This window comes from Carettochelys insculpta, chromosome 1, assembly GCF_033958435.1.
Source record: "Carettochelys insculpta isolate YL-2023 chromosome 1, ASM3395843v1, whole genome shotgun sequence".
Classification (NCBI taxonomy): Eukaryota; Metazoa; Chordata; order Testudines; family Carettochelyidae; genus Carettochelys; species Carettochelys insculpta.
In genome coordinates, this window is record NC_134137.1 from 279,411,623 (window position 1) to 279,674,816 (window position 263,194).

A 263,194-nucleotide genomic window follows, 5' to 3' on the forward strand; every position below is an offset into this window, starting at 1 on the left:
GCCTATTGCTCTCTCCCACAGATATTATTCTCAGTGCAATTGCATCCTATTGCCACTTGAGGTCAGCAGTTGCTGAGAAAAAGCCATCAAATTAACAAATACCATCTTGCTTTATTACTCCTTAGAATACACAATGATGACTGTGCTGCAGACCCAGTCTTCCATTAGCGTTGTCATCTGCAGAATCAGAAGGCTCCTTTTTCAGGACCACAAACTTCATCGGATATTCTTCTTTTGAGTCAACACTGAGCAATGTCCTGGTTACAGAGAGTGACTCTGGTGCCCTTCATGGCACTAGAGAAGGGGTAGGCAATAATTTTTGATGGGGGGGGGCTCTCCAAGAATTTGGGAAGTGGTTGAGGGTCATATTCTTCTGTGATATTAATGGAAGGGGTGCAGGGGGTGGGGTGGAGGTTGGGGGCAGAGGGGAGCTCAAAGTAGGAGACTGGGGTACGGGGGGGTGGGGTCTGGGAGGGAGATTAGGTGAAAGAAGAGGTTGTGACGTGGGACAGGAATGCAGAAGAGGGTGCAGGGTCCAGCAGAGGGTATGGGGGCAGGAGAGGATTCTAGCTTGGAAGTGGGATTTAGGAAGAGGTGCAGGGTTGGAGAGGGAGTTGTGACCAGGGGCTGGAGAGGGGGACAGGAGGGAATGCAGAGGGTTTGGGTTGTGACTTGGGGCAGGAGGGGGTTGTGACCTGGGGCAGGGAATTGGGGCACATGAGGAAGTGGAGTGCCAGGTGCAAACTCTGGCAGGAAAATTCTTGTCCTAGGCAGCTCCTAGCCAGCAGCCCAGCAGGACCCTCAGACAGGCTTCCAGCCTGCCACACCTTTCCCACCACTCAAAACAGCTAGCTGCTAGGGCCAGTGTGTGCATTTCTGCATGGTAAGCACAATGAGGGGAGGGAGGCTTTGAGAGCTACCTGTGCTCACAAGCACAGCCTAGGCAGCTCCCATTGGCTGGTGTGGGGTGTGTGTGAGGGTACAGTAGGCAGAGAGCCTGATCAAATGTCCCACTGGGGCCTCAGGACATTGGTGACCCAGAGGATCATGGCAGGCCGGACTCAGGCCAGGGGCCATATTTTGCCTGCCCCTGTACTAAAGAGTGGTGGTCTGTATGATGGGATGGTGGTGACTCACCATCTAGTGGTATTAACATTTCCAGGGAACTTTTCACAACAAATAGGTGTTTTAATGCTGGCATCACGACGGAATCCCAGCACACGTATTTATTTTTTTCTCCTTTTTAAAAATTCCCCTGTGGTTTCATTTGGTGAATCATTCTTCAGTTCCTGCCCTAAGCAGTTGTGTAGTGTTCTTAGTTAACACACACTGCATTCTGTCCTAGAAACAATTGCTTTTCAGTGGTGTGAAATTAGCCCCCTGTAAGACTGATGCCAACTGATATTTCTATACAGCCTTTCCTCCAAAGATCTCCAAGCACTGGACACATTTAACAAACAAAAGATATGTTAAATATTAGGAATCCATTTCTGTCAGAATAACTAAGCCAGAGGAACAAACCGCCAAATGAGGTTGTGTAATTGCCATGGCTAGATATTTGCAAGGCATTGCATATGCATCCATCTATCAGAGATGGTTTAAGTACGGTGAAATCAGTCTTACCTCAATGCAGGGCTGTTGATTGAATGAATCAGTCTAGGTATATTTCACACCAAATAATGATTTAAATGCTTCCCGCCTTATCCTGACCAGTGATACAAAGCAGTCATAGTTTCTGCAAAAACCCCATACAATATCCCCTTCCTCTCAAACATATCCCACACCTAAGTGAAAGAAAGAATGTGTGATAGTCAGTAAATAGAGCCCAAATCGATGTGACCTTTATTATTTTAACAGCATCTTTCAGCACAATTACTGAGTTACAGGGCTGCACAGAACAGAGTGGGAGTATAAAATAACATAAATAAATAGAACAGGAGCCAAGGAGGTCAGCAGGAGGTGGTTGGGATCAGGTGATGAAGGGCAGATGGAGGGTTCAGATTGGTCAAAGTCTTTATGATTCAGCCACCAAAGTTATGAATTCTAGAGAAGAGAAAATGTGTTTCAAATTATCAAGAAAAAAGTAACGAAGCAGTATGTTAGTGAGATTCATAAACTTACTGAGTCAGCAGGATCACCTTCATTAATGACCTTTCAAAATAACTGAATGGTTCATAAATTTAAATTCGCCAGAATGGCAGATTGTTAGTCAGAAAACCTCACAGTGAAGCAAAAACATTTTTGAGACGAGAGAGGGGGGAATTCAGGGAATGCCAGTCCCAGACTGCCCATAGGGGTCTGACTGGTCAGCTTCTTTAAGGCATGCATTGGGTGTAAGTTTTGTAGTGAGGTGAATTCCACTATGGCAGGTATAATGTCTTTGACAGGCAGTATGTCTAAAAGGCTTTTCATTTGTGCCCAGTGTTGTAAATATCCTGAATATAATTCATAATGATTATTGACAGCCTGAAAGAAGCCAGTAAATATTAAAAAATCTACGGCTGTGATTTCCATTCATCAAGATTCTATCATTGCTAAGTGAAAACTTGGCCCCATTTATGTCAATGGCAAAACTCCCTTGATATTGCAGGGCCAGAATTTCACCCTGTGGCTTTTATTACTGTTTATTTGCAAATAGTGGTTTTAAAAATCAATGTACTTGTATTTAGCTTCTTTGTGTTTTTGGTTAAACAATAAATCTTGAAGCAATGATTATAAAGCCAAGGAAGGTCTGATGGCATCTCAATAGCCCCACCACACTGAGCTTTGAATAATATATTACCCAAGGAAGTCGTAAGTTCTCTCTCCATATAGACTTGGAATGATGACATATGAGAATACACTTTAAAGTTTTAAGTACCTCAGTGTATTAAAAACATACTGATAAAGTTAAGGGAATCTAAAGAAAGGCAACAAAGCTGCTGATACATTTAGAGGGCATATCCTATGAAAGAGGGGCTTATGGGATTTTCACATGTTCAGTCTAGAGTAAAGATGACAAATGGTGGATGTAACCAGCTGTAGATACATGAGAAGAATTTACTGATGGGTGAAATAATGAAGAGCAATGCCTTGCAATGTAAAAGTTTGGAAAATGGATCTTAGATGTTAGAAAGTAATTACTAACAATGAGGTCACTCGTGTAATCACAGTTACAAAGCGAATGCCTACAGCAGAGGTGTTCCAGCATGGTTTTGGGTAGACCCTTGTAGGCCATACTGTGTAGAGATGCTAATAGGAATTAAAGTGAATGAACACCTATCAGTTCATCATTCTATTGGCTGAAAATCCCAACTAGAATGAGTGGTGCAAAATATGGAACATAAAAGATGGGAAAAGGCCAGGCAGTGACTATGCGATCTGGAACAGTTTGATAAGTGACAAGTTGCATAACCCAGCTTAAGAGAAAATGAAAAACACTGATGAAAACTCAGAATATTCAAGGCAGAAAGAGAAAAGCCAGTGATTACTCAAGTCACTGCAATGAGAAAGCCCTCAGAGGGAAAAGCTGCCTTTGTACAGGCAAAACCTTTCATGCCTCCAGAAAGGAAAACAAGCTGCCCAGGTCTACACTACAGAGTTTTGTTGACAGAAGTCACTATCAGGAGACCTCTGTCAACAGAATGCGTCCACACCTAATAGACGTTCCCACTGTCAACCCCCTCTGTCAACATGAACATGAACAGCCAGACTGCCCAGCCCTCTGTTGACAGAACAGACAACAGAAAGCTCTGCAAACAGGGCTACCCGGTGAACCAGAAGCCCTCTCTGTCAACAGAGGACCCCTCAGAGCACCTACACTAGCTTTTTGTTGACAGACTCTGTTGACAGAGGCATTATGCCTTCTACTGGAGAAGCTTAACTCTGAGAAAATTGCTGTGTTCTGTTGACAGGTTCTCAACAGAGTGCATTTCTAGTGTGGACTCTCCATGAGTTTTGTCGACAAAACTTCAGTTTTATCAACAAAACTCTGTAGTGTAGACACAGTGCCTGTGTTTAGCATATTTCAATGTATTGGCATAAATAGTTTAATCCTTTTTATAACATATAGTATATATGGAATAAGATGTAAATAAGTTAATCATGGCTATAACCAGATGTTTTCTAAAGTATCCAGTTGTATCCAGTCTATTATTGTACATTGTCAGTATAGTTTAAAGTTATTTATTTAATAAAATACACTATGTATATGCATAACCTCTCTACACTTTATAAAAATGTGTATGGGTAATTCCTATGATTTCAGTATTTTAGATTTAAGTACTATAAACAAATTCCAAAGTTATGATTATATAAAACATATTTTCACTTCTGTAATTCTGAAATGCTGTTTGGCACATTAGCAGAACTTTCCTCAGCGTTGCAGGAGGCCCAGCACAAACCATGTGGCATTTTATTGACCTGCCAAAGGTAATGACTGTGAACTTATTAGATACTAATCATTTCTCTATCCAAACTTGTAACACTTTGTTTTGAGACACATAGGAATACAAAAGAGAGAAAAACTCAACAGAGTGTTTTCTAACCCCTCCAGATTTTTTTTCCTGATTTTTTAATTTGGGCCAATATATAGTGGATTTGAATTCTGAACATCTTTCATGACAGGGTTCTCCGAAAATGGCTGGTAGAATTAGATGTATTCCCAGAACCTCAGCTGTTGTAAAGGCTGAATGAGTGTATTAGATACATGCTGTGATCTGCTGGGAAAAGTTTGGATCTTTGTTCAGATCTTTTCCCTGTAATACATGGCTTCTGACATCATAGGCTTACTAGTGTTGGGTGGGGGGTTATAGGAGGATATGATTTATAAGTCCAACAGCTAACACGCATAAGAGGTCTGAAATGATCTCAAGTACAAAGCTTCTCCTCTTCTTTTCCCTTGTACCCTTGGACTGTGCACATTTGATGATGCTGTCTTCCATTTGAGGAACTGTGAAAAGCTAGACTCGCATCCCCCGAAGCTTGTTGCTGCAGCAGATTTGCCTCTTCAGACTGGGAGCAGAGATATGGAGGCTGGACTCCTTCCTACATAACATGGACCTGGGCTTGGAGGTTGTTCTGGTCCCTCATTTTTGACTGAATTCAATGAAAGATGAAGGGACTCAGTACCTCTCAGGAGACTGTCAGCACCTTGCAAGAGTAGGCTGGGTTTTCAGCACTTCTAGATTAGCAGGCCAGCCTCAGAATGCAAATCTTGACCCATTCAGCCAGAAGAATAGAATGATTATTGGAATAATCCTGAGTTTTGTGTGGAGGTAGAGATGGGCTCTGAACATAAGAACAGACATACTGGGTCAGACCAAAGATCCATCTAGGCCAGTATCTAGTCTGCCAACTGGCCAATGCCAGGTGCCCCAGAAGGAAAGAACAGAATGGGTAATCAAGTTATCTATCCCCAGTTGCCCATTCCTACCTTCTTGCAAACAGCAATCTAGCAGATCTGAGAGAACTGCTAATATGAGAGGTGTTTCTGAAGAAGGTTCCATATGATAACTGAGATGGAAGTCTACAATACAAGAACTGAGAATGTCAGTCCTTCATCTCAGGACTGTTATGAGCAGCTGGGAAATAGACTGAAGGGACTCAGGAGCTATCCAATTCATTACTAACATCTGCAGAAGTCTGGATTGCTGTAGTCAGTTAGGGACTGATGAAGCTGGTGGTTGAAAACTTGATCTGAATGATGGACCAAGCATAAAGGAGGGCAATTAATTTATTAGCAAAAACTCCGGTGTTTCTGTAGCAGAAAATATAGCATCAAAATTCAAAAACACAAAAGCTAAGAAATAGTTGTACTGTTCCAACCTGCTAATGTTGTTATGGTTCTGGAATCAGCCGTATGGTGACACAGAACAAACTGTCTTAAATATGTTACTGATAACTCTTTGCCTTCACCCTTTTTTCTCTGCCCCTCCCCCACGAGGTAACTTGCCACATACTTCAAACCTCACTGGTGCAGAAGTTTGCTGGCAAGGTGACGCTTGGGAAGGAGGAGAGCTCTGGTTTTTTTTTTTCTAATGTTGGCCACCTCATTACACCTATCTCACAGACCTGGAAGGGACCTTGAGAGGTCATTGAGTCCAGTCCTCTGCCCTCACAAGGCCCTATTTCACCATAACTGGTAGCTTTTTTTTAAAAAATCTATTTGTCTCAGATCCCTAAATGGCCCCCTCAAGGGCTGAGCTCACAACCTTAGGTTTAACAGGCTAGTGCTCAAACCACTGAGCTATAAGGGATGCTAACATTGTTATCTTTCATATAAGCCAAGATGAGTCTGAAATATTTCATAGGTAGAGTTTCTTTCAACTTAACTGCAATTGCTCCTTTTTCACAGCCCTGGAGGTATCAAGTTGGGCAACCAACTCTGCGCATCCTTGCAAGGATTTTCAAATTACTTGAGTACTACAAATTGCGCTTCTGTTCAGCATTCTGGGAACTGGGCCACTCATCTGAATGGGACTAGCATGGGTCTGTAAACAATCAAGCATATGAAAGTATAAGAGATTTGTGACATAGAACCCTGACTTTGGGGCTGCTGGTAGTAATCAGCCACAGGTCCCTTTGCTCGTGTGCCACTGTGACATCATCCGCGCTGAGAACTTAAGAGGCTTTAACCTAGAAATAGGCTCATAGATATTCTTCTGCTGGTATGCTTTCGATCCTCTCTCTTTGGGTAACTTTGTATGCCATCCCCTCAATTTCTGTCTTAGAAGCCATGAGATCATGTTAGCTAACCCCACGTTCCCTTGTATTTTGCCCAAAAACCAAGAGAATGGATAATACTAAGAGGCAGGCCTATCTGAAGGAAGAACCAAGATGTTTTCAGGCTTCACCCTGTCAAGGAGCTGTTAGGATGATGGGAGGTTTACAGAATGATTTTCTGCTGATGAGCTGATATTACCCTCCAGATAGAATCCCCTCCTCTCCACTCCTCTCTCATAAAGGGGGAGAGGTTTCATTTGGATCTTCACATCTTCATAGCTATTCCAGTGAACCTCCGTAGTGTGGAGAAGAGAGAAGGAGGAAGAAAGGGAGAAATGCTGGCAGTAGACTAGTTTGACAAGAAGTTGCTGGGAAGAGCAAAAGATCAGTCTTTGAATGTCTTAGACATGGTGGACAAGAATATGCCCCTTTATTGTAAGCCTGATGCTATCGTCTTGGTGGTTAATGAAGCTGGATGACAGGTTTCCCCATCTTTCCTCCGAAAGTTATTGGTGCCATATCTATTGTGGGGACTGTATACACAGTGATGGCATGAAGGCTACGCAATGGACTTGCACAGCACATTGACTGTTCAGAATGTGCTTTGCTAAGCCATCAGAAGTCTTGCATCATGTTCTCCTCTAAGTAAAACAGCATGTTTTTAATCAAGAAGGAGAAATGCTGCTTCTCAGCTCCTGCTCTCCTCTTTCTCTGGTTGAGCCCTGCATCTAAATTCAGCTTCTATAGCCTCTGAGGGCCTGATCCTGAGCCCATTGCAACCAATGAAAGACTCCCACTGGCTGGAGTAGGAGTTGGATGGGGCCCTTCAGCTCTCCCTTGTGTCTGCCTTTGTGGTCTCCCATCCTCAGCTTCTGGGAATATCTGCTCCCTCTACTGCTGGGACTCAGTTTCTGCACTGAGGAAGGTAGCACAAATTTAACAAGTCCTAAGCCAGGGGTCAGCAACCCCCAGCACAGGTGCCAAGTGTGACATGTGACCCAATTTTCATCAGTATGCGTGGTGGGAGCTCAGCCTCACCCCTCTTCCCCCATGCATTCAGGAGCTTGCTCAAAGCCTGTGGATCAACAAAAGACCAGCTAATGCTACCAACCACCACCTGAACGGTAAGGGTCAGCATCTTCATTTATTTATGAATGCAGCTGTTGTAAGCAGGACTGTTAATGACTATAAAGTATCACCGGCATTTGGACTATACATAGAGGTCAAAAGATCAAATTTTGGCACTCTGCTTTGGAAAGATTGCTGACCCCCGCGCCCCAAACCCTAATCTACCTTCCAATGGGGCACAGCCTGCGATGAAGCCAATGGTGAAATCTGACCTTCCATACTAGGGGTAGAATTTGACCCTTCCTGAAGGCACATACCATCAATGCCGATTTTGCCATCTCCATCCTTGTCTCCGGCAGATAGGAGTGTCTTGGTTTCTTTATCAGACAGGTCTCTGCCATCAGGGGAGAAGCCCTTCAGTACAAATCTGAGGAAAAGGCACGGAATAAAGAGGAGGTGGGGGTTAATGTTTCTGTTGTTTCGGGATTCCGAGCAGTGGATTTGAGACATGCAAGGCACTCTGCAGGCATGCCCCTGCTGGTGACTTCTTTACCATGAGGAAGAAAGAGGGCTCTCCCCTCACGTTGTTTTAGATGGAGTTAGACCATGGGCGTGCAAAGTGGGGGACAGGCCCCCCCAGCCAGCATGAAATTTCATAAGGGTGCAACATGATGGGCTGCTGGGTCTCAGATACATCCACCTCATTAAAAGCGTTGAAATCTGTTACTGTTTTTATGCGTGTCTGTTCACATTTATATAAGAATTTACAAAATATTTACATTGCACTTACTTATTTTCTTACACGCATGGGAAGAGTTTTTCTTTTCCTATGAACATAACCCAAATTTCCCTCCATTTGTATTACATTAGACAGGTTGGCGGGGGGGGTGGGTGGGGCGGGCTGCTGACTGCAGAGAGGAGAAGTGGGGACTGATTTCGAACCCATGTTAGACTACAGATCTCCCCAAAAAATTAGAGAACTCGTGCTCTGAACACATTTGATCCTACTTTTAACTGTTTACTGCCCGCGCTGAAACACGCAAAGGGCCACAGGAGCTGGAGGGGACCCTGCTGCACTAGGGGAGGTTTTACTCCAAGGAAAATATGAACACTTGCACTGGATGTAAGCCCCCAGGGAGGACTCGCCCCGCTTACTTCAGCTCGTCCTCCTCTATGAAGCCACTTCGATCTTTGTCAAGAATGTGGAAAACCTTCTTTACATCCTCCTGGCTCTTCTTCTTCAGTCCCACCATTTCAAAGAACTTCTTATGGCAGAAGGAGTCGGCAACTGCGGGAAAGGAGCAGAGAGGCTGGATTAGTTAGAGGATGGTGACTGTGGCCCATTGGCTTAGAGCCACCTCCTTTTCTCCCTCCCTACCACCTAGCAGGCACCCAGTCAGGGCCCCAATGTGCTCAGCCCTGTACAAACAGGGACCAGTAGGCAGTCACTACCCAGAGCTTGAACCCTGACTAGAGGAAGGGCGAGAGACAGATGTAACCCACACATCAGTGTCCTATGCAGTAGCACCTAAGACCCCTTATGTAAAGGCTGAGTCTCCCCTACTGCCTTAGCTGAGAACCAGGTGAATTTTAGCTGAAACTGTAGAGGCTCCTGACCAGAGGTCGCAGGTTCAAGTCCCTCTGAGGGTGGTTACACGGGCAAAGCCCCCGTTTTAGCCCAAGGTCAGGCAGGGCGGGAGCTGGGAAGTAAGTCGGCCTCCCCCGCTTTCCTCCAGTGCCTACACAGCCAGGACTCTGAAAGCGGAGAACCGGCACCGCCCGCCCTCCGGAGCTGGAGTCTGCTCAGTCCGATCGCACCTGCCTCTGGCCCGGCTGGCATCTTCCTCCCTGCTCCCGGGATGGTCCAGGGCTGGGGCCCAAAGGCAGCCGCAGGAGCCGTGTCTGCTCTGGGGCGCGGTCGCTGTGCTGGGGGGACCCCGCGGGAAGGTGCACTGCACCGGGACCACTGCCGGGGGGGAGGGGTTCTGGCCCGCTGCTCCCCCGAGGGGGGCCCAGAGCAAGGTTGGGGCAAGCGACGGGCAGGGGGCTTCCGCGCCCAGCCCCAGAAGGGGGTCGGTCCCTGGGGGGGTGCTGGAGCCCTTCCCCGCAGCCGACGTCCTTGGGCGGCGGCGGGGCGGGTGCCAGCGGGAGGAGAGGGGCTCGCCTGCGGGCAGACCAGGGAGGCGGGGCCGGTGCCGGGGTCCCGGGGAACACCGATCCCCAGGCGCAGCCGGCGGGACAAGGGCGCGCGGGAAGGAACGAGCGGAGGTGGCCCCTGCAGGCGGCAGCAGTGCAGCCCCCTGCCGGCGGGAGGCTTGTGCAGCCCAGCCGCGGGCTGAGCCCCTGCCCGGCCCGCCCCGAGGGGCCGAAAGGACAGTGCAGCGCTGGCGGCTGCCTGCAGCCCAAGCGCGGCGCGAGCGCCCCGCAGCGCCCGGGGGGTGCCCAGCTCTGTCCCCCGGAGTGGCAGCCACCTTATCCCGCCTGTAAACCCCCCCACCCCGCCCCGGCCCGGCCCGGCCGGGGACCCGCGCGCCCCTGCGCTGCCCGCGGAAGTTTGCAGAGGACAACCCCCGGGGCTGCTACCCGCAGCCCGGCCCGGCCCGGCCCCGTGGGGTGCTTCACCCCGCCGGCTCCTCTGCCCTCCCCCGGGCTGCGGGCGCGAGAGACGAGCCACCCACCTGCGAAGGCTCCCACCGCCTTCTTGATCTCCTCGGCGCTGAGCAGGTCCGTCATAGCCATTCTGCCGCTGCGGGAGCGAAGAGGCGAGTGAGAGCAGAGGCAGAAGGGCCGGTCTCATCCCTCCTGCTCATATGACCAGAGCTGCAGTGCCGGGCGGGGACGGCCCGCCGGGAAGGGCTGGACCTGCGCCAGCTGGCGTTCTCCGGGGACCAGGGGGCTACTGGCTGGCGCTGGCCCGGTGGCAAGGACGAGCGATCGGCCCGCGCTGGAGCCACGGGGAGCACATGGGGGGCGGAGACTGCGCCCCTCTGGGGCAGCGCTGGGGGCCAATCTCGGCTGGCAAAGGGGGTGTCAAGGGCAGCGGGCGACGGGGGCAGCGAGTTGGCGCAGCGCGGCTCCTCTCTGCGCTGGGGGAGCCGCTGGAAGCCGTCCCAGCCCAGGGGTGGGGGCGGGAGCGCACTGCAGCACCTGCCGCGATGGGGCGGCTCGCCGGCAGGGCATGAAGCTCCCGGTAGCTGGCAGGCACCTGCCTGAGCTGGAGACGCGTCTTCCCCGCCGCCAGCCCCCTTCCAGTCCTGCTTCCCCCCTGCTCAGCCTCGTCTGGCTCTCCAGTAAGCGCTCTGCCCTCGCATGCAGGAGCCAGCCCGGGACAGGGCCCACAGGGCAGATCCGTGCGGAGGACCCCGGCGCCTTGGCGCCCCTCGGCGTGACTAGGGCAGGGGCGAGTGGCGGCTGCTGCTCCCGCCGCAGCTCCTGGCCGAAGCCCTGGGCCCACGTTTGGAGGCTTGGGGCGGGAGACAGAAAGCGCCTGGCGGAGAAACTTTGTCCATCCGCTCCGCGGTTACTGCCCCGGTGCCTCTCGAGGGCGCAGCCCCCTCTCCCCCCCCAAGGCCGGGTATAACGTGTCCCCCCCACCGCCGCTGAGCGCATGGGGCGGGGGGTAACTGGCCCTTCTCTTTGGCACCAGCAGCCCCTCCCTGCGGGAAGGCGGCTGGCTCCCCAGCGCTTGGCACTGGCTGGTCCCCTTTGGCGCATTGCTCCCGGCAGCAGCGCCGCAGGCGATCCGCGACCCGGGCACGGGCAGCGCCTGGGCGCGTGGGGCCAGCCGGAGCTCTCCGCTCAGCAGCGGCTCAAGCGGGTCCAAGCCGCGTGGTGCTGGAGCTACGCGGCCGCAGCGCGAGGCGGGCTCCCGCCCTGCGCTCTGAGCCAGTTCGCCGGCGCCCGCGTCTCTCCTCCGAGCAGCCCGGGCTCCAGGAAGGCACTCAGGGCCGGGTGGGTCACAGCTGCCTTTGGCCCTGGGGGAAGAGCCTTCCCCGACACTGGCTTGCGGGGCCCCGTGACCCCTCAGCAGCAGCGCCCGCCTCACCCCAACCACGGCACGATCAGCCCCGGTACGATCTGGGGGCTTCAGCAGTGCGTACCACCCCCCTCCCGCGTCAGCCCAGCCGCTTCGGAGGCAAGATCGGCGAGACGCCGCGGTTGGTGCCCCGGGGCTGCCCTCCACGGGAGCCGAGCAGCTGCTTCTCCCCGCCTGGTTCGCTGGGCCGGACTGCACAGCCGCTGCTTTGGGGCCCCTGCGCCCAGCGCGTCCGCCTGAGAGGCGCAGCGGCGACTGGCTGGGCTGAGACGAGCTCCCGCCCCGCAAGCCAGCTTCCTGGAGCAGCCCCCGACCCCCCCTCCCCCTAGCCCTGGGCTGAGCCTCGCCAGGGAACCACCGACAAGGAAACAGCTGCTCCGGAGATGTACAAGCGGATGGGACCAGCCTCCCCTCCTCGCTCGCCCGCTGCCGGGGGCGGCGGAGTAACCAGAACAGCGAGCGACCGGCGGCTGATGTCGGGGGGCAGAGGGCAGCGGGGCGCAGCGCTGGAGGTCCAGCCGAGATGGGCAGCCGACGCGGGGGCAGCTTTGCCCAGGGGCCCCCGGTCTAAAACGGGCTCCCAGCCAAGTGCACGGCTGAGTCTCGGCCTGGCCTTCCACCTCCCTCCCGGCCGGCCGCCGCGTCCTTTGCCTGCCCCCGGGGCCAGCAGCCAGCCCCTGCCTGGGCCAGCGGCGGGGAAACGACCCTCCCCAGCGGCAAAGCTAAAGTGCCACCCCCGCCGCCCAACTGTGCGGACAGCACCCGGGCCACGGCCGCCACCGCGCCCCCGCCGTGCCAGGGCCAGCAGGTGCGGCGGGGCAGGAGCCCGGGAGCCCGTGGCAGGCGGGCCCCAGGGCACCCCCACGCCGAGCGCGTTCCCTGCCTGCAGCGGGGCTGCTTGCGCCACCCTCTCCTGCTCACTTCCCCTCGCCCCGGGCTGCGCGCACTCGTCTCCCCCGGATCGCCCCTCTCCTCCTCGGGAGCCTGCCAGCCGCAGGCCGGGAGCTCGCCTGCGGGCTCCACTGGTGGGTAGTTAGGGGGCGCTCCCCCGGGTTTTCCTTCCGCCGAAGTCCGCCCTCCGCCAGGGCCAGCCCCTCTTGGCGGCAGAACCGGGTGAGCGGAAGGCTACTTACCTCCCGGGTGCTCCCGAGCGCTGGGCGCTGGGCTGTGGGCTCTGGGGTGACCAAGGGGGAGGTGACAGGTGGGCCGGGACCCGCACTGATATAGGCGCCCGGCCTTGGCTATTTTCGGCGGGCCGGACCCCCCCTTCCCTCCGGTATCAGATACCCAGGGACATACTCAGTATCGCGTTCCCCTCCCCCAGCCAATCAGGGGGGCTATTAATAATCCTTGGCGCCCACCTCCCACCAGCTCCCCACGTGTTCCCTGCAGCGGCGGGGCCGGGCGCACTTTGGGGCGCTGGCTTGACCCGGGGGCTGAGGGCTGCCTGGGGGAGCGCGCAGCCGGAGAGGCCCAGCTGGAAGGCCGGGAAGGAAGGGGTGGGGAGACGCCCGGCTGGAGGCTAAGCAGGGTTAGGGGCCGGGGAGCCCGTCACTCCCTGCCTGTTGCCTTGGCAGACGCCCCGCTTTGGGAGAGAGCAGGGCTTCCCCCGCCCCGGGCCGGCCCGCGCTCCAGGGCCGTCGCCGGAGCCTGAGCGCCTTGGCAAGGGGGAGCCCTGCCCCCATCCAGGCCTGAGCCCGCCGCCAACGAGCTCCTTGAAAGAGCCCAGGCGGGTGAGGTCAGAAATACCCAAAACCGGCCCCGCGTCTGCCGCGAGACAAGCGCTTCCCCGGGCCCTGGAGCTGTCTCCGCGGAGACCCCGCCCGCTGCCCGGGCCCGCGGGGTCACCCTTTGCGTTGCCCGGGCCAGTAAGAATCACAGCGAAGTGCCGCCCGGCCCCGTGCACGCACCCGGCTGCATTCCTTCTCCGCCTCCCTCCGCCCGCCCCAGCTGCGGCCAGCTTGTGGGTGCAGCCATCGGGCACCTCTTGCCTTCTGCCCAGGCAAGGGCACCTCCCCCCAGACACGTCTCCAACCCTCTGCGGCCTGGCGTGACCGCCTGCCGGATCCCAGGGGGAGCAGCGGTACAGGCCAGGAGACCTTGAATCCTGCAGCGGAGCCCCCTAGTGGACGCCCGCCCCCGGGGCGGAATGTTGTGTCACGCGGGGAATTCTCCGGCAGCAGCTGGGGGCGACTTCCAGAGCGGAATCCGCCTGGAGTGTCCCTGACACTAGGCAGGGTGTTTCAGGGGCAGGGCCTTGCACGTGGTGGGGGATTTCCAGCAGCCACAGCGGTGAGTCCGGACAATAGGGTGGAGATGTGGTTACACGCTGGGGATCCTCCTGACCTCCTTGTTCCTCGCCCCAGCTGCCCCACTGCCCTGGCCTGGGTGGTGGAGCCTGCGTAGCTACTCCTGGTATGAGCCAGCAGATGTTCACTCAGGCAGGATGGCCATGGGAGCTTCATGGACCAGGTTGTCCCCTCTGCTGAAAAGGATGTGGCAACAAGAGAACAGGCTGAATAGGGGAGGGCAGCTTCCCCTATTTGTTTGAGCTGGGCTCTGTCCCCACTCCTGGGGCAGTTAGCAGGACAGGCCCTCCTTCTTGTTTTCTTCTTGGGGTGGATTTGAGATGTGTGCCTTTCCTCCTGCCTGCTGGCCTAGGGCTTGCCTGCTGAGCCCATGGTGTAACGGTCAGTATTGGACTCTGACTCCTGGAATCTGAGCTGAAGTCTTAGTGGGACCTTCTGGTGCTGCATGGGCTTGTGGCCCAACCCTGGTGCCACATACCAGCTCTCTGGCCTCCCTGGATAGGAAGGCCTGGTAGTGAGTCATTTGTGGGACCCAGCAGCTAATGCAGAGCAAACTGGGCTCTTGTCAGGGCTACAGCTTGTGTGGTGCAGGCATGAATGCTGCTGGCTTAGGGAAAGGCTGAAATCCTTTCTCAGCTAGTGCAGTAGCACTGCCCTGACAACTCACCCACCTCAACAGACTGGGAGCCAGAATTCCATCCAGTGCTAATTTACCATCAGCTAATGACTTGCCCACTTGGTGAGACTGAGATCCAGACCCTTTGAAAGACTAGGATTTTTCAGCATAGAAAAGAGGAGACTAAGTGGTAGCAGGGTGGGGGGGACATGACAGATGTCTATAAAATCATGGCAGGTGTGGAAAGAGTGAATAATGAAAAGTTATTTACTTGTTCCCATAAGAACTAGGGGTCACCTAATGAAATGAATGGGTAGCAGGTTTAAAACTTAACAAAAGGAAGTTTTTCTTCACACAGTGTGCATAGGCCTGCAGAACTCCCTGCCAGAGGAGGTTGTGAAGACCAGGACTTTAACAGGGTTAAAAAAAGCACTAGATAAATTCATGGAGGTTAGGTCCATCAATGGCTATTAGCCAGGATGGGTAGGAATCATCTCCCTAGCCTCAGTTTGTCACAGGCTGGGAATGGATGACAGAAGAGGGATCCCTTGATAATGACCTGTTCTTTTAATTCTCTCTAGGGCACCTGGCTTTGGCCATTGTCAGAAGACAGGATACTGGGCTAGATGGACCTTTGGTCTGACCCTGTGTGGCTGTTCTTATGACTCTTTTGGATCTCTGTTATGAATCCAGCCCAGGCCCAGAAGATTGCTAGAGTATGATCCTGATCAGTGAGGTTTGCCTGTATGAAATTAGTCAGGTAGGGAGAGTGTTTCATCAGACTAATCAACAGCCATGCAGTCACCACCTCAGTTGACTGTTCCAGGAGTGATCAAGAACTGAATGGCCTCAGAAACAGAATTCACTTTTCTCCTCCCCTGCACTTAACTGGGGCTACCGCCCAGGGCTATCAGCCATCCACACACCCCAGCCTCTGAGCTGGATTTGGAGGTGCTTTAAACCACAGCCAACCAACCCAGCTGGGCTAAACCCTCTAGGGCAGGATGGCAGCACATTGGTAGCTCCTTAGAAAGGAAGCAGGTCTTACTCCTTGTGGATTAAAAGAGGCATCCATGTCCATGGCTGCCAATCTGACACCAAATTCCCTGCCTTATTGTTGTGTTAAAGGACTCGTGCTCACTTTCTTCAGGAAACTCCCCATCTCCCAGTTTTACAGCTCTTGCTGAGGGGAAATGTTTCCTGATACTCAATTTAACTTTTCCTTTCTTACCTTAATCCCATTATTCCCACTTCTATCTCCTTGGACTACCCTTGACAACCCCCCTCTCTCCTGGGCATGCATACCCTTCAGATATTTTTACAGGGAGTTATATTATCTCCCCCTCCCCATCACTTTTTGTAAGAACAAGGGTCAAAGCCCTGGTCAAATTCCAAGTGGAGCAATTATGTGCTACCTACTTGTTCCTGCTGTGCTGGAATTAGTTAAAATTAATCTTCATTTTTCCTCCCCAAAAAGAGCATTAGCAGCAGGCCAAGCTGTACATAATTAGTCTTTTTAATCATTCCTCATAAATCAGTCCCTCTAGCCCCTGAATCCCTTTTGTTTCTCATCTCTGAATTCCCTCCCGTTTGGCTGGCTGCTTTCCAGTCCTGAAGTGGTCAGGGTAGTGTAGGATTGCTTTGCCCTCTGAGCTCATGGACTGCACTAAACTACGGGTGGCATTTTCCAACCTGCTCCCAGGAAATAATCCAAGAATAATAAATCAGGTTGAATTTGCTGTGGTGGGGCGGGGTGGGGTGAGGGGAAGCAGGGAAATGCCTAGGATATAGTGACTGAGCACAGTGCAAATTAGATCTGAAAACCATCTCCACCGGGATTACCATGCTTAAAAGAACACCTCGCATGTCAGCAGCACGTTTCAATTAAAAGGGTCTCAAAGTGCTTTGTAGGGCACTTGCTGTCTACAGGGATCTCTTCCCCCATGACTGAAATGCAATGCAGTGCTGCTCCGCCCTATGGTTAGAAAAAGGGTAAGAACCTCCAAGGTGGCACCATTTTCTTCTGTGACCTCCTTATGTGTCTTGAGAGGCATCTGGCCACGCCCCACTGCTCCTCCTGAAGGTGCAGTCAAATTCACCCCATCTTCTCCTGCAGCTCCTCCATCTGAGTCCCTTCCGTCTTCTTCCTATTTAGAAAAGATAAACACATTGCCCCTCTTCCCAGCTGTCTGCAAGAAAGGTGCTGCATGCAGCTACATTGCTGGCACGTCCATGGGACCAGCTCTGAGGCAGCTGCATCTAGAAGCCCTCTGCTAACGCCCTTTCTGGGGAGGAGAGGTGAAGAATGACCTGAATTCAAGCGCAGCAGCACTAAGTAGGTGGCATGTAATTGCCCCAGTTGGAATTTGATCAGGGCTTTGACCCTTGTTCTTACCAAAAAGTACCACAGAATCTTTAAGGAGAACAAATGGTTTTTATTACATCATTCGAAATATACACCAGAGCACTAAGAGAGGCAGTATCTCTCAGAGGTTAAGCTTTAACCTCAAGAGGAGCAAGCAGAATGCCCCGTGGGTAGCAGTGGATGGATTTTCTGGTGCATGTGCATGAAACAGAATGTGTGCATGTGTTTGACAGAGTGTGCCTGAAATGTATTCCAATTAAAAGAAATCACCCATTTCTTTCTCACAGCCTGCTATCTGAAAGCACTTGCAGTGAATCTCTCTTTTCCTCCTCAGGAACAAAGCATAAAACTGTTGTTCCTGGGTATCAGGGCTTGTTGATGAGGTTCATAAGTGCTCCTGGGGGTGGCATATTTTTGCACCTTTAGTTTCTGACTGAAATATGTCAGTCTTCTTATGTACATCAATTACCTGTCCAGTTGTTTGCATGCCTTGTTACCCTCTGCTGGATGCTGGCTAGCAGGCCTGCTTGAGTATTTTTATTGGCTGCTGTTACTTCCTTGTCAGGCAGTTGAGCAGGTCCTTTTGTTTGCCTGCTAAATCCGATGTTCCTTGAATTCAAGTTTGTGAGTTCTAGTCTCTGAACCCTCTTCTGTGGAAATTGACTCCCACTCTAGAAACTGTAGATCGATGCCTCTGATGCTGGAAGTAGGTCAGCAGCTGGACACTCCAGCAGTGGGTTTGGGGAACTTTGCTGCTCTTAACATGCTGTAAATGATGTGGGAAAGAAAGTGAAAAGTCTTGAGAGTTATCAGTAGAAGTAGAGAATACAAATCAAAACCAGCGAGAGCCATTTCTGTAGAAGCCCCTGGTGGGACTTGGACTCAGCTCACTAAACAAGAAAAACAAAAATAAACCCAAAGAAATAGATGTGTGTGTCATAAAGCCTCCTAACCACTCTCAATTGGAGAGCTGCAAAAGGAAAAATAGCTGTTAGCCCCAGTGGGAAACCCTGACCCCCAGGTTAACGGAAGGGAAAGAATCAGTTTTCTCTGCAATAGATAGTTGTATCTCTGAGGCATTTGTCATAATTGCGACTGTGGTGTTATTCACACTGGGGTGGATAAAGCCATATAATTATTTCTGCAGGGGGGTTATATGCCAGTGTAAACTAGCTCAGCAGACAGGTGGCTGCGTTACTTACCCACACTTACACTAGCGCTGGGGAAATCGGAGAATGGAAAGGATTTAGATCAGGGTAAATGGCCTTCTATGAGCCTTGCCTTCAGTTTTAGGAGTTGGGGGCTTGTAGTAATCTGGATCCCAAGATGTCATCCCTCCAATTTGAATGGTGAGCATGCTTCCGAGTGGAAGGATTCTGGTTTTAGAAAAGATTTATTGGTTATTCAGATGCGTTGTGTCTGCAAACACCAAGTACAAAATGAGATGACTTTTAATAGTCAGAAGTTTGTACAGGACTCACAAGGCTCCAGCTGTCTTGGGGCCGGGCGGGAGGGAATGAGGAGAGGTAACATGGCGATGATCCCAGAACTTCATTCTGGGTATTTGCTTGCCAACATACCAGGGAAAAAGTGCTGGCTATGAAAGTCTATAACTAGCACTAGACAGGGAGTGAGATTCTGTCAGCTGCTAATTTACCTGGCAATATTTCATTGTCTAATGGTTTTTCCCTCCCTGTGGGAGTGGGGTTGAGAGTGGGATACTGGCCTTGCCATCTTTAGGTCACTGGTTTGGATCTAGCTTAGACAGTAATAATAACTTAAAAAATTACACTGTGATAACTGTTCAGTTCAACAGCTTAAGTGAAATGAGTTGGAGGGCCTCAGCCCAGTAACTTCTGATTGGATGCTAACTGGGAGTTCAAGGGCTGAATGGGCCATGTCCCATGAAACGCCCTCATGCCTGGCTTTTGTCTCTAATGTTCAGCAGATAACGAGGGAGGGCAGTTTGCACTGCTGCTGCCCATGCGGGACTGTCTGTAATGTCACAGGCCATTGGTCTCCGTGGCCATCCTGCACCAATCATTCTTTCCTGCCTCATCTGGGTCTCTTCCAGGTAACTCTCAGCCTGGAGGTGCTGTGTCTCCAGCAGCATTGCTCTGAAGCCTTTTCTTCTGCAGAGATAATTTGTTTGACAGCAACTCTCCATCTGTCTGAATGTATGCTCACCCGGTCACCCAAGACCCCACAGGTTCCCCTGGAAGATCTTTGTTAAACCCCTCCCTGCATCACTCACACCTTCACTGTGGGAACATCAGTTCTTACAAGGCACTGGAGTCTAAAGCTGAGCAACTACATTTTTACCACCTCCCACAAGACACCCAATATTATTTGCAAAACAGGACACAGCTTTCTCAGGGTAAGCTGTCCTACAGAGCTTCCTTACGCTGCCTTCCCTGGAGCCTGCCCTTTGATACTGCCCCACCTTAGACCCACATTTTGCTTCTGCCCTGTGGTGTCCTCTCACCACAGGGCAGGGAGTTCAGTGTAAAGTATCTCCCAACAGAAGCCAACGCATTGCTGCTCCCACCGGCGACATCCCCTCCTTTACTTTTCCTGCCAGAGCCATTGACTGGGGACTCCCTGGTCTAGCTAAGCTACTCAGACAGTCACCCCTGTAGTAGGGGCTCAGCACCTTACAAGCTTTCCTGTACTTACCTTTCCAAACCCCATTGTCACCCCCATTACAGAGCAAGACTGACGTGTGAAAAGTCATGCAGGGTGCCTCTAGCAGAGCAAGGAATTGACCTGGGCCTCCTGAGTCCCAGGCCCCCAGTCCTGTGCAACATTCTTCCTCTCTGTTCTGGGGAGCTGGCTCCTGGCTGTGATGATGGACCTGGAAAGAGAGCACCTTTGATGGGGCTGCCCACACTGCTTTCGTTCGGGGTGCGATGGAGTCCCTCTTATTGGGAAACCCTTTCAGTCCTTGGTACATCACATGGGAAATGTTCACTCTCTCTCTCGGAGAGGGAAGGGGGGGTACTTTGCCTTTCTCAGGTGGAGAGGGATTTGATTCTCTCTATTCATATTATTCCCAAAGGGGTATTTCATGGCAGTACCCCAAAGCCACAGTCAGGGTGGAATGGTGTCTTGTTTCTCCAGAAAAGCAGAGGGTTTGCTTCTGCTTGGGAATGGGGATGGGGAGATGCTGGGGGTTCTGTTTCAGGTTACACAGCACTAATGCTCAGCACCTCAAGAGGCACAGGGAGATAGCTCGCTGCCTGCCTGCATTCTGCACGCTGGGCAACCTTGATTAGTCCTAAGCGTACAAGCTGGTGACTTGTTCTCTAGTTTGTCCTATTTCCTGAATGACATACGTTCCTGAGAGGGATGCACGGCCTGCTCATATGGCTTTGGAGAGACCCCTGCTGTTGATTTTTCTGCTCAGCATGGTGTATGAGGTGGGGTGATTGGGGCTTGTTGGGGAGTGGGGGAAGAGTGTGCAGGGAGGACCACGCAGAGGGGCTGGTGGCATATGGGGCACCTCGCTTAGCAATTAGAATTTTGGCAGGGGCCTAAGGGGGCAGTGCATGTCCGGAGTGCCACCGCCAGTCACCTGTGCGGGGAGGGCTAAAGCGGGTGGAGGGCAGTGAACTAGCCTTTGTTTCTCTGAGCTGTTGTAACTAGGTCTGATCACCTGCCTGTTTCTATGCTGTGTTTTGTCCCAGTTCCCTTCCTAACTCCGTTATCTGGTAGCTGTGGGGATACGGGGTGGCAGAATTTCAGATTTCTCATGCCTTCTCTTTTCCTTTCCTCGGAAAAAGCTAACACCAGCTGGGGAAAAGACTGATAGCCTCAGAGAGAAACTTCTTCCTTTATCTGCTGGGTAGAGGCTGCGTGCACCCTGGCAGCACAATCTTCCCCATAGTACTCCACCAACAAAAACAACAATGAGTCCTGTGGCACCTTATAGACTACCAGATTATTTGGAGCATAAGCTTTTGTGGGCAAAGACCCACTTTGTGAGATACATGATGAAGCGGGTCTTTGCCCATGAAAATTTATGCTCCAAAAATCGGTTAGTCTATAAGGTGCCACAGGACTTCTTGTTGGTTTTGAGGATACAGACTAACTTGTTACTCCTCTGATACTTACTCCACCAGTGTACCTCATCCTTGTCTTGCCAGGACCCTCTCTAGGTCATGGGAGGGGAGTTCTGTCTCCGTTGCCCATTCTGAGGCTAATCCAGGGGTTGGCAAAATATGGCCCATGGGCTGGATGGGGCCTGCCAAAGCCCTTGAATTTGGCCTGTAACCTGCCCCACCAGAATGCAGTCCCACACCCTACCTCAGCTAACTCTCTGCCCTAGTCACCACTCCGACCCTCTGTGCACACCCACTCCCAGAACACAGCCCCCTCACACACTCCTCCCCCAGGGCAGAATCCTCTCCTGCACCACACACCTGGATGCTGCACCTCAGCATTCTGCCACAGGTCACAATCCCCTTCTTCATTTAAACTCCTTGTCAGACCCCACACCACCTCCTGCACCCCAGTCCTCTACGCCAGGCTCCTTTCTGCACCCAGCCTCCACCCCAGGCTCTGCACCCCTTCCATGGAAAAGTGTGGCCCTTGACCACTTACCAAAATCTTGGAGTGGCCCCCTCCCCTGTCAAAAATTATTGCCCACCTGTGGGCTAATCCAGCTCTCACTAATGTCAATGGGAGTCTAGCCGTTGTCTTTAATGGGGGTTGGATGAGGCCCTCAGTTACTGAGATGACCAACAAAGGGACTACTGAGCAGCTGTTAGATGGCAATGATTTTTGAAAACTATTGACTGGGCTTGAACAAGTGATGTATAGGTGAAAGGTCTGAGCCCTATTCCACTTCCTCCTAAACTTTCATATTTATTTTATGTATTTTTCTATGGAGAAGTTCTCTGCTGTACCCAGCCTGCTTTTATGGCCAATGCAGATCAATAGCTGTTCTCCTTCGGTCATTAGACTAGCACAGAAGTGCACAGTTCTGGAGGGTGGGGGAACACAACAGGGTGTTACAAAAACAAATCAGTTTTTTATGTGGACTGTGTATGTAATATTTGTGTGAGACTCTTTATGTCTCACTGCCTGGGCTGGGAGCAGAGGTGAGGCTTGCCGAGGTGACAACTGTGACAGAGGCTGAGAAAGAGAATACGTGAAGGTAAGTAATGGAGAGCAGACACAGAGATGCATACCACATGTGTACGTATTGGCACAGATGCCTCAAACATGCACACAGCCATAGCACACGTCTTCACCGCACATGAACACAACTGCAGAGGCATGTGTGAATGGACACACCCACCTGCACGCATACTCACTCTGGCAGTGTAAGGTTCAAGTGGAAGATTGCTTCCTTGGCGTGGCTGTCAGTGGTGAACACTGTATCTGTTTGGAATAGCTGAACACTCTCTGAAAAACCTCTCGTTAGAAGGATGGGTCTTCTGGCATTTGATAACTGGGACATTCAGTGGCCAACATCTCCACCGAACTTAAGTGCATCTGATACACTGTACACAGGATTCCAAAGTTTAATTTAGCTTAACTCTTGGCTGCATTCAACAGCTGATAAATTTAGTTGGGGGATTAGGGAACCTTTAAGACTAATAGCTCCTTAAAAGGAGCCTGAAGATGGGAGAGCAAAACACTGACATCTTCTCAAAAACCTGCCTTGAAAAGTGATGCACAAAGCAGTCTTGTCTTCATGAAGTAAAGGGATCGGTTTGGGGGACTTTGCGGGAGGCCAGCATGCTAGCAGAGGGCCAAGGAAAGGGAGATTTAGCAATATGGACCTTTAAGCCATAGGTTACCAAACGGGGGTCATGCCATCCTGTGGGGGCGTGAAGAAATTCTGGGGGGATGCAAGGTGACCCAGACCGCTCCATCAATCCACCCTACCCCAAGAAACAGCCCACCCTGGTGTTACCTCCTGCAAAAATGGAGGTAGCGCCAGCTTTCTGTGGCATGCAGGGAGGAGGGGAAGTCCCACAGCTGCATGCTAGAGCCAGTGTCTCAGGAAGCACAGTTGCTGCTTCCCCTCCCCAAACAGCTGGCCCATTTCCTGAAAAGCCAAGTCTGTTGCCCACCAGGAACTTCCTTCCATCTGCTGCCTTCTGCCTGGGGAGCAGCAGGGGAGTAGGAACCATGGGTCCGTGCCAGTTCTGACTGCTCAGGCGTGCACTGCCTAAGCAGTTGGAGCTGGTGCGGACCCAGGACTCCCACTCTCCCCGCACCCAACCTGCGCAGGAAGGTAGCAGGCGGAAGGAAGTCACTGGTAGGCAACAGCTGTCCCTTCCCCTTGCCCAGGCCCCCACGAGTACCGCGCCCCCTGCCCAGAGTCCCACCAGCAACCTGCCCAGGGTTCCACCAGCACCCTGCTCCTGCCCCCTACCTCCTGGCCAGACCCCTACCCCAGGTTGCTCCTATACCCTATTTTCCACCCAGATTCTGCACCTCATCCCTATCCCACTAACTGGCAGCCCTGTCCCACATGCTGGATCCCTGATTTTTGGCTCCACCTCAGAGAGTAGAGGGACCAAAAAATTCCACTTACCATGGAACCCCAGAAGAATTAATGGGGCATGAGGTGTTGAATCTCCGGCCTACCAACCCTCCTCCTATGGGGCTGGGGTGTCAGGGGAGGGAAGTGTCTCAGCTGGGGCCACATTAGGCTTGAGGGGGCTTGGAGGGTTTTTTTTTTTTGGCGTCTTATTTGTGTGGTCTCTGACTTATTTTTCTGTGCATTGGTGACCCCGATCCAAAACAGGCTCCCCGCCCCTCCCATAAATATAGACAATGCTGAAACGTTTGTGTTGGACATGTTTGATTTAAAAACGAAGCCTGGCTAACAAACCCCCAGTTGGGCCCAAGCCCCCATCTGGCCACAGCATCATAATACCCCTGCATCCACACACACACCTCACTCCTGAGCCCAACAGACACCAGAATCCCCTGTCCTGAGCCTCTCACGTCCCCAGTCTTCTGTCACAACACCACTGCACAATCCACACACTGCAAATCTGTGTCCTGAGCCTATCGTACTCCCAACACCCCTGCCCTGAGCCCCTCATGCACCCCAGCCTGATCTGTACCCTCACATTCACAAGCCTGTGGTTTGCTCAGCACCCCAACACTCCACCTGACCCCAGCACTCTCCAGCCTGGAGCCCCTCCCCTGAGCCAGCAGCCCCTTCTCCACCTCTTCCTGCACCCAGATTCCCTCCCAGAGCTTGTACCTTTCACCCCTTCCCACACCCAAATCCCTCATTCCCACCCCAGAGCCCATACCTGTTGTCTCAACCCAGTGAGAGCAGTAAGGGCTGGGGACAACACATGATGGAGTGGAGGGTAACGGAGAGGCTGTGGTGTCAAGAAAGGGGTGGGGTCTTGGGTCTTGCGCTGACATTTAAAAAGTGACCTTGGGTGTAAAAAGATTGGAGGCCACTGCCATAACATTTTTCTAAATTTCAAATTTCATACCATAAAATGTGATTTTTTTTTCCTGTTGCCTTCTGAAGTGCAGGGGTATGAATTTATTTTTTTGTGAAAAGTGGGGTTGGATGATGGTAAAGAAGAGGAGGGGGCGTGAGGGATTTGCAAACAACAAAAAGGGGGCGGGATGCTGAAAAGTTTGGGAACCTCTGCTTTAAGCCAATTGTTTTCTTTGCAAAGCCAAGCCCAGGGCTGGATATAACAAACATCCTCCTGTCCAAGTTGCTCCAGTCAGTAGTTTGTTAGCCAGTATCAGCCTAACCATAGTCGTGTTCTTCCAGGGCTGATCTTACCCTGCTTGCCCATTCGTTGCAACGCCTAAGCAGCCTGGCTTGTCTGGGGAATGTCTTTCTCACGCTCCTTGTGGGGCAGCATTAAGACAGCTGTACATATGTGAGTTCTCAGAAGAGAGGCTGCGTCCTCTAAACGCTGCTGGTGCATAGCAGTGACTAGCACTGTGAGACACTCACTGCATGAGCACTGGGGAGGTCCAGCCAGACATTTCATAGGCAAAGGGATTTCGACTGGTCAGAAGGTCATCTCTTGGAGGCCTCTGTGTTAGATGTTGTTTGCTGTTGGTATTATTTTACAGCTATGCCTGGAGGTCACAAGCAAAAACGGGGCTCTGTCCTGATAACCACTGTACAAATACATCATGGGAGACAGTCTTCACCCTAAAGAGATCCAGAACCTGCACAAAATTACACCCATGCTTAGCTGTATGCACTGTGAATGGTCACATTGAAGTAGAAGCAGAGGCCGAAATTATTTTAAGGTTTGATTTTGGTTCTTGCTCATGTTAACTCTCAGTTAAACTGTAGTTTTCTATATCACTCGAAGGAGGAAGGAAAGGAGCTGGGTGAGCGCAGAGACACGAGAAATGTATGAAAGAGTTAACAGGAGTGGGAAGACTGACCAAACTCTTCCTATTTGTCCTTAGCCAAAATAAAGCAGGGGCACCCAACAACATTTCAATTGATGTACAGGAAATGCCTTTTCATCCAATGCTGAATTAGCTTGTGCATCTTTCTGCTGTGTGATACTATCAATATGATACTATAGATTTGAAAAAGACAATACCGTTGCACGTGTGAGAACAGAATCTGCCATTGACACTTTCTGGAAGTATCTTGTCTCTAGGACCGTGTTTCTTGATCCTTTTTTATGAAGTACCCCTTTTTTTTTTTATAAAGTACCTCCCAGGGCAGAAGGAATCAAGGCAGGCCTACCAACAGGTATAAAGACTGTGTGAAGGCCAACATTGCTCATGCTGGTTTAAAACCAGATCAGCTAGAGCAGCATGCAAGAGACCGAACAGGCTGGCGTACTCTCTTACAACACGCGTATGACAACTTTGAAGAGCAGCAACGCGCAGGCCTCATTGATGCTCGTGAGAGGAAGAAAGCAACAGCAGCAGCCGCACCAACAGAGCCAGGACAATTCCCTTGCCCCCACTGTGAACGCCCATCCTGTTCAAAGCTTGGACTCCTCAGCCACATGTGAGCCCACAACCGATGAGCCTGTGCAAGCTCAAGACGTCATCGTTGGACATGACGGACTACCTGCTACTACCCCTTTTAAAAAGTTATAAGTAACCCCAGTACCTACAATTTTCAGACACACAATTTTTTCTACCATTTCAACACATTTGTTGCATAGTTCTCAACCTTTCCAGACTGCTGTCAGGATTTGTCTTTCATACACCAAGTTTAAACTTCTTGCTTACCAAATTAAACACACTATTACTAGCAAATTACTTTCTCATTTTGCCGTATAATCCTAAAATAAACAATTGGATTGTAAATATGGTAATTATGTTTTAGTGAGACACTTGAGTCTGTTTTTCACTTGTGAATAGCCTGAGCCCCAGGCTAAGGGGCTGAAGCATGTAACTTAGCTGCATGGCCCCTGCCCGTGGCACGAAATCCCAGGCCTTTCATAGAATCATAGAACACTATGACTGGAAGGGACCTCGAGAGGCCATCGAGTCCAGCCCCCTGCCCCAATGGCAGGACCAGGTACTGTCTAAACCATCCCTGATAGACATCTATCTAACCTGTTCTTAAATATCTCCAGCAATGGAGATTCCACTGCTGGAAATATTTAAGAACAGGTTAGATAGATGCCCTGCCTAAAACCCTCTAATGCCAGCCCTGCTCTTGAGACTCCCCATAATCCATCCTGTGACCACCCTCAGGTTAAGAAACACTGACCTAGATGAGTTGACTACCTCCTGGAAGACTTCTGAGTATGCCCATCGGTACACGTATCCCCGGCTGAGAACCACAGCTCTCGGGCACAAGCTGGTCACCAGCAAGGGTAAGAAATTTACCTTCATGTGTCGATTTCCCCCCTGCTGGTTTGGAGAAGTGTAGAGATGCATTTTGCTCTTCGTCTTGCTCTGAAACATTTGGCATAAACCATAGGCCATGGGGCCCAGAGAAAGACAAGACGTTTGCTTTGATGTATTCAGAGAAGAGATAATGGACTGCTTGCACCAGAACCATGTTTTGAAGTAAGAATGCCTATGAAATTAAACTAGCTGTCTGATTACATAGGTAACAGAACTGCGCTGGTCAGCCCTGGCTATGCTTTTCAGCTGTGTGCAACAGTGACTTTTCAACAGTGGCAACAAAAACTTAAGAGTAAGTTTCTCAGCCATTACCTCTGAAGTATAGGTTTTACTCAGCTGGACAGCTGTCTGGTGCATATATTGATGTCCTTACGTGTATTGTTGCCCAGTTAACCTATGTTTATGACCCTCTGCCCTGTCCTGTGCCTCACTGGTCACAGGGCATGAGAGTTCAAATCTCATATTACACGGAATGTTCTCCACCTCTTTTCTGCTTGATGGTCAGAGCAGGCACATAATTTGACATGGCCAGTCTCCACAGGAACAAGCGGGAAGCAGTGTCTCCAAATGTGGCAGTTTCTTTCAGCGAGACGCATTGAGGGTGGGGTGCAGTGGGGGTAAGGTAGGTCTGTGAGTAGCTCAGGAGACAAAAGCCACCTTCACTGGAGTAAAAATGGAACCCCTCTATTGACTTCTCTGCTTGCGCTAGTGGTCAGTTTGGTCCAAGTCTTCATTCTGGTGGTGTCTGTTTCCACAGCTCTCTCTCCCATTTACCAGCACTGACTGTGCGCAATGTTGAGCAGTGTTTCAGAGGATGGGGGACAACATGCTTCAGATGCTCAAGTCTGCTGCTTGTTATACCAGAATCATTAATGCAGACCCAGCTTTCCCTAAGATTATGAGGTCAGCCTGTGGATTTCCTGGCGCTCATTCCAAAAGCTTCCTCCCATGCTTGGCATGCCAGATGTACAAGAGAGAGTCATCGGGGTAGGACCTGGCCAACAGCCAAGTCATTAGCTGCTATTAGGGAAAGCACCTTGAGGATTGCCATTCTCTCTCTTTCAGGGTCAGAGAGCTGGTGCAGGATGGAGAACTAAGTGGGCTGGGGAGGGGAGGAGAGGAATCGGAGAGAGAAAGCAAGGAGTGTGGGGAGGGAAGTAGGTTGGGAAGAGGACAACATGTGGGGAGTAGGAGCAGGGGAAAGGGGAGATTGTGAGGAAGGAGAAGATTAGGCTGGAGGAGAGAGGAGAAAATTTCTGGTGGAAGAGAGGGGAGTGAGAGAAGGAGGACAGATAGGCTGTTTCTTCTTTCTGACTGGCATCCTAATCCCACAATCTCCATCAGTATCAGCTGTGGGGCTAGTAACTTTCCTGGAAGCTTCATTTTCCAGGAGAAATCCCACTATTCCTTTTCCCTTTCCCTGGAACTCCTCCACAGATAAAGGGGGCTACTTCCCCTGGCCATGTCCTGTACCTTTCCCAAAAGAAGCAGGATGTTTTGATTTTAGGACACTGAACTATCCTAGGCATTTCAGGATGGGTTGTGTCTTCTAGCCATGTGCTCTATGGGCTTCAGTCAGTTAGCAGAGTCCTCCAGACAGTCTCTGAACATGCTGTCCAAGGCTTCGTCTGGACTAGAAGAAAGGTGGTGAGGGAGATAACGGTGAGGAAGATAACAAGCCATTGAAGTGGCCCTGCTAATTTGTCAGGGTAAAGCCTCAATCAAATGCATCTGAATTGTCTTGGTGACGCAAGCAGCTCAGTCATCTCTGACGGCTCCCTCAGTTGGTGACTCCTTTGTCGCTGGCTGAGAGGTTTCTGTCTACCCACCCTTCTGGCCAGCACTTAGTTTGTAATGGAAGAGGTGATGGGGCTCAAGCAATTGGTTTTACATTTGTAACTAATGGAGCAAAGCCAGAGGTGCTGGGGCTATGAACTGCCAAGCCCAGAAGTGCTGGGGCTCAGCACTGGCAAGGTCTGGCAGAAATTAAGCACTGCTTGTGGCCATGTTCCCATCAATATCCCTCTTTACCCCAGAAATGCTCCCCCTCCTTCTTCCAAAAGCTCTCTCCCCAGCCAGGAAGGCAAAGAAAGACAGAAAGCAAAGAGGAATGAAGCAAAGACGGAAGGATGGTGGCAAAGATGAAGAAAGGGAATCAGGAGAGGGGGCAGGTCATTTAGGATTGTTGTTTAGGCTGTGAATTCTTTGGGGCAGGGCTTGTCTTGCACCATTTGTCCAGTGCGCGGGAGGGTCGGGCCGAGATCTCTGGGTGCTCTGGGTCCTACTGTTAGAGATATGAACTACAGTAACAAGAGAGCTAGAAGGAGAGAAATGAAACGAAGGAAGAAAAAGGAGAGGAGGAAGAAGGAAGGTAGACAAAGGAGTGGAGTTGCCAAGGCTGTTCCCTACTCTGATACTCTGAGTGCAGAAGGTGAGGGACCCACAAAAGATCTTAATATACTTTGCCTCTGCAGGCTCTGATTAAAAGCTTCCCAAAGTCACAGATGCCCTGACCCTGGGAAGCAGCTGCCATCACCCACATGAGAAAACCCCTCTTGAGGACCCAGGGAGACATGCTTGGGATGTCTCCCTGCAGGGTAACCCCAAGCTCTTAATCCTCCCTTAGAAGAGAGCTTGAAAACAGAGGATGAAATTAAACTGCAGTCTGCTAGCTGACCTTTCTGTCTTCAGCGTGCATAGACACAGACCCTTCTCTAGGGCACGGGAATCAAATCATTGACTTAAAAAAAGGTGATTTATTAGAGGAGGTATCCCAAGCAATGACTAAAGGAGGGGAAGGCCTGGGTTCTGACTCATTCAGCCCTCCCCATCCCTCTCTGCACATGTAGTTCAGCAGGGCTGAGCCAACAGAAGTGATTTACAGCCCAGTTGCTACTTGGTCTATCTTCATGCCTCTCATAAATTAGAAAGCAAGATGTATGTAGTCAGGTTTGGAAATGCACCCCATGCCTTTGGAAAAGTGGATGGATTCTCCTCTTCCTTCTCTGTCCTTTACCTTCCCCCACTCTCTGTCTTTCTTCTTCATTCATGGTCTTCTTTCCTGCTCCCCAGTTTCTTACTTGTCTTTTCTCCCTGTCTCTCCTCCCCTGAGACCTCCTTTTCTCTCTGGGACGGGGTAGTAGGCCTCTCAGAGAAGCGTGAACATTTATCTTTCTAAGCTAACCTAGGCTACGTCTACACGTGCACGCTACATCAAAATAGCTTATTTCGATGTAGCGACATCGAAATAGTCTATTTCGATGAATAACATCTACACGTCCTCCAGGGCCGGCAACGTCGACGTTCAACTTCGACGTTGGGCATCACCACATCGAAATAGGCGCTGCGAGGGAACGTCTACACGCCAAAGTAGCACACATCGAAATAAGGGTGCCAGGAACAGCTGCAGACAGGGTCACAGGGCGGACTCAACAGCAAGCCACTCCCTTAAAGGGCCCCCTCCCAGACACAGTTGCACTAAACAACACAAGATCCACAGAGCCGACAACTGGTTGCAGACCCTGTGCATGCAGCATGGATCCCCAGCTGCCACAGCAGCAGCCAGAAGCCCTGGGCTAAGGGCTGCTGCACACGGTGACCATAGAGCCCCGCAGGGGCTGGAAAGAGAGCATCTCTCAACCCCTCAGCTGATGGCTGCCATGGCGGACCCCACTATTTCGATGGTGCGGGACGCAGATCGTCTACATGTGCCCTACTTCGACGTTCAACTTCGAAGTAGGGCGCTATTCCCATCCCCTCATGGGGTTAGCGACTTCGACATCTCGCCACCTAACGTCGATTTCAACTTCGAAATAGCGCCCAACACATGTAGCTGTGACGGGTGCTATTTCGAAGTTGGCGCCGCTACTTTGAAATAGCGTGCACGTGTAGACACGGCCCTACTCTACTCCATTCTAATTCAATTTGCCTCAGACATATATTTATACTATGCTCCAGAGGAGGAACGAGTGACCAAGTTCTTCTCTCTAATCCTCTCTTCCCATGCTTCCCCCACTTCCTGATTCAAAGTTCACAATGAAGGCAATTACAGTGGCTGTGCTTTGAACATCAAAACTCATTACATGCTGTTACTGGTGATCCCCAAAGATGCTCTAGGTCTCAGTGCAGGTTTACACCCAAGGGGCAAAGTCAAACTAAGTTACGCAACTCCAGCTGTCCGAATAGTGCAACGCAACTCAGTTTGACTTACTGCACTGTCCCCACTGGGGGTGGGTGGGAGAGGTTGATAGGAGAAACTCTCCCATTGACTTCTCTTACTCCTTATGACCCGGTGGATTACGGGGGTCAATGGGAGCACAAGCGGGAGTTGATTTAGTGTGTCCCTATTAGACCAGCTAAATCAACTCCTAGGAGATTAATCTCCAGAGTGTCAATCTGCTGGTAAGTGTAGTCCAGCCCTTACTTAGAGGGTGTGTTTCATCTCAGTGAAGTCCATGTACTCTAATTCCTCCTGTAGTGTATCAATGCCTGGGACCCAGTATTCTAAGTCCTGATGCCGCAGGGTGGCATCAAACCTGTGAGAGGAAAGAAGTCAGCACACCTGTGACTTGTCAACTGCCTCCCAATTGGGTTTTAAGAGAGTGTGTCTGGACCATATACGCAGGAAAGTGACTGATGACAAAGAGTGAGAGTAAGTGAGGAAAAGACGCATGTGGGAGCTGCCGGACAACAGCATAGAGGAGACAGGAGATTGTTAGGTGCAAGCTTCTAGAAACCAGGAGACAGTGGGAGGTCGCTGAAAGAAACTGTAAGGGGGCTCCAAAAAGGAAGCTGAAGGCAGAGGAAAAGCAAGAGAGGTTGCTGGCTGATCGTCCTAAGCCAGAGAGGCAGAGTTAGAGAGGGCTGAAGGCCAGAGAGCAGCACAGGGAGCTCCTGATGACTTCTTCACTGGAGAGCCAAAGTTGAGAGCTGGGAAAAGATAAGGATGGGGAGTAGCAGTGGGACTTCCCTACTGACATCTCCAGGCTGGAGAGCTGCAGCCAGACAGCTTAGGGATGCTCTTCTGGTGAGGATGAACGCCCAGCAGTGGGGCTGTGGTGCAGGATGATGGAGCATTGTATCTGCTATATTGATGGGCAAGGATGAGGGATTTTGAAAAACTACATGTGGTGGGACAGATTGAGGGACTGTGCTTTGGAGCTTTTGTTATTTAACAGGTAGGCTATGGTTTGGTAATTAACTAGTCTCGAAGAGGTGGATTATGGAGATGGAGACAAAGCCAGGTGTGAAGTTACTGACCTTGAAAGCGAAGACAAGCAGCTCATGTTTGTTGCAGTAGAGAAGGGTCATCCAGCAGAAGGATGTCCAAGAGAGGGGAAACATCATCAGCGGAAGGAACTAAGAAAATTATCTTCACAGCAGGATTCTGAATGAATGTGAGCATACACGACGGCATTTGTAAAAGCCAGAGAGACGGATATTGCAGTAATCAAGCTGATGAGAACCAACAGGACAGTTTTAGCTGTGTAGCTAGATAGGGAAACCCATACTTTAGAGCAGCTAAGGAGAAAGAATGGGATAAATTTAGCCATCGGTTAGGTGTGAGAATCCAGAGAGAGATTCCAGTTAAAGATGATGACGAGGTTAGTGGCCTGAATGGCAGATTGGACGGAGGGGCTGTCCACACTGATAGAGAAAAAAGGTTGGAGAGAGGGCTTGTGGGGAAGGAATTGTTGCCATGCAGACAATGCCTTACCATTGCAAAGGATTCACTGGACTGAAAAAGGCAGGCCCGGGTTGGTGTGTCATCTCAGATATATATTAATTTGATTTGACTTTTCTCCTGAGAGATGCGGAAGGTAGAGACAGAGTGGGTATGCCTGGGCATTGCAGCATGGTAAAGAGGCTGTCCGAGAAAGACTAAGAAGATTTCCTTCAACTGTTTCTGGTGGGTTAGTTGTAGCACTGTTGGGTCTGTGCTGCTCAGATCTGTTTTTGGGCTGGTAGGGCCAAAAAGGCCATTGGGGCTACGTCTACACGATGGGAGCTATTTCAGGATCCCCACATGTCCCAATGTCCCCATACATCTCATTGCAGGGAGGAGTAAGGGATGTTTCAAAATAGGGCTTTATTTCAACATGTGGCGCCATTTAGACAGCACCATGTGTCCACATAGCCGATTTCAAAATCAACTTGAAATTTGCGTAGGACAAATTACATAGCTTATTTTGAGGTTAGACTGTCATGTAGACACAGCCTGGTTTTCCTGGAGGTGGCAGGTGAAGCTTCACAACGTCCTGTAGTCCATTTAATAGTTGATCGATCATCCTCTGAAAAGTGTCTGTTGTGTTTATTAACCAAAATGATATCACTTTCAATGAACACAGTCCCACATCAATAAGAAAAGCAGGACTTTTTTCTGTGCATCATCATGTAAAAGAATTTGCCAGTATTCCTTACCTAAATCAAAAGAAAAAAAGCTGAACTGATTCGTTTTGTTTAAGATATCTCGCACAAAATTAATTCTAGGCATAGGAGAAGCATCTGGCACTGTGACAGCATTGCTTTTCCTCTAACCAGCACAAACCCTTGCTATTGTCTTTGTTAGGGATTAAGCTGGTAGGTGATGTGCAAGAGCTGGGAGACTCTTTAATTACTCTCTAGTCTAATATGCTTTGTATTGCTGTGCGAATTTCCTCTTGCACTTTGCTCTGCTGGGAGATGGCTGTGATCCTCCAGCAATGATTTTATGAGTCAACAAGTAGGTCTTCCTTGACTTGCTAGGAAACACTCCTCCAGGTTCTTGCAGCACAAGCAACATCTCTGCCTTTTCAGCTGGGGTGCGTCTACACTAGCTTGCTACTTCAAAGTAGCCAGCACAACGTCGAAATAGCACCCGTTGCGTCTACATGTGCCATGTGCTATTTCAACATTGAAATCAACGTTAGGCGGTGAGACGTGGAAGTCGCTATTCCCATCTTTGGATGGGAATAGCGCCCTACTTCGACATTGAATGTCTAAGTAGGATGTGTGTAGACAATCTGCATCCCACTACTTCGAAATAGCGGGGTCCTCCATGGCGGCCATCAGCTGAGGGGTTGAGACGCTCTGTCCAGCCCCTGTGGGGCTCGATGGTCCCCGCGCGCAGCAGCCTTTAAAGCACCACAGACCCGGATTTCCTGTGGCAGGAAGCTGAGAGCGTGCAGGCAGCAGCACACACACGTGCTAGCTCTGCATGCCCTCTCCGGACCCCGACCCAAGCACCCAGCACCATGGCATCCAGCCAACCCCCAGAGTGCCCCCAGGGCTCCCCTCGTGAGGGGACCTGGGCACCCCCAGCAGCCAAGCGGGGGGCCAAAAAGAGGCGGGGCCCCTCCTGGTCAGAGGCCGAGCTCTGAGACCTGCTGGGGCTCTGGGGTGAGGAGGAGGTGCTCCACGTGATGGGGAGCAAGTGGTGGAATGCAGAAGCTTTTGCCCGACTGGCCAAGGGCCTGGCCGCCCGGGGTCACCTTGACCGCACTCTGGATCACGTCCGGAGTAAGGTGAAGGAGTTGAGGCAGGGGTACGCCCGGGCCTGGGACTCGGCCAGCCGGTCTGGGGCTGCCTCCACCGCTTGCCCCTATTACAGGGAGCTCAGGGTGATCCTGGGCCCCCGGGACACCTCCTCTCCCCCAGCCACCCTTGACACCACGGCCGACGAGCCCCAGCAGGCCTCGGAGCCAGAGTCCGGCCCGGAGGCCAGCCCCGCACCCCGGGGCCCACCGGTGAGGAGGGGGTGCTCCTCATCGACCTCCCCTCCTGGAGCACCCCCCGGGCGTCCGCCCACCGGGCTTCCGCCGACCATGGCAATGGACGGTCAGGTACGTATCCCACAGAGCACACACCCATGGGCCACAGGGTGAGGGCACCAGACACGACCGGGAGCCTCACACACCCCCAGCGGACCCCAACCCGCAAACGCCCAGCCACACTATGGTCCCAGGACAGCGGCACGGCCACCAGCGCCCGTCAGCACCCGCACCCATGGACAGCACTCAGCCTTAACCCCAGGGGCAGGGGGACAATGCCATGGCGACAGCCAACAGGGACGTCAAACCCACCAACGGGGATGGAGACCCAGCACCCAAGAGGGGGCGGGGGAAACAGGCCACGGGCCAGGGCACTGTACTAACAGCCTTCCCCTCACTCTCTCCAGCTGCAGCATCTGACGCCCCAGGCAGCCAGGCACCCTCCGTCGTCCCCGACAGCCCACCAGAGGTCAGCCACCTCCAGCGGCTGGAGACACCCCCAAGGGCAGCGGGACGGTCCCGCCACCGCCGGACTCTGGGGATGGCCCCTGTGGACCCACAGCTCCTGGCAGCTCTCCGGCGGCAGATGGAGGTGGCGGAGGAGAGACTCTGGTTTGAGCGGGAGGAGTCCACCCGGCGGTGGGCGGCATGGGAGGACTTTATTGGGGTCTTTCGGGACATAGCAGGGTCCATCCGGGAGGCCGTTGCTCGGCTCCCGGCCCCCGCTGCCCCCCGGGCCGCCCTCCCCGCTGCTCCACCTGAGGCCCCCCCGCCGCACTGCCTGCTGCCCAACCCACCACACTGTCTGCTGCCCCACCTGCTGCCCCACCCACCTCACCACCTGCAAGCTCCACAGAGCCCACTGGGGCTGAAGACCGGCCAGTGAAGGCATCCCGGCCATACTTGCTGGTCCTCCCAGCCCCCAGCCGGCCATGCCGGGGACCACGGACACGGGGCGGGGGGGTTGTGAGCCGTACCCGGCGGGGGTTGCGCCCCTCTACCCCCACCCCGGACTGATGGGCCAACGGCCGAGCCGTCCGCTGGGCCCCCATGAATATAGTTGTCCCCCGTGTATATAGTTGTCCCCCTTTTTGTATATTCATTGCAGTTTCTGTTTTGAACAAAACAAGTTTTCAGGTTTCAGAAAAAGAAAGGTTTTATTTTCCAAAAAGCTGGAGGCGTGTGCTTGTTGTGGGTGGCATGCGGGTGCTGGGGGTGGTGCGCGGACAGTGCGGGCTGTGTGTGTGGGGGTCTTCTGGGGAAGGTCAGGAAGGTGCTCAGGGGTCTCCCTGATCGAAGTGGGCCCTCAGGGCCTCATGGACCCATACCACCTCATGGTGGGCCTGGCGGCTGGGTGCGGCGGCCGGCTGGGGGAAGCCTGTGCCAGCATCGACCGCCCACCCCTGGACGAAAGCCTCCCCCTTGCTCTCAACGATGTTGTGGAGCGTGCAGCATGCTCCCACAACCTGGGGGATGTTTTGGAGGCTGACGTCCAGTTGGGCAAGGAGGCACCGCCAGCGGCCCTTCAGACGGCTGAATGTTCTCTCCACCACCTGGCGGGCGTGGTTCAGGTGGGCATTGAACCGCTCCTGGCTGGCGTTGAGGTGGCCGGTGTATGGGTGCATGAGCCAGGGCTGGAAGGGGTAGGCTGTGTCCGCCATGAGGCAGAGGGGCACGGTGGTGTCCCCCAGAGGGATCTCCCTCTGGGGGGGCCTCCAGCCGGCGGCACAGGCCCAAGTTCCTAAAAACACGGGCATCATGTGTGCAGCCGGGCCAGCCCACGTACATGTCCTGGAAGCGGCCCTGACTGTCCACCATGGCCTGCAGGACCACGGAGTGGTAGCCCCTGCGGTTTATGTATCTTCCTCCACTGTGGTCCGGGACACGGATGGGGATGTGGGTCCCATCCAGGGCCCTGAAGCAGTTTGGGAACCCCATGGAGGTGAATCCGGCGACAGTTGTGTCCAGGTCCCCGAGTCGGACGACCCTCTGGAGCAACATGGCATTAAGTGCACGGACCACCTGTGGGGAGGGAACACAGGCACCCATGAGGCTGTACAGGGTGCCCCAGGGCCCTTCCCCAGGCCCCCCTCCTGGGCACCTCCCTGGGTACCCCACCTGTCCAGCCCCTCCCTCCCTGGTACCCCTCCCTCCCTCCCCAGCCCGTACCCGGCCCCTCCCTCCCTCCCCTCCAACCCCACACCCGGCCCCCCCAGCCCCCAGTGGGTGCGTGCCCAGGCCTCCTTACCTCCATGACAACAGCCCCGACCGTGGCCTTTCCCACCCCAGACTGGTGTCCCACGGAGCGATAGCTGTCTGGAGTGGCCAGCTTCCAGATGGCTATTGCGACCCTCCTCTCGACAGGGAGGGCGCGCCACATCCGGGTGTTGTGGTGCCTCAGTGCTGGGGTGAGCCACTGGCAGAGCTTGAGAAAGGTCTGCCGGCGCATGCGGAAGTTCCGGAGCCACATATCATCGTCCCACTCCCGCACGACGAGCTGCTCCCACCACTCAGAGCTGGTGGGGTAGCTCCAGAGGCGGGGGAGCAGCCGGTGAGGGAGGAACAGGGGAGCCCAGTGGTCAGGGGCGTCCCCGTCTGCCTCTGGGGTGGGCTCCTCCGGCAGGAACCACTGGGTGGCCTCCCAGGCAGCACCTAGCAGGGAGCTTTCCCCCTGAATGACTACCTGGAGGGCTTCCTCTTCCTGCTGCTGCTGCTGCTGCTGCTGCTGCTGGGTGTCCATATCTGCTGTGACTTGGTCTGCGAGAGAGTGGCTGCTGCTCTGCAGACCTCGTGCTGTGCAGGCTGGGTGTGTCTGGGAGGGGCCCTTTAAAGGAGCGGCTTGCTATTGCCCCAGAAGGGCTAGTCCAGCCCATGACCCGGTCTGCGGGCTTTGCTGGCCCCTTATTTCGAAAGAGGACGCTTGTGTGTGTGGATGCTCTGCATTTCCTTCCGGGGTGGCTCCTTTTGACATTCCCCGTCGCTACTTCGACATTGAACGTCAATGGCACCAGCCCTGGAGGACGTGTAGACGATACGCGTCGAAGTAGCCTATTTCGATGTTCTTACTTCGAAATAGGCTACGTTGACTTAGTGTGCTAGTGTAGACGTAGCCCTGGTGTTAGCTCACTGTAGCTATGATTGCCTTCCAGAGATAAGTCAGTCTGACAATTAGCTATCAAATCAAGGAGGTGATCTTTCTCAGTTTCCCTGCATACACGATGGATGAGGTTTACCATGGCTTCCCTGCTGTGATGAGCTTTAGGTTTGTTTATCTATACCAGCTATGGGTCAGCAGTACCAAAAGGCCTTTTACCATGATATGTATTTTCTTCCACCTCTTCTAAGACCTTTCCCAAGAATTTTGCATTTTGTATTTTTTTCACAGGGCTTAATGCTAACACCAAGTTCTCTACTGCAAAATAGTGGTTACAAATGTATTGGTTATAGCACTACCTTTAACTGTTCCTGAGCTTAGTCTCAACTATACAGATATTGGCTCTTAACTCTCTTCTGAATCTTTGTACCTGTGCGGCAACTGGTTCTCCCTTAGCATCAGTGTCCTCTTTCCAGGAGTCTCTGAGGAGACCTAGGGGTTCCTCACTTTCCCTTCGGTGGAGATCAAATAAGGAGACACTGGTTGATTCTTGGGTCACCTCCTACAAGTGAATAGCAAACACGGTGGCATTTCAGTCCTGTCTTGGGCTATCTTATTTGCATACATCCCCAGTATAGTTTTCGGAGTTTCGTAGAAATAGTTCAGGAGTCAGCAACCAAAAGGGCAAGAAGAGCCATTTTTTTTTGAATTCAGTAAAAGCTCAATAATTCCAGAGCCACAATGCATGTGAATACGAGATGACCCTTAATAAATAACATCAAACCATATTTTTTGTCACCTCTTGTTTTAAGAACGGCACACACATGCACAATGGCTGTGTCTACACGTGCCCCTCCCTTTCGGAAGGGGCATGTAAATGGCGCAGATCGGAACTGTTTAATGACGCCCTGATATAAATAATAATTTCAAAGTCTGGTGTTTATCTCGCAATGCCCGTGTCTACATGGCCAGTTTGCTTTTCAAAAGCAGCACTTTCGAAGCGCGACTCGCAGCCAGTATATTAACGAGGTGCTGAATATTCATATCAGCGTCTCTTTAAACAGTTCCGATCCATGTCATTTACATTCCCCGTCCGAAAAGGAGGGGCATGTGTAGACAGGGCCCATGAGTTGTAATGCAATAAATGTTTACTTCAGGACATTCTCAAACGTTTTACATATTCTATTTCCTCACACTTGTGTGTTTGTACCACTGTTTCCTTGACTTTAACTCCCGAACCCACTTGAATTCTGCCAGTTTTACTTCACATTTAATTTCAGTTTTCTTTCTTATAATGCATGTGGCCCTTCCCAGCAGCAATGCTGCAAGCTTCCTGTTCCTTTTCAAAATCGAGATTTTATTAGCAACACAATCATGGTATCATATCTCACAATGCACTGCACATATTAAAGGGGGGGGTTAGCCAATATTACACAATCACATATCTTTTGCTCTTTAGGTATGAGTTGTTCATTGTTGGGCTTTTAGATGTTTGCTGTTTATCAAAAATAATCAGGAGGGTTTTTTTACTTTGCAGTTATAGCATCGGGAACCACAAAGAAGTCCTTAAAGAGCCACATATGGCTCTGGAGCTGCAAGTTACAGATCCCTGAACTAGTCCATTTGTCTCTGGGTGATGTGGGGCAGCATTTAGTTCTTTCACCCCACACAAATTCCATAACTCACCGAACAGCTGAGACATGAAATTTGACCCCTAGTCAGATAAAGTCTTCTTTGGGAAACCCACCGTACTAAAAATAGCTAAAAGGGCTTTTGCCACAGAATCAGCCCTTGTATTCATTAGAGCAACTGCTTCAGGATATCTAGTGGCAAAGTGCACTACCACAAGGATCTGTTTCTTCTCCCTTGGGTAGGATGTAGCTCTCCCTGGCCTGTGATATATCATACAGCCTTTTTTCAGTAGTCTGTGGAACTCCTTGCTAGAGGAGGTGATGGAGGCTGGGACTATAACAGGGTTTAAAAAAGAGCTAGATAAATTCATGGAGGTTAGGTCCATTAATGGCAATTAGCCAGGATGGGTAAGGAACAGTGTCCCGAGCCTCTGTTTGTTAGAGGCTGGAGCTGGATGGCAGGAGAGAGATTGTTACCTGTTTGTTTCACTCCCTCAGGAGCACCTGGCATTGGCCACTGTCAGCAGACAGGAGACTGGGCTGTGTGGACCTTCGGTCTGACCCATTATGGCCGTTCTTATGTTCTTTGTATGCAGGGCACGATTTGTCCCAGCTGGGGGTTTCTTGGGTGGGACTGATCATTGCTTGAGGCTTGTCCACTCTTAATTCTCACATCTTGATTCCATACTGATCTTTCTTTTTGTTCTTTTCCAGATTCACTTCCCATTCATGTTAGAGTCTAGTGGTTTCCAGCAGCAGTTTCTCTCACTGCGGATCTGAACAGCATTCTTCTGTTTGTTGGTGCATTTGGCATAAGTTTCTTGGCTCATTTTGCTCCTAACTTCTGTTCTCGGTCTCTCTGTTGCTGAACTAGCCTTTATTTGACTGTTCACAGCCATCACACTTGAGGCTCATTTCAATTGCTATACCAGTCCTTGAAGTGTAAATCTCAGTCAAATGGTAAAAGGTGTATAAATCCCATTTAGCCTACACCACGATCACATTCCAGGGTGTAATCCAGAGCAGTGAGAGGTTTTCAGCGCTAGTCCTGCAACCCGGACTACCTCACAATTCCTTGGCACAATTCCTCCACCTGGGTTCCTCACAAACAGCCAACCAACATTCTGGGCACACCCTGAGTGTCTGTGGATAGCTCCAGCTTTCTAGCAATTCTGCACTCAACAGCCTTGGCTACTATCTGTAGGGTGACCCCAGTAAATTACCAGTTCTGATTTCCCCCAAAGACACGTGTTTTCCACTGTCCAGCTGTCTCCTGGATGGCTTAGATGCCATAAATCTGTCACCCTAGTAAGAAATCAACATACAACAGTTTGCTACTTTAATTGGAGTTACCCAACTCTGTTAAAAATGACACTGGATTAGTTTGATTTGGACTAAAACAAGGGTCTTTATCTACAAAGAGAGAGATTTTAAGTGAGTACAAGTTCAGGACATGAAAACCAGACATGGTTGTAAGAGAAATAAAGATAGAATGCTTTCTAGTGCTAAACTTAACAAGCTAGACGAGGATCAACATAAAATCCTTACCACATGCTCCCAGCAACAGGGATAACCAAATTTTAGGTCAGGGTCTCTCCCAAAGTGAGTGAGGTAAGGAGTGATACTAAGTAGCGTTTTCACACCTTGTGCTTATAGTCCAGTCACTTTTTGAAGTGTGTTTTCCCGAGGATTACCCCTGAATAAAGTTAATTCCCATTATGAGGATGCAGAAAAAAGTCTTGTGGCATGAGGCTCCATGTTGTTGTTTGCTAAGATGCAGACTGGTCTTTTCCTACCCCACGGCTGTCTGAAGAACTTTGTTTAATGTGTGCAGTATATCAAAAGTGAGGAAAACACACATTCTATGGCTTAAGATAGTCCATTTGTCTCTGAGTGATTTCCCTTCCTAGTCAGAGCTCCATGAGTTTGATCATGTGTTGCCAACATCCTTCAGAGGAAATTAACGACTTTACAGATAATGTTGTTACATGTGCCATCATGAAATTATTCAAGTGATACCTTACAAGCCACATTTTGGACAAAGATTATTGCAATGGTACACAGGGTGTGAATACAGGCATGAATTTGATCAAAGGGCTTAGAACGGAGCAGGTGGAGGGACAATTTCCTTCCTGAACAATGCCAACCCACCGTCTTTTTAGAAAGAAAAGGAGATGGATACAAAACATCCAACTGGGAGGGAGCTGGGTGTCCCTCCCTTTTCTTCTGCTGTCGTGGTCTGTTTTCCTTCTAACACGCCATTCCCCTCCTCCGTCTGCACACTGGCGCATTATAGAGGTGGGGAACATGGCGTGGGAAAGGGGAGCAGGGTTCAGTGGATTCCGTTTTACAGTGTCAGCTGTGGGGGAGGCATAAGTGGGGTGGGAAGAGAGTTTAATACGGTGCTTCCTCCATTTTCCTAAAATGTGTGCACCCCCACAAGAGAATCAGAAAAGAATGGCAGGGCTGCTTCTCACAGAAGAAGAGGGACAAGGGCTAACCTCAGTCTTTCTCCATGTGCCCAGGATGGAATCTGGTGCCTGGGTGGCTTCAGCCCACCTACAAAGATATCTCAAATTCATCTCATTAAGGGCTACAAAACAAAGCTGATGAAGGTGGATAAGCTGTGTGAAAGACTGAATGTGAGGGTGTTAACTGCACGCAAATTGATAGTCTGAGAGCATCGTGTTCACTCCTTGAAGGAGACCTGCACCATCCAGCGTGGTTAGTCTTCTAGGCACAGCATGGTGGCTCTTCAAGGCTGTCTTTGGGGTGCAGAGAGTCCTCCCTGGGGCAATGAAAGAGGCCTACCCCCTTGTACAAAGTCATAGCTGCGATTTTATAGACCTTTGTGTCTATATTTCTTCCTCGCACTGTGAAAAGGGCCATGTGGCCACCATCCCAAGCCAGCATTATAGCAGCTGGGCAGAATCTACCCTGCAAACAAAAGATGCGGTGTGTGGGGCTGGATTAGCTAGGCTGCTGCCGGGGGACCTGGGCCAGCTCCATTTAGGTGGCCGGGCATGGAGGAGGTGGAGGCAGAAGAAGGCCAGCAGGGGGACTCCACTGGCAGACTGTTTCATTGTAGTGGTCTATACAAACCTACTCACACAAGGTTAGAGGCATATCTCTTGTCTGGCTCCTTCCCCTAACCCCCTTCAGCAGCAGGAGCCACCTTGGAAGTGGCGTGCACCCTGGCTGGCAGGCTGCTGGAGAAGTCTGTGGCCTCAAATTACACAGCAACAGAAGCTCGGGCATAAAATTAGCTGCTGAGTTTTGTGTGTGAGGCACCAGGCAAAAATGTCACATTCAGCAAAACTCTGGGCAGAGAGAGAGAGAGAGAGAGAGCTGAAGCGGTGGGGGTGGGGGGCAAAGGATGAGCATTACCCTGCCCCCCATTCTGACTGCCCTGCTCTAGATGTGTCCACCTCCCAGGACTTTGGAGCCCACTGGTGTGAAATAAAGCACTTTTGCAGAGACAATTTACCTCACCGTGTACCTTACAAATAGGATTATTTTCCCTGTTCCTTCCATTTCATTTTCCCTCCCTCCCCACCTTTCTTCCTCTCATTTCATGCTGAATATTCCCCTCTGTGTTCACACCCTCTTTCAGGGGAATTCCCCTTCGCCTTACATAGGATGCCAAGTACCAGCATGGCAGAGTGTGTTTTTTCCCTTCTCTTCCCAGGCTCCCCGCTACCCCTGCCTCCCATCCTGGCCTGATTCCCAGGGAACAGCTTATTGCAATGGCCACACAGACTTCACAAGCTGTTTGCCACGAAATCTGGAAAACTAAATAAAGCATTGGCAAGAGGGGTGAAGGCACCAAGGCAGAAACCGACAGTCACTCAGGGGCTGGGTTCTTCTGATACTATGCCAACTGCAGACGACTCATTCAGAAACTGTCATGGTTGAAGGAATTATTTTGGTTTCATCTGCCCGTCTCAAAAAAGAGTAAAACCCTTGGGATGCCAGGGCTGAAATGCCCAGAAGCTTATATGTGTGCAAGAGAATTCTTCAGGGTCACCTGTGTGGAGATGCAGAGTGCACAGAGTCACAGATAGATGTTTTTCAATTGCCCAGGGACCCACATATGTACACACACACCCCCCTCATAGAGCGGGAAGGGACTTCAGGAGGTCCTGCCCTCTTGGCAGGACCAAGTGCCACCCCTAACAGTTGTTTTTATTATTCTAATTCTTATTCTGATTATTAAAAGCAAGGCTATCTATTTGTCCCAGACCCCTGAACAGCCCCCTTGAGTACTGAGCTCACCATGCTCAAACCACTAAACTATCGCTTCCCCTCTCAGCAGATGGATAGATTCACACAATTGTCAGAGTCTTGCCACACTTCTGTTGGGTTCTAAGCATTGGCAATGCCCAGCTCCAGGAGATGAGTTGCTAGAGTAGATATCTTTCAGGCACAGAGACCCACTGTTCTTTCCTCACTGCATGCTCATTCTGCATTCCAGCAGACCTGCTTGCTGCCTTCACTTAGCGTGGCCTATACCTCGAGAGCAACATTCTCCTTTGGGGCAAGAGGAAGAAACAGACAAACTTTCTAAAATACACAGTAGATAGTGGGAATGTTGCACTCCACGTACTCCCCAGAGTTACCCGGGTACGAAAACACCAGCACTGATATGCTACGAAAACCTCATACCTGTATAACTAATTCCCATTTGGAAATGAGGCTAAGCCATACCTATGTAAGGCACCTATAGATTAATATAACTGGCTTTTACAAGCTAACCAAAGGCAATCTAAATAAGTGATTAGGGACAGGGTGTTTTGATCTGAGTAAAGTACCATCCAAACTTTGACCCCAAGCCCTCTTGAGGTGTGGAAAAATTCAGGCTGCTCTGATTCTGATGTTGGCTTTCTTTCATTTCTGAGCCAGGAGTGTAGGTGTTTCTGCACTGAGCAGCAGCAATTGGTACGGTGAGAGTTTCCTCTGTCCTCAGGTGACTGGCTGCAGATAAACAAATAAATCCAGCAAAAGAAAAGTCCCCCACCGATGGGGTCATAGCTGTTTATGTACATCAGTTTGTGCGGGTCCTTTAGTGATGAGCAGTTGCTGGTTTTGTCAGAAGATCCCTGCAAAGAAATAAAAGGGTGTTTACCTGCTACTCTGTCTACAGTGGGCAGAAACTGACGTGGCTGGAATCCCCGCAGGCTTGGAACTCCAGCTCATAATCCAGCCCTCTCTAGATTCTAGTACATTAGGCAGATCCCCTAGTAAATTCTGACAGGCTTAACTGAACTAAGGGGAACCCCTTGTGTTATTTGCTCCTTGCTCTGCTGTCACCAAGGATAACTCTGCAGCACACTTATGTGTTTCCACTGGCACTGCTGTGCCCACTCAGCAACCTCCCTGTCTCCTTGCCTCCCTCTTTGTGTCCTTTGCTCTGGAACTGGTAAGCTACCGTAACACAGAAGTTAAACGTTCAGCAGCTGCTGCATAAGCCCGGGTCTCTCTTGCTCAGCTTTACTTCCAGAGTGTGTCTCCCCTCTAAGTGCCATATAAGAAACAAACTCATTCATCAAGCAAAACATCCTGCTCTCCTGGTAAGAAGCCTTAAAGGCCTTTGTCACTGAGGAGATCTCAACAAGGTCACTGAGGAAGCCATATCTCCCCCGAGGTTTCACAGGAATGAAAAAAAAGCTCTTTTCCTCAGACAGGAGACCATATGATCTAGATGTCAGCACAGGCCAAGAAGTCAGACACCTTTATACCAGGCAGCTATAAATGAAAACCATTCACTCAGTGCTCTTAGGCTTCTGACAACAGAGTCTACAGAATTCAGACCAAGTCAGTTCAGACAGTTCTGTGGTGGTGGCTGACCTCAATAATTCAGGAGGGAAAGAGTGGCCTTGCTAAAGGAAAGATGACTGTTCTTGAAACAGAGGGAAATGATCCTTTTATTTCTCAAATAAATAATCTGATAAAATTTTATCTGAAATAATTGGCAATAATTTTATTTCTCAAATAAATAAATCTGCTGAAGCGGGTCTTTGCCCACAAAAGCGTATGCTCCAAAATATCTGTTAGTCTATAAGGTGCCACAGGACTTCTTGTTTATTTCTCAAAGCCACCCAGATAGTTGGGGAACTCAGCATCACAGCAGTATCCACCGTTTTAGCACAGGCCCTGGCAAGAGCTGCCTCCGTCTATACATATTTCACTCGGGGCCTCATTCTCTGACACTTATTCATTCTCAGTAGTCTGGCAGCCCAATGGGCTATGTTGCCTTTGTTATATTTACTGCTTTGCATTACGTTCAGTAGTGCTGCAAGAAACCTACAACACTGTATCCCGTAAGACATTAGCTTCAGCAAGTTAGCATAAGGCTAGCGGCTTGGGGAGTTTGAAGTGATACATTTTGCACAGATAAATGGCCCAGTGAAAACTCCCAAGTATTTGGTGAGCTGAAAATAGAATGTAAGTGTAAATTCTGCTCACAGGTACAAAATGCACCAAATTGATGTACTTAAGAGGTATGAGTGATAGATCAAAGGCTAGCCTGTGTATCTTTTTTTTTATAAGTATCTTATTTTTCTATGGGTTCAATTATGTTTTATTATAAGAGGTTTACATCAGAATATATTTTATCTATCACAAGGGGTCTGCAGGACACATCCTTTATACTGAGCTAAGGCAAAGTTAGCATACATATACTTGCTACCTTTCACCTAGATAGATGAACGAAAGCATAAGATCCATGTATGGCTGTGACCTCTAACCTGGAGGCTGCATTAAAGCAGGTAGGAAAGCCTCTGTGTCAGAGTTCATGCCCTTTTAAACTTAACAAGTTCACCAAAATTTGCAATTTAGAAATAACAAAAAACCAGAACAAAACAAAACCAGTTAAGACAGAAACAACAAATGTAATAATATGCACAAGAGGCCATGGCAAAGAATTGATGTATCCACTATATATTTTAGATTGTTTGTTTGTTTGATCAAGAATTCTCCCTAAATGGTAAGAGCTAGGACCACCACATCTGTTACGCAGCTTCCTCTTATTGTCACTTAAAGCGGGGTCAGGGTTGGGCTGTGCCAGGAAAATGGGACGTGCCTGGAATGGGATTGCTTCCCGGAGAACGAAACAGAAAAGGGACAGAATCACCAAATCAGGCACAGTCTTGTAAACTGACATAACTGAGTGAATGCTGGAAGAGGGCTCGGGGAGGGCAGGGACTCAGGCTGGGTGTGCAGGCTGCCACCTCGGCCCACAGGCCTCATCACAGAGCTGCTGCAACAGCCACTGTGGGCTGTGGGGCAAGGTTGGAGGGGCCCGGCTCCATGCCCAGAAGGGTCAGAGCCCAGGGTGGAAGAGGTACGGCTTAGAGCCGCCTGCTCTGCCCCGCCCCCCACATGCTCCCTCAGAACCACGTGAGGATCACGGACACAGGGCTCCACAGTGTTTCAAAGTAATCCAGAGCTCCAGCTGCCCCTGCCAAGCATCAGATCTGGGGATAACTCCTCCCTTTTGCCCCCACCCCCTCAGTGGGCCTGGTTTTGGGCTGGTGGGGATCTGGGCCTCAATCGTAGGTGTGGCAGCTCTGTGCTGGGGCCAGAGGAGGAGGCATCTCCCAGCCACCCTGAGCCACATCTGCTCCATGCTGGGCCTAGAGGCGGGGCCCCCTCCCCCCCAGCCATGGCACCCAACCTGGAGCTGCCCCAGAGCTGCCACTGCCAGGGGTCAGGTGCTCCTTCCTTGTCCTCCATCCCAGGCTTAACTGGGCCTGCCCCAGCCGGGGGACATGCACCTCACTTCTGGCTATGCCCATTGGAGCTGCAAAGGCCATGGAAAGGCACTTCACAGCTGGACTCAAGCAGCTGCAGTGAGAGAGGGCTGGGGTAGTCCTCGCCTCACTGGGGCAGTCTGAATACTGAACACCTCTCCCCCAGCCCCACCCCAGAGCCACGATTTAAATGAAGCATGTACATTTTCATTTTATTTTCCAAACAACAAAAATTTAATCAAGTTAAGGACCCGAGCAACACGGGTACAACTGCTAGCATGGTACTAAGTGGAGATCATTGATATACTAACCCTACGGGGAAAAAGAGACTCCAACATTACGAAGGAATGAGGAAAAGGGGGAAAAACTGTGCTGAGTATGAATCAAACAGAGTGGTGTGAGTGTACCATAAACAAGTGGCATCCAAGCCTAGATGAGGTAGGGGAGAGAGAGAGAGAGAGAGAGAGAGAGAGAGAGAGACGTTGTCTGGGGAGGTGCCCAAGTGATGGTACCTGGGGATGATGTGGGAGGTGATGGTGATGAAGAACAGGGTGGCTAACATTTCAGGATGTTTTAGAGGAGATGGTGTGACTATATGCATGTGCAGTTGGTTAGTACATTGGCTTTGGGAGCTGGGCTATCAGTAGCTAGAAAGTGCAATGCATGGCAGATGACTGGCTAATGGGAATGCATCTCCAAATCTCAGGAAGGAGTGGGGAAACTATGGGATTGAGGTAAATCAGAGGTGTCTGATAGGAAACGATTTATCTATGAATGTGTCCTTGTAGCACAATGTACTCCGTCTTATAGTGTGGCAGGTGCAATGTTATTTTGGCCAGGCATGCTTGGTGAGTGCTGGAATGGTGGCTTCTTTCTGCACTGTTGCTGGAAAAGCAGTGTGTGGTTATAGTCAGTCATCACGTAAAGAGTCAGTAGGTTCAGCAACAGAATAAGTGGAGAGGGATCATATTCATACAAAAAGCTGACCCACTCAGAGACCAATTTGTAAAGAAAACAGCACTCCCACTCTCCGTTCAACGTATGTGAACATCAGGTGGCATATACCTGAATGAGGGGTGGTTCTTGTCAGCGGCATGGTCAGTAGGATATCAGCCTGACAAGGGAAACTTTGGCCCTTGTCTATACTATGTGATGGATTGACACTTCAGCCATCAATCCACCAGCAGTTGATTTACAACACGTGCTTAGACGCAATAAATCAGTCTTCACTCATGCTCCTACTGACAACAGTACCCCACGACAGTGAGAAGAGTAGCTGTCTTCAACGAGAAGTCCTGTGGCACCTTATAGACTAACAGATATTTTGGAGCATGAGCTTTCGTGGGCAAAGACCCACTTCAGCAGATGCCTGAGTCTGTTAGTCGATAAGGTGCCACAGGACTTCTTGTTGTTTTCGAAGATACAGACTAACTCGGCTGCCTCTCTGATGCTTGTCCTCAGTAGGAGGATGTCAAGATGCTGTGGTGACTATGTCGATTTTGCTATGCTGTTTGAGTAGCTTAAGTAGATCAATGGCACCGTGTAGCATAGGCAAGGCTGTAGGTTATATTAACCTTCAATGCCTTTTGCAAGTGCTCAGTCTACCAAGGTCCCCAAGCTAGCATTGATATTGTCTGCAGCGCCACATATGGAGTAGGAAAGGTGCTGATTACAGCAGCCTTGAATAGCATTGTCTTGGTTTTCTATTTTTACACAAACATCACAGAATGTGGAGGTCGCCAGGCCCTGCACCCCCTCTGCAGCCAGATGTGACTCTCGCTCGGCAGGTAGAAGAGAAGGTTTATTAGTCGACAGGGACACAGCGTAGAACAGATGTGTCAGCACAGAAACAGGAGCAGTCAGTACAATCCATCTTGGGGAGAGGGGGCCCAGAGGGGGTCCCGGAGCCGGGGCCCTGGCCCTCCTTCCTCCCTCCCCAGCCAGACGAGACTCAACAGCTCAGTTCCAGTTCAAACCAGCCAGGCCCATTCTCTGTCCTCTGTCCTGTTTCCTGGGGAAGAAAGGTGTCACCTGGCTGCCTAGGTTCCAAGGCCATGGAGGGCCATTGTTTACTTGTCAGAAGCCATCAGACCAAAACTCCCCTCACCACTATGCACTGATGCTGTGCCGAGGGAAACTGAGGCACCCACCTCGAGTTACTGCAGCACAGTAGGAAACACGTGCAACCCAACCAGGGGAATAAAAGCCTCCCATGCCCCACTTCATCACATCTGTGGCCAGAGGTGATTATATTTAGTAATGGAGCTCGCCCTGATCTCACTTTCTTCTTGGAAGGCAACACCCTATCGCACAAGTGAAAACCAAGCAAGACATATGTACCACATCATGTCTTCTTTATGCTCCTTTGTTCACTTATCTTACATGTTTCTCTGTCTTGCCACTGAGAGGATGAGATGTAACTTGTATGTTTGTGTCAAACATGGCCCATTCACCAGATAAGGCCCAATGATCTCAAAAATTCTCCACCAAACCATTCATCCCTCTCCAGTGGAGAATGCCCTCTACCGGTGTCACTCCCATCCTTGGCACTAAGTTCTGGGGTCTCCTTTCCTGGTGTAGGCTTCAGCCAACTTAGAAGCCTCTTTAATTTTTCCTGCACCAGCACAGGTTGGGTCTCGTGACTATGGCTTCTCTTCAAGGTGACTTGGCCTGATTTTCCCCTGGGTATCTGGAGGAAGCAAGATGATGACTACTAGAAAGCTGTATTAACAGGCCTTCTCAGGGGAAGGGAAGGGAAGGGAAAGCTGTGTCTGCCTCCTCAGGTTATGTGAGCACTGCCCCTACAGGAAGGCTTGCATAGAGAATGGAGCAGTACTCCTGTACAACATCTCTCCCCTGTAGTTACTGTACTCTCCGTTCATGTGAGCTACACAGGGGAGGGGATTTCAGGGGCAACTGAGCAAAGACTCCTGGGGGGGATCTCCTTCTGCAATCCCCAGGGATCAGCAGCTATCAGCCTCTTCTAGCTAAAATCCCCCACAGTTCAGCTCCAACTCCTTGTAATGCTGCTCCCCATTCATCTTTGGGAAACGTGCCCATGGAGGGGCAGAGTTCTCTCTGCGAGGCAGATTCAAGCTTGACGGTAACTGGTTTAAGCGGGTTTCCCCTCTGAAGCATGCTGGCTGGGTCCAGACACACCACGAACTTTGTCAGTTGGCCCTACTGGGATGAAAAGGAGCCAACTTCGTACTGTGTTTGGAGGGAGAGGAGAGACAAGGACTGAAACAAAAGAGGATGAGGAGGCAGAGTGAGATACACACACACACACGCGCACACCCCCCCCCCAATAGAACTGGAAGGGACCTCAGGAGGTCATCAAGTCCAGTCCCCTGCCCTCTTAGCAGGACCAAGGATCACACTTTTTTTAAAAAAAAAATTCCCCTCAGATCCCTAAGTGCCGCCCCCGCCTTGCAAACTGGGCTTACAACGCTGGGCTTTACAGGCCAATGTGCAAACCACCCAGCCATCCCAGAAATTGAGTAGCTGCTGAGAAGCCAGACTATACTGTAATGCTGCCAGAGCACTGGCTAATGACAATGGCTTCCTTCTCTTGTCTCACTAAGGCAACTCACCCACTGCAGGGGGTGAGTCATTACCCCGTGTGGGGCAGACAGGGTCCTCTATGGCTGACAGGAATCCTCTTGGCAAGGAGTCTCACCAGGAATTGCTGCTTCAGGGCTATGCCATGCACAGGTCCCTGCCCTTCCAGCCATCTGTCGTCATCTCAGGCCCCAACCCTGCTCCCCTGTCCGTGGTCCTGTTTGAGTGGTGCCCAAGTGCTATGGCAGGGGGTGAGTTTTCTGATGGTTGTTCCTGCCCCAGCTTGGAAAGCTGTGTTTTGGCTCCCTCTCCTGGGCCAGACAAGTGAGAGCCCTCAGAAGCCTTCCTCAGAGGTGAGACGGATCTCCCACAGCCTGACTGGGTCCCAGGCGGCGAGGGGGTGTCTTTCCAGGATGCTGTGATTACAGGATGGGTGGGAGTTTGGGCAGCTGTCGGGAGGGAGCTGGAAAGGCCCCTCCATGGTTATTTCTCATAAAGCCACACACAAGTCAGGCCCAGCTCTGTTCTCCAGGGAGGCGAGCCAGGGAGGGGAGTTAGACTGCCAGTCTTTGAGCTGCAGATTTCTGCACACTGCCAGTCAGACTTGCCCTTCTGTTTTTATCAGGCCTGATTCTCCAGTGCTCTGCACTCTGCCGGCGGGCGCACTGGTGCAAAGAGAGAGTAAAAGGCTAACAACCTGGCCTGGTAGCGTGTGACAGTCCTTTTGCACCAGGGCTGAGCTGCAGTTCCTGTGTGCTGTCTGGCAGTAATGAATTGGGCTCATTGTTCCTCTTTGCATGTGTGCCTTTCACTTCTCTAACATGGGTGTGTGTGTGCGTGTGTGTGTCGGGGGGGGGGTGCAGTTTCACCACCCATGTTGCAATCACAAAGTTGCTCAGCTTACGGGCTTTCTTTCAGTAGCACTTCCTCAATCTGATGGGGGTGGGAAATGACAGAGTAACACTGACATATTCAGAGTGAGATCCCGGAGGCCCTGAAGAGAGGTCCCAGTATATCCAGACTCAACAGAGCCAGAGGGGTGGGGTCCTGTTTGCACGCAGTCCACTTGAACTGCCCGAGGAAGGGCTGGGCCTTTCTGGGGTGCCCCTGGACTCCAAGGATGTCTCTTCCCCGTCAGCTGCGAGACAAGAGGTGAGTCCCCCAGACACCTCTGCATTATCTCTCTGCTCTTTCCGTTTTACTTGGGCACAGGCCTCTTAGAAGGGCCCCAAGAGACACTGCCCAGGCGTGGCTCCAGCCACCAAAATATTGGGCTTCCTTTGTGAGCACCCCAGTTTGTAAATAGGAACGGGCCCCATTGTGCTATCAGGAGCCCCATGGACAGGTCTCCATCCAGGGAGGGTAGCGAGTATTTACCTCTTCATCCTCCCTGCGGTTCCACCAGGGAGGGTGATTTGACACTGCAGCGGGGCCTCCACAGGAAAGGCAGGCTGTGGCAGCACTGGCACATCCCATGGCTCCTCTAACCACTTCCCTTGCACAGCAAGAGCCAGCACCTCCCAAGCGTAGAGTGGTGCTGACTAACTCCAGTGAAGCAAGAGGTTGTGGGCTTCCTGCCCTACAATGCCCTTTTGGGTGGACTCCCCATTGCCAAGAAGCCCCTTGTTCTGGGGCCTGATAGCAGAAGGATGAATTGTTCCCCCTTCTATCATCTTTGTGGAGAGGGAAAAGGTTCAGTTGCCTCAAACTGGAAATCACCTTCTCCTGCTTCCCGCTGCTCCTCCACCTCTTCTTCTGGGACCTGTACTTCAGGAATAACATGCTGAGAGCTTTCATGTGGTAGCCTGGACAGGCAAAGTGAATTGGTCCTTCTCTGTATTTATCAAGTGGGATGGGCAAAGGAGGGCCTGAGAAGAGAGTGATTGGATCCGTGAGCCCATTACTATTTATTACCCATACAGGCAAAGGAGAGATAGACACCCACGGAGAATGGTCTATAAGTATTATCCTAACGGAAGTGGCAAAATGGTCCTGCTATTGTTAGGAACTTTCCTGGCTTATACACTATCACAGTGGCCTTTGTTAGGAGAAGGCTCTGAGTCCCAGCTCTCACCCTTTTACTCAGAGGCCTGCCTGACCTCAGCATTTCCTTTTCCATTCTCCTTTGTGGCAGAGTCCTAGTAATCTCAACAAGGCTGGGCCCAGGATTCATGGGGGGACCGACCTTGACCTTGTTGTGGTCTCTTAGGACAGAGCCAAGGGTGTCTCTATTCCATGGCACTTTCTTCACACTGGATGCTTCCCAGACCTCCTGATCTTTATGTATAGTTAAAAGCCAACACAGTTTATTAAAGAGCAACAAATAAAAACATGCAAAAATGAAGAAGGTTAAAGGAAAACACGAAACCCCTTTCTGTGGCACGGGATCACCACAAACAATGTCTCTGGGATGTCATGGCAGGACACAGTCTAATCCGCACACATTCCAGGTCTTCTTCCCAGGCCCAGGCTGTGCTGCAGGGATGCTGCCGGTCAGACACTTGCTTGGGTAGCGGCCACATGCCTTCACGCTGCGTGTGTCAGGACCTTTCTCCCCAGTGTTAACCCTCTTTTTGGGGTTACAACCCCCCTCCAAATCTGGCCTGCAAGGCCTCTTGGCAGGGGGTGTCTCCCCACACAGCGCCCACTGCCCCCTCGCACTCCCCAGCTACCCACCACACCCAGCTCCTTTCTGCCATAGCATGGATGTGGATCTGTCTCCAGTGCAGTTCCTCAGGCTGCTCCTTTGGCCCCCTGGCTTTCGCTGCTACCACTCTGCTCCCAGCATAACTTCCTGGGCAGCTGCTCAGGCTGGGGTGCTGCTGTCTCTTTACTCAGCCCCTTTGGCCAGGCAACTCCAGCTCACACCAAGGACAGGACCCCATGCTCCTGACTCACTCATTGGCCCGCCTGTCGATCAGGCTAACCTGAAGTGTTGGCCTCTCCCCATTGGCCCGGGGGGCTGTCAGTATCTTCATTAGCCTTTTCCCTTCCTTTTGGTCCTGGGAGAGGTCCAGCCAACCCTGCCTCCAAGGTTCAGAAAGGGGCCAACAGCCCCCTTACACTAATTTTTCTAGATATTGTAGGGTGGTCAAGAACATGCCAAGGGACAATGTCATCTGCCAGCGAAAGGGCACTAACTCAGACCTTTCTGTACGTAGCTAGCCCTGCTGGTGTGGGGCTGATTTTCAGAGGCACTGTGTGCTCACAGCTCTCAGAGATTTCATTCAGGTTTGTATGTGTTCAGTGCCCCTAAAAATCAGACTTTAGAGGTATATAATATGGGTCAACAACCCCCAGCACAGGTGCCAAGAGTGGCGCGCAAGTGATTGTCATCAGCACAGGAGGCGGGAGCTCAGCCCTGCCCCTCCTCCCCCATGCAGCCGGGAGCTTGCTCAGAGCCAGGCCGCCTGTGGATTAACAAAAGACCAGTTGATGCTACCAACCACCAGCTGAATGATAAAGCTCTACGTCTTCATTTATTTCTTAATGAAGCTGTCGTAAGTAGGACTATTAGTGTTTTTGAAAAGTATCACCGGTGCTTGGACCATACAAAGAGGTCAGATTTCAGCACCCTGCCTCGGAAAGGTTGCTGACCCCTGGTCTATACAATTGGCCTTGCAGCTTGTGGGCTTCCAGAAAGATAGAAACCAGGCCATGAGTGGCCTTCTTGCCTCTCTTGCTGTCTAGTGCCAGGCAGCAAGATGCTGCCTCTCCACCTTGGCTTTACTGCCTATAAGAGCGACAGGGCCAGCCCAGGAGTTGCAGAGCTGACCAGGAGCACAGGGCATCATGGAGCTGCTAGTTTGCTTGTGCCAAAGGCCAATCGCATCTGAAGTAACCCAAGTCTGTTTCCCTCTTGCCTTTCAGCGACTTTGACCAGCTTCCAAATGACGTGCCTGTCTGCGCTAACATTGCCGACATCCAAGAGAAGCGCGGCTTCTCCAGTTACTATGTAAGAGAGAGACTCCCGCCACGTGCTCACTGGTGTGATGGGCTCAGCACTGGGCAGGGAAATAGGATGCAACCTGCTTGGCCTGATGCTGTAGGCGTGGCCTGCTACCTCTACAACCCCTTCCGGTTTCTGTGTTGCTGGGCAGGACCTGCTTTCCTCTGGAATGGGAAAGTGGCTGTCCCAAGTGCACTGTGATAATCCTAGGGCCTTGTGGGTGTGTGCTGACAGTGAGGGGCTCGTTGGCACTGTCTGTTTCCTAAATCTTTCCAGAGTTGTGTTTAGGAGGTTCAATGGGGATAGAGAATCTGCAGGGGAGCAGCTCTTCTTGGCATGTGCCAATAGGAACCTCCTTTCAAGGATGCCATTTATGGGAGGCTGAGGGGTCACTAGCCCACCTAAAGCGTGAGCCCCTAGATTTCATACTTGAGAGCTGCTTAAAGCAGGGGCCAGCAACCTTTCCAAGGCAGAGTGCCGAAATGTGACCTTTTGACCTCTCGGTAAGATTCAAGTGTTGGTGATACTTTTTAAAGGCACTAACAATCATACTTACAACTGCTTCATTCATAAATAAATTAAGACAGAGCTTTACCATGGAGGTGGTGGCTGGTAGCATTAATTGGTCTTTTGTTACTCCATAGGCAAGCCCTCAGCTGCATGCGGAGGAGGGGCAGCGCTGAGCTCACGTGTGGATGAAAATCAGCTTATGTGCCGCTCTTGGCACACGCTGGGGGTTGCTCACCCCGGGCTTAAAGCATATGCCAAAGCTCCAGAGGCAGCTCTTAACAGAGCTTGTATTACTCCCAAATTTGCCTTTGGGCCTGGGAAGTGTGAATGCAAACAGGGGGAGGCAGGGCAATTAAGATAACAAAAGGCTTGGCATCCAAGTAATTGAAGAAGCAGTCAAGTAGCACTTTAAAGACTAACAAAATAATTTATTTGGTGAGCTTACGTGGGACAGACCCGTGGGTCTGTCCCACGTAAGCTCACCAAATAAATTATTTTGTTAGTCTTTAAAGTGCTACTTGACCGCTTTTTTGTTTTGATAGCATATAGACTAGCATGACGTTCTCTCTGTTACTAAGTAATTGAAGGATCATTAGAAGATCATGAAAACATTCAGAGAGGTAGCCCTGTTAGTCTGTATCTTCGAGAACAACAAGAGGTCCTGTGGCACTTTATAGACTAACAGATATTTAAATATATTTGATATTTAAATGTCTGTTAGTCCATAAATTGCCACAGGACGTCTTGTTGTTCGTGAAAACATTGTACTCTATTTAAAATGTAGGGAAAAAAGAGTAGACACAGATAGTGGTGCGTTCCAGGGGTCTGCACTGGGACAACTGCTGTTCAATTTGCTTGTAAATGATCTTCGGACAGGGGTAAACAGTGAGGTGGCAGCATTTGCAGATGATACAGAATTACTCAAAATATTTCGGTCCAAATCTAAGAGCAAAGAGTTACGGAAGGATCTCACAACATGGGGTGACTGGGCCACACAAGGGCAGATGGAATTCAGTGCTGATAAATGCAAAGTGATGAACATGGAAAAATGTAATTCCAGCCATGTACACAAAAATGATGGGGTCCAAAACAGCTGTTACCACTCAAAAGAGAGATCTTGGAATCATTGTGGATTGTTCCCTGAAAATTTCTGCTCAGTGTGCAGTGGCAATCTAAAAAAGCTAACAGAATATTGGGAATCCTAGGAAAAATGGAGCTAAGACAGAAAATATCATACTGCCTCTATATAAAGTCATGGTACATCCACATCTCGATTAAGGCATGCAGATCTGGTCACCCCATCTAAAAAGAAAAGCTGGTTTTGGAAAAGGCACAGAAAGAGCAATGAAGATTATTAGGGGGTAAGGAGCAGCTTTCATACGAGGAGAGATTAAAAAGACTGGGGCTTTTCAGCTTAGAGGAGAATTGACTACAGAGTAAGAGAATATGCTAGAAACCTAGAAAATACTGACTGATGTGGAAAAATAGAGTAAGGACATTTTATTTACTCCTTCACAAATATAACACAAGAAGCTCACCCAAAGAAATTTAGAGGGAGCAGATTTAAAACAAACCAAAGAAAATATTTCTTCACAGTCGACCTGTGGAAGGAACTCTTTGCCAGGAGAAGGTGGAAAGGTCCAAACTGTAACAGGCCTCCAGTAAGAACAAAATTAGCTCAGGGAGGATAGGTCCATCAGTGACTACAAGCCAGGATGGGCAGGGGTGGTGTCTGAAGGTAGGAGTAGGCTACGGGGGGGATGGACTATTTGATGATTGGCTCTTCTGTTTATGTCTTCTGAAGCACCTGGCATCGGCCACTGTTGGAAGACAGGACTCTGGTCTAGCTAGAACATTGGTCTGACCCTGTGTGGACATTCTGATGTTCTTATGAAAGCCCAGATGTAACTGTTCCCTGTTGTAACTCACTAGACCCGCCCCCCCACACACACATCTTCCAGAGACAGAGCCCAGGAGTCCTCTCTCTCTCTCTCTCTTTCTCCACAACATTAGGGACAAAGTTAAATGATATATTAAGGCAAACCAGTGTCCCGTAAGTGACTTGCCACAAGATTCAGAATATGTTAGCATTAGAGCATTAAATTATTTATTTATTTTTCTTTTTTTTATACTGGAACTAGTAGATTTACCCACCATTGCTTGGGTCCTTGTGGGAGTTCAGACCAGAGAGTGGAGGTACGGGAGTTAGGGCTGGGGCTGGGAAGTAGTGGGGGGGCTCTCTGGGGCCCCCACAGCAGTGAGAGTGGTTCCCTGGAGTGCCCAGGGCCGCACCGCCCAGCCAAAACAACAAGAAGTCCTGTGGCACCTTATAGACAAACATATTTTGGAGCATAAGCTCTCGTGGTTTCTCCTGCACGGCCAGAAATGTGGTGCCTGGCTCCGGCCAGTGACTCTTCCTGATGGTGGGGCGGGGAGCAGGGTCTTTGTTGCTTGGCCACAGCCCACAGCTTTTGGGTCGAGCAGGGCTCTGCTGTCTGGCCCCAGCCTGCGTCTCCTCTGGGAAGAGGAGGGGCTCTGCTGCCCAGTCCTGGCTCATATCTATCTCCTCAGAGAGGGGCGAGGCTCTGCTGTCCAGCTCCAGCCAGTGGTTCCTTGGGGTAGGGACTTCTGGGGCTGCATTGCCCGACCCTGGCTCATGTCTCCTTGCAGGGAGGCAGGGTTTGCTTGCTTGACCTATGGCTCTTTGGGAGAGGGCTGGGGCTCCTTTGCTGAGCCTGGGCTCATCTATCCCTGGGGCAGGGAGCTTTGCTGCCAATCCCACGGCTCCTTGGGGAGTGGGGAGGGACCCAGTGCTTGTCCCTGGCCTGTGGCTTCTCCAGAGAGGCTGTGGTGGTGGGGACGCTGGTTGGTGGAACTCCCCCTCCGTTCTGGTGCTGCGGCCAAGGGACACGGGGAGGAGTTTACCCATGACCGGAGGCCGGCAATAGGGAGAGCCCAGCCCCCATCTTGCCACTTTCTTCCCAGTGTGGTCGCCCCTTGTGTCACTCTACAGTATAACTATCCATCACACTCGCTGTCTCCAGTGCTCATTGTGGTGCATAACGGTCCCTGCTCTTGGCTCCCGCCCTTTCCTTGTTGTGGAAAACATCCCATTCCAGGCACTTCCTGTTCTCCTGACACAACCAAACCCTCGCTTTGCTTTGACTTAGGCTGAGAGGAACCTGTACAGCAAATGTGGTGGTCCTAGCTCTTACTGTGTGGGGGGAGTTCTTGAACAAACAGAGTCACAGATGGACAGACAGACTCATGGGTGGACAGACAGATGCACAAGCACTCTCATATATATATATGTATATGTATATGTATACGTATATATATAGATGAGACACAGTGTTGCTGTTGGTTAATTGCTAAGTTATCTGCCAACAAGATAGAGTTTTCCAGTGCCTTAGTCACCCCTGGAAAGAGGAGTGTGTGTGTGTGTGTGGAGAGGAGTGGGGGGAGGCATATGGGGTCTCTACCCCCTTTCCTGAACTCGCTGCTTGGCGGGAGGGCTAGCTCAGTGGTTTGAGTGCTAAACCCAGGGGTTGTGAGCTCAATTCTTGAGGGAGGCCATTTAGGGATCTGTGGGCAAATGCTTTTAAAAAACCTGCCAGGGATGGTGATAGGGCCTGCTGTGAGGGCAAGGGGCATGGACTCAATGACCTCAGAAGGTCCCTTCCATCTCTGTGAGATAGGTATGTACTCTATAGACTTGTGCTGAGCATGGCATCCCAGAATGCACCAGGTTCTTAACAGAAGGTTGACTTTCTACTCCAGCCTCCTGAGAACGCAGCCCAGACACTAGTCGACTGGCTATCTGCATCCCTGCTGTGCTTCCATCACACTCTGCTGCTCTAATTTAGGTGTGCCAGTGACCCCCACTCCCTCTCCCCCTTCAGGTGTTTGTCATTGAGGTGAAGACAAAAGGAGGGGGCAGGTACCTGATCTTCCGCCGCTACCGCCAGTTCTTCGCCCTGCATGGCAAGCTAGAGGAGAGATATGGGGCAGAGAACAAAAGCAACACCTTTGCCTTCACCCTCCCCGTGTTGCCAGGTAGGCTGTCAGATGCAGCCCTGTGCTGGCTTCCTGATCTCCTTGGCAGTCATTCCAGTCCTAGCCCCTTCTGGTGCGGCTTGCTGTCAGGCAGGGTGCAGGGGTCCTGGCTGGGAGATCCAGATCCCATTCCCAGCAACTGCGTGTGGTACCGATCAATGCAGGTCCCTGGGCTGGGGGATCTGCTCCAGCAGGGGACACTGACATGTGGGAAGCTTGAAGGGCCTTTCATCTGTGTTCCTTCTCCTGGAGGCTACGGGTAGGCTGCTTCTGTCCCATTTCCCTCGCGGCATCGCTCAGGCGTTGTTGGCTTTGTGCTTTCCAGGAAAGGTTTATGTCGGTGCGAAGAAGGAGATTGCAGAGAATCGGATCCCTGTCCTCAATGCGTATATGAAGGTAAAGCTTCGGCTTAGAGCAGAGGGAGCTGTGGGCACAGAGAGTCCATGGTTTGGAGCGGTACTGTTTGAAGTCATCGTGGATAGCTATACCCGCCCCTCCAAGCGCACTTGGCTCCCTTTTTGGCGCTCACCAAGGCACCATAACATGAAGGGGAGAACTCCTTTGTGGGCAGGTTAATGATGGCCCCTGTATTAAACGACTGGGGCCCCGCAGCAGCTGACAGACTGATAGGGAGTAGTGGGGAGATGCCCACCTCCCAATCCTGTCCTCCCCGCACTGGGATCTCTGTGATGCTGGGGCAGCTGTGGGAGGGATGCCAGGGTGAGGATGAACATCTCTGAAGTCAGGCAGGAGACACACTGGCCAAGGCCAGCAATGAAGAGTGGCAAAACCAGCAGCTGCCTCACCCCTGTCCAGCTTAGCTGGAGGATTTCTGAGGGGGATGCACCTCCTCAGTGGGTCAGCAGATTTGAGAGGTGTTTCCATTGCCCAGGTACCACGCACGGTGTCTCTCTCACATTGCTGTTACTCTGCTCCCTTGTCTCCCCTGCCGCAGAAGCTGCTCTGCCTGCCCAGCTGGGTGCTGATGGATGAAGACCTACGACTGTTTTTCTACCACACGGAGTTTGACTGCGAGCAGGTGCCGCAGGGGCTGAGGCGGCTTCGCCCACGTACTCGCCGAGTGTAAGCCTCTGATGTGTTCCCTGCTGTTTAAACCTGGCTCCCTGGGAGGGTGCCAGACCCCTGGGACACAGCCCTTTGAGGAGAGGGAGCTGGGGATTGTCCATGTGTGTCCCAAGTGAGTCAGCCAAGTCTGACTCTGTTGGCTGGTTGTGCTACGAAAACTGGGCTTTTCCCACCCACAGGGGCTAAAACTCCTGTGCCATCCAGGGCGTATTCCGTCTGGGCATGGGAAGTGCTGAGAGGTCTTGGCCCTGTTTGAAAACTGTGTCCTGCTCATTGCACTGGTGACTCTATGCAGGTGACCTCTCTAGGGAGCTGGTATGGAGGGGGCAGGTCAGGGCTGAGTGCCTGATCCTGCACTACTGAATTTAATGCCGTTGACCTCAACTGCAGCTGGATCAGATCTTAAAGGAACGTGGATGCTCAGTTGGCCCCATGCCTCTCCTGAGCAGGGGACTATCCTGCAGAGTAGCGCTAGGATCCCATAGGATCGCATGACATCCTCTCAGTCCCGGAGAGAGAGCACAGAGACAAAGAGAGTTAGACGGGATTGAATTAACACAATCCTTAAGGCTGACATTTTTCAAGGGAGCTAACAGTGGGAGGGAGGGATCCCTCCAGATGGGGGGTGGCTGAGGGAGGTGCCAGATTCTGAGTTCACGGCTTAAATTCCCCTCTGCGCTCGACAGAGGGCTGTGCCAGGGAGAGTTTGCTGCTGCGACACATGAGAGCTGAGCACACTGGGGTTGATGTAGTCGCCTCTGTGGCTGTTTGCTCGACTTGGTGTGTGCTGCACAGATTCTCTGGCATTTTGTAAAGCAGCTTTGTGAGTTGGATCACTTGGGCAGCTGCCTCCTAGCTGGCGAGGAAGCACAGACTGTGCAGCTCCACTTTGGCCCTAGAAAGCAGGGCTTACCTTCTCCTGTTGTCTCCTTCCTTTGCAGCAAAAGCATTTTGCCCAAAGAACCTGGGTTTGACCGCATGGCTGCCCCAAGGGCTGAGGTGGGTACTATATGCAGCAGGGAGCAGGTTATAAGCAAGGCTGGGTATCTCTCTGGTGACACCTGTGGCTTTGTTAGGAGAGGTTCATGCATTGGGGGAGGAGGGAAAATGGAATAAGCATAGGTAAGAAATTCCCCTTGCTCCAGAGCAGGAGAGGGGAAAGGCCTGACAGGCCAGCATGGGGCAAAGCAGAGGACTGAAGATATATATAGTGGTGAAATCTGCCTCTCACCCAAATAACAGGATCTTACTGGAGGACCAGTACAAGCTGAATTTCAGAACTGTCAGATTATGGAGAATTCACTGACAGCTTGTCTGCAATTAGAGGGGGGCACCCACAGACTCACTTCCAGGCCCTGATTCAGCAAAGCACTTGCTTAGCTTAAAGTGTGTCCTGGAGTCCCATTGAGCACTCTAAGTTAAGCATGAGCTTAAATGCTTCGACTCAGGGCCTGTAGCGCTTCCATCCCTGAGACTGGATGAGTGAGCAAAACCAGTGTTCCTGTTCTGACCGGGAAGATCTAAGCTGGGAGAGGGAAGTTCTTACAAGTGGAAAGGGGAAGTGGGGAGAGAATGGGGAGGAGTGGTAGGAAATCAGAGAGAGAGATAGAATCAGAATACTAGGACTGGAAGCGACCTTGAGAGGTCATCGAGTCCAGCCCCCTGTACTCAGAGCAGGACCAAGTATTGTCTAGACCATCCAACCTGTTCTTAAATATCTCCAGAGATGGAGATTTCACAACCTCCCTGGGCAATTTATTCCAGTGTTTGACCACCCTGACAGTTAGGAACTTTTTCCTAATGTCCAGCCTAAACCTCCCTTGCTGCAGTTTAAGCCCATTGCTTAAACATGGAAGGCAAAAAGAGATGAAACAAGACAGAATCGTCAAAGAAATATCAATGGGAGCATGTGGTAGGGGGAGAAAGAGAACTTTGCAATGAACTTGAACATTTGAAAAGGAGGAACGCTTACAGGGTGAACAGAACCCAGCTGCGCATTGGGAAAGATAAGCTCAGAATCAAGGCAGATACATGGAAAACAGGAGGGGCAAAGGGAAAAGGAGAGGAGCGCAGGAGAGGACAGGGTTCTGCTCCCAGTCCTGTCCCTTATTTGGGTAGAAAGCTCGTGTGATACAAGATTTTGAATCTGCCATTGGATGGCGGTTTGGATGTCTCTGGCATATTTAGAAATAATCTTTTCTGAAGGTGGGAATGAAGAATTGATACCCCTTCCTCAGCCCCAGCCCCCTTTGGGCATCTACCAGGAGAAGGGCATTTCTTTCTGGCGCTAGCAGGAAGGGAAGTGGGGGGCTGTCCACTGAGAGCCTGCACTTGGAGCAAGTGGAGTTGGCTCAGAGCTTTCCTAACCTGAAGTGGTTAGTGCCCTCTGGCACACAAGACACTTGCACTCTGAGGCTGGCATGGGAGGTCCTTCTTAAGAGCTACCCTGAGCACTGTTTTTTTGGGCCCAAGTTTGGAATATATTGGTATCCTCTTGATTCTCTAAGAATAAGGAAAAGAGGATTCAGCCAAAGGGAAATGCCATGGAAAGGGTAGTCCAAAATGTATTCTAGATCAGGGGTCAGCAAGCTCTCTGAGATGGGGTGCCGAAATTTGACCTTTTGACCTCTATGTACAGTCCGATTGCCAGTGATACTTTTTTAAAGTCACTCATAGTCCTACTTGCAACAGATTCATTAAAAAATAAATGTAGATGCAGAGCTTTACTGTGTATGGGGTAGTTGGTAGCATTAGCTGGTGTTTTGTTAGGCCACAGGGAATGTGCCTTCGAGCAAGTTTCCGGCTTCGTGGGGGAGGAGGAGTGGGACTGAGGTCCCGCCTCACGTGCCGATGAAAATTGGTTCGCGTGCCATTTTTGCTACCCGTGCCAGGGGTTGTTGACCCCCTGTTCTTCCAATGAGACTTTGCTTTTAAACTGCTCTGCTTTGGGGGATGCACTCCTGCATCCCGGGACACTTGCTGGTTGGAATTGTCTCCAAAGGAGAACTCATTAGGCCATGGCTTTACCAAATGGCAAATCTGAATGTTCAGTGCAAGGCTGTTAGAAACTATGGGCTCAGTCGCTTTTTTTGAACTTTGTCAATTGCTGGAGACAGAGGCTCTTGAATCAATTATTCTCCATTGCATCTGTACCCTTTTTAAAAAACTAACAGCTTCTGAAGTTTTATGAAAGCCTGTTCAAAGAGCTCTCTGTGTCCATCACTGTCAAGAAAGATCCAGTATCTATCCTCCCTTATGAAAACCACTATCTTCTGAGCTTGCAGTCTTTGTTTGTTGGGGTTGCAATTCCTACTTGGCTTTACACAAACATTTGCATCTGTGTTGGGAAGTGCATGCTGCACCAACTCCCAGTGATTTCCTGATCGCTCCAGCTCTTGGTGTGCAGGGATCCTCTTAGGCAACATATTCCTAGAATGTGAGTAGAGGGAAGTAACCTTTTCCTATGGGTGAGCAGGACAGGAAAGCAGGATACAGTTCTGGAACTCTGAATATATTATTTGAATGGTGACTACTTTTCCCAGGCCCTGTTTGACTTTCTTGGAACTAGTACGCTGGAGCTGAACTTCAAAAAGGGAGATTTGATCTATCTACTCAGTAGGATCAATAAAGATTGGCTAGAGGTAAGACTGAAGTTACTAGGGTTATGCTAGAGTTTCTGAGCTTCTGGGTACATCTGATGTCAGTCCAGGAGAGAGGAAGGCTCAGATTCTCAAAATTATTTTGGCTTCTGACTTTTCAGTGATTTCAGTGGAAATTAGTACAGGTTGAACCTCTCTAGTCTGACATGCTTTCGTCCAGCAACGTCCATGGTCTGGCATGATTTTAGGTAGCTGGATGTCCACTTATCGTAGGTTTGACCAAGTTTCCCATGGTCCTATAAAGTTTTTTTACAGCCCCCAGTCCTTACTCACAGGGTTCTGTGCTGTTATTTAGCTATAATTTACCCCTAAATTTGTTCTCAGAGCCCTGTAAGCAGTGGAAGGGTTGACGATACTGCTAGACCATATTCACCTCCCATGGTTTGGCAAGTTCTCTTGACACCAGTCAGATCCCAAGATTGCTGGACTAGAGAGATTCAGTATATAGTCTAAATACTTTTGAGGATCTGGGCCAAAGCATCTATTTCCATATTCCAGAGTCCTTCCTTTCTGGACTCTGTTTGGATTTCAGACTTCCTCTCCTCTGGCATTTGGGTTTCACTTGTATGCTCTTTGCCTATAATGTATTCTTGAGTATGTGGAGGTTAGCAGAACACACACAGGCCATAGAAAAGAGAAGACAACTCCGGTTCAAACATGATGGCTTGTGTTTGCATGACATATGACACACTGTACCCCATCCCCACCTGCCTGCTCTGTTTTGGGCATGGATTTGGGCACTATGGTGAGGTTATGAGAATGATGTGAAGGAGCATGACAGATATCTGCAGATATTGTATCTCTGCTTCATTAAAGAGGGCAGCCCTCCTGGGGGAGTATTTGATGTTTGTATATCATACACTGCCCCAGTCTTCCTGTAGCCAACCACCCAATCCAATATTCCAGTACAGGTATGATATCAAGTCACACCCACTGCACTCAGCGCTTTATCTTGATATAGTGTACTTGAATTTTCAGAAAGCCTTTGACAAGGTCCCATATCAAAGGATCTCAAGCAGGATAATGAGGGAAAGTTCTGTTATCGTTCGATAACTGGTAAAAAGATAGGAAACAAAGGATGGGAATAAATGGTCAGTTTTCACAGTGGAAAGAGATAAATAGCAGCAGTTCTCCAAGGAGCTATGCTAGGACCAGCACCGTTCAGCCTAGTCATAAATGATTTAGAAAAGTAAGTAAATCATGAGGTTGCAAGTTTGTAGATGATACAAAAATTACTCAAGACAGTTAAGTGCAAAGCTGCCTGAAGTTACAAAAGGATCTCGCAAAATGGCTGACTGGGTGACAAGTTAGCAGATGGAATTCAGGGTTCATAAATGCAAAGTAATTCACATTGGAAAAACATACCTCCAACTATACATAGAAAAATAAGGTCTTAATTATCTGTTACCACTAAAAAAAGAGAGATCTTGGCATCCTCGTGGATAACGCTTTGAAATTATCTACTCAACGTGCAGTGGCAGTCAAAAAAGCTAACGGAATATTAGGAACCATTAGGGAAAACATAGATAATAAGACAGAAAATATCATAATGACATGATGCAGATCCACAGTAGGTCCACCCCGGAATAATGCTTTCCATTCTGGACACCTCACCTCCAAAAAGATTCATTAGAATTGGAAAAGGTATAGCGACAGGCAACAAAAACGAGGCGAGATTAGATTGAAGAGACGACTAAGGGTGGTAAGGCAGATAGCTATAAAATCACTAAACATGTGGAGAAAGCACATAGGGAAGTGTGAGTTACCTATCACAGAACACAAGAACTGGGAATCAACCAATTAAATTAATAACGGCAGGTTTAAAGCAAGCAAAAGGAAATGTTTCACACAACACACAGTTAACTCACTGCTGGGGCATGTGGTGAAGACCAAAAGTATAACTGGGTTCAGAAAAGAAGTAGATAATTTCATGGGAGACAGGGCTATCAGCTAAGATAGCCAGGGGGCAACCCCATGCTGAGTGTTCCTGAACCTATGATGGCCATAAGCTGATAGTGGATGTCAGAGGATGGCTCTCTCAATAATTGCCCTGTTCCCTGCATTCCTTCTGAAGTGTCAGTTACGGGGCACTGCCAGGGACAGGATGCTGGGCTGGAGGAGCCATTGGTCTGACCCAACATGGCTGTTCTTACATGACCGTATATGGGGAATTCTGGTGGCCATCTCCATGGTAAGGACTTGCATTGCCAGGGAGTAAAACCAGCATCCTCTTCATCATTGTCTTCCTTCCTCTTGTCCCAGGGAACCGTCCATGATGCCACTGGAATCTTCCCAGCTGCTTTTGTGAAGATCATTAAAGACTTACCCCAGGAAGAAGGCATGAGCAATTGGCTGCGCTGCTATTTCCGTGATGACACTGTCAGCATCATCAGGTAATGAGGTGATGTTTTCAGGGGATTCCTGGAGAGATGTGCTGACTCCTGCAGCCCAATCAGTGATCTGCTCTGATCACTCGAAGTGATGATGTCTTTTCCCTCTTCTAGGGACATTTCCGTGGAAGAAGACCTGAGCAGCACCCCGCTGTTCGAGGACCTGATGGCATTAATGAGGTACAGCACAGGCAGAGATGGTTGGATGCAGAAATCTACTCCCAGGCATATTTCCTGAGTTCCTTCTGATGCTAGCTCTGTGAGGGTCTGTCCAGCCATCCCAGGGTTCTGGGCCTGACACACATTTCCTTATTACCCTGGAGAATTGGCAGCTGACACAACCTGGCCTCATGCAAGTTTAGATAAAATGGAGCTCGCAAATCAGAGCTCATATGTGATTCAGATGCGTGTGTTCTACTCTGTCATGAAAGGTCTCTCACCCATCCTATCCTTGCCAGTGCCATGCTCTGAGATCTGCTGTTAATTTTCCTCTGTGCATTGAACACAGGCATCTCAGCAGCATGCCTGGACATTTATTGACTCAGGAAAGAAAAGGCATTGCCACCACTTGTGGATATATCTGCAATGCACATCATGCGTTTTGTGCCTACGCAAAATGCTCTTGTTGCAGGTGTTGCCAGCATCATCTCCTCTGAACAAGTCTTGATAACATCTCTGCCCACCCTGTTAGTTATGATTTGCATTGTACAGGTTGAACCTCTAATCCAGAACTCTTTCATTCTGCAACATCCACAATACGGCATGATTTTAGTTAGCTGGATGACTACTTATCATGGGTATGGCCAAGTCTCCCGTGGTCCCATAAAGTTGGTCTGCAACCACCACTCTGGGCTCTGAGTTTTCTGTGCTGTTATTTAGCTGGAATTTGCCCCTAAATGGCTACGTCTACACGTGCACGCTACATCGAAATAAGCTATTTCGATGTAGTGACATCGAAATAGCCTATTTCGATGAATAACGTCTACACTTCCTCCAGGGCTGGCAACATCGACGTTCAACGTCGATGTTGGGCAGCACCACATCAAAATAGGTGCTGCGAGGGAACGTCTACACGCCAAAGTAGCACACATCAAAATAAGGGTGCCAGGAACAGCTGCAGACAGGGTCACAGGGCGGACTAGTGCTTCTGGGGCAACAGCTAGCCGCTCCCTTAAAAGGCCCCTCCCAGACACACGCAGCCTACACAGCACGCGGTCTGCAGAGCCATAGGCACGCACACCTTGAGCGACGCAGTCATGGACCCCCAGCAGCAGCAGCAGCAGCAGCAGCAGCAGCAACAGCAGCCAGAGGTCCACCCAGCCGCCCCTGTAGGAGCAGTGCTCGCCCTGCTTGATGCCATGCAGGAGACAGCTGAGCACCTCCTTGCCACAGAGGAGGAGCTGCCCTCAGGGGAGGAGGACGCAATCCCCAACCCTGCAGCACCCCGCCGCCTGCCCCCCCCGCCCGCCGCACACGCCGCCGGCTGTGGAGCTACCCCACGAGCACTGACTGGTGGGAGCGGCTGGTGCTCGGAGAGTGGGACGATGACCGCTGGCTCCAGAACTTTCGGATGAGCCGGCAGACATTTCTGGAGCTCTGCCAGTGGCTCACCCCCGCACTGAGGCACCAGGACACCGCCATGCGGCGTGCCCTCAGTGTGGAGAAACGGGTCGGCATCGCTGTCTGGAAGCTGGCCACTCCAGACAGCTACCGATCCGTGGGCCAGCAGTTTGGCGTCGGCAAGGCCACCATCGGGGCTGTCCTCATGGAGGTAAGAGGACCCACGGGGGGAGGGGGAGGCAGCCCTGGCAGGGGAGGGGAGGGGAGGGGAGGGGAGGGGGGCCCTGGCAGGGGAGGGCCACACACACCCTGCACACCCCTCATTGGTGCTCTCCCATGTGCTTCCCCTGCAGGTCGTCCACACCATCAACACCATGCTCCTCCACAGGCTCGTGAGGCTTGGGGACCCAGATGCTGCCATCGCGGGCTTTGCCACCCTGGGCTTCCCCAATTGCTTCGGGGCTCTGGATGGGACCCACATCCCCATCCGCGCCTCGGAACACAGCGGAGGACGCTACTTAAACAGGAAGGGCTACCATTCTGTGGTCCTCCAGGCCTTGGTGGACAGCCGGGGCCGTTTCCTGGACATTTATGTGGGCTGGCCTGGCAGCACCCACGACGCCCGGGTATTCCGGAACTCGGGCCTGTGGCGCCGGCTGGAGGCAGGGACCTACATCCCCTAGCGGGAGATCCCTGTGGGGGACACCACCATGCCCCTCTGCATCATCGCAGATGCAGCATACCCCCTCCGGCCCTGGCTCATGCACCCGTACACAGGCCATCTGTCAGCCAGCCAGGAGCGCTTCAACCTGCGCCTGAACCACGCGCGCCAGGTGGTGGAGCGCACATTTGGGTGCCTCAAAGGGCGCTGGAGGTGTCTCCTCACCCGCCTTGATGCGGGCCCCACCAACATCCCCCAGATTGTGGGCGTGTGCAGCGACCTCCACAACCTCGTGGAGAGCAAGGGGGAGGCCTTCGTTCAGGGCTGGGCTGTGGAGGCTGGCAGGGCCGATGTGCAGCCACCTGCTGCCCCCAGTTGCCAGGTGGACCCCGAAGGGACCCGGTTCCGGGAGGCCCTGCGGGCCCAGTTCGATGAGGCCGTGGGGTGAACGCTGGCAGGCCCCTCACTGCCCCCCGCATCCTCCACAACACTCCCTGCCCCTACGCCCACACCACAGAGCACCCAAGAGCCCCCCCCCCACTTTTCTTGTACATAAAAACAGACATTTGTTTGTCAAATCAAGTATCTGTGGAACTTTTATTATTATTATCAAGACTAACTATTTACAGGCAAAATCAAACTTATATATATATGTATTATAAATAAGGATAAGATGAAAGGGGAAGACAAGGAAGGGGAGAACTATGTACATGGGGGGGGCAAGGATCAGCATAGCAACAGGGGTCAAATATACAAACTATTTACAAAATAACATAACACTGGGGGGAATATATACAAAGGGGGGGGCACGTCCTGGGCCCCACACCCCCTAATGTCCAGCGCTAGAGGTGGGCGGCCGCGACCCATGCCTCGGCCTCAGCACTGGCTGGGGCTGGCTGGGGGCCGGGTGGACCGGTAGATACGGCCGGCAGGTGTCAGCTGGCCCCAGGTCCCCCTTGGCGGAAGGGCCCTCAGTGGCGGGTGGCGGTGCGACGGCAGACGGCGCAGCGGGTGGAGCAGCGGGTGGAGCAGGCAGGGCGGGCGCAGCGGCGGCTGGTACGGCATGGGGGGCCAGGTAGTTAGCGATACAATCGAATATCTGCATGAAGGCCCCCCATGCCTCCTGGCGCCAGGCCAGCGCCCGCTCCTGCAGCTGGAGGTGGCGCTCCTCCACCCGCAGCTGCTGCTCAGCGACCTCCAGCTGCCGACGGTGGAGGGCCAGCAGCTGGGGGTCCGTCACCGTCGGGTGGTGGTGCTGGGTCCACCGTCTTCCCCGCTGTGGGGTTGGTCCTCCGCCGAGGGGCTGGCCTGGAGTGATGGCCCCGGGGGGCTGTCCGGGACCACTGACACCTCGCCGGCGCTCTCCAGTCCTTCCGATGGTACAGCTGCGGAACACAGGAGGGGGGAAAGAAGAGTGGAGACAGCCGTTAGTGTGGGCCCTGAGCCGTGGCCCTTGTCCCCCCACCCCTCTGCTGCAGGTTCCCCATCCCTGTCCCCGGGAGATGCTGCTGTGATGGGGTTCAGGGGTCCCCCTGCACTGCACCCCGTCCGCTGGCAGGAGTGACTCTCACTCAGCACGTACAACAGGAGGTTTATTAGGCAACAGATGCCCAGTTTCTCACAGAAGCGACAGTACAGCAGTCAGAGACAGTCCTTCCAACCCGTCCTGGGGAGAAGACCCCGAGGGGTGCCCCTCTGGGGTGTAGCTTTCCCCCTCCTCAGGCTGGCTGCCTTCCAGCTCTCCCTTCCCCTAGCCTCTAACTGCCGTCCCCGATTCAAACCCAGCTCGGCTCCTCCCTCCTCTTTGTTCATGGCAGAGGTGTAACCTGCCAGTTGTAGCCCCAGGATCATCCTTAGCCACTGGGAGCTATTCTGCTTGTTTCTCATATCTAGCCTGAGTCTCGCATTTGCACTCCCCCCACTCCATCACATGCTGCTGCTGCTGCTGCTGGGTGTCCCACCCCCTCCCCGCGGGGGACCCTAGAGGTTCCGCTCCCCCCAGCCCCGGGGATGGGGCATGGCACTGTCGTGCTGGGGGTGGGGGCAGGGGCTGATGCACTCTTCTGAGGGACTTGCCACTGCTGTCCTTGGGGCCATGGTCATCTGGGCATATGGAGGGCCCTGGTCATATCTATTACCCCCGCCCCTCAACCCCGGGGGTGTGCACCGGGGTGTACATACCTGATGGTCCACTCCCACGGTCGGGGGACACCTGGGGGGTGGACGCCCGGCTGGAGCTCCTGGATGGCAGGACGATCTGGAGGCCGGTGTCGCTGGAGGAGGACTCCCCCTCCTCCTCCTCCTCCTCCAGTGCCCCAGGGGTGGGCTCCTGGGGGGGCCCCCGGGGTGCAGGGCTTGCCTCCGGGGCGGACTCCGCCTCCGGGGCCTGCTGGGGCTCGTCAGCCAAGGTATCAAGCGTGGCCAGAGGGTAGGAGGTGTGCCGGGGGCCCAGGATGTCCCTGAGCTCCCTGTAAAAGGGGCAAGTGACGGGGGCGGCCCCAGACCGGCCGGCCGCATCCCGGGCCCGGGCATAACCCTGCTGCAGCTCCTTCACTTTACTCCGGACATGATCCGGAGTGCGGGCAGGGTGACCCCGAGTGGCCAGGCCCTCGGCTAGCCGAGCGAATGCATCCGCGTTCCGCCTCTTGCTCCCCATTCCCTGGAGCACCTCCTCCTCACTCCAGAGCCCCAGCAGGTCCCGAAGCTCGGTCTCCGTCCAGGAGGGGCCCCGCTGCCGCTTCCCCGCCTGGCTGCTGGGCTGGGAGCCCTGGCTCCCCTTGGGGGGGGTCCCCTGGGGGCGCTTGGGGGGCTGGGGGGCGGCCATCGCGTCGGGTGGGGGTGTCTGTGGCTGCAGAGAAGCGTGCAGGCTAGCCACGTGGCAATGCTGCTGCCTGCACGCTCTCTCAGCTTCCTGCACAGGAAGGCAAGGGGCGGGGAGCTTTAAGGGGCTGCTGCACGCAGCCACCATCGAGCTCAGGGTCTGGAGAGAGCGTCTCTCAACCCCTCAGCTGATGGCCGCCATGGAGGACCCTGCTATTTGGATGTTGCGGGAAGCACAACGACTACACGTTCCCTACTTCGACGTTGAACGTTGAACGTCGAAGTAGGGCACTATTCCCATCCCCTCATGGGGTTAGCGACTTTGACGTCTCGCCGCCTAACGTTGATGTTAACTTCGAAATAGCGCCTAACACGTGTAGCCGTGACGGGCGCAATTTCGAAGTTGGCGCCGCTACTTCGAAGTAGGCGGCACGTGTAGACGCGGCCAATGTCTTCTAAGAGCCCAGTAAGCCGTGGAAGTGTTGGTAACATGCTAGACAATATTGACCTCCTCTGGTCTGGCAAATTCTCTTGTGTGGCACTGGTCAAGTCCCTAGGGTGCTGGATGACAGAGGTTCTAACTGTAGTAGCGCTTAGAACCCTATTCAGCAACAGAATTCAACTGGCTATCAAGTGCACAAATACAGAGTAATTCCAACATACCTGCCCACTGCTGCAGCTCTAGTTTGATAGGAACTCAGTCATTGCAGTCACAGAAGTGTGGCTGGTTCTCCCATTTCTGCACTTATCCCAGCTTGTCCTTAAGCTTGCCAGCCCTAAGCTTACAGAAGTAATGTGTCTGGGCCCTCAAATTCACAAGACTGGCTTGAGAATCCAGAAATTTAATTATGGATGTTGGAGACTTTTTCTTATTTCTTTGCTTTTCTTTTCTTTTTTTAATTTACCTTCTGGCATTTGAGAAGGGTCCCACTTTCAGGTTATTTTCTCAAGCAGGACGACTGAAATTTCCATGTAATTAAATGGAGCTGGCGCTTTAAGGCGAACTTGCAATAAAATTGGGAGAGCTGGCAGTGCTACTGATTAGTGACCTTGCTGCCCTAGGTTAACACCTCCCTTTGGTCTTGACTCACCTGGTTCTTTCCAACCTGGCTTCAGCAGACCCGTGAGCCAATGAGACATCCATCAGCTGGATTACTGAGATGGGCTATACCACAAATACCAAGCTGGACACAAGACAAGAGGAGGAAAGAAAGTTTCACTATAGTTTTAAAACTTGAAATATATATATAAAAAAAATCAAACACGGGGGCCAGTTTTCTTCCATTCTGGTAAAGGAAATGAAAAAGGGGAAAGGGGATGTTTATGAATTTGCCAATTTTAAATTGTTATATTACACTTTAAATCAATAGACCGACGGACCTGAGGAAGAACTCTGTGTAGTTTAAAAACTCATCTCACACACCAGCAGAAAGTCGGTTCTAAAAAAGCTATTACTGCACCTACCTTGTCTTTCTCTGATCTTGAGGCCAACAGGGCTACAAAACCGCTGCCAACAAATAGTCAACCAATAAACTCTTTTACTTACCGTAGTGAGGTTCTCGTTGGGTCATTCGTTTGGGAGTTGCTGAACTAGTGACCCTCACATGTTGGCCCGACCTCTGAAAGGGATAGTAAGAGGAGCATTACTTCATTTTGAATGACAGTGAAATTACAGATATACTCTCTAGGGAATAATACACCTGTCTCTTAACCACAGCAATTTCAAATCCATCTGCCCCTGGCAGCCTACTTGGCTTTCTGAAAGGGTATTTGAAACACTGTTGTCTACTAGCTGCCAAATTCCACAGGGTGTCCCCAGTGAGATGTAATGCTGGCAAACATGTCTTATAAATAATGGCCTAACGTAGATGTGTGCACAGAAGGCAGAGTTTGAGTGGAGGGCAAAGAGACCCCAGTCTCCACTTCATAGCTGTATAATGTTAATATAGTATGGGGCAGCTGATGGTACAAAGTCTTGTTAATAATCTGACACCTCTCATTCATTGGCTTGGGCTGGGCATGCTCTCATTTTTTAGTGTGCTCCTTAGAGGGCTGCTGTCTCTGGAACACTGGTATGCAGTATCTTCCTGGCATTGTTTGGACCCTATGGTTTAATTAATTTTTCCTCTTTTAGGAGAGAGTTTGACCGTGATGACATAGTTCTGAATTACCGGGACTCTGAGGGTGATCTGATCCGTCTGCTCTCTGACCAGGACATCGAACTCATGGTGTCTCAGGGCAGGAGAACGTCCTCCAAGGAGCATTTTTTCCCCTGGAAGTTGCACATCACCCACCAAGATGACCTCAGTGTCTACAACACCAGCCCAGGAGGGGGCACGAGTTAAGCCTTAGCAATGAAAGCACAGTGACTGCCCAGGCAGCTGTATCAGTGGTGGGGTGTACCACCTCCATCCACTCTACCAACTGTTTCCTTTCACTAAGCTTGAGACAGGTAACACTCACAATGGGTTGAGAGAAGGGTACCCCAGGACATGGAACACCTAGACCACGTTGACCTACTGCCTTGTGACAGCAGAAGTGCTGGGGCGTCAATGGAGCTGCAGGCCCAGGCAATTCGAAGTCTAATTGGCCATTCTTAGTAAATGTAGTTCGTAAGCTGGTGATAAGCAGTTATACCTGTGTGTCAGTGTTGGGTTTGTAGGGTTGTTTTGGGTCGGAGGAGAAGATGGGCTGTCCTAGATTGGGCTGTTAAGGGCTGAGCACCCCAGCATGAAATCTGGGTGGAGCACAGCAGCAGTGCCAGTTGTTGGCATGAGGTCAACTGGCCCTTGTCCTGGAATAAAGCAGAGCTCTGTCTAGCACCTTCCACACTGACCACTGAACGCCACAGAAGGGAATGGGAAGGCTGCAGGGTGCCCCTGAATGGGTCGTGGGATTCCCATGCTGCTGGGGACAGGATAATTTCTGGGGCTGTTATGACAAGCCGTTCCTGCCTGTCTCAGCCCTGTATTTCATGGCAACAACTCTCTGGGGGCAGGAAGGTGCAGGCATTGCAAGGTGCTCTGCGTCCAGGTCCTCTCCACAGGTTGTAAACCCAAATGGGAATGAATCCCCCAGGAGAGAGGAGATGAGCTGCGGTGGGCAAGAGGGTGTCACACAGTAGCACTGTTTGCTGAAGGGGGTGCACTGGTGGTTTGAGATCTTCTCAGGCCTGGCCTGTCTGACCCAGCTTCGCAGAGAACCTGAGGGCTTCTAGTGCTTGCACCTTCCTTCTGGCCACACACAATGCAACTACTTGCCACAAAGGGAGAGGGGCCTGTTCTTTCCCCAGCTGCCCCAGCCCCACCTCCCAGGCTTGGAACTGTACATTTTTTTGCCTGTAGATGTTAACCGATTGCAGGCATGAATGAGGGCTGTTTCCCCATGTTCCGCCCGGCACTGGAACCCTGAAGCTTAAAGCATAGTGAAGTAACCCGCGTATGGCACCCTCTCGAGAGCAACACCAGCTGGGAGTGTAACAACAGTCAAGGCTGCCTATGTGCATCCTCTGTGAACATTATAGAGTGGCAGGATGAAAGTTACCACGTTCCCCCTGTACACATGGGCCATTGCCATGTTATTTTTGTGATAGATCTCACCATAGGGAGCGTGTGTTGGGCTACCAGCCAGGATCAACATTTGTTTGAACTTGTCCCTTTAAAGCCCACAGGTCTCCTACCCACCAGGACTAGCATTTCCCTCAGTTGGACAAATTGTTACAAAACACCTGTGGTGACCCAGTTTTTGACTGCACAGGGGCAGAGATTAGAGAATCATAGAATCATAGAACACTAGAACTAGAAGACATCATAAGAGGTCCCTGAGTCCAGTCCCCTGCCTTCATGGCAGTACCAAGCATTGTCTAGACCATACCCAATAGATGTATGTCTAATCTTCTCTTACATATCTCCAGTGATGGCGATTCCACAGCCTCACTAGGCAATTTAGTCCAACGTTTAACTGCCCTGACAGCTAGAAAGTTTTTCCTAAATACCCACGTCTGTATGCAATATGCCCTGCGCGATTTGTTATACTTGGCGAAGGCTGACCTATTCATGCATCCCTGGTGGGTTATTTTCAAGGGGTGGTCACCGAAAAGCCTATGACCTTCTCAGCCTAGTCCCTCTTCTGTCAGACACAAAATCTACCTCCCTGCCTTGCTCCATGAAGGTCAGAAGGGGCCATAAGGCCACCTGGTCAGAGCTCCTGTAGGAGACAGGCTGCAGAATAAGTTTACATCTGCAACCAATTAATTGCAGAGCCAAGTCCCCTTCTCCTTACTGGGTGCAGCAGAATGTCCAGAGGGCTGGGAAGCAAGTGTGTTCTGTTTGATTAGCACAGCCACTGTCCTTATTAATCTCAGCAGCCAGAAACAGTCCTAGGCTGTGGGGAGAGGGGATTTCAGTCTCCATATTCATGAACTGCCAACGTTTTCCCCTGAACACGAACTGACACCCACAGACCTGCCCCACTGGTTCCCAGGCTAACCCGGAGACACCTTCTCCTGTGCTGCCCCACCCATCACCTCTCTAGTTCTGGGCTTTCCCCCCTTAGGCTGCTCCTCCAGTGAGACCCAGCAGAGAACGGCTTAGCAGCGATTCCCACTGGCAGTTTGCAGCCAGCTCTCCAGGAATTGCTTTGGGAACCTCTGCCACAGGCAGAATCCCAAAGGAGCTTTATCGTGTCTTTGGGAGACTGAGCACAGAACTCAGTGGTGCCCTGATGATGGCTCAGTTCTGCACTGGTCTAACTCAGCTGCCGTGAAGGGAGTCGCACCACTGCAGAATGTGCCCCCAGACCACTGCTTTCTAAAGAGGGAACAGCCCCTCCCCACCTTGGGCAGAGCCACGGAGCCGAGCCGCTGTGCTCTGGGGATGCCCGATCCGTGGCTTTTCCCCACTCTGGGGCAGCATGGAGAAAGGGAGCCCCTCCCCCCGAACAACCCCCAGCTTCCAAAGTGGCCTTTCCCTTGATCGAATCTGGCCTGCTGCACAAGTCACATTCACCACAGAGCAGAAACCCCACAGTGACTAACGGCCCCAGAGCTCTCGAGCCCTCCCCTGTCAGGGGACAGAATCTCTGCGCCATGGGCCTTCTCCGAAATGAAAGCAGAGTTTCCACACCTGAGCCAAGAGCTCCCATTGGAACAGCCGCCCCGGTGCAGATGGATCGTTGACCCTCTCAGGTCTCACTCCCTGGCAGCTGGAGCGTCTTCACACATACAGCGATCAGCAATGACCACAGCGCTCCTCACCTGGACTGGAATCCCCCTGGGAAATAATGTAGCCGAGGTATCCCCTGCTCCTTTTGCCATGTGAATCAGGCTGGACTCTGTGGTCTTCCACACCCCCATATGCCTCCTTTCAAGGGGTGGACACAACCCAGAAGACTGGAACTGAAGTGTGAGGCTTGGACTCTGAACTTTCCATTTTTGGTGGGGTTCATAACCACCAGGTCCCTGCTGACAATACAGTTCTCAAAGCCAAGTAGGGTAGGAAATATTTCTCATTTCATTGTTATTTCACTGATTCTCATAAAGCCGTTTAGCGGAATCTAGACACATTGTTTTCTAGGAACCAAGAAAGGGTAGTACGCTGCTCTCAGAGGCTGGCCTTCACTACCCATCAGATTCTTGCGAAAAGAGAGAGGAAGTCATGCTAGGGATAAATAGTCCATATTTATCTCTCCCTCTCGCTTTAGTTAACCATGCCATAGACCGCAAGATTTTGGGGAAGTAACTTTTTTTCACTACATGTGTGTGGATGCCAGGACTCTCAGTGTTTTTAATCAGCTTTGCATCATGCCTCCAGGAACATCTCAGGATCACTTATTTCCCTCCTTTCTAAAATTTGCAGGCAGTCTTACCTACTCCTATTTACTATGAGTCCCTCAGGGATGGCAAAGTCACTGCTGTCTGCGACCATTGTCTTCTACCATAGATATGCACCATGCCATTTTTATTAAGTGGTTGCATCTCCCAGGCCCCCCACATTATATTTGTTTTTTAAATTTTGCCTTATTAGTCTCTATACTTCTCTAACTATCCAGTGATGTTGACATCAATTTCCAGCAGTGCAGGGATTCCTGTTTTTCAGTTTTGCGTTGAACAACATAGCCGCAGGAGACAGCCTACGACTTCTGAGTAGGATCAGAGCCTCTCAGGAGAGGTTGATATGTCACCCAGCTGGTTAGCGGGCACCTACAGCTAGCTTTAGTGTTTCCACAAGTGCCTCCGTGCACTTAAAATGTATTCTGCACACAGAAGGAGAAAATCTGCACATGGACAGAAAAAGTTAAAGAGCGTATTAGTAGGCGCTTCATTATTTTGACACTGTTTGCCACCGGCCCATTGGATTGGGGATAATAAGGGTGTGGTCACCTGCTAAATCTCCCTGCTTTATTGGAAACTACTTAAACGCATGCCCACTAAACTTGGCATGTGGATGTATTACTATTAGACACGTCCAAGTTGAGCACAACTGGAGTTGAGATGCACAATCACCGCTTTAGCCCTAATATTTTCGTATAAGAGTATCTCATGGAAGTGAGAATAATCGTCTAGAGCATCTCCCACCTCCCACCACTGCAAAGGCAGAAGCTTGCACAGCTGCAGGAGCTTCTATTTGCAGCCATTGTCTCGCACGTGATTTCAAAACAGAGGCAAAATAGCAAGCCCCAGTCTGTCCCTTACCATGCCTGCCAGCAAAGCGCATCAAACTGCTCCCTTAAGATCTCTGAGTTGTACCTGCTGCATAGGGACTGCTTAAAAGTGTAATTTTGGCCTTGTACATAACACATCCCCATTGTGTTGGGCAGGCGCTCTTTCATGAGATTACCCTTGACCCCTTTTGCCAAAGCACTCTGTTTAATTCATGCACTTAGTGGGCACGTGCACTGTTGACTTTACAAAATCAGGTGCTAAAAACTTGACTCAATAAATTCAACCTAATCTCATAGCGTAGACATAGCCTCAGTGACATTCATCTGTGAGGATGTGAGCTGCAGATAAGCAACCACTTTTCTGTGTGCAAGAGTAGGACAGAACAGCAAGATGTAGTTGTCAACCTTGAGTTTATCGTGTTTTTCATGGAAATGATGGTTATAAATGCTTGGTCCTGCCATGAAGGCAGGGGACTGGACTCAGTAACCTCTTAAGGTCCCTTCTAGTTCTAGGTTCTATGATTCCATGACTGTATAATCTGTGCCCCTGTGCAGCCAAAAACTGGGTCACCGCAGGTGTTTTGTAACAATTTGTCCAACTGAGGGAAATGCTAGTCCAGGTGGGTAGGAGACCTGTGGGCTCGAAAGGGGCAAGTTCAAACCAATATTGATCCTGGCTGGCAGCCCAACACACACTCCCTATGGTGAGGTCTATCACAAAAATAACATGGCAATGGCCCATGTCTACAGAGGGATCGTGGAAACTTTCATCCTCCCACTCTATAATGTTCACAGAGGACACACATAGGCAGCCTTAACCATTGTCATTCTCCCAGCTGGTGTTGCTCGCAAGAGGGTGCCATATGCAGGTGGCTGCACTATGCTTTAAGCTTCAGGGTTCGGGGGGGCACTGTTTGACTTCATGATGGGAGACTTGATCTAGTACGAAGCAGGATTAACACAGACTCAAGGTGGGGTCACATGAGGATCACAGAGCTGTCAGGATGCATAAGGCAGCCCTCTAGGGACTACAGCTGCATCTCCAAAATCCAGGGCTGTTACTTCCTGGGCTGTGTCTGGTTTCCAGGTTTCCTCTTCCCCGGCAGTTAGGTTTCATGTTTACTCTGTCCCTGTAATGCCATCTGGTCTCTGCAGATATAAGTGGAACACGCACAAGCCACAGAAACCAGAGGGAAACTCCTGTTCAGATGTGATTAGATCATTTCCGTTGACGTGGACCGGTACAGGCTGGACTTCATGCACAGTCACTCTGCCCTATCTAAGAAGGGAGTTGGGCAATATTGCAAGGTTGTGAGAAAGGGCTGGGGATTCAAGCAAGGTGGTTGCTGATATGGTATCTCTGCCTCCTGACAGTCTCTGTGGGAAGCTATCTGATTTGTGTCTATGAGACACTGCCCCAGTCCTTCTGCAACTGATTGCCTCATCCCATACTTCTGTTTCATGGGTTGCAGGAAGTGACTGCCCTTGGACTCATCTCCAAATGTGGGCATTGTCACAGCCCCAGTCAAGCTCCTCCTGTGGTTGCCTTCCAGATTACTGTGAGAGGAATCCAAGCCTCTGAGTCTCTGGCTGATAAGCCTGCCTGAGCCTGAATGAAATCCCTGTCTTGGAGCCTTGTGACAGACTCATCCACCAATGTGCCCCATTGAGGCAGGCCATAGGATTTTCCCATCTTTTGTTGCAAAGCCATTCATGCTTGGATTCATGCCCAGCCATTCATGGTTGCTGCTGGTGGTTCTCTGTGCCTTGCAACTCAGCGTCCTCTGGCCAAATCATGCTCAGATGTACACCAAAGAGGCAAGATGGATTTTCTCATCTTTTGTTGTCCAGCCAGCCTTTTGTGCTTGCTACTGGCGGTTCTGTTTGTGATCCTTGTCCAGGGCTGTCACCAGGCCTTTGCTTGGTGGCTCATAGGGGAAACCAATCTCCTTTTATTCTGGATTCCAACCTAGGGTTCCTGTAGCTGGTGGCTAAGGCTTCCTTCTTTAGACCTTCTCCTTGTTTCCTGTGCATTGGAAAAGAACGAGATATCCTGTTTGTATTCATTAATCACTTTTGTATCTGAAGTTATAAATATTGACTACGTACCTGTATTTCAAATGTACACTAGAAAAGATGTTTTCAGTCTAGACTGTGGATGATAAAGGGCATATTCATGGCAATGGGCTATTATGAAAAAAAAAGGCCTTAAGGAAGAAGGTTATCTTCCACCTGGGGAGCCTTCCTGAGAACATTGGAGGCAGACTCCAATTAATGGCTCCTATGATTCTACATGGACATGTAACCGAGTGGCATGGTTCTGGACTCCGTCTTGGGATATCAGTGTTTTACCACAGACCGGTCTGGGAACCAAGCTTTGGAACAAAGGTTTCTCCCTTTATGTATAAGGCAGGGAACAACATCTGTGAGGTGACATTCCATATGCTTTATGAAAATATGCTTATGAATATGAATATGACATCACTGGAATATACTTTATGGGAAATACTGCATGTGAGGTATCATTGGAAAATTTATAATTTATGGACTATGATTTTCCCATTTGTATGCATGCGTCTCTTTTGTGCATCAAGTTAAAACTATTGAACTGAGTATCTGTAGCTGCATATTCTCTGTTTTGCATCACTCTCGGGTCACGCTTAGTAAAGAGACAATGATGCTTAACCTTCCTGCAGGCACGTGGGTCAGGATGTGACGCATGGAGGGAGGGGCTTTGCAGAGACAAGTGACTACGTCACCTGATCCTGGGATCCATCTTAGACTGCTGTATTTTTCCACAAGAGCAGACGGAAAGTTGACATTGATTGCAAAGGATCCCTGTCCTATCCAAAACCTATGTAAGGGTGGGGAATGAGGTACCCTGGGTCACCACTTCTCCCCTGAGACCCCACCCAAGATGACTGCTGGAAACATCTAAGATTGAATCAGGGGAAGGATTGGGCCCAAGCTGGGAGCATTACCAGTCTGTGAAAGAAACTTACTAGACCAGCTTTGAGGGTACTATGACATGTAATCAGATTATTAGTGTATTTATAGTAGCTTGCCTGTTCTGTTTCATTTCATGTAGTAACCTACATTGTTCTGGCTGATCTCTCTTATGACCACTTGAATCCTGCATTTTATCAGTTAACATAATCACTTTTCTTTATTCATAAACCCAAGGTAAATGATTGACCCTGGGTTTGTGGGGGAGGGGCAGGCAAAGGTGTTACCACTGTCTGAAGACAAAAGTCCTGAGATGCCTCATTCCCTGGCTTGGGCTTTCCCCTGCTGTGAGCCTGAACTTTGTCAGCATTTCAGGTGGGGCAGAGCCCCTCCCGCAAGTCATTTGGTTGGGTGTGTACACCCATGGTTGTCCTGCACAGAGCAGCACCGTGCTCTCACTAGGCCTTCGTCCTTCTCCCCTGTGCTCTGCCAGGAAGCTCCACTCCACCTACACTTTTACTCATGACAGCTTCTGAAGGAAATCTTTGTTTATCTTGGGAGTCCAAACCACTTTCCTTAGGAGCATCTTGCGGACGGAGACCTGCTCATTGCTCAGCCACAGGCTAGCTTCTTCTTGCTGCTGCAGCATACACTGCTTCTGCACACCCCATTCCCCAAAGCAGCTAAGCTAACAAACGACTGTTTACATTTGGAGGTGGATCCACGCACGGGAGGTCAATCTTCTGGGGTTTGATTTAGCAGGTCTAGTTAGGACCTGCTCAATAGAAAGCCAAGGGAACCCCCCATTGATCCTGATACTCTTCAAAATTGCAAGGAGTAAGGAAAGTCTATGAGGGAGTTTCTCTCATCAACCTCCTGCTGTGGGGACGGAAGAAATTCAGTCTAAGGCACACTGACTCCAGCTATGCTATATTCGGAGCTGGAGCTGAGTATCTTAGGTCAACCTTCTCCTCTACTGTAGACCTTCCCTCACTGTGCTTCCACATTAGGCTTAAAGGGACAGCTCACATGTTCCTTATTATATATGTCTTAGCTGTAATCCCACAGCGGTAGGGAGTTCTTACTATTCCTCTCAGTAGTAGTAGTAGTAGGCATCCTTCAGTCTGCATAGACTATGGATCGGGCCCTTTATAGTTTCAATTGAGGACTTCATTTACAGCGCCTACTGTGACTATGAAGACCCACACGAGAGTGACAGTCCTTGCTGCATCTCTTGCAGATGTGATGGGTGTCTGGCAAGTCCTTATTGTGCTTTCTGTGTGCTCGCTTCTCCTCTGCTAGCTGTCTGATCCTCATCTCGCCCTTCTGAAGGCCCTTATGTAACCCCTGCCTCCATCTGCTGCGGTCGTTTGCTAGTTCTTCCCAGTGTCCAGCTTGATGTCTACCTCTCTGAGGTTTCTCTTGCAGACATCTTTGTAGCGCAGCTGGGGGCATCCGGGAGGTCTTTTGCTAGAGGCTAGCTCACCATACAGGATGTCCTTTGGAATCCTTCCATCATTCATCTTGTGGACGTGGCCAAGCCAGCGGAGCCCGCGCTGCCTGAGGAGGGTGTGCATGGTTGGGATTCCAGCTTGCTCGAGGACAGCGGTGTTGGTCACTCTGTCCTTCCATGATATTCCAAGGATGCGCCTGAGGCGGCGCGAGTGGAAGATGTTCAGCCTCTTTTCCTGGCGGGCATACAGGGTCCAAGTCTCGCTGCCACAAAGGAGGGTGCTGAGGATGCAGGCTCTGTAGACTTGCATTTTGGTGTGAGCGTACAGCTTGGTGTTATTCCACACTCTCTTGCTGAGTCTGGACAGAGTGGTGGCCGCTTTTCTGATCCTCCTATTTAGCTCAGTGTCCAAGGACAGGGTGTCAGTGATGGTGGACCCGAGGTAAACGAACTCGTGGATGACCTCTAACGTATAGTTGTCAATGCTGATTGATGGGGATTCAGCAACATCCTGACCGAGTAAGTTTGTCTTCTTTAGGCAGATGGTAAGACCGATTTGGGATCTCTAAAGGAAAAGGACTACACCTTTTTCTGGCAGGGTAAAGCCCAAGAAGAACCCAGAGAGCATGGTGTTGGCTTTGCTGTCAGAAACACCCTTCTACAAATGGTGGAATTAGTCATGGGTGGATCAGAAGGACTTCTTCGGATCAGGCTTCAAACTTGTGCCGGTCCCGTCCACCTGATCAGCGCTTATGCTCCAACCCTGTACGCCACACCAGAAGTAAAAGACAAGTTCTATGACATGCTTAGTGCTGCTGTAGTGCAAATACCTGCTCGTGAACAACTGTACATCTTGGGTGACTTCAATGCAAGAGTTGGAGCTGATTGGGCCTCATGGCCTTCCTGCTTAGGACACTATTCCTCTCACTGGGGGACTAAAAGGGCACCCAGAGTTTCTTCTGGAAGAAATGAAGTAAATGTATTGTTCCATGGTCGAGACTGCAACCTCATTTTCCTTTGTCCTTTCTACAGGCCAAAAGAGTTTAAAGTCCCTCATATAAAAATAGAGATTATCACGGTTCCTCCTTGAATGTGTTAGATGTCATGGCTTTCTGTAACTGTTACCGCTTTTAGGAAATGGGACTCATGGTGGCTGATAATTTCTATTTTGTAATTGCTCAAGCAAATGACATTCTTTCTCTGACTCTGACTTCCTCCTTTTTAAACCAACTTTTGCAGCCTCATAACAGAGCTACCATCAACTTGTGTTAAACTGGATCCTGCCATAGTTAGAGTAGAAACTATTTTACACCTTTACCTCCTTTTTCTCAGTTACTTATAATTTTCTGAAGCTCTACTTCGGGAATTGAAATTTCCAAGCTTGGGCTTTGCCTAAGAATCAGTCATGTTTTTCAGATTTTGAGCAAAATCTGTTTAGCAACTTTTACCATAAGGCACTTGGCTGGAAGAAAACACTTTTGTACAAATTCTTGTAATAAATGGTTTTCTGTTACAGGGCTGTCAGACAGAATTCCTACAAGGAAATCATATACGGCTCTTTAACAAGGGCTTCTTGGGTTTCTTAGATTATACAATCCAGCCACAGGATTCATGGCAGAGAAAGGGGGTGGGGCATGGCTGGGGGATGGGGAGCCAGCTGAAAAAGAAAGCACAGGGTACAACACTGTGTATACAGCAAAACAGCAGTATGCATGTGCAAGGCTTACTCACTTCCCTCAGTTGCCCTGCTCTTCCCAGTCGGTTTGTGTGCTTCAGTGTGTTCATGTCATCTTGACTGTGAATGGTGCTAATCTTCAAATATCCTTGTTATTTGTGATCGCCGTGGGTCAGAAACATGAAAAAGTTTCTCTAGGGACGTTACCAAGGGCAAGAAACCAAGGAAAGAAATATTGGGTGGTTTTCTGAGAGATGGGAACTGGTCAGAATGTTTTTCCTTTGAAATGAATGGAAATTTCATTTTTGGTTTATGAGTTTTCACCTTACAACCAGTGTTCATTGAACGAATTATGTTCATAAATGGAGGGATAGGTGTATGTACTGAGTGTGTAATTTTAAAGGGATGCCATTAACTTAAGATATAATCCATTTGTAAAAAAATAAGTAATGAAGAGAGGGCTCAGTTGTTAAGATACCGCACCTTCCAATTCTGGTGGCTCTACAGCCACATTTTTGGATTTTTTTAAACCCACACAAAGAGGGGAAAAGGATTAATTGTCTAATAACTGGCTGAAAAGATGGCCCCAAAAATGAAGATTTTATGATCCCAAAATATCTGACACCTTTTGTTAATCTCATTGAACTATACCAGGGTGAGTCTTAGAGGAATACCTTGAAAAATCCTGCAACGTCAAAATAAAATGTTTGATATTTTTCAAACTAAATGTTTTGGGATTTGTTTGATACAGCTGGTTCCAGAGTCCCTCTGATTTCCTTTTTAGGAGGGTAGATCAAAGTGAAACATTTCAGTCTTGTCAAAATGTTTAATTGGATCTATAAGGCTTTGTTTTTTTCAGCTTTGCCAATGAACCAAAATATTCCTTAATCACCCAGCTCTCCTGGTTATAGAATGGAAACAATAAAAGTGACCATGAATAAACTGGGAAAAGAAATAAGCAAGGTATTGGTTTCTTTATCCGCTGGGCTATCGGAGGTGTTGCTTGTAACAATGGGAGGTGTTCTTTCAACTTGGACATTTTGTTACCTGTACAGAAAACTGTGAAGCTTGAATATTCTCTCAAGCCCTTGTCCAGCAAAGCACTTAAGCGTGCGCTTAGCTACAAGCATGTGAGTAATTCCCATGGAAACCAAATGGATAGGTCATGTTCTTAAAGTTAAGTGTGTGCTGAATCCCCCAGGCCACCCTTGGTCCCACAGGAGCCCCCAAAGCACAGAACATCTGTTTCGAACCAGCCAATGGATGGGACGGCTCTGGGTAACAGCCATGCTTTTGTTCTTGAGGAGTTTCCCACCACTAGTTCCCAGCTACATACTGGGATTGCAGATACTTTGCCAATAACAAGCCTGGGCAGCTACAGACTAGGTAGCCCAGCTCCATTCCCCCTTCTGTGCCTGACTTTTCCCTTCCACCTCTTCTCTGGCTTCCCCCAGTCTTTATCCCTCTTGGCTAACGAAGCTGACGGGTGTTGACAGTTACCAGGCAGGCATAGGACTAATCTGCCAGTCCCCGTTCATTCCCCTCAACTGGGGCTGGAGTGGCAAGAGCAGATTAAGGGCTCCCCAGCCATTACCGTGCCAGAGTCCCCTGTGCCCCTTAGTCTTCTCTTCTGCAGACTACCCACAGCCCGTTTCTTCATTCTTTTCTCAGGTTCAATAATTTTTGTTGCTCCCCTCTGGACTTTTTCAGCTTTTCCACATCTTTCCTGCAGTGTGGTGCCCCAAACTGGACACTGTAGCCTAGATGAGTCCTTATCAGTGCCAAGCAGAGTAGAAGAATTACTACTTGTATCTGGTTTACAACACTCCTGCTAGTACATTCCAGGCTGATACTTGGTGCTTTTTTTCCCCCCAAAGGTACTACTTGTTGCTTCGTTTACTTTGTGATCTCCTGTAAGTCCCAGACCCTTTTCTACAGTATTCCCATTTTATTTCTGTGCAATTAATTATTCCTCCCCATGCCTAGTGCTTTGCATTGGTCCTTACTGAATTTCATCCTATTGATTTCAGGTCATGTTTGAATTCCTATCCCGCCCTCCAGCATACTTGCAGTCTTTTCCAGCTTGGTCTTACCTGCTAATTTTCCAAGTCTGCTCTTTATGTCATTACTCAAATAATTAACGAAGATCCCAGAACTAGATCCAGGACATATCCTTGCACGCAAGGACACCCAAACTGTTGTTAGAAGTCAGAGGTGCCGGCCAAAGCAACCCTCCCTTTGGGGCTGGCTGTTTTAGTGGCAAGACACTTGTGCTCTCTTCTGGCACCACAGAAGCCCCAAGTCATCTGAAGGTGTAATTGTGGTATCTCTCCAGCACAGCCTATTGTTCTGCAGGGGGTGGGATGGGAAGGAATCCACAGGCGACATGAATTCTATGTATAAGTTTTGTTAAAAAGTGGAGAGTGGGCCCTCTGGCACCCTGGTCCCTCCTGCCCCTCCCCACTTTGCCAAATTCAGGTGCCACTTCTGAAGCACCCACTTGGTATGGCTTTCCAGCTACACTGTGGCCCATTGCTAACTTCCTACCGGGCATACTTTTCCAGCCAATTAGGCACCCACTTACAGGAAGTCTGTCTATGTTCTACTTCTCTAGTTTATTTATGAGCGGGTCATGTGAGACAGAATCATAAGTCTTACTAAAGCTGAGCACCGCTGTTCCAAAGGTTTGGTGCCCTGTTTAATAGACATATTTCTCTGAAGTTGTGCAGTGGGGGAAGGAAAGAGAACTTTGACTAGTTAGAACAGCCTGGGGAGGTCCATGGCAGACGGGGCTGGAAGCCTCTTCTTTGTTCTTCTTTGTTGTGGAAGGACCCATGCTCATCTGGTTCACAACTAGTGTACGTGATCAGTGTTGTCTATAAGCTGAGCGCTTGGGCAGCCGCTCCGGAGAGATTCAGGTGCCACCCAGCTGATTAGCACAGAGCCCACAGACACCCAGAGCCAGCATGTGTTCTTTGGTACACATAAAAATAGATATTCTGCCCATGGATGAAAACAAAGTTGAGGAAACGCTGCGGGTGATGAGTTGTGTCTTACGTGGACCGAAAGCCTGAGAGAGACTGTCTTTTACCAAACAAAATACAACTTCTGCTTTCAAGGCCTCACAGGGCTAGAGCAGGGAAGGGAAAGAAGAGGACAGAAATAATAGGGAACATGGGAACTGACTGCGTCACAATCTGTCTTCTGGATGAGACAAGGAACCTACCAGTCATCTGAAAGGTGATTGACATGCGGCAGTTACAAAGTGCCCTAGAGGCTTAGGAGCTGTATGCTGGATGACCTGTTGCTTAGACCTGGATTAGAGAAGAGGAAATCCGAAGGTTCTTTTTGAGATTCTACCCGCTTCCCGCCAAAGCCCCAGGCCAGTCTTGTGAATGAGAGGTTGTTTTGCAGGGGAAGGAAAGGGAAGGAGAATAACCTCTGGCAAACAGGAAAGCTATATCTAGAGAAAATTACTCTGACCTTGAGAACAATAGCTGGAGAAACATTCAATTCTGCAGAGTGACGAAAAGCAAACCTTTCTTCTCCTGCATACACTTCCATTCTACTACTTGCTCACACACTTTCCTCTGTTGACATATACTCACAGTCACACTTCCCCAGGCCCTCTGCATGTTTCCAGACACTTCTCCCTCCCCCCATTCTCACTGCAGGGCAGAAATCCCAAGGACTCTTTGCTGTGGTACTGAGAGGAGTCCAAACAATGGGATGGGTTGGTTGCTAGACAGAAGTGGTAGACTTGTCAGCCAAAATGGAACAAGTGTTCACTCATCATTTCTATTCTGTATTTCCAGAGGGGTGTTGGTGGAGGAAGCAGGGCGATGAATTCATATTGTATGAAGAAGACGAGAGACTCTCCTTTCTAATAGTAACTCAGAAGAATGTTCATCAGCAGCTTCTGAAGTCAGACATCTTTAAATCAGCAGGTCCAAGAATTTAAAAGAGCCAGCTGAGGACGTCTGGGTTGTGAATGTTGAATGTCATTAAGTCTTAGAACATTGAAAAAAATTCCAGAGGTCGGAAAATAACCTAAAGTTGTGCCAATACTTTAAAAAGGTAAACTTTTTGGCATGACACCTGCCTTTTGATTTTTGAGAGACCCTCATGACCCGCCACCTCTTCTTTACCATCATCCAACCCCCCTTCTAATGAAAAATTCAATTCAAAATTTAAAATAAATACAAAAACGTGATATAAAAATGTTATTTAAAATTAAAAATAAGCACAAATCGTTTTTCTTGGACCAAAAATTTAATAAAAATGTAATTTAACATCAGAAACAAAATGAATTTAATGTGAAGGATGACATTGCATTTTCTTCAGAAGTTTCGAAACCCTAGGTTGAAAGATGAAAGTGCGCAACGCAAATCGTTTTTGACATCCAGTCGAGTTCTTTGTTTTGTTATTAACGTAACTAAACTTGAAGCCTTTTTTCACAGAGATAGGCTGACAAAAAAGAAAGAGTAACCTGTAGCACTTTTATCAACTTTCAAGTAATATTGGGAAATATTTCACCCAAAATTCCTCCAAACTTGAGTTTTTGAAATTATCTTTTACACTTGAATCATATTTTATTTCAAGTGCTTGTGCTTCAGGACTTCTGGCAATGTATCAACATCGACACTGAATGGATTGTGTACTAATTTATGAACGGGGTTGCCAGAAAAATCATCTGGAAAACAGCAGGTAGCAGACTCAGCGGAGCTGTGCAGCCCCACCCTGAGCCGCAGGCCAACTGCTGGAGCCTTAGTGCCTCCCCAGCCCTGGGGCCCCTTTACCTCCTGCCAGACCTTGACTCCTGCTGGGCTGACACCAGCCCACGCACTGGCTGTGAAGGCTGGTTCCAGACCCATGCTGGACATGGCCTGGGCCCCATGGGCACGAGCTATGCCCAGAATGGGGTGCTGGCATGGCCCCAGAGCTGCAGGTGCAGCCCAGGCCCTGCAAAGACCATCTGCAGCCCTGGCTGGGGTACTAGACACAGTGCTGGTCCCGTCCTAGCCCGGAGGCTGGCTATGGACTGGCCAGGCTAATGGCATAGCCCCTACCTTTTGGGTGCCTGGTGCAGCCCCAGCTGCCTGAGCCCTGTGCCAGCCGCCAGAGCTGCCCATGCCAGCCACCCACCCACCCATGCCCTGCACTGCTGGGGCCGCCTGCCTGCCCGCCGGACACCGGGGTCAACCTCCCGCCTACCAGCCACAGGAGCCATCCATCTAAGCTGCGGGTCAGCCACCCGAGCCCCGTGCTGTCTGGGCCAGCCACCCGCCCACCAGCCTAAGCAATTCAAGCCAAGGCCACCTGCCTGAGCTGGGTGTGCCGCCCACCCAAGCCTCTACCCTCCCCCAAAGCCAGGCACTAGCAGCCCCCCTCTCGTACCCCCTCCCCCCCATTCCTCTGACCCAGCCACCCCCAGCCACCCACCTAACCCCAGCCTCCCCCCTCCCTACAACTCACGCTCCTTTGCAGGAGGCAGCTCGTTTCACGTGCATCTTCCCAGGCTGCCTGCTCTTTAGGGGAGCTGTGCCGGGTTGCCCAGATAAAATGGCAGGGGCTGAGATTGAGCTGTTGGCTCTTTCTTGGCGTGGGGGGAATGACGGGGCTGGATCACCTCGTGCCCCCCCTGGAATTTCTTCACACCCCCCAGTTTGGGAAACCATGGTCTAGATTATGGGAAGATACAGCAGTAGGATGAAACAGAGGATGGACAGGAAGGGACGGAATTGCTTTCCTGTCCCTTCAGTCTTATTCCTGAGGGTTGGCATCGGGCAGGGGACAGGAAGGAGACAGGAAGCAAGGGCAGCCTCAGTTTGCAGCATGTTACTCCTGATTTCAAGAAAACAATGGTGTCCTGATTCCTGGAAACTGTTTAGCCAGAAAAAATGCAATATAGCAATGAAACGAGAAAGACTTTCTCCACCCTGCCTGCCCCCACCCCCGCCCGCCCGAGTTTTAAGAACTGAATCAGCAGGGAGTGAAACACACCAAAAATAGGAAGTTCAGAGTCTGCCAGTCTAACTCCACCGTGTTCAGGATTGTGTCTGCTCCTGGGAAAGGAGCATATGGGTGAGGAAGCCTTCAGGTGGGAAAAGGAGCAGGGGATACCTCGGCTACGTTATTTCCCAGGGGAATTCCAGTCCAGGTGAGGAGCGCTGTGGTCATTGCTGATCGCTGTATGTGTGAAGACGCTCCAGCTGCCAGGGAGTGAGACCTGAGAGGGTCAGAGATCCATCTGCACCGGGGCGGCTGTCCCAACGGGACCTCTTGGCTCAGGTGAGGAAATTCTACCTTCGTTGGGGGAGAGGCCCATGGCGCAGAGATTCTGTCCCCTGACAGGGGAGGGCTCGAGAGCTCTGGGGCCGTTAGTCACTGTGGGGTTTCTGCTCTGTGGTGAATGTGACTTGTGCAGCAGGCCAGATTCGATCAAGGGAAAGGCCACTTTGGAAGCTGGGGGTTGTTCGGGGGGAGGGGCTCCCTTTCTCCATGCTGCCCCAAAGTGGGGAAAAGCCACGGATCGGGCATCCCCGGAGCACAGCGGCTCGGCTCCGTGGCTCTGCCCAAGGTGGGGAGGGGCTGTTCCCTCTTTAGAAAGCAGTGGTCTGGGGGCACATTCTCCAGTGGTGCGACTCCCTTCACGGCAGCTGGGTTAGACCAGTGCAGAACTGAGCCATCATCAGGGCACCACTGAATTCTGTGCTCAGTCTCCCAAAGACACGATAAAGCTCCTTTGGGATTCTGCCTGTGGAAGAGGTTCCCAAAGCAATTCCTGGAGAGCTGGCTGCAAACTGCCAGTGGGAATCGCTGCTAAGCCGTTCTCTGCTGGGTCTCACTGGAGGAGCAGCCTAAGGGGGGAAAGCCCAGAACTAGAGAGGTGATGGGTGGGGCAGCACAGGAGAAGGTGTCTCCGGGTTAGCCTGGGAACCAGTGGGGCAGGTCTGTGGGTGTCAGTTCGTGTTCAGGGGAAAACGTTGGCAGTTGATGAATATGGAGACTGAAATCCCCTCTCCCCACAGCCTAGGACTGTTTCTGGCTGCTGAGATTAATAAGGACAGTGGCTGTGCTAATCAAACAGAACACACTTGCTTCCCAGCCCTCTGGACATTCTGCTGCACCCAGTAAGGAGAAGGGGACCTGGCTCTGCAATTAATTGCTTCCAGCTGTAAATTTATCCTGCAGCCTGTCTCCTACAGGAGCTCTTATCCTATGGCCCCTTCTACCTTGATGGAGCAAGGCAGGGAGGGGAGGTTCTGTGCCTCAGAGATGGTCCCATCTTCCCCTACCTGATCCCATCAGGACTTGTCTTCCACGCTCAGCAGGTGGTGAGGACGGAAGTAGCAAGTGTGAGTTCAAGGACTCCAGGCAGGCGACCAGCCCGGAGTACGGGGAACAGGACTGGGTTGGTGGGCCCAGGCTGGAGTGACCATGCGGGCGTTGTGCAGTGCACTGCTGGCTCTGTGCTGGGCTTTCAGTGCGGGAGAATCTCGAGGTGAGTTTCAGATTTGTTTCCTCTTCTTTCCCTTCCCTGCCCTTTTTATCATCGTCCCTCCCCTCCGCCCAGCCCCTTTTCTCTTCTCCATTCTCTTTCCCCCTTTCCTCTGCTTCCACCCTCCCTCTGCCGTTAAAGATGGGTACGTTGGTGACTAGAGTGACAGGCAGGAGGGTAATCGGTTATGTGAATGGATGGTATGGTAAATGAATGGACTTCCAGGTGGGCGCCTGCATGGACAGATGGATGGCTAGATGGATGGATGGATGGAAGAGCAGGAGAGTAATTAGATGTGTTGAAGCACAAGACTTCTCTGTGTTTAGGTGGCTAACATTCAGATTTATTGAATTCAGTAAGGCAACGGATAAGCCAAACTGGACACCAGTAAAACCAGGTCCAGCAATGCTGCTTGATGCAGCTAACTCTAGTATTTTATACCCTTACACTAACAAGCTCACAGCCAGAAGCAATTAGTTTGAGAAACCTCAATCATTTTCAGAGAGAAAACTCTTATCGGCAAGAAGGAACAGGTACTAGGGAGTAAGAGCCCCAAATCCAAACAGTTCATTAACGCATTCCACTTAGCTCATCCTCCCTGCCACTCCCAAATAGGTGAGGAAAAGTTCAAGCTCTTGTGTATGTGCAGAAATTAGAAACAAGAAATGGCTTCTATATAAGATGGCTTCCACAGATGGCTGGATGGACAGGTGGGATTATGGGCGAATGTACGTATGAGGTGGATGGTGAGTAGGTAGATGAGATGGAGGGGAAGTACAGATAGACAGATCCATGAAGGTGCCTGGAGGGATGGAATGATGAGCAGATTCAGGCATGTTTGCAGAAGTGAAAGAATGTGCATTTGGAGGTGAGGCCAAATGGGAGGATTGCTTTGTGTGAGGGGCTTGTGAGAGACAGAGAGGAGGGGGAATACGTGATAGACAAGCAGACAGAGGAAGTCAGTAGCATCCATGCCAAAGGCCCATGTCTAGCCTGTGTCTACGCCTCTGAAACACTTCAGTTCCTTCTTCACCACTGGGGAGAACAAACAGGACCCTCCGTCATGTCCAGAGACTCTTCCTCTTTCTGGGTTCTACCTCCCAGCTGTGCACAGGTATAGCTATTTTCTGGTTGCTTTGTTCTAGCTCAGTGCACCTGAAAGAAGGAGGCATTTTTCCAAACTCTGCTGTGTTCCCTGGGAGCCCCTCCTGCCCCAGCTTTGCACCAAGCCCAGCACAGACCTTGAAAAGGCTTCCAGAGGAGGTGCCTCATACACATCTCTCTTTCCAGCTGTGGATGTGCACCACTGATGAGTGCTGGGGCAATTACACACCTCCACTGGCAGGGCTTTCGCACTTCATACCACCAGGATCAATGCAATGATCATCTGTCAGCAAGTTCGCTGGACTGGTCACGTTGTCCAGATGCCAGGCCGTCATCTCCCAAAATAGGTCTTGTTCTCTCAGCTGAAAGAAGGGTTCCGTAACGTAGGCGGACAAGGGAAGCGTTTTAAGGTTTTGCTGAAGGATAATTTAAAGAAGTGCAATATTGATAACGACACTTGGAACACACTCACCCAGGATCACTCAGAATGAAGACAACAAGAAGTCCTATGGCACCTTATAGACTAAGAGATTTACTGGAGCATAAACATTTCTAGGCAAAGAACTGCTTTGCATCTGACGAAGTGGGTCTTTGCCCACAAAACTAAAACTTCAAAATATCTGTTAGCCTGTAAGTTACCACAGGACTTTTCATCACATGCTGGTCCCCTGAATTTTGAACTTGCCCACCAAGCAGCTGAGGAGGATGAGGGGCATGGGAGAAAAGAGAGACTGCCCTCCAGTCATGGTCAACAGCCTCCTGCTGTGCCTGGAAACATCTTCCCTCATGATAACAGAACTTGTGATTCAAGTACAGGACTCCCTCAGGCACCTCAGGAGCCACCACTGCCATGGAATATGATCACACTCAGCAACGCGTGACGGCCATCGTCATCACACTCTCCAGTCCGGGGTCACTGGCAGGGATTTCACCTGCACCCTCTCAGCGAAAGGCTCTCAAATGGCCAGGCCTATCTGCCCTCAAAGGCCCTTAAGCCGTGTGAGTCAATCTCAGGTGTAAGTCCCATGGACAGCCCCCGTCACTACTGAGTCCTTCACTTGTGCCATAGAGGCATTGTATGGCATGGCTCAGCACCGTACTGCACGTCGTAGAGCGCACTACCGCTAACGACACCTCATGAAATAGTGTGACCACACTAACAAAGCAGTGCAGGAGAAGGCATGGAGGCAGGTGGTGGGCCCAGAGCAGATCGTCTGACCCATGACACTGCGAGCACGCTCATGCACACCCCGCCCCCCATGGACATGGCTTTCCGTGAGGGATCTGTGTGCTCACCCCCTGGGTGAGTCCCACAATGGAAATCAGCACTGCTCATCCCCAGCCTGCAGAAATGAAGGGTCAGGCCCCAGAATCCCTGAGCATGACTTCCACCTACAGCTGGTGGGTGTGCACGTGTTGATTTGTCATTTGGTGTTGGTGCGTTTAGGCCTCATCTGTCCAGCTTCCCTTCCCAACCGTGTTGGTCAGACACTTACTCTTTGTGCACAAAAAGTGAGCTTCTCGGGTACTAGCCTGAACGCAGCTCTTTGGTCATTCAGAAAAACCCTCGGTAGCCCAAGGCTCTTGCTAGACTCCCACTGGTTGGCCAATCAGGGAGTGCACAGGGACGAGCCTGTCATTACCACAGCTCCTGGTCAGCAAACCCCTTCCCCAGCTTCTGGCGTGTGAGGATTGGGGAGGGGGAGATATTTAACCACGGCATACCCAACATGGGAGCCAGTGACAAGTGAGGGACTCCCCGGAGAGCTTAGCCATTCAGACGCCTTCCGCTCGCCTTCCCGCCATGGCATTGGTGTGCACCTCCCATTATTCCTCCCTGCCCATCTCTGTGACCCACCGGCCACACTGTGATGTCTTTCCCCTTGCAGAGAGCCTCCCGATGCAGAACTTGAGCTGCTACAATGACTACACCTCCCACATCAGCTGCACGTGGCAGGAGAGCAAAGCGGCACGTCACTTCCTCCAGCTGAGTCTTCACCATAAGGACAACTTGAAAAAGTAAGTGCCTGAGCCGTGCTCTGCTTCAGGAGGCCTGCGGCTGGGGAACCAAAGAGGTGGGGCAGGGAGGAGGGAAAGGAGCCGCGCTGACAGCCGGGCTTTGAGGAGCACCTGGAGAACCGGACTGGCCCTGCTGCAGGGGAGGGGTGGAAGTTGCCAGTTCTTTTAGCTCTGCACTGAGAAAAGGAGGAGATACAGGAGGTGGCACCAGTCTGTTAATTTTCATTGCCTGTTCTATCCATCTCCTTGATTTCCCTGGGGGGATCCCAGGTGTGAGTGTTGGCAGGGCCTGTCAGCTCTCTGCACCTGGAGGGGATAAAGAGGCACTACAGTACAATGTGGTTTAGGTTCATTCATTGGCAGAAGAGAGAGGCATGGCTCCCCGCTTCTCAATGTTTCCCCGGCTCCTTTTTGTAGCAGGATCAGCAGGAACCCAGCTCTGGCGAGGTCACGTCTGCAAAATAAGGGTCGGTGGAGAGCCCGTGAAAAGAGAGAAGTGGTTATGCCTAGCTTTGCAATTGAGTTTCCTCCCAGAGTCACTGGGTTGTGCCTGTCAGTTTCTTGCCACCCACAACTGTTTCTTGCAGAGAGGGGAAAAGATTCCTCAGGCCCAGAGGAACGGGGTGGGCAGAGAGGGAGAGGGACAGAAAGGGAGATGTGGAAAGCAAGAGATGGGGAGAGAAGGGGTTGGGCTTTCAGAGTGGGGGAAAGACTAGAGAACAGAAAGGAATTATCTCTATTTTCTTTTGGGGAAGAGACGATGAGATCTTTAGCAGTTTGATCCCATGTCCATTAAAGTCAAGGAAAGGACTGCCCCGATATTACTGGGTGTTGGTGTAGGTCCTAAATGAGTTCATCGCCTCTGGATAGGGTGAGGCAGGGGGAACCGGGAACTGGGTGGCAGCCATGCAGGTGGGCTCCCAGTGCCTCATGGAGCTGGGAAGGAGGTGGCAGCAGTATTCGTGCTCCTCCCAGCTTCAGCCAAGCTTCATGGAGGTGAGAAAAAGCTCCAGCCATTTTAGGGTCCCCTGCTGGCTCCTTCTTCTGTGGCTGGAGAGCACAGCTGGTGAGCGAAAAGGTCAGCTGGCGGGTGGAGGGAGGAATGGGACAATTAGCTGCTTTTTAAAAATAAGTAGGGAAACCCTTTTGGTACCTGAAATAGGGGGTTGTCCTGCCCAGTACAGGATGGATGGTCACCCTACCTCCGGCTAAACACCTATTTTATGACTCGACCCTCGTGTGATGTGGAGGGGCATGTGTGTGTGGGGCTCCTGCAGAGGGTAACCGAGGCAACCAGGTGACACCCCTGTACTGCAGACAAAGCGGGAGGTAGAGCCTGAGGGTTCTGAATTGGAACTGGGTGTTGGAAAGCAGTTGGTCTGGGGTGGGAGAGAGAGAGAAAGGAGGGGCAAGGCCCTGGCTCCGGGGGCCCATCAGGGCCTCCTCTCCCCAGCACGAATTGGAATGACTGTCCCTGCCTGCTGTACTGACTCTCTGTACGACGCTGTGCCTGGCTGGCTAATAAACCCGCTGTTCTCCTGCTGAGCGAGAGTCACTCCTGCCTGCACATGGGGTGCCGAGCATGGGGACCCCTGAACCCCATTGCACCTTGTGAGAATGCTCCAGTGCCCAATCTGTAGGTGAGCTGTGAGGATGCACCCTGGGATGAGCGTGAACTAGTCAGATCACCTGGGTGCTAGTGCGGCAATATGTTGATGAGACGCAACTCTCTGCCTTCCCTCACCACACACGAGCACACCGCTACCGCCAAGGGGCCCAGTGAGCGGTTTGGATCTGTGCATGTGTGAAGAGCAGCTGGCCGAGACTGACCCGGAGCATGGGAGAGGTGTCACTTGTGGTGAGAGGAAAGCACATTGAGGAGTCCACAGCCAGGGTGTGGCCACTTCTGGATGAAGTCACATACCTACAATCCCACAGTTCAGTCATCCTTCTGGAGTGTTCTTGGCTTCCTTGGTGAGCCCAAGCTGCCACACAGCAACGCCCAGTAGTAGTGCTTTTTCTCCTCTCCAGAGGGCTAAGAGATTTCGTCCCTCCCTCTGAGCCTGGCTTCGAGTATTCACACCTTTGTCTTGCCTCGACTGGACCACTGCAAGGCAATGTACCTGGGTATGAAGCCTTCAGTGTGTAGAAAATTCCTCAGCAAGATGGGCTACTGTGACCTCACGAATGCTCTTCACACTGGTTTCCTGCAGAATTTCAAATCAAGTTAAAGGTCTTGTCCTTATCTCCAAGGCTGTCCATGGCCTGGGCGCAGGCCTTCTAAGAGGCCGTCTAGTGTGCAAGATCAAGAACTGTGATTGACAACTCTGCTCCTCTGGCACAAACAACTCTTGTCTCTGAGAGCAAAGCTCATCTGTGCTGGGGACAGAGTTCTCTCAGGGGCCACTTGGAGACTTAACATCACCTCCTGCCACTCCAAGTGCAAGGTGCTTGCTTCACCTTCTCGAATGTGAATACACAGCAGCACGTGTATATTTCAAAACAAATCCTGATGATAACAAGACACTGCACTTCACATGTTCTTCCCCGTGGGAAGAGGACAAGAGAGTAAGCCACAGATAACAGTTGTGAAATCATATTGCTTAACAGTCTGCTTGAAGCAGCTTAGACGGTATGGTGATGAGCACAGTATAAGAATCTACATAGACTAGAACAGAGTGTGGGGAAGGTTTTGGGAGCCTAACTGTGGATTTTCTACCTGTACTTAAATCAGCTGCTGCTAAGCCTCTCTTTTTACACACAGTGAAAGCACAAAGATCCCATGTGAGCCTCAGGGAGCTGAGGGGTTGCCAGTTGGCCAGGACGCCAACCAATGGTGGAGCTGCTGCATGAACCACACTGCATTTGGAATTGGGGTGAAAGACAAGTACAGCTTCAAACCTGATCGATTGCTGCAGGCCAAGCTGAATGTCAGCCTCTTCCAGAATGGTAAGAGTAAGTCACCACTGCTACCTACTCCCCAGGAATATTTGAGATCCTTTGAAATGAATACATGCTCTGCCCTGGTCCCCTAACCATAATCAGGAGTCCTGATCACAAACCTTTAACCTCACTTCTTTCTGTCAGCCTGTTATCTTGCCAGGAATAGCTTCATTGCCATTGTGAGACCTGTGTTCCCTCTTCTTACATGGGGGACCATGGATCGATGGATGGATGGATTCCTTCCTTACCTGCCTACAATGGAAAAGCTGGCCATATTCCTCCCAATTGACTGACTCCCTTGCTCTGGCTGTGTGTACCTGCCATTAGGGAAAAACTGCTGTCAAACAAATCTTTTCACTCAGAAAATTACACAGCAATATGTCTTCTCCTTTCAATGAAGACAGCACTTATTTCCCTATTCCTCTTTGGTTCTGCTCACCTCCTTTCCCCTGTGGTCTAGGTGCCCTTATTTGTTCCACTGCCAAGTGCCACCAGGCTCAGTTTGTTTCTTTGTTGAAGCAGGCTGAGAAATCCCACAAAAGCCTGACACTGGGCAGACGTGCTTTGTTCTTGATGGAGATCAGAATTAGGCCCTCTGCCTTGTTCTCATCCTCATCTACTAATAATCACAGCCTGCGTTGTTCTGTCTCATTTCCAGTCCAGCCCCTCACACCTCAGAAGCTCCAGGTCAATGTCACAGAAGCAGGTGATTTCTTACTGGCTTGGGAGGCAGCTGGAGGGAGAAACGGAAGCCGCTGGCTGCAGAATGCACTGGAGTTTGAAGTGGCCTACAAGAGGGAGTGGGAACGCTGGGAGGTAGGCATGAGGGACGCTGGCATGTGCTGTTCTCGGCAGCACCTTTGGACGGCAAAAGATCATCCTTTGCCATCCTCCAAAACTTGCTTGGCTGCTGCTGAACCCAGCCAATCCCCTGAAATCTGCACGGCTTAGACAGCACGTCTGTGCACGCGGCGGCTGGCGGTGGGAGCATCGGACAGCTCCTTCACTGTCCATCCCGGGCTGCTCATGACCAGAGATCTAGTAAGTCAAAATGCAGCCTGTGCACTGTGAGGGCAACGAGTCCTGCACGAGCAGCATCTGGCTCTGCATTTCCCTGGGATCACAGCTCTGACTGTGCTTGGCTAAGCAGAACTGCCCAAGGAAAGGGCCCTCCCATGACTCGCTAACAAGTCTCTCTCTCCACCTCCGCTGTCTCCTCCTGACAGAACTCTTCCTCCGTGTCAGTCACAAACGCCTCCCACTTCCTCCTGAGGCGTGATGTCCTTGTTCCGGGCAACACCTATGTTGCTCGTGTGCGATCCAAGCCAAGCCGAAGCGGTGGTTGGTCTGGACAGTCCAGCGAATGGAGCACTTCTGCGTCCTGGAGGTCCCAGGAAGGTAATTCTGGAAGCCAAGAGGTCATGGGATGGGAAAGAAGGAGGGAACATGAGGAGATGCTGGGAGCAGAGGGCTATTGCGTTTCATTGCCAGAGAATATTGGGGCTGAGCTGATGACATTGGAGAATCTCTGAAAATGGTGCAGTTTCACAGGGGCTCTCTTTGTTGAATTTCATTTTGTGTTTGATAGTTCAGATCACCAATTTTTCAGGATTCTTCTGAATCTTAACTCTCTCCTCCAAAGTGCTTGCAACCCTTCCTTCAAATGTTTGTGTCATCTGCAAATCTCACCAGTATACTTTCTATTCCTACATCCGGGTCATGTAGAGGTATGTTAAATAACACTAGATCTAGAACAGCTTCCTGTGGAACAGTACTTGAGTCCTTCTTCCAACCTGACTTAGTTCCATTAATTGGGCTTCTTTCTTTCTGGTTGTTTACCCCAGTATGTAGCCACTTCATGGTCATTCTGCCTCGTCCACATTTCTGTATCAGTGGCTATATTTACACTTGCATTCCTCTTTCGAAAGAGGAATGCAAATCAGGGAAGTCAAAAATATAAATGAGGCACTGATTTACATATCTTGTTCTTCAAATGCATAATCTCTTTTTGGAAGAGATTCTTTAGAAAGAAAAGAAGCAGTGTAGGTGGGGCTCCTTCAAAAATAAACCCCATCTTCGAAAGAACCCTTCTTCCTGAAACAAAATAGGAAAAATGGGCTCTTTTGAAGATGGGTTTATTTTCGAAAGAGCCCCATCTACACTGCTTTTTTCTGTTGTGAAAGCATCTCTTTCGAAAAGAGATTCTGCAAACTACGCACAAGATATGTAAATCAATGACTCACTTGCATTTTCGATTTCCCTCATTTGCATTCCTCTTTCAAAAGAGGAATGCAAGTGTAAACACAGCCTGTGTTACCAGAATGTCAGGGGGGACTGTGTCCGCAGCCTCGCTAAAGTCCACCTATATCCCCCACATTCCTCCTGTCCACCACACCAATTACCCAGTCAAAGAAAGAAATCAGGCTGGTTTCACTCATTCTGTTCTCAGTAAATCCATGCTATCTGCCTGTGGTTACCTCTTCCTACTCCTTGTATTCAGAACTGTATGTTTTACATATTGCTTTAGTAGTTTCCCAGGTATCAAGCTCAGACTGACTGGTCTGTAGGTCTCCAGTTCCTCTTTTTAAAGCCAGGCCCTGTGTTAGCCCTTCTCCAGTCTTCCGGATTCTCTCATGTGCATCCGGAAGTTTGCAAATATTTTTACAAGTGGCAGCTAGATTTCTTCAGCTAATTCCTACAGCCCCCTGGAGTGAACAGTATCAGGCCCCACTGACTGAATTCATTCAAATTAGTCAGAAGATCTCTGATGCACAGGTGATAGAACTAGAGGGGCGTGTGTGTGTGTGTGTGTGTGTTGCAGTACCCCCAGGCTTGAAATGATTTCCATTATATCCAGGGCTTCCAGTTTGGTTCAACAACTCTCAGCACCCACACTATACAGATTGTTCCAGCACCCTGCTCTGACGTGTTGTTTTTATTTACTCTGTTCTGCATCCCTTCCTCTTTATTGTCTATGGAAACTTCACTAGTCATCCCATCACATGGTATGTTAATGAAAGACAGAAGCAAAGGAAGGCAGAGCCAGTCAATGCCTTGGCCTGCCTGACATGGTCCCAAGGGCACAGAGCTGGGGTTACAGCCCACAGCACAGACACTGAGATCCACTCAGCTCTGGGGAGACTCAGTCGAAAGGACTTGACAGAGCACCCAGGTGTACAGCCCCAATGGGACCAAAACCTGGCACAAATCTGTCTTCCTACACATAAAGTTCGCACAGAGTGAGCTCACAAGCTGTTTGCCCCTTTATCAAGCAAAGAGGATAAGCACAGCTGTTGTCCCCACCCCCAGGGAACAATTATTTACTCTGTAACAGAGAGGGAGCCGTGCTAGTCTGTACACTATCAAAACAAAAAGCAGCCAAGTGGCACTTTAAAGACTAGCGAAATGGTCTAATAAACCATTTTGCTAGTCTTTAAAGTGCTACTTGACTGCTTTTGGTTTTTATTTACACTGTGTTTATTTTGAAAACAAAAGTGATTTTACTGTAGGATTTTGGCAATTGCAGCTGTAGCAGACAGATCATAGGAAGTTACTAAGCAAAATGAGACCAAACATGCCAGCTAAGGTTAATACTCTAAGAAACTTGTTACATGCAATTTCTCACCTTAACAGGGGATCTAATCACCTCTTCTCACGAGCCAGCCGCCTAGCCTGGGCACCATCCTTCTACCTGTTCAGTCTTAGCTGTTTCCCACAGTCGTTTTCAGAGGCAATCGTTTGGTTTACAGCCTTTATATCTATTTTGCAAAGGCGGGAATCCTTTCTGTTCAGTTCAAACAGTTCTTACCAGGAGTGGAAATGTATGGCACCCAAATGGGTTCCAGCAGCAGGTGAGCTGGCCACATGTCGTGGCAGGACTAGCCATTGTTCAGGCTTCGAGGAAAAGCAAGGCTACACAGAGATCCGTGTCCTTCTGGAGTATCCGCTGGGCTTTTGGGGGCAGTAGTGGAGTCTCCACTAAAGATGGCTTGAAGTTTTCTGTAACAATGCCAAGCCTGTGGCTCCCCACTAGAGCAATTGTTAGCCTCCCTGATCTTCTGATACAGCTCCTCAGCTTTCACCCAGCACTGCTGCTGGTCCCTCCTGTATCCCGTCTCCTCCATGTCCTGAGTGATCTTCACCTGGAGGCTGACATTTCTACCGCTGGGTCAGAGCTGTGCCTGGACAGCCTCTTCTCCTCACTGACCCAGGAGACCCCCTTCCTACATACTCCAGGCAGGAGCATGTCTCTGGCATGTAGCCAGCATGGTCAGCTGGGCATTTGCTCGCTTTAGCATTGTGAGGTGGACTGCCAAGCTGGGCAAAGAGGAAATGGGCTTTGAAGAATTCACAGGCTTTAAAGAGGAAAGGTGCCTTCCTGCATATCTGGCTGCTGAATAAGGGAGTTAAAATCAAGACCAGAGCAGACAGAGGCATTGTGGGTCACTTCCTGGAGACCGCTAACAGCCCATATAAGTCAGGTTGTGCCTACACTGGTACCGCATCAACCTAACTATGTCTGCCTAAACTCTGTGCTGCTCGTGGAGGTAGAGATAAGTGAGCACAGCGGGTGAGTTAAATTAGCAGGAGTGAAATTTTAGTGTAGACCCTTGCACAGGTCAACATAAGATGCCTTGTCTTAACCTAACTCTGTAGTGTAGACCAGGTCTAAAAGGATTTTCTTCCTCTCTCAAAGACTGCAATGAGTCCCTGCTCACTGTCCTCCCCATCCCATCCCATCCGATCCTGCCCCTCCTGGATTGACATTAACCATTGACTCCTCACTAGGGGATGAGGCTCAGCCCAAGAACCTTCGCTGCCTCTTCAATGGGGTGGATCGGCTAAAGTGCAGCTGGGAAGTGAGAAGAGAGGTCAGCAGCTCAGTCTTGTTCACGCTCTTCTACACAGCCACATCTTTGTCAGAGTAAGTGACCTGCCCATGGCTGTCTGTGCTTGTCTTCCCGAGTCTGACCACCCTTCCGGCCCACTCAGGCTGGCTGCTCTCTTCCCCAGAGAGGCGGAATGCTTTCCAGTCCGAGAGGAGGACGTGCCTGGCAGGCTTTACCTGTTCCAGAGCTGTGAGATCAATGTCACCAACCCCAGCAGCCTGAGCCAGTACCTCATAAATGTGCGACCCAAGGAGGAAGAGAAACTGATTGAAGCCTACAAAAACAGTGAGACTCTATTTGCATACTCAGCCCAGGGCCACCTCGGGGTTCTCCCCCAGCCTAGGAAGCGCTTGGGTTGGCCGAGAGGTGGAATGGTTGACAAAAGAGCTAGGCAGTGATGTGTGGGTGGGACCGATGGCTGGTAAAGAAAGCTCCTGGCACTGGAGCTCCTGCCAGGCCCCAACAGAGCTCTGCTGGGAGAGGTGGGGAATGGGTGTGCAGAAAGGAGATATGTGAGGCTGGGGCATGAGTCTTAGCAGGCCTTGGTGTTAATCTGCTCAGACAGCAAGTTGTGCACCAGCGTATCCTTAGTCCTGCCAACAGCACGGACTGGGAGAGGGTCTGGGCAGGGAGACAGGCTGGTGGGGAGATGGATGTATGTTCCTAAAGTGGTGTTTGTGTTCTAGTCAAGCCACTTCCACCTGTCAACATCTCAGTGACAAAGGTGAAAGACCAGGAGTACAAGCTGAGGTGGACAAAGCAGACCCTAAGCTATGAATATATAGGCCAGAGATATGAATTCATGTACTGGAAGACCGATGATGACTCCTTGGAGGTAGGTGATGGTACTGCTGGGAGGCCAGGACTCTTCGATGGTAGGAGATTGGGACAGAGAGTTCCTTTCCCCTCCTCCACCTCTTCTCTTTTCTTCTCCTCCCAGAATGCACAGTTTATAAGCATTAGCAATGACGCGCCTCCCTTCATCTTCACTCTGAACATGCTGGAGCCCTCCACATGCTATACGGGAAAGATGAGGGCGAGGGTGGAGGTGCACAGCTTAGCATACAACGGGCCCTGGAGCGAGTGGAGTGAGGAGTGCACGTGGGAAACTGAGAGTGGTACGTGCCATCTGGGCTACTGTTTTGGGGCTTTGTGGGGAGGGGGTCGAGTCCCATCCTAGAGAGACAGATCCTTGGTTTGGTGCTTCAGAGGAAGTAGATTTCATATATTTAATTAAGCATAGAGCCTGACCAGTGTCCTCATGACACCTGGCTACACATTTCATCTTACAGTAGAAGCAGTAGTAGCATCCGTCAGTCTACATAGACTATGGATCGCGCCCTTCGTAGTTCCATTTGGTATCCTCATTTGCAGTGTCGGCTGTGACTGTAAAGACCCACATGAGAGTGACAGTCCTTGCTGCATCTGTTGCATATGTAATGGGTGTCTGGCAGGTCCTTGCTGTGCTTTCTGTGGGCTCGCTTCTCCTTTGCTAGCTGTCTGATCCTCAACTCACCCTTCTGAAGGCCCTTGTATAGTTCCTGCCTCCATCGGCTGTGATCGTCTGCCAGCTCCTCCCAGCTGTCTGGCTTGATGTCTACTTCCCTGAGGTCTCTCTTGCAAACATCTTTGTAGCGCAGCTGGGGGCGTCTGGGAGGTCTTTTGCTAGAGGCTAGCTCGCCATACAGGATGTCTTTTGGGATCCTTCCATCATTCATCCTGTGGATGTGGCCAAGCCAGCGGAGCCGATGCTGCCTGAGGAGGGTGTGCATGGTTGGGATTCCAGCTTGCTCAAGGACGGTAGCGTTGGACACTCTGTCCTTCCACGATATTCCAAGGATGCGCCTGAGGCAGCGCAAGTGGAAGACGTTCAGCCTCTTTTCCTGGCGGGTGTACAGGGTCCAAGTCTCGCTGTTGTAAAGGAGGGTGCTGAGGATGTAGGCTCTGTAGACTTGCATTTTGGTGTGAGTGTACAGCTTGTTGTTATTCCACACTCTCTCGCTGAGTCTGGACAGAGTTGTGGCTGCTTTACCGATCCTCCTATTTAGCTCAGTTTCCAAGGACAGGGTGTCAGTGATGGTGGACCCGAGGTAAACGAACTCGTGGATGACCTCTAACGTATAGTTGTCAATGCTGATTGATGGAGAAACAGCAACGTCCTGAGCAAGTACATTTGTCTTCTTTAGGCTGATGGAGAGCCCAAAGTCCTTGCATGCTTTGGAGAACCAATCCAGCAGCTTCTGAAGCTGGTCTTCTGTGTGTGACACGACAGCAGCGTCATCTGCGAATAGCATATCTCTGATGAGGACTTCTCGCACCTTAGATTTAGCTTTCAGCCTTGCAAGATTAAACAGTTTCCCGTCAGATCTTGTGTGCAAAAAGATGCCCTCTGTTGAAGATGCAAAGGCGTGTTTAAGGAGGAGTGCGAAGAAGATCCCGAACAGTGTCGGAGCAAGGATGCATCCTTGTTTGACGCCGCTCCTGATGCTGACAGCATCCGATAATGTGCCATTGTATTGGATGGTTCCTGTCATGTCTTCGTGGAAAGACTGGATCATCTTGAGTAACCGTGGCGGACATCCTATCTTGTGGAGCAGTTTGAACAGTCCATCCCTGCTGACCAAGTCGAAGGCCTTGGTTAGGTCGATGAAGGCAATATAGAATGGCTTCCTCTGCTCTCTGCATTTCTCCTGCAGCTGCCTCAGAGAGAAGAGCATGTCGACGGTAGATCTCTCTGTGTGGAATCCACACTGTGATTCAGGATACACCCTCTCAGCAATCTTCTGGAGTCTGCTGAGGATGACGCGAGCAAACAGTTTACCAGTGATGCTTAGGAGGGAGATCCCACGGTAATTGTTGCAGTCGCTTCTGTCTCCTTTGTTCTCATACAAGGTTATGATGTTAGCGTCGCACATGTTCTGTGGAACCTCTCCCTCTCTCCAGCACAGGCACAGTAGCTCATGTAGGGGTTCCAGGAGGGTGTCCGTGGCACACTTGATTACCTCTGGTGGTAGACCATCCTTGCCCGGGGCCTTTCCTACTGCAATGTTGTCGATGGCTTTCCTCAGTTCATCCACAGTTGGTTGCTGGTCCAGTTCGTCCATTACTGGTAGGAGTTTGACGGCATAGAGGGCTGAGTCGACCACAATGTTCTCGCATGAGTACAGCTCGGAGTACTACTTGACCCAGCGCCCCATCTGTTTGGCTTTGTCACTGATGACTTCACCAGATTTGGATTTCAGAGGTGCCATCTTGTTCTGGGTGGGTCCTAATGCCTTCTTGATGCTCTCGTACATTCCCCTGAGGTTACCAAAATCAGCACTGGTCTGGATGCTGCTGCATAGCTCGAGCCAGTAGTTGTTGGCACGGTGCCTGAGTGTCTGCTGTACTGTTTTTCTGGCTGCTCTGAGCGCTTGCAGGGTATTCTGGCTTGGTGAACGTTTGTACTCCAGGAGCACAGCGCGCTTTTTTCGATGGCTGGAATAATCTCATCGGAGTTAGCTTCAAATCAGTCATTTGTGTTTCTAGCTCTTCTTCCAAACACTGACAAGGCTGTGTTGTACATTGTATCCCTCAGATGCTGCCATCTGGATGTCACATCGGCACCCCCAGGGTTGCTGCGCAGATTCTCCTCAAGGGTCACTCTGAACTTTTCAGCTCTCTCTGAGTTAGCCATCTTTCTGGCATCGATGCAGGGCCTTCCAGTTGGTTTAGAGCGGTGCAGCTTCTTGGGAATCACTTTGAGTTTGGAGCAAACTAACAGGTGATCTGTAACGCAGTCAGCACTATGATAGCTGCGTGTCAGAAGGACGTTTCTGTGGTTATCAAGTCTAGCGATGACCACGTCTAGTTGATGCCAGTGTTTTGAGAGTGGGTATCTCCATGACACTCTGTGCTGTGGCTTGGTTTGGAAAAATGTGTTTGTGATTGTGATGGAGTTGGGGGAGTGCATGTGTGAGTCAGGCTGGATGTGAGAGGCAAGGAGAGCAGCTCCCAGTGGCTAAGGATGACCCTGGGGCTACAACTGGCAGGTAACACCTCTGCCCTGGACAAAGAGGAGGGAGGAGCCAAGCTGGGTTTTTGAATCGGGGGCAGCAGTTAGAGGTAGGGGAAGAGGAGCTGGAAGGCAGCCAGCCCGAGGAGGGGGAAAGCTACACCCCAGAGGGGCACCCCTCGGGGTCTTCTCCCCAGGACGGGTTGGAAGGACTGTCTCTGACTGCTGTACTGTCGCTTCTGTGAGAAACTGGGCATCTGTTGCCTAATAAACCTCCTGTTGTACCTGCTGAGTGAGAGTCACTCCTGCCAGCGGATGGGGTGCAGTGCAGGGGGACCCCTGAACCCCATCACAGTGATGCACAGATTGTGGTACGTGCAAAGTTCGAGAAGACGCTGACCATTTTCATTCATTTTTCCGCGCACCAAAGTGGCCTAAGCAGGAAGGCCACGAGTCATGATCGGCTCCATCTCTCGCATTGAAGTCACTCAGAATATACAGCTGTTCGCGAGCAGGTATTTGCGCTATGGCAGCACTAAGCACTTCATAAAACTTGTCTTTTACTTCCGGTGCGGCGTACAGGGTTGGGGCGTAAGTGCAGATCAGCTGGACAGGACAGGCGCAAGTTTGAAGTATGACCTGAAGGAGTCTTTCTGATCCACCCATGACTAATTCCACCATTTGTAGAAGGGTGTTTCTGATGGCGAAGCCAACACCATGCTCCCTGGGTTCTTCCTGGGCTTTACCCTCCCAGAAAAAGGTGTAGTCCTTTTCCTTTAGAGATCCCGAATCTGTGAGACATGTCTCTTGCAGACCAGCAATGTCAACTTGGAGCCTCTTCAGTTCCTCATTGATGACAGCGGTCTTTCGGGTGTCGCTGATGTACTGAATATCTTCAGTCAGACCTGTCAGCATGGTCCGCACATTCCAGCAAGCAAGCTAAAAACTTTGATGGTTTTCTTTTCTTGTTGATTTTCTTATTGGTTTGCCTGGTGCTCAGCTTTCAGGTCACTTGTCAGGTTTGGGAACCTTAAGCCTCACACACCCAGTGAGGCAGGTGAACTGTGGCGGGACAGTACCCTACTGGCTGGGGGCTGCCCAGCTTGAGGCGGGCGGTGACTGTCCAGTGAGATGCGATGATCTCTCCCACCGTCGGCGGCAACCCCTGGCGCTCGTTCTCTACGCCAATCAAGCAAGAGCTTATAACCGGTATCTGTTACCTCCCGTGTTGGTTCAGCGCTGTTAGTGATGCTGGAGTACCTCTCCAGGCACGAGCTTGGGCGATTATTGGGACCCTGGGCTGCCCAGACGCCAGTGTTCCCCTCTCGGCTTTACTGATATAGTCCAAAGGAGAGGATAACCTCTACGTCTGGTACCAGCTCAGCTGCAGGAGTTGCCGGGTCAATGCCAGAAGTTGGCACAGAACCGCCTAAGGACTCCCCTCCGGATTTGCTGTCAGGGTTTACTCCCATAGCCTTGCTCCTTTCCAGGATAACCCACAAGGCAGTGGGGCATGGAGAATGTGGGTACAGTCCCACTACCTCTTGTACCTCCCTGGCACCACATGTGCCCAAAGCTCCCTGTGACGACCACCTCGCCTTCCCAGGACCCTCCTCCCCACCCCTCTGCCTCTTATCGGCTACCATCACCCCCCAGATCCTTCCTCCCTGTCCCCTTTTCCCCCATCCACTCCCATGTCTCCTGACTGCACCACACTGCCCCCTATCAGTTCTCGTAGCCCCCAGGTCCCCCTTCCCCTGGCCTCTCCGCACCTGGCCACACGCTTCTGCAGCCCCACGTCCTCCAGGAAGGCGCCGATCTCGCAGCCCAGCCGCACCCTGGGTCCCAGCCAAAGCTACCAACTCTTCATCTGGCTACGGCTGTCCCTGGTGCCCCACAGATCTGGTGCGGCGCGTGCATGCAGGGAGCGCAGGACTGGGCCTGGAAGCCATGAAATCTTGGCCAGCATGGCACAAGCAGCTTCCGTGGGTGCTGCCATCCTCACAGCTGTACCAGACGCCCCCAAACCACTTGCCCACCACTGACATCCCTCGATCACGCCCCCTCCCCGCTCCTCTTGCTGCAGCGGGTCCCTCAGCTCCAGCCAGCAGTTGGGGGTGATGCTGCCTCTTACACCTGAAGAAGTAACTAGCTCCCTCTAAGCTCCCCCTCTAAGCTCCCCTCTCAAAACTCCCTCCTGTTAGCAACCACCCCGGTCGCATGCTCCCTGGTCACTTGCCAGCAGGGCTTTAGAGCTCTGGCCTACCTGAGAGAGCCCCTCCCTCTGACGACCGCTCAGCCAATCGGCACGCAGCCTGAGCACATGGCCAGCCTGAGCACATGGCCTTTCAAACAAACAAACAGACAGCTCAGCACTCCAAACACCAAACAAACAGACAAACCCAGGCCCAGAACCCCCAAACCCAGGCACCCACACACTCCAGAGAGCCACTTACCCAAAGGTGCTGTAGTTTGCCCCCTCCTTCCCCAGGACAGCCCCTCTCAAAACTCCCTCCTGTTAGCAACCACCCTGTTCGCATGCACCCGGTCGCATGCTACCTTACATCTTACCTTACCTTACAGCATCTCATAGGTGGGGGTTTAATTGGTTTATCTGACTGGGAGCCCAGGGTGTACATTCTCTGCAGGGAGAAGGAAATAATATGAAAAGCTGGGGCTGATAGTGAATGAACTAGGTGAGAAGGGAAGAAGGGCTCTGTTGATGGGAAATTCACTTCTTCTGGCTTGCCTTCTGCCTCTTGAAACACATAGCAGAGATGTTGACAGGAGAGCATTCTGCCATTGATTTAGCGGGTCTTCACCAGAACTGTTAAATTGACACAGCTTCTGTGATTTCAGCCACATTAATTTAGCTTTAAGTCCTCAGTTTCAACTTCACTTGAACAAAGATCTTTGGGAATTTCTTGAACTTTTTTTTTTTTTTGTAGTAGTTCTAACATGGGACTGGGGAAAACAGGGACTTGTGGAACATATCCTCTTTGGAACTGACCTAATGAGTTCTATAATGGGGATCCCCATTTCTAGGGCTCCTCTTGAGAGACCCTGCCCTTTGCAATTGTGCGAAAGAGTGAATTCTTTCTTGAGATAGTATGATGTATGAGGGCATAGAGGACTCACACAAATACAAGCTCATCCCTAGATGTTTCCACAGCCATAACTGGTTGTCCAGAAGCTCATGAAAAACCCATAAGAAGAGACTCAGATCAAATTATAAGTTGGATTTAGCAAACAGGTTCACAGATTCATCCTCCTTATACTTTGCCCAGCTCTGCTGATTAGGTCACACCTAGTCTAACCCCCACAAGTGAGTGTTCCATAGTCTAACAGACCTTTCACTTAGGATATGCGGCTGGATAGGCAGCCTATATTTCCTGACCTCAATATCATCCCTCAAGAGCATCCAGAATGTGTATAAAATGAGGTCATTTTTGCTGCTGTCTTCTTATCTCTTTTTCTTTCTCATTCGTCTGTTCAGTCAGGTCACCACTGATTCTCCCACTGTTGGTCTCAGTCTTCACCATCATGCTCGTAGCATTTGGCTGCTGGTGTTACACAGTTCTACTCCGGTAAGTCTGCCCTGGGAGTGGGAGACATATTGGTCAACTGCGTACAGGGAGGGCAGAGAACAGGTGCTGCATGGGCACATCAGCTGGGAATACGCCTGGGGTGCATCTCAGGCTGCAGCTTGAGTGTAAGGCTTTCAGAAGCTCTGTGTTGACAAGGGGCCCAGGGTCAGGTTGTGTCTACTGTAGCCTTCTCACTGGAGAAGTGACCCTGCAAACTCTGTCTTGTTGCAGTAAGAAGAAAAAGTGGGAAGAAAAGATCCCAAATCCTGGCAAGAGTCAGCTGGTCCAGAGCTACCTCCAGGTAAGAGAGAACTGAGCTTTCCCCTTTCCTTTGGCCTACTCCAGCCAAAGAGTACCCAAGCCCTCGGGTCAGGCCATTTTACAGGGTTCAGCCCCTTCTGGCCAACAGAGCCCTTTGCCAAAATCTAAGAGATTGTAACCAAACCAAACTCCCTGGCTGGCTGGGCTCAGCTGGCCACCTTGTCCTCGCAGCCACCCCATCCTTTCCACTTATCCCCATGACTTGTCTCTGGGTCTTCTGCTTTCAACAACCCCCACTGCCCAGCGGCTGGCATGTGGCTCCCCTCGCTCAAGGGCTCAGGTGGGCTAATGCTTTTCAGGGTTCCTGTCTCAGGTCCAGCTTACTGCTCACCTCTGGCGTAGTCTGTGTTCTGGCTCCCCCATTTCTCCCTCCTCTCAGGCTACTTCACCCTCCTTTCCTCTGGGTCCTTCCTCCCCCGCCTCACCCGGCTCTTTGTGACCACTAGCCCTTCTCTTCCCTGTCTGCACTTTATTTCTGGTAAGGACTGACCCATCTGCTGCTTTCAAGCAGGCAGATTAATTGGCCTCTCCAGCTTTTATCCCAGGGATAGAGAATCCAGGCCCTGGATTGCCTTGATCCAGCCTGCAGGGCTCAGTGCTCCTCCTTGCCCATGGTGAATCTCCAGGCTTTTGTACGACCTCCACACCCTCTGGCTGGGAGAACAGCACAGGGCAGCACTCGCCTACAGGCTCTACTCCTGTCACTCCCATTGGCTGGGAGGGGACGGGGAGGAGGGAGCCATATTATAGGCTGCCTAGAAGAGTTCTCCTCTGCTTTTTCCTGGGGCATGCTGAGGTTAGGCCTGCAGACCTATTCCACCCCATGTCTCCAGGAGCTATGTCGCCCCCAGGAGGACTCAAAGTGTTACCACACCCTGTGGTATCTCCACTGTAGGGCTGCTGGTTCCCCCATGCTCTCAGGGAATCGCCTTGTCTCAGCCAGGAGTGCTGGTATCTGCCCTGGTCTCTTTTCAGAAAACACCACTTGGGATTCTGCTGCCAAGCAGCCAGCTGGACTTCAGCAAGCAGAGCCTTTCTGAGAAGACAGACCTGGCCAGCTGTGTCCAAGTGCTGGACGGGTGAGTGGTTGGTGGTGTTACTCTCCGAGATGTTACATGGTGATGATGGCATCTCAGTTCCTGTTGTGGCCGATCCCTGCAGGGAGGGGTGGCAAACATACCTGGCACGCATTATAAATATTGGTACGTCCTCCACCACATGCCTGTCTGGAAGTGTCCATGGAGCCCGTGGCCTCCTGTGATTGGATGGGGTTTCTGGGCACAGCTAGAGAAATCAATCCAGGGTACCTTTGCTTAAAATCTGGGCCACTCACAGCCCCCGGCTGGAATTTCCTTCTCACTAAGGCAAATCCAACCAGCCACAACAGCACCTCTGCCAGCCCTCTGACCAGCCAGAAGCCACACAAGCAAACCCACAGACTTCTTATCTGCTCTACCAGCCCAGATCAACAGCCCCCAAATTCAGGTGAGCGGTTATTATACCTGTTTCACCCAACACCACACAGATTCTTCCAGACTCCAAAGAGTCCAGCCCCAGCCCCTGTTTAAGATATACTTGGATCCTACCCAAAACAACACATTCACCAATCCTTTAGATCTCAATATCTATAGATTTATTAATAAAAAGAAAGAACAGGGTTAGAGAAAAGAATTGTTAAAGAAATACTTTAGATGTTTCAATCATTACTACTGATGCAGGCCAGCGGTGTTATTTGCTGATTTTTAAAAGTCTCTGAAAGTTCATTTCAGGTTACATAGATTAGTTATTGGAACTTTGTAGGTCTGGCCTGCTGGAGTCCACAGGCTGGGCATGAACCTTGAGGACCAAAAACCAAAACATCCAAGACAGACCCTCTAAGTCCACATCATGGCTCTCCTTTCTCTTGTGTTCAGGGACCAAGCCCCTTCTTCTTCCCATAGTCCCTTATGGGTCTTCCCCGACCTGACCCAGGTGGGCTGTTGTGGCAAACTGCCATTGGATGAATTCCAGGATACAGTCTCAGATTTCTGAAATGGACCTCTCTGTTTGTTTCTGTCCAGGTCACTTGACCTTTGGGCTGCATCCCATTGGCAAGTCCCAAGCATCTGGGATGTGGATTAGACATCTGAGCACTTGTTTATAGCCCATTCATTCTGGCTGGGGCTGAGTTCACACCCCCTATTGCGAAGTTTAGCACTCAAACATTTTCCAGCACACCTACGTAGCTGAACTCTATAGCTTTACCTACATACATGATACAGACATGTAAGTAGCATACATAGATTTAGGGCATCATCAGCTTTCCTGAGACACCTCACGTGCCTCCATCCCCAGCACTATATTTGGGGCCAACAGCCACACTGGACATCAAAATGGCTTCTAGATCCAATATAAAAATCCAGTCAAATGACACCTCCCTGCTTGGAAATACCGGTTCCGAGCCCTACCACCTTCCTACCTGATCTCACCCTCTGGAAATGGGCTTTACTTCATGTCCTTGATTTCCCAGTCAGGAAAGGGAGGTGGATTAGATCCCCCAGCTCACATGCATACGTCCCTTACTCACCCAATCTCCCTGTCATCTGGAAGTGAGGCCAGGTGACTCTTTTGGCCAATCCTGGCTCTGGCAGCATACAAGAGCCAGCGAGGAGCTGCCTTAGGGCAGAGGATAAGTCCACCACTGTAGGAGAGGGCTGGGGCCAATGTAAGGAGCCCAAGACCGCCCTCCTCACAGTCCCTGGTGTGTGGTTGTGCTGAGGCAGGGTTGGACGTACCCATAGTGTTGTGTGCTGCGGGGGCATCTGGGCTGAGAAGAGTAGCTTGAGAAAGGCCGTATGCAGTTAGAATAGCCTGAGTGCCAATGTGGAGACACTTACAGGTGTACCACCGTCACAGGCCTTGGGAGTGAACAGCCAGGCCTCCTCCCCCTCTTCCAGGGCGTAAAGGTGATTCCAAGGTCTCTTCACCCTGCTCTGTCCCTTCCCAGGCCTGGGGCTCTGGGGAAGAGCTGAGGTGCTGTCCCCTTGCTGCCCTGAGCTTTCCGCTCCCTTCTCCCCATTCTTCCTGTGAGAGTGGTGTCTGCTCCGGAGGTGAGGGCAGGAAGCTCTGTCTGACTTCTGCGCAGCCCTGGAGGGACGCTCTTCCCCAGGAGGCAGACAAAGGAGGGAGGAGATGGGGCCGAAATATGTGTTCTCAGGTACTGCTGCTTGAGACACCGTATTTCCTGACTCTGCAGTTGGTTGCATCCAGCAGCCGGCAAGCACTGGTCACAGCTCTTGTTGACCATCAGCCTTTCCAGGTGTCCTGAGGGGTGTGTGTGTGTGTGCGTGTGTGCGTGTGTGCATGCGCACGTGCACACACGCACGCACTCAGCTGTGGCTTTTAGAGAGTTCAGGCCATTGTTTGTATTTGTTTGAGCCCCCACCTTTCCTGGCCCGTCCCCTCCCTTTCTCTAGTCTACCTCTGGCTGTAAGCTCCTTGGGCTGGAACCCTATCTTGTCATAAGCTCTGCCAAGTGCCGTCCAGCGTCTGCCTCTATAGAAATGTGGTGGAGGTCAGCCTGGGCTCTGCGGGGTGGTGTGCTGCGTGGGTCTCCTAGCCTCCAGACACGCAGAAACTGCTGTACTGGGTCCAACCAAGGGTTCATCTAGTGCAGTGTCCTGCCAAGATGCCTGTGCCAAGGCTGCTGAGAGACTTGCCAGGCCCCTGGCCAAAGCAGCAGGGGGCCCAGGTCTGTGTCCACTCCAGAGATGGGGCCTCAGGCAGAAGGGGCAGGTTTAGGGCTAACCTCCCCCCAGCTAGCTCTTTGGGGTGCCACACGGGGCTCTGGCAGCAGTTTAAAGGACTGGGGGCTCTGGCTGCCACCGCTGCTGCTCTGGCGCTGGCCAAGAACACAGGCCCTTTGCGTGCGCCCTTCTCCCCTCCCGCTTGTCCACTCCCCGCACTGGTGACCCTGGCTAGTGCCAGCTGCTTCAGAGGAAGGTGCAAGAGCTCTGCCATAGGCAGTGATGGGCTAATCTGTCCCCTGGGAAAGATCCTTTCTAATCCCCGGGCGACCTTTCTCCCAGGGTGCCTCTGTTCCACCCCCTGTCTATGCGGTGCTCTCTGCAGGGTGACTTCTCTGGCTCCTCTCGTTTCCCCCTTGCAGACCGACGAAGGTTGGTTCAGCAGAGCTGCCTGAAGCCATGGCTGAGAGGATGATGTGCTTCTCCAGTGCACTGGATCCACAGAATCCATATCAGACTCTGGAAGCGACAGCTCCTGCTCCACGTCCGTCAGACCCAGCTGGCTGCCATCCGAGTCAGGCCAGCAGCCAGTCCTCGCAGCTCGCCACGCAAGGCAGCCGTGCCAAGGTCGCCGCTTCTCAGGCACCCCTGTCCTGCTTTGACTTCAATGGTCCATATCTGCACCTCCCTCACAGGCTCTCCCTGCCTGAAGTTCCTCAGCTCGGGAAAGCTGCCCCAATGAACACCAAGGGGAGGCTACTGTCACTGGAGTACGTGTCCCTGCCCCAGGACGCCCATTCCCAGACCCTACCAGTGGAGGAGGAGAGAAAAGCAGCTCAGCTCTGCCCCGTCTCACTTCCCACTCGGGAAGAGATGAAGCAGACACCTGCTGGCGGGCCAGAAATGCCACACGGCCCGTCAGCAGGGGGGCAAGTGGCACACAGGGACACTGACGGTCAGAGGTCACCACCCGCTGCCACCTTAAACAACCCCTGTCAGAAATGGCCAATGGGGTACGTCACCACAGAAGGTCTGTCACAGATGTCTGCAAGCAACTCCGCCCATCCCTGCCCTGTTCTGGCCCTGCCGGAGGGCGCGGTCAGTGCTGCTGGAGTGGTGATGTCCAGCCCATGCCCGCCCCATGCTACCCAGCACACCCCCAGCCCTGAGAAACCTGGTGACATTGTTCCAGTTCCATCTCCAGCATCAGCCACTCCTTCTGAAGCCAGCAGCTACATTTTGTTCCCCAAGGGTCTACATGGTGCCCCAGAACCCACTGGTGTCTCCTCACCCATCCTATTGGAGGGGGTTGATTTTGGAAAAGCAGAGTCCATGCAAGAGGGCAATGTGGTCATGTTCAACGCTGATGGCACAGAGCCAGTTTTCCTACGCCAGGTGGGAGAATACTGCTTCTTTCCTGGTCTCAGACCCGAAGAGAAGACCCCTGTGGGTGAGAAGGGTCCCCTGGCTGATCAGGCATCAGACGCCAATGAGGCATTTGGAAAGCCACCCGGTGATGGAAGATCTGTGAATGGCAAGCAAGAGCCTGCAGTTCAAATGCAGGCCATTCAGCTCTTCAAAGCCCTGAAGTGTGACGATTACTTTGCTTTGCCTTTGTGAGCAGGATAGGAAGCTGCCACTAGGACCAAGGAGCTGGGCAAGAACTATGAGAGGCCTGGTGAATACAAGAGAGAAGATGAATGGACGAAAATTCCACCATTGGAAACATGTTGTCTCTCATTGTCCCCACTGTTTGTCTCACAAATCCAGGCAGAAAAAAACACATAAGGGAACTCTTCTTCCCAGCTCTCCCTCTTCCCAAATACATGGCAGATGTGAATTAGCACCAGGGCCCCTCTCAACTCTATCAATGTATGTGAACAGAGAGACCAGGAAAGGGAGCCCCACTGGCGAGAGCTGCTCATTATGCAAAGCTCTAATCCCCCTGCCATTATCACATTGGCTGTGCCACGGTCCTGCTGTAATGCTATGAATTCAGTGCAAACTTCACAGCATGAATGATTAAACTCCGTGTCACAGATAAGACTTGGGTGCGTGTACCTGGAATGAAATGCCTTGAATTCTGAAAACAGTTCTAGTTTATTTAGAGACATCATAGTCATCCATTGGTATTAGTGTTGGAAGGCTGTACATACCAAGGAGGGACTGGAATTGTTAAGGATGGCACAAGGTGGGTTGGAGGAAAGGGTGAAACACAAATGGGGAAACTTGGTGGCAGCTGAAAAAACCCCTTTCTTGTGATTCTATCCTGCAGGTTAATGTCTCTAGGGAGGTGATGGAAGCTCTATCACTGGGACACATAAACCCAGCCTGGACAAGTATAGGACGATATGCATTATTGCTGGGGAAAATGGTGTTGGGGCAGGAAGAAGGCTGTGCAGGTGGACAAACTATATGGGTCTGTTTTATCTCTAAGTGCTCCAATATTATGATGTGTTGGATTCCCAGTGAACTGGCTGTTTGTAGAAGATTGGAGCAACAAGTTACTGCTCAGGGGAGGGATAATTGCACCACCAGAGAAAGAACTCAGTTCTTTCTTGTTCCTTTTGGCAAGGGAGCAACATTGGCTCAGAGCTGCCACCCAGTGATCCGAGGTAGCAAAATCATCTTGCGGTCCATGGGTCAGCTCTGTTCCTGATTGACTGAGATGTGTCTGTCACCTACCCGGTCTACTTACTGAGTCTGTATGACACGGCTGAGGAGGGGAGGAAGGGCAGTTCTGATTTATGTTTCTGGTTTTCCCACACTGTTAATTGGATGCTGCCAGGCCTGCACTGAGCAGTAGCATTCTTTCTGCGGCTAATACAAGCACTGATAAGCACTCATTTCTTTTTTAAATTGTACGACATGTGAATTTATTGTTCTTGAAAGCCACCGGCCGACAGCACCGCCTCAAGCTGACCAGGCTGGAGACAGATGCCATCCAAAGATTTCCGAGCCCAATTCATTCCTGACTAGTCACACTACTTGCTCATCCAGCCCTGGGCCTCCTGTGAACAGAGAAGGCCCCGTATGCTGATCTGTGCTTCGGTTTTATGTGTCTATGCAAGCATTAGAATGAAACCAGAAAAACCCCATGTATTAACAGTCCATGTACACTGATGCCTGGAAGTGTATCAACTCACTGTGTGCCCTGTTTTCTGTGTTCCAGATCATCTCTGCAGGCCAATGCACTGCACACATGCGCAGGGGGACAGTCTCGGCTCTGACGTGCTTACAGTATAATTTGAGGCAAGGCTCTCTCAGTGTGAGACCTAGAGTAGGTCTTCACTATGCAGAAGAGCGACCCGGTCAGGGTCGATCTTCCGGGGTTTGATTTTGTGCTCCTAATGAGGAAGTGTGAAATCAAACTATCGGGGTTGACAGTCGACCCCTGTGCTCCTCAATATGGCAAGGAGTAAGGGAGGTGGACAGGAGAGTTTCTCCCATCGACCCTCTCGCCCCCGTTATTATGGCCAGGTAAGTCAATTGCTGATAAGTCAATTCTAGCTAAGCAGTTGCCGTAGCTGGAATTGCCTATCTACAATCATCTTTAAGGTCTAGTGTAGACCTGGCCCAACTAAAGGCAGCAAGGAGGACCAGGGAAATAGTAGCATAAGCTAGCAGTTTCGCAGGCCAGTGGCTGGGGGGCGACGGCTTTGCCTGGCTCCTGGGAAAGGTGGGGGAACTCACTCTGTGCTCCTGGAAGGGGCAGGGCTTCGAGCAGAAGGGAAGGGGCTGGGGGTATCTTCCCCTGGCAGCCCTTCATTGCCGCCTGGGGCTCAGTTGGTGATTTAAAGGGGTCAGGGCTCTGGCTGCCACTGTAGAGGCAGCGGTGTCCAGGAGCCCCGGACCTTTTTAAATTGCCAGGCCAGGGGCACTTGCCCCTTGGCCCCTCCCATTGATGGGCCTGGCCACTGGTGTAGCTAACTATCATTTGGACCTTTCTGTTATTGATAGGAGTAAATAAACAGTGCTGAGTCCCCACCAGGCTCTCCAATGAGCAGTTGCCTGTTGGCTGCACAGAAGAAATGAGTTTATTATCCAAGTCTCCTGGCTTCCAACTGGCAGAAAGCCACTGCCTCTGTTTGCATAAAGCACAGGGCAGCGCCCTCGGCTGGCAGCAGACTCCTTCCTGACTGTGGCAGGTGCTTGTTGGAGCCCTTGCTCCTGTTGCACGGCGCCGTACCCACTGTGCTAGTCAAAGGCACTGAGGGGCAGCACCAGGCGCTGGGGTTTCACAGTTAGAATGCTGAGGCAGCTCCACGAGCTCCACCACTCATGCGCTGGGTGACTTGCGGGCTGTGCTTAATGGGCACATGGAACCTCCTTGTACATGGACTGAAATTGCAGCAGGGGAGGTTCAGGTTGGACATTAGGAAAAAGTGATTCTATCAGCAGACCTGCCGACTGGGGACGGGGGCAAAGGGGGCAGGGCCTGGCATTTCACAGGGGCCCTCCGAACTGCTGCAGCAGTGCTGCTCGGTGTGCAGCTCTCGGGGAGAGTGGCACAGGGCCAGGGCTGACTGCCCTAAGCCCCGCCCCTTCCAACCTTGTCCTCCTCTTCTGGGGGCAGAGAGACAGACCTGCCTCCTACCATGAAAGGCTGTTGGCCCCGCTGTGCATCAGCCCAGGCGTGCAGAGCGGTGCTTTGCTGCCTGGATGGAGATGAGGTGCTGCATGCTGAGACCTGTGCCACTCCATGTGGAAGCTGAAGGAAGCCCAAAAGGAGACCTCTTGCCACCTGCATTCTGGCCTCCTCTGTTAGTGAGCAATTAGCTCTCCCCCACTGGCTGTGCTTTGGAATAGCAAACCTGTAATGGTTAATTATTGAGGGAGGGAAGGTCCTCTAGTTACCACAAGTTATATTTTAACCTGGTCTACATGCAACCGCCTGGAATCCCTCTGCAGTCAGCTCTTCTCCCCTACTCGCCTGGACTGAGCTGGGGAAACACGCTCAGTCACGCCCAGAATCACTTCATGGCTGAGGGCAAAATAATCAGCAATTCCAAACCTGGGGAGGAGGCCTCAGCCAGAGGCGGTGGAACTATTTGTACGGGGGTCGGGGTGTGTGTGTGGAGAGCCATTGATCTAAACTGTAAACCCTGGATATGAGGGAAGCCACTTCCAGCCAGGGGAGGTGGCAGCCCGAGCCCCAGTTCCCCTGGTTCCAGCTCCTAAGGGTGGGGCAGCTGGGAAAGAGCAGGTCCCTCTCCCCTTGAAAACTCTTTGGGGCGAGTAGTTGCACTGTGTGGGCCCAGCGGGAAGGGACAGGCCCTAGAAGCCCCGGGATTCTCTGAGGCGCTGGGTCAGACAGGACAGCCCTGAGCAGACCATCAGTGCACCGCCAGCCAGAAGATACCTTGTGACGCCCCCTTGCTCACCCTGGTTCATCTTTTCTCTCTGCAGGGATTCATTGCCATTTGGATGTATTATCTGTGGCTGGACCTGGACGTCTGAGCCCTATGCGATGCTGGCACCTTCTTGCCCCCAGACAGACATTGCTATGGGGATGGTGGGAGATGGGGCTTAGACAGGCAGGAGCAGCTTGTCATACAAGCCCCTCAGATGATCTTCCTCACTGTACAGTGACCCAGCAGCACGGCAGACCCCAGGGTGGTTATAGGGTCCCCTGAAGACCTCTGGCTCCCTTTCGGTAAGATGGGGTTTGAGACATGGGTTTGGGTTTTGGAGCTGCTGGGTTTGGTTGGGTGGTTTGCTGCTGCCCATGCCCAGGTCGGTGTTGGCAGGTTTCCCCACAGTGACTGCAGGTCCCTGGCAAAGCAGCAGCTCTCCAAGGGCGGTTCAGTCTAGCCACCGTAAAGCAACAGCATCAAAAGTATGAGAGGGAAGGAAATGGCCTCCTACCTGCCAGGGTCAGCCCCCAGTGGGGACAAAAGTTGCACCCTGAGACCGCACTGAGAGTGACTGGGCCCCATGAGCACCTGCATGAGAGCTTTCCCCAGGAAAGGGCCCACACGCAGGTGGCTTTCTGCCTGGTTTGTATATCTCCCCAACCCCCGCTGTGCAGGAGAACTGTACAGAATCCCGGGGGAGAGACGGAAAAGGGGCTAGCAGCCATCAAAATGCCATCCATGGGCCTTCAGTCAGGGGCTGGGGAGGTCGTCCCTCCGCACACATGCACATACATGCATGCGTTCTCTCTCTCCAGTGGAAACCCCATCCAGCCCTAAACACTGGCCCCCGTCTGCAGGATAGTGGCTCTCCTTGTTCATTCAGTCCTGGGCTCCCTCTCTGCACCCCCACTCTGCTCGCCGCAGTGTGTCCCCTACCCGCCATCGCACCCTGCAGGGATTCCCTGAGAACAACCAGGCAGCCCTCTCACACACGGCTGCCCCCAGACCCACCCCCCTCCCTTTTCCTGGGAGAAGAGGCTTTGCCATTGCGTTTCTGCCAGCTGACTGCCCAGCTCTCTCCCTGCTGCTCGCATCACTGATGCTCACACCCAGTGAGGCTGCGCGGAGGTTTATTCTAGCGCTAGGGAGAGCAGGGTCCCTTCTGGAGCGTGCTCCATTTCTTTGTCTTCTAGGATTTGATACCTTTGTTCTTCTCCCCATATTTCTGCTCCAAAGCTTTTTGCAGGTTAAGGTTCAGGGCATTTTTCTGATGCCATCGCCCTATGACGAAAACAAACCACAGTTCAATTGCTGCTTCATTCCTAATGATACCACCCTCGTACCCCACAGCCCTCCTGTGCACGTGAACCAGCCGGAATGATTCCCACATGCTTGTGGTAGTTCTTAGCACTGGCTCAGTGACTCTTCTCCTGTGATGATACCCATCTCTAGCCCCTCAGGTCCCTTTCTTAGACCGCACCCAGCTCTGAAGGGCATCTGTTGCTTGTTTGTGACACAGAAGCCTTACCTAGATCATCGGTTTTCCTTCCGTGCCAATGCTTGGGGTCTCTGACAGCCCTTTGAATGACATCAGGGGTATAGGAATCCTTCATCAGGCTCTTACTCTCTAATGGACCACCTGCACGAAAAATAACGTTGTCCACTCTGCTGCTGGCACAGATGGCGCCCACCCGTGGCCACCAAGGAGAGAGAAAAGGTCTGTGGAGGTGAAACGGGGCAAGTTCGTTCAGATTTGACTCAGCCCTGTGCTCTGCTGGGGCTTGTGGAAAGGCTCTGGGACCACTTGGGCTCTGCTCAGTGCTTTCTTGCACATTGTCTGCTAGGACTGCCTGTCCTTAGGGAGCGCAGGCCCACTGTGGGGCCTGGGTTCTAGTCATGTCCTCAGTTCTTCTTTTCCCTCAAGCCCCTGTGTGCAGTCTCCCCTCCTGCTCCTCATGCCTGGCGTAACTCACAAAGCTGCCATCTTACCCTCTTAAATCCCTCCTTCAGACCTGTCTCGGCCACCTCCAGATCACTCTGTCCGGCCCTGGCTAAGCAGGAGCGAGTTATGACATCACTCGGACACTCTAGCCTTGCTCACCTCTTCTGGGTTTCATTGTTACCTCATTCTCCCAAGCAACCCAGGCCTGCTTTTGGCCACTGCTCTGACCTTTGGAGGTGGCGGTGGGGAATGACTTCATTGTTACCTGGCCATACACAGGTCCTAATTCTCAACTGACGTTCCTACATGCTATCCCCAGGAACACCATGTAATAATCATAATCCAGCTCCTGGGAGCTTGTGAGACATTGGAGCAAGGAGCACACGCAGCAAAGGCATTTGGATGCCAAGCTGATGAAAGCAGTTTGAACATTAGCTCACTGGTCAGAGCTGACCAGCTAGAGGGAGCTTTGAGGGCTCTGGAGGCACAGAGACTTGAGAGGCCTCAGGCCAGCAGATCTACAAAGGCCCCAAAGAGGAAGCAGCACGTGGTTTGAACTGGAGCTTTTTAACATGGGACATTTGATCGCAAAAGCTACCAGCTCTCGAGTGGCGGGGAGGTGTGAGGGGGGTCACACTGGACCCTGACCTCTAGCTGTTACTGGCTGGAAAGAAGGAAGGGAGGGAGCTAAAGAAAAGGGGGAATAGGTTAAAAGGGGACCCACAGCCATCTCTCATTTCCCCTAAGTCTCAACACGGTACCCTGCTAAAGGAGTGTGCTGACTACAAGGGTGAGAGGAGAAAGGGACAGGGGAGAGAGAGGTGTAGTTAAAGAGACACGAAGACCAATGCAGAAGCCCGAGGGCAGTACAGAGAGCATAGGGACAGCTGGAGGTAGGGCTGGAGAGCCCCTCACCTTGGAAGATGTTTGACCTCAGGTTGTAACCCAATTCGAAATAATCAGCAAAGGGGGTGGTGGCCATGGGATTTGCTTGTATTTTTGGGACCAGGTTGCTGAGTCGTTTCTGCCCCTCAATCAAACCAGCCTCACACAGAGCCCGGCGTGCCTGGCAAGCACAAACATCATGGAGTCAGTCTTGTCCCCCAAACCCCACATGCACCTGACTTCCTGGAGGCACCTCCAGCCCTATGTGCAGGCCTGAGAACAGTGGTGTCCAATGCAAATTAAAGGATCATCACAGGATGCCCCCCAGAGCCAGGCACTCCCCTTCTCACCCCCTGTAAACTGCCAGCAATATGGCCCATGGGTGAGTGCTGGGACCCTGCCCCCACCAGCCCTCTAGAGCTACAATACTATTGTTGCCTCTAATGACCTTCTCCCTCTTCTTCTGCACCCTGAGTGCAAGGAGAGTGAAGGGAACAGAATGACAAGCTAGTCGGGATGGGGAGGCAGAGAGAGTGAGACAAGAAACTGTTGAAGTATGGGTATGGAATTTGCCATTGGAGCACCTTGACCTGCCCCCAGTTGCAAAGCCCAAACTCCTCTCCCTGGTGCTACACTTCCCTCCAGGTACTACACATCTAATCATCCAGCCCTCTGAATCATCCCCTGAAAGTATCCTCTCCCCTCCTCCTGCACCAGTGACACCACCGCTCCCACAACCTGCTCCTCAGTGACAAGCTCATCCATGATGGTGCTCCCAAACTTGTGTTTGATGTTAACGGGGATAGTGCTGGTTTTCTTCTCCTGAAAGAGCTTCCCCTCTGCTTTCACATCTTGCCCTATTGATGCCAAGGACTCTTTAGCACTTAAGCCACTATGGAATTCCCTGGCCTCCTTGTGGCTGGTCTTGCTGTTCTTTCGGAGATACCCAGGCAGCCTGGGCCCCAGTGGTCGATGTTGCCCTGCTACTGGTTCTTTGCCATCTGAGTAGGCTTGGACACTTTCTGCCTCCTTCTGGGTGGACTTTGCAAGATGTAGGAGACTTCCTGTCCTCCCTCTTTGATGTTGCCTTACTGCTGGTTCCTTGGAACCTGAGCCATTCTGAGCCACTTCTCCTTGTTCTCCAGTGAGCTGACGCTGTGCAGAAGGAGTTTTGGGCTGGAGATTCTGTTTACTATAACCTCTGGTACAGAGATGCTGTGCGGAGGGGGATGCCTGGGATGCGCCTTGAGGAGAACTCATGGGTGTTCTGCTGTCTGCAGGACTCCTGGAGATCTTCCAGGAGGTTCTACTGGAACTTTTCAAGGAGGGTCTCTTGCTGCTGGCTCTTGCACCAGCCAGGATATGCCCCTTGTTGCCATCTTCAAGTTCCACTGAAAAAGAGACAAGGAAAATCTCCACAAATTTGCCATCATTTTGATAGAAGAGGGTTTTTTAAACGCAGCTGTGCACTCTGGGCATGGCCTACGGATGGCCCTGCTTGCAGAGACACACACACAGCTAAGCAGCATAGACATGCCTGTAGGGAGGGATCTTAGAAGGGTTAACCAGTTAAACTCTAGAGCTTAAGCATTTAACTGTTTTAAATTAGGGACTTCTGTCCAGCCCACCACCTGGCCCCACTTCAGCTGCAGCTGTGGGGTCCCGCCATAGCCAGGGGATCCCACCGCTTGAGCCTGATAGTCTCTCCCTGGCCAGGGACGCTCTGGCCTGGCATGGCTGGCCGGTTCTGGAGAACACTGGCAAGGGCCACTTAATTGGTAGGCCTACCCATAAGACGTGTGCTCATTGGTATGCTCATCGATTAACAGGTTAACATCCTGCAGCACCCAGAGGCACTGAGACCTCATCCATGGTGAGTGAAGTCTCTGCTCTACAATCCCTTCCCATGAGAACTCACTGCCAGAGGTGTACATAGATAACCAGTTCACCGATGCATGTGCTCATCCTCTCATACACAGGCACATGAAATCACCAGGCATTCAAACAGTCACACAGAAACCCAGATGGTGTGCTCAGGATGGAGGAAAACACTCATGGAATCTGGGAGCTACATCAGAAGTCTGAGAGCAAAGGGTGGGGGAGTGAGCGAACAAAGCAGCCGTTCCACTGGGTCTCATACCTGATTGGCCCCTGGCTAGCATAGACTCATGTTTTCCTGCAGCAGGTGTAAGGGAGGCTGAGGTCATAGGCACCTCCTTGAAAAAGAACAAAGGTTGTATTAGGCTGGCGTAGAGAAGGAGCGGAGAATTTGGGTTGGGCTGGGTGGTTTGTGAGAAGTAAGGCATGGCCCAAACAAATAGAGGAGGTGCCGCACCAGGTTAACATACAATTTGTTACACATAAAACACTAATGTATTCTCCAGGGATGATCCACGAGGCTGCAGCCTGTCAGGTTACGTAATCAATTCCTGTAGAATACCATTTGCCCTGGGCAGAGGGCATTCAAACATTATTATCTCTGATGTATATATTAAAGGGGCAATTAGAGAGCTCACCCAAGATCAGGACCCTCTCGTGCCAGATGCTGCACAAACACGGTGAGATACTGTCCCTGCCCCAAAGAAGTTTAAGGTCTAACTAGACCCACCAGACAACGTGGCAGGGGGCGTGCATAGCAATCCTCCACATGGGAAGGGGAATCCCTCTTCAACTGCACCGTGGTCATTGTATGTTTTGCTCTGACTGCCCCCAACCAAGCTATGGTAAGTGCTGATGCTATTTGTCAAAAAATTAGCCACCTCTTTTGTTTATAAAAACAGCTAGTGCTTTTTACTCAGTGCCCCCAGCTAAAATCCCTCCAGCGCATCAGTGACAATCTCCAACCTATGTTGGAACATGAGCTCTCACTCTCACAGACCTTGGGTGACAGGCCTGTTCTTTCCTACAGACAGTTGTCCAACTTCAAGACAATACTCACCAGCAGCCACACACCAGACCACAAACCACTGAGCCAGGAATCTACCCATGCAACAAACCCTGTTGTTAGCTCTGTCCACATATCTATACTAGAGACACCATCACTGGACTTAACCATGTCAGCCACACTATCAGGGGCTCATACACCTGCACATCCATTGATGTGATATATGCCATCATGTGCCAGCAATGTCCCTCTGCCATGTACATCTGCCAACCTCGACAGTCTCTGAGCCAAAGGATGAATGGACATAAATCTGACACCAGGAATTGGAAGACACCTAAACCTACAGGGGAACACTTTAACCTCCCTGGCCGTTCACTAAAGCAGCCATTCTTCTACCAAAGGATTTTATCACAAGATTACAGAGGGCGCCATGTGAATTGGAATTCATTTGTGAGTTTGACACATTTAACCTGGGGCTTAATAAAGATCTCAACTATCTTCTGCATTACAAGGGCAATTTCCCCACCTTTGATATTCACAGGAATGGCGCACATCCCACTTAACTAATTTACTTCTTCCATTGATCCTGTTAATGACAGGTGACTTCCCCACTCCTTCATCCCTTCCTCCCTCCCTCCCTGCTACATAAACTCTGGATTCTTATTGTCTGCTCCCAATCTGAGAAAGTGGGTCTTACCCACAAAAGCTCATTACCTAATAAATAAATGTGTTAGTCTTTAAGGTGCTACCAGGCCGCTTGTTTTTTGTGAAGCTACAGACTGAGGCTAGATATCACTATTGCTGTTTAGTATTTTTCTTACAACAGTTCCAAGAGGCTCTAGCTGAACTCAAGGGCCCAGTCACAGACTGATAGTTCCCAAGGCCAGAAGGGACCATTAGATCATAACGTCTGACCTCCCATCTAGCACAAACCACAGAATTTCACCCAGTGACTCCTACCTATATTGACGATGTTGCGTTCAGCACTGTCCATGCATGTATTCTAAAGAAACAACTCTGGCCAACAAGCTGTAAAATGACCAAACTTTTCTTCTCTGCCTTTTTCTGAAGACACCAAATAAATGACTAGCATAGATCCTCAGGTATCTTTACAGGGTTCATACTCTCCTGTCATTCTGGCTCCTACTGACCAAGGAGAAATAAGGGACTTGTCCCTGGGGAGCCAAAGACTAACCTTCTCAGGCCGCTGAAGATATCGTTGGGCCATCCTCACAAGGTCTCTGGCTGGGAAAAGCACTATTATTATTATGGAGGAGCCGTACACCTGCCAGAAGTGGCTTGGTATCGCCTGCCAAATGGGGCTCAGGATCAGCTGCCAGAGGCTACCAAGAATAGCCCCACACGCCTGCCACATGTGGCCTGGATGGGCATTAAAAAGATGTTGTGGTCAATGTGCTGCCTCAGACCTGAAAAGCAAGGTGGCAGTACCTCTGAAATGGTGTCTTTGATTGGCTCATCCTTTCTTTGTTTGTGTGTCTGTCTGAGTTTCCTTGTGCCTGAAGGCAGGTGGCAGGGTGGGAGGTGGGCTCAGCTTCCAGAATGAGGCTCAGAGCTGAAGCCTTTCTCATAAATGTCACACTCACCTGTTCCATGGTCTCAGTTAAGATGACAAAGAGATTCTTCTAACCAGGCAGGTCCTGCTGAGGTCCAGAAGTGCAGGCAAAGAGGTGGAACTAAGAGTAAGCATCAGGGGCGGTTGCTAAGGAGCAGCCCTCCCCATTTATGAGCTGTAGTTACTATGGGAACCAAAATAAACAAGGCTCAGTTTGGTGTTATCTTTGGGGATGAAAAAAGTCCATTTCGCATCTCAGGAAAAACACAGGCCTGGCTGTTCTCAGCACATGGGCAGGGTTCCTTGGGGGCTCTCATCATAAAATAATAATTAATAGGATATCACACTTTTACTGCATTTTCCACCCAAGCATCTCCCGTTGATGTTAATGGTGCCTCATACAGGCTCCAGGAGGGAGGTGACGTTACCACCCTTTTACAAGGTGACCACATTTCCCTATCCCAAATATGGGACAGGGAGATATGGCGGGAGGGATGGCTCCTCCTGGCTCTGTCAAGCCCCAGGGGAGCCGGGAGGGAGGCAGCAGCTGCTGGTACTCCCCCCACTTCCCTGAGGCTCAGGGAACTGACTTCTGCCAGCAGCTGTGCCTGCGCAGCTGCTGGCGGAAAAGGTGGGGTGGGAAAGCCCAAACATGGGACAATCCAAATATGGTACCGTCCCGCCCAATACAGGACAGATGATCACCCTACCCTTTTACAGATTAGGCAAGAGTTGCACAATGAGTGAGCGAGAAAGCCAGAACTAGAGTCCAATCTGTTTGATGCCTAGCCCCAGGCTTCCACCGCAAGACTATGCCCCCATTTCTTTGGAGGTCTTGGCAACTTGACTTCAGTAGCTCCCAGTCCAGCTGGGATTTCTCTGAACCTCTCCAGGAAGAGTGTAACTTTCCCCCACCATAATGTGGCTGTTCTTCCTTCCACCACTCACTGAGACATCACAGCATGATGAGGTCCCCCACTCAATGGGGAGCATTAGAGGCACACAGAGACACATAATCAGAAGGCAGATTTTATTCAGTGGCATAACTAAAAAAAGAAGACAGCACAAAAACCTCTGAATTGTTCTTACAAAACTGCACTAAATACAACAGAGAGGATTATTACCTTCCCTCCCCTCATTCCTAGTTCCCTTGAATGAAGACAGCTAACTAACCCCATTCTCAATGGATGCTCAAGAACTGCATTTCAACCTCAGCCCCTTTATGCCTTGTTGCGCTTCCACTCAGACACTCTGTGCTCCGGTGGGGCCCGGCGGAACCACTCTGACCAGGACCCATCATAGATGGCCACATCTGGCTTGCCACAGAGGTACGCAGCCAAGGCAATGTGGCAGGCTGTGACGCCCTTACGGCATGTGGCAATAAGCGGCTGTGAGAGGTCCACCTTCTTCTCCTGGAACATCTTCTGAATCTCCTCAGGGCTCTTCTCAAAGCCGGCTTCAGTGAGGAATTCAAAGAAGGGCATGTTCAGCGAGCCAGGGATGTGACCTGGTTCAAGCCCTAAAACACCCCAAAGGAGAGAGAAAAGAACGTGTGAGGAGAATGTTAAAGAGACACCCCAGAATATGGCACAACTATAGTCTAGAAATCTCACCAAGAGAATACCTCACAGTCTGAGATGGCACTGGGGGCACAGAGTAATGAGTTGGCAGCTATGGAAACAAAAGCCCTGATTAGGACACTAAGGCTCAGGTCCTCAAAGATATTTAGGTGTGTTGATTTCAAAGGGAGTTAGGCACCTAACGTCCTTTACAAATTTGGGCCTAAGATTCTTCATGGCCAGAGGTACTATCACTGCTGAGATTCAAGAGCAGGCTAGAGCAGATATTTACAGACCTGCTGTAATGAGCAACACAACAAAATAGATCAAAAAGAATCAGTCTGGCAGATCCCATAGCCTCTACCATTTACTATATGGGTTAAATCCACTCGAGTTGCATGCGCTTATGTCTGTGGTGAATTTGGTTCCAAGAGTTAATGAAATTATCTCTGCTGCCAGCTATGTTGGGTGGGGGTAATGTGAACATTATTAAGCAGCCAGAAATATCATGAAAAATGGTCTGAGCCAAACATTTGGGTGTGTCACTTACAGATGGTTTTCTAGAGAAGAGAGAAAGAGTTGCCTGGCCTGGAGTATTTAGGGTCACCGCTAATTAGTCATTTACAGCAGGGCCAAGCAGGGGCCAAACATCACCACTACCATTAGTGTAGAATTTAGATTTTGGTAGCATTTTAAATACACTCTGCATTTATGTAAACGAGGGTCAGACTTTCTGGTGGTATAAATTACGTCAAGGAAGTTCTCCTAATTTGTGTTAGCTGAGAATTTGGCCCCAGGGTAAGGATGCTAATGCAAGGGAAGATTCAAAAATGGTGAATGAGATTTTAAATATCTCACTGCTGTACACAGGAAGCTCCATCCTAGACCTGATCCAAAGCCCACTGAAATCAATGGGAGTCTTTCCACTGATTTTAATGGGCTTTGGAGCAAGCCCTGTAAGGGTAGGAGGCTTTAAACACTGGCTTGAAATTAGTCAGGTTAGGTTTAAACTGCTAAAGAGTCTGGAAGATAACAAGCCATGAGACAATCAGATAAGTAGGTCTTAAAAACAGGTCACCACCAGTTCCCGACTCAGTGGGATTGTCCTGGCCATCATGGATTTGTCCCCCTCCCACAAAGCCAGATTAGAGTTACCAATTAGTTTCAGGCCTCACAATGCTATGACATTGCATCATAATGCAGCATTAGAAAGTTTTGTCCATATATTATGAGGCTGCACTGGCATCACTCCTGGCTGCAGCATCACAAGTTGATGTTGCAAAGGCCATAATTTGTTATTTTGTCCCTCAGGTAAAGCTAGCGAGCGGGAAGGCAGAACCTGTAACAATGCTCGATCTCTTTGGAAGGCTGCTCTGTGACTGTGTGACAACCCACTGCTCCAGACGGACATTATTCGTCTCATTTGCTCCTTGATTTGTCTCCTCTGAGCTCCTCAGAAACTGGCTCCAGCTCCCAGCAGTATCCACTCACTTCCCCTGTAAACAGTGTCAGCATTGCCTGGCAAATGCTGAGCTGACAACAATTTTTGCTCCTGGCTTTTTTAAAATTGTAGATTAGAACTGCGGCTTCAGTCCTTGAGCATCTCCTGACCCACGGTCCACAGGTTGCCACATTTCTTCTCGCTTACAAAGATTTGATTCCTTTTTATTTATGCTTTTTATTATTAAAAATGTACCCATCAGAACAGTCTCAATATACCTTCACACCTATTAAAAATGACACAAAGTGAGTTAAGCAAATATTGTCTGAATACCTCTCAGAGCAGTAGCCATGTTAGTCTGTAGCTTCACAAAAAACAAGCAGCCTGGTTGCACTTTGAAGACTAACAAATGTATTAGGTAACGAACTTTTGTCGGTAAAAGCCACATCTTCAGATTCTGACCCACAAAAGTTCATTACCTAATAAACAAATTTGCTAGTCTTTACAGTGCTACAGGACTGCTTGTTTTTGACTGAATACGGCCACTCAGTCACCAAGCGGCTATACAGCATAGAAAGGTCCATGGACTTCCATCCCTCTCCTCTGCCTGGGTCTTTCAGGGTCAGCAGAAAGCAGTAGGTGGGAGACAAGGAGCAATGGAATTCTGGAGAATGGGAGGCACAAGGGAGCGGCGACTCAGAGACTACAGGGGATAGAAAGCTAACGCTCCTTTTCTGCTGTCTGCCAAGAAACTGAGAGAACTTCAAGCGTATTTATTCACAAGTTCTTCATCCAATGACTCTTGCTGTGCAGATGGCTTGTGCCAAATATTTTAAGTATGGCTTTGCTTGCAAAATTATCGTTAATTACTAGCAGTGCCTGCCCCTTTGTGGTGGTAAGCAAGCTGGGAACTTGCTGGTAGCGCCAGTCCCAAGGATTTAGTTAGGACCAGGGGAAGCTTGGCAGCCCTGGAGCCAGGAGCTGGCCTGGGCGTGGAGCTCCACCAGCAACTCCAGCTCCAGGGACCCAGCCGGGGCCAGGGGAACCCTGGCAGCCCTGGGGCTGGAAGCCGGCAGGGGTGTGGAGCCCTGCAGGCAGCTCCAGCCATGGGGATTGGGTTGGAGGAAGCCCAGCAGCCCCAGCCCTGGGGATTCAAATGGGGCCAGGGTAATCCCAGCAGCCCTGGGGCCGGGAGCTGGCAGGGGCACAGAGCTCCGCCGGCAGCTCCAGCCCTGGGGATGCAGTTGGGGCCACGGGAACCCTGGCAGCCCCATTCCCTGGGACCCAGCCAGGGCCAGGGGAACCCCATCAGCACTGTGGCTGGGAGCTGGCAGGGACACAGACCTCCACTGGGAGCTCAAGGGCCAGGAGCCAGCAGCTCCAGCCCCGGCGACCCGATCAGGGTGGGACAGATGGACGGAAGGACAGACAGACGCACGTCTCTCCTTCTTTAATAGTATAGATTCTTATTATTCATTTGATTATTGCAGACCGGGAGCTCCCATCCAAGATTACAGCCCTATTGTGCTAAGTGCCGTTTCAAAACACACAGAAAAAGGCATCCCCCTCCCCTGAGGAACTTACTGTGCAAACAGCCACTAGGTGGGAAAAGGGAGAGAACTATTCCCATTTTCCAGATGGGGCCCTGAGGCACACAGAGGTGAAGTGACTTGCCTATGGAAGTCAATAGCAGAACCAGTACAGCAACCTCAGTCTCTTAAGGACCAGGCCAATTTTCAACCTCAAAGCCACACGTCTTCACTAAGTCATATGCCTTTTTTCAGATCCTGATTGGATGACTATGACAGAGAGACTAGAGCAGTGGTGGGCAGCTGTGGCCCGTGGGCCATATACAGCCTACTGGTGCCCCACCTACGGCCTGCAGATCCCCCGTCCAGCCTCCTCCCCCATACAGCTCTCACACACTGGGACACCCGCACTTTCAGAGGCGCTGTGAATCATCCAATTTGCACTCTGTCCCCACTCCTCCTCCCTCCTTCCAGAGCTGGAATGTCATGAATCAGCTGTCCTGGCAATCCAGGTCAGGAGCGGGTAAGGAGGAGCAGGGCAGAGCATGGATCAGACAATCTGCACACTCTGAAAGTGCTGGGTGGTGGGTGGGGGGACAGCAGGTAAGCGCAGGGCTCCGGTGCCCAGTGTGGGAGAGGTGAGTGGGGGTGAGGGCACTTGGGGGAGGGGGGAACTGCAGGGCTGCGGCCCCCAGGGGAAATGAGCAATAACTGTGCCATAATTAATTAGCTGCTTCCCAATCAGAGGAGGTGGGGCTAAAAAAGTGAGGTGATAGTTCAATGAACACCTGGGCCTTATAAAAGGGCTGAGAGAGCTCCCTCTGCTGGTGCAAACACAGGGAGTGGGCAGGCTCCTACAGAAGGCCCCAAGCCTGGATCTCCATAGTTCAGGAAACTCAGTACCCTATATGAGTACAGGAAAAGCTGTAGGCAACAGAGCCCAAAAGGCTGTGAGAACAGGATTTCAGTGGAACCTGCCTGGGAGGGGTGTTATGCCAGAGCCATACAAACTGGCACAGGGAGCCCAGACAAGGGCTGGGAAGACAGTCCAGAGCGTGGGCTGAAGAACAGCTCCTGAAGAGCAGAAGACCCTTTGTGTTTGTGGGGCATTTCAGCTGATCTTTTGCTACACTCTCTGTGATTTGAACAGGGGGCTCTGCCACCTCTCCAGCACATACGGATGTGGGGAGAACTGAGGAAGTCCACCTGGGCACAGGAAACTGAGGCAGGGAGTGCTGGCAGGGCCACACTTTGGTATTGTGAGGTAAATACTCTCCATGGCAATGCCTATGTAATCAGCCAGCCACTGCCTGGATTTCAGATTGCACAGCTGAGTGTAAATTCTGCATTTTACCACGTGCAGTTTGCACTTGGGGTGGTAACTGATTTGAAAATAGCTTTTAAGTACAAAGTGATGTGGGTGGGGATGTGCACCTGGAATACCTGTCGATAGCAAACACAAAAGGGGCACCCATGGTCCCACAGAACTAATTCTAAAGTAGGAATGAACAGACACTGAAATAGTGACAGAGAGATAGCCGTGTTAGTCTATATCCTATCAACTCAAAAAAGCAGTCCAGTAGCACTTTAAAGACTAACAAAATGATTTATTAGGTGATGAGCATTCATGGACGAAAGCTCATCACCTCATAAATCATTGTGTTAGTCTTTAAAGTGCTACTGGACTGCTTTTTTGTGTTGATAGACACTGAAATGTTCGAGTTCTTGAAGCATTTGCCGGCTGATGACAACCCCGCAATATCCATTCCAGGAATCAGGGAGAGGGAACGTGGAATCCATCTGTCATCAGCATGGAGCATTTTGTGTGCATCTCAGATTGAATTTCAAGAACTAAAATGCAATCCCAGCTGTTAATACACTTAAAAAGGGAACTGACCACAAGCATAGATCATGCTTTTTCACTGCTGTAACCTTCATCATGCCATGCCTCCTCTGCCATCCTCATCCCACGCTGCATTGTTTCATTTAAATCCCAGTCCTACAACTGGATCCACAAACGCGGACCCTGAACCAGGTACAGCCCCACCAGTCAACAGCGCTCTGGAGGAGTTCAGAGGTCTGCCTGCATGGATCCAACTGGAGGATTGGGACCTTAGGATGTAATCTTTTGGGGACAGGCCCAATGCTTAATTTGTAATGAAAGGGGTACGGGTGCTCACACAGATTTTTCACTTTCATAGCTGATGCAGCAAACCCTGAAGTCCTGGGGCTACAGACGGCAAAGTCTAGATGTGCAAGGGCTTGGGCTCTTCTCAGACTTTCTAACTGTGCACATACAGCTCTCTAAAAATCAGAATGACACCAATCTGGGTGCACACACACAATGTGGGATAAGGACAGGTTTTCTGTGAGGTGTTTAAAATCAGAAGATGGAACTAAATACCCTGGGATTTAAAAGGATCTAGTGGTTTTTACATTATTCCTATAATTTTTGGGTTTTTTCCCCATTTTATCTCTTAGATTTGGCAATAAGGGAGTTTAACTTCAAATTGCGCAACATCACATTTGAAGAATGCTTCTGTACAAAGCAGGGGTGGGGAACCCTGCCTATGGTGCACCTCCAGCCTGCAGCTTGCCTGGATCCAGCCCCTGAGGCTCAGGGCTCCCCTCCCCAGCATCCAGCCTGCAACAGGGTGTAGGGTGTGGAGCCTCAAGCCTCACTGGAGGGAGTCAGGCAAGCTGAGGCTGAATCAGGCCCCCAGGCTTTGTCGGGTTCCGGGAAGAAGCGTCTGCACCAGTCTGAGGAAACAGCAGCACAGCACTTTCCGGGCAGCTTTTCCCCTGCCCCTCTGATTGGACAAAATAGCAGCCAATCAGAGTAGCAAAGTTCTGAGCCTGGGAGTGGCTGGAAAGCTGTGCCACATAAGCACCCCCCTGCATCGTCCAGACCCTGGACCCCCCAGACAGCGCCTCCACCTCCCTCCCACCCAGACCCTCACCTCCAGCCTGCTCCTGCACCCCTCCTGCTCAGACCCTCCATCCTCCCTCCTGTCCAGACCTTCACCCTGCTCCTGCACCCTTCCCACCCAGACCCCCACCCGCAGCCTGCTCCTGCACCCCCTTCTGCTCAGACCCTCCACTCCGCCCTGCTCCTGCACCCTTCCTCCAGTCCAGCTCCCCACCTCGCTCCTGAACCCCCTTCCCACTCAGACCCCCACCCCCACCCACTCCCGCACCCAGCTCCCGCACCCCCCTCGCAGTGAACTTCCTAGTTCTGGCCCCACCCCAGAGCCTAGGGAGGGCCACAAAATCTACGAGCCCTGCCCCGTCCACGCCCCATGCTCTGAGGGCTGGTGTGCGAGGGGAATGGGGGAGTGTGTTTTTTGTTTCTCAGTCGGGGACCACGTCAGTGAGAGTGTTTGTTTGTTTGTGGTTTTGCTCCTCACATGTGATCTTTCTGTGGGACAGTGGCCCCCCCACCCCAAAAAGGTTCCCACCTCTGGTATAAACTCTCCCTCCACCCTCTGCCCTACCCCCTGCAATGGCTGCAGCTTAGCCTGCTTTTCAGACAGACGAAGTTAGTTATATGAAACTTGCTCCTTGTCAGGGAAAGGGCAGGGGGCGGAGCACATGAGAGTCTGGGACAGTTTGGGAACTCTCTCTTTTCAAAATGGTTGGGTCTCAGGATCCAAAGGGAATCACCCAGTCAAGCAAGTTTTCTCTGTGCGACTGGGGAGGTGGTTTTATTCTTCAAAGGCAAACCCATCTCTCAAGTTACCCAGAAAAAGGAGCGGTGTTTATAGCAGCGTGGGTGTTTGCTGGTATGTACGAGGAAGAAAGGCAATGTAGAAGTATGAAAAGCAATCGTGCACGTCTGTTAACATGAGATAAAGAGGCCCTATTCTCCCACAGAGGCACTAAAATTAACTCTGCAAGGGGGAATAGGACACAGGACCTAAGCACTTCCAGACTCCAGGGAAGCGTGAGACTGGATCGAACAGTCAGAGATGCCTCTCAAAAATTGTTAACAGGTCCAGAGATCTGGGCATTTCTGAACTCTGAGTGGATTCAGATTTGTCTGCGGAAATTTGGGCCCTGTTAGTTTGCATGTGAGTGAGGAGAGGTGTATATCAGTGGGAGCTGATGCATTACTGCAAGGTGTGTTTGTTAGCAGAGAGGAGAGGTAGCACCTGAGCAAACCTTCACCTGTAGTTGAAAGAGACCCCACATGCTGCTCCTACCTTCATTCCCTGGTTCTGGTTCTGTCCCCCGGTACCTTCCCTGAGACCTGGAATCCACCACCTGGAACCGCTTGGATTCCATGTTCTCTATCACGTCTGCATAGGTCTTCAGCAGGGACCTGTCCAGGGTGGCCTTAAACACTGCTGGCTGTGGCCGGCTGATCTCTGAGGTCACAGGGTGACCCTCCTTCACCCAGTTCTTGAACCCGCCATTCAGCACGGAGACCGTTCTGTGCCCAAAGACCCGGAACATCCACCAGGCTCGGGGAGCATAGAAGCTCCCCAAGTCATCCCCATCATACACCACCACGTGTGTGTTATTGCTGATGCCCAGGTGCCCAACATAATCGGCGAAACGCGCCTCGCTTGGCAGCATGAGCTCGTAGGGCGACGACTTGTCTTTGCACTCCTCGATATCGAAAAAGGAGGCGCCCGGTACATGCCTGTCTCGGAACTCCTGCAGGGCATTCCTCTCCCCAGGAGGATACCAGGAGGCGTCTAGCACCCGCAGGCTGGGCCCAATCTGGTTGGCCTTGACAGCTTCTGAGAGCCACTTGATGGAGACCAGAGCTCTGTGCAGCACTTGCTGCACCATTGTGTCCAAGACTGTCTTTGTGCAGTGAGCTGAGAGCTTAGCACTGTATGTTAGTATAGGAACTGTACAAGCACAGGCCGAGGACGGGCTGACATGGGCAGAAACCCAGCCTACTGGAATTCCAGCCTCTGGTATCTGGTTCTCAGCCAATCAGCTGGCTGGATTGAGACAGCTCTAAAAACTCCACCCCCTCCTTTCCCTCCTCCCCTCAGTTGCCAGTCCTGGAAGACTTTTGCAAGGGCCTGGGAGGGTTGTTCCTTATTCCTGATTCTTTCTTTGTGGTGCCAGCCTCTGATTTAAAGGCCAACATTATTTTTGCAACATCACTATAAAGTTTTTGAAATGTTATCCAATTAATGTGATGGAATGTGATTAAAAATTTAAATTAGTAATTGCTACAGGCTGCATATGACAAACATTTCAGATCACCCCAAAATGACACATCCCTGGGACCATCAAGCTGCTATGAAGGAGCAGGGGCAAGGGACATGCCAAAGATGGTGAAGTTCAGATCCAGATACAAACTTCGCCCATGACTAAAGATGTTTGTCTCCCGTGTCCTAACTGGAGTGTGAATAAGGAACTGGTTATACTTGACTCGTTTTGACTGATTGTACTTGACAGCCCAAGCGACAAGTGTCTGCAATTGTTATTTCATTGTGAAGAGATAAAGGAATGCCACTCCCAGAAGTGGCCCTTTATTTTTGATCTGAGAAATATATTACCCCCAATTTATTATTTTGGGTTTCCTTGGTGAACATACAATGGGCAGATAAAAATCAACAAAAAGCAATATTTAATCAATGTGATGTAAATCCAACTGTGATATTTAGGCGAAAGATAGTTGCAAATAAATAAATCTGTAAGAACTTTGGTTTGATGTGAGAGGAATTAAGAAGTAGAAAAACAGCTAAATTTTTCCAGGTTCATTTAATTGGATTACAAATATAAAAACGTTTCTTATGATTAGTGTTGTATCTTTTGCTCTTTCCACAACAAAAATAATATGAAACTGCTACTTGGGCACAGAGGCTATGTTCACATGGCAGTCTAAACTCAAAATAAGCTACACAATTTGCCCTAGGCAAATTGTGTAGCTTACTTCAAGTGTATTTCAAAATACTGCACTATTTCAAGGCATCCCTTACTCCTCCTGCAATGAGGAGTATAGGGATGCTGAAATAGTGGACCTGTTATTTCAAAAAATATTTCAAAATGACAGGCACATGTCAAAGACACGGACTAGTTGTGTCAGGATACAGTCTGCCATGCAGACGTAGCCATAATTGGTTCCCAAATAATCATGTTTATTATTAGCAAACATACAAGGTCTAGATGGGTTCTAAAACACAAAAATCGGGGAGCCCCACTAGAGTGTTCACAGACTACTTAAAGGAATCCTGCCTTATTCCTATGTGCTACCATTAGTTGAATCTGTCAGTGTCTTTAGAGTTACTGTGAGACTTATACAACAGCAGTGTGGCTGGGAACACTTTTATGGACTTTGGCATATTGGACTCTCTATCTCCACCTCATTTCCTTTTTAATTCCATCATAGAAATGCCAGCCCTCAGTTTGACCAAGATTGTGGAAACATACAAAATGGTTCTTAGAGTTTTATGATGTCCCAACACCTTTGTACTTATAAATTACACCGCCTTTGCTTTAAGAAACTTTACTGCTTTTGCAAATCATTTTGATGACCTCTAATAATCACTATTTGAATTTTTCTAAATATTAATGCTACATTCAAGTTACATGGAAAAGAGCTACAGAGTGGACAAATAACGTATCATATAGGAATCAGGCAGGATTCCTTTAAATAGTTTGTGAGCAGGCTAGTATTTTATGTTTTGCATTTGTTTCCTTAGCTGCCTCCATTTGCACTGGTAATTTAATAAATTTCTACCTGGTCCAGCTAATCTGCATCCAAGAGGGTGCTATCCTTATCAGTGAGATGTAGGCCATCCCGTTCATACAGCCCCTCCACCACTGAAAGTTTCAACAAAACCAACACCTTCTGCCTCATACCACCTATGTATCCAACTAGTCACCTTCAGTATTTTCTGCCTCATGGGACCAGTAGATTCTCCAAGATCACTTAAACTTTCCTTTCCTTCCACTCACTTCCAAGAGTCTAAGATCTTCTATAATCTACAGTAGTTAACTCCATGTGATGTTTGTCACCCATTCCAATGTGTACTATCACAAGACAACTTCATTATCTTATCTAATTCTGCAGTTATAAGTCCCTTCACTCCATGGAGACAGCACACCATTCTATTGTTCTTCTGTGCCTTGCTTAATTTTCTGTCTGCTCTTGTTAATATGGTGATCATATGCATTCTTAGAAAGGCTGAAGAAACTCTCTGGCAAATAAAGAGAAGTTACTCACTTTTGTGCATTAACGATTGTTCTTTGAGATGTGTCCCCAGGGGTGCTCCACATCTGGTGTTAGACTTGCTCTAGCGTTGCAGCTCAGAGATTTTTACAGCCATGGATGGCCGGAATGTGCATGCACGGCAGTGTTCGGCTCCTTTGCGCTTTTTTAGTCACCTGAGCGTTCCAACTGAAACCACTTCCTGGAAGCCACCCCCGAATCTGGAATGTGTGAAAGAGAAAAACTCTGGAACGGTGAGGAAGGGTGGGTTGTGGAGCACCCATGGGGACACATCTCAAAGAACAATCGTTACTGCACAAAAGTGAGTAACTTCTCTTTCTTCTTCAAGTGGGCCCCAAGGGTGCTCCATACCTGGTGACTGAGTAGCAGTACCTGCCAAGGAAGAAAAACAAGGAGGAGGGTACCAGAGTTATTGTTTGTCAGCCACCGAAAGCACAGCTGTTGAGAGTGGAGCATCCCCTGCCACCTGGTGCTGAATAGTATAGCGTCTAACGAAAATGTCATACGATGACCATGCTGCTGGGTGGCAGATATCCTTTAATGGTACACCTTTGAAGAAGGCTGTGGAAGCTGCCATTGCTCTCGTGGAATGGGTTTTAAGTTGGATAGGTAACAGTTTACGACAGATAGAGTAGCAAGAGTGACACAAGAAGTGATGAGGTTGGAGAGCCTCTGCGAGGATACGGCTTCTCCTTTGGAGCAGTTGGCAATTGATACTATCAACCTATTCTTCTGATTGAACAGTTTGGCTCTGTCGACGTACAATGCCAAAGCCCATCGTATATCCAGTGAGTGTAATCTTGCTGAGGCTTCGGGTAAAACGAGGGCAGGATTATAGGCTCATTAACGTGAAATTAAGACGAGACCTTAGGGATGAATACCGGGTGAAGTCTGAGTACCACCCCTTCCTTACTGAATGTGGTAAAAGGTGGAATAGCCACCAAAGCCGCCATCTCGCTGACCCTGCGAGCAGATGTAATAGCTAAGAAGAACACAACTTTCATACTGAGGTACTTGAGGGAGGTAGTGCCTAACGGTTCAAATGGAGTTCTGGAGAGCACCAAATCTAGGCTCCAAGGCAGAAGACTACATTGACGAGGAAGATACAGTTTGGTTAGGCCTTTGAGAAAATGTTTGGTGACTGGATGGGCAAATACCGACTCATCATCGACAGCATGCCTGAATGTTGATATTGCTGTGAGGTGCACCTTTAGAGATACCAATGTCAATCCCATTCGTTTCAGGTGTAGGAGGTAGTTCAGGATGATGTGTATGGGAACCTTCAAGGGAGCCAGACTCTTGAGGAGCACCAAGTAGTGAACCTCTTCCACTTGGACAGGTAAGTATTGTGGGTAGTAGACCTTGTAGTATGCATTAGTACCTGTTTGACTGGTTCAGAACGGTATTGTTTGGCAGTATTGAGCCAACTATCAACCAAGCTGTGAGATGAAGATTGTGTGGCTGGGGGTGTAGCAGTGACTGGTGGTTCTGAGTGAGGAGATCTTATAAGTTGGGAAGTGGGCAAGGGGGATACGGAGACATCCGCCTGAACAACGGGAACCAGTGTTGTCAGGCCCATGTTGGGGCTATCAAGATCAGTCTGGCTGCATCCATACTGGCCTTCTCTAGGACCCAAGGCATGAGAGACTTGTGGGGGAAAGCATAAATTAGAGGACCCCTCCAAGTGATGAGGAAGGCATCTCCCAAGGAGCCCAGCCTCTGTCTTGCCCTGGAAAAATAATGAAGGCATTTTCTGTTCTGAAAGGTGTCAAAGAGGTCAATGGAGGGACAGCCCCACCAGCGGAAAATTAGCTGGAGAACGTTGGTGCGGAGTTCCCACTCATGGTCTGGTGTGAACTGCCTGCTTAAGAAGACTGGTGTGAACTGCCTGCTTAAGAAGACTTGTTGACCCCCAGTAAGCATGAAGCCATCAATATTAGATTGTTGTATATGCACACATTCCAGAGGCAAATTGTTTCTATGCAAAGGGAAGGAGATCTTACCCCTCCTTGACAATTGATATAGTACATGGTGACAACATTGTCTGTAAATATTCTGACTGTAGAATCGCAGATGTGACTTAAAAAGTGTTTGCATGCATTGAGGACTGCTCTCAGTTCCAATAGGTTTATGTGCAGGGTCGACTCGTGCGGAGACCATCATCCTTGTATTGAGATTCCATCCATGTGAGGTCCCCAGCGCAGTAGAGAAGCATCCATTGTTATTAGAAATGTCAGTGATGGTTGTTGGAAGGGCATGCCTGAAAGGAGATTGCCCCAGCTCGTCCACCATTGTAATGATTCTGGGACGCAGCTTGGTAGCAACAATATCTTGTGGATGTGGCGTCTGCTGGGTGTATAGACTGTTGTCATCCACTGTTGTAAAGAGAGAAAGTGAAGCCTGTCATGTCGAACAACGTACGTGGTGGCAACCATGTGACCTATCAATCATAGACAAGTATGCATGTGAATCGTCAGGCTGTGGCTCACTATGTCAGTAAGGATCTGAATGGCATGAAAACTCTGGAGGGACAGACAGGCCCTGGTTGTGACTGAAGCTAACCGAGCTCCTATGAATTCGATAGTTTGCATAGGTTCGGTAACTGACTTCTGTTCATTTATGCTGAGGCCGAGCGACAGAAAGGTGCACTCCGCGACGTGAATTATATTGAGTGTGTCTGTGTGCAAATGACCTTTTAGAAGGCAATCATCCATGTCGCGAAGTGCACCTTTCTATCGCGATTCTTGCTGTGGTTGCAGCATCTTTGAGAATATTCTGGGGGCAGTTGAAAAGCTGAAAGGTAAAACTCAGTATTGAAAATGATTGTTGCCTATCGTAAAGTGGAGAAAACATCTTTAAGCAGGATGAATGGTGATGTGAAAGTAGGCATCTTGTAGGTCGAGGGCTGCAAACCAATTGTCATTGTCTAATGCAGGAATGATGGAAACGAGAGAGCCCATCTTGAACAGTTGTTTGCGAAGGTATCAGTTCAGGGCTCATAGGTCTAGTATCGGTCTCCACCTGTCATTCTTCTTCCTCTGAAAGCTTCTGGTATGTGTTCCACAGCCCCTATGGAAAGGAGGCGATTCAGCTCCTCCCTTAAAATAGTCTTGTGAGAGGGGTCCCTGAAAAGGGACAGAGTGGGAGGGGTGGGAGGAGGAACGAAGAGGAGGGGAATGGTATATCCTGACAAAATTATTTCTAGGACCCAACAATCTGATGTGTTCTCAGTCCAATGGTCATAAAATGGGCAAAGACGGTGATGAAAAGTGGATGTGGAGGGCAGTGAGACAATGGCAATGGTCAGGCAGTCCTCAACCAACCCATCAAACCTGCTGCCTCGCTGGTTGGGCTGGCTAGTTATGGGTTGGTTGGCTACGGCATCGTCTCTGCCCATTGCGATTGTGGTCACCTTGCTTTTTTTAGTACTGTGGGCAATGGGAGGAGAAATCATATCTCCTCTGGAAGGATTGCTAACATCTTTGATGGTATGGTAGCATGTGCGTACCCAGTGTATGTAACATCGTTTGATAATCCTTACTTGAGTGGAGGATGTCATCTGTGGTGGTGGCAAACAGCTTAATTTTATCAAAAGGCAAATCTTCAACGTTATTTTGTAGTTCTTTCGGCACTCCTGAAGACTGTAACCAGGATGCACGATGCATAATGATTGCTGTGGAGCGCGCTGTGGTATCAGCGATGTCTAGTGTGATCTGAACCCCAGTTCTGGATGCAACATAACCCTTGCATACAACGAACTGTAGTATTGGTTTCTTTGACTTGAGGAGGTAGTCCATTAACGTCATCCATTTTGTGTAGTTGTTGAAATTGTGATTCGCCAAATGCGCCATGTAGTTAGCCATTCTGAGTAGGAGAGTGGAGGATGAATAAACCTTCTTGCCAAACAAATCTAGCCTCTTTGCATCTTTATCAGATCCAGAAACTCTGTATTGAGGTGGTTTTGCTCTCTGTTGAGCCACTTCTATGATTAAGGAGTTGGGTTGAGGGTGGTTACAAAGAAAGTCCACGCCCTTGGATGGGACAAAATACTTTTTATCCGCATTCTTGTTGGTGGGTGGGACTGAAGCTGGCATCTCCCATATGTCACCAGCAGCCTCTGTTATGGCATCATGCAAAGGCATTGCAATCTTTGAAGAGGTGGCAGGCCTTAGATTTTTCAAAAGGCGGTGCTGCTTTTGTTGCCCCTCTGCAACCCGAATGTCCTGGCTGGCTGGCGCCCTTTTAAACAGTTCTTGGAACTGTTTTAAAGCATCAGGCGGTGAAGTCTGCTGAGGGGGATGACACATCTGTGGGTGGAGCCTGCAGTGGCTCGTCCTCGAGTTCTGGAATCTGGCCCTCCCCTGGCTCAGATCGGGTGACGGGGGGCAGTGGTGTTGCAGGCCAAGCCTCAGCTGTCCGCATAGAGGAGGTAGAATGCGTAGGGGACCAATGGACAGAGAATTGCTCTAGGGACCTCGCAAAACTGCACCGGTAGTCACAAAAGTAGTGATGTCCGTGATGCTGATGTGAATGGTGGTAATGATACCTGCCAGGCGGTAAGTCTCTAGTGATATACTGGTAGTCCTGATCATAGTGGTGCAGAGAGCAGGTAGCACAGGACGATCTGGAGGACGGTGGTGGAGACAATGATCAACATTGTGAATGAAGAAAAGCTCAGTCAGGCTGATCCAGAAATGGTGAAGGTAGCCTGTGGGAAGGAGAAGGAGTAGATGGATGGGGGCCATTGCGGAGAATGTATTGGAAGCAGAGGAGGAGAGTGCTCAGGAGAAAAGGTCAGCTCAGGGGATGGGGTGTAACACGTGGTCACATACTGCTGAAGAGAAATGCTTCAGGCTGGCAAGTAGCATGCCCCCAACTCCTTCAGAATAGGCTGATAGTCACAGAGACACATCACTTGGGGTGACCTGAGGCTTATTTTGTCATATGCTGTCAGTCCAATCACAGTTTTGTATTCAAGCCCTATTTACAAGGTAGCTGTGGGCAGGGAGGACCATGACATTTAGCAGCATAAGGAGCAGGAACTTTGCTTTGGGTCACATGGCAGCCTGTCCCAACTCCTGAACAACAATCTGGCAGTCTCAGCAGGCAGGCGTCATTTCAGGTGACTGGAGACTGAGTTTGGGAGCACAGTCAAATACCAGCTTGTTTGCTTTTGTAATTAATAATTAACGAATTACTAATGTATCTTTATCATAGTCCATCCCATTGACTGACTTTACTTAAATCCTTGTACTCTGAGTGGAGCATAGGTCATCTACAAGTCTCCTCCCCCTCACTCTGTCTGGGAACTAAACTTCTATCTGACTCCAGGAGTACCCTAGCGGTTGTCCTTTAATCTCTGTAAATCTCCACGTTGTCTGAGGTCTTCCTCTTTTGCGGTTTCCTTGCAGGTTCCATGTGAGAGCTTGACAAATTATGCTGGATGATGGTTTTCTAGGTGTGTGGCCTAGCAATCCCCACTTTCTTGTCTTGATTTGAACATCAATTGGTTTTTTCCCTGCTCTGTTCCAAAGCTCCTCATTTGCGGCAAAGTCTTGCCATTTGATGTGAAGGATGAACCTCAGATATCTGTTTATGAATGTCTGTAACTTGTGATTGGAAGACCTTTTAGTACACCAGGTCTTGTATCCACACAAGAGCACACTCCTCACATTTGTGCTGAAGATCCAGTTTCATCTTTGCAGATATTATTTGGGATTTCCAGATGGGGTGAAGAGTCTTGAATGCAGCTGTTGCTTTCTCTCTTCTGGCACTGATATCCTTGTCTGTCCTCCATCTGTGCCCATAATACTCCCCAAGTAGGTGAAGTCCATCCCATTAATTTGGTGTTATTTCAAGACATTTAATCTTACATTGAGATATAAGTTGGCCTTTGAATAAAGATCTGGGAATCACAAATAGGGAGCTGGAACCACCAGAAAAGAACTAGGAATAAAGGACCGCCCCTCCTGTGGGGCATAATTCCACAACCCTGCTGTGGTGAGGGAGGTAACAAGGTGAAACCAAACTCCAGAATCATTGACAGAGCAGTCAGATGACTAGCTAAATCGGAGTTAGGGTAAAGGGTAGATCTCAACCACAAAACTCTGCAGTGTTGTAACCATACTGGCCCCAGGGTATTACAGCAACAAGGTGGGTGAGGTACTATCTTTTACACAATATCCTTTTTGGTGAGTGAGACTAGCTTTTAGGCCACAAGAAGAGCTCCGTGCTGCTCAAAAGCTTGTCTCTCTCATCAACAGAAGCTGGGCCCCTGAAACGGTGGTTCTCTGTCAGTGGTGCATGTGCCTCTGGGGGTATGCAGAGGTCTTCCAAGAGGTACAGCAATTCATTTAGATATTTGCCGAGTTTAACAACTCCATAAAAAGCACTAACAGAGTTAGTATATAAACTAAAATTTCATACAATGACTTGTTTATACTGCTGTACATACTATGCACTGAAATAGCCTCAGAGGGGTAGCTGGGTTAGTCTGTAGCTTCATAAATAACACGCCGTCCTGTAGCACCTTAGAGACTAACACATTTATTAGCTCAACTTAAGTCTCCAACGTGCTATAGGATTGTTACTTATACACTGACATGTAAGTTTTATGTACCAATTGATTTTGTAAAACTCTCTGGTAAAAATGAGAAAGTCAGCAATTTTGCAGTAATAAATGTGCTGTGACACTTTTGTATTTTTTATGTCCTATTTTGTAAGCAAGTATTTTTTAAAAGAATGTTAAGTACAGCCATATTGGGTCAGTATCCTATCTTCTGACAGCAGTCAATGCAATATATTTCAGAGCGGAGGAACAGACCAGGTAATCATCAAATGATCCCGTCCCATATCACCCAATCCCAGCTCCTGGCAAACAGTGAAGTGAGGTGTAACTTGGTGGGATTGCATGCAAACAATTTGGATGCCTGGGAGGGTTACAGTAGTCTGGAAAGGTTGAGGGTCATACCCTAATAAAAGATATTTCCTCACCCGCCTTGTCTCTGAAAAGAAGAAAGCACAGAAAGCTAGAACTGTGAGATCAGGCAAGGCAATGCCCACAGTACAAATAAGGGAGCCCAGCCAGATCAAGCTGGTATGTCAGTACGCAGCAAGCCCACGAGACGCTTTTGAAAGAAGGAAATGGCTGGAGGCCGCCTGGTCTGTGAAGAGTACTGGACGGAGCCGCAGCTCTGGAGCAATGTTCCCTTAAGATGAGTGCTCGGCAGCCACCCAAGCGAGATGCAGCCGATTAGCAGACCACCCAGGCCCGGCAGCACGTGTACGTATTGGTGGTGCACACCCACACATGCCTTGGTGCACACAACAAAATTTATTCTGCCCAGAGAGGAAACACCGCTACCGGGCCAACTGCCTCAGAGACGCGCCAGTGCCAAATCCCCTGCCAGCAGCGCCCTGGTGAACGCAGCGGCGGGCAAGCCGGGAGCGCGGGGGCGCAGCTGCTAGGGCCCCTGCGGGGAGGGGTGGGGGTTGTACGCGCGTGCGAAGGGCGCGTGCTGGCTCGCGAACTCAGCACCAGCCCCCACGCGGCGCCTCGCGGCCCTGCAGCCGCGCCCCTTGCCGAAGGCCGGGCTCCATATTCCCGCTCTGTCCCGCGGGCGGCGCCGCCTCTCCTGCCGGGGGGAAAGGCCCGGCCGAGTCCCGCCCCGGAGAGGCGTTCAGCGAGATCCACCCGCTGGGCGCGCAGCAGCCGGCCGCGGCGGAGCCGCTTTGCCCGGCCAGCGCCTGCCCCGATTGGGCCGCCGGGTGGGAGGTGGCGCTTGTCTCAGCCCCCGAGCGCACGCAGGGCGGGCGAGGCTGGGGGAGGCGCCCGGAAGCGTATGTTAGTTCCTGGCTGAGCCGCAGCCCCCGGGAGGCGCACGGAGGTAGGGGCCGCAGTCGCTCACAAGGGGGGAGGCGGCCGCTCACATGCAGGGTCGGGTTGGTTGGATGCGCGCCCCAGGAGTCAGCCTCCCTAGGCCGAGCCTTGCTCGTGGGCACAGGCTGGGCCAGGCCTCGGGGCCAGGCTTTCGCTCTCCGCTGGAGTCCTGGGCGGAGATCGTCCCTTACGCTCCGGGGAGGGGGGTGTCCAGTGCAGTCAGTGCCATGTAGGTGCAGATCAGGCACGTGAGTGGCTTTGCGTGGGCATCCGCTACTCCTGCTTCTGTGTAACATCCCTGGCAGCGGGACCCCAGGGTCTGGTGCTCCCAGAGCAGCGGTGTGCGGCTGGCTCAGCCCGGGCACAGGGGACAGCTGTCTTTCCACCTGAGTTCTTTCACTGCCTATGGTGGAGGCAAAGACTTCCCAGTGGCATGGGGCAGGGAGACGTAGGACGGCCGCAGCAACATCAAAGTATGCAGCTGCAACGCTTGGGGAGCAGGTAAGTGGACAGCTTTCTTTTAATAGGGCGATGGCAGTCCTTGCGTCAAGACTTGGGATCTCCTTGTGCAGAGTTCCCTTTTGAGCGGTTCAGGGAGCTGGCTCTGACCTATCGCTCAGTAGTCAGGGCCCATTGCGCACAGATGGACTCTCTAGCTCTTCCTAATTTTGAATTCAGGCTCCTGACACATGCCCCTGGCTCAGCCTGGTTTCAGGCAGTCTCTGCAGGTGCTCCTCTCCCTGGCTTTCTCTTTGTCTTTATCCTCATTTCATGACCTCTGGACCACCAAACTGATTTCTGATGTAGCCCTGAGGTGTCACAAGAGAGCTGACTATGGCCCAGTGTGCAGAAGTGAGGCAGTGGTACTCTGTAACTTAGGCCAGAAGTTCTTTCCTTCTGGTTCTTTTATTACTGTGACAGTGTTCAGGAGTCGATTGTGCAAGGTGCTGTACACACAACAAAAGCAGTTCACCCTGAGATCTTCTGTATTTAATCCCTGATTTTCCCCCAGCCCCCTTCAGGAAACCCAAGAGGCTGTCTGAATTTGGCTAGGACTCAGAAGCAATGTCTCAGCAGTTCCTCTATCGGGCCCTGGTGCAAGCCAAATGGCTCTCAGAAACCATCAAGTCTCCTCAGGCTGGACAGGTTGTGAAGATCCTGGATGCATCCTGGTACCTCCCAGTGATGAAACGTGACCCCCGGCGTGAGTTTGAGGAGCACCACATCCCGGGTGCTGCTTTCTTTGACATTGACCAATGCAGCGACCGCACATCGCCCTATGACCACATGCTGCCTAGTGCGGATGACTTTGCGGAGTATGTGGGCAAGCTGGGCGTGGGAAATGACTCCCATGTGGTGATATATGATGCCAGCAATCAGGGTCTTTTCTCTGCTCCCCGTGTCTGGTGGATGTTCCGGGCCTTTGGGCACCATGCTGTCTCCCTTCTTGATGGTGGGCTGAAGAACTGGCAACGGGAGGCGCACCCTTTAAGCTCTCTCAAGAGTCAAGTTGTCCCTGTGGAGTTCCATGCCTCCCTAGACAAGTCACTGGTGAAAGCCCATGAGGACATAGAGGAGAACATAGAGTCACACAGCTTCCAGCTGGTGGATGCTCGTTCTGCAGGGCGGTTCAGAGGGACAGAGGCAGAACCCAGAGAAGGTAACACATCTGCTTAGCCATCACTCTAACAAAGGGGGTTCATTTAAGACACAAACCCAGATGCATGTCCTCACTTCTGAATGCAGCTTGAAGGTGGAAACTTGCTTGTTGCAAAGACTAGTTTCGAGCGGAGGATGCTTAGCTTATGTCTATCCCTCTTTGTGATTGCTGTCTCTGCTTGCCTACATCTATTTGCCACTCTCTCTGTTCTGGTCTCCATATGCTGCTGGAAATGCTTGTTTAAAACATATTCACTGTAGGATAAGATCTTTTGACACCAAACACAAGATGTTTAATAGCTGCATCCTTGCCAACAGGAAGCCCGGAGTTCTTTAATCCTGGCAGTGAAGTTCTGTATCGGAAGACCAGATTGACTCCAGATTATGATTTGTAGAATGATGGTGCATACAGGGCCTGATTCCGCCATGTGCTGTACAGATGGTAGGAGGTAGCCTTGCCACAAAGAGCTTACAACCTAAATGGTTAAGGCAGACTCATGGTGGGAGGAAGGTGTTCTCCTGATTATTATACACGGCTAAGGTCAAACAGCCTATGACAAGGGAAGCAATAGAAATCAAATGTGCTTAGTCCTGTTCCTTGCCTTAACCCTAAAACCATCCATCCTCTCAGCTGATTCACCTGCTACTGCAGCCAGACTCAAGCCAAGAAGGGGTGTTATATAGAATTTTAATTCTGTCATATGCCACTGAAAGAGGACACTTCCTTCCTCACCCCTGGCTGATAGAGCTGCATTGAGCTGGTCTTGGTTCCAGAGACTGACTTTCAGCCTGTTCAAGAGGTGAAGAACCTGTATGTTTGAGTATGAATGCAAAGTCTCATGTTTTGGAGGCAGCAGTGCACTTAATCACTTGGGGATCTGGGGAAAGGAGAGAGAATGTATTTCCAACACATCCCTTCCATGTGATAATATTTGGGTTTTTTGAATGCTTTGTGGTCAAACATCCAGCCAATCCTCACAGTAGCCTTGTACAGAGAGGGTCCAGAAGGAGGATAGTTGTGGCACGAGTATGTGTGGAGGATAGTCAAGAAGGGGTTGGTGGTGGAACCCTCTGTGATGTAAAAATTAACTTCTACCTGTGTTGGTCCCCTTCTTTTTCTTCCAGGAATCGAACCTGGTCATATCCTTGGCTCCGTGAACATCCCTTTCATGGATTTCCTCACAGAAGCTGGCTTTGAGAAGAGCCCTGAAGAGATCTGCAGCTTATTCCAGGAGAAGAAAGTGGACCTCTCAAAACCAGTGGTAGCCACCTGTGGCTCTGGAGTCACTGCTTGCCACGTGGCCCTGGGGGCCTACCTCTGCGGCAAGCCAGATGTGGCTATCTATGATGGCGCCTGGGTGGAATGGTACATGCGTGCACGGCCTGAAGAAGTTGTCTCTGAGGGCAAAGGCAAGACTCTCTGAAGCATGGTTTCTGCCCCTTCAGTGCAGACAGATTGCCTTGGAACTGGCATTGGGTGGTTGTCTTAGCCTTTCCTATTTCAAAATCATAGTGTGCTACTGAATGAAGGCCTTCCGTGACAAATCTAAACATAAATAGTTCTAGCTCTTTACCCTCTCCCTTCTCACACTAATTTTTCTGGGCACAAATGATAGCTTTTTACCCCATCTCACTAGAAGGGTGCTGTGGGAAAGCCCTGGTTAGGGATGGTGGAATAAGAGATTGAGGCTGGACTCGTCCACCAGGACAATCTCTCCTGATTAGACACTGTGTGAAGAATACAAGTGGAGTAGCTTTTAGGGTTTCTCCTCACACTTGGACTCTCAGTGAATTTGTTCTCAGCCAATTTTGAATCTCCCATTGTCCCCGGGGAGCTTGAAAACTTGTCCCTTTTTTTTTTTTTAAAGTATATATATTTCAAAGGTTATGCAATTAAAAACAAACCCTTTTTAATACATTTAAAGGTCTTTTTCCTGTACTGAGCTTGGAACAATACAGATCAGAGGTATCTTACTCTGTACCTCTCCCCAGGAAGCAGTCAAGTAGCACTTTAAAGACTAGCAAAATAGTTTATTGGGTGAGCTTTCGTGGGACAGACCCACTTCTGAAGTGGGTCTGTCCCACGAAAGCTCACCCAGTAAACTATTTTGCTAGTCTTTAAAGTGCTACTTGACTGCTTTTTGTTTTGATAGTATATAGACTAGCACGGCTTCCTCTCTGTTACTATTCTCCCCAGGAAGTGTTTGGTTAGCACAGCTAATCGCTATAGGTGGCTCAGGTAGCCATGACTGTGCTATCTGTGGGTGAGTTAGTGTGCTGAACGTAGTAGTCCTGGTGGCAAGAGGTGTGAGCAGCTGGCCAGACACCCCACCCCAGGACATAGCTCTGGTTTAAGAATGGACCGTAGTAGGTGGCTATAGCTTGTGGTACGGCTCTTGCTGCTGTAGCTGTAGCTGTGCTGCTGTTTTTAGCATGCCAGCTCAGTCACAGCTAGTGCCAGTATGGCTACCCAGGTGGCCAGTTACACCTCTTGTTCTGGTGTAGACATGCCCTTGTTCTCCACGCAGAAAGCTGTGCTGGTGAGGTGAGCGGTGTATGTGTTCCATCCATGGTAGGTATGTTTCAGTTTCCCTGGGGGCTCGAATAAGAAAGGAAGTGCACATCTCTGTCTCCGCCTGTTCATGTCCTGCAGCCAGCGTCATCTGCAATTGTGTGACTTTCAGCATCTGCATTCCACATGACGCTGACACAGGCCTGACTAGCAATGAGATGCTTCCCTCTCTGGGCAGTGTTGTAGCCATGTTGGTCCCGAGCTAGTAGAGAGACAAGGTGGGTGAGTGAGGTAATAGCTTTTATTGGATCCATTTCCACTAGCAAGAGAGATGAATTTACATGGAGCTCTTTGTCAGGTACTTCCACTGACTGGCATGGCACATGGCCACAGGCTTAAAATTAGTTTTGGGCTTCAGTACCTTGCTAAGGTGAAGCCCTAGGGAAAGCTGCCCACAGTAGGGGCAGGCGTTTTCACAAGGCTGGCGCTGCAGGTCTCGAAACTGAAAATCTCCCTCAGGAAACAACGTCGGGTGTTCGATTCCCTGCATTCCAAGAGTTAACTGACCTGTGGTTACACCTAAGCAATCCCGTTGGCATCAACAGATTTGATTAAAGAAAGGTCCCTGTTGGTCACACCACCCTTTATCTTAGATTAGCCTGAAGAGAAAAGTGTGACGGGGGGAGGGGTTTGTCTTCCGATCAATACGCAGGGAGCAGGGTTCTTGCACTTCTGACAAGGAAGCCAAGCCTGGGTAGTGGGGGAGGGGAGGACACCAAACCCCTGAACCCTGCTGCCCTGGTGGGGCCAAAGCTGAAGCCCAAGGGTTTCTGGTTCCGGTGGGAGGCCTTTAACCTGAGCCTTGTCATGCAGAACTAAAATTCTCAGTCTTTGGCTTCAGCCCTGGGCAGGGGTGCTGGAACAATCCTTAGAATAGGGGCGCTGAGAGCTGTTGAACCCAACTGGGAACTCTGTGTGTAACGGAAGCCACTTGAAGACAGGAGGTGCTGCAGCACCCTCAGCACCCCAGTGCCATCCTTGATGGCCTTGGGGGATGGGACATGGGATTTGGCCTTGATTCCAGTTCAGAGGTGAAAGTAAGGGAGTATGCAACGGTGTATGCCCTGGTGCACTACTCAGGAAAGAGCCAGCCAGGGCCCACCATTTAAAGAGCCTGCTGGGATGCAGCTTGCAATGCGCTCTCCCAGCCAGGCAGCTGCAGCTGCAGGCTGGCACTGAGGAATGGGTATTAGCAGCCAGGTGAGGCAGAAGGCAGGTTATGTGCTGTCCCTGCTGTGCGCTGTTGCCTGCAGCCCTTAGGAAGAAACCAGAGGGCTCTCACGCTGCTGGCAGTTTTCCTGCAGCAGTGACCCCACACAGATGGCCCACAGATCCCTTGTGGCCAGGTAAAGTTACCCTGCCCCAGGGTACTCCCACGCACCCTCAGCCTTGACTCCTGCACCTCCCACTTCCTCCCTGCCCTCCCTGAGCCCCTGGCACTCCATGCTCACTATCTGCCCTGAGCTTCTGGCACTCCAGCCAACTTCTGCCCTGAGTCTCCAGCGCTCCCAAACCTGTGCCTTGACTCCCCCACTTCCCTCATGTACACCCAGCGCTCACCCTAAACCTCACTGCATCCCTGTGCATTCTAGTGGGAATGAAACTGCATTAATCAGAAAATCGAAGTTACTGCTTTAATCGCATATATTTTACAGTCGCACTAGTTTACATTACAAAGCCTCTTTGATTTTTGCTTCTCGTCAGGTGAAATACGTTCACGTCTGGTCCGATGTGACATAGCAGTACTGCCCTACTGCGACCCACCCTCCACGCCAAGGTGGGTTGCAATAGAACAATACTGGTAAGAATTTTAAGTTATATTTACCACAGCTCCAGGGCCCAACAACTTTAATGCTAGCCCGGCAACTGCTTTAATATGGGGTTGTGTCCCATTTTGTGTACTGAATCACAGTTTGAGAATCACTGCCCTAGAGCATCAGAGTGGTAACTGTGTTAGTCTTTATCTTCGAGAACAACAAGAAGTCCTGTGGCACCTTATAGACTAACAGATATTTTGGAGCGTAAGCTTTTGTGGGCAAAGACGTGCATCATGCATCTGATGAAGCAGGTCTTTGCCCACGAAAGCTTAAGCTCCAAAATGTCTGTTCGTCTATCAGGTGCCGTAGGACCTTCTGTTGCCCTACAGCAGTGTTAAATGTCTTGAGACCACAGAAGAAGAAAAAATATTTTTATGCAGAACACTTATGAAAATTTTTGTTTAAAAAAATTGTCAGACTAAAAAAAACCAAACAGCAACATACACTGCAAAAACAAGATGAAGTCATTCAATCAGGTGTCATAGCGGTGAAGAAGTAACATTGTCTCTGGTGTTAATAACCCAAGATATATACCCCCAGTGTCTACCACCAAGCATCAGATACTCTCTGCACACCCATGAGTTGGTCACGGAACACAAGTGTTCCAGGGAACACAGTTCAAGAAACCCTGACCTAGACCATGTGCAGCTGTGGGAGGAAAGAGATGGATAGGGACTAAAGCAGAGAAAAGTGGGCAAAAAGATGGAGGCAAAGGAATTGAAGGATGGCAGCTGGAGGGAGAGAAGGGGTGCATGGGGGGCAGGATAAGAGGGGAAAAATAGATGACTGATTATAAAGGACTTTGGTCTGCTTTTCCACTGTAACCAAAGTCTGTGACACAGAGATAAGGAGTAGGGGGTTGCAAAAATGACTATGCTGCCCTTGGTACATGTTCTTTGTGTATCCAGGGTCTGCTAGTCTGCCTCCTGCTGTGAATCGGTGGGGTCTCAGGCCCATTTGTATTTACACTCAGCTGCAGTGATGGCTAGGACAGGAGTCTTCAAGCTTTCTGTTTCTGAGGCTCTCCCAAACTTGCTGTAAAAACTCCATGGCCCACTTGTGCCTCGACTGCTGGGCTTCTGCTTATAAAAGCCAAGGCCAGTGTTACAGGCTACCAAGCAGTGACATTGCCTGGGTGTGAAGCTAAAGTTGCTGAGGCTTTGGCTTCAGTCCCAAGTGGGTGGGGCTCAGGGCCCTGGGCTTCAGCTTTCTGCCCTGAACCCCAGTGAACTGAACACTGGCCCTGCTTGGAGGACTGACTCCCTGAAACCTGTTTGAGGCCCTCCTTCCACAGGAGAGAGGACCCCTGCCCTTAGGGGCTGTTCAGCAGCAGAAAATAGCCAGAGGGCAGCATATTCCAGCTATGATATCTCCTCTCCCTCAGTGCACCCACTAGTGCTAGGGCCTGTAAGGGGAATGGTGTATGTTGGGGTGACAAAGTTGGGAATTTTTGCAGTGTTTTATGTGAATAATAGTGTGTACCTTAGATTGCCCATGCACTGCATGTTTAACAAGGTGGTGGGATAAGGCTTGTTGTTACAGAGGACCAGGAATGACCTCACATAGCAGTCAGAACTCCTGGACAAAGGCCTGGGGGTGGGAGACCCTAACAACCAGTTACTGGGTGACCAAGAAGCCCAGCCCAGCTCAGCTTGGCAGTCAGGCAGTTCTGGCCAGCATGGAGGACAAAGGGCTAAGGAGACAGGGCCAGGTGACCTTTCCAGCCAGTGGGGAACAAAGGATGTGTGTTTTTCAGGGAATTCCTCCAGGTTTTTCATTGTCCCTGTGTTATTTTCAGGAATCAGATGCACTCAAGGGAGTGGGGACAGTCTGTGGATGGCCAGTTGAGAACACAGACTGTGCACAGAAGCTGTATAGGGGACTTGGAAGCCAAATACCCCCCCTCAGCAACTCTCTTTTTTTCAAAAACTTTGCTATCAACTCTTTGAGCTTTTCATTCTCCCTGTGTTTTCAGGGATCGGATGCAATCATGGGAGGGGGGACAGTCAGTGGATGGCCAGCTGCAAAGACACACGCTTGTTGATTTTTATGAAATCCTTGATAATTCACTTACAGAAGAAAGAGATTTCTGTTAACTTTATCATCTTTGTTGATGCCCTACTTTTCCTTCCTTCTGACTGGAAAAATGGACATTTGCTTAACACAGGAGGGGAATAAGGAAAATGCTACGTGGGAAAGTGATGTCAGAGCAGCAAACATATCCAGAATACTATGGAGATGAAGGAACTGTGGGATAGGTTCCCACAATGCACTGCTGCAAGTCAGTGTTTGCCATTGAGTGTGGCAGCAATCAGTCGACTTTGTGAGGAGCATGTGGGGAGGTGAGAATATTCAAAATCGAATTTATAAATTCCAGAGTTACAAAAACATTATTATTAATTTGATTTTATCTCGTAGTGTGGACACAGCCTTAGTGGCAATAGTGTGAAAACCCAACTTAAGGTACATTGACTCCAGCTACGTAATAAACATAGCTGGAATTGCCTACCTTAATTCCGCCTTCCACCGTAGTGTAGACCTGCCCTTAGTCACAACTGCTCTGGGCCCATGTGCTGGATTTCTACTCGGCCCAAAACAACACTGCCTGCACCACCCGGTAATGGAGGTGTATAAACTGCACCTTCCTGCAACAGCAGTAGCAGCATAGATTACACTCCATATCCTGGCACGGGCTGGTGCCAAAAATCACCTGCTGCCAAGAGCGTGGGCTGTGCAAAACTGAAGTTTCCAAGATTCTTGGATGACCCGTTGCAGAGATGATGAAATGTGGTAATTAATATCGCCAGCGTTTACCTGTTGTTTGAGAGCACTGGACAGCTGTCAAGCGACCAGAGAAAGGCTCCAAAGCAAACCCATTACCCTGGCATCCCTGGGCCGGGGGGAGCGTTCAGAATGAGGAGCTGGGGTGTGGCTTGAGCCCATCACGCCTAATAACAGACACGCCCTTGGGAGCAGCACCGTCCTTCCCCGAACGTCCCACGGCTGCCCACGTGGAGCACCCATGACCGACAGCCACCGCTGGGGCGGGGAACACCAGATAAACTACAGATCCCAGCAGCCTCTGGTGCCCAACACTCGCAGCGGGGGCCGGTGGGCGGGGCGCTGGCCGAGAGGGAGAGATGAGGATGGAAGGAGGGGATGACACGCCGGCTGCCGAGCGGGTGTCTTACCCCCGCGCGAGCCCCCCGCCGCCGCCCGCGGACAGCGGCCGGGCTAAGTGGGTGCGGCTGAACGTGGGGGGCACGGTGTTCCTCACCACCCGGCAGACGCTGTGCCGGGAGCAGAAATCCTTCCTCTGCCGCTTGTGCCAGGGCGAGGAGCTGCAGTCCGACCGGGTGAGCGGCCAGCGCGGGGGCGCTGAGACAGCGCCGGGCACGCAGGGAGGAGCGGACTCGGGCAGAGGGAGGCGAGGGCTCCCGGTGCGGGATCAAGAGGGGGCGGGCTGGAGAGACGGACTGAGAGACGGGACCTGGTTAAAACACTGCACCTCTGCCCCGGCGAACTCGCCGCCTGCTTCCCAGCCATCCAGAGCCCCTGGGGGGCCGCCCCCACTGGGGAAGGGAGATTGTTTCTGGCTTGCTAGTGGGGACCAAACAGGCCTGCTCCCCACCCCCTGGTGTGGCACAGCATAGAACCTGGCTCCCCGGCTACCCCACCAGCTGTCAGGGATGCTGCAGGGCCCCATAAGAGGCCCAGGCCCTAGCCCCCAAGGAGACATGTCAGGAGCTGCAATAAATAGCCTCCCAGGGGAGAGACAAGGTGGGTGAGGTATATTTTTTTATTGCACCAGCTTCTGCTGATGACAGAGACCAGATTCCGAGTGTATGCAGAGCGCGTCTCCCATTTGCCCTCCTGGCAGTACAGGCTGAAGAGGCAGGAATCCTGAGCTGAGAATCCACATCACATCTTTTTTGTGCCGGGATCTCCCTGCTAACCTTACAGACTATAGCCTTGGGGGTCTGCACTGTAGGGGTGAAATTGCTAGGGCCTCAGGCCCCAGCAGGATCATTTCAGCCATTGGGTCTTTCCAGGGAGACACATTGAGAGTATCAAAACAAAAAGCAGTCAAGTAGCACTTTAAAGACTAGCAAAATAGTTTATTTGGTGAGCTTTCGTGGGACAGACCCACTTCTGTAGACCATAGCCAGACCGGAATGATCTGAAGAAGTGGGTCTGTCCCACGAAAGCTCATCACCTAATAAACTATTTTGCTAGTCTTTAAAGTGCTACTTGACTGCTTTTTGTTTTGATAGTGTATAGACTAGCACGGCTTCCTCTCTGTTACTATTCAACATTGAGAGTAGTGTGAAGTTGGCTCTGCATGCCTATTTAGGATAGGGAGAGCCCGATTTTATAGGAACTATCTTGATATTTGGTCCTATTTCTTACACAGGGACCTACTACTCCTCTCCCTGCCCAACCCTGATCCTGATTTTTCACACTTGTTATTTGGTCACCTTAGTTTAGGATGAGACCGATAACAAGGCTCCACTTGAACGTTGAAAGTCCCAGGGTACTTTTACGCAGAGAACAAGTTTAACCAGTCTCAGAAGGGTAGCTGTGGTAGTCCTGGCTTCACACAAAACAAAACAAAAACCAAGCAGTCCTGTAACACTTTAAAGAGCAACAATTTTATTTATTAGGTAATAAGCTTTCCAGGGGGTCTTACCCATGAAAGCTGATTACCTAATAAATAAAATTGTTATTCTTTAAGGTGCTACCGGACTGTCTTTTTTTTTTTTCTTTCTTTGCTGACATTTAACCAAGTCTTCTTTCCAATATGCTTCTGCTCCCTACTGTTTTGCAATGTGATGTGTGCCAGCTGGCTGCAGCCATTCCTTCCAGAGGCGTAGCTGCTTGTCTGTGGTACTATATGCAGGTAGTAACAGAGAGAAAGCCGTGCTAGTCTATATACTATCAAAACAAAAAAGCAGCCAAGTAGCACTTCAATGATGAACAAAATAATTTATTAGGTGATGAGCTTTCGTGGGACAGACCCATTTCTTCAGACCATAGCCATACCAGAACCGTCTCAATATTTAAGGCATGGAGAACCAAAAACAGTAATCAAAGTGGACAACTCAGAAAAAAAATTACCAAGGTGAGCAAATCAGAGAGTAGAGGGGCAGACGGGGCGGGGGCGGGGGGAGTCAAGAATTAGATTAAGCCGAGGATGCAAACAAGCCCCTATGGTGACCCAGAAAATTCCCATCCCGGTTCAAACCACGTGTTAATGTGCCAAATTTGAATATAAAAGAAGTTTAGCAGCCTCTATTTTAAGAGTGTTGTGAAACTTCCTCTTCAGTAACAGGCAGACTCTTAAGTCATTAACAGAACGGCCCACTCCATTAAAATGCCGGCTAACAGGTTTGTGGTTCAGGAATGTTTTTATGTCTGTTTTGTGCCCATTAACTAAGAGAGTTTGAAGTCTGTCCTTATAAATTATTTTGTTAGTCTTTAAAGTGCTACTTGACTGCCTTTTTGTTTTGATATGCAGATCGTTTGGGAAGTGCTTTGGGATCATAAAGTTAGCTGTTATATGCTACTTTTAATGTGTCGCTCTCAAATCACTTTGTGAAGGAGGGTGGGTACCACTATTAGAGCAGGCCAGGTGTTTTTTGATTGATTGTTTTTTTTTTTAACTTGGAAACCAGAATTGTTTCTGGGAAAGGAGTCTGTTTTGACAAATTTCCTGTTTTGGAAAAAAAGTTTTGAAATTGTTGAACTGTTCCATTTTGATATTTTCAAAATTGAAGATTTCTGGGTTTGGGATCAAAATTACTTTGTTTTAAAACTTTGTAATTTTTTAGGTAAATGTTTTAAAATAGTCAAAAATGAACTCAAATATTTTGATCTCTTCTGTTAGATTTTTTTCCCCTTCTTTTTGAATTTTCTATTCACAATCGCATTTTGGGATTTTGACTTTTCGTCATAGCGCAAGGTGGGCCAAAATGACTCAGGTTTCCTATCCCCTTGTCTCTGTCTACCGCACCGCTCTGTCTACCACACCACAGGAGCGATGGAAGTATAAACCAGGACTACCACAGTTCTTATTCTAGTCTGTTTTCTAGAGCAGTTAGGGGCCATGACAAATTTCCTCCGTGGGTTGTTCCCATTGTGGCTTGTCTCCAGTGGTCCCTCTAATTTCTTCCATCTCTGGGTGGAATAAACGTTTTCTGCACTGAGCATGTGCGGATGTGCACCACCAGGAGAAATACATGCTGAAGGCTCTGGGAGCTCTGCTCATCAGCTGGGCAGCAACTGAATCTCTCCTAGGTGTCCGCCCAAGCGCTCAGCTTACAGGGAACGCTGCTTGTCCCTATTGTTAGGATGAGACTGGTGCATACCTGATAGACCGGGACCCCACCTATTTTGGACCCATCCTGAATTTTCTCCGTCATGGCAAGCTGGTTCTGAACAAAGACATGGCTGAGGAAGGTAAGTGTTTGAAACCCAGAAAACTCCCTCTTAACACCTATTCCCTCTATTCATGATGGGGTACATTGGGTCCTGTTCACCCCATTTTCCTGACCATCATCAATTCTGCTGTTTAACAAATTCCCCCTGGTGGCAGGCTGCTTCCCCTCTGCTAGAGTTTTTGAGACCACCATCTCTGGAACCTGCCTCTTGGGGAGTGCTCTGTGCCCCACGGGCCATACAATAAAACCCATAAGAGTAGGCAATAAAAAACTTGCCGGAGTTTCCCCTTACCTGTAGTGACGGGATGATATTATGGCAGGGGGAACCAGGGCTGATTCAGCTCTGTGCACACTGGTTTTATCACCAGTGCTCCACTGTTCAGAACATAAAGCTTTTGTTTCCAGGGCTGGGAAAGAAGTGGTTAGGCCATAGCAGTGACGCACAGTAGGCTCTCTGATGAATTAACGAGCAGGAAATGGATGCCTTGCCCTAGTGTTAACACCACAGGATGCATGTGAGCCCCAAGTGCCTGAGAGTGAGCTTAATTTTTTTTTGTTCCCAATGTGCCATTTCTCTCAGTGTAATTTGAGAGAGAGGAACCCATGGGGTGGGAGAATGAGAAGCTCAGAGAGGGTTTCGGGGATGTCTACCCTATGGAGACTATGCAGAAGGAGTTTTTCTGTCATTGTAGGAATGCTGCCTTCCCGGATGAAGTTAGTTACGTAGATGGAAACTTCTTCCATTGACACAGGTGCATCTACACAGGGGTTTTGTCCACCAAGGATGTACCAACATTGATGTAACTTTTCACTGGATCCTGGGCCTAAGTGGGATGGTTAGGGGCAAATAAATCCCACCTGCTTGCCCTGTCTGTGAACTGATCTAAACAAGGAAGCTGTGTGGTAACTGAGTGCTGGTTCCTAGGTTCATTCTCCCTTGTGGGCTTATAAGGTTCCCTCTTGGCAAACATGATCCTGTGGGGAGCAGACAGATGCAGCTACTGTAGGTTAATGAAGTGAAACACAAATCTTTGTGCAGCTGCTTTGGGGTCAAGTAGCATGCAGAGATCATCAGCAGGCCCAGGACAGGGACCAGAAATCTAGACTCAATTCCTAGGACAATGACCACGATTCACTCGCACTCTGCAGCCAAGTGTAATAGATCTCTCCCCTCTACCACTTCGATAGTACTCTGTAACTGAGAGGTCTGGATTTAATCCCCCTTGAACAGACCCTGCAGGACAGTAACCAACAGGCAAGAATCAGCCTTCAGGTAGCTATGGGCCTAAAAGCACCCTTTAGTTCACAGACTCCCTGGCTCTGCAATCAGGGGGCCTGGGTTCCAATAGGTAGAGTCTTTCACTTCCTGTAAAAATCATCCGCAGGCCTGGGATTAGGCATTAGTGGGTAGTATCCTCCTCCTGGAACAGCAGCCAGGGTAGGAGCATGGGTACAGTTTCCCAGCAGGGTGAATCCTGGGAACGTTAACCAGAGAGCAAGGGTGCTATCTACAGTTGTGGAGCCCCTGACACCATACGCCTGTCAGACACTCCTTCACAGCCCATTGGGGCAATAATAAAGAGGGCCTGAATTCAATCTCCAGTTGTGAGAACTTTCAAGCAGCAGAGAACTGTTATGTTGGATGGCCCTTCTCCCCAGGGCATAGACTCCTCTGTCCAGGGATGTGAATTCCTGAAGCAGCCAGGAGGGGCTTTCCCTTCAGGAAGGTCTGTGTACTGGAAAATGGGACGAAGAAGGACACTTATTCCCACGTGGTTTGTGCTCTTTGTTTCTAGGGGTTCTTGAAGAAGCTGAATTCTATAACATTGGCCCTTTAATCAGAATAATCAAGGACAGGTTGGAGGAGAAGAACTACACAGTGACACAGGTACAAGGGGCAAGTATACAAGAATCTAAGTATACAAGAAAAGGGTGGGAGAAATCCAGTTACCCCCATTTTGCAGATTGGAAACAGAGACACAGATAGATTATGTGATTTTACTTTCACCAGGTCACTGAGGAATCCTGCATCAGAGCTACTATTTCCCTTCACCAGCCATCTCTCCGTAATCATTTTCCTTCGGCAGTTCTCCCTGCTGAGGTTGTCTGCACTTGCACTGCTTTTTTGTCTTGTCTGCCTTACTTTATAAACAACCCCGAAGCAGAGGCTGGGCCTCGCCTTGTGCCTCCTCACTCAACCACAGTGGACATTTACGGCACTATATAAATGGCTTTCGTTATCAGTGATAACAGATGCAAACTTCCTGTAAGCACGGCCATGGCCTCTGCTGAGTGCTGGATCCTTCCTTTCCCCGCTTTTAATATATGTGCTCTCCTGCTACACCTGAGCTGTGATCCTGCAGACACCTTTGTCTTCTCCTACCACCCCTTGCCCTGCCCTGAAATATGACGTTGGGCTGCGGATCTCCCTCTTTTTGTAATCCCAGCCACGAGGGTATCACTCTTTGTCACAGAATAACATTCAGAATCTTTTTAGGGTAAGTAGCAGCACGACTCAATGTCTTTCTAATTCATCTGCTGAAAGGCTGACTTCTTCAGCCATCTACCTCGCTTTCTTCACAGGTGCCTCCGAAGCATGTGTACCGGGTGCTACAGTGCCAGGAAGAAGAACTCACTCAGATGGTTTCCACTATGTCAGATGGATGGCGCTTCGAGCAGGTAGAGAAGGGTGTGTGGGCTAGAAGAGGAGCTGCGTGCTAGAGGAGGAAAAGGGAACATGCTCTAACACCCAGGCACCAGAATACCCCTCTCCTTTAGTGGGCATTGTGCTGGCTTTACTCATCAGTCGTAGTGCCAGTTGATCCCATCTGTCTGCCACTTTTCTGGGGTGCTTGGAGGAATCTGAATCAGGTTACGGTTCTTTGTGTAATAGCAGCTCCACCTCCCCAGTTCTCTGTGTCACATCCTCTTGTTAATCCCCAGTCACTCTGGTATCTGGATTACATGAGCATCTGACTCCAGGTTCCTGGAGGCATTGTCCATCTTCCTGCTCCTGGTGAGAGGTGGCCATGCAGCAAACCATGTGTGAGATCTTTGACTTTGTCTCTCTCTTCATTTCCAGCTGGTGAATATTGGGTCATCCTATAACTATGGGAATGAGGACCAGACAGAGTTCCTCTGCGTGGTCTCCAAAGAACTGTACAACTCCCCCAATGGCCTGAGCTCTGAGCCTAGCCGCAAAGCCAAGGTGAGACCAACTTGCACTTTGCTGTCCCTGTTCATGGCTTATCTTCCTCACCATAAGAGCCTCTTCTCTGTTTCCTCCCTCCTGCTCAGTGGTGGGCTAAGCAGGCAGTGAAATGTCATGGCCTGTCCCTTTGTTCAGAGTCATGCAGTGCTGCCTCCTAAAGAACAGGACCTTGTGTGTGTGGCAAATCACTATAACAAGGTACCTCTGCCCTTCTCATGCCTCCCCAGTATCTCTCCTCATCTCTCGTCCTCCTGAGTGTGTCTGCCATCAGACCCCCTCAATGTGCAGAGACCCACTGCAAAGCATTCTGGGTACCTTTGTTTGCTTGCTATAGGACCATCTCCTCCTCCTGGAGAGTGAGGAATGCTTTCTTCACTGAGTTGTGGTGTGTGGAAGTGGGAGGCCTCCATTCACCTCCAGCCTGCAGAGGGAGGGGTCAAACCCCTTCTCGGTAGACATGGACACACACAACATGGGAAGGACTGAAACCCGATTGCCCCGCTAACCCTTTGCATTTCTGTGTGGGGATATGTACTTGCCTGATGCCCCTGGAGAATCCCTGCCCAGGGGCCCAGAGGAAGCCTGAATTTTTCTGAACCCTAAAGTCTTTAGGCCATTCCTTCTTGTGCCCAAATCTGATGGCCTCTTTGAGCCCGTGTGCATGAGCAAGACTCATCATGGCAGGTCTCGCAAGTGTCTCCAATCTTTCTTCCCTTTGTCCTGCATTGCTGGGCCGCAGAGCACAGAGGAGGATCCAGAGGAGGAAGAGCAGGAGGAGGCAGAGGCAGAGGAGAAAGGTGCATCAAACCCCTGAGGAAAATGCTAATAATAAAAACCCAGCCATAAAGCCGTCCTTTCCCGTCTGGTGAGAGCCCACACAGCTAGTGTCAGGGAAGCACTAGGGACGGGGCAGATGGAAGCACTCAGGGAGCAGGGGATGCAGTGGGGCGGAGGGCTCAGCGGTAGAGGGGAGCGATCTATGACACTTGGCTGCCACTTTATATTTAACTTTCTATTTTTCATTTTTATTTGCAGCAAATTAGTCTTCTTGGGATTCTGCTAATTCTTCCTCCTATCTGGTCTCCCTCTCCTGCTCCCTTCTTGCCCCGGGGGTTCTTGTCATCTCTCTCCTACTTCTGGCCTTCCACACAGTTCCTCGTCCAAAAAATCCTTCCCTCCACATCTCTCTTCCCTCACTATCTCCTTGGGCACCTAGGTTCCGCTTCCCCTCCTTCCCCCATCATCACCTTCCACTCCTGGGTCCTGTGTGCTACCTGCTCAGAATCCTGTCTCCTCCTGCTCCTCACTCTTCCTCCTCTGCAGGTATGGTACCTGTATGCACGCTCAGACATGACTCTGAGCTCTGCAAGAGTGACTCTCCTCTCCTCCCCTCTTATCGATCTGGCCTGGTTGGAGGGCTCTGTTGGGAGCCAGGAGAGTTTGAGTCTTACCTTACCTTGTGCTTTTCTGAGTCCTTTTGTGTGTGCAGAAGAAAGAGCAAAGCTGTGAGATGTTGAGAGAGGTGGGAACAAAGGCAAGGAAGATAGTGGGGGAGCTGAGGAGAGTGCTGTATTTCTGCCTGATGCACGCGTGTACACACACACACACACGCACACACGACTTTTCCCCAGAAGTTGCAATTTAATCCTCTTGATAGCTGAGAGAATATTTTGCATGAGGATTTCCATATATTTCCCTGCCTTTAAAAGAAACCTTTGTCAAATGGGTGTTTCTCAGCAGATTCTGGCAGGGTAAATGTTCTGGGGTGAAACTAGAAACTGGGCAGCTCTTTGTGCAGTGCACCACCATTTTTGGCAGATAGACAGCAAGCACCATTATCCCCAGTTGGGTGGTGAAAGGGGTGAGAGAGCCGAGAAGGAGGACATTGTGTCTCCATTTGTAGGAAGTTTGCAGGATTTGTGCTAAGTTGGAGGTTCCAGACCTGCTCTTCCCGCGCCCTAAGACTGGGGGGGTCACTGTTATTCTAGTATTTGCCTGGCTCTCTCCATCTCTCTGTTTAGGAGTCTCTCTGCCCTTAGCTGTGGGGCCTTTCCTAGATGTCTGTATATTTTACTCACGTGGATTTTCCCTCCTCTCTCTCTCTCTCTCCTCTCTTTCTTTTCTGTTCTCTCATCTTCCATCACTTTCCTTTTTCCACTTGATCTGTGCCACTTTCTCTTTCTCCTCCATGTTTGACTTCTCTCCGCCTTTGGTTTTTGTTCTGTCTCTCTCGTTTTCTAGTTGTTACAAGCCAGAGGCCTCAGGATGTGATTCCGCCGATCAACTCCAGCCTTTTAATGTCCATTTAAAATCTTTATTTTTGTACTGTAGTTTATGGCAGCCCTCTGTGGGACAGCGTCCCAGTGACTCCCACCCCTCACCATGCTGCCTTTGTTTTTAAAGTTATATTTTGGAATATCGTTACTGAAGCTCATACCCCCATCCCTCCTGAGGAAGGCAGAGACCCCTGCCTGTGTGTCTGACTTCCTGCAGGGGATATAACTTGTGTCCTGCAATCTCCCCATGCCCACGGGATTCCCCTTCCGTAGGGTCACCACCGTAATGCCAGGGCTGAGCCCCAGCACCTCTGGGCTTGCTGCATCAGTTATGGAAGTAAATAGTTGTTAATTAAACACACTGCTGGAGAGGACAGAGCTCTGCAGCTATAGGTGTCCTTCCCACTGCCACTTGCTGGCTCAATTGAGGCCTGTACATCTGTTTTACTGTTGGAGGCACCACTGGGGAGGGCAGTTGAGCTCTGCTTGTCACCCAGGGCAAATGGAGAATCACTGCCCCTCTGCTGCGGTGCTTCTCACAAAGAGTAAAGGGGGCAGGATTGGCCCCTTGCTGGGTAACGTGCACATAAAGGCCCTCTAGGAAGAGGTTTGATTTCAAAGTGGGTAAAGGAGGCAGGAGAGCAGCATGGCATACCCTTGAGGACTGCACTGGCTTCTGATTCAGCTTCTGATGAGGGGATGCCTGCCAGTGCTTCTGGGCATGGGGCATTTGCTTTTCCATTGTGTCTGAGGATGCTGTGTCACAACTGCTGAATAAATGTCATTGTCCATTTCCAGGTGTCTCCTCTTCTTTTCCCCCACAGCACTTTGGTGCTGAAGGGAAGAACCTGAGAGCAAGGAGTGAGGCTTGAGATTACCTGCATGATGATGTTAGAGCTCCTCCACTGAGAGCCAGTCTTCCTTTTCCACCCTTTGTTTAGGAATGGCCCAAGTTAGGATGTGCATGCGAATGGAGCCTGCAAACCCAGCGCTCTGTGGGCCAGGGCCAATGAAATTTATGCTGGGCTAGGGAAGCTGTGTTCATTGCTTGGCCCAGAATAAATTTCATAAGCACACACTCTAGAAAAGTTGTTTGCTGGGTGCAGTTCACCCTAGGTTTGGCCCTGGCTTGTGCTCCTGGTCATCCACTCTGATCTTCACTTATCTATGTACTGATACTTATTGCACACATATTGTCTTCTATTCCCAGGTGGGGAGGAGCATGTTCTCGTGGTTCCTGGCTCAAGAGACATTGCCGGGGAGCCTTGCTGGGCATTCTTCTACTGTCTGTGTAGTTTCCCCAGTGTACATGGCAGGGCTGAGGGGATAGGTCTTCCTGTTGCAGTTCACGCCCACACCACAATGACGAGTACTGTATAAGGACGCATGCACATTAGATAGCTCCTGCTGTAGCTGAGAGGGAGGTGTTGGTCTCTTCTTGAGGTTCTCCTATCTGTCTCAGTAGATTGCTATCTGTGGAATTCTACTCTGGCAGACACCTTCTTAACCCAGAGAGAGTTAAACATGGAGAGAAAAATTGCAGAGTAAAAATAAAAAAAAAATCATTTTATTCTCAATTCCGGACAGTGTCCCATCACAGATGACACCTTTCTTCTCTGGGAAATGGGACAAAGGAGAGAGGAGGGGCCTGGATGGTTTCAACTGGAACTGAGTTGTTGAGTGGGGCAGTCTCATCTGGCTGGGGAGGGAGGAAGGAGGGCCAGGGCTGGGCTCCCCTCTCTTCAAGATGGATTGTACTGACTGCTCCTGTTTCTCTGCTGACACATCTGTTCTGCGCTGTGTCCCTGTCGACTAAAACCTTCTGCTCTCCCTGCTGGATGAGAGTCATATCTGGCTGTAGATGGGATGCAGGGCCTGGTGACCCCAACACTCCATGACACAGCCATCACCAACTACAATACTGTGCTTGTTGCCTTCTCCCCTCACTTGTGGGCAAAAGCAGATGACAATGAAGGAAGAGCTTTTGTGGTAAAGGTATTAAATGATTTCAAGGGAGTGCGTAGGAAATTGAACAGATGTTATGCACTCGGTGGCCACAAATTCTGCCTGGAGGGAGTCCAACTGCAGCATAAAATGATGGAGAAATTACAGCACTGAGGCAGTGACATGTACTTGGGAAAATGGTGATGGATCGTGCCTTGGAGGCTCTCATATACAAGTAATTGCCTGGTTGAACCTAACTACACCCTCTAGCTAAGGAAAGAGGCAATTATAGAGATGCGAGAGGAGGAGTGATGTGGGGGGAGGAGAAGGATGAATGGCAGGGAAGGAGAGAGAGCCAGATTGATATCACAGTTACTGGAACCTCATTTCTATGTATATCAGTCAGATTTTCTTGCAAAAAATGTTCCCACACTGGGACAGGGGATGAATCATGGAGTTCATGTAAAGTTCATCTCCCCCATTCTCCTGTCCAGAAAGCATCTGCTCAGAATTTCTGGCTTTCCATCCTCTCTCTCCTTAATCCACCAGAGAGCTTTGTGTGCGTGGCTTTAATGCAAGAATTGGCATTTCTTGGAGAGGGTGGAAGGGCTTCCCACTGGTACATGCTCCCACAGCAGATTCACTGTTACTCCAGCCCAAAGGCTTTAGGCACCTCAGCTATGACAATGCTTCCCCAAAAAGACAATCTCTGTCTTGCCCAACACTATGGAGACAAGCAATCCATGTCGGGAGCAGGTAACAGATCAGTTTGTGCCTGTTGGACATCCCTCAGGCACAGGTGGATATCCCTCAGCTCATTGTCTGTTTCATCCAGTCTATCACCGTGGTGAGCCTTGTGTAGACCCCGTAATAATCTGGACGTGCACACCCCAGCCCCCAGCTCACTAGGCCAGCCAGGAACCACCTGCCACTGGGCTCCTTGCAGACAAGGGGACCTCCGGAATCGCCCTAGATGGGGAGGGAAACAAAGAACCATCAGGACATGACCAGGATGGGAACGGAGCACAATGAAGAACTCCCACATGCTTGGAGAACACATTCTGACTACTTCCTCTCATCTTCAGGCTGCAGTCCAACCCTGCCCTCCCACTGCCCATGGCCTCAGCTGTACCCCCAATGGAGCTATGTATCTTAGGCTACATCTACACGTGCCCCAAACTTCGAAATGGCCATGCAAATGGCCATTTCGAAGTTTACTAATGAAGCGCTGAAATGCATATTCAGCGCTTCATTAGCATGCGGGCGGCAGCGGCGCTTCGAAATTGACGAGCCTTGCAGCCACGCGGCGCGTCCAGACGGGGCTCCTTTTCGAAAGCACGCCACCTACTTCGAAGTCCCCTTATTCCCGTGAGCTCATGGGAATAAGGGGACTTCGAAGAAGGTGGTGTCCTTTCGAAAAGGAGCCCCGTCTGGACGCGCCGCGCGGCGGCAAGGCTCGTCAATTTCGAAGCGCCGCTGCCGCCCGCATGCTAATGAAGCGCTGAATATGCATTTCAGCGCTTCATTAGTACACTTCGAAATGGCCATTTGCATGGCCATTTCGAAGTTTGGGGCACGTGTAGACACAGCCTTGGACACATGAGTGTAAGGTAGAATCAGAAACCCAAGTCGCCTAAAGAAAAGTATTGGCCACTAGCAGATCCAAGGTCCCATCCCTATGGGGTTCTCATTGGAGCCAGAACATAATCCTAAGAAACTGAAGAAAAGTTTCTGCATTTGCACCAGAGGATAAGGATGAGCAAGCTGTGGTGACCTACAGCTGCAGGAAGAGAGACTTCTAACCTCTTGGAATCAATATATGCCTCATTCAAAGCTATAGCACACAGCCAGGGGACAAAGACCCCTGCAAGTCCATAGTTAGCTGATCCCCCTCTAAGATGGGAGTGTCCCACATTTCCTCTGTCACCTGGCAGGCATCCTTCTTGCCCTTGCGGTAGCCAGCACAGAGCATTCTGGGAGAGATCTGATAATGATAGGCCTTGCTGCAGATGTCCTGCTGGATCAGCTGCACATCCGCCTTCTGCAGGATGTTACTTGTGTGCCCTGGATATGGAACACAAGAACAGCAAGTGAGTAATATGAGTTACCCACCTCTCCACGTTATCCCCAAACCACAGTCGCCACCTTTCCTGATTTTGTCACCGGTTCTTTGAAAGTGCTGCACTTCAGCTCACCATCTTATCCCCCACTGACATCACGTCTTAGCCTTTTCCCTAAGCCTTACCTCGGCTTCGCATCTGTTACTGCATCAGCTCAAGGGTCTTGCACCTCCCACAAGGCACTACCCAGTTGGGCTCTGTTCAGTAATACCACGCAGCCCCTTTGCACAGGGGTGGGAGTTCTGAGATGTCTGAAGGCTGCCAATTCTACTTTGAAGCAACGTCTGTGCTTTCAAAACTTGGCCTGAAAACACGGCCTTCTGAACACCCCAAAGAAAACAGAATTGCACTGAGCTGGCCAGTTTTGGATCCAAACCAGAACAATTCAGCAAGTAGTGTGGGTATATGGCCTGGAGATTGAGCACTAGCTCAGGATGGGAGATACGTGGTGTGTTGGATTTATAGCAGTCTTTCATCCCCAATCTATTTGAATTAGGCAGAATCTCTCTGATCAAAACGTTGTCCAAGGATAAGTCTCCGTGAATGTTCCAACCAGCTCCCTTGGGGGACCAGGAGACACATGGTGGGCTGGAATGGCACATGGGTGAGTGTGTGAGTGTAGCAACTCCTCACGAGAGGCACGAGGTAAGCCAGCTGCTATGGGCTGCACTGGCTCCTGCAGCTGCTGACTGGATGAAGTGCCTCTATGTGGAGGTGCCTGTTCTTCACAAGAACAGGGATATATTGGCCCTTCATCCAGCTCTGCACTTCTCAGGCCCTCTCTGGCTCCTTTCCTTGACCTCTGCTTCACACCTCCTCCTAGGCCACCTCTGGGGTTCCAGGCTTCTCCCTGCGCTCCAAGTCCCCAGCTCCAGACTTTCTGACTGCCAGGAGAGCTCCTACTCCTCCTTGCTCACTCCTTTCTCAAAGCGTTAATCTTCCTGCCAATAGAGCCTTCTCAGTGCCTGAGGAATTTTTTCCCTGTGTCTTATACTCGCCTGTCAGAAGTAACCAATAAGCTCATTGGCAGGGAACTGGGACTGTAACCTGAAGTAAGTGGGTTCAGTGCTTCTAAAGGAGTTGTGCCAGCCCTCAGTCAGTTAAAATGTGGACCCTTTTCATCAGTCGGAGAATTGTAGCCATTAGATGGATAGCACCTGTCACTTTACTTCTTCTAGCCCTTCTCCCTGCTAGGGCAGGATTCTTCTTTACTATAATTTTACTAGTGTTTTGTCTTGTAGATTTATGTGAGGGGAGAGGGAGGATTGGGGGAGGATTACATGTGCCAAAGTGACACAGTTTTTTGTCCAGTATCAGAGGGGGTAGCTGTGTTAGTTTGTATCTGCAAAATCAATGAGAAGTTCTGTAGCACCTTATAGACTAATGAGGTTTTGGAGCATAAGCGTTCGTGGGCACAGTCCCACTTCATCAGCTACATGCATTTTTTTTGTCCCTCCGTATCTGGGATACGCAACCTTTAGAAGGGGCCTGATTTTCAGAGGGCAGGAGCTCGGCTCTTTTTGGCCGTTCAGGGTATCAGTCGCTATTGAAAAATTTAAGCTAGTACTTCTGCTACTTCCCTTGGGAGACTATGTTGTTTTGCGTGTAATATGCCATGCACACATATGGCTCTCTGTACAGAATTATAGTTACAGCAATCCTTCATCTCCTTTTGTAGTAAGTACAGGCCCATTATGAGGCCTTAGGCCTGAACCAAAGTAATGGTCAAGACTTTGCTAACAGAAAGCTGTGAGCTAAAGGAATGCATTACTCACAGAACTTGGCAAGAAGAGAGTTGCTGGTGCATAAACATATCTACCTAGCATATTGAAGTAGGTACCTGGTACCAGAACATCCTACCCCGGAACATTCCACAGATAAGAAACAATAGGCCAATACATCCCAATGACAGGGGCAAAAGGGTAATATGATGGATAGAGTTGTTTTGTTCGAACCAACATGTACAAGGTGAGAGGCGGCACCTAGAAGGGTTGTACCTCAATACGTCAGGAGTGATGTGTAAATTGTTTGTACCTGTGTATAAGAATGTACTTCTGGGATGTGGTCTGGGTCCGGCCGAGGGGGCAGTGGAAAGTCCCGCCACTGACTGAGCCAAGTCCATTGACCGTGGGTGCATATTTGTAGTATGCCCTGACTTAGACTAAGAAATCTACAGGGAACTACTATTGTATCCAATACGGCAATAAACCTGGCCAATGCACCTCCGCACCTTACTAGACTCTGTGGTCATTGGGGGTTCTCCTCGGGTCTGCTGTGTCGGCTATCTGCAGAGCTGGGGCAGCGCACAGAGGGAACACACGCACGCAGCCGAGTGATACCAACATTGGAGAGAGCAGAGCACCACGCTGGTGGCAACTCTGACAACACCTTTTACTCATTGATAAAGACTCCTTTCTAGATCAGACTCAACACCTCCAGCCGAGAGCTCTCACAGAGCAGAGCATCCGCCCATCCCAGTACTCCCAGCGGGACCCATACACTTCTGAGAGGCTACATCTATACTACAGAGGTATTTCAGAATCAGAGATTTTGAAATAACACACCTAAATGCAAAATGCATTTTTGAAACAGCTTTTCCGGACACACAGCGCTATTTCGAAATACAGTAAATCCTTGTTTAACGGACTAATGGGGGAAGCGGTGTCCGCTAATGCCCAAAGTCTGTTATAGCTGAAAGGTTATACGGTATGATGGTGCACTGAGCTTCCCAGCCCATCACTCACCCCTGTCCTCTGCTCCTCCTTCCCTAACCCCCTCCTGCCCCATCCTTCCCCTCACTCCTCCAGCTCCCTCTCCCAGTTACTCAGAGAGAAGCTGAATGCCGGCCTGGCTCCTTCCACCTCCTGCAGCTCTCAGCGCTGAGGCTCCTCCAGCCCCCGGCTCCGAGTCACATACACAAAGGTAGAGTGTAGCTTCCCCCAGCCTGCCGGCAGGCAGCACCCTCCGACACCATGGCTGCTGCTCAGTGCCATTGCAGGCAGCAGTGGCTGGGCACCAGTATGCTCCACACACACACGGCTGGGGGAGGAAAGCTCCTGCACCCACCACAGCTCCCCCAGCTCCTCCAGCCCTGGTGGCCCCAGCTGCTACAGTGACCCCTCCAGCCCTGGTGGCCCCAGCCGCTCCAGCAGCTCCTCCAGCCCTGGCAGTGGCTCTGGTGAATCTCCGGCATTTATTTAGGTGGGGGTTGGGGAGCTGTCAGACAGCATCTGTTATTTCCAAAGTCCATTATATCAGGGGCCATTAAATTGAGAGTTTACTGTAGTGCCACTGGATGCCATTATGGCTTACTTTGAAATAGCGCTATTCCATGACTTACTAGTGGCTGTTTTGAAATAGGCGCTATTCCTCCTGCAATGAGGTTTACCAACTCCGAAACAGCGCAGCTGCTATTTGGAATTCATTTTGAAATAGTGTGCGCGCAGCATAGACGCTAGCAAAGTTATTTCAGAATAACAGCTGTTATTTCAAAGTAACTCTGCAGTGCAGATGCGCCCAGTGTGTCTTAGATCCTACATGCTGAGACAGTTAAAATCTCTCATCTTGTAGGGGGAGTTGTGCTGTTATAGCTTTATGCTAGGACTCTGCATCAGTATGTTCACAATTCCACATTAACTGCCCATAATGTGCCACGTCCACCCTGACTGAATAGACCTTGTCAGCTCTGGCCCTCCCTTTTACTGAGACTCCTTCTTTAAATCCTCCTCTGAAACCCTCCCACTCATGCATCCGATGAAGTGGGTCTTTGCCCACGAAAGCTTATGCTCCAAAATATCTGTTAGTCTATAAGCTACCACAGGACTTCTTGTTTTCATCTGTATGTGATAATTCTGCACAATGCAATGTGATGAGCCACTAGAGGGAGCAGGAGAGCACATCGTGGCAAAGCTGATTTATGGTAGATTGGAGATGCATGAAGGCAGGGTTTGCAAACGGGAGGGGGGTCATGAGGTTATTGCTTGGGGAAGGGGCCTTGGGAGCTGTCAGCTGCCACTCCCAAACCCTATTTAACACCCAGTATTTATAGCAACGTTAAATATAAAAAACTGTGTTTTTAATTGAGAAACAGGAGGTGATGCTCACAGCCTTGCTACGTGAAAGCAGTCACTGCCACAGAAGTTTGAGAATTAAGGTGTTAAGCATTCAGGTAAAGGGCACTGGCAAATCAAAGTTCTCCATTAAGTTCTTAGGAGCTTGGAAATGGAACATTCTCTGACTTTGGTTTGGGGGACCCTGCTTCAGATTTGGCCCAGGACATTATCCCATACTGCAGCAACCAAACAGTGATGTGAGTCTCCTGGCATCACAATCAAATTTTGCCAGGAGATCTTCACAGGCACTAGGAGTAATTAGCTCAACTTTCCATGGGAGTCAGGTGTCTAACTGCCTGCCCTTTGCGCTTTTGAAAAATTCTCCTTCATGTAGCCCCTGGAGGAAGACAAATAGCTGGAGGATCCTAACAAGAGAAGCCGAGATCCTGCACGTACCTCCTTCCTTGAGAGCCCCCCATCCAGTGATCCAGCAACGAAGGCCAGGTTCAAAGAGATGGGAGTGGGTGGGCAAGCAGATGGGCTGAATGAAGGGTGAGTTTATAACTGGGTGGTCCAGCTGGAGCAGCGCCACATCATAGTCATGACTGTCCTCCTCATAGTATGGGTGCAGGAAGAGGCGGCTCACCTTGAAGGACACCTCATTCTGGCTGCTGCTGTTTAGAAAGTACTTGCCTAGGTAGACAGTCCAGATGGATGGGGAAGCCAATCTACTGGGGAGGAAGGGAGGAAAAGTGTGTCAGGGTTTGAAAGACAGGTGGGATGTATGGCACAAAAAGGGAGGTGAGAAATTAGGTGAAAGGAAGGAGAGTGAGGAGAGGGATGGAAAATCAGAGATACAACAGTTGGATAAGGGAAAGGAAGGGAGCATGGGGAAAATGACAGCTCTGTGTAAAGGCCAGGGAAGGAGCAACATCAGGGAAGGGAAAGACACAAAGTGGGTCTGTCCCACGAAAGCTCACCTAATAAACTATTTTGCTAGTCTTTAAAGTGCTACTTGACTGCTTTGTGCTTTGATAGTGTATAGACTAGCACGGCTTCCTCTCTGTTACTATCTGAGGGCTGATCTACATGGAAAATTTAGGCTGGCCTAGCTACATCACACCCCTGAGAGATGTGTGCAAGCCAGCCCAAGCCCCTTTGTAGACAGCACTAAGTTCAAGGAAGAATTCTGTTAACCTAACTAGGGTTTACTGCAGTGATAGAACAACCCCTTTCGTCACTGTAGGAAGTGTCTACACTACGGTGGTGCAGCGGTAATGTTTCTAGTGAAGACAAGCCCTTGGTCTAAGCAAAGGGTACATTACCAGGAGCAACAGCCCTACATAAATTAAGCAGCTCTTAGCTCCTAGTGGGACAGGCCAGGAGAAGTGTGGACTGTCGGAGGGGCAGTGGAGAGGCTTGGATTGATGAGCCAGGATGCCTGGAGGAGAGGGAGCTGGGAGAGCGTGGCCCAGGTGGGAGGGTGAAGGGCAGAGAGGAAAACACACAGTGAAGAAGACTGGGAGGAAAAGACTGTAAGAGGCCCAGTGTTTGCACATGACAGTCCATTCTCCTCCAGGCCTTTTCCCGCACTGCCCAAGACAAACTCCCTCTCAAAGGCCAAGCAGCTACCACCTTATCCTCTGTCAAATCCCTCCTCACAGTTCAGCTCGGCCATGATGCCTCTGACCCCATCCCTGCTGCTCCTGGCTGGCACATGATTAACTGTGACTAATTCTCTTCCCCTCCTTTTCTTCCTTCCCACCTCTAACCCCAGTATCAGATAAAAATAAAAATAACCCTCAACCTCCAAAACACATGACCACCAAAGAAGCACTAGTTCATTTGCTGGGCTGTTGCAGCCATTTCCTGTACACCTGGGCTACGTCTACGCGTGCAGCCAACATCGAAATAGTCTATTTCGATGAATAACGTCTACATGTCCTCCAGGGACAGCAACGTCGATGTTCAACTTCGACGTTGCTCAGCCCAACATCGAAATAGGCGCAGCGAGGGAACGTCTACACGCCAAAGTAGCACACATCGAAATAGGGATGCCAGGCACAGCTGCAGACAGGGTCACAGGGCGGACTCAACAGCCAGCCACTCCCTTAAAGGGCCCCTCCCAGACACAGTTGCACTAAACAACACAAGATACACAGAGCTGACAACTGGTTGCAGACCCTGTGCCTGCAGCATAGATCCCCAGCTGCCGCAGAAGCAGCCAGAAGCCCTGGGCTAAGGGCTGCTGCCCACGGTGACCATAGAGCCCCGCAGGGGCTGGAGAGAGAGCATCTCTCAACCCCCCAGCTGATGGCCGCCATGGAGGACCCAGCAATTTCGACGTTGCGGGACGCGGATCGTCTACACGGTCCCTACTTCGACGTTGAACGTTGAAGTAGGGCGCTATTCCTATCTCCTCATGAGGTTAGCGACTTCGACGTCTCGCCGCCTAATGTCGAAGTTAACTTCGAAATAGCGCCTGACGCGTGTAGACGCGACGGGCGCTATTTCGAAGTTGGTGCCGCTACTTCGAAGTAGCGTGCACGTGTGGACACAGCTCTTGTGTGTGTGGGAGTGTGTCTCCAGCTGGAAAGCTTCTCTGGACAGCAATTATCTCTCTGTGGTGTTTGCCTGAGTCCCCAGTACAACGGAACTCCTATTTTAAATAAGGTCCATGGCTGTAAGCAATATAGAATTATTATTACAAGGCATAGTACTGCTAGGGGGCTGTGACTTGAGTGACAAAGCTTGAGGTCTACTTTAAATGGAAGGATTCCCAACAGGTGGCAGTTCATCACAGGCCTAACACCTGTCTGGTGAGGAACCAATGGGCTGGTAGCTTGAAAGTCACCAACGCTCTCATCCCACAAAGCTATGCCAGGCTTCCCCCCGGTCAGTCCCCATTTATGCTTTTCTAGTACGAAGGAGAAAAGTCCAACTGTGTATGTTTGTAGGGTTCACATGACCATGAGGGCGCTGCTAACACTGGCCAGAGCCAAGCACAGGCTGGATGGGAGCTATGCAAGCCTCTCTCCCCTCTGTGCCTTCCCACAGCACCTCGGCACCTCCCTGCTACCACAGTCCTGTCCTCATATACATATTCCCAGCAGGGCTCCCCAGTCCCAACTTCCTTGCTCTAGCTCTGAGCCACTACTGTCAAATGTTCAGCATGTGGCTATTCTGTGAAGAAGTTCCAAGCTCCTCTTAGTCCGAGACCCAACCGCTTTTGATTTGAAAGCAGTTTGAACTGGGTTTCCTCTACGGTGCTCTTCCCTCACCATTTACCTGTCGTCCTGGAAGCAGTGAGCAGCCGAGACCACCCAACGACTGGCGATCAGCGTTCCTCCGCAAAGATGGCTCCCGCGGACCTGCAGGCTAGCCTGCCAAGGCCACTCCGCTTCTACAGAATCGACACCACCCACAATCCGGTTCAGTGGGGCCTGCCATCCACAGTCTGAGGAGGGGAAGGTATAACAGGTCTCTCAGGAGAGAAAGAGTAGAAGGGGTCACCGTACATCATGTCTGCCCTTCCCCTTTGCTTTCCCGACTTTCCAGTCTTCCATTTACACCATTTATAGCCTCCGCCATGGACACCCTCCCTGCCACGGGCTGGAGACATTTTATAGCAGGTCCAGGCTGAGGTGACTGAAAATTCCTGTATCAGAGAGGCAGCCGTGTTAGTCTGTAGCTTCGAGAACAACGAGAAGTCTTGTAGCACCTGCTGAAGCGGGTCTTTGCCCTGAAAGCTTATGCTCCAAAATATCTGTTAGTCTATAAGGTGCCACAAGACTTCTTGTTGTTCTTGCAAATTCCTGTGTGAGGCTTTTCCCCATTCTTATGACAGCGAACCCTATGCTCCCTTTCCCACACGCTTGAGCTCAATCAGCACCAACTGGGACTCCAGTTGTGGGAGCTTCCTCACAGCCATGCCTCATCCATGCTAGTTGGTGCTCCTTTCATGGGAACTGCCCCCCTCAGAATGGCACCTCATTACCGGCAGCCATGACTCCAGCAGTGCCAACCAGGGCTGTGGCAGAATGAAATTCCTCACAGCTGTGCCCAGCCATCACCATTCTGAACTCCGGCACTGAGAGCTTCCCCTCCGGCAGTGCTTAACAGAGTGCCTCTCTTCTCGCTCCTCACCACAGTGCTTCTCGTCGGACGAGTCCTTGCAGTCCGTGATGGAGTCGCACTGAGGGTTGGGTTTCTTCACACAGCTCCTGTCTGCGCACTGGTAAGTGAAAGTCCCGCAGGGGACTCCTGGAAAGATGAAGTTGGATGAAGGAGTAAAGTGGAGACTTGAATGAGGAATGGTGGATTTCAGTGGAGAACATGGGACAGCTAAAATAAAAACACATGTCAAGCCTCTGCCTTGATGAACCCCTAGATTAATAGATGGGCATGGGTGGAGGGTAATGTAGACAGCCTTCCCAAAATTGCCTATCTGCCTACTCCCCATCCGCCTGGAAAAGCAAAGTTTGTGGCATTGCAGCCTGGTTCCCCAGCAGTCTGGGAAGGTTGTGGCTGGGGTGTGGCAGCCCCAGCCCTCCAAGTGACTAGGAAGGATCCGATTGGAGTTGGACAGGACTTGGTTCATGCTGGCGAGGGGAAAGGTTGCTCAAGGGATGGGGCTTCAGGCAGAAAGGACAGGGCTGGGGCTTGCCTTCCCCATCTAGGCCTTTGCCCGCTGCTCATGGGGGTGGGCATTTCCTCAGTAATACCCTTCATCCAGCTAGATTTTAGTTAGCCGGATGATCGCTTATCATGGGTATGGCCAAGTTTCTTGTGGTCCCATAAAGTTTGTTTCCAGCCACCAGCCCTGGCTCTCAGAGTTCTGTGCTGTTACTTAGCTGAAATTTACCCCTAAATGTCTGCTCAGAGCCCAGCAAGCAGTGGAAGTGTTGGTGGTGTGCTAGACACTATTGACCTCCTGGGGGCCAGGAAATTCTCTTGTTCAGCACCAGCCACGTCCCAACGGTGCCAGACAAGAGAGGTTCGACCTGTCACTGTACTTTGGTGTTTGCTGGTAGACAGGGTCCTGATCCGGGGCACAGCAGAAAAATTTCAACAATAGCTTATTAAAGAGAGAAGGTGGGTGAGGTGGCATCTTTGATTGGACCAACTGCTCACCAGCAAAAGCTGGTCTGATAAAAGTTGTTACCTCACCCCCGTTGTCTCTCTCACAGCTTGAGACTGACCTGGCTACTGCTGCACTATATGCATGGCTAGCTGGTAGGGGGAAGTTGAGCCCTCCCCAGCAGTCTCCCCTCCCTACCTTCATTGCACTGTTCCTCGTCACTCCCGTGGAGGCAGTCCAGGTGTTCGTCACAGACCTTGGTGAACTCTATGCACGTGCTGTCCTCCTGGCACTGGAACTTTGCTGAGCACACTATGACCAAAGCCCCAGGAGCCACGGGGGGCGGGTTTCAGAGCAGCAAGGTGGAGGGAAAGAGCGGGTCTGTTATCCTTGTGCAGTGCCCAGCAACAGCCACAAGGGGGTCTCGACGGGCACCAGCATGCACTATTTGGTTGGGGCAGAGTGGTGTAGGAACTTGTGCAGGTTTGCACTACAGCGGCAATGAGCCTTCCCGCCAGGGTTAGGGTTGCTGCCCTTCTAATGGCACAAAACTGAACACCTTTGTCCTGCCCCTCCCGCAAAGCTTTGCCTTGGCTCCACCCCTTCCATTAGGCCCCACCCTCCTCACTCCTTCCCTCGTCCCCCTCCCTGCCTTTCACCAGGCTGGGATAGGAGGTTGGTGCGTGAGGGCTCCAGCTGGGGGTGCGGGTTCTGGTGTGGGGCTGGGGATGAAGGGTTTGAGGTGTGGGAGGGGCTCAGGGCTGGGGGATGAGATGCAGGGCAGAGGGCTATGGCTGCAGGTTCGTGCTGTAGGATGGGCCCAGGGACAAGGAGTTTGGGGTGCAGGAGAACCCCTGTGCTAAGTTTGAGGGGTTCAGGGTGTGGGAAGGGGCTTGGGGTTGGAACAGAGGTTTGGGGCATGGGGAGGGTGTGGGGTCCGGAAAGTACTTAAGGAGATTCCCAGGGAAACAATTAGCAGGTCCCTGAGGTTCATGGGCAGGGGGCCAGGGAGACTCCATGTGCCACCGGTGCTCACAGGTACTGCCCCTGCAGCAACCATTGGTTGCAGTTCCCAGCCAATGGGAGCTGCATTACCGATGTTTTGTGGGTGGGACAGTGCACAGCACCTCCCTGGCCCCTTGTATGCCTTAGAGTCACAGGGACCTGCTGGACCCAGGAGCCATGTGTGACTATAAGGTCTGGTGCAACTACCTTAAAGTAAATTCGTAAATGAGACTGTTTTGTGAGACTTTCAAAAGCGTTCCTAAAATCAAGATCTGCTATGTCCACAGCTTATCCACTAGGTCAGTAAGCCTGTCAAAGAAGGAATCTAACTTGGTTTGGCATGCTTTGTTCTTGACAAATCCACGCTGGCTATTCCTCATAATCCTATTGTCCTCTAGGTGGTTACACACTGATTGTTTAATAGTGCGTTCCGGTATCTTTCCAGGTACTGAAGTGAGGTTGACTGGTATATAATTCCAGGGGCCTTGTTTGTTCCTCTTTTTAAGGATAAGTACAGTTTGTTCCTCTCTAGTCCTCTGGGACTTCGCCCATTATCCATAAATTCTCGAAGATACATGCCAGCAGCTCCGAGATTACATAACTAGAGGAAGCAGGTACCCCGAGGATGAATTTCCCCAGGTTCTGCTGAAGAGAGTGGAATGCCCCCGGGTCCATACTAAGACTGATGTTTAGTTTTTTATATATATATATATATATATATATATATATATATATATATATACACGTATAATATATAATTGAGAGAGAGCAGTGAGATGGCAACATTTGCAACTGCTGCAAAATTATTTTGGTTAGTGAAGATTCAAGACAACTGCAGCAAATTTCAGAGAGCAGCTGGATAGCAGATTAAACAAATTGTTAACAAATGCTCAGTAATGCATCTAGGAATTAAAAAGCTTGGTCTGTTTTGAATTAACTAACCACGCAGGAAAAACTCTTGGATGTCATCCTAGATAGCTCACTGAAAGCTTCCAATCAGTGTACAGCTGGGCTCAAAGGGTATGTCTACGCTACGTTGTAAACCGAGGGCTGTGGGATATGGGCTTAAGGATTTGGTGTTGGCAGCCCATGATGAGTGTCCACATTGCATTGTAAACCTGGGCTTATAATTGCTGGTCACAGGGCTCCCAGCTGTGCTAACATGTCCACGCTGTAGACATTCTGTATCAAGTCTGTGGTTAGAGCTGCATCTGAAGTGCAAAATGACAGGGCCTAGATCTGATTCATAGCTGGACTCTAAGGCTATATCTAGATTACTGGGATGTGTTGACAGAAGCTTTGTCAGAAGATACCTTCCGAAAAAACTTCTGTCTACAGATCATGGCCAAACTGCCAAGCGGATCACAAGAGCGATCTGCTTTGTCAAAAGAGAGCGGCCAGACTGCCTGGCCACTCTCCCGACAAAATGGCCAACTGGACGCACAGGAGACAAGGCTGCCTGGTGTCCCAGAAGCCTTGTCTCTTGACAGAGGGCCCCCTAGAATGTCCAGACCAACTTTATGCCAACAGAGGCGTTATGCCTCGTGGGGAGTGGGAAAAGACTTTTGATAAAATGCTGCATTTTGTCAATTTACTATTAAGAGAACGCCTTGGGACTCTTGATGCTCCCCAGGTTTTGTTGACAAAATGCCAGATAAAAGGCCTGGAAAAATCTGGGATGGGAAAAACAGATATTTAAAAGACAGGGGCTGTTTGGTTTAGAGACGAGATGAAAAGGAGGAGACTTGCTAGGCATGCAGGATAATGAATGTGATGGAGGAGGCAAATCAGGCTGCTTCTATTTACCCTTTTTAATAATACCAGGACACAGAGACACTGAGTGAAACTGAAATGCTGCCCATTTGTAATAGAAAAAAGGAAATGTCTTTTTATATCCAATTCCTCATTGGCCTGTGGAACTCACAGCCCCAAGATACCACTGAGGCCAAGAACTCAGACTTTAAAAACAGAAGGCCCTATCATGATCATCTAGTCTGACGTCCTGCACATTCCAGGCCACACAACTTCACTCAGCCACTCCTGTAATAAATTTATATGTTCTGATTCACTGGAGTGCTCAGATTTTGATTTCAAGTTACAGAGAATCCACTATTCACCCTAGTTCAAACCTGCAAGGGCCCCATGCCCCACGCTGCAGAGAAGGTCAGTGACACACCCCTCCCTGCAGGATCTCTGACAATTTGATCTGGGGAGGAAGGAGGAATTCTTTCTTGCCCCCAGATATGTTGATCAGTTAGATCCAGAGCATGTAGCTGAGACCTACCAGACAGATTTGTGGGAGAGAATTCCCTGCAGTAATGCAGAGCCTTACTAATCTAGTGACCCATCACACTTGCCTTGGGAGATATTTACTAACTGCAGAGGTGGCTGAGCTATGTGCCCCTGTAGGCAGTCTCACCATACCATCCCCTCCATAAACTTATCCAGCTCAGTCTTAAACCATGTTACATTTTTCCTCCTACTACTCTGCTTGGAAGCCTGTCTAATTTCAGACCTGCACTTACTGATGACCAGTTTATATCTATTTGTTGTTGTTTCCAATATTGGCCTCTAATGTAAATAATTCCACTCCCTCCCTTATGTTTATCCCTCTGCTGTATTTACAGAGAACAATCATATCTCCCCTTCGCCTTCATTTGGTTAGGCTGAACCAGCCAAACCCCATGTGTTCTCTCAAAGTAGGTTTTCCATTCTTTTAATCATTTTCATGGCCCTTCTCTGCATGCGGTCTAATTCGAAATCATCGTAATAGGGTTTGAAAAAGGATTAGACATCTATGTAAAGAGAATATCCACAGCTACATAAGACATTGGAGGAAAACAACAAGAGATATAAACCCTTATGCTTCAAAGTACTGAGCAACAGAGTTAGAAAGAAACTTCCTGTAGGGAGAGGATTATTCAGTATCTTTCCGCAATAAGGTTTGCTGCACCCTTTTCTGAATCATCTGGTGGTGGCCATTGTCAGAGACCAGGTACTAAACTAAACAGAATCTTGTCTGATCCAGCACTGAGGTTCTTGTGTTCTGAGCACAAGACCGTGAGCTTGACAGGAGGTCTGGAACAGCAGGGAAAAGGTTTTGCATGCCAGAGCTAACAAGCATGGGCGGTGTTGGGCAGAGGCTCCATGGTCTGATGCCCTGTGGATGGGACTAGCATCTGAGAATGCCAGAATTCTAGTGCCAGTTCTGCCCCTGCTTTGCTGGGTGTCCTTGTCCAAATAATCTAACCTCCTTCTTGTTGTTCTCTCCATCTATAGTAATACTAAGAATACATTACAGGGCAGTTGGGAGAGATCATTAGATGGTATGCGCAAGTGGTTTGAAAATACAAAGCATTTGTGAGAGGATGTACTCCCCCACACTGGCTCACCAAGAGCTATATTAGGCCAATTGGCCAATTAAGCTGCAAACAACAGAGTTGTGTGGAGGGAGCTAATTAGAAGGAAGGTTCCCTGGGAGGGAATAGGCAGGGTTCCTCTAATGCCAGAAGGCTGGCAACAGTGAGGAGGAAGAGGAGGGAGGAAGCCTGCAGCCCTTCTCCCTGAGGTAAAGCGAAAGGAAGGGGAGAAAAAAGGACAGTTGGCAGGAGCCCAGGGGTGAAAGCAGTAAGTGGTGAAGATGCAGATGTTAACTGTTCACTACAGAGCTCTGGACTGGAGCCCACAGTAGAAGGTGGGTCTGGGTTCCCCTACCGTCCACGCCAGAGTGTCATTGCTACAGGCAGAGGTTACAAACACACCCAGTGTCATTGCAGTGCAAGTTCAGGAAGGCTGCTGGCCTGAGAGAACTAATGCCCACAATGGCCAGCAGGATGTGCCACCCAGCAGGGAGTTGGCAGAGCAGCCTGGGACAACCAGGTGTGGAACAGCAGGTGGGGCTATTGGCCAGGACTGAGAGTCACTGGCAGAGCTGAGGTTCACTGGCAGGGCGGGTAGAGGAGTGCTGCAGGCTGCAAAAGGGATTGATTTGGGGAAACTGTAGATCATGGTGTATGGAAACTGCTTTTCTACTGCTTCTCTTTGTGGGGCCAGCGGTCTTTCGGGGATAGGTGGCCAAGAGAGTGGAGCCGGAGGAGCTGGCGTATATTGTGCTTGGCGTCTCGCTTTCTAACAGACTAAAGCAGCGTGATTCAGGTGGGCTGGCAAGTCAGTGCCTGACACAAAGACTGGGCTCCTGTGTAATCAGGCAGCTGTCTTGGTTATTCTCGCCCACTTGGCTGGCGCACTAAGATCTCTGTGGGGTTCTCCGGTCTCCCCCCAGAGATCCCCCCTTAAGAGAACTGGATTTAGACCACAAAGACCCAATTCTCTGTGCGGGAAGGGGTCAACTTGGGCTGCAAACTATTGAGGAGTGAGAGGAGGTAGCAATAATGGCTCACTCACCACAGTTTCTCTCATCCAGTCCATTGGGGCAGTCTTTGACCCCATCACAGGCTGGGACGCACAATCCATTGACAGAACAGAGGAACTCCCCAGGACAGGCTAAAAAAAATCACAAAGGAATGCTTAATCCCCTTTACAGGACCTCCTAAAAGCAAAATCCTGAGGCTGGAGCATGTGTGAATACCTTGCCAGCTCTGCTCTGCAGTATTTCCGAAGTCCTGTGTAATGGCAGCCCACGGCATTGGTGCACACGGACCCTGCCTGGGCAACTGAGGTATTGATAGTGTGCACCCTATGCTGGGGACCAGGAAATAAAGAGCGGTCTCTCAGCAGAGCTCCTGGGAGCTACCCTGGTATTATACCCTGCCTCCCCAGGCATGATGCCAACTGGAATACTGGGATAGATTCCCTGGAGGCCTGTTACAAAACCCTGGTCAGGGACCTGAAAGAGGTAGCCCCATGATACTCAGAGAGCATATAGAGAGGGACTGTGTGAACTGCCCAGTACTGCCCAGTAATATGAGACAGGCTCCGTGTGTGTGTGTGTGTGTGTGTGTGTGTGTGTGTGTGTGTGTGTGTGTGTGTGTGTGTGTGTGTGTGTGTGTCCCAGGCTTTGTCTTTCCCTCTGTCTCACACACGAATTCCCAGGGAAAGCAGGAAATAACTCTCCAGGAGCCTTTGTGATTGAAACAAAGTCATTTCAAGTTAAAATAAGCTAAGACATCTAATTCCAGGGCCAGCAGAGTAATACCGAGGCAGATTCAAGCCTGCCTGTTCCTGAGTCCACAGTCCTTCAATGCCTCTGTGAGCTTTGCATGATTGAATGTTGTGCACATTGCATGTCTGTGCTTCAGAGTGGAGTGTTCACATGTATTCATGTATGTGCCTATAGGTGAGCCTGTCTCTGGGATGTGGCATGTGTGTGGCTCTCAACATGTGCCAGTACGGAGCCTGAGAAAAGCTACTGGTGACTGGATAGCAGTGAGAGCTGCAGAGCTACATTCTCATTCGGCCTCGCCATGCTGTAAAGACCCTTGTACTTACGATCAGATTGATTATATAGGCTGTAGGCAGCCTGCACTCCAGGTCCGGTTAAGGAGATCTGAGAGGAGAAGCTGATGGTGATGCCAGAAGAAGACACAACAGGAATTCGCTCAGCATAGGCTTGCAGGGTCCGCAGCCCACACAACCTTATGGAGAAATACAGGCAGGATATCTCCGTGTCTGGGTGAAGTGAGGAGGAAGGGATGTGATTCTCCTGGGAAAAACAGTTTTGGGGCAGGAAGGTTCCACAGGAATTGGGGTCTGGTCCATGAGAAAGAAAATCCCCAAGCACTGAGAGAGCAGAGATGGGGAAACACCCTCAGTATGTTTTGGGGATATGAAGTGAAGACACAGAAAAAAGGGGGGATGCCCTTGGAAATGTAGGGCAGCCAGGTTTTTTCAGCAGCCAGGCCATCCTGCACCATGTTTGGCTCTCCACAGCCCCACCACTTAGCTTCTCAGCTGGAACGGCCACAAGACAGAGCAACTTGAGACATCACTGGTTTTACACTATGTGTAATCAAGATAAAGGCTGGCCCCAAGTGAAGAGAGAAAGTGAAACGTGTGAGGAGGCAGCCCTAGAGACAGAGGGAAAGGAAAAAGAGACATTCTAAGGGGAGAATGGGGAGAATTTGAAAGGAAGGCCTCAGTAAACACCATTTAAAGTTAGTGAGGGACGTGTGTAATGGTTCTGAGCTGAACAGCTTTGGGGACAATATAATGGAACTGGCAATAAAAAACAGCCAAAGGGAATTGGTGTCATGAGTGTTCTTTTGCAAGTGGGACATATTTTATATACAGTCCACAAACCCTGACTTTGCTCTGTTACCTTGACCTAAATCCAGAATGACTCCACTTTCTTTGGAGGCATTAATCCTGATTTAGGTAAGAGCAGAATTTGGGCTATTTCTGTACTGGCTTTCCTAAATGCTCCTGCCCTAGCTGTTTCACATGGTGAAATAAGAATTAGACAGGCTGTACTAGGAAGAGAGGCAGGAAAAGGTACATGTGAGGAAGGGGTGTAAGTAGAGGGGAAACTGGTGAAATGAGACATATGAGAGGGCTGTTGCTGATGACAGGAGCTGAGGGAGAATAGGCTGAGATGCCAACAAGGGCAAGTTGAAGGTCATTGGATTGGGTCCAAATGCAGAGAGGTGGTGAGGTCAGGTAAGCAGCAGAGACAAGGTCTGCAAGGTCAGTTGGACAAGTCCCACAGAGATTTTAACATTCAAAGGGCAAGTTTGAACAGGCTCCTGAAGGGACAGTGGAGCCAGCAGGAGGGGTCTGAGGCTGGCAGTGTTTCTTTTACCCTGGGAGAAGGTGGGACTGCTGCAGCTGGTACATAATGGCAGCTGAGCCTAGGGAGGCCCCAGAGGCGTTTTTATAGAAGGGAGTTTTTATAGGCAAAGCAGGAAGAGGCAGCGACTCGGAAGCGGAATTGTGCGGAGGAGGACTCGAGGCAGCGGCACACACAGACGCTACTGCAGAGGTGGTGATAGGCACATTTGCAAACACAAGAGGTGTAGGAGGTTGCCAGGGCTGCACACAGTGGGAAGAAGTCTGCTTTATACAGCACAAGGAAGAAGGGAAGCTGGCAGAGACACTGGGGAGGTTTGAGGATGCTGCCTTTGGCCAAGAGCAGCACTTTTCTCTCCCAGATGTTTCGCTGAAGGAAACAGAGGCAAAGGCACATATTTACTTGGTCAAGCTAGGCAGTGAATGGGCAAGAAGGAGTCATTAGAGCTTTGAAAAAGATAGGCACAACTGAGTGCCCATCAGCACAGAGAGCAGTTGTTACAATGAAAGGCAGAGATCAAATGGCTGAGTGGGAGCAAGTAGGTAGAGCTGGCAAATGTCTCCTAGCAGGAAACTCCTCCTTCAGAGCTGTGGTCTGGCTGAACGAAATGGCTGAGGGGAGAATTCAGACTCAGGGAGAAGAAAGTTGCGACTGGGCCTGCGAAGTGACACACACCTTCTGTTCTGAATAATCCACTGGCCTTGAGTACATGGCAGATCAAACTTCTGTCTGCTCAAAGCGTAGGCGTCAAACCACAGGACAACTCCATAGTCGAGAGATGGCACCTGTGTGGAGAGTGGTCCACAAACAGAGCTGAGCAAGCTGCATTTCCATTCAACCAAATGGGACCCAGCATGAGTAGAATGAAAGCAAATGGGACAGCAGTGAATTCACAAAGTGCCAACCTGGCAAGAGTTAGGCACGGTCTACACAGGCAGTAGGCTGCTGCCCCGTATGGCCATTGTCTTAATCCTGAAGTGTGGTACCCTCTGTCATGCCAGGCCTGCCTCTAAGAGCTCCACCCACCCCAACACCTCCGTCATGGCTTCCAACTCTCCCTGCCTGATCAGTCCTACCTTCGCCTAAAACACTTTTCCTAGGGCACCTCCATCACAACTGCCTATTCCAGGCCTAGAGCCTACTCCCAAACCCGCCAAAGCACCTCAGCCCTGCCATGTAGGAGCCCTGCTGTTCCAGACCTAGGGCCTGGCACATAGGTGTGCCGATGCACTTCTTCTCATCCCTGCAGCTCTGGCGTCGGGCCTGGTTGAACTGAGACTGGCCGGCTGTGACTGAGTAGTGATTTTGTCTGATAGTCACAACTCCAGGTTGGACGTCTAGGCTGAGAAGAAATGAAGCCAGAACTGGAAGCACCATAGGACAATGTTTCTCAACCTTTTTCTTACCAAAAACCACTCTTCTAAAACCTTCCTCCCATATAGGTGGGGAGGCCCTTCCATTTAGCCTTACTGGAAGAGCTGGGTGGCTGCACCCTCGTGAATTTCCAGTTGAGACCCATTACTGTAGGCTCAGCAGAGACAAAGCTGCGTGGCCTTCAGCCCCCTGTGCCATGCCAGTCTGAATGGAGCAGGCACTGCCACACAGCAGTGGTGAGGGGGAAAGGTGCCCTGGAGCTCTCTCCACAGCCTCTGTGTGGTAAGGTCTGGCTGGGGAAAGAGAGGGGGCGAGGGGGTTCTCACCATCATGTGCCAGGTGCACTGTGTGTTGGGGGAGTAGTAGCTTGGGTAGTGGGGAGTGCTGATCTTCCCCTGCAGCTCCAGGCCTCCCTGCAGCGTGAGATTCAGCTGGCAGTCTGAAAACACAAACACCCACCCCCACGGGTCAGCTGGGCATCAGGCTGGGCAACCGGGATCCTCCCCTGCGGCAGAAAAGAGTGATGCGCCCCACCCCCGAGATAAGGAAGCAGGAAGGTGTGGGCCAAGTGTTTGTTAGAGACACATGCAACTGTTTGCTGTGGGCCTGGGAACTGACATTGTGCTTTCCCAGCTGTGTTCGCTGGGAAACCAGGGACACCCCCACTCTCGCAAAGGGGCCCCTTCGAGGCCAGCAGCAGAGAGCTCACTACAGGGCTGTGCCACCTTCCCACGGTGAGTGCATGCTGGGCAGAGTGGGGGGCTGCTGGGTAAGGGGTGCAGGTCAAGAGATATCGAGAGACCTGAGCTAGGGAAAAGGGCAGTGGCAGAGCACACACGAGTGAGTGGCTGAAAAATAAGAAGTGGGAAGGGCTCCGCAGACTGTGCTGTCGTGAGCTAAGCCGGGGTCAGGCGTGGCTCACGTTAGCTTGGGAGACCAAGTGTGGATTGAGCTGAAGGAAGCAGTCTCACTGCTGAAACAGGTGCTGCTCTGACTCAGAGCCATTGCTTCAGCCTGGCATGAGGGGTTACGGAGATGTCCATGTTGCCTCCTGCCAACTGGGGGAAACCCAACCCCTGCTGCTGCTCATGGCTATTAAAGATCCCACATCGCTGTGCGCTGCCTTCTCCTGGCCAATCTCCCACAGGAGTCCCTGTTGCTTTAGCTGGATGCAGGGGCTCCTCCCTTCTGCTTATCTCCATCCTTTTTTGGCTACCATCACTGGTGAATCAAAGTGCCTCACAATCTTCAGTGAATTCCTATTTCAAGCCCTTGTGCAGTGTTCCTATGTGCTGTGAAGCAGCTGCCACTTCCCTCTCAGTTCCCCCTCAGTGGGCAGCATTCTGCCGTGGTGAGTGATCTGCAGAACACACGTCAGACTGTGAGGCTCCCTGAGAAGGGATCGGAACTGTGCGGGCTCCCCTACCGCCTTTCCTCTCCACACAATCCCTCCAGCCTTCCTCACCTACAGCAGGCACAGCCTGAGCAGCGAGAATGAAAGGGTCGTAGTAGCTGTACATCGCTTTCTTCCACACCACAGACATAACCGGGCCTGAAGAGAGGACTTCCACCACCGGCTCCTGACGGCTGCAGCCATAGAATCTAAGTGGCGAGAGAGAGCAGGGAGTGTGAAAGAGAAGGGCAGAGAGGAAAGGAGGAGCACGGGGTGGGGTGGGGTGGAGAGATGAGAAAGAGGGGATGGGGTTATTCAGACCTTTAATAACGTCAGTAGGTATAGAGAGGTAGCTGTGCTAGTGAAAATGAGAAGTCCATTTCAGCAAAAACAACAAGGAGAACTGTGACATCTTAAAGACTAACGAATTTATTCGGGCGTAAGCTTTTGTGGGCTGGAAGCTTCTTCATCGGATGCATGAAGGCATCACACATCTGACCAGGCCTGTCAAGGGGGTAGGGGGTTGGGAGGGAAGAGGGCAATTGCCCCGGGGCCTGATGATTCAAAAGGTCTGGGGGTGCCTGGCTGCAGCTATTGTGTTAATGGCAGCAGCCAGAGCTCTGGACCCTTTAAATTGTCACCCAAGTGCTGGGTGGTGCTGAAGGGCTGGCAGGGGAAGGGTAACCCCCAGTCCCGCCCCTTCTGCCCAGGGTTCCACCCCTTCCAGGAGTACAGAGCTGCGCCCTTCCCCTCCCCTCCTTGCCCTGAGGCCTGGCAATTCTGCCAGCCCCCCTGCATCTGACAAAGTGGGTTGCAGCCCATGAAGCCTCGTGCCCAAATATCTGTTAGTTTGCTAGACACTAAGGCCCAGGTCCTCAAAGGTGTTTAGGCACCTAACTTTCATGGAAATCAATGGAAGTTAGGAGTTTGAAGCTCTCAGCCTAGTAAACCAAAACAAGGCACAGCCTGGAGAAAAGGGCCCAGGTCAGATGGGAAAGCATGTTCCCTCCCTCGCGTCCCCCTCCCACCAACACACCCTAGTTAGAACATTCATCTTGTCTCAAGCAGACCCCCCTTCATGAGGCCTCTGAGACCAAGGGGTACCCCCATCCCCTAGTCAAAGTAATTTTAGGCCCTTCAGAAATTCCATTCTCCCTTTCACCTTAATATGTGCCTGACCCCCTTCCTAAGGAAACGAAGAGCCAGGTCTTCAGCGGGTGTAAACTCAGGAGAGTTACACTGAAATCAGTGCAGCTGTACCAATTTACGCCTGCTAAGGATCTATCCAAGGATCGTCTTATAAGACTCTTGACTCTGAGCTTTCGGCTGGTCTGTGGAGGACTCCCATACCAGGCATTGTCCTCATGGAGCTCTTTGGTTTCTGAGGCACAGGCCCTCGTTCCCCTATCCCTGTCACTGCAGCGTTGCTGGTCTTAGTCGCCCAAACACTTGACCTAGTTTGGGTTTCTTTTTTTCTTCCTAAACTGAAGGGCTGCCTCACTAGTATCCCACAATAGTGATTTCTACAGGTGAGTCGCGCCAGCTGACTGATCTCCATCCAACACTTGCTGTGTTTGACATCACTGTCATGTGAAAGCTACCTACGAGGTGATGAGATGATTCTCCAGCGGCCCGGCCACATCATACATAGCCAACCGATCCCTGCACTCTGGGAGGGTCCACTCCAGCCGTAACTTGATCATGTGACCTTTGGGACCACGGAGGTGCCAAAGACAACTGGAGGCCAAGTAGTCAGGGCCCTTCAGCCTAAGGACTTCCTCCTCCCTGATGTGGCTGTACCTGTAGCAACCTGAATCCATGAGACAAACAAGCTAAGTGTGGGGTAAAGACTCAGCAACAAGATCGTCATTAGGCTATCAAGACAAGTATCAATACAAGCCCTTATTGCAGGGTCAGGTTCTGTGTTAGCCCAGTTTCTCCCAGTCATCCCAGTTTACTTTCACACTTTACCCTAGTTCCTTCCAGTGACAACAGTCCCCTCTCATTGGCTAGGTCCGTACTAATCATCCCGTTCTTCTAGGCAGACCTTCATGCTACTATTTCTCTTCTGTTTGCCCCAGTTTCCTTGTTCCTGGCCCCATCTTCCACCTACTGTAATTCCATTTACAGGCCATGTGGCCTGTTCTACTGCTGACTACGAATTCTCTTTGAGTTGGCAGCTCTGAAACAGAGACTGTAAGGACAGAGAAGGGTGAGTTTCCACATGCACACATCATACACGAATGCACACGCAGTGCCTAACTGCACGTGTGGCTATTATCTACAGCATTTGTGACCCTGGGTCAAATAATTCAAAAGCACTGATATGACATAAGCACCATGGCCCAGTACCTCAGAGATATTTCAGGGCCTAACTTCCACTGAAATCCATGAGAAATACCTCTCAGGATCTGAAAGTCAAGGAGAGTTAGGCTGCTAAGTCAGCATGGTGCTTTTGAAAACGTTATTCTTTGTGTGCAGCGTCTGTGTTCATGAATACAGGTCTCTTCTCTGCGTTTTTCTTGACCTCACATCTCAGGACAGTAAACAATCATTCTGGCCCTCAGCCAATTCCCCCTCCAGCAAACAAATGAACTCAAAAAGAAGGGGAAAAGGTGTCCTACCCAGAGTCGATTTCAGCACTACTATGTCTTTAACGCTGGATTCTGTTAGAAAGGAAACATACAAAAAGAGACAAAAACATAAGAGTCTGTAGTACCTAAAATCTAAGCTGTGGGATGTGCCCCTCTCCGTTCTGTGCCCCACAGCTGCCTTCTGCTGCCCTTCAAGTGCTACGCAGGGCTCCTTCGTTCTTTACCATGCCTCTTATGAAGACCTGCCTTGGTGACCTTCTCTATTGCCTGGCCTGACCAACCTGCCATGGGCCCAGTCCCTCTTATCCATGAGCTCCAGCCTGCCATGGGCCTCTCACCACCTCTGCTTGACCCTCATATGGTACTCTCCCAGGCACCTTCTCTTTTCCCACACATGTCAGTCGTTAACCTTGGCCACCGCTCCTTATCTAGACTCCAGGTAGATAAGGCCCTAATTCCTTTCCCCTCCTAACCATGTTCATTGTCATGCACTAATACCCCAGGGAACTGCCTCTCTTCCCACGCCTCCCAGGCCCTACCCTGGCTGCCTCTGTGTGACCCAACCCACTTTCCTTCTCTCTTGCTCCAACTGGAAAGAACATACCTTGTGGTGAGCAGGGAGGTGGGAGCAAAAGAATCCAAATCCCAAAGGGGATTAGACTCTTCTCAATCAGCGCCTGAATCACAGGCCTTTGAAGGCAGTAGGATTTTTTTCAAATGATTTGAATGGGCTCTGCATCTGCTCTCAAAGGGAGTCACGAATGGAAAGATACCAGCTGAAAAGGTGAGGACAGTAGGTAGGATAGGTATGACCACAAGGCCTGTGAGTTTAGCATAGTGAACACTAGCAGGATACTGCAGTCCAAGGAGATTCTTTTGCAAGAAAATCAGCAATGGGGAGTTAAGGAATCTGAGGCCCTGATCTTCCTGTTGGGAGTTTCTTGTAATTGCCGAGGCTGTGGCCACACTTGGCCAAAACTTCGAAATCGCCATGCTAATGGCCAAATCAAAGAATACTAATGAATATGCAATTCAGTGCCTCACTAGCATTAGCACACTTCTGGCCACAGTGCTTCAAATGTGCTGCTTTCGAATACGAGCAGCTCAGCTCGGCACGGCTACATGGGGGTCCTTTTCGAAAGGACCCCATGCATTTCGAAATCCCCTTATTCCTATCTGCTGATAGAAATAAGGGGATTTCGAACTTGGGGGCGGGGGTCCTTTTGAAAAGGACCTCCCGTCTGGACGAGCGGCGCAGAAGCGAAAAGCGGCAATTTCGAATTGCTGCGGCCACCAACGTGCTAATGAGGAGCTGAATATGCATTTCAGCGCTTTGTGAGTATTCTTCAAAATAGCCATTAGCATGGCTATTTTGAAGTTTTCTCTAAGTGTAGACACGGCTGCTGAGAGGCACCACTCAGGTGATAGCTTGTAGATCACCTGGTCCTCATATAGGCCAGAAAAAGCTCTGTTCAGTGGAGAGATGTTGCAGGTAGCAAGCTGGTAGTTTGAGAGTTCCTAGGGCAGGGGAAGAGAGCAGATTATATACAATTCCTAGGCAGATGGCTTACTGAGGGCAATTTTATAGAGAGCAGAGAGGCTCCTACAGTAGCCCTTGAACTGGGGAAAGGATATGATTGATACTTTGAATCTGTGTTTAAATAGGTTTTGATAGTGGCAAAATAAGCCTGAGTTCCTGAAAGAAAAGGGGGCTGAAATCATGGCTGGAGAGAGCCCGCAGGCTTGCAGATATCTGTCAGTAAAACAAGTGAGTGAAGAGTTGGTAGATCTGTCCACATACAAATCAGTGGGTTGATAAAGGAGGCACCTTGTGATAAAGAGAAGCAGCTAACGCATTTAGTAATGGTTTTCACACAGGAGCCTTTGGGTGAGGATTTTAAAACATTTTATTGCTGTCACTCAATTAAATCTCAACAATTTGTGAGGATGGAAAGAAATTGCTAACTATCCTTTATTCCCACTTCACAGATGAGTAAACAAAGACATCAGCTCAGTGCTTTGCTATAGCAGCCAGTATACCAATGGTAGAATCCTGGTGTTCTGATTTTTGCCCCGTGCTCTAAGTGCTAGACGTGCTTCCCAAGCTATCAACTCTTATTCAACTACAGCCATTTAGTTTTCAAATGTCATGGAGAAATGGAAACCCCACTAGATGACTGTGGCAATTAGAATTTAGCAAATCTAACTTTAGACACTGATAAAGCAGTGAACAAATTTGAAGGTAATGAGAGGGGAAAACTGGCAACCTTTAGAAGATAATGGTGCTGACAATCTTGATTGCTTTTTTTGATAGAATTACCAAGTTAGTGGATAAACGGAAAGCAGAAAATGCAATATAACTTGATTCTTAGTGAATCATTAGGTACCGGTTTCATGAAATCTTAATTTAAATTGCACGGAATGTGAGCACTGTCATATACAGAGCACCAGGAACTGAAATGCTACAAATAAAAGATAACTATAAATGTCAATTAATTAAACTGAGAGATGTGTTCAGTGGGCTGTTAGATTTGATCTGATTTAATATCTTCATTAATGATCTGGAAGGAGTAAAAACCATTTTAATGGCATTCACCAATGCTAAATTCAAAAAACAGCAATGAGAACAGAGAGAAAAGAACCTTGTGTAGTTAGAAATAGGGCAGGTATGTCCTGAAATTAGATGTATCTGGAAAAAAATGCAAGATAAAGTATTTAGGGGAAAATTATTGCAAATGTTATTTAATGAGAAATTTTGAAAGTTAGGAGTAACAATGATAGCAAGGTAGAGATGAGTTTGCAATGTAGTAGGGCAGAATTAAAAACAAAACAAACACATACCTAACCTTTTGGGCTCCATACACAGAAGTAGCACATCAGAGAGTAAGGAGGGAACAATAACACTATGAGCTTCATCCAAATCCCAGTGCCATCAATGGTTATTTTTGTCCACTGATGTTATGGACTTTGGATTAAAGCCTATCAAGGACCTGAACTATCAAGTGCAGTTCTGGGGACCTCAGTCCCAGGACACTTGAACAGGCTTTAGAGTTGCCATCCCCATAGGATTGGCTGGGGTCCCCAGTAATTAAAGATTTTTTTTTAAGTTAAAGATTATCATGTGATTAAATCTCCAGGAATACATCCAACCAAAACTGGCAGTCCTTGGCCACGATCTCTGTTTTGTGCACTGATTAAAAAAAATCTTGAAATCAATGCAAGGAATTGAAATGACAGAAATATTCCAAGCATTGTGAAATAAAACTGTAATCTGAATATGTTACATTCAGTTCTGTTCTCAATCTATCTGAGACTGGAAAAATTTCCCAGGGCATGTCCCGATTGCTTGGACATTTGAAAATAAACTGAGTAAAGCTACAAAAGATATAGTGTGGGGAACAACTGTATTTGCTAAAGTGGAAGGAAGAGGCAGAGGCAAGGACGAGATGGTTCCTGGTCAATCACTGCCAGCTCCGTCTCTGAGTTTATAATTCTTCAGGGACATAACCAAATTTTCTGAAAGGTGCGTCCTGTGCAAGGAGGAAACCATCTAATTCCCCTGTCCTGTTATCTGCCCCTCTCTAGCATACGCTTTACCCTTCCACTTCTCTTCCCCTCAGCTCCCTTCCTCTCCCTGTCTTTAATACACTCCTCTTTTTGTTTCTCCTTCCCCTTCAGTGATGCCATTTGGCCTGCCCGCTCAGCCTGCCTGCAGCAATTTATAGGCCTCAGCCCCTGATTCTGAAAGTTCAGGTCACACCTAGATGGCTCTTACTTACCCAGCAGAACCAGAGAGTCTGGGTCAACCTGGTACTCTGTCTGGTAAGAGAAGCTTCTGGTACTATTGGTGATGGCGAGAAGCTCTCTGCAGAGAGTCATGTTCACCCTCTCAGCTGTCATCTCCTTGTGCTGACTTTCAGGGATTTGAAGGGCGAACCAGAAGAAGAAGGTAAGGGACCCTTCCCTAGCAGGGAGATAGCAAATTAATTTCTGTCATCCTTTTCATCTCAAGGGAGTTCACTGCTGGTGAGAGTCCCCTCACTGCTAGCTCTGGAAACAGATCCACTCCCCTGTTTAGCTGCAGCTCAGAGATACCAGTGCAAGCGCTCCAAAGCATACCACACCACCAATGTATCTCAGGCCTGACCTAGAGAGGTCCACCTTCAGTGGAACAGAAAAGCCAGTGTGTCCATCACCCATTCAATAGCTGGTCATTGTGCTGAGAAAGCCATCTTGTGCCACTGGCAAGGATGGTTTTAACGATCTGTACACCTGCTCCTCTAGAAACTAGTATGAGATCATTAAACATTTTTTTTATAGTCCACTTGAATGTGCTTCAGGGGGAAATGACCTGCAGCCACTGCTGACACAGATTGAAAATGTCGACCTTTAAGGCTCCACGTCCCAAGTGACTAATGCTAGACTCTGTTCAGATGATCAGAGTGATCTTGTAATCCTATGCTGATACATGGTAGGAGACCACAACCACAGTATTCTGTCAGCTGAAGGACAGAGAAAATGGACCAATCTGGAGAATAACTGGAGGCCTAAGTGGAAAAAATGTGAACAGACATTTTCCTGAAAAAGAAATTTTCTGTGGGCCCAGATCAGTGTTAATGTAAGTTGTCTTTGGGAAAATCACAACAAAATGTTGGTGTTGGGTTTACTTCAGTCTCTGAATCTGCTTGATCTGCCACAGAGCTCTATGGCACTTGTAGTTCCAGGTCCTTCCTACTCCAGTTCTCCCTTATGGGCCTTGTCCCTGACAGGACTACATCTCCCCGGATACGCTACGGTCTTGCTCTGAGGTGTTTCGTTTTGTGTTGGCAGCACAAAAGAAAACATTTCAGTCCCATGAATATCAAAACATTGTTTCAATACAAAATACCCAAACTAAACCCTTTAACATTATCTCTTTCAATTTTTCGCTGGACTTTTCATTCCATGAACAGTTTTAATATTTTGATGTTTCAGCTCAGTTTGGGATGAAAAGAAATGTTGAATCCTGTGGGATGAAAATTCTGTTTTTGATCAGCTCTCACCCAGAGCCCATGTGGAATAAGAATGAGGTTTGCAGCAGCTTTTGTCAAAAGGACAGATGGCAGCTGAGCAAGATCACAACGTAGGCATAACTTTCACATAGGACTAGAGAGACGGAAACCTGAAAAGCAAATTAATGTGGATGTTAACACTTACCCAAAGGCGTACACTGTGCTGGAGTTGTAATATGGATCCAGGTCTGTGACACGAATAAGTGCTCTTAGCTGTAACAAGAATGCTATTTGAAAAATATCCAGCCACAATGTAAGAGCAAACTTCTCATGGAACCCACCCGATGATCCCTCCTGTCTGATGGTGGTATAACCCACCCGCTCTTCCATTTGCAGAAGCACCTGTGCCTGGTTTCCCCATTCACAGAACTTCCTCGGCCCTGACCCCATGCATGAAACCACCCTCACCATTTTCTGTAGCTTGGCTGACTCAGTCCAGAATGCTTTGGATTCTGGCCGCCCAAGATCCAGAGAGTACTGGTAATTGACAATCCGGAGGCTGCCAGAGTAGAACTGCAGGACAGTTGATTCCAAGTGTCGTGGTCTGTAGTCTGACAACAAAAGACGCAGACACTTTAGCATGTAGACGTGGAGAACAGAGGGCTCATTGGTCAAGGGAACTTAGCTCCCTAGGGTGTCAGTGCATAGATGGTTACCCATCCCAGAGTCACCGACTCTCTTTGGCACCTCGATTGGCTTCCCCCTTGCAATGCCACATCAGCACCAGCATAAAGAACAAAATGCCTTGGAACAGTTACCTAGGAAATACCAGGTCAGCACTCCAGCTCCAGCCAACAGAACAAGGACCATCCACAGGGGTGCATAGCGCAGGCAGTCGTGAGCCTTCCTTTTTGTTTTGTCCTCAGATGAGCTGTTTGCATCTTCTTGCTGCTCCTCAGCCTCCATTGTGGTCATCTAGTCTGGCAGCAGACCAAGGATCAGGTTTGATTCTCTGTACATCCCTCGCTCCCTTCCTATGTATTCTTCGCCATCTATATGCTCCTCTTCCTATCTGTACCTCTCCTTATTGTTGATTCCAGATCCCAGGGACCTTGCCCATTGCTGATACATTTATTCAGTCACTTACTTAGACAGAAGCAGAGTGAGACCTTTAGGGTCACTCCCTAACCACCCTCCTGCTAGCTCTGTGCCCTGGCATACCTGTGTCTTCTCCCTAAATCTCACTGAATGCAACAGCATCACCCGTGCAGACCTCTGCCCTCTGTAAGCAGTCTGTAAGGCAACAAGTGTGCTTTCAAATGCTGCATCCACCACTGTAAGGTTCTTTGTAGCTATCCCACCGCTCCCCACTCTCCATTGATGGATACTAGTGAGTGGCGACACCCGTCCCCCAAAGGTCATTCAGTTTTCTACCATCTATACGGTCATCTTTACTGCTCCTACCACAACACCTGTGTGTTTGACTCTTCCCTGCCTGCTCCCCTTCCATGAATCTCTGCTAAGCAGTAGCATAACCAACCAAGACCGGATGCTCCTGGGCTAGCCACCTCGGGCCTCTTTCCCTCTATCATTCCTTATTAGGCCCTGTTAAAGCCCTACCTTCTAACAGTCTAGCAGAGGCCAGTGGATTTGCATGTTTCCGTCACTGCAGGGTGACAGATGAGTGTGAATGTGAATGTGTGGGAGCATGGTGTGTCTGAGTGCCGGTTAGCATCTCTGAAAGCCTGTTAACAGTGCTCTGCTTGCCTGGCAGACACACCTGTATTTGTTAGTGAGTTATGTGCATTGCATGGGGTGTGCCGGTCTGTGTGACAGAGCAGAAGGACCTGTCAGAGGAGGTCCCTCGGGGGTAGAAGCATATGGAGGCACATGAATAGCCACACGTGGAAATCTGTACGGACGTGTGTGTGTTTGACCCTGTGAGAACAAGAGGCAGACAGCAGTCCCTACTCATCCCACTGCCTATTCCACCCCTCCCTTAACTTTGCCCCTCACTGCAGAGGCACATGGAAAGCATGTTTTTAAAAAAGCAGCTGAATGGAAACATTTAACTCAAGAACAGGCACAAAGACAACAATGAATCCATTAGCACCACCACTTCCTGTCTCCTACAACCCTCTCACATGCAGCAGAGATTGGAATACACCAACCCTCGCTCCTCTGCTTCACTGTGGTCTTCTTTAGGCTGACGTTCCTCTGTGGTATGCCCCTTCCCTGGGGGATGAGACAGGAGGTGAGGGTCTCTACTTCATCTTCAAGAGGTTCCTCCACAACAACAGCCTCACAAAGAACCACAAACTGATCACAAAGAACCTCAATTTGCTCGAAGATTAATTCTAGGTACTGGGGTTTTCCCCAGAGCTACAGACCTACCTTTGAAACCAGCAGCTCTGTGTCTGGCTGGGACTACGCACATTGGTAGAGATGTGTTTACTCAAGCTCAAGGCCTCTCTAACGATCAATAAGCTGAGGCCATGTCCCTTTGTTCTGGCCTTTGCCCTCTCCAGGCCTCCGCAGAACATGCCCGGGAGAACCACAGATTTCTCTAATGGAGGTTGGCTCAGAGCGAAGGGAGGAACTACGGGCTGCGAAAAGATGATGCCGTAAACAGCCAGGGTAACAATCCGCCCGTCCTCTGAGACGGCTAACCTGGAAGCCAGGAGCAGCTGGACCACAAATTCCCCCGGGGGGCAACTAGTTGCGCAGCAACTGCTTTCTGTCTTAGTTACACTCACGGGTCGCAGCAGAGATAAAACCCAAATGGCACTGCCTGTTCCGATGGGGTGCGGGGGAGGAGTCTCCTGCTGAAAGCAGTAGGCTGTGGAAAGGACGTGCAGTGGAAGGTGGAAGGGGCTAGCACTGTCCAAACCAACAGCACTGGAAAGAACTAGACAAAGCTTTGTCTGTGCCCCTCAGTCTCAACCTGTCACTCCAATGCTGAGCCTCCTTCTTCACAAGTTCTCCTCACCCTCTGGCACCCACTGCTAATCCAATCCTAGGTTCCCATCCTGCTAAACCAATGCCCCTCACGCCATTTTGGAGCACCCCATTTCTCTAGCCTCAGGCTCTCCATACAGCTCTGACAATACAGCTCACCTGCCTCATCTCCTGGTGTCTTTGTGCTCGGTGAATGCACCTCATTTTGACCAGCAGTAACTATGCTTTAACCCTAAATAAATAAAGGCCAAGGTGAATGAGGAGACCCAGTGAGTGAGGTAATATCTTTTTATTGAACCAACTTCTGTTGGGAGATGAGCTTTAGAAATTGGTCCCATGAAAGATGTTATTTCACTTACCTTGTCTCGCTCGTATTCTGGGATCAGCACAGCTTCAACAACACTGCAACAAAGTAAATGGAGTCTCCTCAGTGATAATCGTTAGTGAAAATTCTCTCTTCATCAACAGAGGTTCCCTTGATATAACTCTCGCCCTTAGAAATGGGTGACTATTTTCAGCAGTCTGGGATTAGCTGGTGAGGGCAGTGGTTTAAATCTTGTCTTGAGCTAGTGCAGAATGAAATATATTACTGTATCATGTCTTTAGCTCAGTTATCAAAAAAAAAACAACCTATGTGTTTATTATATAACTTTGGTCACAGTAGTGTCTGAGCACCCCCACAGCTCTGCATCTGGCTGGAAATGAAGTTACCCTCCTTACACCCTGGGACTCAGGGAAGGGTTGTATCATCACCATTTTACAAATGGGTAACTGAGGAACAGAGAGACTACCAGTAAACACGCCTCCTTAAAAATGCCAAAGGGACTTAGGAGTATAAATCCCATTTTTTTCAAAAGTGATATACGATCCTATTACTAAAGATACGTAAGTGCCTATCTGCCTCTCTAGGTGCCTAATAGTACTATTGCAAGCACTGGAGCAGCTAAGGGTAAAAATTTTCATAAACACCTATGTAGTTGAAGTGGCTGAGCTTTATTGAAAGGAAATGGGATGTAGGCTCCTAAGAAGTGCTTAAATTATTTTAAAAAATAGGACTTAGGTCCCTACATGATTTTGAAAATTGTGCTCTAAAGTCACATGGGAAGTTTGTGACCATGGGATTGAACTCAGATATCTTGCTCCTCAGGTCAGGGCCTTAACTACAACAGCCCTCATCCTTCCTTCTAGAGAATGATTGCCTTGCCTTTGTCAGTAGTCTTCACAGGCAGGCCCCTGTTTAATCTGGGCTATGTTTACACTACAGCTTAGATCAGGAGAATTTACGTTGTACCTGGTAGTGAGTAAACCACCTCTCAAGAGACATAGATCTCACCACCATAAGCGCTGGTGTCGTTGGTGTTTTGTTGAGCGGTGGTTTGTTATGCCGCTAGGAAAGTTCTCTCCCATCAGCATAGACCATCTTCACCAGATGCGCTACAGCAGCCCTGCAGCAGCAGAGCAGTGGTACCGCAGCAGTGCTCTAGGTGTAGACATTAATCTAATCTAACCAATCTGAGTACCACAGTCATCACTGTGGTATCTATGAACAAACCAAGAAGTCAGGTCCCCAGCCAAATCTGATGTCAAAGGAATTGTGCCATCAGGGCTGAATTTGGCCCTGAATTTCTACTTTCCTATGGTGCTGGTAGGTGGAGGGGGAGGGTACTGGATGTTGTGCGGCTCTCCATAAATCAGAAATGAGGTAAATTAGTAGGGATATCAGAGTAGCATGTGTGCATTGGCACTATCTGTGTTGTACCTGTGCCAAAGATAAATAGAGGTGTCTTTCTCCAGCACTGCTGTCCTGGCACTTTTCACTGGTGCTGGAGTAGAATTTGATAAGGAAACTAGAATTGATGGACTCTGCCCTGATGCATTGTTGGTGGCTTTGTGCAATCTATATTTTGATCAGCCTGGGGCCCTTTAGACCTTCATGGCACTTCCAAGGAGACTTCACTTCTCAACAAAGGAGGGTCATGAAGCAAGTGGAAATGCCTCTTACGTTCCCCAATTCAGCTAATCACACATCTGCAGCAGCTTCAGACCACATGACCTGGCTTCCTGGAATAAAGGTCCAGTTATCTTCAGATCTTACGCTGAGCTCTTCCTGCCACAGCACGTCACACATTCACACCCCAGAGTGTCTTCTGTCTCACTTCTGGAGCTTACATGCTCAAAAACCGTCAGCATTTTCAGAAGTGGGAAAACATTGAGTTGGCCAAGAGATTATTGGTGGCCTGTATTTCAGTTTTGCTGACAGCGATACTTCCTGCGTTTAAGTGGAGTACATCGAAGTGACGAGGTTCTGAAACACAGCTTACATTGTTTCCACTCTCCCTGATGCTGCAGCTGTAGGTTATCTTCACATTTCCCTGAAGCTGCTATCAATTTACCCAGCTGTCCATGACCTGAAAACTATTCCTCCTCTTGCCTAATCCCTGAACCCAGTGCTCCAACACCTACTGGAAGGTTAGTCCTGTTGAAACTGCTCTCTGATCTTTAAATTTCCTGTACAAAGATCTAACTCAAAGCCCCATGAAGCCAATGGGAGTCTTGCCACTCTTCCAGTGGAGTCATAGAATATAAGGCAATCAGAAGGGATCACAGATCATTTGACTTCCTGTGTATCCACCATCACCACCCAGTGCTCGCACACGAAACCCAACAACTGAAATTAGACCGAAGGATTGCAGACCATGGGAGACTATCTTTGGATAAGGCCCAAATGGCTGAACTTTCTAAAAAACCCGCTTCTGTTCCCTGCGCCCAATCTGCTAATGCCCAACAGTCCTTGGCTAAAGGCGAAGTCCATTTCTATCCCCTGAACCCATTATCTAAGCAGCAGACTATCTGTGACTGAGCTAATCCCCTCAAATCTAATCCTAATCGCTGACCTATGATCAAGAGCTCACTTCTATTCATGCAGTAGCATTTGTTAATACATAAATGTGATGGACTCCCCCATGCTTTATGAAAAATTGGTTATGAATATAAATATTCATATTTATACTCATATGAATATAAATATTCATAATATTCATAACTCAGAGATGCTTTGGACAAAATGCCTCTTGTAACATATAAGCTACTTCTACACGTGAAGCCTACTTCGAAGTAGCCTATTTCGATGTGGAGATATCGAAATAGGCTATTTCGATGAATAACGTCTACACGTCCTCCAGGGCTGGTGCCGTCGACGTTCAACGTCGACGTTGCGCAGCACCACATCGAAGTAGGCGCTGCGAGGGAACGTCTACACGCCAAAGTAGCACACATCGAAATAGGGATGCCAGGCACAGCTGCAGACAGGGTCACAGGGTGGACTAGCGCTTCCGGGGCAACAGCTAGCCGCACCCTTAAAGGGCCCCTCCCAGACACACTCAGCCTGCACAGCACGCGGTCTGCAGAGCCATAGGCACGCAGACCTCGGGCGACGCAGTCATGGACCCCCAGCAGCAGCAGCAGCAGCAGCAGCACCAGCAGCAGCAGCAGCCAGAGGTCCACCCAGCCCTCCCTGTAGGAGCAGTGCTCGCCCTGCTCCATGCCATGCAGGAGGCAGCTGAGCACCTCCTTGCCACACCGGAGGAGGAGCGGCCTGCAGGGGAGCAGGACTCAACCCCGAACCGTGCAGCACCCCAAACCCCACCCCCCACCTCACACACCGCCGCCTGTGGAGCTACCCCACCAGCACCGACTGGTGGGAGCGGCTGGTGCTTGAGGAGTGGGACGACGACCGCTGGCTCAGGAACTTTAGGATGAGCCGGCAGACATTTATGGAGCTGTGCCAGTGGCTCACCACCGCACTCAGGCACCAGGACACCGCCATGAGGAGTGCCCTCCCAGCGGAGAAACGGGTCGGCATCGCTGTCTGGAAGCTGGCCACTCCAGACAGCTACCGATCCGTGGGCCAGCAGTTTGGCGTTGGCAAGGCCACCGTCGGGGCTGTCCTCATGGAGGTAAGAGGACCCCCGGGAGGTGGGGGCAGGGCAGGGGGGCCCTGGCAGGGCAGGGCAGGGGAGGGGAGGGGAGGGGAGGGCAGGGGGGCCCGGGCAGGGCAGGGCCACGCACACCCTGCTCACCCCTCATTTGTGCTCTCCCATGTGCTTCCCCTGCAGGTCGTGCGCGCCATCAACGCCATGCTCCTCCACAGGCTCGTGAGGCTGGGGGACCCAGATGCCACCATCGCGGGCTTTGCCACCCTGGGCTTCCCCAGTTGCTTCGGGGCTCTGGATGGGACTCACATCCCCATCCGCACCCCGCAACACAGTGGAGGACTCTACATAAAGAGGAAGGGCTACCACTCAGTGGTCCTCCAGGCCTTGGTGGACAGCCGGGGCTGTTTCCAGGACGTTTATGTGGGCTGGCCTGGCAGCACCCACGACGCCCGGGTTTTCCGGAACTCGGGCCTGTGCTGCCGGCTGGAGGCGGGGACCTACATCCCCAGTGGGAGATCCCTGTGGGGGACACTACCATGCCCTTCTGCGTCATCGCAGATGCGGCCTACCCCCTCTGGCCCTGGCTCATGCACCCGTACACGGGCCATCTCTCTGCCAGCCAGGAGCGCTTCCACCAGCGCCTGAACCACACGCGCCAGGTGGTGGAGCGCACATTTGGCCACCTCAAAGGGCGCTGGAGATGTCTCCTGACCCGCTTGGATGCGGGCCCCACCAACATCCCCCAGATTGTGGGTGCCTGCTGCGCCCTGCACAATCTGGTGGAGAGCGAGGGGGAGGCCTTTTTTTAGGGCTGGGCTGTGGAGGCCGGCAGGGCCGACGCGCAGCCACCCGCTGCCCCTAGTTGCCAGGTGGACCCCGAAGGGACCCCGGTCTGGGAGGCCCTGCGGGCCCACTTCGATGAGGCTGCGGGGTGAACTCTGCCAGGCCCCCCACTGCTCCCCACCCTTCCTCCACAACACTCCCTGCCCCTATGCCCACACCACGGAGCACCCAACAGCACACCCCCCCCACACTTTTCCTGGACAAATACAAGCACGCACTTGTTGGTAAAACGAAACTGGTTTTCTTTGAACTATTTTTTTAACTAATAACAACAAACTATATACAAGACCTTCTAACTAAACTATTATATAAGTGAATAATAAAAAAGTTTGCATATATTATATGTACAAAAAACAGAAAACCAGGGATTACAAGGAAGGGGAGAACTATTTACATGGGGGGGACGGGGCAAACGGGGGGCACAAATAAATAAGTCCCAAAACTATATACGGGGGGGGGGCCACGTCCTGGGCCCCATGCCCCTATAGTCCGGCACTGGGGGTGGGCGGCCGGGAGCCCCACCTCGGCCGCAGCCCTGTCCGGGGATGGCTGGGGGCTGGGCAGACCGGAAGATACGTCCGGTGAGTCTCAGCTGGCCCCAGGTGTCCCTCGGCGGAACGGCCCTTGGTGGCGGGTAGTGGGGCGACGGCGGACGGCGCGGTGATGAGCGGAGCAGCAGGTGGCGCGGCGGGTGGAGCACTCAGGGCGGGCGCAGCGGCGGCCGGCGTGGCATGGGGGGCCAGGTAGTCCATGAGGCGGTTGAATGTATCCATGTAGGCCCCCCATGCCTCTTGGTGCCAGGCCAGCGCCCGCTCCTGCAGGTGGAGGCGGCGTTGCTCCACCCGCAGACGCTGCTCTGTGACCTCCAGCTGCCGACGATAGATGGCCAGCAGCTGGGGGGGTCCGTCGCCGGCGTGTGGTGTTGCTGGGTCCACCGTCTTGCCCGCCGTGGGGCCAGTCGGTCCTCCGCCGAGGGGCTTGCCTAGAGCGATGGCCCCGGAGGGGTTTCCGGGACCACTGAAGCCTCGCCAGTGCTCTCCGGTCCTTCCGATGGTGCAGCTGCGGAACACAGGAGGCGGGGAAGAAGAGTGGAGACAGGCGTTAGTGTGGGCCCCGAGCCGTGGCCCTTGTCCCCCCACCCCTGTGCTGCAGGTTCCCCATCCCCGTCCCCGGGAGATGCTGCTGTGATGGGGTTCAGGGGTCCCCCTGCACTGCACCCTGTCCCCTGGCAGGAGTGACTCTCACTTCACTCAGCAGGGTCTGACAGGAGAGGTTTCTTAGGCCACAGATGCCCAGTTTCTCCCAGGAGTGACAGTGCAGCAGTCAGAGACAGTCCTTCCAACCCGTCCTGGGGAGAAGACCCCAAGGGGTGCCCCTCTGGGGTGTAGGTTCCCCCCTCCTCAGGCTGGCTGCCTTCCAGCTCTCCCTTCCCCTAGCCTCTACCTGTGGCCCCCCACCCCCCCAATTCAAAGCCAGCTTGGCTCCTCCCTCCTCTTTGTTCAGGGCAGAGGTGTCACCTGCCAGTTGTAGCCCCAGGATCATCCTTCGCCCCTGGGAGCTATTCGGCTCTTGTTGCTCATATCTAGCCTGAGTCTCGCATTTGCACTCCCCCAACTCCATCACATGCTGCTGCGGCTGCTGCTGCTGCTGCTGCTGCGGGGTGTCCCACCCCCTCCTCCCAGGGGACCCTAGAGGTTCCGCTCCCCCCTGCCCCGGGAATGGGGCATGGCACTGTCATGCTGGGGGTGGGGGCAGGGGCTGATGCACTCCTGTGAGTGACATGGCACTGCTGTCCTTGGGGCCATGGCCATCTGGGCATGTGGAAGGCCCTGGCCACATATCTATTACCCCCACCCCTCAACCCCAGGGGTGTACACCGGGGGGGTACATACCTGTAGGTCCACTCCCATGGTCCGGGGACACCCGGGGGGCAGACGCCCGGCTGCTGCTCTGGGATGGGAGGAGGATGTGCAGCCCCGTCTCAGTGGAGGAGGAGTCCCCCTCCTCCTCCTCCTCCTCCTGCTGCGATGCCCCGGGGGTGGGCTCCACGGGGATCCCCCGGGGTGCGGGGCTTACCTCTGGGGCGGACTCTGGCTCCGGGGCCTGCTGGGGCTCCTCAGCCGAGGTGTCAAGAGTGACCGGAGGGGAGGAGGTGTGCCGGGGGCCCAGGATGTCCCTGAGCTCCCTGTAAAAGGGGCAAGTGACAGGGGCGGCTCCAGATCGGCCGGCCGCATCCCGGGCCCGGGCGTAACCCTGCCGCAGCTCTTTGACTTTACTCTGGACATGGTCCGGAGTGTGGGCAGGGTGACCCCAGGTGGCCAGGCCCTCAGCCAGCCAAGCAAACGCATCCGCGTTCCGCCTCTTGCTCCCCATTACCTGGAGCACCTCCTCCTCGCTCCAGAGCCCCAGCAGGTCCCGAAGCTCGGCCTCCGTCCAGGAGGGGCCCTGCTGCCGCTTGCCAGCCTAGCTGCCAGCCTGGCTGCCCTGGCTCCCCTTGGGGGGGTCCCCTGGGGGCACTGGGGGGGGCTGCCGGGCAGCCATCGGTGCGCTGGGGGGTTCTTGGGGCTGCTGAAGAGTGTGCAGGCTGGCCGCGTGTTATTGCTGCTGCCTGCACGATCTCTCAGCTTCCTGCACAGAAAGGGAGGGGGCGGGGACCTTTAAGGGGCCGCTCCACGCGGCCACCATTGAGCTGAGGGGCTGTAAAGAGCATCTCTCAACCCCTTAGCTGATGGCCGCCATGGAGGACCCGGCAATTTCGATGTTGCGGGACGCGCAACGACTACACGGTCCCTACTTCGACGTTGAACGTCGAAGTAGGGTGCTATTCCTATCCCCTCATGGGGTTAGCAGCTTCGACGTCTCGCCGCCTAACGTCGATGTTAACATCAAAATAGCACCCTACATGTGTAGCCGTGACAGGCGCTATTTCGAAGTTAGCGCCGCTACTTCGAAGTAGCGTGCACATGTAGACACGGCTATAATCTTCAGTGTTATAATCTGCTGGCTCTGTATATCCTATCTTTGTGCATGTATCATTTTTGCATTTGAAGTTATGAATATTGTCTACATATTTACCTTCCAAATGTTTCGTTCTGTGAAGACCTAACCAGGAGCTGTGGCTACCCTATCGTGAGAGTATAGTTCTCCAGGGGAACAACATCTGACCAACAAAGGGCCTTGATGGGAGCCAATACATATCTAAGCAACTTTGCTGTGAAAGCTCAGACAAGTACCTAGGCAATGTCTGCAGCTTGAGAAAGGGCTGAATCATACATGGGCAGGTGACTTGCTCATATGATAGTTTCTATCTTGGAATATACTTTTACACAAAGGGAACAATAGAAGTCTCTCCACAGGGGAGGGGTACAAACAGGGCCACGAGGGCTCCTCCATTTTGGTCCTCAGCCTACTTTGGAACCTGCCTGAAACACCCTAGGGAGAAACAAACAACTTTAAAGTGAACTGGAGCCCCAGGTCAGGATATGCTCATTTCTTACTTGAAGCTTTCGCCTGATATAAGAACAGCTGTTGAGGGCAAGAACTCACATGTAACTAGATTCTTAGTATATGTATTTTCTTTTGTTTTAATTTATCACTCACTTTGATCTGCCTGTTTTTGCTTATAACTACTTAAATCCTACTGTTTTGCTTAATAAAACTCTTTTTTTTTATATTCAAGTCCTGTGCATATAGTTATTGCCTGGGGAGGGCTACACTGTCCATATATCCCTTTCATTGATAAAGGGGACTTCCCTAAGGAGCTCCCCCTGTGCAAAGGTTTTGATCCTTTCTGGTAGTTAATTTCCCAGATGCTGTGCCCTAGAACTACATCCTACCAGAACTGTGGTAAATCAGTGTCTGCATTGCTCTGCGGGGGTGGTGGGGGCGGCAGAAACCCCAACTTTATGCCTAGGCTTGGGGAGACAAGAGGATCTGGCTCAGCAGGCCAGGGTGGTGGGAGAACCCCAGAGAGCAAGAAGGTGGAAGTCAGTGGCAAAATCAGCACACAGGGGAGTATACAGTAAGCACACAGTAAGTCCCCTGACAAATGGCAATGAAAAATGTGCTATTTTGAATGGCATTGATTTTTATTGTATTGACAAAAACGTCCAGGTTTTTTTATTAATTTTTATTCATTATAGCAGCAAGAAATGATTGAGAAGCTTACGAAGGAGAACATGAGAACAGAGGAACCACTATGGGAACAAACTGGCCATCTAAGCTGGCGTCAAGCCTGGCAGTGCTTACTGTTTATGGGGCGTCTTAAGATCTTCCAAGAGCACAGTAAGCACACCAGGAGGCCATGTCCTCACTCAGCTGAGAAGCAGTTGTGTCTTCATTACCACCATCTCACTGAGACGGTGGGCCGACAGGCATCCTGAGACACATGCAGCGGCTTGGAGGAAGCGAAACAGGAAAAGGCTGGCTCCCTGTCACATTCTCAGTGCTAACCAGGCCAGGCTCCATTCTATTGCAGTATCAACAGCAGTGTCATGACACGATAAATCCATGGGTAGACCCATTTATCTGACAAGCACAGCGTTCAATGCCACAGCTCACAAGAAGGAAAACCGGGTGGGAACATGAGTATGTGATTTACCAGCCCTTATCGCTAAATGGGCAAACGTGCCCCTCAAGCAAACGAAGAAATGGGCATTACCAATTAGAAAATTTCCACTGCATGTAGAGTGCGGGAAGGATTCTTTCGCAATCATCTTCTCACAGTTGAATGACAGGACTTTGGTCTGCAAGTTAAAGAGGCTTTTGATTTCATGAAAAGATTGCAGCACGAATGGGAAATTATTTTATTGCTCAAACTCAACACAAGTGTGGAAATGGAGGGCACTGCCCTAATTTTGGGTGAACTTCAGGTTTACAGAAGCATCTTAAAGGTCTGGATAAGTTCCTCAAAAGTTTGGGTGCTTAGCCAAATCTATTTGGCATGGAAACCTCATGTGAGAGAGCTAAGTTCTTTTTAGCATGAGGTATTTCCCAGATCTAGGCAGGTCTGGAAAGATGGCAAGAAAAAGATACAACAAATACAATGGATGGACAAGGGGATGGTTGGATGGATACTATGGAACCAATATGAACAACCTTCACTCTACCCCCCAGCCTCCCTGAATTATTTCAGCACTTCTGCCTCAAATCAGTAAATATGGAGACACTGTACAAAATGCTATCCAAACTTTTTTTTAGCCAAATGCATCAACTGAATTTTAGTTTTAGGAAAAGATATAGTCATTTATCCAGTGCTAATTCACCGGCCTTCACTGCTCACGGGGCTATTGTTGCCCTCAGGCAAAGGAAGGAATGGGTATTACCCATTAAATGAGTTCCACTGAATGCAGGATGTGGGATGGATTCTTTCACAATGATCTTCTCACAGTTGAATGACAGGACTTTGGTCTGCAGGGCAAAGAGGCTTTTGATTTTGTGAAAAGATTGTGGCAAGAATGGGAAATGCTGTGCTCTATTTTATTGTTAGCATCTCTCTTGCTTCCTCATGCCCCATAAGATGGGGGAATTTTCCCCAGCTTGTTTGCTGATAGCAGGGATTTTTTTACCACCTCCCTTGTTTAACGTGACTCATTTCTGGCTTTGAATTGTCTTTGAAGACCCAAGCCCAAACCCGGCTATCAAGTTGGGACCAAGCTGACTGAAACACTCATTTCATACAGACTGGAGTGGGAAAGATATAGGAAATGAACTAAACTCTGGGCCAATCAATAAGGACTGCCCTGAACCAGCATTCCCTCTAATTGATTCCATCCATAGGCAGAATAAAGGCATGTGCAGATGTGCGCCACCAATAGAAACACAAGCTGCCCACCATGGACGGCTGTGGGTGTTCTGCTAATCACCTGGGCAGCACCTGAATCCTTCTCGGGCAGCCGCACAGCACTCAACTTACCGTCAGCCCCTTCCATCTTTTCACCCCCATCCTCAGCAGCACCCAGCACTTACTGGCAACTCACCACTTCCACCTTCTCAAGTATTTCTGTTCCTTTGTAGATTCTTCCATCCCCTGTGGATTGGTACTTGAGGGATGGAAAGTTCGGCTGCTCAGCCTGAGAGTTTGGTACCATCTTCAGGCTGAGTTGCAGAGCAATCCAATTTCTCTTTCTCCATTTGCTCTAAGTCCATTAATTGTTGCAATGCCCATTTCTAACTATCTCAATTTCATTTCTATCCGTCTCCCAGTTTGTGTATCTAGTTCTCCTTCCATGGTGTCCATAAAGCCACAGTGTTTACCAAGTCATTAGCTGATCCACCATAATATTGCCTGTGCCACAGACTCCATCCCTGCACTCCTCTCTCTTGCTAAACACCTTGTTTCCTAAATTCTCTTCCCTTCACCTGCTCCCCCATCCAAAACTGACCCTTTACTTTCCCTGTAGGTTGTGGGTATGGATCATGTTCGTTCCACCTACTGCTAATGCTCCCATTCCCTTGCAATAGAGCTCTAGTTCAAATTGTTGGGCTGGTGACATCTTCCACATGAAGCCTGTGAGTGCAACCCACACCCTTTATAAATGAAAAACACTTTTTAATAATGAGCATGTTATAACTGTTGGAGGTGAAGTGCCGTTTGGGATGGAGGCGGACAGCTCACAACCACTCACGTAATAATCCTGTGAGCCCCTGAGCAGTCACAACCCCGTCTGAGAACCCCTGCACTAGAGAAAAGTACAACAGTCTTTCTCCATGCTAGACAAGAAACAATTCCCATTGAGTTTGTTGAAACTAACGTTCACTTCTTCTCTTAGACAGACAGTTTGTCTCCTTGCCCATCCCTCCCCCCAGGGAAGACCTTCAGCTCGCAGGCAGACCTTAGCCGGAATGATGGTTGTATTGGCTTTGAAGCTCACTCAAAGATAGGTAGGCCTCAGTGTTTGGGACCTGGCTGGAGGAAGCAGTGCTGTGGAGATCAGCTTGACCTTGCCTCGGTGGTATGGACAGGGAAAATGAGAAGCTAGCATCTGCCACAGGAGTAGTGGAATTGATTTGAGGGTCTGCATCCCCAGACTCCCCGGTGATTTGAATGGCTTTGTTGTCATCCAGCTCAGGGAGAGCAGAGAGGACTAAACCAGGCTTCTGATGGGATTCAGTGAGCTGTAAAACTGTGGCATTTCCATTCACTTTCTCATCCTGTTTCAATACCAATGCCGGGAAGGTGCTCTCAGGTGACGGAAGAGCCTCTGGTAGTGCTCCAAGCCCACTGGCTGTGCTCTGTGTCTCTCCGGCAAAGGAACTGTTCTGGAAACCTTGATTCCCTTCGATATAATGAAGGAATTTGGAGGAGAATTGTGACAGGTCATCTTCCATCATGCAGAGATCTGGGGAGGAGAGTGCACCATAGGAATCGCCATCTTCACTGCCACTGGTCTTCCGGACAAAGGACTCATTGGTGAAATACACCTGGCAGGGCTCAATGTCACAGGCATCAGGGAGGTGGAAAAAGAAGTAGCCTTGGTTGGTGAAGCAGCTGGACAGTGATTGCCCACTCATTTCTGCGGGGGCACTGGGGGTGAGAAAGGCCTTGGGAAGGAGGAGCTGGGATTCCTGGGTCTCCTTCTGAATTATCTCTAGCTGGGAGATCTCTGGGGAGAAGCTGCTCACACTGAAGAGAGACGTGGAAAATGGTGAGGAGAGCCACTTCTGAAAAGGAAGGAGGGACACAAAAGATATTATCACAGAGGTAGCCATGTTAGTCTGTATCTTCAAAACCAAGAAGAAGTCCTGTGGCACCTTATAGACTAAGATATTTTGGAGCATAAGCTTCCGTGGGCAGATCTGACGAAGCAGGTCTTTGCCCACGAAAGCTTATGCTCCAAAATTTCTGTTTGTCTTTAAGGTGCCACAAGACTTCTTGTTATTTCTGAAAAGATATTGTTACATTCAAAGCAGAAGCCATAACGCTCTCACTGTAAAGACACAAGGCCCAGGATCTCTCTTCCAGCATGTCTATGGTGGACACAGGCCTGACACCTCCCATCCAGAATACACGCCTTAATCATTGCTCCTCTGGGATCTCCATAAGGAATAGGTCCCCGAGGATCCCTCCCTGCGCTCTGAGACAGTTTAAAATAAGGAGCTTCCTCAAGAGTCTACTCTGTGTGATTTCCATAAGGAGAAGGAAGAAGAAAGGGATACAGGGAAGATGAAAGAGAGCACGGAAGAGAAAGAGAAAGGAGCTGAAGGGTGGAGGAGAGAGGGAGGAAATGATGACTGGCCAGAGGAGGGACTAGAGTAAGTGAAGACGAAGGCACAGAAACAGAGTGGGATGGACTCTGATAGCCTTGAGCTGTCCTGTACTCCTGAGCGCTCCCTCAACCCCTCCGGTCAGCAGAGCAGGGCACTGAGATTTGGTGGTTTGCATTTTCTCAGTTCTGTACTTAGAGATGCAGCAGCCAAATGGGAGCTTTAAAAGGTCAGAAATAAAACTGAAGTAAATCCCCCAGCAGCCAGCAGTGGAGGGGCCAGTGATACACTCTTACCAACGAGCTGATTCCCCAACGTCCTTCCCATCCATCTGCAGTGTGAGGCACTTAGCCAGTCCTCCCCTGCTCCTTCTTCTCCGACACCCTCCCCCAAACACCCCTCCTTTCCCTTGTCCCCATACCTGAACATCTCCTCTGTGCACAGTGCTCAGCGGGGGAAAGAACTTGTCTGGGTCTGGAATGTAAATCCTCAGCAACTTCTTAAACCTTCACAGAGAGAGAGAGAAGGAGAAAGTGAATGTGATGTGGAGACCTCTGGCGCTCCAGGGGTTCTGACTTTCTGCTCACTGGACCAAGTGTAAATGAAGAGTAACTGCACTAAAGTCAATGGAGTTACACTGGTGTAATGGAGCCCCAGGGCTCATTATTCCCCTCCTGCCCAACCAGCAGCCTGAGAAAAATCTCTGCACTTCCCAATGGGCTTAGTGGGCTGGGGACACAGAGACTGAGAGAGATGAGACCACAACAAAAGCTATTTCCCTCAGCCCTAACCCCAGAGCTGAGAATGTCGCCATTCACCAACATGCTTGCCTCCCTCTCCCAGTTGCCCAGGCCTGTCTGTCCCTTTCATTAGCTGCCAAGCAGGGAGGATCACCATCTGTGGTCCAAACTGCTACCATGGTTTCCAAGACCTGGTCGCCGTAGGCTGATGGTGCCGCACTTGGTTGCCATACCAGAAATGCAAAGATTGCATTGCTGCCATGGAATGGCAACACCCCATCTCTGCGCCTTGTCATTGGCTGCAGCATAGCAATTATGTATGCCATTAACACTGCAGCGCCCCTTCACAATGCCTTACAGACTCATGACATAACAAGCTACACTGGGACACAGGTATTGCCAGACCATACCAGAGGAAAGGCATCCACTCGGCTTTCCTGTCTCTGAAGGTGGTCAACACAAAAACCCTTCAGATGCCTAAAGGTCTCCTGTTGCACCTTTACTGTGCAATAATCTACCGCTAGGGAATTTCCTCTTCAGCCCCATCAGCCCATTCTCTGAAGCAGGAGGATGTGATAGTCCTTGTACATTTACACTAGCAAGTGTCGCTGCAGATGCTATTTTCATTCCTGCACATCCCACCCGTTTCTGCACAGCATTATCCTGCATCACTGAGTTCCATGGGTTAACTGTACAACTGAGAGAAGAGGGCTTGCTATATTTATACGTTGTAAATGGAGTGCTCCTTCGCCCTGGCATTATGACACAGGGTGAACAGGAGAGGCCAGTTGATGTCTGTTCCCATAGTCATTTTATATACTCCTAAAGTCTCTCTTCCTTTGCAAATGAAATACTCCCCACTGTGTAAGCAATCTTTCTATGGGAGCACCTCCCCTCTCTGATAGGTGGATTGCTTCTCCCTGTGCCTCTTCTAGTCTGCTGTGTCGGTTTCTGAGATGGGGTGACTACATCTGAAACCACTTTCAATCTCTGTGATGCTGGCCAGGCTATTTCCTCCATAATTGTACCGGGGGACCTTTGTGCAGCACAGTCAGCATAGATTCAGAAGAATATTAGGGCAGCAATGATGGGAAGGAAGAGGTTTAGATCAGCATCCCAGGTCTGCATGCAGTCTCAGCCCTGCCCATGTCTCAGTTTAGCCATGTTGTGAGAGATTAAAAAGTGCATAGGCCTCATTTGGGTTCTTCCCTACAAAAGTAAATTTCAGCTACAGGTAGTTAGGTGCCTGACTTCTATGGGTCTCATTGTGATTTAAGTGCTGAAATTCCTTTACAATCTGTCCCAGAGAGAAAGTGTCCTGTAGCTATTTTGAGCTTGGTGCAGCTATGACATCACACTGTGTCCCAGTGTCATGGTACAAAGCTTAATTCCCTCATGGTCAGGGCATTCGACAGGACAACTCCCATAGCACTTAGAATGACTTGGATGCAAATCAGACGAAGGGACTCTGGCCTCCCAGGAGCAGCCTTGTCTGAGAGACAGAGAACGCAGGCAGAAAGAGTAACTCTGGGATGAGACCAAAGAGGACCATGTAAGTCCTTTTTACCATTTCCGTGGCTGTGAGTTGATGATCAAGAAGAGGAGGAGGAGGAGGAAGATAGTGCACATGGTTCCTACAATGATGGGCATTTTAAGCTGGAGGTCTTCCAGGGGAAGGCCTGCAAGAGGAAAGAAAGAGTTACCAGAAAGGGTCAGCCAGAACAGAGGTGGGAACTTCATAAGATCCAGGCTTGAGATCCAGGTCAGCCAAGTGGACGACTGACCACATGAGGCATGCCTTTGGCAACAGGAACAGATCTGAGTGCCTGAACAGCCTTGCCAATGCACCTCACCGCTCACCTGCAGCCTCCCTCTGCTGTTATTGTCCTGGACAGCCACACAACCCAATGACCTTGCACTTCATCCCTAACATACTGTCTCCTACTGTTCTCTTGTGAACACAGTGGTACAAGCCCATCGGAGCTCTGTCCTGCCCACACCCTTTAATCTTTATCTTATGTCCCCTCTACCTGCACACCTCGTCTTGAACCTGCGCATGCCCTCCCACACCCCTGGGATGGGGGAGACACAGAGGAGAGAAGAGGGTGAGCAAAGGAAAACAGCTGGACACCTTTGCAGAAATTTCTCTCTCATGCCCTTGAGAAGTTCCTAAGATCCCTTTGTTTCCTCTGTCACTGGTAACTTTGACTCCCAGTTGCCAAGGCAACTGGTTATAGCTAGATTCTTTTTGCTGACATCATATGCTGTCAAACTTGATCGCCACAGCAACACCGTGTCCCTTCTAAACATAGCTGCTATGCTTATAACACCTCCCCCTCCACTCAATGTATGCATGTGTTGGTGGTGGGGGGAACCCTCCAGCTGCCTGTTTCCTGTGAAGTAACCAAAACTGAAAGTAGCTGAGGACTCACCAGACACCCTGTTGGAGAAGGTAGTTGCCAAGGCTACAAGCTGCACAGGCTTCTGACTGGCCTGGACACCTGCTCTACACTGCCCATGAGAGCATCCTAGGGTAACAACTCTTTAGGCAGCTAACTCCCACTGAGTTTAGTACGCATTAAACACCTAAGGGCATTTCAGCCTCTAGCCCCATGGCCCTTTGGAGCCGAGGTCCCACTGATTTTTAGTGCACCTAAAGCTCTAAAGTGTCCGAGTTACATTTGAAAATGGGACTTGGGCTCCTAAGTTACAGGTGCCTTGTTGAAAATGTTCCCCTGGCCTCTTGCTCCACAGGTCAGGAAGCCGTTCTGCTGCTCTCAGCGAGGGAGCCCCCAGTGCAATCTGCAACTGGAATCCTGGCCCACTGAAATCAATGACAAAACTCTCATTGACTTCAACGGGGCCAGGTGTTCCCTCTGGGGCACATGGCCTCTGGACCAGTAGGCCCTGCTCACCTGAGCTGCGTCTACACGTGCACGCTACTTCGAAGTAGCGGCACCAACTTCGAAATAGTGCCTGTCGCGTCTACACGCGTCGGGCGCTATTTCGAAGTTAACTTCGACGTTAGGCGGCGAGACGTCGAAGTCGCTAACCTCATGAGGAGATAGGAATAGTGCCCTACTTCAACGTTCAACGTCGAATTAGGGACCGTGTAGACGATCCGCGTCCCGCAACGTCGAAATTGCCGGGTCCTCCATGGCGGCCATCAGCTGGGGGGTTGAGAGATGCTCTCTCTCCAGCCCCTGCGGGGCTCTATGGTCACCGTGGGCAGCAGCCCTTAGCCCAGGGCTTCTGGCTGCTTCTGCGGCAGCTGGGGATCTATGCTGCAGGCACAGGGTCTGCAACCAGTTGTCGGCTCTGTGTATCTTGTGTTGTTTAGTGCAACTGTGTCTGGGAGGGGCCCTTTAAGGGAGCGGCTTGCTGTTGAGTCCGCCCTGTGACCCTGTCTGCAGCTGTGCCTGGCATCCCTATTTCGATGTGTGCTACTTTGACGTGTAGACGTTCCCTCGCTGCGCCTATTTCGATGTTGGGCTGAGCAACGTCGAAGTTGAACATTGACGTTGCCGGCCCTGGAGGACGTGTAGACGTTATTCATCGAAATAGACTATTTCGATGTTGGCTGCACGTGTAGACGTAGCCCTGATCAGAGTCTAGGATTGCAGGAAAGGCTCCTCTCAACCTATTTCCAGACCTTATCCTCTAATTTCTGCTCCTGTCCTTTCCCCAACTTTTTCTGCTCCCACATAATACCAAGGCTTGTTCTCCCTTTTCTACTGTGCTTCTCTCCCAGGGTCAGATTCAGAGGTAGGTGACCCAGGTGGCCACTTAAGAGTGCTGGCACTGGACTCAAGAAGTGATTTTTGTTGTTAGCAACAAACGGGAAAATAGAACATTTGAAGTAGCATGTTTCAGGTATTCTGTATGTTGATTCATTTTTCAAATAATCTCCTAGCATGTCCTGGAGCTTTGTAGAATCTCATGGAACATTATAAACCTTCTAAGAACTACATTTTTCTGGAACCTTCTACAACGTTGCCTGCCATGCCCTCCTGGGTATATAAGGGGCAGGGCATTGCCAGTCAGTCAGATGTAAGCCTTAAGTGAAGCAAAGTGAGAGCTCTGCTGCAATATTTTGAACATTGTTTTATTGCGTAATTGAGAAAGCATCCTTCCGCTTTAAGTCTTGAAAATTGTAAGTAGCAGCTAATGCAGAACACATTTAATGAGACACCGGAGACATCAATTGAACTGCTATGTATGCAACACTGCACAAGAAATATTCTTACTTCTTTTGAACCTGAAGACTAGGGTTAATCTTCTAAGGCTGTCACCTACTTAATACTATTTAATATTGATCCATCACTGCTATTGCTCAGTTCAATTGCTTGATGTAAGTACATTTCGGTTATGCTTAAAACAGAGAAGTTTCTATAAGCTGAGACAAAATATTATTTCCCCATATTTAAATGAATAGATACACGTTTAAAAGCAGTAGGGGGCTGACTGATCCTTTTATATGACAGGGATAAAACAAACATGCGAATCATGGATCAAAGTCGCCATATGGCCGACAAGTACAACACAAATAAGGTATTCAAAAGCTTAGCAAATGGAGTGGGGGAGTGAAGAGCCCCCTTGCTGGAGGACCATTTGGATTGTGGCTGTCCCTGCTCTGTATTAACCTACCTCCAAGCCTTGGCCTCTGCCAAACTCTGTCGGCTTACCTGCATATGCAAGCTCAGCCCCAGGTGCCACACCACTAGGATCGGTCCTCCACACTAGCGTCTTGCTCCAGTTGCTCCACACGCCATGTTCCTTTGGCTGCACATGAACTTTCGCCTCATACTCTGTGTCAGGCGACAGGTTCTCAATCCTCACCCATTCCTGGTCCTGCTTGATAGGGAGCAGCTTGGCAGTCTGGGATAGAGTCAAAGTTACAGAGTGATTGCTGTGTTCTCCCACTCAGGGCCCAGACTGTCTCTTTGCTGTCCCATCCGAGCAGAGCTGGCAGCTTATGGTACTGACAAAGCTCAAGTAGGACTTGTTGCCCCCTTTGGCCTCCTGGGCGGAGATGGCATTGCGACCATCCATGGAAGGGTCTAGAACACAAGCAACAGGGCAGGTTCTGTGCAGTAAGGCAGCTCTATCCGCCTCCACAAGTTACAGGCCCGAGGCCTGTCAGCGGGAGAAGTGAGTCTGAGATCCTGCACTCACCTCCCAGGGCTCTCTGCGATCTCTGTACTGCACTTCAAATTCCCGTTTGTTTTCTAAGTAGTGAGAGGAAACAGGGACTCTCCACGTTAAGTTGCAGCTGGAATCACTGGTGTTTACCACTCGGAGGTTGTCGGGTGCTCTCAGCTGGACTGGGGAGAGAGGAGGGTGGGAGGTGCTGGGACACACCGTGGGAAACAAAAGCCAAGGCTACAATAGCAGGATGCTCCCCGGCTCTCTGTTATGTGGCACCATGGGCAGACATGGTCCTCCAGGGGGAAGGTCTTGGGGCATCAGAGTAAATACAAGACTACTCAGCAAGGATGTGCTGGCCCAGGGGACAAATCTAACCACGCACTGCAGACTTGGTAGACCAAACACTGGTCAATACTCACTGTTGTCCATCGGTCTGAATTTCTGCTGTTGCATCACAGTTGTCCATTTTTTCCCAATTTGGCAGGACACATTCAGGCTAAGTAAGTGTGCAACGGTGAAGGCCTGAAACTGCAGGGAAATGTGCTACTAGCATTAACAATCCCTCCACTATGTATTGCTCACCTCTCAAGGTCTCTATCAGCACAGGTTGTGATAATGCAAGACCTTTGCACCTCCCTTCCTAAGGACCTCAAAGGGCTGAGCACATGTTTATAAGCTGGGCGTTGTTAATTTAGCCCCATTTGGGGAAACTGAGGCACGGGGATTCTGTGATTTAATTATTCAGTGCACATTCTCCCTTCTTCTGCAAGGGGTGGGCACAAAATGTATTGAATCTGGGTAGTGGGACAGGGGCTGCTCGTTAGGTTCTCCCTGTCCTGCAGGATCCAATGTTCAGGTTGCATGTGACAGTTTTTCTACATTTACATCACAACAGTGCAGCCTCAGAGAGCATCACCCTGTCAGTGCACAGAATCAGCACTCAGGAAGCCTATGTTGATCTGTGTGACATAACACTCTGAGCCCTGTATCTCTCCTGGGACCTCACGCTGTAGGGCTTTGGGTTGACCCATGGAAACAGGCAATGGGAACTGCCTAGTTTGTGATGGGCTGTGACTGGCAAGCCAAGCAAGGGAGGTAAATACACTGTAAAAGCAGGGTGACACCTCCTGGGGATAGCAACAGATTGGCTGGACAGTGACTGGTTACTGACCTATGTCTGGGCAAGGTATTATCCCTACTCCTAGTCAGGAGTCTAGAAGTCTGTTCTTAGAGTGACAACCCATAAACAAATCACGCCCTGGTCCTTTTATTAGACACTTCATTTCAGCTGGGTTACCTACATCAGTTTCTTCACTGTAGACTAGCTCACATCTCCTGGGTTTTGTGACAGGTAAGTCACAATGCCTTGCTGGAGGCCTGTGAGAAAGAAAACCAGAACAGAGCTGAGCTGCAGGGCCTGGTGTGCATGTAATTATTTCTTTAGAATGGCCATCATCCAAGGCTCTATTCACCCTGACATCCCTGCTACCGCAGTACCCCAAAATCCCAGCAGCATAAACTACTCAAGAGAACAGGAACTCAGCCAGTCAGCTACAGAGTCCCTTTGCTCATGCAGGGAGCCCGCCTCCTCCAAAACCCTTTTCAGAAAGACATCTTTGGCCATGTGTCCAGAAAGTCATCAGATTACAAATCTTATGGGCCAAGCAGCGGGATATGTTGCAGCGTTCTGGCATCCTCACAGGCAAAACCCTGCCAGCCACCTCCTCTAGTTTAGGCCCTCTGCCCCTGGGGAGGGCCCAGCACCACTGCGGCATCTGCTGTAAGAGAAACTGCCTCCTACCTCTCTGCCCACTGCCGCTGGGAGCACCGAGAAGATGAACCACATTGTCTCTCCCCTTGTCCCCACTAAACACTACAGCAGGGGAGATGGCATTACACTGCTCATTGGGAGTCTTATAGCCACTGCCCTCTGCCTCTCTCCCAGCCAGTGCTGGCCTGCTTAGTTCCTGCCCACCTCAGAGTTTGAAGACCTAATACTGGTAAGCCATTTGCTTGGATGCAGAATGAACGACGAAAGAAAAATCAAGACCCTGATATTCAGCGCAATGGGTGGTTCGAATAGGCGAGGCAGACCCCCAGAGACTGGAGAAATGATATAGCAGATTGGTGCGCAACTAGTCTACAGAAACTAAGCCACTCCGCCCTGGACAGGGAAAGATGGCAGGAAATAGCGAGAGAGGCATCAGACACCAACGGGAGCTGAGCCCACGGTTATCAATGGTGATGATCATTTGCTTGGACTCACCATCCCCAAGCAATGGAAACCTGCTCCGCTTCCTACCCTGCACATCAGCCACACGGGGGTAGACAGGCCCAGGCCATCTCACAGCAGCCACCAGCAGTCAGTGGAGACCCAACAAGCGCAAGAACCAGAGCAAATCTATTCCTCAAATGAGCATCCGTCTATCCACCAAAAGGGAGGCTGGTGCCTCACCTGACCAACAACCCCAAAGCTAGAGACTACAGGGCCTCCACCAGCCACCACTGCAGAGTGGAGACCAGGTAATGGAGGTGAAAGGGAAAGGCAACATGGTGGACCTATGAGGGTGGGAAGACTAATAGATATTATGCTAGGGGAAAGACTATTTGATTCAGACAGTGGCGCATGTTGCTGCCTGAGCTGGAAGAGTTATCAGGGAACTCTTCCCTTCCGGAGAGGAGTCCAGTGATTAACGTAAAAATCATGTAAGGTTTCAGTCCAATTATGAGTGCCCTTACTCTAAGGCCTGGGAATAAGACAGCCCACAGCCTGGAGCTCTTTGGAAAATGAATCAGTTACAGCAACAGAAAGGAGAAGAAGAACCCAAGCTGGATTTCCACTGAAATGAGGAGAAATACTTGAGTAGCTGGCCTAGGTCTTAGCTAACCCAGGGGGTGGGAGATATGAGGGGGAAGCAGCCTCAGAGAGCCCTCCCCTCACCATGCGTCAATCTGCGCCACTCCACTGCAATCACATTACACCAGCTGAGGATCTGGCCTTATGTCTCCATTAGAGTTAGACCTCCAAGTAAATAGTTCCTTTTGGGTAGAGTCAAAGAATGCCATGATGACAATTAGAGCTGGACAGCTGTTAGCTTTGATAAATAATTTCAGCCACCTACGCATAAGAAGTCTGAGGAGAAATGGCATGAAGACGGCATTGTGCTTCTGTGAGACTCCTGTCTGGAGCCCAGGTGCAAAAGATCATCGCCCGTGAGTCGTAAAAACAAGTTAGATTTGAAAGTCCTGCAAACAGAGAAAAGATTCCATTATATCAACCCTGTCAACAAAGGCATTAAGCATTAATGCTCATTCCATGCTGTGTCCATTTCACACACTGGCTGGTGCCCTGAAGCAACTTCTAAGGGACATCTCCAGACAAGAATGGAGGAAACCTAAGGCCTCATTCCCCCAAATGAAATCCCTCAGACAGGACCTTCACTATTATACGGTGCTTGTGCTCTTTTGCTTTAGCTTCTCCTGTCCTGTTGCAAGACATGTACAAACCCTCAAATGTTCCTGTCCGTGATTTGTAGTCTGCAAATTTGCCAGTTGCCACTGTATATTAGTTCCACCATCAACCACCATGTGTGGGAGACACATAAGGATTGATTAGCTTTCCGAGAGTGTTTTTTATTACACAGCAATTAACAGCATACACAAAATGTCCAGTGGAAAGGGAGATAACAGGGAAGGGCAGTCTCCTGATGTACGTTTTCACATCTGTATGTCTCCAGCTGCCAGTTGGAAGTGGTCTGAAGGGATGGAATGAACCAAGTACTGTGTCAGGCCAGGAAGATGCAACGAATGTGTAGAAGGAATTAGAGGAGGGCATGGCAAGCAATTCTGTATGGGCTACTGGGGGAAAGAGAGGAGGCAGGCACACATGCATTCTGCCTGCAAAACGATTAGGGACTTCATCATCTCTGTTTGCTCCTGCATTGCTTCTATCATCCACTTCTGGCTCATTAAAGCTCGCTCCTGGAGGTCCTTTCTCTCCTGCCTTAAAATTCCAATGAATTGTCTCTCTCTGTGCCTCTTGCTTTTGTTTTGTGGCATCACTGGATTGTATCACCTCCCAGAACACGTCCTCCTGCACCAGTGTGTAGGGGGTTTCCCCGAAGGCCACATCTGCAGAACCACAAGAAACAATAAACAGAAGCATGAGGGTTAGTGCACTCACAGAATCAAATTGCAAGGTAAAATGCACATTTTAATCCTGTCCCTTGGCAAGCACAGAGCTCAGCGAAGGCCCTAGAGGTGGTGAGTGCAGCCCAGAGAGGGGGTGTGTGTGTGTGTGTGTGATCAAGTTGGGGGAAAGGGACTTTGTGGTGTTTTAAGAGTATTGCTTCAACCAAATAGGGAACAATTGCAAATTCTGCCATGATTTTCAACAGGCAGGGGTCAATCTCTCTCTCCTGAGGGTACACAAGGATACAAGGGAGCATCTCATGACCGTGTGTGCCTTCAAACCAGGACTTTATGCTGCTCAGCTGTGGACCACTTTGGTCCCTACACGAGCGATTGTCAATTGATGCAGGAAAATTTCCTACAAGAGGGGAAGGAACCAAGCAGCTCTGCTAAGGAACCTTTGGCAGAGGACTGGCAAGTGCCTTCAGGCAAGGTTCCTAGAGAGCTCATTGGAGGATTCCTGTGAAATCTGGGTGTAAATTAACATATCATTCCACCCCATGGCATAGTTGTACACAGGAATGTGAAGCACATGGAGACACAGCTAGTCTTGCTTAGTGCTACCGCTTGCCCCCTTACAGCATAAGGACAATTCTCACCCATGTAACTGAGCAGCATCAACTCAGACAGATCGCTTACCAGAGCTCTCCTCTCCTCCATCACGCAGGCCTGTGAAGGAGCGCTGGGACTGGCTTGAACCATCCAATGTCAAGAAGAGGCCTTGGCTCACCATGGAACTGTATGACCCAGTTGCCTTTCCCATCTCGTCCTCCAGCTCCCCATCCTTGTCCTTCAATTTGCCCTCAGGATGGAGTCTACTATCTCCAGCCCTCCTCCCCCAAAAGAATCCAGAGGGCTGTTGGTGTTGGAAGTCGGGGGCCACCTCCCAGGATGGTGTTCAGCTCCAGAATGAAGTAGCAGATCATCAGTGCAGCACCAGGGCAACAGTTTCACTCCCTCGCCTGCTGGTACCAGATTGTCCCACAGTACTGCTGCGTATCCCCTTTGGACCACTTCTCCAGCATGCCATTAGAAATCTGACCTTAGATATCAAAGTTCTGACGGCTGGAGTGGAGCTGGGGCCTCGCAGCCTCCTCTCCCCACAGACCCAGCAGCTCCAACAACTCCAGTGTGCTCCAAGTGGGAGAGCGTTTGCTGCATGGAGCCACCGGGATCAGCTGGGAAGCTACAATGTGAACTGTCCACATCAAAACAAACAGGAAGTGGAATTTCAAAAATCCCCAGCCCTTTGAAGGGATGGAGTGGATGCCTGTGCACTCGGTTGCAGGGCAGCGGAGTTTGAACTGCTGACCGGAGCGATGAGGCTGGACATTGTGGGACACCTCCTGGAAGCCATTTACAGTGACATAACAAAGTATAGCATCTACACCGACACTTCGCTGGTTTATCTTTGCCACTCATTGATGTGTTTTTATATTGTCGGCAGAGCAGGAAAGCTTTGTCGGTGGAAGCAGTATTGTAGCGTGTATGTCTCCAATGTTTTGTCAGTGGAAGCTGACTTTTGTCAACAAAACGTTCGGGTAGACAAGGCCTAAAATCTCTTGGTTTCCTCTGCCTCTGGTAACTGACTCCCAGTTGCCACAACTACTGGTTGCAGCTGGATCCTTTTTGCTGACATCATATGTCAGCAAAGTTTGCTTGCCACGCAACTCCCCACTCCTTCTAAACATAGCTGCGCAGTTTATATCACCACCTGGCTCGTGGGGGGAACCCATCATCTGCCTACGTCTTATGCAGAAATTAAAACTGAAAGGAGCTGAGGACTCACCAGACACTCCTGCTGCAGATGGTATTTGCCCAGGCTTCAGGTTATGAAGGTTTCTGGCTGGGTGACCCAGAGCCCTGCTCTGCACTGCCCACGTGGGACTCCTAGAATTGCCAGGTCTCTGGTTTTTGACCAGAGCACCTTGTTGAAGGGGGACTGTGCTGGCTCTGGTCAGCACTGCTAACCAGGCTCTGAAAAGTCCATTCCAGTTCCGCACAGCTCCCAGGAAGCAGCCTGCATGTCCCTCTGGTTCCTAGGCTGAAGGGCCGCCACAGGGGCTCTGTGCAAGGCCCCTCTCCAAGCGCTGACTCCACAGCCCTGACTGTCCAGGAACCACACCCAATGGAAGCTGCAGGGTGAGACTTGCAAGATGGAATACTGTGCACAGCCTATGGGCTGCCCTATGAACCAGAGGAACTTACTGGCCACTTCCTGGGAGCCTCCCAAGGTTGGCACCACCCAGAGCCCATGGCCTAAAGCACTCCTGCATCCCAGCTGTCTGCCTCCTGCACCCCTGCCCCAGTCCTGCACTTCTTCCCACCCTCTGAACCCCTCCCCTCTCCTCCAGCCTGGAGCCCCTGTCTGTACCCCAAACTCCTCATCCCTACCCCAGAGCCCACAAGCCCAGCTGAAACACACCTCCCTCACGCAGGGCAACCCTCTGCCCAAGCCTGGAGTCCCCCCCCACATCCTCAAACCCTCATATTCTGGTCCCCCACTGAGCCCAGAGTCCATAGCCCTCACACCCCAAATTCCTGCCTCCACCCAGAGCCCTCTCCCACCTTTCAAAGCTCTCAGCCTACCCTTTAGCTCAGAGTCCTCTCCTGCACCCCAAAATCTTCATGCTGTTCCTAAGAGCCTGAACCCCCAGACAGAGCACTCATCTCCTGCTGCACCCCAGTCCATGCCCCAGCCTAGTGAAAATGAACAAGGGAACGAGGGTCAGGAAGAATGAGTGACGGAGGGAGGGGGATGGAAGTAGTGGGGACGGGGTCTCAGAGGAGGAGCAAGGACAGGGCAGGGTAGGAGGTAGGGCAAGGGTGTTATGTTTTCTGCTACTACAAAATTGGCATCCCTAGGCTGTGCTTGGGTAACTCTTTGCAGAAGCTGATTAGGCAGCCAGCTCTCACTGCTTTCAATACATAGTAGACACCTAAAACAGGTCACATCTGGCCCCATGGCACCTCAGAACCCAGGTCCCACTGAATTTCAGTGAGCCTTAAGCTACTGAGATCCCAAGTCATGTCTGAAAATGGGACTTGGGCTCCTTACTTATAGACACCCTGTTGAAAATATCCCCTAGCCTCTTGCTCTACAAATCAGGGAGTGGCTCTGCCGCCCTAAGCAAGGGAGCCCCCAGTAGAGTCTGTGTCTGGAAACCTGGCAGGCTTTCACCGGGGGCTCTTGGCCTCTGTACCAGTAGGCCCTGCTCAACTGATCTGGGTCTAGGATTACAGGAAAGTGCCCTCTCAGCCTATTTCTAATCATTCTGTTGTTCTTTGATTTGTGCAACCTACGGTCCCCTACTTTTCCTGCTCCCACAGAACTCCAAACCTTGCTCTCCCCGCACCTGTCAACAAGCCGTGGCCTCTGTCCACCTCTCAGTGGGCTTACCTGTATGCCAAAGCTCAGCCCCAGGTGCCACACCACTAGGATCGGTCCTCCACACTAGCGTCTTGCTCCAGTTGCTCCACACGCCATGTTCCTTTGGCTGCACATGAACTTTCGCCTCATACTCTGTGTCAGGCGACAGGTTCTCAATCCTCACCCATTCCTGGTCCTGCTTGATAGGGAGCAGCTTGGCAGTCTGGGATAGAGTCAAAGTTACAGAGTGATTGCTGTGTTCTCCCACTCAGGGCCCAGACTGTCTCTTTGCTGTCCCATCCGAGCAGAGCTGGCAGCTTATGGTACTGACAAAGCTCAAGTAGGACTTGTTGCCCCCTTTGGCCTCCTGGGCGGAGATGGCATTGCGACCATCCATGGAAGGGTCTAGAACACAAGCAACAGGGCAGGTTCTGTGCAGTAAGGCAGCTCTATCCGCCTCCACAAGTTACAGGCCCGAGGCCTGTCAGCGGGAGAAGTGAGTCTGAGATCCTGCACTCACCTCCCAGGGCTCTCTGCGATCTCTGTACTGCACTTCAAATTCCCGTTTGTTTTCTAAGTAGTGAGAGGAAACAGGGACTCTCCACGTTAAGTTGCAGCTGGAATCACTGGTGTTTACCACTCGGAGGTTGTCGGGTGCTCTCAGCTGGACTGGGGAGAGAGGAGGGTGGGAGGTGCTGGGACACACCGTGGGAAACAAAAGCAAAGTCTACAATAGCAGGTTGCTCCCTGGCTCTCTGTTATGTGGCACCATGGGCAGACATGGTCCTCCAGGGGGAAGATCGCGCATAGGGTTAACAGAAGGCTACTCATTTAGGACATGCTGGCCCAACAGATAGATCTAACCAGGCACTGCAGACTTGGGAGATCAAACACCGGTCAACACTCACTGTTGTCCATCGGTCTGAATTTCTGCTGTTGCATCACAGTTGTCCATTTTTTCCCAATATGGCAGGACACATTCAGGATAAGTGAGTTTGCAATGGTGAAGGCCTGAAACTGCAGGGAAATTTGCTATATGCATTAACAGTCTCCTATGCATAGTTACACTCCTAAGGCCTCCCTCACCACAGGTTGTGATAATGCACGACCTTTGCACCTCGAATCCTAAGGATCCTGAAGTGTTTTGCACATGTTAATAAGCTGGGCCATCATTAATTTAGCCCCATTGGGGAAACTGAGGCATGGGGATTCTGTGATTTAATTATTCAGTGCACATTCTCCCTTCTTCTGCAAGGGGTGGGCGCAAAACATATTGAATCTAGGTAGTGAGACGGGGCTGCTTGTTAGGTTCTCCCTGTCCTGCAGGATCCAATGATCAGCTTGCATGACAGTTTTTCTGCATTTACATTACAACAGTGCAGCCTCAGAGAGCATCACCCTGTCAGTACACCTAGAATCAGCACTCAGGAAACCTATGTCAACCTGCACAACATAACACTCTGAGCCCTGTAACTCTCCTGGGACCTCACGCTGTAGGGCTTTGGGTTGACCCATGGAAACAGGCAATGGGAACTGCCTAGTTTGTGAAGGGGTGTGACTGGCAAGCTAAGCAAGGGCGGTAAATACACTGTAAAAGCAGGGTGACACCTCCTGGGGACAGCAACACATTGGCTGGACAGTGACTGGTTATTGACTATGTCCAGGCCAGCGTATTAACCCTACTCCTAGTCAGACGTCTAGAAGCAGGAACTAAAGTAATCTTATAGCAGCACTCCTGTGTGTCTCTGTTCTTGGAGTGACAAGCCATAAACAAATCACGCCCTAGTCCTTTTATTAGCCACTACATTTCAATTGGGTTACCTACATCAGAGACTTCATTGTAGACTAGCTCACATCTCCTGGGTTGTGTGACAGGTAATGTACAATGCCTTGCTGCATCCCTGTTAGAGAGAAAAAAGCAGAACAGTATAAGACCCCAGTCTTGTTATTAACATCCTTACTCTAAGGCCTGGAAATAGGACAGCCCACAGAGTGGAGCTCTTTGGAAAGTGAATCAATTACAGAAACAGAAAGGAGGAGAAGAACCCAAGCTGAATTTCCACTAAAAAGAGGAGAGACACTACAGTAGCTGGCCTAGGTCTTAGCTAACCTAGGAGTGGGAGACATGAGGGGGTAGTGGCCTCAGAAAGCCATCTCCTCACCATGTGTCAATCTGTGCAGCTCCACTGCAATCGATCATGTTACACCAGCTAAGGATCTGGCCCTATGTTTGTATTAGAGTTAGACCTCCAGGTAACTAGTTCCCTTTGTGCAGAATCAAAGGACACCATTTTGACTATTCGAACTCGACAGTCGTGGGCTTTGCTAAATAATTTCAGCCACGTACCTGTTAGAAGCGTCAGGAGAAATGGCGCGAAGTTGGCATGGTGCTTCTGTGAGATTCCTGTCTGGAGCCCAGGTGCAAAAGACTGTCACCCGCAAGTCATAGAAACAAGTTAGACTTGAGGGTCCTGCAAAGAGGGAAAAGATTCTATTACATCAACCCTACCAAGAAAGGCATTGAGTATTAGCAACCATTTCATGCAGTGTCCATTTCATAGACTGCCTGGTGCCCTGAAGGAACATCTAAGGAACATCTCTAAACAAGAAAGGAGGAAACCAATGGCTCTTAGTACTTCTCATATGTCTCACAATGGGAAGCCTCCCATAGGAAGTTATACTTCGTGTTGTTCTTGTGCTTCTTTGCTTTAGTGCCTCCTGCCCTGTTGTGAGACATGGACCAACCATCAAATTGCACATCAAACCCACATCTCATAGAATTAAACTCAGTCTTACATGTTGCCCCACCTGCCCTAATTCTCTTTCCGGGACAAAGGAGAACCCTTTCTTACCCTGCATGGTTCTTGATGCCAGTGAAACACCCAGAAGGATGGACAGCCAGAGGCAAAGCAGACGGGAAGGAGAGGACTTCATCCCTACAGGGCATGGGAGGGGTCCACCCTGGAAAACAGAAGGAGAAACACCCCCCCAGCACAGGTGAGAAGGGCAAAGTTCCACACATCTCAGCAGAGGCGGTTTCTGCAGCAATCTTCTCCCTTAGTGCTGTGACCAGGAGTCTGTGACAGGTCTAAAGTCTGCCTCCAACAGGAGCACCACCTACACACCAAGCTGCCCAGGCTTCTTGCCCAAATGAAATCCCACTCAACAGACTGCATCTACCTCCATAATCTGAACTGTCTCCTTCCTTGTGTGCCTTGCTCAGCAGTGAAACAGTTAGCAACACTCGCAGTGAAATTGATAACAAAGCAAATGCCTTCTCAAAATGAATCTGAGAGCGCACCACTCAGTGCTATTGTTTCAGGTAGGCTGCTGACTCAGACAGACATACTGCAGGAGTCACACCCAGTTCACATTATGAAGGGTTTTTTTTCTAAACCTTAAACACTAGCGAATTCAAGGGCGGTTGTAGTAACTTAGCTGTGGGGGTCAGAGAGCCTCCTGGCTGTAGCGGGAGAGTTAGTGAAGGAAGTAGGGGTGAATGGACAAATCTGGAGAACCTGTATGGTACTGGGAAAAGTAGGATCACAGAAAGGATTTCAAGTCCAGTAGATCTAATTTCAACACATGCACACGCACACACACCAGTCTCCATGTTTGGACAGTCCTGAGCGCACCCCACACACGGCTCCAGGGATACCCACCCAGTCCTGCTTTGGAAGGAGCCTTCGCTCTCCATATCCATACAGTACAGGGCATCACCCACACCCCACGCTGCCCCGGCAATAGAACTGCTCCATTCTGCTCAGGGCCAGGGGAACAGTCCTCTCTCTGCTCAAAAGAGGAGCCCCAAAGTTTCTTGTACAAAGTGAGATAGGTTCTTGAGCAAACCCCAAAGGGGTAACATGCCAGAGGACTGCCATGGGACATGATCATATTTCAGTTCAGAGAAAGAGATCAGACAACAGCCCCCCTTGCACAAGACGTGGGGCACACTGAGACAGAGAGAGAGCGAGAGAAATAAATTATCAGTCTTTGCCAACAGCTAAAACAATGTATCAAACTGAAACTTCTTCCAAGAAGCTCCACCGATCAACCACCTCCCCCCCCCCGTGGGAAATGCTGGGCATCGACCCATTACCTTCCTAAGCGATGACCTCCTTAGCTGTGCAGTCATGCCAGAGATGACCCTCAGGGACGGGAACAGCGTGTCCGGTGGAACTCAGGTGCCAGCCTTGGAATGCTGAAGGATGGGGTGTGGCAAAGGGGCTTCCTTTCCTGTTCAGGGCATGGCACGGCTGGTGGGAATGGCTGTGGGACGGAGCCCCAGGCAGTCCTGCGAGTGCAAAGGGCTCCCTAGCGATCTGTCGTTTCTTCGCCGTAAGCACAGGAAGCTGTATCTAGCTTGCCCTGTCAAAGTGAGACTAAGCGCCGAAGTGCCGAAATGGCTAGCGAGGCCGAGAATAAAAAGCCCCAAACCACGTCCACTTCCTGACGGTAAAGGTGATGAGAGGGGGCGGGAAGGAATCAGGTGTGAGGCTGCAGCACTAGGCTGCACTGGGGACTGAGCTGTGCATATTGCTACACAAAGATATGTATCTGTGTGTGTGTCCCCCGTGCACACACACGCCCACAGTGGCACATGGGCACGCTGATATGGGTTTAAGACTAGTACGCTGGGTTAGCTGGTCCCCATGTACACCCAGTGCCAGGTGTAAACTGATTTACAAGCACCCACAGGCACGCACGCTGCCCTAGCTTAACTGAATGAGTTAGAAATTACGCCTGGTGCTTAGCCAGTGCAATTTTGTGTGTATAGGGGGTCTCACACACAACCTCCCCCACCACACAAACACAGTCATACCACAGGCAAATACACCCTTCCTGCATACACAACTCGTCTGCCCACATGCCACTCACACAGACGTCTTCCCCCCAGAAAAAAACATGGCTAGTTTTGCACCTCTCCCTTGACTTCTGCCCAAGGGGCTCCCTGAATCATCACAACTGCGAGGCAGGGAAGAGGCCCATGTTACAGATGGCCCAGAGAGGTTATAAAGTGACTGGCTCACTCCACAAGTAAAGTGAACAAAAGCCAGGAGTCCTGACTCCTCATCCTTGGTAGTGACCACAGAACACACCTCCTTTCCCACTGACAGCCCTCAGAGAGATGACTCCTTAAGGTACACTCGAGCAACCTGTCACCACACCCAGACAGTCCCTCCACTCCCGCTATACACAAACACAACCTGATTCTCAAATGACCTACACTTCACAACAAGCACCCGCACACACATACCCCCAGCGCTCACTCCCCCCAACCCCCAAGACACTCAACACACAAATAGCAAGCTCTGAAGCACAGTCTATCACACTTCCTGTCTAGTGAGCGCTGCAGCAACATGGGCCTGTGGTGTTGGAACGGAACAGGCAGAGCTCCGGCACCCTGCAGTGGTCACTGAACTGAGCACTCCCTGTGTCTGAGGGGGCTCCCTGCCCCCTCCCTGCCCCGCAGCCTCAGCTCAGCTCCAGCAGAAGGTTTCACAGGGCAGAGGGGCCTGGGAGGTGAACCCTATGTCATAGAGAACTCCAGGCAATTTCAGGCCTCAGAATGGAGGGATCTTGTGGGATTGGCCCTCGCTGGCACCCAACCTGAGCAGTAGGGCATTGGGAGAGAGTCAGCTCTTTGCCATGGGTGGCCCAGCACAGAAGGTGGCAGTGAGAGAGAGCAGATCTCACATACAGAGGCTCCAGGAATGAAACAATGGTTTGGAGGAGCGGAAGGGTTAGTTTTACAAGGATTGCTTCTGGGGTGTGCCCCCCACGGGAGCCCTGAAAGGGGAAATGGAGCCCAGCAGAAAGAAGAGGGGTCCATATAATGCATCAGTGGCTGGCAACCGGCAGAGGGCTGCTGGCAAAGGCTGCGTTCACTCCCAGGGAATGAGGAGGGAGGTTTGGAGGCTGTAGAGACAAGGCACGCAGTTTCTCCCTGGGAGCAGGCGGTGCTGAAGTTGGCACACCCAGCCAAGGAAGGAGGAGACAGAAGCTCAGGAAAGGGCTCAGGCCTGAACCAGAACCTGGAGTAAAAGATGGGCCCAGTTTCCCTGACCAGACACTGAGGGAGGCACTAGGGGACAGTGAGAGGTAAGACAGCCTAAGCCTGCCAGGGAGAAGGGATACCTGGGAAAGGGAAACCCCATATGGAGACCTCAAGAAGCAGCATCAGCAGCTCATGGAGTGAGATGTGAGCTGCAGAGAGGCAGAGGATGGCATGTAACTGTGGGGAGGCGGGGGTTGATCTTGGCCATGTCTACACGTGCCCCAAACTTCGAAATGGCCACGCAAATGGCCATTTCGAAGTTTACTAATGAAGCGCTGAAATGCATATTCAGCACTTCATTAGCATGCCTTATAAGGGGACTTCGAAGTAGGCAGGGTCCTTTCGAAAAGGAGCCCCATCTGAACGAGACGCGCGCCGGCAATCTGCGTCAATTTCGAAGCGCCGCTGCCGCCCGCATGCTAATGAAGCGCTGAATATGCATTTCAGCGCTTCATTAGTAAACTTTGAAATGGCCATTTGCATGGCCATTTCGAAGTTTGGGGCACGTGTAGACGTAGCCCTTGTGAGCTATTCCCCAGACATCCTAGTAGGGAGTGGTGCATCCTGTCACGGGGTCTCATAAGCACCATTTCACACAAAGCATTGCAGTCCACACACCAGGGAGGCATCAGGATCATGCTCAAAATGTGGCAGTGGAGAACAGGACACATCAGTCTCCAACAGAGACAATCTGCTCTGAAGGTCATGGTCATGCTCAGAGCCCTGATCCACATCATCTGGCATCACCAAAGGGCCATAACTGGGTATAAACTGATCATTCCTGACATAAAGAAATCTTTGCCTGGCACAGGCAGACAGACTATATGGCCAGCTACACCCTAGTGGAGAGGGTTTAGCCAAGGGGTATGTGTAGAATAAGTGGCCACCAGAGTAAATTAAACAAGCTTACTCTGGGGACTGAAGAGCCCTGGAAGCTGAGGAAGGAAAAAGGTAAGGTGGAGCTTCCTTCATCATAATCAAACGTTTTAAATGCGTGTGCTCCAGTTGCTGAAACTCTTCCCCCACTTTGAGAGCTTGTGTTCACCCCAATGAAGTTAAATGATGGAGTGGGGGAGGTGCAGTGTCTGGGTGAGGGTTGCCAGCCCTCCAGCACTGCCCTGGAGTCAGAACTAAAAATTAATCCCTAATTAAAGATCATGTGATGTGATGAAACCTCCAAAATACTTCCAACCACAGCTGGTCATCCTAGTTCCTGCTGTAATGCACCTTCAAAGCAATCTACCCTACCCAGGTTAGGCATTTTGGATCAGTTGTTTACAACAGTGCAAAATTCTGTAATGCAGACAAGCTGCGCGTAGCAACCTATGTTGTGATTAGCTCCACAGATTTGGTATGGCGGGGGCACTCCCTGCAGATTGAGGTGCTATGCTGGAGGGATAAAGGTAAAGGAGCCAGGTCCTATGTGTCTGGCCGTCACAGAAGCTTTTGTAGTAGCAAAACCTTTTGCTAGACTTGCACTGCAGCATTTATTAGAGCAATGGGAAGAGATGAACTCAAAGCAATGGACTTAAATTGCAGCAAAGGGAAGTTTAAGTAGGGTTTTAGGAAAAGCTTCCTAACAGAGTGCTTGACCAGTGGGATAAATTGCTTAGGGAGGTTGTGGAATCTCCATCATTGAAGATATTTAAGGGCAGGCATCTGAGGGGGATGATGTATATGGTATTTGGTCTTGTCATGAGCGCAGGGACTGGACTTGATGCTCTTCCAATTCTAGTATTCTATGATTCTGTGGACTTCCCCAATTCCCTCTGGGAGTGTGCTCTGTTCTCAGCCCAAATATCAATAGTGTCAGAAGTCTGAGCTCAAGGCACTCTCTTATTTTCAATTTAAAGCCAGTTGGCTGCCAAAAAAACCTTTCTTTTTCCTCTTTCAAAACAACTCATAAGCTGTTAGCTGACTGTAGTTGACTCCAAAATGGCAGAACAATAAGACATCCAACAGCGGACGTCATTAGTTCTTTGTGACAATTAGTTGCTGGAATGTTTCTCGAAAAAATACATTGAAACTCATTCTTGTGCTTGCCTAGTACAATCACTGAATAAAATCCATTGTTGGTATGGTTTCATTGACCTGAATTAGCTGAGGATCGGGCCATTACTTTTGGTTGCTAGTTACATCATTTCCTATAAAATTGCACAGCAGAAGCTAGGGGATTTTTTTTGTGAAGCTGAGCAAAACTTCCATCCTCCTAGAGCCCCAAAGAAGATACTTTGGTTTCTTTTCTGACTTTAAAACAGATATTCAGCCATGGGGATTAAACAGAAAATCCTTTGTTAATGCAACATCAAGGTTTCATAGCTGAACCTAGAAACCCAAAAGTTGAGGCTCTCATAACTGTTAACTGGTTCAGACTGGAAGTATCAATGGGAATGTGGCATTTCCCTACTCAAGAATGAAGCATCACGGTCCATTAAAAGCCTGATTTTTATCCCCCTTCATCAACCCATTGAAATGACCCATACGCAGTTACACGTCCGTGTAGAATTTCTCTGGAATGAAAGAGGCAATTCAGAGAAGTAATTTTCTAAGAATGAGGGTGTAGATGATCCGACGCCAATCACTTTTATGGAATAAGTCTGTTCTGGATGGTTGTCAGCTCATCGTATTGTAAAAAAAGTTTGGCTTAGAAACTCTAAGTTTGTTTTTTCGGTTACACTCGCTGAGTACTGGAGCCCTGAGTTGTTTTGGCAGATGTCGAATATGGCTTATTAACAATATTACCTACAGTGGGGTTCTTACGGCAGACGTGTCATTCATGCAGGACAATCACCATGCATTCTGAGGGAGAAGCTGGAAGTGTGGCTCCAGCAACTCCTCAGTCTTCCTCCCATTCAAAAGCAATAACGAGGTCTCTCGACACCCCTCAGATTAGTCTTGGTATCTTCCAAAGAACGGGTTTTTTTAAAGTGTAACCTTTACTTTGAATTTCCTGCCCTTCAGACATTTACATTTCTTAAAACTACAACCTCCTCTCAAGCATATTTTCCTTTAAATTGTGGTTCTAGTCTGAAAAGTGTCTCTGTTAAAATGGGGGTAGGGGAAGCGCTGCTTGTCACCTCAGGGAGGTCTGTAGGCAAGGTCTTCCCTTTACCAATAAAAAGATTTTCCTAACAGCCAGTCTTGCAAACTCAGCTGGGGCTTGGAGAGTCAAGCTGGTGCCTTTCCTTCCCATACATCAGCCCCAGTAAAAGAGTTTCTGCCAGCCAATGCTGCCCTCTGCTACAACTCTGCAATGTCGCGGGGCATGAGATCTGGAACCCAGGCCTGGCTGTGGCACTGCCTTCTTCTGCATCCTTGACCAAGTGACATATGGCCAGGTGGGGTGCCTGGAGAACTTCTCTGAAAAGCTGATGCTAAAGCGGTGTCTGTAGGAGATGACCATAAAGTTAATGCAGCGTTAACCAGTCTTGACAGGGCATTGTGAAATCACAGTTGCCTACGGGAAAATGGAGTTGATGGCCCTCACCTATCTCTGTAAAAGACAGACTTTCAGTTGAAGGGCCAGATCCCGCATCACACTCGGCCGCCTTTTGCTGCTCCATCTCGGTCTTTGCTTTTGATCTAATAACCGTTTTAACCAAGCCCCTGAGGATTCCCTGCAGCGGTAGACAGCATGGCTAGAATGCCGATTGGAACGTCCCACCCTGAACCTGACCCCAAAGGTCCCCACTTACAGCAGTAGCAACACCAAAACTATTGAGTCCTGTACAAGGATCACATTTTCAAGAGAGGGCCCTGGCAGCTTCTTGCACTAAGAGGCCAGCTCGTCATCAAAGCTGCACCAAAGGAGCCTTATCAGGCAGCACTCGGCCACCCACTTTGCTGCTAAATTAGTTCCTTTATAGTCCTGAAAGCAGATTATGATGCCCTTGTTCCTTCGGTGAGTGCTGGGTGTGCCAGTTGTTGCTATTGAAATATGTTGTAAGTCTGGGGTTTGCCCACTGCTGCTTCTCCAGTGACAGCACACCCAGGCAAGTGTTAAATGACCTTTGACCAACAGGGCGCTTTTAAACAAGATATCTACAGTTCAGTAGCAGACAGTCGTGTGAGCCCTACACAACGAGAACTGCTCAAATCTGTGACTCATCAAGTCTCACCTGGGCTGGGCCAATACCTTCCAGGGCCTTGGATTAAGAGTATAAAACAAGGGATAGCCCATGGCGCTGTGAAACCACCTCTCGCCTCCCCACCTACGTGGAAGGCTCCAGGAACACTAAGAAGACAAAGATTTGAACTGAGGAAGCTGCTCCCAGGCTGAGAAGGAAACTCCAGTTGTGCATTAAGAATTGTAAGCCGCCTGCAACACCCAGCAAGGCGAGAAAAGCTGTTGGAGTTACCTCTTGCTTTCTCTAAAAGTTTAGGGGTTAGAAGGCCTGTTCACTTTTGCATTTATGAAGCAGTGGTGACTGGTGTGGGAATTTTAAGGGGGGTGGGGGGCACCAGCCACATGCCCCATCCCTGCCCCCGCTCTGCCCATTCCCCACCCCTTTCCCTCTCTCTTCTGACTCTGCTTTGCCCAGCCCATGCCCCACCCCTTCCTCACACATGCCCCTCCCCACTCATCCCTGCTCCGACTCCACCCATTACTTCCCATGTGTGCCCCCGGAGCAGTGCAGCCTAGGAACAGCAAGAACTGGGAAACTTGTGCTGCTCAGGGGGGAGCCCCCTGGACTCATTGGAATGGTGCAGTGCTGACAGTGAGTGCTGTGGGGCAGGACGAGGCTGGACGGTGCATCTGATCCCCCCAGCGCATCCCCCATGTGTCAGCTTTGTTCTTAAAGATAACTATTTCTGACCTGTATGCCAGCCATTTATTTGATAGGGGAATGCCCTTCCTTTCATGTGCTACCATATTTGGACCTGGCTCTGTAATTTCCACTCTGATGCATCTGATGAAGTGGGTCTTTGCCCACAAAGTTTATGTCCAACTAAATCCGTTCATCTTTAAGGTGCCTCAGGGTGCCTCCTTGGTTCTGCAGATACAGACTAATCTGGCTGCCTCTCTGAGACTTGTCACCTACATTTCTATCTTTTTGCATTAAATAAATTTATTTTAATGTTTTATCTTGACCAGTGAGTTTGTCTGAAGTTTTGGGGACAGCTGCTCAAGTTACAAAGGCTAGTGCCCATCCATTCCCCTTTGACAAAATCACAACCTATTTAGTAAGCATGCACTGTTCAGAAGGCCCTGAGCAGTGTAAGAGAGCAGGAGCATCTTTTGCGTGGTGGGGGCTGCTGCAGGACACTGACTCCTGCCTGCCCTCTACCCAAGAGTGTGAGGACACTTTATTTATGCACCTCTGGCTTTGCTGTTTCTCTGAGGCTCTCCCCCGCCAAAGCCCTGCCTGCCACCAGCTACACTGATTGAAAAGTTAGTTCACTCGTCTCTCTGCTCCTCCTCTCCCCCGCACCCAGGCAGGCTATTCTTTGCTCTATCACCTAGGAATGTTTCACTGTTAAGTGCAGCAGAGCTGAAGAATGACCCTTGCAAGATGGAGTACTTCTGGGGTGCAAGGCTTGGGAGACTTGCTGTTGTTTCCCTGAGTATAGTTCACGAGGGGCTTGGAGAGCTTTCATGCGACGTAGCTGGCTGTGCCTGTGACTGCTGGTGGCAGAGTGATAACAGCGCTTGGAGAGGTTTACTGATGCTCACTAGCAAATCACTGAGACACAGCCCAAGCTGGAGTTTTAAGGGGATGCAACACTCCCACAATTCCCCATGGAAACCCTGGGGTCTCATCCCAGTGGCACAGAGAGCTGTACTGAGCAAGATTTGCTCTTCATGCACTGATGTAGCAACCTTAAGTGGTCTTTTTAATGTGGTGGCTGAGAACAGTCAGAAAGAAGGTTACAAGTTTGATTTTTTTTTCACTTTGCTTATTTTGGAGAAAAAAATATGGACACAAAGGTGTAAAGATAAGCAAGAGTGAAGTCGTTGCAAATTTACAGAGCTGTCTATCACAGACAGTGAGAAAAGAGAGATGAGGAGTGTTGGTTAAGAATGAAAGAGCTGGAGATAAAGGAGAAAGAGAAAGAGGCTGCTGGAGAGGAGGCAGCATCTCTGTGGGCCCTAGTGCTGAAAGCCAAAGAGGCTGAGAAAAGCGAGCCGGAGAGAGAGACAGCACAAAAGCAATAACTGCACTTGCTAGCAAAACCAGAAATCACACTAGCCTGTTCCCATCCCTCCAAGAGTCCACAGCTGGGACTGGTTATGTCCTGCACACAAGGAAACAGGCTTTAACACAGGATATTTTCCTACTTTTGCAGGGCTGTATGCAGTACACGGAAGTCCCCACCCTGATTGCACAATTAATTGGCGAAGCTCTAAGTATAGTCAATGGAATACCAGGTAAGGGTGCTTCAGATTAGTGTACCTGTAAAAATATATCAATCAATTAAATTATAATTATATGTTGTGCCTCCCCTTGTCCGGCACCCTTGGGACCTGACAGGTCCAAATGAGGGAACTTGCTGGACGAAGGGAGGTCTCCTACCTCAGGCCACCCAACCTCCAGTCCTAGCAGCCCCCTTACCTGCGCTTGGCCCCTAGCCCTGCTGGTCTGATGCCACTGGCCCCAATCCTGCATGGCCACAGCCCCAGACACTGGATCTGGAGAGGCCAGTTCCAGCCCCAGCTGGCCTGCTGGCACAAGCCCTGGCTGAGCTGCTGGCCCCAGGGACACAAGTCCTCAGCATCCCCCGCCCAGGGTCACTTGCCCCTCCATCACTGGGCTCCTGCCTGGCAGGGCTCCCAGCCGCTGGCCCTTCTTCTAGTAGTCTCCCAGCTGGGGCTCTCTAATCCGGTAACAGACCAGAGAATTCTGGCTTTGGAAGGTGCAACCTGTATATTATTATATAGGTGCTATCAGTGTAATTCCAGAGATAATCTGGGGAATAAATGTTGTGTGCCCAGTGGAACCAGGCAACAAGTGGACCATTTTAATGCTGCTGTCCTCAGCAGAGAAACCTCTGAGAAGTCTGCAACTTATTCTGTTGGATTTGTGGGACTGGATTCTACAAAAGTTGTCAAAATTAATGGCAGGTAATACCTAGTGTGGGAAGGATACAGGTGCACAGATTTCTGCGATTAAGCTGAGTTTAAATTCTAAAAGATCTAGGGGTCATAGTAGACCAAAAGCTGAGTATGAGTCAACAGTGTGACGCTGGTGTAAAAAGAAGCAAATCTGATTCTGGGATGTATTAACAGGAGTTTTGTGAGCAAGAGACGAGAGATCATTCTTCCACTCTACTCTGCACTGATTAGGCCTCAGCTGGAGTATTGTGTCCAGTTCTGGACATCACGTTTCAGGAAAGATGCAGAGAAACTGGAGAGGGTCCAGAGAAGAGCAACTAAAGTGATTAAAGGTCTAGAAAATATGACCTACATGAGAAGATTAAAAGAACTGGGTTTGTTTAGTTTGGAAAAGAGAAGGCTGAGAGAGTACATGATAACAGCTTTCCAGTACCTAAAAGGGTGTTACAAGGAGGAGGGAGAAAATTATTCTCCTGAGTCTGAGGATAGGACAAGAAGCAATGGGCTTAAATTGCAGCAAGGGAGGTTCAGGTTGGACATTAGGGAAAACTTCCTAAATGTCAGGGTGGTTAAACACTGGAATAAATTGCGCAGGGAGTGATTGTAGAATCACCAGAGCTACACGTACACTGCCCCTCCCTTTCAGAAAGGTCGTGCAAAGGCAGCCGATCGAAAATGCAAATGAGGCGCAGATGTAACTATCTCACGCCTCATTTGCATACCTTTGTGGGATTTCGCTTCTGAAAGAGCTGTTTTCAGAAGCCAAAACAGCCGGGTAGATGGGGTTCATTCGAAAGAAAACCCCGCTTTCGAAAGCACCCTTCTTCCCGAAAAACATTAGGAAGAAGGGTGCTTTCAAAAGCAAGGTTTCCTGTCTAATGAACCCCATCTACATGGCTGCTTTGGCGTTCGAAAACAGCTCTTTTGGAAGCGAGATCCCATGCGAGATATTTAAATCTGCACCTCATTTGCATTTTTGATTGGCCACATTTGCATGACTCTTCCGAAAGGGAGGGGCAGCGTAGACGTAGCTCAGCACTGGAGATATTTAAGAACAGGTTAGATAAACATCTAACAGAGATGATATAGACAGTGCTTGGTCCTGTCGTGAGTTAGAAAAGCAGACGTGTCACCAGTAATGCAAAGGTACGAAAAGGAGCTTTCTAGCCATGCAAAGAAAACATAGCTCTGTTAGCTAATGAGCTCACTAGGCTAGTCAACAGAGCGCTAACAGAGACACAAATCTTTACTAGTGTTCCCTGTAAGCTGGGCACTTGTGCGGCCGCTCGAGAGGAATTCAGTGCTGCCCAGTGGATCTCCAGTGGTGTGGACATATGCACATGCCTCGGTGCACAAAAAAATTATTCTGCTCCTGGATGGAAAAGGTTAAAAGGAGCATTGGTTAACACAACCACACATAGCAACGCTTGGGAATTATGTTATTAAAATTCATAAGAACCTTAATACACACTGCCTCTAAGTTACTGAATGACTAACCCTCTTGTGTTAAAGGTAGGGTGACCAAATACGGGACAGGGAGATATGGGGGGAGGGGCGTCTCCTCCCGGTTCCACCAAGCCCCGGAGAGCTGGGAAGAAGCAGCAGCAACCGGCCCTTCCAAAGCCCCAGAGAAGCAGCAGGGATGCAGCAGCCACCCATGCCCCCCGACTTCCCTGAGGCTTGGGGAAGTGAACCCTGCCCAGCTCCTGGAGGAAAAGTTCAGTGGGTGGGGGGACGGCCCAAGTATGGGACAATCTGTCCCTTTCAAAATAAGTCAGGATGCCTTTTTGGTATCCCAAATGCAGCACCCTCCTGACTAATATGGGCCAAATGGTCACCCTAGTTAAAGAGGCTGAAGAGTTAAGGGGGCACAGGAGTTCCACAGTTCCATGTTGTACCCTGGGGATCCCATTGCACACTGGCCCCAGGATGCTAGACCCTTGTACATTTATGGCCGGAGTGGCTTATGCAGATGAACGCAGCCCATTTGTTATGTGGTAACTAAAGGCTCCCTCCAAGGCCTAATACATTAAGATTAACTCAGAGGTTTATTGTGTGTTGAAAATGATTTCAAGGAAGTACCTGCTGCTTCAGGGAAATGCAATGGAAATAAAGCCAGAGGAGTTCTTGCAAGGTCCTGCTGAATGTTTAATCACACTTCCTTTCTTCCTCCAGAGAACTTTATCATTATAACCAGTTTCCTTCTGCTTACAGCCTTTCTTCTGCTCCTTTTGTCCCATGCAATGTCTCCCTTTTTCTTTGTGTTTGCCAGCAGCTTGAGAGAGAGAAGGCTGGTTTCAGAATGTGTTTTATTATGAATGTTTGGTCCACAGCCCCAGTGCCAGAGCAGGGGGAGGTGGCTCATAAGCACGTTAATGACATTAATGTGGTTGAACAGAAACCATTTATTTTCAGCAGCGCAAGAGACAAAGCACCTCCCTACAGCTCTGTGCTGACAATCTGTACTCACAGCAGTTAACATTTGGCATTCACGGCTCCCCAGCGGTGCAGCCTTTAATCCGTGCCACAGAGGCCTGTGTTTTTGCTCATGCCCGGCACGTGCTGCCTTTCCAGGTTGTACCCATGTTCTCATAGCGCCCCACCATGGCAGTACACAGGCACCTCACAGCATGCCTTGGGAGATAGGGAATGCTTAGGTGAGTGTCGCTGGCACCTCCACAGGGACCTGGAAGGCAAAAATCAAAAGAGAAGCACTGGCACAACAGCTAAGAGCTGAGTGGTCTGAAGACAAGTGCCACAGAGACCAGGCACATCCTGTAGGTCAGAGCCCGAAGGGCTATGAGAAGCCAAGAAATACAGCAACGTGAAGTGCCTCTCATTTGTCTTCAGTGTTTGCCCCTTACCAACAGCAACTGTACTAGAAGCTGTGCTGGAGGAGCTGCTTTGTGGCAGATTTTTCCCATTGCAGACATGGGTTCCCTGCTCAGGGCAGTCAGCAGAGTTGCAGCATGGAGCGGTGCCCTGGAACTCAATCACTTGTGATACTTTGCAGGCACAGTGGCCATGGGTGGTCAGTCCAGAGTGAGTTTTTTTTGTGGGCCCTTTGCATGGCAGCTTTACTGTGATTGCGGTGTGGCTCCCCCCAGGAGGAGCAGGCTGAAGGTGTGGGGATTATATTTATCCACATGTAGTACCCAGTGGTAGCGAGACCTCATACTAGGGTGAGTGAAGTCTCTGCTCTGCAGCTTTGGCTGAGAGCCCAGTGGTCTTCCACTCATGTGGTAGAGTGCAGTGCTTTAGCTCCTATGCTTAGGAATTCTATCCCTGGTGCTGGTAAACCCAGGTCTGTTGGCATTACACACGTTTGGTCGCTGAGAAGAGGTCTACTCAGCACAGTTATTACAAAATAACTATGCTATTGTCTACACTAAGCAACTGCTATTTTACACTACATTCAAAATAGTAACAGAGGGAAAACCGTGCTAGTCTATATACTATCAAAACAAAAAAGCAGTTAAGTAGCACTTTAAAGACTAACAAAATTATTTATTAGGTGAGCTTTCACGGGTCTGTCCCACAAAAGCTCACCTAATAAATTATTTTGTTAGTCTTTAAAGTGCTACTTGACTGCTTTTTTGTTTTAAATTCAAAATAGCGTTTGCCCTATTTCAAAATAGGTAACCCTCATTTCACAAGGCACAGCACTTATTTTGAAATAGCTATTTCAAAATAGGGCCCATGTGGACTGGGAATAGAGCCTATTTCAAAATACAGTCTTCCCTCGCCTTACAAGGGTAATTCGTTCCTGAAAAATGGCGAATTCTCGTAAGTCGAAAATGTAATTACCATTAACTTCAATGTGAAAAAATGTCATGTGTTCCTGAGCCCCAAAATTTACACCCATTTATGCCAAAACAACACCAAATCCCATTAAAACGAACACAATTACTTCAATAGTTAACATTAGTTATCATAACACAACCTAACAAGGTATTTTCCCTTCTTTAATTACTCTATAACACAGCTCTTTACCTGCTTTCGGGGGGCTGAACCAGGTGCAGAGACAGGGCTGTGAGGGGAACAGAAATTGAAGAGCGCCTGGGAGCGGGGCTCCTGGAAACTGCCGCTGGGCACTGCCGAGAGACGTGCCAGGCAGGATGCAGCTGTGGGCAGCCGTTGCCTGGAGCCATGGCCTTTCTCCCGCTGCATGGCAGCCGCATCCTGCTGAGGCACGTGAAATCCAAATCCATCCTCATAAATGCGAAGAAATGCCTCATAAGCTGCAGTAGGCATATTAAATGAAACTCCTTGTAAAGTCGAATTCTCGTAACCCGAATGGGCATATCTCGGGGTATGACCGTAAGCCATAGTGCACCCAATGGCTCTATTTTGAAACATGCTGTGTGTGTGTAGAGGCTGTATTCTGAAATAGCTAAGTGCTATTTTGAAATGCAGTTTTATGTGTATCAGCGTTATTTCAAAATAAGATAGTTTGGAATAGCTATTTCGGAATAAGGCTGCTGTGTGGACGTAACCTGTGGGGTTTTCAGACTCCCCTTAAGTGGAGGAGTGACATTTATAGGTACCATTTCAAGGGTCTTATGCTCAAGGCTGCCTTTGGCATTCCATTCACCAGGCCTAGGTCAGAGGAGCGCCATGTGGGGAGACCTGAGATGCAGTTTGACCTTCAGAGCAAGAGGAAGCTGGATGTTACTTAACCCATTCTTTGCTAGTTCCTAGGAGGCAGCAGCAGGGAGGTGTCTTTTGCAATGCCCGCATCTAGGGGTTATAGTGGACCACAAGCTAAATATGAGTCAACAGTGTGATGCTGTTGCGAAAAAGGCAAACACGATTCTAGGATGCATTAACAGGTGTGTTGTGAGCAAGACATGATAAGTCATTCTCCCGCTCTACTCTGCGCTGGTTAGGCCTCAGCTGGAGTATCGTGTCCAGTTCTGGGCACTGCAGTTCAGGAAGGATGTGGAGAAATTGGAGAGGGTCCAGAGGAGAGCAACAAGAATGATCAAAGGTCTAGAGAACATGACCTATGAAGAAAGGCTGAAAGAATTGGGCTTGTTTAGTTTGGAAAAGAGAAGATTGAGGGGGGACATGATAGCAGTTTTCAGGTATCTAAAAGTGTGTCATAAGGCAGAGGGAAGGAACTTGTTCTTCCTTGCCTCTGAGGATAGAACAAGAGGCAATGGACTGAAATTGCAGCAGGGGAGGTTCAGGTTGGACATTAGGAAAAAGTTCCTAACTGTCAGGGTGATCAAACACTGGAACGAATTGCCAGGGGAGGTGGTAGAATCTCCATCACTGGAGATATTTAAGAAGAGGTTAGATAGATGGCTTTCAGGGATGGTCTAGAAAGTGCTTGGTCCTGCCATGAGGGCCGGGGGCTGGACTCGATGGCCTCTCGAGGTCCCTTCCAGTCCTACTCTTCTATGATTCTATGATTCTATCCTATGAAGTGCTGGCCACTCAAGAGGGACAGGTGGTAAATCATTTTACACACACACGCACAAAACTGGTGAATAGTAACAGAGAGGAAGCCGTGCTAGTCTATACACTACCAAAACAAAAAGCTGTCAAGTAGCACTTTAAAGACTAGCAAAATAGTTTATTAGGTGAGCTTTCGTGGGACAGACCCACTTCAGACCATAGCCAGACCAGAACAGAGCCCCTGGGGCTCGTCTGCATACTTGGCTCAATCTAATCCTTGACCTTCCCCCCCACCCCTCCACTCTCTGATTTGCTCACCTTGATTATCTTTTTCTGATTTGTCCTCCTTGCTTACTGTTTTTGGTTCTCTGTGTCTTAAATATTGAGTCTGTTCTGGTCTGGCTATGGTCTGAAGAAGTGGGTCTGTCCCACGAAAGCTCACCTAATAAACTATTTTGCTAGTCTTTAAAGTGCTACTTGACTGCTTTTTGTTTTGGTACAAAACTGGTGAGGGAGCCTCAAAGAAGTTCAAAGGTTTGGCTCAGCTCCAATGCTTTGCTTGGAAGCAGGCCAAGGACAGAATGAAGTCTGGGGATTGCTCATCTGTTAGAAGTGGTCTCCCCTACTCAGGATCGGGATTCCTCGGGCAGGGCGTGTGTGTGCTGCAGCTCCTGCAGCACTAATCTTGGTACAGACATCAGCCATGTGTTTCAGTCTCAAAGGCAGCCAGGCTGGTACCTTTCACCAGCAGTGACCTCCACCCTGGGAGATGGGACTCTGCCAAATCAACACACATGGCTAAATGGGGACCAGCAAGAAGCTCTCTGGGAAGTGGGTTTATCCCACTGGTGTTGGAAGTGATGCTGACAGCATGGTGAAATTTCCACCCCCCCAGCCCCCTTCCCCTCCTGTAAGCCAAAGGAGAGGGAGGAAAAGCGTAGGCAGTGGAAGGAGTTGTGGTTGCCAGATGTGTGAACTGCTGCTGAGTGGAACAAACGCAAGCCAACCGCAGTAAGCTAGGAGAGGCTGCTCAGGTGAGAGAGCGAGGTCACTGACCCTTTCCTGTTGCCCTACTTGGTCTCCACGTGACCCTCCAGCTACTTCCCCTCCCTTGCACACCCAGAGACCTCCTTTAAGTATTTGGCAAAGGCAGAGCTAGCAGGTACTAGCATGAAAAATAAAACCAGGGCAAAGAGAGCCCTCCAGAATGCTGGCCAAGGAGAGTGCCATGCAGAAGAGGGTGCCCCCCGCCACTGTCAGGTGATTGGCTTTAGCCCTGCAGGATAAAAAATCATTTTGTGACACAACAGGGCCCCATACCAGTACTGAAGCTATCACAGCTCAGTGCATAACAATTCTGATGTTGCCTCACAACAGGGGGAGGATGGATTAAAGCCTGGGCATTTCAGGCCAATGCCAGGGGGCCAGCCTCTGGAGTCACCAGACTGTCGTAGGCTCTCAGCTTTTATTTATGAAAAAAAATAAGGGGGAAAGGGAGTTTCCATCCATTATGATTGCAAAGAAAACTAGAAAACCTGGAACCAAAGCAGTACTGTCTGCCTGAGTCTGCAGAGAACCTGAAAGAGGAGCTCCAACATGACCCATGGCGCACAATGTCTGTTAACGCTAAGGCCCACTGCTCGGGGGTGAGGCCCAGGACTCTCTAGGAGGAGCAGAAAGAATGCTTCGAGAACAACAAGAAGTGTTGCGGCACCTTATAGACTAACAGATATTTTGGAGCATCAGCTTTCGTGGGCAAAGACCCGCTTCATCAGATCTGCTGAAGCAGGTCTTTGCCCGTGAAAGCTGATGCTCCAAAATATGTTAGTCTTTAAGGTGCCGCAACACTTCTTGTTGTTCTCGAAGCTACAGACTAACATGGCTACCTCTCTGATACTTGTCGCCAAGAAAGAATGCTGCAAACCCAGCCCAGCCAACCCATTGCTAGGCCAGTGGTCAGTCTGCTACTACCCTGTCTGACAGCCATCACTGCACCATGTAAAGTAGCACGGGTATGACTTGTCTGAGGATGACTGACAGACTCTTTCCTTCTCCTTCTCTCTCTGTCACCACCACCCTTAATCCCTGGCCTCAGGAGGGGCTGTTTGGATACCTGTTGTGGCAGGTTTTATACCCAGAAGCCCTAGAGATTTGGTTACATCTGAAGCCCTGACTGTCAGTGGACCTCAGGACTCCTAGGCTACATCCACACTACAGAGATCTTCCAAAGAAGCTCTTCCAGGAGATTTCTTCCGGAAGAGCTTCTTTCCAAAGAGTGCATCCACACACAAAAAGCAGATCAAAAGAACGATCTGCTCTTTCAAAAGAGACCATCCACACAGGCCCCGCTCTTTCGAACTAATGGGCCAGGGATCGAAAACGAAGACCGTCCGTTTGAAAGAAGGGCCCTGTGGAGCGTCTAGGCACGTTTTCTTTCGAAAGAAGTTTTCGAAAGGGAGGGCTCTTCCTGAAACGGGAAAGGAAGCGCACTTTCAAAAGGAGAGCCGCATTCTTTCGATTTACTTTCAAAAGAACACTTTTTGTGCATAGGCGCTCCATGGGCTCTTTCGAAAGAGCCCCCTTCTTTTGAAAAAAATCTTTCAGAAGAACTTGCTAGTGTGGACGCAGCCCTGGTGAATTATCCCTAGCAGAGTCATTTCACTTGGTTTACGGAAACATGACAGAGTTAAAGTAGGGTAGGGGGGGCGCGCCCCTACAAAAAGCCGAGGGAAGGCTCCCTAGTTGAGATAACAGAGAGCAAGCCGTGCTAGTCTATACACTATCAAAACAAAAAGCAGTCAAGTAGCACTTTAAAGACTAGCAAAATAGTTTATTAGGGGAGCTTTCGTGGGACAGACCCACTTCTTCAGACCGTCAGGCTATGGTCTGAAGAAGTGGGTCTGTCTCACGAAAGCTCACCTAATAAACTATTTTGCTAGTCTTTAAAGTGCTACTTGACTGCTTTTTGTTTTGACAGTTGAGATAAGTGGCACTGTACCACTCAGACAGGGCCTGAGCCTAACGTCACTGAGGTCAGTGGAAAAACTCCCAATGAACTACATGGCACAGGCGTGCTCATCCATTAGAGCCATTGGGTTAACCAAGGACCACAGGGAGGGGAAAGGGCTGTCGGTTCATTGGTGACTCCCTGTTTGTGAGGCAAGCGTCTCAGGGGCATAACAGGACCAGCCCGTGGGCTGCGAAAGCGTCACAACCCTAAGTGCAGGTCCCCCGTGCCAGCACTGTGCAAAAGGAAGGGAGATCAAAGTGCCCTGGGGAGCCATTCACACTACGCTGGAACAGCTAGGTGGGTGCCCCAGCCCCTCCACCTCCTCCTCCTGAATTCAAGAGCAAGACCGTTCTCGCAAAGGGCAACTGTTTCCCTTGGTAAACAGCAAAATGTGTCCACCTGGGGGGGGAGCGGGGGGGCGGTTGACAGCAGACCGAGGCTCTGCGTTACAGCCTGAAGCCCAGCCCAGCCCAGCCCAGCCGCGGTGCTGGAGATCCAGCCCTCATCACCCCTCCACCTTCCAGACCCCAGGGGCAGCACTGTGCCGCAGGCACCTTCTTCCTCCATTGGATGAGGAGTCACGCTGCCGTCGGAGGCGCCGTCGTTGTACAGCCTGCCACGGCCCACTTCAAACAGCCTCGGCTGGTGCCAGCAGGGGGCGCTGGGCGGCTGGAGGGTCGGTCCTCCTCCCCGCACTCAGCAGGGCAAAGAAAGCGGGGGGGGGGGGTGGAGAGCCGGGCCGTGACTGACTCAAGAGACGCGTGCTGGGAGGGAAGCTGGGTGGCTCGGCCGCCTCTTTGCTCGCTCGGGTTCGGGGCGGGAGCAGAGCTGGAGGGGCGAATCGGCCACCTCACGGCGCAGCTGGGTCCCGAGCGGAACGCGCTGGGCAGCGCCGAGCACAGGCGGATTCCGGGGCCGGCGGTCGAGCCCCCGCAACGCGCTGACATGCACAGGTCCCAGCGCTCCCCTCTGGGCCTGGCCAGTCAGCTGCCTCTTGGCTGGCGGCCACTCCCTCGCATCCCATCCCCCCACGCTTCCTGCATGGCCCGGCTGTGGCAGGGGGTCCCCTGGGGGGACTCCCTCCTTGGCTCTGGGCGCGCTCCCCCTCCCCTCCTTGCATCTCCCTTGGCTTTTCTCCACAACATCTGTCTTCCCCTTTCGGGAGGAGGGAAGGGGGAGTAACACGTGGCAAGGAGCTGCTGCCAGGACCTGCGGCTGGGCCGGGGTGCACGCCCACTGTCGTTTCTTCCTCAACAGAACCGAGAGCCGGCGCTCAGGTCTCTGCTCTCCCACTCCCCCCTCTTTACCTGTCAGACCACAAACCAGCGGAAAGCAGCAGGAAGTCAGTTAAAGGGCCAGTCCTCAGGCAGGCAACTTTGAAAACTGAAGAATAACAAAAGCTATAGGGTGCACAGGGCTTTTCCGTTGCTGCTCTCAAACCCCTTTGCAAAGGAGCAAGCCTGTACCTTATTGTACGGGCGGGGAAACTGAGGCACGGAGCATCAGTGAGTTCCTCATGGTCACTCAGCAAATCAGCAGCAGAGTCAGGAAAAGACCTCAGGTGTTCTGAGCCCAGGAGCAGTGCTTTAGCCACTAGGCTACCCTGCGACTCACACCCATTACTCATGTGATCCTCAAAAACAGGGGAAGCCAGATCTTAGGCTCTTTTAAACAAGAACGGCCCCATTGAAATCCATGCTAATTACACTAGCTGAAAATCTGGCCCAGAAAGCCTGGGGGTCAGGCAAGCTGTCCAAGTCCAGGTGTTCTCAGGCATTAGTGAAACCGCACAGCTATGCAGCCAGCAGGGCTGGGAAACCCACTAAGGCCTGGGGCCTCTCATTCACCTCGTATATGTGGAGTCTCAAGGTAAAAGCCTATGGCCCTCCTGAGATGACTGCACACCACACTGGCTAATAAATGGCCAGCTCACAGGCCAGCCCTCACTGGCACATGGGACAACTTCCTTCATTGCACAAGGCCAGGAAGTTGAGCTAGCTGGGCCATTACTGCAGCTGTCTATTGCACAGAATGAGGTGGGGTGATCAGCGAGGGGGCAAAAGAAGGGGCACTGCTTGCTCTTGCTCAAGTCAGACAAAAGCCCCTAAAGGGCCAAAGCACATGGTCACAGCCCTGCAAATCCACGGATATCCGCAGAGCATTTTCTCAAGTGCGGAGGTGAATACAAATTTTGTGTCCTCACAGAGGGCTACACATGGTCAGCCTCTCACCCACCCTACCCAATGATTCATGTAGTGCTGCACTGGTGTGGAACAGACACAGCCGATTCTAGCAGCATCTCCACTGAATGGCGCTAGGATGTGAATGGGCAAGAATCTGTGCTTCTCAAGGAGCTCTGTTAGTTTCACTCTCTTGACCGTGGGGGGAGAAAACAGCTGGAGTAGCTCAGGTAGGACATGGAAGACTACCAGATGTGCCAGGGTCCAGCCTCCACTCCGGAACTGGGATCGAGGGGGCTGGTGGCACAGGAGGAGGAATGTAAGTGTATCTGGCTGAGCCCATCCCAGAGTTACACACCTAGCACATATGCTGCAGCTTAGACCAGGGTCTTACAATTAGCACAGATCCAAACATGAGCTAGCCCTGGTGGCACACCCACAGCCAAAACTCACTTCAGCAGCAGCGGCTGCACAGCCTCCACCCTGCAGCAAGTCCCAAAAGCGCTGAAGGATGCCCTGTGCATTTCCTTGGGTCCCAGATGTTGACCTCTCCTTTAACAAACCTTCCACCCAGCCCCACCATTTGACCTCCAACCTCCTAGCTGATCCTTGAGCCTCCACACTTGCCTACCAATGGGATCCCCTTCCTACCCAGCCTCCCAACTGGAACCTCCACTTCCTGCCATTCTCTCTGTCAGAGCTCCCGAGCCAGAGCCCTCACCTCAACCAGGCTCTCAAACCTCCCCATGGCATATCTCCGCCGTTTGTAAACTCTCACTCAGCTACTTCACTTCCCTCCGCTGCAGTTCACACGTCACATCTTCGTGGAAATGCCACAGGGAAAGCCCGTTCTTCCTGTGCAGAGCAGCCAACCAGGACAAAGACCGGCAACAGCACAAGAAAAAATATGTCTTCTTGTCACAGACGTCCAGCATCCTCCCCAGGTTCCGCTAACAAACCACCCTGAACAACGTGTGCTCGCCCTTCGCTGGCAGTCAGTAAGTCCTGCAGTGTGCCTGGGAGCGTGGGGAGCTGCTTTCTTCTACAGAGGATGAGAAATGTCCTTTCTCATGACAAATCTCACATAGCTCCTTTCATCCACAGATCTCAAAGCCCCTACGCAGGGCTGTGTGTTATTTCCATCTGACAAACAGTATGCCTCTGTCTCCCTGAGTGACCTGCCCAAGATCACCCAGTAGGTGAGTGACTGCAGCAGGAATAGAAGCCAGGTCTTCTGGCCTTCCAGACCAGTGGGGCCCCCTGCTTTAAGCTGACTGGGGACAAAGAGAAGACACTAGAGAGGAAATCATCTCAAAGTGCAAAAAAAAAAAGGGTTTTAATAAAACTGAAACATATATACAAAAGTTCATGGTGGTTTTCTGTAATTAAAGCACCATTAATTCCACAGTACTGTGTCTCGGCTATCCTGACACCCCTCCCAGTAAGCACCAGTCACTCTCTTGAAACATGGTTTAGCACCAAGGGGCTGCCATCTTATTTAGCACCAAGCGGCTGAAGCCTGATTTAGCACCATGAGGCTGAAGCTGGCCCATGAAACACACACTTCCCCACCCCACCCCCCACCCCTCCATTTTACACACCTGCCAACTGCCTGTTTGGGGCATTTGAGCCCCATGGCTAGCAATGGCCCTTCCAAAGTAAACAGTGACGTTGGAAAGAGTTCAGAGCCCAGGTCTGGAAGTTATTCAGCACTAGAGATTCCTGCAGCTCGCGGGGGAGACACAGGGACGCCACACACTGTAAATACGCAACAGCTGGGTTGGCAGCATGTGGCTTTGTGAAAGAGAGAAGAATTCAATGGCTAGTTCCTTCCCTCCTAAACCTCACCCCACCCTCCTGTCTTTCACCAGCCCCAGCCCTCCACCCTTTGCACACCCCACTAGGCTGGGAGAGGTGCATTCCATGCACTAAGTCCCTCCCAGGTCCCTGGGCATTCCAGAGGGGACACTAGCCCCCAACCTGCCTTGGGAGGACCCTGCTTTCCACACCAGTTGTACTAAGTGGTTATGAGCATCGGGTGGGAAAGAGTCTGGGAGTCGTTCCTCTGTCCATAGCTCCCCATCCTGAGCAAATCAGCAGCAGCAGTGTGAGCAAGAGAGACACTGACCTGCAGCTCTCTCGAATTCACCTCTCCTGTCTTTCCCCTCCATGTCTCTCTTGTGGGACTGTGTCTTGTCCAAAACTGACCCAGTGTCTACCTGCTGCCTCACCTTTCCAGTGTCCTAGGACACACTGCGTGGGGTTTTCAGAAGAGCTTAGAGCTGGCCTGATTCAGCTGCCACAGGAGTCAATGGCCAGGCTGCCTCTGATGTGTCATTGGGAGCAGAGTTCAGTGATGAGTGTTGCTAAACACCCCAGCTGGAGTGCACAGGCAGTGGTAACATCAGCTTTGCCATGCAGTCCTGCCAACAGGTCTCTCCCCAGGCCGCAAGGGGCGGCCATGTATCCCAGTACCCAAGCTCTCCATTCTAGGCTTTGCCACTGAGATCACGTGCAAAGGGGACAGAGCTAGGGAGGCAGTGCTGTTTCCAATTATGTGGACATCTGTTCTCTAGGAGCAGCACAGAAATGCTCGATGTTTTTCGTACAGGCTACCAAACGGTTGCTGTCTATCCCCATTCCAGTGGAGTATCAGAGGTACTGGACAGTAATTGACCCTCTGCATTACAGGTTGAACCTCTCTAATCCAGAACATTCTCGTCCAGCAACATCCATAATCCAGCATGATTTTAGCCACCCAGACGAGCACTTTTCCTGGGTATGACCAAGTTTTCCATGGCCCCATAAAGTTTGTTGCCAGCCACCAGTCCTGGCTCTCAGTGTTCTGTGCTGTTATTTAGCTGCAATTTACCCCTCAATGTCTTCTCAGAGCCCAGTAAGCAGCAGAAGTGTTGGTAATGCTGCTAGACAACATTGACCTCCTGTGATCCGGTGAATTCTCTCATCCCGCACCAGTCAGGTCCTGAGGACACCGGATTGAAGAGGCTCAACCTGTAGTAGTAAAAGGCACAACCTACCACCATCCCCTGACTCAGACGGTTCCTCTCCCTTGTGGTTTCAAATGTGGAGGTGGGATTTTAAAGGAAAGGTCTGGCGGAGGGTTGAGACTGGAGACATGGAGTGGAGCTTGGCTGGTGGCCATGAGGCTCTCGCTCTTTTTCAATACTTAAGGCTAGATCCGCAGCAAGTGTACTTGGGTGTAACTCTGTTGACTTCAGCAGAGCGACACCGAGTTGCCCCAGCTGAGGATCTGGTCCTCTGTATCCCAGATGAGCGATGGCTGAAACTGCCAGGGACTGTCCTGTCCTTGCTTTGTAGCATTGCCTGTGTCCTGAAAGCTGAGTTAAGCCATGGGAGCCTAACGAAGCTGGCTGCTTGCCCCCCTGTTCAAGTGGAATGGGGCTTACCTGGAAGCCCGTGACACACTTCGACTCCTGATGGCCCCAATTTCAATAGCGGGTGTTTTCTTTCAGGCTCACTGCTGCTCTCCCACCCCACGCCCTTCCCACGATGCCCCCCCCCCCGTCCACTTCCTCCCTTGTGGTTTGCAGTGATTGCGGGCAGTGAGAAGACAGACAGAGAGGGTGGGTTGGGGGAGGGGACCAGAGAGGAAGGAATGTGGTTATTCCAGGCTGGGCTTGATCAGGTAGCCACTGAACGTGATGTAGATGTCCACATCATCGCTGTAGATGGCATTCTCGCGCTCCCGCTTGTAGAGGCGCACCCAGACCTCGTCGTTCTCCCGCAGCTCCAGCATGAGGCTCTGGCTCTGCATGATGCTGCGGTCGCTGGGCTGGGCGTACAGGATGACCTGCTCCTGGTCGTTGTGCATGAGGTGCATGTAGGTCTCCTTGAAGTTCCAGGTGTGGACATTGAGGCTGAAGTAGTAGAGACCAGCTGTGTAGCAGTAGAACTTGCCCTTGAACATATCGAAGTGGCCGTAGAGGTTGACAAAGACGGTGTCGAAGATCAGGGCCTGGTAGCCCTCGCTGCTGTGCAGCGCCTTCTTGCGGCCCACCGAGAAAGCGGCATACTGGTGCTTGCAGGGATCCCCCGGAGCACCCATCTGCCCCTTGCTGCCTTTCTGGCCCTGGGAGCCCCGCTCACCTGGCGGCCCCTCTTTGCCCCATTTCCCTGGAGTGCCAGGCTCCCCCCGATCTCCTTTGTCTCCTAGGAAAGGAAGCAGAGGGGTGTGCCCATGAGATAGCCAAGAGATGCGAAAGCTGCCAAGCTCTGGGCTGTCATGAGAAGTCCAGAGTTGTGGTCAGAAACCAGAGCTATTTACAGAGAACCTAATGCATCTCTGTGTAGCCACCAGTGCAGTCTGCGCCTTCCCTATTCATGGGGTCGGGGGTCAGTGCTCCTCCCCCCCAGGCTAGCGCACCCCTAAGTTGTTCCACTGTTTCATGGCCTCTTTGGGGCTTTGCAGGAACACAAACTTGCTTGAGCTCAGGGTGCCCCAGCCACCTCTCCCTGCTCTGGCTCCAGAATGCTCCCAGTGCTGGGAGCTGGTGTAGACATGGTCCTGAGCTCCCCTATGCTGTGGGGGGGGGAAGCTTATGCCTAGCTAGCTCAAGGGGCTGCAGAGCACTGATAAACTGGGCCCAAAGAGCATTCCCAGTCAGTGCCAGGGCTCAGTGTGCATGCACTTCTTATGCATTCAGCACAACTGAGACTCAAATGGGGATCCTTGAGGAAGTAGCTGATCTGTAACAGAGAGCGCCCCCATTCCACCCTGACCTAAGCCAGCAGGAGCTGCCTGGAGCACATCTTGGCTTGGGAGTCACTCTTTGCAAATACGAGCGTGGGGGTCTCCTTGCAAGCACCCTCTGAGCCACTTGGGAACAGAAGTGAACGTTCAGGCTTGGGTCGTTGCCTCTTTTCCCTCTCCCAGAAAACAAGGTCCACATAGATGGCCTCTCATTAGCCTTCCCTGCAAGGGATGTTAGTGATGGAACCGTGCCTTTGCTAATGGCACAACTCCTGCCTGGCGGGGCATAGATTTGCTGCTCCATCTGCAGGAGACAGCGGTTCAATTCTGAGGCAGGTTCAGCTTGGCAAGGGGCAATTGCTGAAGCTCCTCACCCAGTGGCAAAGATCAGGAGTCAGTGGAGAGAGAGCAAAGAGCTGGCTCTCCTGAACTCAGAGGCTACCCCAGAAAGGCCGCTGGATTCAGGGGAAAATTGGCATTTGACAGATGTGGTTCACTCTCACTGGCTACATGGAAACAAGTGTACCGGTACCAGAATGGGCACTCACCTGTGATAATGGCAGACAACTAGATGTCCAGCTGTCTGGACATCAGGCACTGGGTATACTGGGGCATGCCCTTCAGTCTGGCAACTAGGAGTCTGAGGAATACAACTGATGCACTGGTTAGGCTAGCATGTACCATTTGCCCTTCAATATGGTGACACTGAAGTCACTGGTGGGCTTTGGGCACCTCGTCTGCCAGCACAGAAACTGACCCTTCCCTCCGGTGATACTCGTTCCCCAGAAGACCAGGGGTCCCAGGCACACCAGCTTGGCACTCACCCTTCAGTATGGTGATGTTGATGTAGGGCCGGACCTCCGGCATTGGGTAGAGTGACGCATGGCGCCCAGCAGGGCCAGGGGTAGCCTCGGAGGGGCCCTGGGAATCCAGAGAGTCGCAGCAGCGCCTGCAGCTATTTGGGAGGGTTGTTGCTTCTTTGGGATCAGGCTCATCAGCAGGTGCCCCCAACACAAAGAGAGGGAGCACGAGGAAGGCCACGTGAGCCTGTAGTTGAATCATTACGATAGTGGCCTGGAAGACAGGAAAGAGAGACAGACAGGTAAAGGGGATGACCAAGCCAGGGCAGAGGCCAACCAGAAAGGACAGGGTTCCCCCAGCCGCTGGGGCTAAAGCCAGTTCACTCATGGCAGGAGCAAAGAGGGAAGGAGACAGAGCATTAACAACTGTTCTGTAGAGAGCTGCTCTTTTGAAGTCTAATACTTGGCTGTCCCTGGAGGTGTAAGGCTGCAGTCCCAGCCGTACTAGAGTCACAGATAGGATGTGCCTGACTCCCTGGAACCTGGACCACTGGAGCCTGGGCCCTACCATTCAGAAGGGGCCAGGCCTTCAGAACCTACAGTGCCAGCACCCACAGTGTAACCCCTGAACCCTGGGGCACCAGTGCCTGGGATTCAATCTTCCGACTGCAGTAAAAGGATCTGAGCTGATGCCCTGATGCCTCTGGGAGCGGGAGATGCAGGGAACCATTACCAGACTATGCCTAAGCTGCCTGCTATGCGGAAGGGCAGGCAATCAGGCATGGAAGGCTCAACCCGTCCGTTTAGGAGAGCATCAGATGCAGGAGGGTCACAGACAAACTTCTCCTGGGTCATTCAGCACTGGGAATTAACTCTAATGAGACTCTGGCCCCAAATCTCATAGGCAAGCATCCAACCGGACCCTGCTGCTCTGGCTTTGCCACGGCAGGGCCAGCTGAAATGCTCAGAGGTCCAGAAACCACGGGCTGCTGCCACCTCCTCCTCTGCCACTCACAGAGCCGGTAGCCTTGGCCCAGTCACTTTCCCCCTCTGTGGGTCAAAGGCAGGAATAATATTAACCTGGGGGCGGCGGTGCTTAGTTAGCAGCAGCCAACTTCCGCCCCCGGAGCATGTAGCCCGGGGTGGGGAGCAGCTGAGGCCACATCTCAGCCTGCGGGGCTCCTGCCAGCGCCGGGCGGACAAGGCAGGGGCGGTTTCGCAGCTCTGCCCACTGGAGCTGAGCCCGGAGCTGGGTGCAAGGGGCCGCCCCAGCGAGGCGGGCGGGCGGCGAGCGAGCGAGCGGCGCTTGCCATCCGCTCCGCAGCGCCCGCGGCTCGAGGGGCGGCGCGGCGCGGCCCGGCCCGGCTCGGTTCGGTTCGCCCTTCCTTCCGCCCCCGCGCCCCGCTCACCCAGCAGCAGCCGCGCCTGGCGGAGGGGTCCGGGGCGCCGCGAGCCGCTCACTCCCCGCGGCCGGCCGGGCAGCCTCTGCTCGCCCCGCCCGCCCCGCGGCCCATGGCGCCGGGAGCTCGCTGCTGGCAAAGGCGCCGCAAACCGCGGCCCTCGCTCTGCCTGCGCCTGGCTCCCCGCAGCACCGCCTCCGCCCTTGCGCGGGGAGGCTGGAAAGCAGGAGAGCCTCCCGCCCCCGCCCGCCGCCCGCGAGAGACGGCTCGCACAGGGGCCCCGGGCCAGTCCCCTTCCCTCACCCGCTCGTCCCGCCGGGACAGTCCCTCCGGGCCTGGCCTCTCCCTGCCTGTCCCCTCCGCTCTGCTGCGGCACAGCGTCCACCCCCGGCTGGCCCGCCTGCATTAGCCCTGCTGCGGCCCCTGGGGCAGAGCTCTTGCTCAGCCCACCCCCAGCCCCTTTCCCTATAAGGTGGCTAGGGCAGGCTTCCCCCTCTGCTCCATCCCCAACAGCGCCTCCTGCTGGTGGGGATCAGCCGCTTCCCTGTGTGGATTCCCTGGCTGGCCCACGGGTCACGGCCTCTGCCTGAAATCGTGCCCAGAAAGGGCTTCTCCAGCCGCAAAGGCTCTGGGAGGTGACCTCAGTGGGGAAAGCCCACACTGCCCACTCTTCCCCAGCTAACACTCTCCAGCCAGGGGTGTACGTGGATCGCAGCAGCCGGCCGTGGCTAGCTCTTGCTGCCATCCGGGGTGGGCCTTACCTGATGGGCCTAGGACCAAGACACCCGAACTGCACAGCAACTTTTTCCCTCTATTCCCCATGCAGTTAAGCCAGAGGCATTCCCGGCTGCTCCTCTAGCCAGACCTAGCAGCCTGTCCCTGGGGAGGGATGGGAGGGTTGAGCAAAGGGATTTTGCCCTCCCCCTACCCCAGCAAGCGCTGACTCAGCAGGTTTGCTCGACTCCTGTAATTTCAGAGGGAAGCTGGAGAGGAATGTTTAACGGGAGAGGAAAAGATTTTCCAGTTGTTTGGTTTGGCTTCGCTGGGAGTAGCTGGGGCTTGGCAGGCGCTGTGGCACCACTGGAGAAGCACATGGAAAATCTGGGAAAATATGTGCAGAGAGCATGGGCTGGAGCAGAGAGAGGAAGCACTGTGATGTACTGTGCTGGAACCCCACGGTGCCCCTTTCATCCCAGCTAGCAGGATAGCCTCACCTGGGCCCCGATGTTCTTCAGCAGTTCACAGCCACAGCCTGACTTCTAATTCAGGTTCTGCCTGGTCACCACTCCATGCCTTAGTCCCATGCCAGCAGCCCCAACTTCCCTATATGTAAAATGGGGCTGCCGGACCAAATTCCCTGCTAATGGAGCTATACCCGTTGATAGTGACAGAAATTATGGCCCAATGACACTGAGTGACCTATACCTCCTATGACTAGTTAGTTAGTTAATTTTTGCGGTGTGCTAATTATTATTATTATTACAAGCGGGGCCCACCCCTTTGTGGCGGTTACCAAGCTGGGAGCTCGCTGGCACCAGCTCCAAGGATCTGGCTGGGGCCAGGGGAATCACGCCTGCCCAGGGCCGGGAGCTGGTCAGGGTGTGGTGTTCCACCAGCAGCTCCAGCCTCAGGGATCTGGCTGGGGCCAGGGGAACTGCAGCAGCCCCACTGATCCAACCAGGGCATGGAGCTCTTACTGGCAGCTCCAGCCCCGGGGACCTGGCTGGGGTGGGACAGAGGGATACCTTTGCCTTTAGAATAGTATAACTCACAGGCGAGTTAACTCACGAAAGCTCATGCTCTAAACTTTTCTGTTAGTCTATAAGGTGCCACAGGACCCTTCGTTGCTCTATAGAATAGTATAGATGATGATGATGATTAGGGATGGGAGTCTCCCAAGGAGTGTGAAAAGAAAGCCACAGCACTGAGTTCACATAAAGGCAAAGCCAATCTGTGAGTTATCTTGGCTTAGCTCCTTTAGAAGCTATTGAATATTTCCAGGTAGGATATTTACCAGTCTCTTTTGCAGCTCTGCACTTTACCTATGGAATTGGCTTCCATCGTCTCTCCAGCCCTTGTGCTGCAGTCAAGAAATGTTCATGGGCTATTTTATCATCTGAGCAGGAGCACAAGGGGAAGGCCCAGGGGGTTTGGCACAATACATGCTCGATCTTTGCCCTGCAGCCAACCCAGGAAAGCTCTTGCCAGGCTGGATTCCAGTACTCCCTGCTCAAATGCAGCTGCTTCCCCTTCTCGCCAGCACTGGGCAAAACCTAGAGGGTGCAAGAAATGAGCTTCTCCAAAGTCCCCTTCTTCACACTCCTCCTCCCCCACATCACATGCACACAGCTCTTGACCCCTGCCCTGTCCCCTCCCCGCATCACAAGCAAGTGATCACCAACCCCTCTAGAAGGAGAACTGCTCTCTACCTGCTGCTCTGCACTGACCCTTTCCTGGCTCAATCCCAGCTACACAGCTCCTCCAGGCCCCTCTCTCTCATTTCCTTGCATCTTCCACAGACACTGAGCAGAGCTGGATCTTTCTCTAGGCTGCAGGTATTATGCATTTTTGGAGACAGGCAAATAGCCCCTTCCTTCTTTTTCTCAGCCTCTTAACCTTTAGCTTTTCTATTTCCACCCGCTTTCTACTCTCCAGGTGCTTTGCAATGTGAGTGGAAGATGGGGAACGCCTTACCTCTGAACCCCTTAAGAGAGGTCCTGGACTGTGCTATGGCTATGCTCGGCTGATTCTTGCTAGCACTGCCAGAGGAGAGGGTGAGAGGAGGTCCAGCTGATTGAAACCAGCTGCTGGCCCAGGGCTCTTATGTAATTACTGTCTTTTCCATCCTGCCTTGGAGGAGGGTCCTGTCCTTTGTAAGTCCCTCCCCCGCCAGACTGCACCAGGCTAAGCAATCTCCCTCCTTCCCTACAAACACCCTCCCCACAAGTACAGTAACCCCTCGATTTAATGGGCCCTGGCATAACGGACTTTGGAAATAATGGATCCTGTCTGCCAGCCTTCCTGCCCCGCCCCTAAAAAAATGCCAGCGACTCACCAGGGAAGAGGGGCTGGAGCAGCTGGGTCTGCTGGGGCTGGAGGGGCCACCATAGTGGCTGGGGCCAGAGTAGCCAGGGGGCGAAGGGGGCTGCAGCAGGGCACAGGAGCTCTCCTCCCCCAGCCCTGTGCAGCATGTCAGCACCAGGCCACAGCTGCCTGCAGTGGCGCTGAGCAGCAGCCATGGGTACAGAGGCTGCTGCCCGCTGGCAGGCTGGGGGGTAGCCACAATCTACCCTCACACAGGGGACTTGGAGCCCAGGGCTGGAGGAGGCACAGTGCTGAGAGCTGCAGGAGGTGGAAGGAGCCAGGCCAGCATTCAGCTTCTCTCTGAGTAACTGGGAGAGGGAGCTGGAGGAGTGAGGGGAAGGATGGGACAGGAGGGGGTTAGGGAAGGAGGAGGCAGAGGACAGGGGTGAGTGATGGGCTGGGAAGCTCAGTGCGCCATCATACCGTATAACCATTTAGCTATAACAGACTTTGGGCATTAGCGGACACCCCTTCCCCCATTAGTCCGTTAAATCACAGGTTTACTATACTTGTTCAACTCAAGAGCTGACTCCTCTTTTAGAGCAGGGCCTACTGCTTGAGGGCGGAGGCAGCTCAGTCTTTGAAAGGCGTGAGAGCTTTCTCATAGTCATCACAGGGAACTGTTACTCAGGATTTCTCCGTTCCCTTCCCAACTCTGCCTCTGAGTGACACACCGTTCCAGGCAAGTCGCTAAGACCCTGGTGGCCTTAGGAAAATATGTTGAGAGACCAAGAGATTAAAAATAACCAGTGATTTTAGGTGCTTAAGTATTTGGGTACCCAGAAGACACCCCAAAAGTGCCCAGTTGTCAGGAAGCGCTGAGCTCCTGTCCTTGATAACCAGGCCCCTTTAAGGTAGCCTGGGTTGGGTATCCAGAATCATGAGTTGTATAGAGGTGTTATGGTTTAAATTAACTTGTAGTCCCTCAGAGGCCTGTGGTTTATCACTGTGCAAACCAAGTGCCCTTGTCACCCAGGGCAGTGCCAGCCCAAGGAGGGATTAAAGTGAATGGGGCCTGAAAGGACAGGAACACAAACCCCAGAGCAGCCCACGTGCTACGGAGAGGGCAGCTGCGGGATTTTACTGCCCCTTTGGCAAATGTAAGGCACTGCCTGAGTGGTTGTTTGCTTCTGTTGTTGTCTGCGCTTCCCGTGCAGCAGCTCAGCCCAATGGCATTGGCTTCACAGTGCACAGATGGTGACGTTGCACCACTGGGTCTGCCACGTTTGTGGTGCCCCCAGCAAGGAGCACGCTAAAGACACCTAGATAAAAAGGTGGGATTGGTTTGCTGGTGGGAGTGCAGGGCCGATTTGGGTGCCTGTCTATGGCATTTGGCTATTCACAAGTGGGTTCCACTCTGTCACGTGACCCACTTCCCTCCCATTCACCTCATGCCCGTCCCTAAACCATCCAGAACGCTCAGCAGCCCTGCAAACTGGAGTGGAGAAGACTGTGCCCTCCTAGCACAGGGTACCCTGGGGTGGGGAGACCCTGATTCTGCAGGTCAAAATTAACCAGCTCCCACCCAGAGGACATGCTCCACTTCTATACTCCCTTGGACTGGGTCAGCCAGCAAGATGATACCCCTTTCCTACACCTCCCCACCCCCCCAACACACACTGGCCAATCAGACCCTGGAGCAGGCCTGCCTGGTAGATTAGTGACCAAGGGCCTCAGCTAAACCCAGCTGGTGTGAACTGGACTCTTGCCACAGACTTGAGCAGCACAGGGATGGGGTTAGCTTGGACACTGCTGATAACTGTCTGCAAGGGAGTGATGGGTATCTCATCCCTTGGGGCCAGATGACCCTTACGCCTGCCCCCTCAAACCTGTTTGCCCCGGGGGAGGGCGAAGGGAGGCACAGGGAGATTGGACAACCTCTGATATGTCCTGGAGCCACATGCAACCAGGCTGGAGGAGGCCAATGTGAACAAATAGCTCCCCCTGCAGGAGAAACTGGAAACAGCACCTACAGCCTAGGACGCCCCCTCCGCTTCAAGCCTTGCCCACACTGGCACACCCTGTGCCCTGTTAAGAGCAGGAAGTGCAGTTGCCTGTGCTGGCAACCATACAAGTCTTCTCCGCATGGGCCCAGCCCAGCCCCACTAAGGTCTACCAGTCGACCATTTACTGCAGTGAGTGTCGGATGAACCACCTACCTACTCCGGCACTTGAAAACACGTGAGCAGCTGCACCTATAGGTGACAGCTAAGTGTCTTCCTGCACTGCAGTCTGACCTACAGCCCCTGCTCCTGACTTAACAGGAGACCCTGATATAACACTACCTGAAGGGAACAGGATCCTCTGCAAGCGTGTTACTAACTCTGCATGGGCACCATACTTAGATCAGCATGCGCATGGATGTTTCATACATGTGCACCCATGTGCATGTACCTTGATTTGCTTGTGTGTCACACAGGCGAAGTGTACACATATTAGACAGGCCATGTTATGCTGAATGCATGTGTGTTTCACTGGGTGCTGTGTTTGTGTTACCACGCTGGGTGTTTTGTGTGTCCGGGTGTGAGATCTGTGTGAGGTGGGTGCCTTATGTGTGCATTTGCATATTTCACGCTTGGGAAGGCAAAGAACGTGAAGTTTTCATGGGCAAATATTTGCATATTTTCCACTCGTTCAAGCACATGAAGGGTTTCAGTATGTTATTGAATCCCCACGAGAGGAGGGACCTTCTAATCTGTTCACATCTCTGCATTTTCATCTGTTCCATTCCCCTGCATCAAGCTGTGTAGAAACCGCCCCAGCCTGCAGCCTTGACCCATACTCCCAAGCAATCCTAATGCGAAGGCGCGTGCCATGTGCCGTGCGTAGGTTTGCCATTCACCTCACCGGAGCTGCTGTTCTACCATATGGATCGTGTAAACAGTGGTTTCCTGAAAATAGCCAAGGCCGTCAAGTGCAGGCTGTGTAAGCAGCACAGCTCTGTAACATGCCCTTCCCTCAAACAGCTTGACCTCTTCCCCCTCCACCCCCATGGTCCTTTTCATCTCTGCAAAACCTTCTGCAAAGAAGTTACAAAGCGGGCTATGGTCAAGCAGACAGCAGGTACAGCTCAGTGGTTGCGTGGGTGCAGAGCGTGTCTGGTTTTGTGAAGGTATGCAGGCTGTTGTGAGTATATTTTCAAGGTCAGTAATCAGAGCCTGGCTTTAAATACAAACCACTTGCAGGTGCGTGCACACACACAAACACAGTTTTGTGGTGCCAGCGGAAAAGGGTCCTTATATTTCTCAGCACCCTGACTGTGATCAAATGCAATCGGGGGAGAGGCATTGCAGGGGCTTCTGAAAGCACCATGGCCTCTGCTAGACTTGCAGCTCTGGTCTGTACGTGATAAGAATGAAACCCTTTGTGTGGCAGAGGGCTTGATGGCACTCTTATCTCCAGGTCTGCGCAGCCAGAATAGAAAATCCACTGCCACGTCTGATTAGAACAAATCCCCCTGTACACCACCAGAATTTAACTTGCTTCTGTGCATAACTTCAGCCCCTGTCCTTACAGAACACAAACTTGAAGGGCTGCACGGGGCCAATCACATGAGGGACTTTTACACACAACACCAGCAGACTGCAGTTGTGAACTCACTGGGGGAGAGGGGAAGTGGGACTGAGCAACAGAGCTAGTTGAAAATTCTCCCTTCTCTTTCCCTTCCCTCTCCTCAATATAAAGACAGCCTTTTTCTGAAAGAGGATAAATTCTGCAGATAATTTCTGGTATTACTTTTTTTTTTTACTTTTTGATGAAACACATCAAAAATTATTTTCCCTGTTTTCATTTTCTATTTGTTTCCTCCTCCCCATCCCATTTTTCAGTTGGACTAAAGGGGGATACAAGGAAGGGAGAGGCAGACAGCATGGGAGGGAATGCTTGTTTCCATGCAAACATTGGAACCTGTTGCAATTTTTCACAAAACATCTTAAAAACAATAGAACCTGTTGAGTATTTCCCTTGAACATACCATTTTTCAGCCATTTCCTGCTGGGAGCAGAGGAGCAGCCTTTCCAGTAGGCATAGCCTAGTGAAATCAACAGACCTTGGAATCCCACCTGTAGGGCTGAGCAGCCGAGTGTTTCTGCATCTGGAGGTTGCAGACAAAAATATCTTTGGCGTTTCTTTCCTGATCTCTTGTAGCAGAGGGAGCTGCAGAGGATGTGAGCTTCCCCCTCAATTTATCAAGCCGATAAAGGGTTTCCACTCCTGCCTATGGCCAAGGAGACATGTATAGTATATTAATATGTTTGGGAACCCATCTCCCTTAGGCTAAGAGCTAGAGCAGTAGCCAGTCAAGGAACAAAGGGAAAACCTTCATATGTCTGTTC

At 50.6% G+C, this 263,194-nt stretch overlaps 10 protein-coding genes and 1 long non-coding RNA gene across 25 annotated transcripts; 5 read left to right on the plus strand and 6 right to left on the minus strand.

Annotated features, from left to right (window-relative positions):
* Nucleotides 1–1,819: 1,819 nt before the first annotated feature.
* PVALB (parvalbumin) lies at nt 1,820–13,032 on the minus strand. Its single transcript, XM_074983856.1, has 5 exons — nt 12,940–13,032; nt 10,449–10,516; nt 8,926–9,058; nt 8,088–8,197; nt 1,820–2,043 (listed from the first exon to the last, which is right to left on the minus strand). The coding sequence occupies exons 2-5, from the start codon at nt 10,507–10,509 to the stop codon at nt 2,015–2,017; spliced, it is 333 nt and encodes a 110-aa protein (XP_074839957.1). The 5' UTR covers nt 10,510–10,516; nt 12,940–13,032; the 3' UTR covers nt 1,820–2,014.
* LOC142007267 (uncharacterized) lies at nt 12,737–26,311 on the plus strand. Its single transcript, XR_012643912.1, has 3 exons — nt 12,737–12,919; nt 15,313–15,491; nt 25,777–26,311. It is a non-coding gene; the product is annotated as an uncharacterized LOC142007267 (long non-coding RNA).
* A 25,473-nt stretch (nt 26,312–51,784) lies between these two features.
* On the plus strand, nt 51,785–73,781 carry NCF4 (neutrophil cytosolic factor 4). Its single transcript, XM_074983858.1, is given in 10 exon segments — nt 51,785–51,873; nt 54,592–54,676; nt 59,083–59,236; nt 59,562–59,632; nt 60,192–60,319; nt 61,264–61,321; nt 63,865–63,963; nt 66,244–66,374; nt 66,486–66,551; nt 73,547–73,781. Coding segments are annotated over 10 exon segments (1,059 nt in total). The 5' UTR covers nt 51,785–51,841.
* A 20,694-nt stretch (nt 73,782–94,475) lies between these two features.
* CSF2RB (colony stimulating factor 2 receptor subunit beta) lies at nt 94,476–116,273 on the plus strand. Its single transcript, XM_074983859.1, is given in 12 exon segments — nt 94,476–94,770; nt 97,535–97,719; nt 98,372–98,529; nt 98,940–99,111; nt 102,502–102,637; nt 102,727–102,887; nt 103,289–103,437; nt 103,543–103,720; nt 110,093–110,183; nt 110,415–110,484; nt 111,480–111,583; nt 114,652–116,273. Coding segments are annotated over 12 exon segments (2,985 nt in total). The 5' UTR covers nt 94,476–94,555; the 3' UTR covers nt 116,018–116,273.
* A 4,457-nt stretch (nt 116,274–120,730) lies between these two features.
* On the minus strand, nt 120,731–126,672 carry CIMIP4 (ciliary microtubule inner protein 4). Its single transcript, XM_074983860.1, has 6 exons — nt 126,493–126,672; nt 124,554–124,629; nt 123,152–123,804; nt 122,444–122,594; nt 121,115–121,225; nt 120,731–120,867 (listed from the first exon to the last, which is right to left on the minus strand). Exons 1-6 carry the CDS (start codon nt 126,670–126,672, stop codon nt 120,776–120,778), a joined length of 1,263 nt encoding a protein of 420 aa, XP_074839961.1. The 3' UTR covers nt 120,731–120,775.
* Nucleotides 126,673–127,891: 1,219 nt separating this feature from the next.
* On the minus strand, nt 127,892–136,280 carry TST (thiosulfate sulfurtransferase). The gene is made up of 2 exons (XM_074983861.1): nt 135,602–136,280; nt 127,892–128,389 (listed from the first exon to the last, which is right to left on the minus strand). The coding sequence occupies exons 1-2, from the start codon at nt 136,194–136,196 to the stop codon at nt 128,091–128,093; spliced, it is 894 nt and encodes a 297-aa protein (XP_074839962.1). The 5' UTR covers nt 136,197–136,280; the 3' UTR covers nt 127,892–128,090.
* Nucleotides 136,281–145,744: 9,464 nt separating this feature from the next.
* MPST (mercaptopyruvate sulfurtransferase) lies at nt 145,745–150,120 on the plus strand. 4 transcript variants are annotated; one of them, XM_074983865.1, is made up of 3 exons: nt 145,745–145,879; nt 147,489–148,136; nt 149,261–150,119. In XM_074983865.1, exons 2-3 carry the CDS (start codon nt 147,542–147,544, stop codon nt 149,557–149,559), a joined length of 894 nt encoding a protein of 297 aa, XP_074839966.1. In that variant the 5' UTR covers nt 145,745–145,879; nt 147,489–147,541; the 3' UTR covers nt 149,560–150,119. The 4 variants fall into 4 exon arrangements, with proteins under 4 accessions (XP_074839966.1, XP_074839963.1, XP_074839964.1 ...); XM_074983862.1 differs by lacking the exon at nt 145,745–145,879 and adding an exon at nt 146,256–146,483 and having other exon boundaries at nt 149,261–150,118; XM_074983863.1 differs by lacking the exon at nt 145,745–145,879 and adding an exon at nt 146,498–146,977.
* A 5,544-nt stretch (nt 150,121–155,664) lies between these two features.
* KCTD17 (potassium channel tetramerization domain containing 17) lies at nt 155,665–184,847 on the plus strand. Of its 9 annotated transcripts, none has more exons than XM_075008593.1 (7): nt 155,665–155,880; nt 158,875–158,983; nt 160,761–160,852; nt 161,548–161,643; nt 162,047–162,172; nt 176,719–176,804; nt 183,949–184,847. In XM_075008593.1, exons 1-6 carry the CDS (start codon nt 155,665–155,667, stop codon nt 176,764–176,766), a joined length of 687 nt encoding a protein of 228 aa, XP_074864694.1. In that variant the 3' UTR covers nt 176,767–176,804; nt 183,949–184,847. The 9 variants fall into 9 exon arrangements, with proteins under 9 accessions (XP_074864694.1, XP_074864704.1, XP_074864654.1 ...); XM_075008603.1 differs by lacking the exon at nt 183,949–184,847 and adding an exon at nt 183,196–183,332; XM_075008553.1 differs by lacking the exons at nt 176,719–176,804; nt 183,949–184,847 and adding exons at nt 162,915–162,972; nt 165,662–165,988.
* Nucleotides 167,206–196,724, minus strand: TMPRSS6 (transmembrane serine protease 6). The gene is made up of 17 exons (XM_075008539.1): nt 196,568–196,724; nt 196,218–196,360; nt 195,955–196,022; nt 194,538–194,722; nt 190,789–190,830; nt 189,770–189,974; nt 188,237–188,373; nt 187,098–187,210; nt 186,073–186,182; nt 184,101–184,246; nt 183,057–183,155; nt 177,846–177,959; nt 176,714–176,830; nt 175,856–176,024; nt 173,024–173,298; nt 168,323–168,459; nt 167,206–167,364 (listed from the first exon to the last, which is right to left on the minus strand). The coding sequence occupies exons 1-17, from the start codon at nt 196,722–196,724 to the stop codon at nt 167,206–167,208; spliced, it is 2,376 nt and encodes a 791-aa protein (XP_074864640.1).
* A 12,044-nt stretch (nt 196,725–208,768) lies between these two features.
* IL2RB (interleukin 2 receptor subunit beta) lies at nt 208,769–229,274 on the minus strand. Its single transcript, XM_074983867.1, has 15 exons — nt 229,239–229,274; nt 227,992–228,100; nt 227,487–227,610; nt 226,965–227,040; nt 226,048–226,156; nt 225,660–225,808; nt 225,170–225,362; nt 220,701–220,824; nt 218,880–218,955; nt 217,998–218,106; nt 217,606–217,754; nt 217,116–217,308; nt 213,998–214,109; nt 212,112–212,196; nt 208,769–211,147 (listed from the first exon to the last, which is right to left on the minus strand). Exons 1-15 carry the CDS (start codon nt 229,272–229,274, stop codon nt 210,320–210,322), a joined length of 2,472 nt encoding a protein of 823 aa, XP_074839968.1. The 3' UTR covers nt 208,769–210,319.
* Nucleotides 229,275–252,392: 23,118 nt separating this feature from the next.
* On the minus strand, nt 252,393–256,666 carry C1QTNF6 (C1q and TNF related 6). Of its 4 annotated transcripts, none has more exons than XM_074983870.1 (3): nt 256,538–256,666; nt 254,401–254,650; nt 252,393–253,035 (listed from the first exon to the last, which is right to left on the minus strand). In XM_074983870.1, the coding sequence occupies exons 2-3, from the start codon at nt 254,636–254,638 to the stop codon at nt 252,488–252,490; spliced, it is 786 nt and encodes a 261-aa protein (XP_074839971.1). In that variant the 5' UTR covers nt 254,639–254,650; nt 256,538–256,666; the 3' UTR covers nt 252,393–252,487. The 4 variants fall into 4 exon arrangements, with proteins under 4 accessions (XP_074839971.1, XP_074839970.1, XP_074839969.1 ...); XM_074983869.1 differs by lacking the exon at nt 256,538–256,666 and adding an exon at nt 256,080–256,161; XM_074983868.1 differs by lacking the exon at nt 256,538–256,666 and adding an exon at nt 255,786–255,954.
* Between the last annotated feature and the right edge of the window lie 6,528 nt (nt 256,667–263,194).

Bases quoted from the DNA above. Each gene is read 5' to 3' on its own strand.
- CIMIP4 (XM_074983860.1), bottom strand. From the start codon at position 126,672: ATGTGGCAGGCGTGTGGGGCTATTCTTGGTAGCCTCTGGCAGCTGATC. The intron at 122,595-123,151 runs GTTGTGGGAGCG...TGTGCTTGCCAG, and splicing joins AGCTTGTCACTGAGGAGCAG to GCACGCCGGGCTCTGTGTGA. The intron at 121,226-122,443 runs GTGAGGGGCTCT...TTTTTCGTGCAG, and splicing joins GAGGTCAAACATCTTCCAAG to GTGGTCCATTAGAGAGTAAG.
- IL2RB (XM_074983867.1), bottom strand. From the start codon at position 229,274: ATGACTGCACAGCTAAGGAGGTCATCGCTTAGGAAG. The intron at 225,809-226,047 runs GTGAGTGTTGAC...CTCTCTCCCCAG, and splicing joins ATTCAGACCGATGGACAACA to TCCAGCTGAGAGCACCCGAC. The intron at 212,197-213,997 runs GTAAAAAGGACT...CTCTCTGTGAAG, and splicing joins AACTCACAGCCACGGAAATG to GTTTAAGAAGTTGCTGAGGA.
- MPST (XM_074983865.1), top strand. From the start codon at position 147,542: ATGTCTCAGCAGTTCCTCTATCGGGCCCTGGTGCAAGCCAAATGGCTC. The intron at 148,137-149,260 runs GTAACACATCTG...TTTTTCTTCCAG, and splicing joins AGAGGCAGAACCCAGAGAAG to GAATCGAACCTGGTCATATC.
- TMPRSS6 (XM_075008539.1), bottom strand. From the start codon at position 196,724: ATGACCACAATGGAGGCTGAGGAGCAGCAAGAAGATGCAAACAGCTCA. The intron at 187,211-188,236 runs GTGAGGAAGGCT...TTGTGTTTTCAG, and splicing joins TCAGGCTGTGCCTGCTGTAG to ACTGCCAGCTGAATCTCACG. The intron at 184,247-186,072 runs GTGTGTGTCACT...TTTCTCCATAAG, and splicing joins TGGATTATTCAGAACAGAAG to GTTGTGTGGGCTGCGGACCC.
- C1QTNF6 (XM_074983870.1), bottom strand. From the start codon at position 254,638: ATGATTCAACTACAGGCTCACGTGGCCTTCCTCGTGCTCCCTCTCTTT. The intron at 253,036-254,400 runs GTGAGTGCCAAG...TTCCTTTCCTAG, and splicing joins CAACATCACCATACTGAAGG to GAGACAAAGGAGATCGGGGG.
- PVALB (XM_074983856.1), bottom strand. From the start codon at position 10,509: ATGGCTATGACGGACCTGCTCAGCGCCGAGGAGATCAAGAAGGCGGTG. The intron at 8,198-8,925 runs GTAAGCGGGGCG...CCTTTTCCTCAG, and splicing joins ATAGAGGAGGACGAGCTGAA to ATTTGTACTGAAGGGCTTCT. The intron at 2,044-8,087 runs GTATGTGCCTTC...TCTCTTCTCTAG, and splicing joins TGGCAAAATCGGCATTGATG to AATTCATAACTTTGGTGGCT.
- KCTD17 (XM_075008553.1), top strand. From the start codon at position 155,665: ATGAGGATGGAAGGAGGGGATGACACGCCGGCTGCCGAGCGGGTGTCT. The intron at 155,881-158,874 runs GTGAGCGGCCAG...CCCTATTGTTAG, and splicing joins AGGAGCTGCAGTCCGACCGG to GATGAGACTGGTGCATACCT. The intron at 162,173-162,914 runs GTGAGACCAACT...GCTGGGCCGCAG, and splicing joins AGCCTAGCCGCAAAGCCAAG to AGCACAGAGGAGGATCCAGA.
- TST (XM_074983861.1), bottom strand. From the start codon at position 136,196: ATGGTGCAGCAAGTGCTGCACAGAGCTCTGGTCTCCATCAAGTGGCTC. The intron at 128,390-135,601 runs GTAGGAGCAGCA...GGGGTGTTTTAG, and splicing joins ACCAGAACCAGGGAATGAAG to GGCTTGAACCAGGTCACATC.